Genomic DNA, 288,358 nt, shown 5'->3' with positions numbered 1-288,358 from the left:
AAATGTATTTACATTATCCATTGTGATAATATACTTGAAAGCATTTTTGAATTTTGACTTCGTTTCCATGATTCTATATGATTTTGCGTCAATAGACATACCTACCAAACAGGGATGGCACACACACGTATCTTAATCGTCAAGCAGAAAATATAACCTTTGACTTAAAGTCTAATCAAAGAGACAATTTTCTGTTTACTTTTTTCTCTAGACAAAGGTTACCATGAATAACTATACAGATACGTATTACATAATTTTATCGAACTAGTCCTTACATTTTTGATGTTCACATATCTTCTTTTTTGATAAATGAAAATAAAATAAAATGTTTTCTTTGTGTTGATGTGTCTTTGAATGATACAAGTTAATAATATTTCAAATGGAGACAACGATATAGGATTACTCACGATTACGAAGACTTATATCGTGTAATACCGTAAAAACCTAGGTCATAAAAATTCGCATACCAACAAAGAGCATTACATACGAGTTGAATAAGAATTTTAAAAAACGTACAAATTTGTTAGCACAATAATGTCTATAAAATAAGTTTAAGAAGTATTAAAGTGTGGAATAACTCAATAACAAACATTTTGTCTCCAGTTATAAAAAAAAAAGCATGCATCTCCTAGACCATAAATAGTATTTTCAAAAGACAGGACAACTCGGTTAAATATTCTTTGATGTGCATTCGTCTTTACAATCAATTTCTTCCTCTCCATCTTTCTCCCCGCTGTTCAGTAATTGTTTAATGTCCTAGTTTACCAATTCATTATAGACATGTTTCTTTTCTTGAGCGTCGGATGCCAGTTGTTGATACGGTTTCAGGTATCCGGAATCTCTTTGTTTATCATCTGCAGAGGTTGAATAGCTTCTATCGTTTATTGTGGAGCTATACTGGCGAACATCCACCTTTGAAGATATGATTGGTTGATACGGATTTAGGTAACCAACCATGACATCATCGTTATGTATATGAATGGTATCATTATCTGATTCCTTGTCTTTGATTTTTACTCCTTTTGTCGCAGTTTTGTTATTGGATAAGAATGAATCCTCAATCTCTGCATATTCATTTTCATCTGTGCTCGTATGTTCATTGTGACACTGTACAAGACGATTTTCATTTGATTTATTTTTGTCAAATGATGTCTTCTTTCTATTCTTTTTATAACAAATGTATGCTATCAAGCTACAAATAATGCACGCCATCAGACATACACTTCCGGTATAAATAATTCTTTCCTTGTATAGAAAAACTGGGTACACTGAAAACAAATTTGAACCGACATTATACACAATGAATAAATTCATTTTCCATGCAAGTATAATCACTTTTATAAGTTGTTCTTTTTCAATATGAACAAGATCTTTACTTCAACTATAATTATTTTGGTCCTGAAAACAGCTTTGTAAACAACTCTATACTTACTACACTTCATTCAGACAGAATATAAGTAGTTTAGCGATTTCCAATAAGTTGATTATGAAAAGTAAAAACCCAAACACTAACGACAAAAGTAAACGAAATAAGTCCAAAAGGAGAGAGATCGGGTGCGTTTACTTACATTTGACTTAAACAAAAAGTAAATCAAAGTGCTGAGGTACTGAACATCGGAAGACCGCAAGTTCTTGTGGATAGACACAAGCACTTGTCTCAGAAAAAAAATCACATCTTTATACCTGAAAGTGGGGTAAAAAAGATGTATTTTTTTTTCAAGACAAGTTCTTGTATGAAAGATAAATACATGAAAGGGAATTCAACATCATCGTAATAACTATTATATTTATATATATATATAATTATATTTATTGTAGTTTATATTATATTAATATTCTTATATTACAGTTACATGTATATATGATTTTCATCTATTTGTATATCATTCTATTCTACTAATTATTAATAGTGCAGTGAAGTGCATGGTGGACACTCTTCTATAATAATTCGACTTTTCTTATAGATTGGATTTGAGTAGGCATTCATATTTTCCCGCAAAACGACTCAAGAGAGCAAGGATCAATAACTCTGCATGTATCTGTAAATAATCTTCATCTCCTTTATGGGAGATTGCAATCGTTCTTGAAATATTCTTCCGCATGTGTTAACACAATTTTGCGGTACGTCTGCATAGATATTGATAATTTTTACTTACATACATATAAAACATTTTAATATTATTAAATTATGTTCTAAAAATACATTTGATGAGAATTCATTGAAGAAATGAATATATAACAAGCGATAAGGAATGTTATTTTGCACTCGATGATGTCGGCGTATTTATCATGTTTATAGATCGGTTAAAAATCCAAAATTAATTTACATAATGGAAATTTAGGCGATAGCAATACACCGGAATGACCTCACGGTCATCCGCTGTAAAAAATAACTAGTACTCATTTTAGTTAATAGTTTACCTGAAGTTGATGTAGTGTGTTCTGTTGTATGATGTTGGTCAGTTTCACCTCTTACACATCCAGCAATATGATTACAGCTTGATAAATTATAACAAGAAATTCAACAAGTGATTTGAATTTTTTTCTTTTTGACACGTAATGTAATGCGATATAAAACCTACAACAGTTGCTGTAACATGAATTATATTAATGCACAGGGATGATTCCACTATATAGTTTAGGGCCGCTTAACGGCCCTTAAATCGGCCAGCGGCCCCAAAAAAATGTTTGTAAATTTAAATTTCCAATTCACGAAAATAATACAAAAATCTGTATTTCCGGAAAAGTTTCCGTCACCGATTACGGCAACTATAATTTTTCATAGTTTGTCGTATAAACGTAATAGAATCCGGATAAGAATGCTGACTATGATCGCATTTTATTAACAACGGCAGGGGTTTAGAAATTTTGTTATAGCTCACTAGCCCAGGGCTAATTGGTAGCAGAATTTTACTAGCCCTGTTGGAAGAACTACTAGCCCAACAAAACTGACCTGCTAGCCCTAGTATGCCCTACAAATTCAGAGTTTGCTGCAATGACAATGATTTCTATAAACTTAACAATTTGTATCCATTGTACAGTAGATTTTTGCAAACATGATACTCAAAACTTATGTCAGCAAATAATATTCCTTTAGCATATATATTCAATTAATCGATAATTGAATGTTCACTGAAAATTCTAATCTAATGAGTTGACCAAATCTGGAGATGATACAAGTCTTTGACCACTGCTATATAATACATGGGTATGTTAAAGGATTGGAGTTTTTTTTTATCAGATACAATAACATCATCATGTTTTTGTAAAAGAATTATCAGCTGGTTAATTACGTAATACTCATATTTGTTTTCAGTTTTAAAATTATATATTATTAAAATTAACTAGATATCATTGAGATGGGAGCCATCTCTGTGGGCCCCGCTGTGAATAATGTGCATTAAAAAATTGTATCTTTTCCATAGGACATGGGTTTGTCAACTGAAATCAAAGTTTTTGACCTTGACCTTTGACCTAGGAAGTTGTAAATAAATTATGACACACCCTTTGGTGTTGGTTCATATACATGTCAAGTATAAACTTTGAAATCATAACGGTTCTCAAGATATAGAGAGGACACGATCTTCACCACAGGACACAGGGTTGTCAACTGAAACCAAAGTTTTTTTACCTTGACCTTTGACCTAGGAAGTTGTACATACATCATGACACGCCCTCTGGTGGTGGTTAATAAACATGTGAAGTATAAAGTATGAAATCATAATAGTTCTCTAGATATGGAGCGGACACAAAGTTAAAGTGTTACGGACGGACGGACGGACGGACGGACAGACGGATGGACGGACAGACTGATCACTACCTGTGACCTAGGAAGTTGTACATACATCATGACACGCCCTCTGGTGGTGGTTAATAAACATGTAAAGTATAAAGTATGAAATCATAATGGTTCTCTAGATATGGAGCGGACACAAAGTTAAAGTGTTACGGACGGACGGACGGACGGACAGACTGATCACTATAGAGCGACCCGCCTAAAGGCGGGGCCCTAATTAAATGACCTCACATATTTATGTGAATAAATTCATCATCCATAGTTTGGGTCTTTTATAATTGTTTTATTAACCAAGTACAGTAATGTCCATATTTACATTTATCACAGGTAGGCTATTTATAGGCTATAAATAGATTACAAACTGAGCACAGTCTCTAAACTGAAACTGTATTGTTATAAATTGTATTTCTTCCAATCGAATTCATTTGAATATCAATGAAGATAATCATGAATGATGAAATATTATTGCATCAAGGTTAAGTTTTCTGAAGACTATTAATGTTTAGTTCATGTTTTTGGGAGGCTTCTTCACATTGTGTAAACAAAAGCAAAATGGCATCCATAACATGTGCACATGTTTCAAATTTATTTCTGACAAAAGTCAGGTTTCTGCTGTCAAAAGGAATTCAAATTTATATCGCAATAAGTTAATCAGAAGGAGGTACAATACCACCCACTGTATTGACACATCGATATTGAAAGTACGGGATCCACCCAGAGTTATTTGTTCTATTTTAAAACTTGTACAAAATCAGTTCAAATTCTTGGAATCTGATTGGCTAAAATAGAAAAGAGATGAGGGGATTTTTTTCATTCTATTTTAGAAACGCCAAGAATTTTTTGTTACTTGTCCGTCGGGCATAAGGGGTTACAAGTTTTGGTTGCCTGAGGTCTACATGTTGTAGTCCCGGGCGTCGGGCTAGTGGATTTCTTAACCCCTGCAACGATTTAATAATGTCAACATGAGGTAAACAATTTAAGCGGCCAGATTCAATTGAAGTTAAAATTTTATGGGAGTATTTGGTCTCGTAAAAGTAGATCGCTCATCAGGTTGATCAAAAATATGCTTTTTGTCAAAATGGGTGTCAAAACAGACCTCGGCAAAGAGCAAATTCAAATCTTGATATAACATTGATGAATGAATTTTAATGGTAAAGGCAGATCGCCAAGCAGAGCCGGTTATGTAATATGATTAAAACTTGTTTTGTAAAAGATATTATTTTATATTTTGCTCTTTTTTCCGCAGAAGACAAAAGTTTGAGCGTTTTTGAAAATAATGTTGATGATACACAATTCATGAAATGAGACCCCCCCCCCCTGAAATACGATTTCATCATTATGGAACTGTTTCAAAAGATATGAAAATGATCCAAATAGTCTTAAAGTTCACTGGTTCAATTGCTTTAAATATCTTATCAATTAAGTATATATATATATATATAATTTTGTAATTGCTTTTCTGAATTCGACAAATGGCCAGTTCTATTTAAAATACATTTAAATCAAGGTAAGTTTATAAAGATGATCTGTTGAAAAAATACCCAATGGATGATTTTTTTCACTGGTTAATGTGGCAAGCCGTTTTGCTATTTAATCTATTTTCAAGATATCTCTTAAAACTTTATAAGATATCGTATATAATAATTCATAAGATATTTGATATAGTTTGAAAGATATCTTATTAAGTTTATAAGATATCTTATAAAGTTTATAAGATATCTTATAAAGTTTATAAGATATCTTATATAGTTTACGAGATATCTTGAATAATTTATGAGATATTTTATAGGTCATAAGATATCTGATATAATTTTCTTTATCAGATATCTTATAAATTATATAAGATATCTTATATAAAATATGATATCTTATATAAAGTATATTTGTAAGATGTCTTATATAAAGTATATTTGTAAGATATCTTATATAAAGTATATTTGTACGATATCTTATATAAAGTATATTTGTAAGATATCTTATATAAAATATATTTGTAAAATATCTTATACAAAGTATATTTGTAAGATATCTTATATAAAAGAGGGACGAAAGATACCAAAGGGACAGTCAAACTCATAAATCCAAAACAAACTGACAACGCCATGGCTAAAAATGAAAAAGACAAACAAACAAGAGCACACATGACACAACATAGAAAATTAAAGAATAAACAACACGAACCCCACCAAAAAACTAGGGGTGGTCTCATGTGCTCCGGAAGGGTAAGAAGATCCTGCTCCACATGTGGCACCCATCGTGTTGCTTATGTGATAACAAATTCGGTAAATAGTTCAATTCGGTAGGTCACATTCATGAAAGGGAAGGGAATTGAAGTTATGACGTAGGGAACATATTCGATATCATTTGTGAAACGGTTACTCCATAACGGTCAACCAACTCGTGATGGCGTCCGTAAAATTTACGAAGGGATTATTTCAACTTCACCATTTGGAACTCTTGGTTTAATAGCTTCCTTGTGAGCAGCAACCTCTATCAAGAAAATCATGATAGAAAATGCAAGCACGGGAATATCGCATCAATTGGGAGATATATACCCTGTATGCAGGTGCTGCTGGAATGTTGCTAAGTAGAAATGGAAAGTTTACAATTTGTCGTAAAGTTTTGTTTTCAACCGACCCTCATTGTCAATTTCTAGATGTAAGTCAAGATATGAGGCTGACTTATAAAGTATATGTAAGATTTTAAAATCAATATTAGATATCTTCTATATTATATAAGATATCTATTTTATATAAGATATCTTATAGAAAATATTATTGATGATATCTTATATATTATAAGAAATATTATTAGAGATATCGTATATAAATAATAAGATATTTCATATAATTTTCTTAATATGATATCCAATAAATTATATAAGATATCTTATACAAAACATATTTATAAGATATTTCATATACTTTAATAAGATATCTTAAATAAATCTTATATATTATATGAGATATCTTAAATAAATCTTTTATATTATATGAGTTATCTTAAATAAATCTTATATATTATATGAGATATCTTAAATAAATCTTATATATTATATGAAATATCTTAAATAAATCATACATAGTATATGAGATATCTTAAATGAATCTTATATAATATATGAGATATCTTATATATTACATAAGATATCTTATATATTATGAGATAAATTGAAATTCGGAAAAAAACCTAAACGGCTTGCCATAGGTTTATGTTAGCTGGTACTGAATCCAATCAGTGTACAGGTGAAATTTACTAAATAATTATTTGCCGTTTTAACAGGAAAATGATATTATTTCTTCTTAGATTAGTTTAAGCATATTTATTTATAGTGGATTGGGAAACAAGTTTTGCAACTTATATTAATCCCTTTCCACTTTGCGGGTGTGAGTGCTGCCTTGTAGCGGCATTAGCCTGCTCTTTTTCGAAATCTACAAGGGTGTCTTTAACGTGCAAGAGATATGGCTCTCTCTCTTAACACGGGTCAGCCATTTATCGTCCCCTTCCGACGGACTATCATCGTTTCCTCAAGACTTAGATTGTATGCATAAAAAATTCCCAATTGGGATAACAATTCCCAATTTGATATTCAAATGGACCCATTTGAAAACACCTGGAATCATCCCTGTTTTTTTCGAAATCTACAAGGGTGTCTTTAACGTGCAAGAGATATGGCTCTCTCTCTCTTAACATGGGTCAGCCATTTATCGTCCCCTTCCGACGGACTATCATCGTTTCCTCAAGACTTAGATTGTATGCATAAAAAATTCCCAATTGGGATAACAATTCCCAATTTGATATTCAAATGGACCCATTTGAAAACACCTGGAATCATCCCTGAATGCATAAATATAGATATAAGATACATTTTAATAACAGGGATGTTCATACATTTATCATAAAAAAAAATCCGATATTTTGCATTATCGTTTTCAATCTATGTTTTAACACCTTTATCTTTCAAATGTTCAAAGGGTTAGGGCATTCCTGTTGAAGGGAAATCCAGAAAAGTTATTAAAACGCAAGAAATGTATAAACAGTTCTATCAATAATTATCACTGGGTCAATACAACTGTTGGTGAACTGTTATTCCCTCAGATACCAACAGCTAAATACTCATACATGCATGCTTCGATTCTGACATAATTGATAACATACTCATCAGGCTCATCATTCGTCATTCGTTAAAAAATGAAGAAATTATTAAGAAACTAAGGTTCTTACTAAAACTCTTTTTGAGTCGAGAGTCCTGATGAGTCTTTTATAAAACTAAACGCGCGCCTTGGTGCAAATACAAAGTTTCATTTCTGGTATATATCATGAGTTTGTTTAGATGAGTGTGGCTATTCTTTCGAGATACCCGTTGATCATGTAGCTACACAAGCATTCCGATACTATGTAAATATCCTTGAACATTTGTGTATGAGCGTATCTGACGAATTAAATCCAGGAAAAACGCGTTAATAGTGTGCACAACATTGATAAAGAGATGTGTTAATTTATTGTGACTTGATGATTATATTTCACAGATATTTGTTTAAATGTGTATATTCGTATCAAAAACAACCAGGTCCATCATATGTCACTATATTCCGTTCCCTTTTAACAATATAACTGACAATCTTTTACTAAATACATTTGCAAATATAAATACTAGTATATGATTAACTCATATCCCTTATCCAGCCAGAAGCTAAAATAGTCAAATATGAATGTAGATGGCATACATCAGTTCATTGTGATGCAGATGTTTGCGTTTCTATTATTTATACCTCTCATTTTCACTACAGGAACATTTGTCTATGCATCTGTATCCGTAAAAGTTTGACGGACATGGCTTACATACTATGTCCTCAGGATCAGTGGTAAAACCGACTGGACATTCTAAAACCAAAATGCAAGTTGTCTTTCTAAATCCATATTGCTTTCAATACTGTTTAACAATAAGATTTTACATATTTACGCACAGCAATATTGCTCTTCCGAGAACACGGAGGTAAAATTGTACATTCTCGCCACATGTGCAGCAGGATATGCTTACCCTTCCGGAGCACCTGGGATCGCATCCAGTTTTAGATGGGGTTCGTGTTGCTTAGTCTCTAGTTTTCTATGTTGTGTCTTATGTGCTATTATTTGTCAGTTTGGCTTTTTATTTTTAGCCATGCGTTGTCAGTTTGTTTTCAATCTATGAGTTTGACTATAACTCTGGTTTCTTTCATCCCTCGTCTTTAACCCTGAGTTCATACACATGTATACGACAATAAGCCACAAATCAAGGCCAGTGCTATTTATGAAATATCGGACTAAAAAATCTCACGTTTCTTCAAAAGTCTAAAATAGAATGAGAACTTCGATCTTGATATTAGATAAATGAATAGTTATCAAAGGTACCAGGATTATAATTTAATACGGCAGACGCCAGAAAAACGCTTTGTAGAATAAAATATTGTACTGTTTTGTCGTATTAAAACAACTCACACCACAGTCAATATGAAATATATATATATTGTGTTCTTGTGTCTGCTGATTAAATGTCTGCGATTAAGTAGTATTTGCATTACCGTTATCATCCAAATGCAGACTTTTTTTATTTTGTATTAAACATACCATGTGTTGTGCTTTTTTTTATTTAATTTTTACTGATTTAGTGCAATATGTCGTCTCTCTATTTTTGATATATACCAGCTTTGATAAGTGTTTGGTATGACTATAATTTTCACTTCTGTTCTCGTACTATGAACAACAAAATAATTTATTTATCTATAACTGTATACCTTATAAATAAATTGTTTTCATTTACCTGTTTACTTTATTCTGTTTGGCGGCATTTTTTTTTTATGTCATGCTTGTCTTTTTGAAATTGGTTTACATCCAACCCATTATTTTACTGATTTTGCATTTACATTGTGTCATGGATTCGTTCAGTGAAGGTAAAGGTGAAGGTTGGTACCTATTTTAACGTTTAAACCCGATGCATTCGTTTGCATCTGTCCTTAGTAAGTCCTTAGTGAGTATCCTGATGTTCAGTGGTAGTCGAATATTGATGTTGTTCATAAGTTTTCTTGTTTTGTATAGATGGTTTTACACTTCTAATATTTGCAGTCCTTTATATCTTGCTGTTTGGTTTGAGCCACGGCTCCGTGTCGAAGACCAGTCTTTGACCTATACTAGTTTACTTTTACAAAGTATGGCTTGGACGGAGGATTGTCTCATTGGCACTCATACCACGTCTTCTTCTATCTATTTATCAAACAATAAATATATAGAAAACAAAAGTTATGAAGTTATATATGTTATTGTCGTAAGGTCGTTACAATTTAAAACTCTTTACAATTATTAAACTTAAAAAACCAAGCTACTCCTTGATATAACAGGAATTCGTCAAAACTATAATTCAACATTTTTTTCTAATTGCTGTGTATTGCTAAACTTCTACCAGACTATAGACCAAGACAACTAGATATGGATTCGAAGAAACAGATGTAAATATTTAGACAACATATGCTTTTTACAAAATACATACTTGTCTTTAAACTTCATCAAAAGAAAGATTGTTTGTTAACATCTAACAAAACTAAAACAAAACATCTACAAAGAGGCACATACCTTCGCATGTTTTTTCCTTAAAGACGTAGTTTGCGCAGCAGTAATATTTTATCTCCAAGACGGCACCTTTCCTGCAAATGTAATATCTTATTGTATAGCATATGACAATGTTAATCATGAATGTGATACAATGTGAAAAAATCAGTAGAATGATAATAATATCACGGGTACACAGTAAAAATACCGAACTTCAAGTTAGAATCTAGTACCTTAAAGAACTAATCAACTATTGGAACGAATGGATAGCAAATTTCATTCTCCTGACTAAGTAGATATATTTTACCAAAAAACATTACGGTTTAAACCTGGTTTAGCTAAAACTCAATTATCTTTTGTCAAATCCATTGACTACTATTACAAATAAGATATGTTTGAACTCAACTAAAGGAACAGATGAAAATCTACAATACATTTCTTCCTCAAAATAGAAAATGAATGTTTTGCTATAGTAAATCTTTGGCGGACCTTAAATGTTGACTCTTCAAACTCCGATTGACAGTAGCAAAACCTTATGAGGATTTTTAAAAGAAAATTTAATAATTATTTTAAACATAGATATTCATTAAGTATAATAGTTCATATTTCGTTCTCCATGTATATCTATTCTATAGGAAACACTATATATTCACAAGAAAATAAACCAATTTCAACCATGAAAGTAAAAGTACATAGATCTGCTGGAAAAATTACTGAACTGATCAGTTGATGTGTGTTTTGTAAATGTCCTCCAATTAGTATAATAAAAGGAAGTAATTGATTTCATGGATTGATTCCGGTTATTCATGACCTAAACATGTAAACGTGCATCCGTTGACTCTATTGTATAACTTTTAGTAAATGAACCTTCAATGGAAATAATACAAATATAAAAAAGGACCAAATTGCAAGGATGTTACCAACAATATGTTCCAGGACGACGTCAAACATTGAGATCAAAACCCATTTCGTATCGCAAGCTATATGTGTATGAAAGGTACCTTATCCGATATAGATAAATCTTAAGCAATTGAACAGAAATAACTGATGGTCTGCTTTGTGATAATATTTGCAACTAAAATATTGTTACAAACATCAATGATAAACAACCACTTAAATGCATTCTCCTGGTAAGAAACAGACACAAACAACATTTTGTGAGTTAAACATATTTCTAAGATGTCACCGCACCATTAACTATATACAAAATGATAAATCAGAACAAGCATTGAACAAATTTTGGACCGATTTTGAATAAATATATATACCAGAGTTTACAGAGGAAGCTATTAATTAGTTCTCATCAAACCGATTTTATCGACAATTTGAACTTTTTTCCTTTAATGTTACTGGCTAATGTTTTTACAACATGGACAGGCCTTTATATTTGAAAATATCAGGCAATTTCGGCATGTATTAGTGCAGCAACGTCACGTGCGCAAGTCAATCCGCCTCAATGTAGCAACGAAATGCACGCGACTTCAGTATACAAACGAACAACAGCCCTAGATTTTTGTACGCGTAAAAGTAGATTTACTATTTCATTTTATTTCCTTTTATATTCTCAAACAAGAAACAGAAAGAAAAAACAAACTGTCGATTAACGAATAAGAGCGTTTTTGTTTCATACTGATCTCATCAGCTCGAAAATCAGCTCGCTTGATCCAGCTCGCTTGGTATTCTTGCGAAAACAGTCAGTATCAAAATAAAAAATGTCATAATTCAATATATATCTGATATACATACCACAGCATTTCATTTGAAAACTTATTTTTATTTTTGAATTACTGTTCAAAATACTATCCAACGGTATTGTATCCGAACAACACATTCGAGAAAATAGCACTACTTTCGTATTTTGCATTCTTCAAAGTGGACCTTTACTGTAATAGTACTTGGTCATAAATATGTAAGATATTCGTGTAATATACGTGTTAGACACTAAACAAGTATTTTTAAAAATATATCAAAGCCCTTTTTCATCTAGAAAACGGGTGAATATATTTAACAAAAAGGAATCTTAGATATGCCAACATTACCCATTGTTATTCCCTTATAGACGCAACATAACGAGATGTAATTTAATTTAACTGTTTACCAGATTCCTGACTTGCTGCTTCTTGAGCACATGGGATTTTTAAACTAATTAGAAAAGACCTCTCGACCATTGGAATGACAATAGTGAAATGCATACAATAATCACTATCTGCATGATAAATTGAAATTGTTTTTCAAAGTTATTTCAGAAAAGAAAAATTGTAATACATGATAGTTATGCTAATATTTTTGCGTTATGGATTTACTATAAAAAAATATCATAAGAAGTACCTTATTTGTCTTCTACAAACATCTGCATAATGGACATTAAATAATCCCAAAGACACAAATAAACTCAGGGAAAAACGCCCAGCCTTCATGATTCTAAAAGGAAATAAATGAATCGGAAACATTCAATGACTGAAATGCTAAAACAAACACGTTAAAAACAAATCTATGTGTGTTTCATAACATAATTTGTGTCGATAGAGTAGAAACATAAAAGTGGATCAATGTCAATTCTACCACCTACGTATACGCGTCCTTGTCGTTATAGTTTTTGTTATTTTCAACTCATACCATATCACATCAATAATGAAAATAAAACATTCAATAACTATATTTTTTTCTTAATTATAGTACTTGGGTTTTTTTTTTAATGTTTTGTAGCAGGAACAATTCTGCCTAAGATTAGGGGATGCGGACCACAGCTAATTCTAGTTTATAAACTGATGTGTGCGGAAAACGACTGATGCCAAAAGTGATGCGCTATAATATATATAAGTAAATGAAAACCAAAAACTGAAAACAATATATAATTTATTCAACAAAGTACAACTTTTATTATGTAAAGCCAAAAGTGTAGAAATGGAGCATGGACCATCCGTACTGATCACTGCTTAATTAACACTACTCACTTTTTGGACAAATCATCATGGAAATACCCGATGACTTGAGCGCTTTGTTAGCTGCCATGAAGTTGACTGGAAAAGAACCTGCCTGGAAGTTCTCGGCAAGTTCTGACCAGGTGTCAGTACAACTGACGTGGACCAAGGCTAAGGAACCAGAGGCATCCTCTAATAAATCCAAGCCGGCCCTGAAGAGCAAGCCACCCTCCACCAGGAGAAGAGACGCAAAGCGCTTTGACCAGTGGAAGGCAACAAAAACAGCCGTGATACCTGCTGAGCAAGTCCAACAAACTACCAACACACAAACAGAGGCAAGAGACAGCGTAGTTGGACACGTACTAACACCAACTAAGTACAAAGGGGAACCAGTTGGGGTTGTAGTCAATAGGGATATTGTCACCAGTCCCTACAACCCCAACAAGGCCTGCCACCGCCTTATGTATTACACCTCCACCAATGACAGAGGCAAGCGCAGTAGGGTCGACTATGAAGATGGGTTTGACATCGACCACCCAGACCTACTGCGCACACCACCGCACACATCACCAGTCCTCAACGAACAATCCAAAGAGGCAATACAATCAGCCATACAAGGATCACGTCCTGATACTCCGTACCAGCAAGACCAACGCAGTCGGAGTAAAATGAAGGCAAAAAGACCGACAGACTCCAGTCTATAGAATAGGTAGATACAGTCCGCGATATCCAGACAGGATAGTCGGACTCTAAACAACCACACATCATCATCAATGGAGCATTCAATGACTGTAAATTAACCCGTACTATGGAGGCATGTAGCAAATGCACTAACCTAATGGATCCGGCTTGGTTGGAAAGCCCGGCTTTCCTTGGTTGGACTGAATGTCAGTCCTCAGAGAATTCAAAATAAGAATCTAAAACTAGTTATATAAAATATATAAATTTCTCACAGAAGGTAACCAAAGAATTCGCAACGATGCAAATATTAAACTTTACAATATAAATAAATATCTTTAACCAATGAATTAAAATAGCAAAAGCTATGTAATTTAACAAATATATCCTAATAAGCTTCATGTAAATTAATTAACAATGAAATACATCAAATATGAAATTTTAGAGTTTTACCAAAGGGAGCTAAAAAATTAACTAATAACTCTGTCTGCTACAGTTTGATCATAGTCATATCTTTAGTTTCAATTATGTATTCAGTGATAAGTCAAAAGAAACCATAATTCAACTAGTATGATCTATCTTACTAGCGGCAAACCTAAAAACAATTTTTCCATTGGCTATCAAATATTGAAAGAAGATGTGTGGAAAGTAAAATACGGTTATTCCAAACATGACAAAGACCACAATCTAGTTGGGGATAATGTTAAACAATAGAAAATCAGAAGGATACCTGTCAACAGGAGATTAAGGATTGTCACGTTAACCAATTATTACAAAAAAAGATGTGCTATGATTGGCAATGATACAACGCTCCACAAGATACCAAATGACGTAGACTGTAACACATATAGGTCACCACACAAACTCTAACATAAAGCAAAACCCATACCTCATAGCAAATTGTAAAAGGTCCCAAAAGTGACTAACGTAAAACAATACAATATAACCTAACTTATGAAAAATACGATGAAATTATGTAAAATACGATGAACGAAAAACAAAAATATTCAGAAACATATGACAACCAATGGATTCCCGGTTCCTCGCTTGAGACAGGCTCAAAAGTGATATTGCAGGAATAAACCTTAATGTGAGCGCACAATCCTCCCTCAACCTGGAACAATTGTGTTACAGCACAACAAAAGAAAAATATATAAAAATCAGTTAAAAAGAACTACACTTATCAGATCGATGATAAAGAGAACAAAAGAGGGATGAAAGATACCAAAGGGACAGTCAAACTCATAGATTAAAAATAAACGGACAACGCCATGGCTAAAAATAAAAAGACAAACAGACTAATAATAGTACAGAAGACAAAACATGGAAAACTAAAGACTAAGCAACACGAACCCCGCCAAAAACTGGGGGTGATCTCAGGTGCTTCGGGAGGGTAAGCCGATCCTGCTCCACATGTATAGATTTGATAGTACTTCCAGGTACTGAAATATATGTCGAAGTCCTTAACAACCAAAACCCAATCGTATATCAAAGACTAAAATACCAATCAATCAGAATATATCCAATGTCAATTGAATTTTGTGGTGAAGATGTCATTAAAAGTCAGAGAACTTATGATGGCATGCAATGCCAAAATAAGTTTGTAGGACGGTTGATGATCATGAATGTATAGCAATACTATTTAGCTGGGGTTATAGTTTATTAACAACGAAATCAATATGTATACCGATAAATGGTGGGCTAATTCTGATTTTATATCTAGCGAATCATCCTACTTTTATAATAGTTGTTTATAGCTCTATTTAGCCGCCAAAACTGTGTACACAAAAACTCAGACATACAACACGACTGACTCAAAAGTTAAAGCAAACATACAACTAAATCTAACAAAGACGCCATCAAAAAATATTTATGGTTGATAGTTAATTGAAAATGTGTTTTGTAGATTATAGTTCATAGTTTATAGTATACACTTGCTCGATTCAATACAAATTAGGTAAAATATAAATATATTAAAACACCACTGTAAAAATCAGAGAAAAATTCAAAACGGAAAGTCACTTATCAAATGGCAAAATAAAATCATAAAACACGTCAAACGAATGGACATAAACTGTCATATTCCTGACTGTAAAACCCTCTTAGAGCCAAATCACACTTCAGGGAAAAAACGATAGCGGAATACATTAAAAATAATACTGATTCACGTCAAAAGTCATACGACCAAACGAAATATTTTAGCACGGAGACAAAAGGAGACATGTAAAGAAAATGAAAATTTACACAACTTCAGTAACTGGAATCTATATTTCAAGGCAATCTTTTATCATGTTTGAAGAAGACACAGATAAATTTATCAAGAAGTTTTTTTTGTACTTCCCGATGAATATTTTATGAAAAAGGACGAGACATTTTCTGAATAAGTCAACGTAGCAGCTGCAAGCACTTGAATATTGTATGACTTGGAAATGTATTCGTCATACGCGATAGAAGTTGCTATATTACTGCTGAGGTGAGATATATTCATGGTTTCAAAATTGTTATCGTCTTTTTTGTCATAGATTTTCCTACTGGGATGACATATGTTTTTAAATTCGTTGTAAATGTTTTGAAATGAGACTGAGTATTAATACAATCGAGTGAATGTATTTCAAGATTTAAGAACTTCACCCTTTTTTAATTTACCTTGGAGATCCGTATTTAAAGTAATGATGGTCTCTACTTTTATCCCCTTCTCCAAAAAAAAACACCAGCAAAAAACATATGGTTGAAATATTACGGAAGCCGATAAGGGCCATTCAAAAAAAAAAATTATGTCGTAATTTCGACATAACATGTCGTTATTACGACATCGCTATGTCGTTATTTCGACATAACATGTCGTTATTACGACATCGCTATGTCGTTATTTCGACATAACATGTCGTTATTACGACATCACTATGTCGTTTTAACGACATAGCTATGTCGTAATAACGACATCACTATATATATTAAAGAATATGTATTATCATTGCCAAGAGACTAAATGACACAGAAATTAACAACTATATGTTATCATAATGCCCCCAATAATTAGAAAAGCCCCCGCATAGTCAGCTATAAAAGAGGGACGAAAGATACCAGAGGGAGAGGCCCCGAAATGCTGTGTGGCAGACAGTGTTAACATTAATTAATTATTAGCTCCCTTGGTAAAACTCCAAATTTCATATTTAAAGTATTTCATTGTTGATTAATTTACATGATGCTTAATAAGTATATATTTGTTATTTGCATATCTTTTGCTATTTGAATTCATTGATTAAAGATATTTATTCATATTGTAAAGTTTAATATTTGTATCGTTGCAAAATCTTTGGTCACCTTCTTTGGTTACCTTCTGTGAGAAACTTATATAATTTATATATATAATCTTTATTTGTCATATAAGTAACATTATACTTGTGACATAAACAAAAGTAACAACAACAATAAAATAACTGAGTTGAACACACACATATCTATATATATACAAGTAAAACTAACTAAGAGTCCCCTGTCCTCAGCTCTAAAGACTGTTTTATAAAGGAACCTGTTTTTTTCACTTGGTTTATATTAGAAGGATTTAGTAGAATTACTAGTTTTTGTGTATCAGATAGATTTGGAAACATAGGATTATCTATTGCCATGTCATTAAAAAGTTTTATACGTAAAACGTTATTAATTTGACAGTGGAGGAGAAAGTGATTTTCATCTTCTAAGGTTTTACAAGTTGGACATGTTCTATTGTCTCGAGGTATTTTTAGATATCTGCCCTTTTCAATGAGCAAATTATGGTCACTAATTCTGATTTTTGTAAATAAACGTCTAGTTTCCAAATTTTGATATTTAAGATAAAATTCTTGGTCTTGTTTGACTTTAATATTTTTGTAAAGAAAAAGTTTGTTATTTTCGTTCAAACTATTTATTTTATTTTCCAGTAGTTCTGTATAAAATTTACTTGTAGTATTCTTAATCCAAGTCTTTAATTTGTTAACTTGTTCCATGTTTTGACAGGACATTACTTTTTGTGTATCAATATTCATTTCTTGTGTTGAGTCTTTTATAAAAGTGAACCAAGTATAAACTCCTTGTGAATCAAGGTGTTTACTTAATGTATAACTTTCTTTTAGTAGCGGGTTTATGTTTTCAGTATTTAATCTAGCCCAATAAAGAATTGCTTGTGTTTTTATATATTTTTCTATTGGTTGTCTACCAAGTTCAGCTTTAACGCCTAAATTAGCAGATTTTTTTTAGTACCTAGAATATATTTACAGAAATTAACATGAACCTTTTCAAAGGGAGTCTTATCCAAATATTGGAAATTATCTATATCTTTGTTTTGAGATTTTAATCTGCCTTTTGCTCTATAATAAGATTGATATGTATCCATGTATGATATTTCAGCATTATATGTTAAAATTGGTTTTATAAGAGAATCAAAAAGATTACAGGATACATTAACAGGGAAATTTCCCCAAAAGGCTGCATGTTTTTTTAATGAAAACAGAGCTTTCCTAGCTTTTTTGGCTAAATCTGTTAAACTTGCATTTAAATTTCCGTTATTTTTTATCAGAGTGCCCAGAAATTTATATTCTGTAACGTTATCAATTTTTTCATTATTGAACCTTACAATGTATGGTTCCAGTTTTGTAGTTCTTTGTTCAATGATCATTGTTTTTGTTTTTTTAGTATTTAGACATAATTAAACTAGCGAAGCCGGAACTTTTCGTCAATATAAACTTGTGCATGAAATAGAGGTACTAGTAATTGAAAGACAAATCCCAAACAGCGACGAAAACCGTTTCATCGAATTTTAAAAACCCGGGATTATTTAAGCCGTTTTCGCGGACGATCCAGGAGTAGATTACTATATTTTAAAATGTATATTAGAAATTAAACACTATAGATGACTTGCGGAAATAATTCTCAAGCCAAGGTTCAAGTAATTGAAGGGGTGTATTTCGACAACTTATGTACACGGGAAAATACAATTCTATTCAAATTTAACCAAGGGTAAAAATGTTCGATTTACTTGCAGAGTGTCAGATATATTTGTATTGGGGTTGAGTTAAGATTTAGAAATTTTACAATGACAGATGATATGCACCTTGAAAGTTAAACATCATATGATAAAAGTTTCGTACATCTAAAAAAAATATCTTTTTTACGGAAAACTGTACCACATCTGCTTATATCTACTTCTGTCCCATCTTTCTTTCCCACATTACTTGCGACAGTAATGCATTTTTAGTTGAAATAACTTAAAGGGTAAACATTATTAAATAGATTTCCACAACTTGAGGTAATTTATGATAAAATGACATCACAAAACGAACAGAACCAGAATCAGAAACTTTAAAAATTTTGTAATATAATTAATAAATCAACCAACATATAAAAAAACGAATAAAACTCGCAAAAATTAGTCAAAAACCCTCTTCGACGCCGCTTTTTATGTGTAACGTCGTGTTTTAGGAACATCGTGCCCTTCGTTTGACAGTAAATACACAGCAATCGATACGTTCATTCACCCTCATTACCACAAACCACGGAGTTGTGCGCTTCTTTAAAGAAAGGTGTTAGGCTTTGCTTGCCTTGATAGGACTTTATGTCAGTCGGTTTCTTATTACTTTCGATTAGGATCTATAAAATATATAAGTTTCTCACAGAAGGTAACTAAAGAAGGTGACCAAAGATTTTGCGACGATACAAATATTAAACTTTACAATATAAATAAATATCTTTAATCAATGAATTCAAATAGCAAAAGCTATGCAATTAACAGATATATACTTATTCAGCTTCATGTAAATTATTTAACAATGAAATACATTAAATATGAAATTTGGAGTTTTACCAAGGGAGCTAATAATTAATTAATAACACTGTCTGCCATACTGCATTTCGGGGGCTCTCGCTCTGGTATCTTTCGTCCCTCTTTTATAGCTGATTATGCGGGGGCTTTTCTAGTTATTGGGGGCATTATGATATGACCTATAGTTGTTAATTTCTGTGTCATTTAGTGTCTTGGCAATCATAATACATATTCTTTAATATATATAGTGATGTCGTTATTACGACATAGCTATGTCGTTATTACGACAAGTTATGTCGAAATTACGACAAAGCGATGTCGTTATAACGACATATTATGTCGAAATTACGACATAGCGATGTCGTTATAACGACATGTTATGTCGAAATTACGACATAGCGATGTCGTTATAACGACATATTATGTCGAAATTACGACATAGCGATGTCGTTATAACGACATGTTATGTCGAAATTACGACATGCTATGTCGTAATTACGACATAATTTTTTTTTTTTAATGGCCCTTATCGGCTTCCGTAAAATATCGCTAGACTGGAAACATGTACATGTGGTCAGGGTTAAACGAGTTGTACGGCACACAAGTCACAATAGATCTGTGCCTATCTAGACCACAAATCGACAAAAAAGATTTCCACTTGTTTGAAGGTTTGATATTTTTATTTTTTTCTCTTTTTTTATATAGAATAGATCTCTGGTTTTCTAGTTTAAATTGTTTTACGCTTGTTATTTTCGGGCCCTTTGTAGCTGGTGGTTTGATGTGTTCTAAATTTGAATGCTCCGTGTTGACGGCCGCACTTTGATCTATAACTAGATATAGGAAGATGTGGTGTGAGTGCCAATATAACTGTTTACTTTTTACACATTGTGACTTGGATGGAAAGTTGTCTCATTGGCACTCAGACCAAATCGTCTTATTTCTATATAGCATAAACGCAGACATGTTTTACTTTATTTCATCAAAAGATAATAAAAACAGCATAAAAAAGTACTTCAAATTAGCTTTATATAATAAATGGTATTGAATTTACGTTGTATGGTTTCGTTAAGTTTCATCTTATGACGCCCTTGTCCAAATATAATACCCGAAAAGCAATATTTCTACAATTACTTTAAACATTGAACACTAAATAAATCCTCAAATCTATGAAATTCTCAGTTTGAGCTATTATTACAAATTCATAATCTGTACGTTTATACCCTTGTCAACACGGTAAACAAACCAAACTTTATTGTTTAATGAAGATAGAAAGTCTTTCATAAAATGGCACTGGTACACATGTTATGATAAGATTCATTCTTGTTTCTCTTTACTGTCCTATATGTAACACATTTAGTGAATTAATTTTATCCCGCATGCATTGGATTCATTTGATTTTTTGCAATAATCTATTCCTAGATTTTGAGATATAAGTATCACAGTTCCGAAGTAAAAGCGATTGCGAAGTAATGTGTCTCTTTTTTATTTAAAAAAATCTCTCAATATATGTAAACGTTGTTTCAGATACACTGATTCTGCGAAAATATCTTATTTCTAGTTTAAATTTTTGCTCATAAAACAAGACGGTTTCATTTTCATGTTTGAAGGGAGAGTTATTTTTTGTCTTCTACTTTTTCTGCGTTGAATTCTTTATCTGCATCGTCTTCTTTAGTTTTACTGGCTTGAGCTTCAACACTATGTAAATCGTCACATTCAGTATAGCCGTGTTTAAGACCTTTAATGTCTATTGTGGCTTTAGATTCGACAATATTTAAATCTTTACATTCAGTATAGTCGTGTTTGAGATTTTTCGTGTCAAGTGATAGGGGTTGATATGGATGAAGGTACCCAGAATCCCTGTTATTATTCTCCGAGTTGTCTCCCTTCTCAGTGGATGAGTACTTGTGAACATCTACTGCAGAAGAAACAACTAGTTGGTAAGGATTGATAGAACTGTTGTTTTTTCTTTCTTCAAATGCTTGCTTCCACCTTGTTGAACTTTTTCTTTTTTCTTGATATCTTTTTCTTGATTTACTGCCAATTTAACATCGGACAAGTACCTCTCGTCAATTTCGTCATAATCATTTTCATTTATGATCATCTCACCTTTTGTCCCATGAACAGAACATTTTGACTCCAATGCCAATTCGTTTTGATTTTGTTTAGGCAAATTTGTACCTGCTTTTCTTTTACCCTTTTTATAACAGATATAAGCCATTAAAATACATATAACGAATGCCAGTAATCCGAAACTACCAAAATATACACCACTCTCCTTGTTCAGAAAACCTAAAAATGTTATTTTTTTCTATTAGATTTCCAAAATATTCCAAAATTTTTCCAAAACTATAGTGAAGAAATATTACAATTGAAAATGTTAGGTTTTTTCTGTAATGTAATGCTATGATTATTGACATTTATTAACCAACTAAGTACATTATTGCCAAAAATGACTACTTATTAAAAATTACATATTTTCTGTAATGGCCCTGTTTTTCTGTAATAGCCCTGTTTCTTTCTGTAATGGCCCTGTTTTTCTGTAATGGCCCTTTTTTCTGTAATGGCATTGTTTTTTTCTGTAATGGCCCTGTTTTTCTGTAATGGCCCTGTATTAAGGTAGATCATAAGTAAATTTTTTTTAGATTGTTAATGGAAAAACACAATTGTGTGCATAAAAAATAATCTGTGAGATAGAATTTTGAAATAAATTGTGAAAAGATAGGTTTTGTAATATGTTTTAAGAAAATAAAAAGAAAAAATGGTGTCACCGAACTTGTTTTCTTGCTACAAGTAAAAAGAAAATAATTCCCTATCTGTCCAGTATAAATTTTTTACTAAAAGAGTTATCTTCCCTTATATGGCTCATTTGAAAAAAATGATTCAAAAAGCAAAATAAAATGATATTTGTTTAATTATTTTGAATTATACAATAAATTGCCAAGTTTTCTTTATATTATTAAACAGTCTATCCATCAAATTGCAAATCTGTCTCCAAATTTGCAGATTTAGGCAAATAACTAGACCGATTTTTTACTGTGATTGTTCAATCCAAGATGGCGGTATACCATGAATCTACCTTAATGCCCAGTTTGTCTGTATTAAGCCCAGTTAGGGTTTTTAATAAAGTTAATAAAATTAAGTTGTAAAGAGTATAATACCTTTTTGTATTTTGTTTAATTTAGTAACCAGCAACAAACATTAAATACTTATAAAGAACCATATAAAGGGATCACTGTTCATCCTGTTTTTCAACACATAACTTCTTTCAACTTTATTTGGATATTTGGTATATTAAAAGCTTTACCTTGGTGAAGTACACATTATTTTTTTCAAACTAAACTGTCATTAAAAGAGTAGGAGAGTTGGTAGCAACACATATACTTTTGTTCAGTTGGTTAATAAATGTATTAAGAAATGGGTGTTTTTATAATGGCCCTGTTATATGTCCTCGGTCAGTAATAATGGCCTTGGATGTCTGTAATGGCCCTCGGCGTTGCCTCAGGCCATTACAGACTTCCTCGACCATTATTACAGACCTTGGACATATAACAGGGCCATTATAAAAGCACCCATTCATTAATACTATAATATTAATGCATTAATATCTCTAAGGTCTTCGTATTTGATTTATATTATAGTGTTATTAACTGGCTGTTTCTGTATTGGCACTGTTATAGATACAAGGTTTGCTGTATTGGCCTCGAGACCCGTAGGGTCGAGGGCCAATACAGCTGACCGAGAATCTATACCAGTGCCAATACAGAAACAGCCAGTTCATAACACTTTTAATAAATGGTTATAAGAAAATTAAAAACCGGTAGTGAACGTCCCGTATTAGCCCTAGGGCCAATACGGCTTTTACCCCGGCTTTTTCTGTATTGGCCCTAGCTGCGTTTTTTTTTCGTTTCAAAACTTTAAGACGTTACAAAACATTGCACATCATTTAACCTGTTAATTTTATGTTTTTTTTATTCAAAAAATATTATACAAATGTGTTTATGCATAACGATACTTCCAAAGTTAAGTAATGGCGTAAGAAAATTGAAAACCGGAAGTAAACGTCCTGTATTAGCCCTAGGGCCAGTACGGCTGTTTTTCCGCTTTTTTTTTGTATTGGCCCTGTTCGAAGAGCAATATTAAATCTTGATTTATAGCGACAGTTGTACGTTTTCAGTATTGCACATGCTGATTTATCCCTATTGGGGCTTATTTGCTCATATCATTTAATAATACTAATTATGCTGTATAAGACACAAATAAACCAAAATGATAACACACTACGATGTCAAACTAAGAATTATTTCTCTTAAAAACATTCATATATTATTTTGATTTCAAATATTTTGAAATTGATTAGCCCTGGAGACATATTAACTATCTAAATGGGTTTCTAACGTAGTCTTATATGTACAATTAATGTCATTGCTGTCTTATTAGTACATAAAAGTTTTCTTATTTTATTAAAAATCAAATGTGTGAAGATAAACTATAAATTTTTTTAATTATTATATTATAGTAGTTTACCTCCATTATCATTTCAGTCCTTTGCTGTTTTCTCTATAACAAACAATACAAAATAAACAATAACATGAAATTTAAAAAGAACGGTTTTGTTTTACTTTCATTTGAGTCATTTCATATAAAATATAATTGTGTTTGATAAGTCAAACTAATGAATCACTTACCTTTTTACATTCATAAATATACCTGGGTACAGGAGGAAGAATCTGTCAAGTATTTAAAAAACATACTTTGTACCTACTGATGTTAATCGGTTCTAGTAGAACTTTGTGTTGATGTCAGATCATGGGTTCTTTCTGTTTAATTTGTGTACGCTACTTTTAAAGTTTGAACTGTTGTACCACAGCGTATGCCAACCATTTTTTTATTTATAAAAAAGTGTTGATATTTTGAATTACCATTTTTAATTTATATGATTTTGGAACGGTAGATATATATCTAATTTTAGAGAAATATTCTTTAATAAAAATGTGAAATCATACAGAGTCAAGGAAAAAATACACTGAAGAGGATATCACTGCCATGCTGGACTTTTTAATTGACAACATATTTGTTGAATTTGGAGGTTTGGTCTTCCAGCAGACTTTAGGAATCCCAATGGGTACCAATTGCGCTCCTCTACTTGCAGATTTGTTTTTGTATTCCTATGAAGCAGAATTTAGCCAAGGGCTTGTACAGAAAGAAGAAAAAAAGTAATTAGCCCAGTCTTTTAATTTCACCTTTCGGTATATTGATGATGTACTGTCTCTTAATAATAATAGATTCAGTGATCACTTACATTTAATATATCCAAGTGAACTTGAAATTAAAGATACTACCGACACAGATAAATCTGCTTCATATTTAGACCTTTTTCTCGAAATGACTACTGATGGTAAGTTGAATACCAAAATTTATGACAAACGTGATGATTTAAATTTTCCTATAGTCAACTTTCCATTTCTGTGTAGCAACATCCCAGCGGCACCAGCATATGGAGTATATGTGTCTCAATTGATACGTTACTCTAGAGCTAGATCAAAGTACGTTGATTTTGTTGAACGAGGAATACTGCTTTCTCAAAAGTTGCTAAGACAGGGCTATGAATCAATCAAATTAAGGTCATCACTCAAAAATATTTACGGTCGCCATCATGAGCTGATTGGCCATTATGACAAAAGTGTTTCAGAAATCATATCTGATATTCTTCCTCAGTCATAACAACCTTCCATCATTACCGAACTGAACAAAGAAATAATACGACGGGTGTCGTATACGGTGCAGGAAATGCTTACCCTTCCGGAGCACCTGATTTCACTTCCGGTTTTTAGTGGAGTTCGTGTTGTTTCTTATTTATTATTTATAACTGTTGATGTAAATGTCCTTTAGTTTTGTGAGTCTTTGTTTACTCCTTGGTTTTGATTGTTATTGTCTTATTAAGTTTTTTTTCAAAGGCAATCATTCAAGAAAGCAAGCGTTGGGGAACATCTGTTTACCATCTTCAGTCAATAAATGTTGTTTTGCATCATAAGAAGACATGGAAGTATCCGCATATCTTTAGCTTGCTGGACAATGCATATCACAAAAATAGAAGTTTGAACTCAATGATCATAGAAAATTAAAATTTATAAGTTAAGGGCATACGATACAGTTTTGATCCCGTATTTACAGTTTGATGAAAATTTTCATATATGCTATTTTTTGTCTGATTAAATCAAATATGTAATAAAAATATACCTGCATGTGCTACTTTTTGAGTTAAATGAGGTCGAAATTTTGTATATTCGCTCAAAATTCGGATTTGTGGCCGTATTTTTTCTTTCGAAAGAAAGACATAACTTTTCTGTTTTAAAAGATAAACACAAATTGTTTTTTGTTAAATAATTTGTAATTTCTGTATTTTATAAGTATTCTAAAAATTTATGCTTTTTTTATTCAGAAATAACTCATATTTATCAAATGGACATGAATTGAGAAAAAAACGTCATTTTTTGCTGTATATTTATCAAAATTAAAAAAAATTGCACTATTTACAGTTTTATAAAATTTGGTCCACATTATCTCCCTGCAATATGTAACAAAATGTCGTTTTAAAAAATAGGGGTCCATGCACTCGTTTTAAAATTAAATTAGTTTGAATGATAAAAATCAGTCGAAAAAGGCATCTTTTCCCGATATGTCACACTTTGACGTCGAGAAAATAAAATTTTACGTTAGCAACGTCATTACCTCCCCTGTAACTGTATCGTATGCCCTTAAAATGTGTTCTAATGATTTGAAAGAATAGATTTTTCTTAAAATAGATTGCAAATAGTTGAAAAGGCAACGCCAACATTTCTTCACCCTTAGTATTTACCTGTAATAGGAGTGATATGCTCCCCTGTTATCAGATGATGCGTGGACTGTATACATCCCCGGATATGATCACAACTGAAAATGTAAAAAAATATATCAATTATCTATTAAGTGTTATTCCAATTGTTTCTGTATTTTCCGAAAGTGTTAAGATAACATACAAATGTCTTGAAAATGAAAATCTATAATTTATTGCTTTGCTTCACTGTTTCGTTTACTTATTTATCCCTAAAAGTTATTATAGTTAAGAGTCGACCACAATACAGATTATGATTATTATCACAGCATAATATTAAAAACTGCTATGTCTTTTGTGGTAGCTATATAAATAGATAATCCATAGATGAATGTTTTTCGGTTATTCTACGCTAGTAGTCAAAATTACTTCTATTTCACGGAAGAATAAGAAGTTAGGAAAATGGAGTTATTCCAATTCTTCCAATCAAGTAACTGTGTTTTAAAATGATTGCTCAACGATATAAGTATTCAAACTTTATGCTTGGTCTTTAAAGTTTGATTTTGGTATCAGAAGAAAGCCAAGCTATCACGTCTTATTCTTAAGTAGCGATGATGATCAGTCTGAAGTTATATACTGTCAGAAATTGTATAAATAGATTATCCTTCAAACGTTGGTCGATATTTAAAGTCTATAGTTAAAAAACGAATTTTAAAAAGCATGCCCAGCAAAGCAATGTTTTATTTGCTTTAGCTTGAAGAAATAAAGAATTTATATGTTAATCGCCAATATATATAGGATTTTGGACATTATTGCAAAGCTGAACAGAACAGACATTCGACACCAATGCAAATTCAAGTCTAACCGAAAGTAACAGTATGGACTGTTCGAAAACAAATATATTTTGAATTTTGAATTTGATCGAACGTTTACAACATATTAGCGTAAGAAGAAACAATAAGCTCGGAATAACATGATTATAGTACCAGCATAAAATTTTGTGTATATTAAAAAGAAGATGTGGTATGATTGCCAATGAGACAACTGTCCACAAGAGACCAAAATGACACAGACATTAACAAATATAAGTCATCGTACGGCCTTCAACAATGAGCAAGGCCCATACCGCATAGTCAGCTATAAAAGGCCCCTATATGACAATGTAAAACAATTCAAACTAGAAAACAAACGGCCTCATTTAAATAAAAAAATGAACGACAAACAAATATTTAACACAAAACCAAATGACAACCACTGAATTACAGGTGTAGTTTATTTTACATGTCATTATATACCTTTCGTATGCCTTGCAAGAACATGTGTCTGTACATTTCAAACCATACTGACCACTATTGCAAGGTTCACATCTTGATCCAATAAATTCATATCCTGTGTCGCATTCTAAAATTAAAAGAAGTTTTTTTATTAACATATAATAAGTTATTACAATGCTGTGTAGTATTTACATTTGTATTCAATCGTTTGAAAAAAACAACTTCAAATGTTATTTTTAGGATTACTTTGATGATTGACGGGGAAATATTTAGAGTATACAAAAAAGGGGGAGAAGATACCATTATAACGACAATCGATGAAAAAATTGATAGTATGCCAGAAAGAAAACTGCGATAAGACAAACAACAGTTATCGAAAACTATAATACATTTATTATTACATTGCTTCAATCTCCCAAAGTAGATCATCTAGTGTTATATTAATACGAACTTTAATTCGTTGATTTACCAACAAATGTCTTATTATTATGTTTTTTACCAATAATAGTCTTTATATCAATAGAGGAAGCTTAAGATATGATACATTTCCCATGATATTTGCTCATTTTGATATTCACTATAAAAAAAGAAAAATTCACTATGGTGTATACCTTCGCATTTTCTTGTCAATACATCCAAGGGTCTACAGCAGTAGTAGATTGTACTTGTCTTCCCAAGTATCCTGCAACCAATATCATAACTTTATATCATAACTAATCATTATTATTTTCTAAGAAAAATGAAATGTTGAAATTTTATTCATGCATGTTTATATCAAACCTTAACCACTACCAAAACCATGATACAGATATACTTCATTTTTGCAGAAGATTGTATTCATCAATCCACTCTAGAACTCAACGTTTCTGATTGCCCATCGACTAATCTCTTTTAAAATTGTTAAGAAAAGTTGTTAGAATGGTATATTTTTAAGTAGCATAATTCAAAAGAAATTTTGCACACTTTTAGCTGCCTATTGATTATTGGTAAAATATGTGTTATGTCAATCTTTTCTACGTTCTAGTCTCATTGGTGCGTATATTATATTTTATCTATTCTTTTCCTTAGGTCAAGATTGGAAATTGTAAATTTTATATTATAACAATTCATACTTATGCTTATGGTTTTTTTAATGTTTGCCGACAACAAAATCATACTCATGACTAAAGAATACATTATTGATTTTCACATTCATTCTTTATATATGTGAACTTTAAAAGAGAGGCGAAAGATACCAAAGGTACTTTCAAACTCATAAATCGAAAGCAAACTGACAACGCCATGGCTAAAAAAGAAAAAGACAAACAGACAAACAGTACACAAAACACAACATAGACACCTTAAAACTGAGCAACACGAACCCTACCAAATACGGGAGGGTGATCTCAGGTGCTCCGGAAGTGTGAGTAGATCCTGCTTCACATGTGACACCCGTGGTGTTGTTCATCTTAGTACAAACCCAGTGATAAGTCTAATTCAGTAGATCACATTCGACAAAAAGGGGACTTGTAGTTACCACAATTGGAACATATACGTTAGCATATGTTAAACGGATATACCATAACGATCAACCAACTCATGATGGCGTCCGTACAATTTATGAAGGGATGACTTCAACTTAACCACTTCGAACTCTTGGTTTAATAGCTTCCTTGTGAGCAGCAACCCTCTATCAAATAAATCATGATAGGAAATGCAAGCCCTGGAATATCGTATTAACTTTAAGATATATACTCCATATACATACGCTGCGGGAATGCTGACACATATAAATGGAAAATTTACAATTGGGAAGCTTAAATCATCTCTTTTGTCGTAAAGTTTTGTTTTCAACCGACCCTCATTGTCAATTTCTGTATGTAAGTCAAGATATGAAAAGACTTAAAAGAGGGACGAAAGATACCAAAGGGACAGTCAAACTCATAAATCTAAAACAAACTGACAACGCCATGGCTAAAATGAAAAAGACAAACAGAAAAACAATAGTACACATGACACAACATAGAAAACTAAAGAATAAACAACACGAACCCCACGAAAAACTAGGGGTGATCTCAGGTGCTCCGAAAGGGTAAGCAGATCCTGCTCCACATGTATCTGTTGTATCCTTTATCTCTAGTTCGATGGGATAGATGAGTTCAACATACATGTAGTCACCAAAATTTGAATTATTTAGCGGAAAGTAAAGTTAAAGAATATTGCTTACTTCTTATCGTTCTTCCTAAGAAGTTCCTGTATGGAGTAAGCCTCATAATAATAAAGAAACAAGTCGACAAGAAGCGGGACACAATAAAATGTGAACCCGTTGAGCTTTATGCATTAAACGCGTTTAATGCATAAAGGGACCCTCTTTGTAACGATTGAAAAAATCTCGAAAGTTAATGGTTGAATTTCATGATTTCTGGAAATCTAGCTTATGACTATCTGAAACATTCTGACATGGTGAGTTTTCAGTTTTAGTTTTTAGTTTGTGTGTTCTTCTTTTAATAAATCTAAAATCAAAAGGCCTAAATGTAGATAGAAAATATGCATCACTACTAGTACATTAGTCTACAGTGTACTGCACTCGTGTACACTCTCTTTACAGTTTACTAAAATTTAGTCCTAGATATTCTAAGGACTTTTGGTGACAGAAGTACATGTAGTTCTTTTACATTCGTGTCTGAATTTATCAGTACATAAAATTCAAATGACAAATAAGCTTAGTTTTGAATAAATTATAAGAATTACCTTATATCTTTTCTACAAATCTGTGCAGAATAGTTTTTAAATGATATGATAAGTACACAGAGAGACAACATACATCGCCAATCCATCTCGAATTGACGAGGAAACAAACGAAACGGATAAACCGTGTCATGTATATCCTACAACAAGGGAATAATCATTGAACCAAAAGTCTATAGTTCTATCGAGATCAATAAAATATACCACATCATCGAGGAAATTGCGATTAACAACAAAAAAGGTCAATGTTTACGACGATTACAAAATTACAATCAACTGTAAACTGTCAAACTTTGTAAAAAATACAAGACCAATTTGATCGTTTATTATTTCTCTGTTTTAGAAGAACATGAAAGCACTTTTTGTTGTGAAATTCTGTGAAACTGGACATGCACTTTTTAAAGCATAAGATTTGATAATAAACGAATTTATCGGTTCTGGCTATTTTTAATCTCTAAATGATAAAATAAACGTGTTGTCATTCCTTATTTTTCATTTATAAAAGACCAATGCATACATAATAAAAAGAAATAAACAATACGTGATTCTGGAAAAAAAACATTTTCACTTTTCTTTCGTCATGAACACGTTAAAATTCCGGCTGCTAACTTCACACACATTTAAAACTCAAACATATTAAATTTACTACTTGAGAGCATAACATTGGATCCCGTTTGGTGTTATCATGAAATATAAATAAACTCGTCGTAGATACCAGGATTGAAATTTTATATTTACGCCAGACGCGCGTTTCGTCAACAAAAGACTCATCAGTAACGCTCGAATAAAAACATGTTAAAAAGTTATCACTGAAACAATTATTATTAACGATTATAAAGAAAAATCAAAAGAAAAATGTAGTACAAAAAAGGTACAGATCAATCAAATATCATCAGCCGAATACATACCAAGAACGTCATGGCCAACAGGAAACAAAACACCACATCGGAAACCTAAGATTGGGCAACACAAACGCCCCGTTTTAATATAGTTTTGCTTTATTCATATACACGAAAGAAAATTCTACCAAACGTCGGCAGTAAATACCTTTGAAATGAATACTGATTCTTTATTGGCATGACAATTCAGTCATTTTTAAACGTCTAGCATTTCATCATGTCTTATTCAGTGTTTGAAGCTGCTCTGAACAAAGATATTATCTGTGTCTGATTTAAAGCATACAACGAAAGCAGACCAGACCTCATGTTTATCATGCTACCAAGCAGGCACGTGTATTTGTGTTTTTTTTTTTAAATCTCGTAGTCAACTAAATTACAACTGTCACAAATTCTACATTTTTTTGTCTGTTGCATTATGTGGCTGATATATATCTTCTACCACTACACCAAGTGTGATACAATAGTTATCCACTCAAAAAAAAGTTCGGCGAGCCTCGCATTTTAAATATATAAATTGCAACTGACGAGAGTGGATAAATATCGTATTGCACAAGCTTTGGTGGTGGAATCTGTTTCTTTAAGGATTTTTAAACGTTATGCTGACAAACTAAATCCTTCTTTTCAAATGATCTGCAAAAATATGTGTTCTTTCTATGCGACGTCATCAGACATGGTCGCCTTTTTTCATGACGTCGCAATAGGAAATACAGAGGAAAGCAAAAATATTTGACGTCATAATCGAATTCTGACCAATGAAGAACAAATCAAACGAACCACACGATGAATAAATAAAAATGACCAACAGGTCAGGTAAAGGATAAACAGTGTAAGAATTAGGGAAAAAGGTTTATCAAACTTAAGTCATTAAAATTTGCAGATTACTCCAAATATTTAAACGATATGTAGTACAAAAACATATTTATATATATGTAACAATAAAAAAAAAGTCGGTTTTACAACTATCCAACATAGACAAAAAGACAAATTAGCTTAGGGCATTGCACAATTTAACTGATTTCTATATTATTTAAGGGCAAAACCAAATTACTCTACAGCACTACCAACGACATTACAAAGAACGACGTCATGATTTTCTCTAAGTGCAGGTTAAGTACCATGACCTTGTTTTCAGTAAATATGTGGATTCTTTGGTGATCAGACACGGCATTTTTTAGTTTTATATGTATTTTTGTTGTCTGTTATACTGTTCCATTTAATACTAGTAAGATGCCATTGAAGATTAAATTTTTGTCACTTATTCTTTTATACCATTTTGTTATACTACTAATCCCATTGAAAGTTGAACAGTTGATCGAGCAAAACGCTTATTGCGGCCTGCCAAATTTTTATGTGCCTATCTCACATTATAAACATCAGCGGTGGCTGTCTAAAAACTTTAATATTATTTATCTATCATCTTCTTCACATAACCTTCTTTTTACGAATACTTTAGATTCGCTAAATATTCAAAGTAATAGCAAAGCAAATCGTAAAGGATCCGTGTTTGTCGACAGCGCTTGTCGGTGTCAGTGTTTAAGTATAACTTTGACTTACAAAACTTACGTATATTTGGCTTTTGTATTGGAATTCCATTTCTAGATGAAGCTTTCGTCTAACATTCGATGAAAATTTATCAAAGTAATTGGCCAAACGAAAATGACTGAATGTAAATGATAACCACAAAAAAGTCCGTATATCAGAAAAATGAAAGGGATATACTTTCCAAACTTTGCTTTATATCTTATCTATTAATCCTAAAGATGCATCTGAAAGTGTTTTACATGAATTCTATGTAGGTTTGAGATATACGAAAATAAAAATATTATTGATATTTTGCTTTTGACACTGTCTTTCGATCACCAAGGAGAATCAATCAAGGATTCGTCAAATTTCGTAAAGGTTTGTCAAAGTTACCATGTCTGAAAAGCTTCAACCTTTTTGAAATAACTAATTAAATATTTCAAACCTAGAAAAAATGCAACGAGCGGCTGAAGAACACATGCATTAATCGGTGAATGAATAACTCATCAGTCTAGGTGTTCTTCACATGTGAAAATACTATAAGTTTTCTGACGTGTGTAGTATTTTACAATTTTCTTTTTATTAATTTCCATTGAGTTTTGTTTTTAGTTTATTTATTTATTGTATAACCTGTTTTCGTTCGATTTGGTATTAGAATCTTCACCCCCTTTTTTTATCAAAGTATTGAAGTATCATAAAACAATAACAAGTGCGTTGACAATCAAAAATGTTTTTACATTATCCATTGTTAAAATATTCTTGAAAGACTTTTTCAATTTTGACTTCGTTTCAATGATTCGTTATGGTTTTGCGTCAATAGACATACCTACAAACGGGAATGGCACACACACGTATCTTAATCTTCCAGCAGATATTATAACCTTTGACTTAAGGGTAAACAAAGAGACAATTTTTCTAAACTTTTTCTCTAGACAAAGGTAATCATGAATAACTATACAGATACGTATTGCAGCATTTTATCTAACAAGTCTATACATTTTTGATGTTCACATATCTTCTTTTTGAATAATTGGAAATAAGATTAAACGTTTTCCCATGATTGGTATCATTATCTGCTACCTTGTCTTTGATTTGTATTCCCTTTGTCGCAGTTTTGTTAATGGATTTTCATCTGTGTTCGTATGTTCATTGTGCCAATGTACAAGAGGATTTTCATTTGATTTATTTTTGTCAAATGATTTCTTTTTTTTTCATTTTTTTCATAACAAATGTATGCTATCAAGCTACAAATAATGCATGCCATCAGACCTACACTTACAGTATAAATAATCCTTTCCCTGTTTGGAAAAATTGAGTATACTGATAACAAATTTGAACAGATGTTACACACAATGTTCAAATTCAATTTTCATGCAAATATTATAAATCGTTGTTTCATTTGCACTCATACCACATCTTCTTACAGAAATATTTTATGGTAGTAGTTTATCGATTTTCAAATAGTTGATTATAAAGACAAGTAACAAAATAAAAAAATAAAAAAATAACGTAAAAAAACAAATTAAGTCCAATAGAGGAGAGATCGGGTGCGTTTACTTGCACTTGACTTAAACGAAAAATAACAATTAACAAGGACTCATTTTTGTTGACATTTTACCTGCAGTTGAGGTAGTGAGTTCTGACGTATGATGTTGTTCAGTTTTATCTCTTACACACCCAGCAATGTGATTACAGCTTGATAAATTAATAACAAGAAATTTAACACGTAATGTAATGCGATATAAAACTTACAACTGTGACATTGATTATATTGATGCATAAATATAGATATGCAAATAAATTTTACTACATGTAACTGGGATGTACTGGTTCAATACAATTTCTGGTGAACTGTTATCCCTAGAGGTACTACTAGCTCAATAGTAATGGTTACATGCTTTGGTACTGTCATAATTGATAACATACCCAAAATGGTAAATTCGTTAATAAATAAGGACATTATTAAGAAACAAAGGTTCTTACTATCCAAGGAAAGTTAATCTTAGACGAATTTGGCTATTATGTCGAGAAACCTGTTGATCATGTAGATCAACAAGCATTCAGATAATATGTACATATCCTAGAATGTTTGTGTATGAATGCATCTGACGATAGTTAATCCAGAAAAACGCTTTTGCGTGCATGACATTGATAAAGTGATGTGTTCATTTATTGTTAACCTTAATGTATGATTATATTAACAATACTAGTACATTTGATTAAATGTGGTTATTCACATTAAAAAACAACCAGGTCATTCATACGCTCCTTGGATAAATATACCTGACGATCTTGGACTAAATAAATTTGATTTTTTGTAAATGTATGATTTACTCATCTCTTGTCCAGACAAAAGCTCAAATATTCAAACATAAACGCAGATGGAATATATCAGTCATTATGATGCAAATGTTTGCGCGTCTTTTAGATATACCTCTCATTTTCAGTACAGTAACATTTGTGTATGCATCTGTGTCCGTAAAATTTGACGGACATGGCTCACAAACTGTGTCTTCGGAATCAGTGGTAAAGCCGAATGGACATTCTAGACCCAAACCACAAGTAGTCTTTCTTAAAGCATATTTCCAATAATGTTTAACAATCAGATTTAATATGATTACATATAGCAAGATAGCTCTACTGAGAACACAGAGGTGGAATTGTGATCTGACCCCAAAGCATCCTTGTCATTCTAAACGTGGGTTCATACATATGTTTAGTCAGTGTAACGTATAAAATATCGGACAAAAAGTCAAGCATAACTTTAAAAGTCTAAAAACCAATGAGTTACTTCAATCTTGATATATAAGTATGTAAAACAATTTTTAGAATAAAATAGTGTATTGTTTCGTCGCATTAAAATAACTAACACAGTTAATATGCAATATATATTATTGTGTTCGTGTGTCTGGTGACGACATGTTTGCAGTTAAGTAAATACTTGCATTACTGTTATCATCCAAATGCAGATTTCAAAGATTTCGTATCAAACATACATTTGTCTGTTTTAGAAAATTGATAGATCGAAAACGATATTTGTGCAGTTATATATGTTCTTGTCGTAAGAAGCCGTGGAGCGTCACTGATGAGTCTTTTGTAGACGAAACGCGCGTCTGGTGTAAATACAAAATGTAATCCTGGTATCTATGATGAGTTTATTGATATGACAGGAATTTGTCAAAACCAATGATTCAATAAATTTCTAATTACGGTATACTGCAGAACTTTGATCAGACTATGTGAAAACAACTTGATATGTTTTCGTAGAAAAAGATGTTAATATTTAGACAACATATGCCCTTAAACCTCATCAAAAGAAAACATTTCAGTATATAAAAATAAATTTGAAAAAAAAAGGAGACGGTGAATGTGTCAAAGAACCAAAATCCGACCAAAGAGATAAGACACCAAGCCTAATGCAACCAAATGCTCTTTAACATCGCGAGATAATCCTGCACCCGGAGGCTGGCTTCAGTAAATCCCTAAACAAAAAAGGATGTATTAAGGATGTTCGCTACTCTATTTCAAAATAACAAGGTTTTTTTAAGAATTTTATAAATTGATAGCATACAAATAAAGAAACTAAAAAAGCAGAAAGAACTGAAGGGACAACTTCCTTCTTTTCGAGATATAAGCCATTGAAAATTTGACGGGAAATAATTATATCTTGATTTTTCATAGATTAATCATTGACAAGTTTTAAAGTTCTCACAAACTATTAAACAATAACAAGGATTTTTACAGATGACTTTTAACTATACAAAAAAAAGTCATGTAAAAGATTTATAAAAAGAAAAATGGGGTAAGTGGGCAATTATATTTAAAGCATTCCAATTGATAAAACCAGAGGATTCCGAAAATCTGACAAAAATTCCAAAGCATGTCAAGCAAACATCCTTTAGGAAGTTGGAAGATTTAATGTATGAATGTAAAGATGTACATTGTATATGTATCTATGTATAAATAAACTCATCATAGATACCAGAATTGAAATTTTATATTTACGCCAGACGCGCGTTTCGTTTACAAAAGACAGTGACGCTCGAATAAAAATTTTAAAAAAGCCAAATAAAGTACGAAGTTGAAGAGCGCGCTTCGTCTATAAATGTTTTATTTTAGATATTTACTAATATGTTAAATGTATACTAATATCTAGAGATTTTATGTCTGAACGTATGAATATATTTTTTTGAGATTTTAGATTTGCATGTATATGTTCCGGACCATATGAGTATTTGGACCATACGCGTATGGTCATGACCATATGGGTATATACTCATATGGTCCGACCATATGCGTATGGTCCGACCGTACGCGTATGGTCGGGGTAATTGACACTCTGTAACCGTTTACTTTTAATACTTCTAAACGCTTCATATGGTATGACCGTTCATTAAAAAGACGCTATCATATAGGTAATTTTATTATTATATTATAATGAAAAGATTACCTAAATAAAAATTAGCAGTTTTACATATTTAATTTTACTTACTTGTCAAAACTATAATAAACACATTTTGTACCGATGGTCATTAGCGATTTGTTATTAAGAGTGAATGGCAATATGTCGACTTAAAAAAATAAATTCCAAAAATTTCGTAATGCCTGAACTGTTACACAAGAAGTCACTGGAAAGGAAAAATAATACATTGTCATGTAACCATCATTGTTTTTTTAGATAAAGTTTTTGTATTATTGAAACTTATATAATGTAATTAAAAAAAAAATACCTATATGGTCCAAATACTCATATGGTCCGGCCCGTTAATAACCAAACGAGTATTATACTCATATGGTCCGACCATACGCGTACGGTCGGACCATATGAGTATACGCATATGGTCATGACCATACGCGTATGGTCCAAATACTGATATGGTCAGGAACATATATATAAGCATGACGATTTTATGTAAATGTCACACAGAACCAAAACAAAACATCTATAAATTGGCACATACCTTCGAATGTTCCTTCCTTTAAGACGTAGTCTGCACAGCAGTAATATTGGATCTTCAAGACGGCCCCTTTCCTTAAAATTTAATATCTTAACTAATAGATTATGCAATGTTATTTCGGAATGAGATACAATATGAGAAAATCAGTAGAATGGTCATGAAGGGTACAATAGCCCATGTAAGTTACCTAACAGAACTTACCAATCATTGTAACGAATTAAAAGCAACTTTCATTTTCCTAACTTAGTACATGCATTTTTTTAAAGAAAACAGTGGTTTAACCTTGTTTTACAGCTAGCAAAACCCTAATATCTGTTGTTAAATCCTTTGACTTTGATTGCAAATAAAATATGTTTGATCTTGTCACAAGCGGAACAGTTGAAAATCCATGAAAACATTCCGTCGTCAATATCGGAATTATTTAAACCATTGCTTTGCTAAATACATATCTTTGTCTGACTCCAAATGCTTTGTTTTTCAAACTCCGACTGACAGTATCAACATTTTATAATAATATTTTAAGGATAATGAAAGGTACTTCAGATGATTATTTTTTATTCATCCGTGTTTATCTATTAAAAGTTCTTCCTCAGGAAACACTTTTTACTAAGTATAAGTATATTCATCAGAAAATAAACAAATTTCAATGATGATAGTTAAAGTACAGAGAACTGCTGGATTAGTTACATAATTGATGCGTGTTATGTAAACGTATAATAAAGGGTAATTATTTATACCATCATTCCGGTTATTCATTACATTACATTAATACACATACGTTCATAGTATAGATATTAGTCGACGAACCATTTTTTCAAGAATAACTAATGGTCTGCTTTCTGCCAATATATGAAACGAAAGTATTGTTACAAACAGCAATGAAAGACAACAGTTTGAATGAATGCTCCTGGTAAGAAATAGGCATAGACATAACAATATATATACACAATGATTAATCAGCACAAGCATTGAACAAAGAGGACTAGCAGTTAGAGAAACCTAAATTTATTATTAAATATGTATACCAATGTATACAGAGGAGCAATCAAATAGTACACATCAAACAATTTTTTGTAAAGACGTAATTAGAAGTCCGAAAAGCAGATCTGTCTCCAATTTTAAAATATGCACGAATCATTGAGGGGATGTTGGGCCAGAAATGTTAATAACTAGATAGCAATACATGATGTCTATGATACAGTATTAAATATGATTAAATGAATGAACTCGCGTTTTGTATTTTGACACTATATGCATGCTAAATTAAAATTGTATTTCGAGGTTATTTCAGAAAAGAGACATTCAATACATAGTTATGCCAATAATTTTGTGCTATGGATTAACTATTAATATATCATAAGAAGTACCTTATTATGTTTCTGCTACAAACATTTGCAGATTAACAATTCAGTAATACCAATGACACACAGAAACGCAGAAAACAACACCACTCCATCATTATTTCATGAGGAAATAAATGAAACGGGAACATTTTTTGAATGAAATGCTAAAACAAACAAATTAAAATAAACAATGAATGTTTGTTCAAAAAAAAAGTACAGAATTTGTGTTCGAGTATATATATACATGTAGGGGGATCAATTTCATGTTCTGCCACCTACGCGTCCTTGCCGTTATAGTCATCAAAGGTATCAGTCTTATAATGTTTTGCGACAGACGCTCGTTTTGTCTACATATGACCTGTCAGTGACGCTCTGATCAAAATTGTTAAATTTTTGTTAACTCTCAAATCATACAATACCAATTATGAAAACTTTATTTTTTAATTAGGTCTGTCCACCTTTCCGTGATAGAAACCTGGGGTTTTTGTTTTGAGGACCTTGGTAAAAAAAGATGGAAATTAGGTCAAGGTCATTGGTAAAGGTCATATTCTAAATTCAGATTTTGACTTATTCCCAAAAACCATATAAGATATCGACAACATATTTTTATGAAATTGTCCTTTGTGACATGTCGTTACTCATAAATTTTGGTTGAAAGGATGCATGGACATTAAATTGGAGTTTTCATCCCTCTTATATTTATAGTTATGCTTATAGTGATATAACTCTTTAACCATACATATCAAAGTCCTAGGGTCTTTTGATTGGAGGCCCTTGGTTTATAACCATGAAATTGATGTCTAGTTCATTGATAAATTTGACTTTCCAGATTTTTACCTTTGCTTCAAATTTGTATTTATACATCATAACGTCAAAGGACTTTGTACAATAGGTAACAAGCCCTGTGACCTTGAAAAACCAAACCGGACGTGTCCTTGTTTGTTTTCTTATTGTGTGTATTCATAACAATATATTTTTGAAAGCAGTGGCAAATAAATAATCAAATTATACTATAAGTGACATTTTTCATACCGGAAGTAACATATTACCTCCTTTATTTCAAACAAAATTGTTTAGAAACCATATATTTTTTTAAATCAGCAAACAATGAGCTATCATTGACACTGGAAATGACATTTTCAAATTATTAGTGTATCATAAAAATCGGAAGAAGTGGAAAGACCTTCAATTGTTTTGTGAACAATTGGTTTACAATAATATTTTACGTGTTCTTTTTTTATGTTTGATAATGGTCATATCTTTGATTTTAAATACAGTCCGTCATGATTATGGTCATCGATTTTTCCAAATGAACTATAATCCAACTAGTATACTTGACCTTACTAGCGGCAAACGTAACTAAATTTAATACATTGGATATCATATACTCAACGAAGATGTGTGGAAAGTAAAACTATTATTATTCCAAACATGACAATGACCAAAATCTAATTGGGGATTATATAAAACAATAGAAAATCAGTAGGATGTCCGTCAACACGAGAATAAAGGTTGTCACGCTACCAATTATTTTAAAAAATAATATGTATTATAGTTGGCAATGAAACAACGCTTCGCACGAGACCAAACGACGTAGAATTTCACAAATATAGGTCACCACACGGCTTTTAACTTAAAGAAAAAACCATACCACATAGCATACTATAAAAGGTCCAAAAAAAAATCAATCGAGACAACTAACGGCTTAATTTGTGTACAAGACGATGAACGAAAACCAAAAAAAAGACAGAAACATATGATAACCACTGGAGTACAGGTTCCCCGCTTGAGATATGCTCATACAGAATGTTGCCGAAACAAACTTGTTTACGTGTGCCAAATCTCCGGGGACATTGGTGTAACAGCACAAAAAGAAAACAATGTATAAGATTCAGCTTTATTAGATTAATGATACAGAGAACAAAAGTAGAGATGTGATAGTACTCCCAGCTAATGAAATATTGTTCGAAGTCCTTTGCAACCGAAAAACAATCATATATCAAAGACTAAAATACCAATCAGAAAATCTCAAACTTCAAATGAATTTATGGTAAAGATGTCATCAAAAGTCAGATAAAGTCATGATGTCGTGCGATTCCAAAATAGGTTAGTAGAACGGTGGATGATCATGGTTGTATAGCAATACTTTTAGCTTCGTTTAGTTTAATAACATCGAAATCAATATTTATACCGATAAATGGTGGGCTAAACCTGAGTTTATAGCTAGCTTATTATCCTGCCTGTCACTGATGAGTCTTATGTAGACTAAACGCACGTTTGGCGTATTAAATTAAATCAGCCAAGTACATTTGATAACAGTTGTTTTTAGCTCTGTTACATTAATAAAATTGGACGTGCAACCCTAACGGACATACCAAGTTAATATGACAATACTTTGAATCTAGCAGGTAAAACTATGTAGACAAACATACAGACATACAACACATCCGACTCAAACAAACTTTTAAGTAAATATAACAAAGACGCCAACAAATCAGTGTTTATGATTGATAGTAAATTCAGAAAGAAGACTTCGAAAATTGTTTTGTAGGTGATAGAACATACTGTATATAGTATACTCTTTCTCAATAAAATACAAATTAGGTAAAATATAAATACAGGGAACATTGGATCAACACATTAAAACCCATTTGCGTCCATATTGCACCCCAGGATCTGCATTAAGACGTCCAAAATTGCAAAAAATAAACCAATTGCGGAATGCAGAGATATTGAGTTACTTCAGAAGTCATACGACCAAAGGGAAAGTATTAATTTGAAGACAAGACAAAGGCGGACCTGTAAAGAAATAAAAATATAAACAAAAGCCATTTGTGAAGGAGACAGTGAATATTTATCTGTACTTCCCAATGGACTTTTTTAGACAATGGACGCGACGTTTTTTTGACAAAGCATACGTAGCATATGTAAGCACATAAATATCGTATGACTTGGAAATGTATACTTCATGCGCGGGGAAAGTTGTTATACTCCTGTTTGAATGAGGAAAATTGAAATCGTCTCTCGTTTGTCAAAGATTTTGCTACTGCAAAGACCTATGTTGTAAAATTCGATATAAATGATTCGAAATGACACAGAGGAAGCCATATCTAGGAGCATGTTTTTTCAAGTTTAAGAACTTCACCCTTTTGAATTTACCTTGAAGATCAGTATTTAAAGTAATCATCGTATCTTCTTTTATTCACTTCTTCTCATAAAAAAGAGATACAAAGATAACACAACAACGAACAACATATGGTTGAGATAGCCCCAGACTGGATACAGGTACATACAGTAAGGATAAAATTTATTATTTGTGTACACAAGTCTCCACAAGTCTCCATAGATCTGTGCTGATCTAGACCACATATTGATAAAAACATCGATAGTTAAAGATCTGCACATTGCATATATACCAATAAAAATGCTCTTCGGACTGTTATTTGATTCTGATAATGGGGGTAGTTACAATGTAGACCGATTTAAAAGGAGGCCAGATCAATTCCGCTGTATTTGTTTCATTAAATCTAGAATGGTCGAAATAAGAAGGTTGTAAACTTCAAACGAACTTTAATACAAACAGGACTGCTTTTGAATTGTAAAACAAAAAAGTCCAGCAAATGTCCAAAGTCAGGAACCTGCAGTTCAGTGGTTGTCGTTTGTTTGTATGGTTGATAAGTGTTTCACGTTTTTGTTTTTGTTATATATAGGTTAGACCGTTGATTTTCCTGTTTTAATTGTGTTACACTATTTATTTTGGGGTTCTTTGTAGATGTTGGTTCGATGTTTGACAAGGCTCCGTCTTGAAGGTCGTACTTTGATCTATAATTGTTTACTTTTTACATATTGTGACTTAGATGGAGAGTTGTCTTATTGGCACTCAGATTTTCAAAAGTTTTAATATTTCCATAAAAGAAAATAAAAACCACATAAAAAGTACTTCAAGTTTGTTTTATATAATGTATGGTATTAAATTTATGTTGCGTGTTTTCAAAAAAAAATCGACATTAACCGAAGTATTTCAATTTATATCCGAAAAGCAATATTTCTAAAATTACTTTAAACCGATTTTAGATTTTTGGTAAAGCGTATCATTTCGATTTAGTTTTGGTTTTAAACTAAAATAAAAGTCCTCAAATCTATGAAATTTTCAGTTTGAGAGCTAATTTTACGAATTCATAATGTGTATGTTTATACCATTGTGAACACGGTAAACAACCGAAATTTAAATGTTTTATAAAGATAGAAAATCTTTGATTCCATTGCATGGCACTGGTGCAATTTTAAAAGAAAATTTCTCTGTGTTCTCTATTTTTTCCTATAAGTAACACATTTAGTGAATTAATTGATTTATCCCGTAAGCGTTGAATTGATTTAAATTTTAGCAATAATCATTCTGGATTTTGATATATAAGTATCACAGTTCCGCAGTAGAAGCGATTGCGATGTAATGTATTCAAAACAATATTTCAATATATGTACAGGTTGTTTCAGATACATTGATTCTGCTAAAATATCGTATTTCTAGTTTGAAGTTTTGCTCATAAAAAAGTCGGTTTCATTTTCATATTTAAACCGAAAGAGATGTGTCTTCTTCTTTCACTGCTTCGAATTCTTTATCTGCATCGTCTTCTTTAGTGTTTCTGGTAAGGGCTTCAACACTCTGTAAATCTTCACATTCAGTATAGTCATGTTTAAGATCTGTATTGTCTATTGTGGCTTTAGATTCGACAATATCTAAATCTTTACATTCAGTATAGTCGTGTTTAAGAATTTTGGCATCCAGTGACAGTGGTTGATATGGATGAAGGTACCCCGAATCCCGGTAATTATCCTCCGAGTTGTCTCCCTTCTCAGGGGATGAGTACTCGTGAACATCTACTGCAGAAGAAACAACTAGTTGATAAGGATTGCTAGAACTGTTGTTTTTTTCTTTCTTCGAATGTTTGCTTCCACCTGGCTGAACTTTTTCCTTTTTCTTGAAATCTTTTTCTTGATTTACTGCCAATTTAACATCGGACAAGTACCTCTCGTCAATTTCGTCATAATCATTTTCATTTGTGATCATCTCACCTTTGGTCCCATGAACAAGACATTTTATATCCATTGCCAATTCGTTTGTATTTTGTTTAGGCACATTTGCACCTGCTTTTCTTTTACCCTTTTTATAACAGATATAAGCCATTAAAATACATATAACAAATGCGAGTAATCCGAAACTACCAAAATATACACCACTCTCCTTGTTTAGAAAACCTAAAAATAATAATTTTTTATATTAGATTTTCCAAAACTATACAGTGAAGAAATATTACAATTGAAAATTTTTAGGTTTTCTCTGTAATGTATAATATCCCCAAGGTCTCCTTATTTGAGTGATATTACTAATTATGCTGTATAAGACTGAAATAAACCGAAAATTATAACACACTACGATGTCAAACTAAGAATTATATCTCTTAAAAACGTTCTAATATTATTTTGATTTCAAATATATATTTTGAAATCGATTAGCCCTGGAGACACATTAACTATTGAAATGGGTTTCTACCGTAGTATAATATGTACCATTAATGTCATCGCTGTCTTATTATAATAGTACATATTAGTTTTGTTACTTTATTCAAAATCAAATGTGTGAAGATAAACAACAACGTTTTCTAATTATCATGTTTCAATATTTTACCTTCATTTTCAGAGTCCTTTGCTGTCTTCTCTATAACAAACAAAAATCATGAAATTTTAAAGAATGGTTTTGTTTTACTTTCATTTGAGGCATTTCATAAAAAATATAATGGTTTTGATGAGACAAATTAATGTTTGGCTTTTCCTTTTACATTCATAAATATATCTAGGTATAGGAGGAGGTACCGATTAAGTATTTACAAAACAACCTTTGCACCTACAAAATGAGTGTTGATGTCAGACCATGGGTAGTTTTTGTCAAATGTGTATACTCTACTTTGAAAGCTTGACATGTTGCACCATTAATGTATAAAAAATATCTATTATTTTTAAAGAAGTGTTGATACATGTATTTGTAATTACCATTTTTAATTTATATAATTTAGGAACGGTAGATATCTAATATTATAGAAATATTTTTAATGAAAATGTGGAATAGTCATCTTATTAAGTTGGGTTATTTTTTTCAAAAGCAATCATTCAAGAAAGCAAGCAAGCGTTTGGGAACATCTGTTTGCAATCTTCAGTCAATGACGGTTGTTTTGTATCATTAGGAGACAGGGACGTATACGCATATCTTCAGCTTGCTGGACAATGCACGTCACAAAATAGAAATTTAAACTCAATGATCATAGAAAAATTACAAGTAGTAAATCGGTAAAAATGATAGGACAAAATACATTTCTCTTAAAATAGTTGAAAAGGAAATGCCTAAATTGTTTCACCCTAATTATTTACCTGTGATAGGAGTTATATGTTCCCCTGTTATAAGCTGATTTGTGGACTGTATGCATCCCCGAATATGATCACAGCTGAATAAATGAAGAAAAATATAACAATTATTGATAAATGGTAAAATAACAAAAATACTCCGAGGAATATTCTAAACCGAAAGTCCATAATCAGATGTAAAAATCAAAAGTTTAAACACATCAAACGAATGGATAACATCGGTCATATTCCTAACTTGTTGCGGGCATCTTCTTATGTAGACAATGATAGTTTGAATTTATCTGGTTATATAGATAGCCAAACCTCTCACTTATATAACAGTCGCATAACATCAATTATATTGACAACAATACAGTGTTATTTCGTTTCTGTGTTTTCAGACAGTGTGTCGATAACATAATATATCTTGAAAACTATAATTCACTGTTTTGGTTCACTGTTTCGTTTACCTGCATAAAAAAGTAAATGGCTTAATCCCTTCATTTTATTATAGTAAAGACTTGGTTACAATACAGATTATGATTAATATCATCACAGCACAATTAAAAAATTCTTAGTATTTTTGTGGTAGATAATATATCCATGATTTTCGAATAGCAAATCATTTAAACAGCTTTTAATCTGAAACAAAAACAAAAGAATGCGTTCACATGCCTTCTAAACTGAAAGAGGATTGTGTCTGCCATTTTGTAATTTTAATGAACGTCATTAACATATTACATTGAAAAGAAATAATCCTCTCGAATTAACATTATATTATCATGTAAAGTTTGGTGTAGTACAAAATATAAGGCCATACCTTTCGTGTGTTTTGCAATGACATGTGTCTGCACATTTTATACCAAACTGACCCGTCTTGCAAGGTTCGCATCTTGTTCCATTAGATTCATATCCTGTATCGCATTCTAAAATTTAAAAAAAAAAAACATATTTTATCAATTTACTTTATGCTATTGTAATGCGTCCTTGTATTAACATATGCATTATGTCATTGGAATAAGTATTAATTTCATGATAGTCGAGGAAATATTGAGAGTATACAAAAAGAGGGATACATGTAATATGTCAAGAATAGATTATAACCAAAAAAATACAGTCCAAGAAAACTGGACAGTTTACCAGATAGAAAACTGCTAAAAGGCAAAACAATAGTAAACCAAAAAAACTATAATACTACCCTGTAATTACGTACTATGCAAAAAAAACCGAAAGGGAGTCACATAGCAGTCGTGGAATTGTAACCGATTCCTGCTTCACTTTTGATCGTCGAATTACTCATTTAAAATTTGGTGCCAAGTCACGTGCGATGAACGTTTTTGGTTGGCATATTTGAAATGAATATTCCATAACGTTCTACCAAATTGAACCTTTACTTCCTTACAAGATGTTCAAGAGCAACTTAGGAATTATCGGTTAAGGCTTTTTATTAACTCCTTTCAACTCTACTTTGATTATTTTAGAAATTCAAATACCAATGTCCTTTAAAATTGAACTAATTCCTATATCATTTCATTATTCCGAGACAAAGCAATTGGATTTTTTTCTAGAGACGCTTAAAAAAACCTTGGCACTAAATTTGCCATATTGCCACTGTTTAATATATCTTCAAAAACCTATTAAAACTTTTATGAGTTTGTATCTCTCATACGCCCTAGAACTAAAGCATTTTAAAAAAAAACTAGTAATTAAGGTAACCTCTGCAAAGGAAATAGATAAAGACCACGAGAGCACTTTCGGGCCATGCACAGACACCTCTTAGAGCTATTTGAAGGGTTCTTAAACGTGCAGGGAGTACTATTGAGCTTTTCAATTACGAAAAAGGTACTTTAACCCATCACTCAAGTATAAATGTTAGTTTGACGTCTTCCAACATGACACAAAATTTGTATATAATATTTGATAAACAAAAGTTCCAAATTGTGCTCACTGCTCTCAATCTCTATAATATAGTTCGTCTGGTAGTTTATTCCAGTCTCTTATGGTCTGCGGAAAAAAGCTGCACTTTAAATATCTTTGTTTGGCCTGATCTGTACGTATCTTTTAATATTCGGTTGTTGGAGTCTCAAATTTCTTCTTGGTTTTAGAATATGCAATGGAATAGGCCGTATAGCAACCTTTTCATGGATGGCTTTATGAAAGAGCGATATACTTGCTATTTTTCTTCTGGTTTCTAGTGGTATCAGGTTAAATTCTTCTAAAAGTCGTGTAACTGTTCCAGACTCTCTTGGGTAGTTGCTTTTAATAAAGCGTATTCAAGGTGAGGTCGGACAAGGGCAAGATAGGCTTGTTTCTTGACTTCCTCAGGACAGAATCCAACATTTCTTCGAATGAAGCCTAGTGCTCTTTTTATTTTAGTGACAACTTCGTTAACATGTTTGTCCCATGCCATTGTGTTGGTAAATTCAGCTCCTAGGTATGGGTTTGATGCAACTGATTCACAGATATGTCCATTGATGTTGCAGTTGAAGTTGATGGTTTGTCTATTTTTGGTTATTGTATCCTTTGTTGATATCGTTAGCTAGGTAAAGTAAGCTATCATCAGCGAACAGGCGAATCATTGATGTTATGTCGTACCCTATGTCGTTTATGTATAGGAGAAACAGCAATGGTCCTCAAATTGTTCAGTGGGGTACGCCGGATGTTACTTTAGCAGTACTTGAACTGTCCCTTGCAGTGTGACTTGTTGCTCTCTTTGTGTCAAACACGCTTCTAAGCAGGCAAGTGTGTTTCCGTTTTACCATTTTGATAACGTCGACATTCTTACTAGAAGTGACTGCGTATTCCTACATCCCACTAGTCAATGGGGTTTATTGCTAAATAAACGTCCTGGGAAATAAATATATCAACATTCGATATTGGTTTGGGTTAAATATGCTGGTCTTTGTCGTTCCTTCTATAATACTGTAGAAGCAAAACTCGAAAACAGTAAATGTTATTGGTATTCATTTCGTGCAGTGAATTATATAAAATTCGAGATTAATAACATATTTTCTAATAATTAATTCGTATAGTAACGTCTCATTTATCTATGCAGTCTATCCCGGCTCCAATTATTAGACATTTCACTAACATTAAACTTACATTTAACAAGTAGATATACATATATTACCTTCGCATATTCCACTGCTTTCTTCATAGTGACGACAACAAAAGTATAATGTTCTTATAACGGTTTGTCCACTGACCATAACACTGCAAATATATATACTCATATCTTTTAATTTTGAACAAAACGTATGTATCTATTCTAAGTTAATAGCTTGTAGTACAAATTGTCGTTGGCTCGTGTCTTTGATATATGTTTTTTTTGTAAATTGTTGTATTTGAATAGGCCATTAGTTTTCTCTTTTGAGTTGTTTCTAATTTTTCATGGCGGGGCCTTTTCTTGTTGAAAGCCATAATGTGGCCTGCTTGCTTACTACCACTACATTTTGACTCCGGCTGATAGTTGTCTCATTGAATAACAATTCTCTAAGTGATTCTCTAAAGTTAAGAAATATTGCATCCAACTGCATTGTAAAATGTAAAAATAATTTATATAAGCGTTGTGTTCCTTTTGAAATTATGTTAAATAGATTTAATAACTGTTTGAGCTGACTATGCGATTAAGGTTGAGCTCATTGTTGAAAGCCATACAGTGACATATAGTTGTTAAATTCTTAGTCATTTGATCTTTTGTGGAAGGCTGTCTAATTGACAATCATTCCGCATCTTCTTATTTTTATATATGGACGTTTTTAGGTTTGGGAGAAAATAGAGGTTAAAGGGTGATATCATTATTTAGAAATAACAAAACTTTTATGATTTAAATGAAACTTTAGTCTGTGGTAAACGAGTAAAGGTACCCAAGTTTCTAGAAGGAGAAACAAACTGAAATTTGATATAACTATGTACATGCCAAAGAGTAATGTGGAGATTAACGAAAATACATTTAAACGCTTTGGTATGAATATAGGATTTTGAGACCACAAACAGAAAACAAAATTGACAATTAAAAACACAGATACGGCCATACAAAAGTTCAAAGGTTTAATAAGCTTGATATATTGCTAGACTTCTATATAGTAAACCATCTTTTTTTCGAGAAATGAATGCTAATCCTATATCATTTCGATCCCTTATTATATTTTATAAGGAATAATACACATTCACTGCACCAATAGGGGAAGGTGAACTTTGGAATTCAAATCAATGTATATGTTACCTTTTTTCTTTGCTGCAAACTCCCAATTTAACACATTGTATACTGGGCAGATAGAACAAAACAACATAAAACATTATTTGGCCAGCATCCATATTGGAACATCACTTTCATCTAAATCGAATATAAGGAAATAATTTTTTTATCATTTCAAAAACAATAAGTTATTTCCTGCTTGATATACTATAGTTTAATTGTAATTCCAAATACATACATCCAATAAAACATGAATTTTATACTTGAACGGAAACAATAGAAAAGTATTCTGATATTCAACTACATTTGAATAAAATGGAAAACAAGTTTCCGTGTTTCATGTTTTATTAATCATGAATATTTTATTGGTTTTTATAGATTAAGCTTCTTTTCACTGTTCTAAACAGGGGCTACACAGTTTTTGGAAGAGGGGAAGAGCAATTTGCGCAAAAAGAATATGGTGACCCAATAAAGAGTTACAATACCCTCAAAGTTTTACGTTTTCATAAACTATCTTTGGTATGGTCATAATTTTAAAATAAATTTTCAATTCAAACTTCGAAGTTTTCAACATACTAAGGATTTCCAACCCAGGAAAATAGATAACTTAGGCTTTTTTTAAACAATGGGGAGGGGACATGAATGCTCCTCAATTCCGTGCTTTACTTCGATATATTTCAGGACCTCAGGCTCGAAATAATTACTAATTTAGTAAAAATATCTCCTCTAGATTTATTTAGATGAGACTTTATTGAACATTTTATGAGAGTTATTTTTTAGATTTGTTTTTCTTCTGTGGCAGTCTTCAGTATATGGTCACTTTAGGATGATTTATGAAAACTATTCTGTTTTGTTTTTAATTTCTGTTATTCGAGCGTCGTCTTTTATAGACGATCGCGTGTCTGACATACGAACTTTATCAAGTATCTATGACGAGTTCACTCATAAATTGCATTTTATTTACATAGAATTCGTTTGCGTCAATTAGGAATTGCAATTTCTACTACATTAAACTAAACGACTTAAAGCTAGCAGTTCCACAAGCTTCTATCATCTTTCTTTAGTTTCTGTTGATCATTTAAAAGATGTGGTGTTGCTGTGGTTCAAAGGACACATCAAACAGAAAAAGGTATTTCAACAATTATATCATCATCTATAATAACCACCATAGATTATGATATAAAGAGCAGAACGAGTTCTTAAAATTTAACACTTTTCATTACAAATCAGATGTTGTCGACAGTCGTCCTCCTTTACGTAAAAACAATTCTCTATTGAATCATCGATGTAAGAATGGGCACAAACTTGCCTAAAAGAATATTTTCCAGTCGTTTTCCATGTTTTATATATTATTTTAGTATATATACTGTTAAAATAAAAAAGATGTGGTATTTTTTTTTTTTTTTTTTTTTTTTTTTTACTTTAACAATTTCAAACGTTATGGTATTGTTCTGATAGGTACACCCACCCCTTTAGTGTGACCTATATACTTGTCTTTGTTACAAAAATAAATAGAATATCACGTGACAAAACTACAGGTAAGTCTTTATAATGTTTATTATAATTCCTTCTACGAAGCTTTAAATATACTTGCTTTCTTTAATTTATAGTACACACTTTCGGAAAAGATAGATAAAACCACTTTTTTGAAAAAAAGTCTGTTCGGTCTTTAATGAATCTATTTTATCATTTCCTTTCAAAGCCATAAACATACTTCTCATTATAATTCAGAATAAATTATGTATGGGTTAAACATGTTAAACTGATGCAAAGTAAAAATAAATATCAAAACCTTTATAAGCCTCACTTAATTTTCAACTATTTTATGCAGAATTTGGATTTTATGCTTTTTTTTATATATATATATTTTTTATATATATCAGCATTTTACAAGATCAATGACCCAATTTCGAAGCAAATGATTTTCCGGAAACCATTTAACATTTCTCCTACTGTTTACAATTGAAAAATCGGTCAAACATTTTTAGATCACGTTTAAAAAAAAATATGCACAAAAAGCAAAATACAAGAATATAAATATTATGAAGAAAACATCGGAAATACTTCTTTTCCCTTCTTAATAAAAAAAAAACTTGTCGATACTTGTGTATAAAACTCGCGGTCTCATTTAAATATTTAAATATATTTTTATCAACATGTCGTCAAAAGAAATTGGATACCACGCATTTATCATGCTTTTAAGGTACATATGATAAAACTGATGAAAGACCCCTAGTAAATTAATGAATAATATCATTCTGCATAGAACAATAATATATTGATGTAAATAAGTTACACCAATTCGGTCTGACATATTCAAACAAGAAAACTATTAACGGCATAGTTTATCATGATGAGTATGTTTTACGAAAAAAAAAATATGACGCTTATGGGGTTCTTTCTTGTGCATTTTGTTACTTTATGTTTTACAGATGCATTTATTATTGCTTATGTACCTTGGACTTGCCTCTTTTCCACTTACTTACTGCCTCGAATTCTTCTGTCCAAGTACATCGCAATGGTTTTATAGAGCTAAGACCGCTTGTAATTTTGCAGACCAATATTACTGTTTACATGATGACAACAATAGAAATTATACAGAAATATGCCAGGAAACCCCTACATTTGATTCTCCAGGTATGACCATTTATAAGATGATTGTATAAAAATAATGAATTCTAGAAAAAAAAACCTTTAACTGGTTTTGTCTACAAAATTGTTTAAACTAATGCCGTATTACTATATATTCTTGTTTTACATATTCGAAACGGACATTAATTGAATTTTTACCATGGCATTATATATATCTCTATATTTTTTATTCTTATCAAAGGTGCATTCAAATTCGTTATTTCAATTTTGATTTTTTTTTTTCTGGTTTGAATTTGATACATGGGACGTCAACTAAACGTATAGCAAACTAAACTCCACCTTATGTCCCAGTTGGTGTATTATGATATGGATAAGATCTTATGAAGAACACAAATTTTGTATTTCCGTTTACCTATATCTGACTATTTACATCAAATAACAGAAAAGAATTATTAAGTCATGACAAGAGTGAAATCTAGAGGACAATACACACAGAAGGCAAAACAAAAGTGACATTTTTTTTGGACAAAATAGTTAATGAAATTTTTTCAAATAATTTTAGGTCATAAAGTAGTAATTGTTGGTGGTATTCAAGGCGTCGACTGTGAACATGATGTATACCAACCCTTCAAATACTGGACGAATGGTAGTTCTACCTGCGCATTTAAAAAGACCCCCTGCAATGCAGAAGGACAAATTATTTACGACAACGGTACTACCAAGACCGATAGACAATGTCGCTGTGATTACCGAAGGGGCTACAAGTTTATCAAAAGGCCAGCGTATGCTTGCTACTGTGAACCATCAAAGGAAGATTGTTCATGTTACAAAAAAGAGTGTCCATCTGATTTTGTACTGACTCCAGGTAAATAAACACAATTTGCATTAAAAACAATTGATCTTTTTGTATTGGTATATGCGTTTGTCATAAAGTTTTCTGTTTGTTTATAAATCATTGTGTGGAACACTAGAGGCTAGTTTATAAAATAGAAGTAGACGATTTGTTTTAAGACTTTAATTTTTTTATTTTCAAATTGAAAAACAATTTACAATAATTCATTTTAAGATATAATAAAAAAATTAAGATTTTTTTGTATGTTTATTTCAATCTTCTAAGAAAATCTTTCAGACTATAACTGTGTAAAGCTGTCAAATTGGAGTATGACATCAACTTGCAGTATGATACCGGATAATGTAAGGTAGGTTCAGTATTTTCAATAATTGTAAATAACTCCATATAAAGGATATGAATATATAGTAAACAATGCATCGCACTCGCTGTCATATTTTCATGCTCAGTGCTTGAATTACGAAATAATGAGTCAATACTAATTTGGCATATATATAGTTAAGTCCATGTGATAATGCACATGTGTACCATGTGTTAAATCGAGATGACTTATATTTTGTGGTAAAATAACATAACAAAAGGTTAATCTTCTACGGTATATCATATTTCAATGTTCATTGAGCTGCGAAAACGTATACTTACACGTTGAAATTGAAATGAAAAATTCACAAAATTTAAAAGATAACGTTGACAGCAACTGCATGGTTAACTACTTCAACCGGAAACTTTAATTTGATACTAACAACCATATCTCATTGTTCAATGGCATGGACTGATGAATGAACAGACTCGCCTACCCTTAAACAGAACGCTCTCTTTCATCGACTTCAAACACTCAAAGAACATGCATTTAGTATGAGACCCTCCTTTTCCCTTTTCCATTCTAGCAACAAAAACAAAAAATAAGTTGCGTTCGGTATTATTATATTACATAAATTTTGAAACATAAACAATCCATCAATATTTGAGTGTGATATTTCTTGTTTATGCATATCAATATTAGCCTCAATGTAACGAAGCATCTATAATATCATTTAACTTAAAATCTTCTATTTGGTAGAGATAAAGAAAGACCATTAGCGCAAATCTCACAAATGGATGAGGAAGGTAAAGTAATGCCATGTATCGCCTATATATGTTTCGTTCTGTTAATTAGTACTACGTTAACTATAGCAATTCCTTTACAATCATACCAAGAATGTTCCAAATAAAAAAAATCATGCATCATTAGAGCACACAAAAATGACAATATACCATATTTATATTTAGTGGTTGGAATGTTAGAAAAAAATTTCGGTCACAGAATATGAATGAGCAATGTTTACGTATTCACAAAGTTTATCTGCGTTTGCGATTTAACTTTTTTCGATGTAACTATCTAGGACTGAAATTAAAACATAAAAAACAGAGACCATGTGGAGAAACAGAAAATAATAATATCATACCGGAAATTATAATCTAAGGAAACCAACTATCAAAAAAGTAAACAATAAATTACGTAAATTTTCTCACTTTAATATAGTTATGCCAATTCTGATTTCACTTCACAGATAACGAAAATGATAAACTGTATGGATCGGAAGCACTTTTCATGGTTCTCTTCCATCTGGAACTCTCCAAGCCAAAATATTGAAACCCAAAGATGTATAAGTACCGAAACATATAATAAATTATATATAATAAATTATATATAACAGTTACCAAAAATGATAGGTAAATCCATCTAAACGATGGTGATCTGTAACAGGCAATAACATCATGGATATGTCAATATCTTATCATACTTATTGAATTTCTTTTGAATTGTTGTCTTCACAACATCTCCTAGAGTTAACACTATGGAGTCATATAAATATATAGGTCTTTGAAAATGCACATCTAAAATGTGACGAAAAATTAGTAAAGAAATGGAAATCATCTTTACTCTAAAACTATTGTTAAGCGATATTGTGAAATATATATATATTTATTGTTTTTGCAGGTACTAAGAAGTCAAGTTCCATGCCAAGCATTATACTCAGCATACTCATTGGACTTGCCAATATAACGATTTTTATCACTGTCTTGTTGATCATTCTGATAGGTAACTTGTTTAATTCCATGGCTATGATTTCTGATTCCTCCCTACTGACGATGGTAGAAGGTACACTCTGTACATGCCTGTCACATGTCATGAACCTAAAATTCAGTGGTTGACGTTTGTTGGTGTGTTAAATTGTTGTTTTTGTTCATTATTTTTACATGAAGTAGGCCATTAGTTTCCTCGTTTGAATACGTGGTTGCTGACTTAATGCCCTAATTGCATTGCTAACCATACTGATGTTTGATTTTATTTACAATTTGTTTTAGCATTATAACATCCTATTCAAGTATGCATCTTCTTTAGAAAAGAAAAACTGAATTCAGTTTAGAGTTTTGTCACGGCATTATTCATGCCATGTAATATTCAAATGAAACTGAATGCATGCTGTGAAACTAAATGTGAAATGTTGCAACAGTCCTGATCATGAAGTTTTTAATTCAATTTATGAGTTTGACTGTCCATCTGGTATCTTTCGTCCCTCTTGTATAAAACAGCTGTACTAGTATTCAAATTATATGCGCAAACCATTTTTTTCTTTTTACAGGTATGGGAGTCATATGTCAGTCTTCAGGTGCGGAAGTTATTTTTCAGTCACATAACCATGTTCCACAGGATAAAAAAGGTACTTTTATAAAGTTTCAAATACTTTGAACGACAACATTATTTTACTCGCTACTGGTATTAACAATATGTGGATTCTTATAACTACTAAAGAACTTCTGGAAATTTTCAAATCACGGTCTGTTTCTGAAATAAGTTCTAACACCACCATTCCCCATGTGAACTAATATTTTTTTTCTAAAAACATTGAACGGCCAAATTATTTTATATTTCTTTTATGTGACGTTTTTATTTTATGACGTCAAACACGCAAACCAATGCATGTGGTTTTTTAAATTTGATAGATGTTTTCTGTGCGTTTTTGTTAAATATGTTTTTGTTTGGAGATTGTGACACAGACGTGATGACTGCTGTAACCATATTTTGACTATTGTCTGTTTTGTTCACTTATTGTTGTAAAAATAATGGAATGTGATGCGACTGTCATACTAGTAAGAGCTTTAGCGCTATAAAATCAGGTTCAAGTCGCCATTTTCTGCTTTTGAAAATGCCTGTACCAAGTAAGGAATATGACAGTTCTTGTCCATTCGTTTGATATGTTTTATCATTTCATTATCAATTCATGACCATGTGTCAAAATGGTGAAAAGATTGATTGTAAAACAAACTAATAAGTGTTTTGTGACAATGGTCAATGGTCAGTGTTCTGTTATTTAATCATGACAAGGTATTCATTGATATTTTGACAACAATAAATTACTTTACAGTAATGCTTTTCAAATAAAAAAAATAATATTAAAATGATTATGTTCTAACTCAATCCAGAAATCTTAGATTCTGCTTTAGCTAATTCTCAAACAATCTGTTTAATATATATAGTATGTAAAAAAAAGTAATGCCATGTAATGCATGAAATTACACAACATTTTTATAAAGTAATGCATTAAGACAATAACAATCAAAACCAAGGAGTAAACAAAGACTCACAAAACCAAAAGACATTTACATCAACAGTTACAAATAATAAATAAGAAACAACACTAAAAACCGGGAGTGAAATCAGGTGCTCCGGAAGGGTAAGCATTTCCTGTACCGTATACAGCACCCGTTGTGTTATTTCCTTGTTCAGTTCGGTAATGACTGGGGAAGAATATCAGATATGATTTCTGACACACTTTTGACATAATGGCATATCGTTCAATTTCTTGAGTGATGACCTTAATTTGATTGATTCATAGCCCTGTCTTAGCAACTTATTAAATTAAATTCAATTACAATTACATCTATTGATTAAAGATTCCAATGACCATGGTATATAACAAACCATCAGATTATATGTTTTATTTCATTTTAAGTGTCTTCTTTTATAGCAATCAATTTCTGCGATTATAAATATATATGTTTATTTTGAAGGTCAATGTCGATGTCTTTCAAACATGTTCTTACATTTTGAAAAAAAAAACAATAATAGTAGCAGAAACACAACTCATTTGCCAAATTAACCGTTTAATGGTGAATGACTAATTTATCGTTTCAATACCATCAATGCAATGTGAAACGGAGTATTTTATTTTATTATAATTGAAGTAATCGGGTTTTTTTTTATAATTAATGGCAATTAAACCATTCTTTTGATACCGATTGGTCAAATACAAATCCAACAGCCGTAACATCTTGTAGTAATTCATTAAGTAATAAAATGTATACATGTTTCTTTTTTACTGGAAACATCTTATAATTATTGAGGATTACGTCATCGATTTAAATACTAACATCAATCAGTATTATTTAGTTGAATTTACTAAGTGACATAATACTTAAAACATACACTATTCTACTCTACTTCATAAAGATATAATGTGTTTTAGATTTGAATACCAAAGTCAAAGAAGAGTGGAAAACAAAGTTTAATGCCATTATTAAAACAAATGCATTTACGGCAATATTAAAAAGTATTAAGCAAAGCCAGATTGTAATTGTTACTGGACCCGATGGCTGTGGAAAATCTTCTTCAACATTCCATGCAGCTCTAAACCTTGAGAAAAACGACGGTTTCAAAATTTGGATAATTTTTGATACAGATGACATTTTGAAATATTCGTCAGCAGAATCCAAGATGATATTTTTATTTGATGATGCATTTGGAAGGTATTCTGTTGATAGGTCAAGTACAAAGTCGTTGTATCAAAAGGATTCCTCTTTGATAAATATCCTAAAAGGGAACACAAATCTCAAATTAGTTATGACCTGTAGATCTTACATATACCGGTCAGCAAATAAAATTGAGACATTAAAACTATTTTGCCACGTCGATTTTTTGTCTGCAAGCTTGAGCCTAACAATTCAAGAGAGACGAGAAATAGGAGAATGTTATATTAACACAGAAAATATGAAATGTCTAAATGATGACGTTATCATGTTATACAATTTTTTTCCGTCCCTTTGTGCCAGATTTTCTGAGATCAACAATGAAGACATGATTGAATATTTTACATTCCCTATCAGTTATATTGCAGAAGAAGTAGAGTGGTTTCGGTCATTAGGTGATACTGTTTTCCTAGCGTTTGCTGTTCTTATTATTTGTGGAAATAAAGTTAATAAAAACCTATTCCACTCAAACAGCGACATATATAAAAGAATGCTGCCTGAGTTATTGGAGGAATTAGGTTTTAACGGAAATTCTTCAAACGCATTATTGTTATCAACTTTCATTGCAATACAAGATTTGTACGTCTTAGAGAAAACAACTTGGTTTGAATCTCTTCATAAAAACATTTTTTTAATGATTTCACATTGTATAAGTCAACATATGATACGTAGTATTATTCTATATGGCGAAAGTTCGTTTATACAAGAGAGGCTTCGACGTTCATCGTCTGGTGAGAATGGTTCTAAGTTTGATATTTTGGTCCCCGAAGAATATAAAGATATGCTCTCCAACAGATTGCGGAATGGTCTACGGGAGTGAAAACTAAAAAAAATTATTTCAGGGGCCAAACTTTCAGAGATAAATGTGTGTCAGTTTTGAAAACTAATCTAAAGTTATCTCTATCGATATGTGGCAATCACGAGACTATTCTTTATAGTGTACAGGAGCGGGTTACATAGAGTTTGCGTCTTTTCTATGGAATTTATTGTACAGGAGCGGGATACATAGAATATGCGTCTTTTCTATGTAATTTATTTACTAAAAATGTGTGTCCAAGAATTGGTTAATAACAAGACCTCAACATATTCTCAGGTTGCTTTTAGACAACTGTGCAACAATTAACGTATCTGATACGAATGGACGAAAATCGTTGGAGTTTCTATATCTATTGATACATATCTCTTGTCAAAGGTCCAAACTTTTGATGATTTAATAAACTATTTGAAAAGCTTAGGTTCTATAAATTCACATATGGATTATTGATTTATAAATAAATGGATATATGTAGATACTGCTCCTGTGAACATAATTGTTGTTAAAATAGTTAAATATGCATTTGAAAACATGAAAGTTTATTTGTCATTCGGTAGCAAGGAGCTTAATAAAGAAATAAATATAGCTTTTACTATTTTCATTATGGTTTTTTTTAATATAAAATACCCAAAATCTGGAGAATTCCATAGTTGGAATAAAAGAGAAAACATTTTTAAAAACAAGCAGAAAATATAAAAACAAGTCTAAATAACTTGTAATGTGTTGTACTACAATGTACAATTTTATGCTGTTTAGCACTTTTTTACATCGGCAAACTGATATAGATGCTAGGTGAGAGAAAAAAAACTCACAACATTTAGCAAGAGTTTAAAATCTTTAAAAGGGAGATGAAAGATATACAAAAGGGATATTCAAACTCATGAGTCGAAAACAAACTCACAAGTCTATGGCCACAAAAAAGATACACAACAGCACACCTGAATCAACATAACAACACGATACCCTCCAAAACCCGGAAATAATCTATTGTAATTAAAACCCGAAAAAGTTTTATTCGGTATGTAACATTCATGGAAAAGAGGACTGGATTGCCGTTATAATTCTAACATTATCGTCGTCATATGTGAACCAAATATTTAGTATGGACACCAGTCAACCAGTGAATAATTCCAATCTCACCACCTTGAACTCGAGTTATAATTGTTACTAGATTCACATACAAGATTTTGGTTGACGTCTACAAGTTGTATGCATTATACAATATACAACTATGACCTTAATGAAAAATGAATGTCCAAAATCATTAAATCCGCAATATTTTCCGTGAGTAAACAAGCGATATGGCGTATAATAATACAGATTGTGGTTTTTTGTTTTGTTTATTGCACATTGATATTAAAGAAGCATAGAACATCATTAGAAATAAAAACTTAAGTGGTTGACGTAACACAATTTAATTAGAATCAAAACAGGGAATTTAATCCAGGTCTACAAGATTGTTGTTGACATCGATCCATCTAATGTTAATAGGTCTACTTTTTTGTATCTAGAACAAGTTGCATGCTTTCTACAGCAAATTTTGATATTAACTTATTTTGGATTCATGTAGAGTTTAGTGAGGAGTTCACTCAATTATATACTCGTATGCATATTGATAATATATTGAAAGTGTGTCTGGAAATGGTCAAGACAAGATTAAAAAAAGATTTAAAACAAGAATGTGTCCCCAGTACACGAATGCCCCACTCGCACTATCATTTTCTATGTTCAGTGGACCGTGCAATTGGGGTAAACCCTCTAATTTGGCATTAAAATTAAAAAGATCATATCATAGGGAACATGTATACTAAGTTTGAAGTCGATTGGACTTCAACTTCATCAAAAACTACCTTGACCAAAAACTTTAACCTGAAGCGGGACAGACGGACGAACGAACGAACGGACGAACGAACGAACGAACAGACGGACGGACGAACGGACGCACAGACCAGAAAACATAATGCCCCTCTACTATCGTAGGTGGGGCATAAAAATGAAACAGTACCTAATTGTTTAGTACTAACAAATATGTGTGTAGTTTAAACATGTCAATACACAAAATTTATTATTATGTCCAGATTTTTTAGAGGATAGTTAATTCTTAGAGACCGGAAATGTTTTCTCTGAGCAAGAATTCGGTATAGATTTTTCTTTGCATATAACTTTTTCTCTTATTTCTCTTACAGATGTTTAAGAAACTACTCATATGTTAACAAAAAGGTAAAATCACAAAAAATACTAAACTCCAAGGAAAGTTCAAAACGAAAGAAAGTCCATAATTAAATGGCAAAATCAAAAGCTCTTAAACTAAAGGACAACAACTGTCATATTTCTGACTTTGTAAAGACATTTTTGTATATACAGAAATGGTGGATTTAACCTGGCTTTATAGCTAGCTGAACCTCTCCATTGTATGACAATTCCATAAGATTACATTATATTGACAACGATGTGTGAACAATACAAACAGAAACAACTGGTAAAAATGGCAACAATAGTGGAACAGCAGTCAACATTGTGTTATTATCTTCTAAAATCACTCTCAAAACAAACAAATATGTAAACGAACATTGGCACCATAACACAATGGCGGGATGTATAAGTACAGATCCATATGTATCAAAGAAACACAAAACGGAATATAGACGTATGAGCAAAAATGAAAATAACAATGCAAAAATTATCATAGAATAGAAAAATAACACAATATAGATATGTATTAGTACAGAGCCACGTCTTATGTAAAAAAAAATGAACACAAAAGAAATATAGACAAAGCATATAAGCACAGATGAAAGACAAGAAACACCAACAGGCATAAAGACTAATTATAAAAAAGAAGATGTGGTATGATTGCCAATGAGACATCTCCAACCAAGACCAAAATGACTTAGAAATTAACAATTAAGGGTAACTGTACGGCCTTCAATAATGAGCAGAGCCCATATCGCATAGTCAGCTATAAAAGGCCCCGAAATGGCATATTTATAAGCATATTAGCAAATATGAAAGACAAGAATACAAAAATTCTCAAAGATCAATGGCACAATGACGGGATGTATAATTACAGAGCCCCGTCAAAAGACACAGTGAGGCTAGAATGCAGTTCTAAAACCTGTTGATAACTTGTGCCAAGTCATATCATATTATAATTTTTTTTTTATTATCAAGATCAGTTTATTACTGACAAGAGAACATTATTTTTTTCATAAAATATTTCTATGACCAATTTGTTGTTTATCTGCATTATTGGAGAAAAAAATATTTTTACTTTTAAGTAAATATTAGTTTGTCTCTTGGGTAGAGAAGAGTTTAGGGGATGCTATTATGGTGCATTTCACAAAGACTCTATTCACGTAGCGGCTTTGAATTTTGAGTACATAAATCAGAGACATTGTACATATTGCCAATGAATATGACATATGATATGTACTGACGCTATTTTGAGTTAAGTACACTAAACGGTGTTAACATAAGTCTACTTTACCCTCGCTGATATGAGAATCAATAACAATAAAATTAACGGTATCAATTTTCTTGCACCAGATGCGCATTTCGACAATACATGTCTCTTCAGTGATGCTATGTACATTCCAATTCTGAAAGGAAGAGATTTTTGGAAGTTGTTAAAAAGATAGTAAAATAGGCTTGGCGTCTTTCTAAAAGCAATGACAACATGTTGTGCAAAATTAGCTAATGAAAAAGTGAATGAAAACGGTGAATGTGTCAAGAAGACAATAACCCGACCAAAGAGTAAAAACCAGAAGAAGCCTGTCTGCTTTAAAGAGAAAAAATAAATTGAGGGAATAGTAGGAACTCCAATAAGAGCGATATCTGTTTCATCGGTAGATTAAACGATTCCTGCTATGGGTGCATAACTTCATTTGAATTCAGCAAAGACCCAGCGAAACAGCATCTTATACACAAATTTAATAATACTTTTAGATGTTTGGATGATATTTTGGCTCTCAATAATGACGACTTCAGTATGAACACTGAAGAAATTTATCATGTAGAACTTACTTTAAATAAAGGTAATACTAACAATGACCACTGCCCTTTCCTCGATCTTGATATCTATATCATTAACGGAAAGCTTAATACTAAAATTTATAATAAAAGAGATGATTTTTCATTTCCTATCGTTAATTATCCATTTTTGAGAATTCGAAGGTGACGTTCCCTTGTCGCCATCTTACGGTGTTTATATATCTCAACGTGTACGATTCGCTCGTGTATGTAACAATGTTTTAGATTTTAACGAGACAAATTTATGTATTACTGAAAAATTATTGCACCAGGGTTTTCGATATCACAAACTAGTCAAAACATTTACTAAATGTTATCATCGGTATAAGGACATCATTCGTAAATATAGCTTAACATGCAGACTTCTTATACGTTCAGGATTTCACATCCAATTTTTTATTGAAATATTCTTTATAAAGCACAAAAATGTCAGTATTCACCTCAGAAGCTAACAAACCCTTTAAATAGACTTATTGAGAAGGGATATGGTTACGATACTGTTGTCAGGTCATTAACGATTGCATATTTTGGCTTAAATATTGATTCACTTATAGTGTCTTTGCATCGGAACTAAACAAATTTTTTTTGAAACAGCTGTTGGCATGACACGGGTTATGTTCTTCTCATATATGATATGATGGTATGATACTAAACCCCTAACTGGAAGGATTGTGCCTGATATCCATATGATGAAGACATAATCTTTCAATCAGATTAACTGAAGTCTGGAGCTGGCATGTCAGTTGACTGCTAGTAGTCTGTTGTTATTTATGTCTTATTGTAATTTTGTTTATTTCCTTTGGTTACATCTTCTGACATCAGACTAGGACTTCTCTTGAACTGAATTTTAATGTGGGTATTGTTATGCGTTTATTTTTCTACATTGCCTAGGGATCAACATGTTTAACCCCGCCGCATTTTTTCCCAAGTCAGGAGCCTCTGGCCTTTGTTAGTCTTGTATTATTTTTAATTTTAGTTTCTTATGTACAATTTGGAGTTTAGTATGGCGTTGATTATCACTGAACTAGTATATATATTTGTTTAGGGGCCAGCTGAAGGACGCCTCCGGGTGTGGGAATTTCTCGCTGCATTGAAAACCTGTTGGTGACCTTCTAATGTTGTTTGTTCTATGGTCGGGTTGTTGTCTCTTTGACACATTCCCCATTTCCATTCTCAATTTAATCATACTCAGTCAAAATGTCACGATCGTAAATAGGACACACTCGGTAAAATCAGACATGTCGCATAATATATATTACATTACTTATGCTGTTTTAAAATCTAGGCAATATTTTAAACTGGTTACATAAATCAGAAAAAAGTATGTCAACAATGAAAACTTTTTTTCATACGAGCCAGGTCAAACCACCACCTAGTGTCAAAAGTTAATATTCATAGATAACTGATACATTTGTTATTCAAAGAATAAATACATGGTTGTCTTTCTATAAATTAATCATGAATGATAAGATAAGTGAACCTATCAACCATAGCAACAACACATAGTCATAAACCGGTCATCTTAAGGCATTCAACCCTTTTTTTCAAAATTTAATTCTTCGGTTATAAGATTACTTTCTGTAATTATTTTTACATGAAATCGTTTGCAAGGTGAATTTTTATTCTGCTATTGTAAAATAAATTACCTGTTTGTGTTTGTAAACATTGAATTGACCTAAACATGAACCTGTTGTGGTAGTTTTGCTTGAATCAATATTCACATGGACAGTTGCTTTTGCTCAAATGATTCACATCTTTGTTCTTTTCTATACATGCATCATCTACCAGAGGTCATACGAATGAAGTAAAATCACAAATATAATGAATTCCGAGGAAAATGCAAAACGGAAAGTTTATAATCAAATGGCAAAATCAAATGATAAAACACACCAAACGAATGGAAAACAACTGTCATATTCCTGACTTGGTACTGGCATTTTTAAATGTAGAAAATGGTGGATTGAACCTGGTTTTATAGCACTAAACCTCTCACTTGTACGACAGTCGCATTTATTTTAATAATATTGATAATGATGCGTGAACAAAACAAACAGATACAATAGGTAAAAATGTCACAAATAAAGGTAAAAAGACTAATTTGGTAGGTCACATTCGTAAAAAGGGAACGAGATTGTATTTAAAACATAAGGAACATATCCGATATAATCTATATAACAGATTTTCCATAACTGTCAACCAACCGTCGTGATGGCGTCCGTAAAATTTACGAAGTGACGATTTCAGCCTCCCAATGCTTAACTTTGGTATCTATTTTCTATTGTAATTCAGTATAATAATGACGTACAGGTTGATGATTTAGTGGTTGATAAAGGTTGAGATAGATAGGATCAAAGGGTTCATCTCTAAAAACTGTTTGTTGTTCATACTCATTACGAAAACAGATAAATTCATCACCATATGTTTCTGTCGTTTCATGAGGGGTAAGGTAACTATCACTACCACCCTCCTCATTGTCCTTGTTCCAATATTCATTTCTTTCGTTTTCATTATCTTCTATCATCAATGCAGGTTCCTCTGTATAGAAAGTTATCTCCTTGATTTCATCATGGGTTTTTCTATTTTCCTCTGCGTCATGAGAAGAGTGGTGTAAAGGTAGTTGTATTCTGCCAACGTTGTTATCAGCCAAAGTAAATACACATACATTGGCAGCATGTTGATTACCTTTGATATAACTCACATATCCTACCAAAACACAGAAAATAACCAACACAAGTCCGGAACATCCTTCGTTGACGGCGATTCGGAAGTCTTTCCTTGAAAATCCTAACAATATTCTGTGATCTGAAAAATGAACAAGCTTATATTTTATAATTCTATTGCGAATTCTCCGATTAGCATGTGAAACTTTATATAAAATCAGCGACTATTCGCCTCGAAATGTTAGTCATGTTAAAATTAAATAGGGTATAAATTATCATTAGAAAAATTCGTTCCTGTCCTGTAAATGTGTTATAAACATCTAATATTAATAAAACCATTGTTTTTTCCTGTTCAAAGTTGCGATAGGGGGCAATATTGAGGAAATGTCTCGTTTCCACAATTAAATCTAATATAAATATAAATAAAGTTTCTTGTTTTATTGTTGTTTAAATGGCCTACTACTCGGAAAGTTCGATATTCATCTTCAATAAGTTGCTTTATATGAGAATAAAGTTTGTAAAATCATTGCTTTGATATATTTTTCTAAGAAAAGCAATAAACATCTCAAAACACAAAATATGTTAAATATCGAGAAATACATTACCTGTCAGATTAACCGTCATATTGTTTGTGTCCTCTGATACACACCCATAAATCTTATTACATCTGAATGATCAATAAAACATATGAATTATAAAGCTTCTTAAATTGAATGACTCCAGTGCTTTAATAAGAGTTTCAATTATGTTTACAACGGACCTTTACAACCTTGCAATAGCATTGTCCACAGAACTTGTCTTTTTTAGTTTGAAATGAAAGTTAAAAGGAAATCACTCTTTTTGGCTATTCACGATTGGCCAATGAAGAATATAAAAATCTTATTTCATATAAAGTATGTACTACTTGTATCTATCCAATTACAGCAGACTAACATAATGAGGTTTTACTTGATTAGTTATAGTACACGAATATAGTCATATTATCATCATCATCATCATGTACCAGATTTGATGTAGTACGATATATACAATATAGTTTATTAATAAGTAATTGTTTGTGCAAATGTTGTCTTTCGTTTTTTTCTCTCTATATATATATTTTTCTATTTGCCATTGTGTTGTCTTTCCTTCGCTAACTCATACTCTGTTTGTACTTCTAGTTTAAATTTTGGAGAAAAAAATCTATTCTGACGATTCGATACTTTTTTTTATTTTCTATTTCAAGCCGTAAAATGGGCATTCATAATTACCGTTCATCTTGTTTACAGAAACATTCATACGCACATCTCGAACCGTAATGGCCATCTGGACATGGGTCACAATCTGTTCCTTCTTGGTTTGTAGTATAACCAACTGGACATACTTAAAATATGTTGAAAAGATTGTGTATATGTAACTGTTGATTTAATATTTTACCAATAATATCATTTTTTCGTCTAATAAAACTGTTTTAACGAATTTTGACATGTTTGGTACAATCAACTTTTAACAATTAACAAAAACACACAAAATTAAAAATTAAAGACTGAGCTACACAAACCACACACAAAAATGAGGGATGATATCAAGTGGTACGAAAGAGTAAGCGGGTCCTACCTACTCCACATGTGGTAGCCGTCGTGGTGTTGCTCATGGCAGTACAGAACCCGATGAAAACCTTATTAGGTATGTCACGTTCAGGGGAAAGGGGGCGGGATTGAAGCTACGACAATTGGAACATCGTCATGTGTGAGAATTTAGAATTTAATTAAATTGATTATATATGCATGTCCGAACTTCAAAGATACATTTTGAACATGGATTCACAAACTATAATAAACCTCAGTCTTATACATGTTTACCACAGTTTTCAAATGTTTGACAATTATATCTTTTTATATACATAATTTCACATGCTCCATTCTTGGAATAGGAATTTGCGCAACAATAATATTCCACTCTATAAATGGTTGCTCCTCCTGACACAAAACTAATTGATATAAAATAAAATATGACGTGAATAAATATATTTAAAACAAGTATTAGGAATTTAATGATTTATTTATTGATTAGTGTGTAACGTCGTTTTTAGTCTTACTGGGCTATTTGGTGGCTGACATTAATTGTTGTTGTGGCAGACGGAAAACCCAGAAATAACCACCGACCTTCCACCAGAAAACTGATAATGCTAGTCAATCATAATTTGAGTAAATTAATATTGCCAAGTGCCGAATGAAAACTCACAAAATCAGTGTTGACTGGTTAGTGCTACACTACTTCAATCACTCGGCCACCGATGCCATAGAAAAGAAAACTGTATAGCAAAATATAATTTAAAAATCTACTAAGTATACTTTACAATCAAAACGTAATTTGGTGTAGTCAACTGGAAATGCACCATATTTAAACAAAATTCTATTGACGGTTTTCGAGAAATCACAGTTTAACACGAAAAATTCTTACTTTTCCAGACTTTTATATACTTTCCATATATTTATAGACACACTTTCACAAATAATAATTAATTGTATCTCTGAAAGTATAAAAAAGAGGGACGAAAGATACCAAAGGGACAGTCAAACTCATAAATCTAAAACAAACTGACAACGCCATGGCTAAAAATGAAAAAGACAAACAGAAAAACAATAGTACACATGACACAACATAGAAAACTAAAGAATAAACAACACGAACCCCACCAAAAACTAGGGGTGATATCAGGTGCTCCGGAAGGGTAAGCAGATCCTGCTCCACATGTGGCACCCGTCGTGTTGCTTATGTGATTACAAATCCAGTAACTAGTCTAATTCGGTAGGTCACATTCATGAAAGGGAAGGGGATTGTAGTTACGACGTAAGGAACATATCCGATATCATTTGTGAAACGGTTATTCCATAACGGTCAACCAACTCGTGATGGCGTCCGTAAAATTTACGAAGGGATGATTTCAACTTCACCATTTGGAACTCTTGGTTTAATAGCTTCCTTGTGAGCAGTAACCCTCTATCAAGAAAATCATGATAGGAAATGCAAGCACGGGAATATCGTATCAATTGGGAGATATATACCCCGCATACAGGTGCTGCTGGAATGTTGCTACTTAGAAATGGAAAGTTCATAATTGGAAAGCTGAAATCATCTCTTTTGTCGTAAAGTTTTGTTTCCAACCGACCCTCATTGTCAATTTCTAGATGTAAGTCAAGATATGAAGCCGACTTAACTGTATCTGTAGTATCCTTTATCTCCAATTCGATGGGATAGATGCGTTCCACATAGTCACCAAATTTTGAATTGTTTAGTGAAAGAACGTCATCTATATAGCGGAAAGTAGAGTTAAAGGATATTGCTAACTTCTTATCTTTCTTCCTAAGAAGTTCCTGCATGAAGTCAGCCTCATAATAATAAAGAAACAAGTCGGCAAGTAGAGGGGCACAGTTTGTTCCCATTGGGATGCCGACAGTCTGTTGAAAAACACGTCCTCCGAACGTTACAAATATGTTGTCAATCAAGAAATCAAGCATCTTGATAATATCGGTTTCAGAGAATTTTTTGTTTGAATCAGAGTGATTCTTTACAAAGTATGATTTATCCCTGCCTAAGACAAGATACTTGTATCTACGTTGGCCATTCTTTTTTATGAAGCAAAGTAATACCAACTCTTTCAATTTGTCTTTTAGTTTGGAATGTGGAATACTTGTGTAAAGAGTAGAAAAGTCAAATGTTTTAATACTGTTACAAGATGAAAGAGAGTTAGATTGTATGTACTCTAAAAGATCTTTGGAATTTTTAAGTATCCACATCTGATTCACGCCACCTCTAGAATAGGCAGCTTCACAATAACTTTGAAGCCCGTCTTTGATTGCTGATAAAATAGATGTTAATAATTTAGAAAGAGGTTTCGTGGAGCACTTGGAAGACCCAGCAATATACCGTTGTTTGTAAGGACACTTATGTAGTTTAGGTATCCAATACAGTGATGGAAGATCCAGTTCTTCATCTTTGGTTGAAATACCAAAGAAACAAAGAACAGACCTATGATTATCCAGGATTTCCTCTTTGGTAAGTGTCGTGAGGGTATATGTTGAGTTTCCAAGTGAATTGTTTATACCTAATTCGTTTATCAAGCAATTAATGTAGTGACTTTTACAGACAACAACGATGTTATTTGGGGCTTTGTCTGCGGGGACAACAACATATGTATCATGGAGGTCGGATAAGTGTTTAGCAACATTTGGGTCTTTAAAGATTGACGTAGCATGGGCATTGATGGACCCATTCAGTTTCTTGATTCTGATTTGTATTAACGACCTCACTGCCTTAATCCATTCGAGTCTTCCTTTTCACGTTTAGCCCATTGCCTGGCATAATCCTCGACTGAGTCCATCAAAATTTTAAAGTTGTATTTCCAATTGATGGATTTAGGCTCACGATATTTCGGACCTTTCGATAACACATTTCGTAGAGAAGTGTTATTAACAATGTTAAGGTCACCGGTAATAACGTGGCCAGCAGGATTATATATGAATTGAGAACTAGCACAAGTGCAATCAGGAGGTTTAGACTTGAAGTCGTCAATATCGAGATTCTGCAAAACGCGTTTGTAATTGAAAATTTTAGTTGCAATAGGTTTGGCATAGGTATAAGAAATTATTGGTACAGACTGGTCTTTGAAATAAGGAGGTATTTTCGATTGAACTAATTTATGATGAAGGATATTGCCTAGGTTGACGCCATCGAGACCTTTGTTGGCAAAGGAAAGATTTAGAAAAGATCTTTTCTCTTTTTCATCTTTTCCAATGCGAACTGGCTTGAAAAGTCTGTGACTTGCAATATCCGAAATTATAGCTTGAAGTTTGTATTGGTTTGAATGAGGGTTTGTAACAGTGGATTCCAAACATAAATTGAACAGAGAATGAAGTTTTGTAAGGGGTAATGAATAAAGTTTCGTGCGAATGTGATGAATACCTAACGGCTTTTGTATGAATGACAGCAAGTCATTAATAGAGACATCATGCAGAGAAGGTGATGTATAATGACGATGACCATGACTGCGTGTACGTAGAGGAGTCGAGTTGAAAATATTCATCACATTCACCGAGTTACAAGAAGGACTAGATAGAATACCTATACCATCAATTTTGTCATTGCAGCCATACGGTGTTGCAGTTCCCAATTGTCTAATCCAGTAGTCTTCTTTTTGTCTACGGAGAGTCGTTGAAAGATTAGGATTGTTAGAGCTATGGTATATCTTTTCGATAATGCGAACTGTCATAGAAACGATGGAATGATCGGGCTGATTGAATTGCTGGTATAGATTGTCGTTAGCATTGAGGTTAATGTCTGATCTATGACCGCACATACGTTTGTTTAGCCTTCCTTTCGTTTCACCGACGTATACCAATCCGCAAAGACGACATTTATCGATTTACAATTCAGATCATCGTAACTTCTGGTAAAATATGACTTCTTGGTCAAATTGCTAGTGAATTCAGCATCTGTAATTAAAATAGTACATGTTTTGCAGCCTTTGGTCTCACATTTTGAAATGCGACGGTGTTGTACTGTGTCATCAAAAACCAAAATGTCTTTAAGGAGAACTGAACATGGCTGTATATGTGTAATATTGCTATTGTCACTAGGACGATGATCTGAATGAGTCGTGTTTGAGATATTTGTCATGTCTGGTGATGAGGGGACACCTGCCATATCAGACGACACCGTGTCCATGGTGACGTCTGTATCGGACCTTTTTCCACTGGGCGACGTCCGAGCAAGTTTCCTGTTTGATCTTCGTAAGTTCATGCAATTGTAGTTTTGCTACTGGGCGGATGATGTCCTCGGGGACAAAATGTCCACCAGCAGAGACATCAACCCAGTGGTAATAAAAGAGGGACGAAAGATACCAAAGGGACAGTCAAACTCATAAATCTAACACAAACTGACAACGCCATGGCTAAAATGAAAAAGACAAACAGAAAAACAATAGTACACATGACACAACATAGAAAACTAAAGAATAAACAACACGAACCCCACCAAAAACTAGGGGTGATCTCATGTGCTCCGGAAGGGTAAGCAGATCCTGCTCCACATGTGGCACCCGTCGTGTTGCTTATGTGATTACAAATCCGGTAAATAGTCTAATTCGGTAGGTCACATTCATGAAAGGGAAGGGGATTGTAGTTACGACGTAAGGAACATATCCGATATCATTTGTGAAACGGTTATTCCATAACGGTCAACCAACTCGTGATGGCGTCCGTAAAATTTACGAAGGGATGATTTCAACTTCACCATTTGGAACTCTTGGTTTAATAGCTTCCTTGTGAGCAGTAACCCTCTATCAAGAAAATCATGATAGGAAATGCAAGCACGGGAATATCGTATCAATTGGGAGATATATACCCCGCATACAGGTGCTGCTGGAATGTTGCTACTTAGAAATGGAAAGTTCATAATTGGAAAGCTGAAATCATCTCTTTTGTCGTAAAGTTTTGTTTCCAACCGACCCTCATTGTCAATTTCTAGATGTAAGTCAAGATATGAAGCCGACTTAACTGTATCTGTAGTATCCTTTATCTCCAATTCGATGGGATAGATGCGTTCCACATAGTCACCAAATTTTGAATTGTTTAGTGAAAGAACGTCATCTATATAGCGGAAAGTAGAGTTAAAGGATATTGCTAACTTCTTATCTTTCTTCCTAAGAAGTTCCTGCATGAAGTCAGCCTCATAATAATAAAGAAACAAGTCGGCAAGTAGAGGGGCACAGTTTGTTCCCATTGGGATGCCGACAGTCTGTTGAAAAACACGTCCTCCGAACGTTACAAATATGTTGTCAATCAAGAAATCAAGCATCTTGATAATATCGGTTTCAGAGAATTTTTTGTTTGAATCAGAGTGATTCTTTACAAAGTATCATGATTTATCCCTGCCTAAGACAAGATACTTGTATCTACGTTGGCCATTCTTTTTTATAAAGCAAAGTAATACCAACTCTTTCAATAAATGCTAGTTGTTAATGCGTACACTTTTCAAAATTTGAGGATTTTCAAATTTGATATATCTGCCAATTGCATATGTCTTGCCTTAAATAGACTTAACTGTGCTTACAAATTTGTAGATAGTGTTGAGAAAGTTATTATACACTACTAATTACAACAATTACCTTCTTTTTCTGCTACAAGTTCTGGAGTCAATTGCATTGATTAAAAAAAGTATAACATAAGTTAAAATCAACCCATTTAGAGCCATGATATATATTAATGACAAGGAAACAAAGTATGTACTAATCAAAGGAAGTTCTTGGTGCATTGTGAACATCATGACACATATATAGTAAAATAACATTGTTTATCATATAAACTCAGTCAACAATGCACTAGGGTTAAGCAAATTTCCATATTGGAGACCCCTCCTTAAATGAATTAATCTTTATGTCTCATTCTCAAGTATCTATTGTAATGGATGGATATAGATAGCACTAAGTGTAGGATTTAATAATGTCCTCCATGAAAAAATGTCCACCAGACACATTTTGACAATATTTACTTATTTAAATGTGTCCTGGACACAATTTCCTATGAAAACATGTCCTCGGGTATGAAAAAAGTGTCCATGACCATGGAAATTATTTACTACCATAATATTGTCCAGGTGGACAGTTTTTTCACAGAACATTGTGTGAATGTGTGTCCGCCAGGGCATTTTTTGATATGATTAAAGTATTAAATGATATCCATTGCCTTGTTATTACTAGACGCATTTTAACCTTAATTACAAACTTAATTAATTGTTACTTTGACATAAAAATTGTCTCATTGGCACTCATACCATTCTTATCTTCATATCTATATCTACTAATATAATTACATACATGTATAATTCAAACTCAAATAAGTAACAGATGCTGTTCAGTTTTATTTTCCTTGGAGGACACAATTTAATAACATTGTGTACGAAAATTTGTTCAGCAGATGGACCATATTTCACAACTGTTGCTGTAAAATGCTGTCCACTTAGGAGACAATATTTCATGGCAATGGACATTGTGTATTTTCTATTGCCTTCTTCTCTGACATAATAAATATATTTCTTAGAACTTAAATTTCTCTATATTCACTTCCATCCTTTATTTATTTGTTCACATTTGTATATTGATTAATTTCTCATCAATCCTTCATATTTTAATTAAAATTCAAGTATAATAAAACTTTGTAATGACCTTTGTATTACTTCCCTTGGAGGACACAATTTAATAGCAACAACTATGAAAATTTGTCCTGTGAGTAGACCCTATTTCATATTGTTGGCAGTAAAATCTGTCCCTTTGAGGGACACCATTCCATGGCAATGGACATTATTAAATACCAAATTTCAATGAAAAACTGTCCACATGGACACTTTTTCACAGGACACTATGATGTCTGACATAAGCACTTATTTGAATTCCGTTATTACATAAAGCAGTTCTCTAGCTCACAATCTTAATTTGGGTTATCGTGAGAACTGTAATTCTCAGCTTTCCTCCAAAGATTACTTGTAGAGCACGATATAACGAATATTTTGGTCAGGAGAGAATTAACATGGCCAGATAATACAATATACTACAAACAGTATCATTATCTTGACATTATAAGCATATCAACAACACATCTTGCAAATACTATATTCTTAAATCTCCCAGATACATTGTATATATGAAATATGTTTTAAATTGTGAACTCCTGCAAGTGAAAGTCGATTCTATAATATATATAAAAGTGAAAAAAGAAGTGCTATGACTGCCAATGAGACAAATCTCCACAAAAGACCAAGTGACACAGAAATTAACAACTTTAGGTCACCGGATATTTCGTAAGCTTTGTTATAAAAGTTTTCAGTCAGTCACGGTATTTTGAAAACGTAATATTAGGGTTCTTTGCTTTAACGGGATTTCGTATATCTAGGTGAAATATGTTGCAGATGATATTAGACATTTTCGGAAACTAGGTATATACCTAGGATTACACTTTAGACTTACGATTACAGGTCACAAAAACAAGGGGTCATCTCAAAATAAAAACTGAAACAGATATTAGATAGCAAAAAAATTTTTTTTTTTTTGTTTATGTTAGGAAGCTTTTCTGAAAATATACTCATTCAGCGCAAATGTATGGTGACAACATATTTGCATCGCTGTCTTAAATGAAGCAACAAAGTCCCTAGAACTTTGTTTTTTTTTTTAATTCTCCTAGGGTGTGTTCAACTTCTATGCTACATCTATATTGTGTAATAAATCTATTTAATCTTCTACACTGTAAATATTATTATGTTTTCAAATAATCTGGTGTCTTCTATAATGAAAATACCACATTATAAATTCCATGCGTCCGAGGCGCTTTTCTCGATTTACCTTCATCAGGAATGCTCAAAGCCGAATATTTGATAGAGCGAAAGGACTAAAAACGTTGAAGGTATTCAATCTATACTAGCAGTAGCAATACACTTTCCCAAGAAACAGACTACTTTTATGTTATTGTAAGTATACGAAAAACAGCAATGATATTGTTCAGAGGATACCCTACAAACTGTGCCTTTGAAAATCTTAGGTAAAAACGAGAGGCAACTTCAAGTGACATACCATGACGATAACACTCTTTGCAGAGCAGTACATGTACATTTGAAATAGTAATGTTGATGGGTTTTTTTCTTTTACACGATTACAATTTTGTATCCTCAACTGTTCCTAGTTCCCTTGCCGACTTAAATAGATTTTGATTTTTTTTTATAATTTCTTCTCGCTAGCTTACTTTTGCATTTTAATTCCTATCAATCAATTGAAAATATTTGCGTATGGATTTTGTGTTGAAATAAAAACCGTCGCAATGGAACATTCTTTTGTATGGGGACTTATATTGAACTCACTTTTTTTATCCTGGGTTGGAACCCCCTTTTAAAAATGGCTGGATCCACCCTTGTCTCGGAGGCTCGTCAATGCACTTTTTACTACAATTTCATGAAATGGTACTAGTCTCGATACAGGGGTTAAAGCTTGTATTTCGAGCATACCAGTCCAACTCATGTTTATGGGGGATAATTATTGACACCGCGGATGTAAAACGTCCATACTTAGATAAAAGTTAGCAAATTTTAACTATTTTTTACACCTATTCTTATATTTCAACCGAGTACATATATGACGAATTGTCTAAATTTAATTACCGACATAAAGAAGTTCTTTGATAACTGTTTTTTCCCCCCGAATAGTTGTGATTTTTTTCCCTTCTTTTGAAACAAAAAACGCAGGCCAAAGTGTTTGACCTAATCAGGAATAAATAAAAGATATAAAAAATATACCGAACAGCAAGTGAAATTCTATTGAGAATAAATAGCTAAAAAAAACACCCGTCCGCTGTATCCCATCATTCTCTTTACAGCCGATGAGTATCATTAGCTAAAGGTAATATCTTTGGTTAGCTTGCCTGCTAGCTGATCCATGAAGTCATTGTTAGGTTAGGTAAACTACCATTCTTTAAGAGTCGACTAGTCCGACGGATAACCAATATATCTGTCTGTAGGACTAGGCTACTTCGAGAGGAGAGGAGAATACCTTACCTTACAATGACTTCACGGTTTAGCTAACCGGCAAGATAACCAAGATATAACCTTTAGCTACATACTCATTGAAGTCGGCTGTAAACAAAATAAAAGGGATATTGTATGTCTTAGCATAAATATGCCAAAATACTCCATGGTTGATAACAACTTTCCTATTAAACACAAAGTCTTGCTGATTTTTTTTTTTCAGCAATAGTTGTTCCTATCTAGTGTAAACAATATTTATTCAGAAACAGATAAATAAATGCGAACATAAATACAATACAATGGATTGGAAAACAAGTGACAAGTCACTTCCTTTTAAGGAAATTAACATATAATGCAGATAGTATTTTTTAATATTGGGTGGCATGTTGTTGGGCCAACAAGAATAATTATGTGAATCTCTTAGTTTTCAATATATAGTCTAGGACAATAAGAAAGTTGTTTTTATTGTCTATATCGGTAATGTTTGGATCACCATAAAGTAACATATCTATGTTAAGTGTACCAACTAGGTTAACAAAAAGGGCTTCACGAATTCAATGATAATTGAGACAGTTTAGAGGGAAGTGTTCTGAGGTTTCTATCTGTTTACATTTACAAAATGGGTCCGATTCAAATTTTTCTGACACAAGTGATCTCTAAAACCACTGCTCTCGGTACGGATTCGGGCATGATATATCTGGCCTAGTCTACTGCCTGCATAATAATAATTCTACTCCGTTTATGACAACCCTTTGTTTTCTGTTCGACAAGTAATATTTAAGCCACAGGAGAAGGTCACCAACAATCCCCATCATTTGCAACTTATAGAGCAATCCCTTATGCCACACACGGCCGAAGGCTTTACTTATATCGAAAAATATGAACCTGATATCTTTGCCTTCGTCTAAGGCTTTGTTAAGAACGTTACAAATGTATAAAAGCTGAATTCTGGTCGAATCGTTAGGCATGAAACCAGACTGGTGCTCGGTAATCAAAACTCGTATGAAGTTAAATACGTGCTTATATACACAACGCTCGAAAACTTTACTTATCACCGATAGAAGAGATATTGGACGATAATTACTAAGTATGCTTTTATCGTCATTCTTGAAACAAGGAATTAAATTAGCTAGCTTCCATGCGGACGGGAACAATTTTGTTCTAAGACTTAAGTTGAAAATAGTGCGTAGTGGTTTTGCTATAATATCGACAACCGGCTTGAGAATACGACCGCTTATAGCATCAGGCCCCAAAGCCTTGTTGTCATTTAAAATTTGAAGAATGTCTTTAACTTCGTACGTTTCGAAAACGATACTACTTAATCGTCTATCTGGAGGGATGTTGTCCATAGGCAGTAGTTTGTTGCTATCGTCGATATTAGACTGCGACGCAAAATAGTCATTGAATGCCTCGGTCTTTTGTGTATCGTCATCAATAATAGTTCCTATCTAGCTACTGAAATAGCAATTGCATTATTTTTCTTATGTCTCGTGTAATCATAACTTCAACATGTTTAACATGGAAAACACCATATACAATAATTAATGGTTACACTTTACTGCAAATATATATTTAAAAAAATCATTGTTCAACTGTAAAAAAAAAAAAAAAAAAAAAAACATCATAAGAGTTACATTGTTTTGGATCGACGGTTTATATTTACACTTTGAGACAGCCCAACATTTAAATGTCACCTGTAAGTGTAATCGCAATCCTAATCATAGGTGTATGACAGTTTCCGCAAATGTCTATTAACTTGTGCAACTCATTGTACAGTTTGACCGATGATATTTTATTGCGTTTATTATCTGCGACATAATATATCACGGTCAAGTTAAAGTAGATGGGCTATGTCACAGATTTTCAAAAACAACTCTTTTTGGGAAATATAATTGATTAAGTTATTGAATCGATTGAAAAAAAGGTGTTCATGTGTGTAGAAAGCACATAAAATTGGCGAAATCGTTCTTAAATTGTCTTTAAATCATCAAATTTACATTTTTCTACAAATTTTTCGTTAAAAAAATATATGTTGTTGGGTCAAAAGTTCCGTTTTGTAGAAATAAATAATTCAACTGACTGAGTAAATCTCTCAAGCTTTGGTATCAAAGTTCTTTTCTGGATCTTCTATAAGAGCAATAACTTCTGCCAAAACAATTGAGATCACCTTCAGTCATTGATTGGGTTCATGTTGCTCATAACTGAATTTCAGAAATGTTTTGAAGTCGTTTCACTACACGAATTCTGTGACTGGTTTTCAATATGGTACTAGTAATTCCTTTGGTATTTTACATTCCATGGTGAGCGTAACAAAGATTTGTGTTTGCCATCACCAGTTAAACTTTTAAATTGTTTACAAATGATTATGGCGATAAAGTATATAGTTTACAATGTATTTAGCGTTCTAAAAAAACGTGTGCCTATACAATGTCTAGACGGGGCAATCCAATACAATGTCTAGACGGGGCAATCCTATACAATGTCTAGACGGGGCAATCCTATACAATGTCTAGACGAGGCAATCCTATACCATGTCTAGACGGGCCTATACAATGTCTAGACGGGGCAACGCGAATAATGCTCTAGTTTATTCACTATTCTAGTTTATAATAACTCATAGACAACGCCATGGCCAAAAAATAAAAAGACAATTAATAGTACACAAGACACAACATAGAAAACTAAAGACTAAGCAACACGAACCCCATCAAAAACTGGGAGTGATCTCATGTGCTCCGGCAGGGTAAGCAGATAATGTTGTATGTTGTTGCTAGCAATCTGATGTTAGCTTAAACTGGTACCGTTATTTTAACCAGATAAATTTCTCGTATTTTGACGAAACAAATTAGAAAATGTATCTTTCATCTTGTTAGCATGGTAAGTATGCGTGTCCTGTACAAAAACTAAAATAAAAAACACTAACCGCTTTATTAAATTATTTAGTTTTTATTTTTTATTTTTTTTTACAAGTTTGACTTAACAAACAAATAAATCAACATACAAGCGAAAACGAACTACCAAATGTCCAGTCTATAATCAAACCACGTTATACTTGTTATGCGTGTAACGATCATCTATCAATTATAGTATACAAATAATGTATACAATAAATCTTTTTATTCATTCATTTATTTCATTGCCAGTCACATGTAAACATTTTTATTTCACCATATTCGTTTCCTATCCAGATCTGGTTATTTTCATCGGTAGCTATACTAAGTGGACAGAAAAAGTCACTTTCATTAGTTAAAAAATGTCCAATTAAACTTCCAGTCTTATTCAATAGGTGCACTTTATGATTATCAGATTCAACAATAAAAATTCGGCCGTTCTTGTCACATGCAATGTCAGAGGGAGCAAATCTGGATACAATTTTATTAATATGTCCGTTGTTTGTTTGATGTCTATCTGCACTATATATCGTTTTGACAAGTCCTGTTCTGTCTAAAATTATTACTTGACCACTGCCCATGGCAGTTTTATCAATTACACATATATCTCTATTTATATTCTCTGTTACTCTGAATGGTCGTGTAAACAGCTTTTCTTCTCCGTTATATTCATAAACACATTCCTCGTCGCCTTCGGACGTGTATTTAACAACAAGACGGCGACTGTCTTCACAAACAGACGTAGAATAGCTTTCACACATACACACGAGATAACCGCCATCTTTAGTTGTAGTAATACCTTTTGGATGGTAAGGTACATTGAATAGATCGCTTGTAACTCCGGTATTAGAAACTTGTCTTATCACTTTGTCTCGAAATGAAGAGATGATTAGTTCCCCGTTTTTAGAACACGTTATGTCTTCTATTTTGAACCTTAAAGGCAGTGACTTAATTGTTTTTCCATTTTCATTAACCAATGATATACTTTTTGAATTGAGACCAGAGTTTACCCAAAGACTACTCCCGTGTTTGACAATTGAGTTGATGGACCCTCCTTGTTCGTCATCATCAGTTTCAACCTTCTTCCTTTCACATCTAAAGGATGTTTTAGTTCTACATGAAAGTCGTCCATTCTGTCGTTTGCTTTCATAAGTAAAAGCTCCACCATCAGTCGCCACTACAAACCTAACCGAGCCAAATTTGTCGCTTAACTCTTCGACTGAAAGACGCCCATGATCAAACTTGACGTATTCCTTCCATATGTTATGAACTTTTCTAACAACACTTGGCTTTTCTTTAAGGTCTTTGAAATCTTTTAAAAACTGTTGATCGTTAGGTGATTCAGATAGATGAAGCATGCGTTTTAGATCACAATCACCTTCTTTTATTTCACTCTCAATTTCTTTCTGAATATTTGTGTACTGCTGTAAACAGTCTTTCTTTTTGTAATATACTTCTTTAACAAAATTATTTGCAATTGTATCCAGGACACTTTTCATATAAGCACACCTTTGGCGAATCCTTGCCACAACCTCGTCGCAAGACGCTCTGACATTGGATTTTTCGTTTTCAACAAACACCCGATTTCTACGAAGTGCTTTAATCTTATCTTGTTCCATTTTTATATACTTGTCATTGAGCTCTCGTTTCCTTTCTTCTACTGCCACTCCTATACGTTTTGTTCTGTGACCTTTATGTTTCAGTGATGATCTACATAATTGACAAACAGGCACTTCACACTTCCTGCAAAAATGTGTTAGTTCACAATGTCCATGTAATTCGCACATTATGTTTTCCTGTGTAATTCTAGGTGCTTCTGTGTTTTGTAGACGTCGATTAAACGTATACTCATTCGGCATTCCACTATCAGTAAAGTTCAAACTAGATTCAGTAATCTCTCTGATTTGATTGGGTGTTAAATCTGATAAGTCTTCATCGTGTACCTTGTCCATAGTTAGTTCCCTGTAAGTGTTGATGACACTGTTTAACAAATCTTCACTACTTGCATATGACAATTGTATTTCTCCGTTTTGAGACATATTGGCAATTCAGCCGATAGACACCCTGTCCTTGGAAATCCTTCAGCGCTGTTATCTTTTACTCCCTTAAATCGTGATGTGCTCAGAAGTTGTACCTAGTGGCAAAAGTTTAATTTAAAAGAAATCAAACGTATTGATTGTTAGTATTGCTACTTGATTTATTATAAAGTAGACGGAAATTATATGTCATACATATTCTTATGTACTTGTAATCCTAGGTGATGTGTTACATAACATGAACCTTCTCTTTAGGTTAAAGCGTGTCTTGTTTCAATTAATTACCTTTCTTACTTAATTGCTTTTAATAGCAATAGCTAACTGTTCTTTACTTAAAAAAAAAGAAAAAATCCAAGCAACAGAAAACGAAAATCCTTTAAGATTTTAAAGCAATCTTAATAAATGTAATCCATCAAAGATCGAAACAAATATATCGTAAATGTCCGTTTTCATTCAATTAAGATACATTTTTCCATGCACGAGGGGAAAAAACATTACCCGGTGATCAATGTCTTTCTAAATCCAAATGTCCGAGTAATACTAGAGTGTTAAAATGTTGTCCATTCATAAGTTTGAAACCCAACTGCCACAGAATATATATTTCAATAGAGATCGATAGCCATCCATGATGTTGTTTTTATTTCTGTATAAATGTGTAAACAAATATGTATCTATTATTCAGGCAATAAAATATAATTACTTTGTCCATTACTGCATTGTAAAATATATGTCTCCAGGTGGTTTATAACTTGTATCATCTTATTTGATCTTAAGACAGTAATCAACAGGTACAAATGATGTACATATCAAAGGTGCGTACTCTGTGGTTTCAATTTAACAATTTTTGTTTTCTGTGACCGATGCAGTCATTAAAAAATGTATCCTTTAGTTATATAACCTCAATAAACACCATTAGATTGCTAATCTATCATAGGAACAGCAACAAAGTGCTAGTGTCTAGGCAAGTCAACAAGTTTGATATATGTCCCACTGACAGGGTTTGTTCCGGATATTGTTGTGTGTGTCCCCACCTATTTAAGAACATATTTTGACCAAAACATTAATATAGCTTAGACTATTATATATAGTGTATTACTTTCCATGACTTTTCTCTTACGGGTCATGCCCCTCTCAGATAATAAATATCTGAAAATGGCTCGGGTGCATATCCTAAGATTTCTGAAGCGACTTCAATTGATTAAGGGCACGTATTAGCTTTGATAAATAAAACAGTTCTACCTTTTTTTCATATCATTGTTTTTTTTCTTTTTGTCATATCTGGCCATTGCTTAATAGCTTTGATTGTCGTTGTGTTTATAAAACAATCCCATAGGATTATGATAGAAGTTTTTAACGTCCTTGACTGGCTATACAGCCCTTGCACGGTCGGAAGAATAGAATGATGTGGGAGCCTTCTTTTTATATCGTGTCACGTTTCCCTCGGTGTTTCGGGATTCACTCAGCCTTAATATCTCTCCAATATTTCTAATGTTAATAATAGACGTGTTTACATACACATTAGTACGAAAGCCTATTAGGGTCACAAAAAAACATTGATCTCGTAATTACGAAAAAACTATCGCGTAATTGAAAGATAATATTTTTTATCTCGTAAATACGAAATAATTATCGCGTAATTTCGAAATAATTATCGCGAAGTTATGAAAAACTATCGCGTAACTACGAGATTAAATTACATATATATAGATATAGATATACAAATCATGATTACCTTTCCGGGGCACCTGATGTTTTTATTAGCTCAATTGACCCAAGGGTCAAATGATTTTCCCCATCACTTGGCGTCCGTTGTCCGTCGTCGCCCGTTAACTTTTACAAAAATCTTCTCTGAAACCACTTGGCCAAATTGAGCCAAACTTGGCCTCAATCGTCCTTAGGGTTTCTAGTTAAAAAAATGTATCAAAAGACCCCGCCCACCAACCAAGATAGCCCCCATGGCTTAAAATAGAACATGGGAGTGTAAAATGTAGTTTATGGTTTATATCTCGGAAACTAAAGCATTTAGAGCAAATATGACAGGGTAAAAATTTTCAGACGAATCATATTTCCAGTTGTTGGGTTACTACCCCTGAATTGGAAATTTTAATGATTATTTTTCAGTTTTTGGTTATTATCTTGAACATTTGAATAGATAGATATAAACTGTAGCATCAAAAATGTGGAAGATAATTTTCCAAAACCAAGTTTTGTTTTAATTCAATTTTTTTCGTCGATAAAGGTTTTAATGCCATCAAATTAAACAAAATCCTTCATCTAAATTCAAGCAGATCGGCGTTTTACGTTTCCGCAAATGGGAAGTACTTTTCCGGGAAAAAAAAGATGACGGTTCCGGAAAAAAGTTTACGTTCCCGCAAATAAATATCTTACTTTTCCGGAAAAAAAGTAACTATTCCGGAAAAAATAAATTATTACTTTTCCGCAAAGAATTAAGGAATACCTGTTGATCGAAAGCAAAGCCACAATAAAAATTAAATATTCATAAAGTTAAAGGTCATCATAACATGCAAGTAAAGTTCATCATTAAAATGTATGAACAAGCATGTTCAAAAGTTAGCGCTAATCAGATATATCTTGATATGAGTTATGAGTTCATACTTGTAAGTCAGTTCTGGCAGAATATTTGTAGCCAACACGTCGTACAAAGTCCACAGTAGTACATTCACCGTTTACAAGTTTTGTATTTTGTTCAAGAAGGAAGTCCATCTTCTCCTTTTCATATTTCCGAACGGGTGATTTTACAGTTCTCATCTTTATGTAAGATGTTGTTTGCAGTTTCAATATCACACATCGACAAAGACAAAAATGTTAGGATGGCTAGCGTAAAAATGCTCGTTCAGGTGGGCATGAAAGGACTCGGCACCATTCGTTGTTCTCTTTTCCTAGGGGTCAGGAGGAGATGTCCAAATGATTGGTTGAAATCTCGAATTGCCATCTATATAAAATATATATATATATATGTAGGACTCGGAGGTGCGATGGGGACGCTGAAGTGCGATGGTCACGCTGAAGTGCGATGGTCTACGCCGAAGTGCGATGGTCCTTTCGCTGAAGTGCGATGGTTTAGCAGGACTTTCAGTTGTTTTGACGTTTTCTAAACAACACGGATTCGCAGGCAGGTGGATAAGATTATTTAGATTAAGATTTATTGCGAACAAAGGAATTAAAAAAAAACGAAAAAAAAAAACAAAGTAACGAACAATTCAAGTCCAGAACAGTTTTGAGCATTAGAGGTTGAGGTTACAAAATAATTTATAACTAAGTCATGCTACAAATCATAAGGAACAAATCGGCTAAAAGATGATCTTGGTCTGCAAATTGGTTATCTAGCGTTCGATGTTATGCCGCACACATTTTGTACGACCAATAAAATGTCTGGGTCTTTGGTTCAAGTATGTTTCACTAAATTATATGTGATTTTTTTTTAAATAGAATAAAATTTATTAAAAGCAATCATATTTATCGAGTCGATATAATTTTGCTTTATTATTGAGATGAATTCTGCTTTGTAAGAAAATTCGCACTACTTATAAGTCTAATTGTATTGTTCTTACAGTATAAGTCTTCTGCAACAGGTTAGTCTGCGGAATAGCGGAAAATCAGCTTATTCTAAAGTTTTCACAGAACTCGCGTCACGTTTCGCTATAAGTCAAGCATATATACATGTACTTGATGGCTTTTATTTGTTAAAAACTGTTACGATATTATATAAATGGATGAATGAGTGTCTTATGAGCAATTTCTCGGCTATGATATGACGAGAACAAGTTATATTTGATAAAATGAGATGGACCCTGCGTAGCACTATATAGACCGACACGCTGAACCTTTTTTTTGGCGCACTTGACATTTCCTCCAACTCGAATCGCGTATACTAAATTACATCGCACTTCAGCGTAACCATCATCGCACTTCAGCGTAGATATCAACAAGTTAACGTCACAATGTTACCATCGCACTTCAGCGTGTTAACCAACGCACTTCAGCGTACACCATCGCACTTCAGCGTGACCATCGCGGTTCGGAGTACCATCGGGGTTCCGAGTCCTACATATGTATATATATATATATATATATATATATATATATATATATATATATATATATATATATATATATATATATATATATATATATATATATAATCGGAAAACCTCATGCATTTATTGTCAGATGGAGCTTCGGCTATTAATTCAACAAAGCATATGTTGGCAAGTAAGCCAAACCAGAGTAATGTGTTAGCCAGTTACCAAAATCCGAATCTTTGTCTTTGTAATCCTTGCCAGAGTCAACTGGTTATAGACTAGTATGTTGTAGATATAAGATCAGAATCTTTTCTTTATTAAAAAAAAAATAAAACAAATAATTTATCTAATATATATTCAAATATTTATAATTTACCAGGTAAATTTCCGGAAAAGTAATATATATATGCAAATTGCGGAAACGTATACTTTAAATTTTCGAAAACGTAGTATTGTGACTTTGAAAAAAATAGCGGAAATGCAATACGCCCAAGCATATCGATAGGCCTGGCTTCTGTAATACCTATCACACACCTATTTCAAGTAAGACACGTGCTGCGGGGTCTTTACACTGACGAATTTTAATTTAATCTTCAGTTTGTATCTTTGTTCATTTCTTTTCTTATAAAATCTATTTGTTCACCTTTATTTGCTGGCATTAGCACTGAAAGCAGCATTTCTAAACAAATCAGATTGCGTGAATCTAAAGGCATGCATTGATTTGTAATTGTACCCCCTGTGAGCTTCGGTCTGAATTTAAAAAAAAAACAAGAACGTGTCTATAATACACGGATGCCTCATCCGCACTATCATTTTCTGTGTTTAGTGGACCGTGAAAATGGGGTAAAACCATAATTTAGCATTAAAATACGAAGATCATATTAGAGGGAACATGTGTACTAAGTTTCAAGTTGATTGGACTTCAACTTCATCAAAATCTACCTTGACCAAAAACTTTAACCTGAAACGGGACAGAAGGACGAACGGATGGACGAACAGACGGACGAAAGGACGCACAAACCAGAAAACATAATACCCATAAATAGGGCATACAAATGTGCTGTAGAATTATACAGGAATATGTCGAGAATTATGTTAGACAAAACGCAAAATTTGAAAAGATACATTAATACTCTTTAAGAATTGGTTAATGCGACGTTAGCTGATAAAATTTGAATTGTACCCACATTACATTGTACCCACAGACAATGTACCCACAGACATTGTACCCACAGTTGTACCCACAGACATTGTACCCACAGACATTGTACCCACAGACATTGTACCCACAGACAATGTACCCCAATGTACCCACAGACATTGTACCCACAGACATTGTACCCACAGACATTGTACCCACAGACAATATACCCACAGACATTGTACCCACAGACAATGTACCCACAGATAATGTACCCACAGATATTGTACCCACAGACATATCACCCATCATCAATCCCTTTGCTTCACAAAACAATAAGGATTTGACAAATTAAATTCCACCTTAATATATTTGACCCATATATATTAGTTTAAACATATTCTATTGTCCAAAAACATTGACAATAGGATTAGACACAAGTTTTGCAGTTCTAAGAACGTCTTCTCCATTACATACAAATAATAAATAATCGAACAAATATGAAATACATAGTAATAACATCATAAACAATATTAATATGAAGACATGAAATTAACAAGAATTTAAACGACATGGCTCATCGATTCCTAAAAGTCGAGTTGACCGTAAATTTTTATGATAAACCTACCTAATAGGTTTTTTTATAATCTTGGAATAAATATTCACTCAAAAGGTTAGTTTTTATTGTATTTTAAACAATTAAATCAAATTGTTGTTGTCAACTGATAGGATTTTATAATCAAAATCAAATTGATGATCCATGTCTTAGGAAAAAATGAACAATTCCATTCGAAGTCAATAAAAAGTAATTACATTATTATTGGTATATATTTAACCATAATGTCTATGAAGCGATTGGTCTCTTTAATATAATTCTGCACTTTTATAAAGATTAGCGTGTTTATGTTCATATTAAACAAAGCATTGCCGTACATTAAATTTTCAAAGTCGGTAGGTATATTTTCTTTCCTAAGTTCAAAAAATAATTTATTCCTGTGCACTGTATAATTTTTATACGAGAGGAAATAATGTTGAGCATTTTCGTATAAATAACCACATTGACACATTGCGTTAGGTTTAATATTTGCGTGATACAGATCCATGTTAAGGGCACTGCATTTGTTTCTTAATCTTGCGTGTAAAACATTTAAATATCTATCGCCAATATTGAAATATGTAGGGGGTGATTTGTTTTTATAATATTTCTGTTTAATTTTTAATTTAAACATATTTAAAGAAAGTTCATTTCTAATACTTAAATCGAGCGAATTCCACAGTTTGATACTAGATGGAATGAATGATTCCTGATAAAGAGACAGTCTGCTAGAGGTTTGGTATATATTTTGACTGCTTCGTAGATTGTAATTGTTGGTTTCTGCAACTGTAGGGGGTATTAAATCTAATAAGTATTCTGGGGCGTCCTCTTTCATGATTTTGTAAAATAAAGTTAATTTCTTAACTTCCCGTCTAATCTTTAATTTTTCCCATCCCGTCTCTAAATAAAGTGATTGAGTGCTAGCATAGCTTGTTAGACCAGTGACAATACGTGCTGCTTCCAGCTGTAATTTTTCTAATCTTTCAGAATTCAACTGTCCACAACTATCCCAAACTTCAGAAGAATATTCAAGAACAGGCCTTATAAAAGTTGAATATATTCTTTCAAAATATTCCCTTTTTAGTCGGAATTTCAAACGTCTAAGAACATGTAATTGTTTTTGCTTTTCTATTAAAGAATCAACATGCTTGGTCCACTTACAGTCACTGCTAAAAATATGCCTAAATGTTTATGACTAGTAACTGTATCTACCTGAACTCCGCCAAAATCAAAAATCAAGTTATTTTTTGAATTTTTGTTACTAAATAACATGCTATTAGTTTTATTTGGATTGAATTTAACTAGCCAATCATTTGCCCAGGAATTAATATTTTGTAGATCGATATTTATCATAGATTGGAGAGTATTTTCATCTGGAGCAGTATGTCCAATAGATGTATCGTCTGCAAACATTCTACTTAATCCAATCATATCATCTGCAATGTCATTATATTGAAAAGACAATCATTGAAAAACATAGGTATATTTTTATATTCCTTTGGATATTTGATATCGAACTTACATGCTCCACGAAATCACTTTTTAACCACTATGTAGAGTTTATTCAATCAGCAGCCGAAACTGGGCTTAGAGTTATGAAAAGAGTATACCTATTATCCAGAGACTCTTTTCACATAATATCTTACGCTTAAAGTTGATCGTAAGTGATAGGGAAATGTTCATGATTATACAAGTATATTTGTAGTAAGTTTATTTTGTCAAAAGGACAGCAGATATGTTATTATAAGCCACAATTCAAAAAAAATCTTGGGATTACATACATTATAAATCCCTCTTCGTTAGAGTTGTATTAGCGAGAATTAACACTGTATATCCCCCTCCCCCTTTGAAAATTGAAAACTATTCATTGCATATTTTACATATATATATAAAAAAAAAATCTACTTGAAAAGCTGTTGGTCGGAAATATGTCGATCCAGGGGAAAATTAAATAAGAAAAAAATCTCCTAAAAATTTACATTGAAATCTGGTACGGAATTTTAGTGCTATGGCAGGCACAATTCCAAATTTACGAGAGAACAAAACAGGCAACACCAACTAAATATGTAATATAGACACAATAAGATGTGGTATGATTGCCATTGAGACAGCTATCCAACAATTCAAAGGAAATTCCAAGAGAACTGATATGTACACAGCTATCGATTAACAAAGTTTGAGTAACATTTTGTTTTTATTCTTTTTATTCATAAGCCATCTTTGATAGTTTATCTTCTAAGTCATTCATAGATAAATTATCCAAACGACAACTGGCTAATTCCAGTGTTGATAATACGTTACGTGGTTTGTTGCGAAATATAAGTCTGATATCATGTGTATTGTCTAAGCATATAAGATTAGCTTCTAAATTCTTATTCAGTTCTGTATCCTCTAAAACGTTTACAACACAACGTTCTCCGCCTACAAAGTCATTGTACGCATGCAGTACCAGTTTGACATTTCCATACTGTTCCATGCCCATACTGATCGAAGAAACATATGTCTGCGAGGCTTTGCTGTTTATCGATAAATTATCAGTTTCTGCAGGCATATGTTTACACATGTTTCCATTGTTTATAGAAAAAATGTTAGCATCCGCATGTGTATGTTTACACATGCTTCGATCATCATTGTTTATCGATACATTGTAAGTATCTGCATGTGTATTTTTACACATATTTCCATTGTCTATTGAATTATTTGATAAATTATGATGTAAAGTTTCTTTATCTGTATTTTTGTCATCATTGCATGTGTTTTTAACTTGTTGGTTTCTAGTTACCGAGAAATTTCGATTAAGTAGCTCCCAAAATCCTTTGGTTGCCTCTGACATCGGTCGTGACGCAGGCGGGCAGTTTTCAGACATTTTGATAGCTTGTAAAAGAATCTGTTCATCTTTTGTCCAAATTTTACCGTTTGCATTATTTGTGCTTTCGTTATTTTTAAAGGCACTATTGTTAAAGTCTTTGGTACTGTATAGTTGTGCAAATCCTGGAGGAGGTGGTCTTTGCTTCAATCGTTTCAAGTACACGTCAGCAGCCGAGAACATCTGTAGAAAGACAAAATATAATTGTAACTATATATACATCTCTGCGTCTTGTTTTTAGTTTTCTTTATGTTAAGAGATTCGGTTTTCATGACAAATCTCTTAACTGAAGTCTGATTTATAAAGAATAAGATTAGAAAAAAAAACCAAATGCATGATTAAGAATATATAAGGACAAAAAAAAACTTATGTGAAAAGAATCACTTTACGTTAATGTCGATAGAATTTATATCAGATTGTTAGGGTTTGAATCACAGACAGGTGATATTATGAGTAAAATAACATCGAATATTACTTTACAAAACAAATATAATATGAAAGTACTTCAACTACTTCTTACGAAATTGTGCTCTCTGTTTAGTTTTAGATCGGTGACTAAGCAAGTAAATTCCAAGTAGATTCCCCACGTTTATGTAATGAACAATGCAAACGTTTTTGGAAAGAAGTTTGAATAAAAACAGCAGCAGTGGATGCTATGGCTTTTACAGAATCCTTATGTAAAAACTTATTCCTATTTCATTAGCAGATAAGCTTTTTCCTTGATCGAGATATAAATAGACATTAGTAGCAAATATATATGAATGAGTTGACGCAGGGGCGGATCTAGCCATTTATAAAAAAAAAGGTCCTTACCAAGGATAAAGGTGGTTATAACTATATGTCCCCATTCAAATGCTTTATGCGTAAAAAAAAAGGGGGACCGCCACTGTGAGGATCACTCGTTTTCTGGACAATATCTTCATATAATTCTACTATACCGGTACGTTACATTATCTTACCTTCATAGTTGATGAAACAATATTATAACTCCGAAAAAGGAAACAAAAATATAAGAGAAATACACATATAAAGAAATAGAGCGTCTTATTAAAGTGTTCTCCGTGTCACTAGTTATTAAGTACAAACGAATACTTTCAAGCTAAACTGAGCATTTTGAATAGATAACAAGCATTCCATGGTCTATGTATTTAATACAATGAATACATTAACCGACTATTTTATATAAACTGAATTATGTACGCTAAATCATTAATCCGGTTGTTTCTACATGTGTATCAACATTGCGGGTTGTTTTTGTATTCTAAAGTTGGATTTACCTGAATTGATAAACTAACAAAATTGCATAAGATTAGCTAAAATGGTTTTTTTTTAATCATTCATAGGCAAATTTGAATAGAACATCTCCCAAATTTATGGCACTATATCCATAGACAGTTAAATATATACCTCAATATTTCTATAGATTTCATATATGTGTGTCGTTTCTGTATTTCCACACAATTTTTATAGCAGTTAGTTTGTAATGTATTTATAATGCCCTAATTAACAGGGCGTTGTGATGAAAGATGAAAGATGGCATTTATTTAGATATAGGAAGATGTGGTGTGAGTGCCAATGAGACAACTCTTCATCCAAATAATAATTTAAAAAAGTAAACCATTATAGGTCAATTTACGGCCTTCAACACGGAGCCTTGGCTCACACCGAACAACAAGCTATAAAGGGCCCCAAAATGACTAGTGTAAAACCATTCAAACGGGAAAACCAACGGTCTAATTTATATAAAATTAAAAAAACGAGAAACGACAACTATACGGAACAAATAGTTCCGTATACTCCAGTTGATCCCAAAATAGATAGCATTGCAAAATTATCACAAGCGTCAAATTAATAAAGGAACTCAAATGTCAGTATTTTTGAATATATAAATACTAAATAGAATAAGCAATTATAGATAAAATGTTATCAAGCAAAAAAATAGATTAGACCGTTGGTTTTCCCGTTTGAATGGTTTTACATTAGTAATTTTTGGAGCCCTTACGTTTATAGCTTGCTGTTCGTTGTAAGCCAAGGCAACGTGTTGAAGACCGTACTTTGACCTATAATGGTTTACTCAGTTTATAAAGTGTGACTTGGCACTCATCATAGCACATCTTCTTATATTACAATACTAAACTCACCGTATTGTATGTCTGTCAGTTTATACCCTCAGGATCCGAATACTCAGTAAATGTCAATCTTGTATTTTTCCCGAAATGCATTATGCATTCTGACGTGCGACGTTATTGTAGCCGAGAGACTTACACTGCTGAGTTCTATGGTAGCTGCGGAACCGTATCTCTTATGTCCTTTAATTTAAGGGCTTTTGTCACATATTTATTACAATAGTGGCATATCTATTTTGTCCGCAGTCCGCAAAAAGTCATAAAATAACATAAGAACCTAAGAGCTACGGTTCTGCAGCTACCATAGAGCCCAGTGTAAGTACATGCATGTATAACAAAAAAAAAAATGTTCCGACGTGACATTTGTTCCGTCGGAACAAATATCATAGGAAATATGTTCCATCGGAACTTATATCACAGAAAATTTGTTCCAGCACTATAAAATTTGTTCCGGAACTAATTTTTTAACCAAATATGAAATAAGTTCCGGAACAAAAATCACAGCTCCATGAGTTTGGGGGGAAAAAACATTTGGGGAAAAAAAAGTGAAATAAGTTCCTGTGATATTAGTTTTGAACGAAAGTATTTTACAGGAATCAATGAAAATGTTCTGCTTGAATTTATTTCACAGAAAATAAGTACCATAACATATATTGCGCAGCAAAACATTTTCTTGTTACACTTAATAGTTGAACTATGCTTGCATGGGTTACATTTGCAATTGAAGGCATGACTGTAGGATGAAGATAAGAAATAAAAGCGATGATAATGTATCATAATTTGTATCTACAATGTATGTTTTATCATTTATGTGGTATTCAACCTCCTTATTTTCTGTTGATCTGCAGTCATGGGTGTTCATACATGTACTTAGCTATGGTCATTGCACAGTTTTAAAAGAGTGTGTCTTTTGTTTCTTTATGTCTTTTAATATAATTGATCAGTTACATTGTCCTTTTCAAATTACTTAATTAGTACAAATGTTCATCTTTAACTATAATACTTTTTTTGAAATGACTTTTATTATTATTTCCTATTCTACTCTTTCCTGGTTCATAAGTGTCATTTTTAGTATTATTAATTGAGAATGTTATTAAACTTTTGATTTACTCCACAGGATCCAAATTGAATGTTTACACTTATTATTTATTACATTATCAATATAATACATGTTTTTTTTATAATGACTTTAAACTCACTGATGACAAGTGCTTGAAGTATATAAGATAACTCGTTTAAAACCAGTGGAACATATTTCATAGAAAAGGAACTTATTTCACCAGGTGAGGAACAAATGTCACAAATCCAGAACTTATTTCACCAGGTAAAGTGTGGAACTTATTTCATAGAGATGGAACAAATTATATAGAAATTGTTTGTGAAAAAAGTTCTCCCAGAACATATTTCCTGTGATATTAGTTCCACTGGAACTTTTTTCACAGGAACAGTTTTGGCTCACATAAGTTCATATTGTGTGGCGGGGTTGAACATTTTTGATTGCGCCAAACCCACCTTAGGCTTTACCTAGGACAGCGGTGTAACAGTACGCCAAGAACAAACTATGACATTAAGTTGAAATGGGCTGAATTCATCAGATTGATAATAGGCACCTAAGTTTAAACATAAAAAAATTAAGTATAGATCTGAGAGATGTCGCATTTGTCTGAAAGCTTAAGTTGTTCAAAGCCAATAACAACTAAAAAAACATCATCTGTAATTTCCTCTCAAGTTAGATACAGTTGACACTAAAGTAGCGATGCAAGTTGCATGCAAGATGCATATACTTGGCTTCTGTAGTAGACCTAGAAAAAATGTCCTCTTAAATCACTCAATAACTAGGGTCGGATTTCATCTGAAGCATTCTTCGATATAATTTCTTTGTGTTGTACTTCGAACTTCGGAAGCCGCTAGTTGCAAATTTGCGGAAGCAAATTTTTGCTCTTCCTTCGCCGGGATTGGCACTCATGCTATCAAGATATCGAGACAACCACGTCTGCACTTTGTCCAGCAAACTAGATCACTCGGTCACCTAGACTGAACTTAAAATACGGCTTTCGCTGGCATAGTGTATCTGTATCTATAGGCTAGGGTATATGTAACTACAACTGTTAACCGGTTTTCCTCGTCAGTAGAATCTAGGGTTTTAACACAGTAAATGATATAGGCATGAAGATGGAATTGATTGGAGATAAGGTAATTTATCTATATTTATATAACAGTATTGCGGAATTTGAGTTCAAGACAGTGGCAAAGTATCATTAAGCATTGTCGCCGGACGCTCAAGGATTTCATACAACTTTTCTGTGTAAATACTGTTTCAAAATAAAATCAGTTTTTATATGCTGATAAGATTCTATATGGATTCAAATATCAATTTTGGTAGACTCAGTCGTTGAAAGGAAATGACTGTAAATATGTCAATTTTACACTTTGGCAACTTCCATGTTTTAGACTATCGCAAATATGTTCGGGATCAGTGATACTTAATTTTATGTATTTATTTTACTGAGTTACATCCCTTTGAAAAACAGAAGAACTTATTTGATAGTTGTTTACTTTTAAAATTAATCTGATGTAAAGCTGATGATGAACAGGTATTTTTCTTCACTAGAAAGAATTTTGTTTTTCTTTTTCAGTTTACTTTTGAAGAAGACACTCAATGCGTAATATCTAATAGTTTAAAAATAAATTCATCAGTTCCTCAAATTATACCTGAACTACAAAAAAATGTATAACTATAAGTAAAGTAAGACTAAAAATGGCTGTGTTTACACCACAAAATTCAATCTGAAACTAGTGCACCAGCATACCTGCCAACTGTCACTATTTGTGGGGGATTTCCCCCATGCACGCTTCTCATGCAACCGCTTCCATAACACCAGCTCAGTTACTGAAATGATGACAGACCTAAATTGGTACCCACTCGAAATTAGGCGTTTACGATACAGACTTGTTTTCTTTTACAAAATTATTCATGAAATTGTTGCAGTTCCTACACATAATCTTTTGATCCCACTTGACAATAGAACCAGACATAGCAATCCACACTCATTTAGGCAAATACAAACATCTAAAGACAGTTATAAATATTCATTTTATCCACGAACAGTTATAAATTGGAATCATCTGCCACAACAAATAGTATCATGCAGTACAGTAGAGGGATTCAAGAGTATGATCTCAGAATCTGCTCTCATCCCCATATTCTATCCCTAACTATTCTGTTATCAAATGTATATAGTTTTATCACAATTTATTTTTTTTCAAATGTACATACGTTATGTTGATTTTTTGATTTTGTTATTTTTGATTTTTTGTTGCTAAATTAGTGTAAATTATAAATTTTATAGTCGACGCCCGGCGAATAATCTTCAATAATTGAAGGATCGCTAGAAACCTAAAGAAGAAGAAGAAGGAGGCTCCTAAATGGCTAAATTGAAATTTTAAAAGAGCAATTTTGTCCACAATTTTAATCAAAACAATGATTTTTATGCCCCACCTATGATAGTAGAGGGCATTATGTTTTCTGGTCTGTGCCTCTGTTCGTTCGTCCGTCTGTGCGTCTGTTCGCTTCAGGTTAAAGTTTTTGGTCAAGGTAGTTTTTGAAGAAGTTGAAGTCCAATCAACTTGAAACTTAGTACACATGTTCCCCATGATATGATCTTTCTAATTTTAATGCCAAATTATAGTTTTTACCCCAATTTCGTGGTCCACTGAACATAGAAAATGATAGTGCGAAGTTCAGGTTAAAGTTTTTGATGAAGTTAAAGTTACATCAACTTGAAACTTAGTACACATGTTCCCTATGATATGATTTTTCTAATTTTAATTCCAAATTAAAGGTTTAACCCCAATTTTCACGGTCCACTGAACATAGAAAATGATAGTGCGAGTGGGGCATCCGTGTACTATGGACACATTCTTGTTACAAAGGCAATAGGCTTGTGCTTCTGCTTCTGCCTGATAATGGCCACAATCAACAAGCTGATTATTATGCCATGACTTTGGTGCGCATACAGACCCCCTCCCCCACCCCCCAATTTGATAATTTAGTTCAGCTTTGTCAGCGAGGCTTTAAAGGCCTCGACTGAAGGTGCTGATGCTACCCCAGGAGGGAGAGCATTTCAATCCCTGATCGTTCTCCGGAAAAATGAGTATTTCCTGAAATCACTTCTGGATGCTGGAATTTGGAAACTTTTATCGTGCATGTTCCTTGACAGTCTTGTTGGTTGCATAAGACGTCACGACCTTCCTTATAGTCGCCGTCACTTAAAATTGGTACTATGTTTTTCGTCAAAATTTTCATAAATATCGACTGCCTTTTCTAAAGATCATGTTTTTCAATTAGCAGAATCAAATATCATTCCAAAAATCAACTACTGTCCTACCTTTTATTGTGTTTGCACTGTATAATCCTGACCTTCACATGATCCAAGATTATTTTGTATGGTCAGTCAGGGGACTTACTTAAACAAGTGATTTTCTAAATCACTGATTCAAGTAACATTATTTCCATAACGGTTGGAAGTTAGAGTTGTCTTTCTTTAATAATCACCTATTTAAGTAGTACAAATTAATCACTAGAAGAAGTGATTTAATATTAGTGTAGCTTTAAATATAGAATACTGATGATCCAGGGACTAATAATGTTTCTAAACTTATCAGAACCAACATCTGTGTTGTCTAGGATGACCAGGTCATTTCAGGTGATGACCTTGTACTGAATCTAGGATAATGACATAAAAATCACTTGTTTAAGTATCAGACCTCAATTTCCTTCCCAAAAATCACTTCTTTAAGTATCATTCTTTTAATAACCCCCACTAATTTCAACACCCCCGAACAGTGAATTTTTTATCACGAACAGTAGAATTTTATTACATAATCTGAAAGATGAAACCTTGAACTTCACAGGAAAAATACTCCCACTGCTGTGAAAAATCTTTGAAGAAAGTATCAGTTCATTATGTAAAGCCATTATTATAGCATTTTTTCAACTAAAATAAAATTTTCAGGTAAATGAAAGCATCAAAGGCATAAAACTTGCTACTTAAAAGAAGCAAAAAGTTCATATTTTTTAATCTTACTAATTAAAAGATGTTATTTAAACCTATGTGTTTAAAATTTTGAAAAAACTACAAAATCCCAATTTGTGACAAAACCTCGAATTTGCTACTCAAATAAGTGATTTAAAAATCACTTATTTCAGTAAATCCCCTGACTGATGGTGGAATCCGACATTGTTATTACCGGAAGTGTTGCCGTGGAGTTCCACGTGCTCTCCATTTTCTTGTGTCTCTCGGAGCTTTTCGTCATCTTTACGTAAAAAGCGCGGGAAATTGAATCATCAATGACAATGATATTACCGAAGAATAAGGCCAGGGTTTTTTAATTTGCTGGTTTACGGATTTTCCCCATGAAAAAGTCGGGTCGGTCGGTCGGGAATAAAAAGAAAAAAAATATCTTTCAAGACAGAAAAAAAGCAAACTAAATATATATTTCACCTTTCTGACAATATGTTTGTTATGCTATTTTGTCATCATTTCTTAGATTTTAGTTCGATGAAATTTTATTGCTCAGCTGTCATATAAAACATCGCATGACATTCTAATAATTTCCCGTACAAAAAGGGGGGTGCACGGACAAAGACGAAATTACAAATGAATTAAGGGCATATCCAACAGTTTATTTTTGACGGTGAGAATTTTTTCCCTTTAAGATATTTCATTCTTCAATTAACAAAGAATCAAATTTTGCCAAAAAAAAATTTTAGTCGTCTATTTCGTTTTTTCAAAAAATACTGCTGAAAATTGAACATTTTTGCAATTTTGGAGTAAAAAACGTTTTTTATTTAAAAAAATTAAATATGATTTTTAATCAACATATACTTATATAATGGGCTCAACTAAAAGAAAAAAATAATTCAAGATGGTTAGAAAAATATAACTTTACCATTTAAAGCATTTAACTCTTACTCAAATAAAGCCAAAAACGTTATGATGGACCCATACAACGGCAAAAAATGAACATTTGAAATGCACATTTTTAATTTATTAAAATATTTCTAACGGTGTACATGTCGATTTGGCCAAAGTAAGATATGTTATTCTTTGAAAAAAATGGGACGTCATAACATTTTGAAAAATATTTGTCACCGTACTTGTTTTTGAGAAAAATCGAGCAATATGATATTGTTTACTAAATCCCTTCCGTAAGCCTCACAAATTGCGCTAAAAATTAAGACGTTTCGGGATATAACGTTATATTTCCTTGCTAATTTTTCAAAGGCAGTGCGACGGCAGACAAAAATGTATTTATACACTGTGACTTTGTTGCCTGGATAGTTGTCTCGGTAGCACTCATATCTCATATCGCATCTTCTTATTTATAATGAACTAGTATATGGACGAGATGAAAATTCAGTTAGTTTTACAATGAAGTGTTTTTCTTACACTGATTTATATTAAACTGTCTATAATTTCACATATCGAAATTAATAAAGAGCTAGTGAAATTTTGCAACCAACCACTTGTCTCAAAACTCACTGACTGTATTATTTATTCTTGTTGCAGTTTTGGGCTTTTTATTCTTTATAGGCTTCTAGCTTTAACAAAAATATGTATGTTGACTCTTAGTGTTTTGAATTATATGTGTCTTTCGGTTCCTGTTGTATTAATGTATACATTTAAAATCTTTTTTCAAAAACAAAAGGATTGATTGGACAGGATATAGAAATACTCACATGTCTGGACTTCTCACGTCTGACAGCATATCTTTGCTATAATTGGGTGCGGCCGTTTAGCTGCTCGGATGTATAAATTTACAGCCTCGTTTAGTCGAAATAAAAAATATATATATCCTATGCATAGTGTATATAGTGAGAGTTTCGCGCATCTATACGTTTAAAAACCATCTAAATAAATGGTTCAAGGGATATCCGAACCTTGAATAAGATCTCTTAACAACAACAAATGTTACATGAATCTTCAAATAAGTCACATCATGCACATGGCTGATTTTAACACATCTGTTGTGCCATTTGCAGTTGTAGATGTCATTAAAAAACTTGACCTTTAATTTACAAAACAGATCAGAAAGACAATAACTTGAGAATCAACTCCACCTAGTTTGGCTGCATTCAATGTAACCACTGATGTAGACTACTATATAACTATATTATTATTGATCATTCAAACAAAAAGAATTCAAAGAGAAAAATGCGGAAAGAAATTCTAAAATTTTCGTTTAAAAATATTAAAATATAGATAATTTTTTTTTACCAAAACTGGAAAACTGTTTAAGACAATTATCAGTTGAGAACTAATGATTATGCATCACTTTATGCAACTAATAAATTGATTGCTCCCGTGTTCCAGTGGCAAATATATCACGCATATTTACGACGAGTCGAAAGTGGATCTGAATAAATGATTGATACATTATTAAGATAAAGGTTTTGCAAGCGGTAAAACGTATGCCGTACTAGAATAAATTCGAATAATGATCAAAATCTTGAGTTAAGCTATTCAGGGCCGTAACTACCTATGAGGCAGGGGAGGCAACTGCCCTGAATTTTCTACACAAAATTTTTTTTGAAGTAAAAAAATAAAATATTGACAATATGTACACGAAGAACTTGAATTTATATTATAAACAACACAAGTTAACAGTTTTAACAGTGTTATCATGATATGTGATATGTCTGTCATTTTTCGGATTTTTGATCGAAAGTAAACCTTTTCAGTATTTGTTTTATTTTTGTTTCGTCACGTTGACCTCCGTCTGTTTTTCAGTATTGAGGGGGTCAGATTCGTATGAGAACACATATGAAACTTTGCTTTCGATAATTTTGAATAAAAACTTAACTTTTCACATTTATTTAGGGCTCAATTATTTAAGCAGAGGAAGTTCCTTTTGTGTTGTGAATCTTATAAGATATCGGAAATTCGTTACCGGCTGTTGGATCGTTTTTTTTAAGTTTCCCGATCGTACTAGAACATTACGGTCAATGCCTTAGTAGGTAAACACTCCCATTCGTTGTAGCAGGGACTTTCTATACTAAGTATATACATTGTACTAGACTAGCATAGAAAGTCCCTGGTTGTAGTTATATACATGTCTGTTCAGCTTTCAACAATATTGAAATTCAAGATCCTTGTTAAAAAAAAATATCTTGCATTTTATAATCTTGCTTTATATGTTTTTTGAACTTGCCAGTTTCTAAAAAAAAATATTTTTAAATACAGAAAATACAGATAATATTTGTATGAATGAAAGTTGCTCCAAGGATCCAGCAAGCCAAAACTGATCTTTCTTAAAGTAAGGAAATCGAAGGAAAACGGGTAATTTTAGCCATATCATTTGAGAAAAAAATCCACGATCACAATGTATTTAATGTTAACAATTATAGGTCAAAGTACAGCCTTCAAGACGGAGCTAGCTTTGGCTCACCCCGAACAGCAATCTCAGCTTGTTTTTGCATAAAAGTTGCTTCCAGGTTCAAGCAATACTGGTGTTTCTTAAAGTAAGGAAATCGAAGGGAAACGGGTAATGTTGAGCCAATGACTGAGAGAAAAAAAATCAAAGGGAGCTCAATTGGCGGCCCTCAAACCCCTGCCTCCCCTGAATTCGAACCCTAGTTACGGCCCTGCTATTAGCCCCGCTAAAAATGTAAAAACGTCGTACGAAAATAAGTTTCAACACACGTGTCAAAAACGTAATAGACTTGTCCACTGGAATATCGGGTTAATCTGTTGTCATGCATTCCTGTTTATTTATACAAATGGACTATATTTTTTATTATCTATGAAACAAAAAAATTCAAAATGATTATTTAATTATCGACTCCTAGTTATCGACTCCTAGGAGTCGATATTAAGAATTGAACGATGGACAGTTAGTGCGTGAATTTTTCTTGCTACCTGATTGGAAGATATTACGAGACGTGAATAATCAAAGTTTATTGATTGGTTAGGACAATCCAAACCTAGTAAATGTCCTTCAATCCTGTAGAGTATCGGATTTGTCCTCTCTATTTTAGCAATTAGATTTTGCCTGGTCATTAATCATACATATTCATGATATTGGTACACAGGTAACTTTTATCTATAAATAGTCGAATCTTCCGGAGTTTCGTAAACAACAACGTTAAACGATATATACTACTTCATAACGTGTGACCTCACGTGTGTGGTAAAATTTGTTGATTGATGCACGTGGCTATTCTAGTAAATGAATAAATCTACAAAGCGAGAGCACTTTCCATTTTCATCAGCTAAGAGTCGACTAGCCTTTTTTGAAAGGCTAATGCTTGCACATTTGGACAAGTCTATTTCTATCAGATGATGCATCTAACGGATGACAAATAAGGGAAACGAACTTATTGTGTAGTTGGTTTTAAACACAGGTTTTGTTTCGCAAAATTATTTGCACAAACAACATTTCAAGGTCATTTATAATTGATTTGTCTATTTTTAGAAATGTAAACTGGAAGTTTTATTTTTTCACTACAGAAAGTGTTATCATTTTTGTTAGTGATTAAAGCATTTCATTTCATAAAAAAAGATTATTTTAATTATTTTTCAAGGATAATGCATTTGTTAAGGTCGGCCGGAATAAAAAAGCATGAAAAGTCAATTTTATTTTTATTCTGGAAATCGGCAAAATCGGGTCCGCGGATCCGTAAACCAACAAATTAAAAAATCTTGGCCTTTCTTCCAACTGATAAATTAAAACAATCTTTACCATTCAGTGATAACAAACACTTTTTTTACATTTCAATATTTTATGATGTATTTGAATGAGTAGTTATTGTTGCAAACTCCATTAGAAATTTGAATTGAGATCAGTTTTGGAAAAAGGGAAAGGGGGATGTGAAAAAAAGGGGGGGCAAATTTTTCTCATTTCAGATTTCATAAATAAAAAGAAAATTTCTTCAAATATTTTTTTGAGAGGATTAATGTTCAACAGCAAAGTGAATTGCTCAAAGGCAAAAAAAATATTTTACATTATGACCACATTCATTCTGTGTCAGAAACCTATGCTGTGTCAACTATTTAATCACAATCCAAATTTAGAGCTGAATCCAGCTTGAATGTTGTGTCCATACTTTCCCCAACCTCAGGGTTCAACCTCTGCGGTCGTATAAAGCTGCGCCCTGCAGAGCATCTGGTTAAACTAGAAATATTATTTTTCATTCAATTTAGTAGTCCAAATAATATTATGACATCTTGAAAGGCTATTTTATTTTTAGCTTTAGTTTGACGTCACAACTCTCAAGCCATTTTTTATTCAGCTGGATTTTGAGAGGGAATTTTGTTCTCAACTTTGAGACCCAATTTAGCAAAAAATTTTAATTGATGGCCAGAAAATTTTGAATACATATGCATATATACATGTGCATATACAAATGTTTATATAATTACCTTTTACATTGTTTTATGCATATGTTAGTGCAAAATATTTCAATGTTAGATTTATCTCCCTTTACTATTATTGTAATGTAAGAAGGTTGCATGAATATCAAACTCTTTCAATACATATAAAAATAGAACTTTTACAGGGTTCTTACTAAGGATTTTTTAAGGCAAGTCCAGGGACTCTGTTATTTTTTGTCATGGCTAGTTCATGATCAACATCTAGACAAAATGTTAGAAGATACATTTTTATTGCTATGTAATACATTACTTTTGAACTTTTGTGATACAATCTTGATGCATCTTTGGACCCGGACTTGTGGTCTCGCTTTAGTGAAAACCCTGTTTCAGCAACTGCTTTGAGCCAAAAAAATCTTTTCAACTAAAATGATGATTCAAAGGAAATGTAATTAAATCATTTCTTTTTATTGTTAAAAAAATTTTTTTTTTGCAGTTTGTGATCAGATTAAGCATTGTTTAGTTCACTGGTACAAGAATAAAAAAATCTACAACAATCAATTGTCAATATATAATTATATTTAATTTACAGTGAAACAACTGGAGAAAATAAAGTGACTGTAAACATAGATGAAGCAGATTATAAAAATGAAAAAGAGGCCAATGGTTATGGAAATGATAGTCCGAATGAGTCTACAGAAGAAGATGGAGACATATTTATAGTGATGGGTAAAGAAGTAGAGCAAGATTTAGAAGGACAAGTCCCTACAGACAAGTTTATACACCATGATGAAGATGATCCAGCCTATTTTGACTTTCCTCAGACAAAAATTGGGTTTGTTATATAATTAATTTATATGATGATCTCAGTGCAAACATGTACATTTTTGTTTAAGACTGCAGTATACTGTTAGATTTATAAACATTTTTTCTTTTTTCATTATCATCATGCAATCTAAAGTATTGTTTATGAGCATGAAATTGATTATAATTGTTAACCAAATTTTTTAGCCAGTTATATACATGATAAACAAGAAAAACTTTTCTTGGACAAGTAATTTATTCATGTTATTTTAACATTATCATGATTATTGTAAATATTTTTATTACTTTTTTGAAAGATTGAAAATTGTTGCTTTGTCACACCAATCTTAAACCAGATGTTGCCATTTTCCATTTCCCTGTACATGTATATATAAAAAAGAAGATGTGGTATGATTGCCAATGAGACAACTATCCACAAAAGACCAAAATGACACAGACATTAACAACTATATGTCACAGTACAGCCTTCAACAATGAGCAAAGCCCATACCGCATAGTCAGCTATAAAAGGCCCCGATAAGACACTGTAAAACAATTCAAACGAGAAAACTAATGGCCTTATTTATGTAAAAAAAATGAACGAAAAAAAATATGTAACAAATAAACAAACGACAACCACTGAATTACAGGTTCCTGACTTGGGACAGGCACATACATATGTAGTTTTTTTCAATATGTACATGTATAGGTAGTTTTCTTCAATATAAATATCAAACACTTTCCATTCTGATGAAAGATTGTGTTTTGGGGTTTCTAATTACTTAAGAATTAAGTATTTATACATCCATTAAAATCAGAGAAATGTGTCAAACACAAATTAAAAAGAAATATCAATGGTATCAGAGCAAACTGTTACATGTACAGATGTACATGTTTTTGGTTGCAAGGGAATTCTCCATATGTTGAGCCCCTTTGATTTTGATTATGCTGTTGTTCAACACTATAAAGCTAATCTTTGTACATATACCAATCTTATTGATTTATCTTTCTTTATATTTAAATGGTTCTTTGTTGATCTTTTTCAGGAGAATGAGATTTAGGATTGGTTCTGTGATGGAGAACGTCTGGTTTCGTTTGTTTACTATTATGTTGATTTTAGCAGACTTTACCATTGTTATCGTGGATATGGCATCAGGTCCCGAGACACATTTCCATGACGAATTAGAAATTACATCTAGATGTATTATAACTTATTTTGTGATAGAAATTTTTCTGAGAATATTTTATAAAGGGTAAGATAGTAACTAAGATACCTGTATTTGTGTATTGTAGATCTATACATGAGCATGCATGGTTGGTAATTACACAACTATCCAGCAGAGTTCAAATGATGTGGACATAAGCAATTGTTGGTCCTCTACCATGAACAAAATTCATTCTGAATAGGCTAGCTAGCTACAAAACAGATAAAATGTTAAACAATGTTAAAAAAATTTGAATGGCCTGATTTCCGACCTAAACAGCAAATAAAAAACAGAAAGAACAGACAGCAACCATCAACAACCATTGAAACACCACAGTCTTTGGACATGCACATACAGAATATGGCATGGTTATAAAATATGTTTGTGAGTGCTCAAGCCTTCTCCTAATATCATGAATATAGGACAATGGTGTAAGAGCTATAGCACAACATTAGAAGGAACAGTAAAAATCAATTGGAAATGGCTTAGGTCAATAGATTGGTACCTAGCACCAAAAACATGTTACTTAAAGACAAAATATACAAAGTATCATTCCAAGAATAATCATAGTTACTGATGAAAGCTAGTTTTAAAAAGTGTTAGAACAAAATATGAAGTCTACAAAGTACATATTCAAATTAATGATGCATAAGTATAGATTATCAGGTTTTCTACACATTGATATCGTAAAATATCAGCCGCGAGCCACAATGTGAACCTTTTTGGCGAGTAAGCGCAGGGAACGAGCTAAACAGTTTCATATTGTGTCGAACAACTGATATTTTATGATATTAATTATATATACAAAGAAACCCAGATTATCTGTTTATCTTTCTATTATTGGTCTTTTCCCTCTCCCTTAGACAGTTTTACGCTTGAGAAAAGCAAGTTTGATAACGTCTCCTCTCACATTGTGTCATTGCTGATAACTTCTCCTCTCACATTGTGACGTTGCTGATAATGCCTGGTCTCGTTTTGAAGCCTTGATACGAGAATTACGGAGCGACAGAGCATGGTGATATAGGCTTAGGGAAGGAATATAAATCTCATTTGCAATCATTGTAAAATAATGCATAAGTTCAAACCTTTAAACATGAACAAAAATGAAATTAGATTTTTGTGTTTGTAGAGAGAGATTTTTCCACCACTGGGCAGATGTACTTGATATGATTATCGTGTTTGTTACCTTTATTATTGATTGGGCTCTCAGTGACTATGGCAGGTAAGATTATCGTGTTTGTTACCTTTATTATTGATTGGGCTCTCAGTGACTATGGCAGGTAAGATTATCGTGTTTGTTACCTTTATTATTGATTGGGCTCTCAGTGACTATGGCAGGTAAGATTATCGTGTTTGTTACCTTTATTATTGATTGGGCTCTCAGTGACTATGGCAGGTAAGATTATCGTGTTTGTTACCTTTATTATTGATTGGGCTCTCAGTGACTATGGCAGGTAAGATTATCATGTTTGTTACCTTTATTATTGATTGGGCTCTCAGTGATTATGGCAGGTAAGATTATCGTGTTTGTTACCTTTATTATTGATTGGGCTCTCAGTGACTATGGCAGGTAAGATTATCGTGTTTGTTACCTTTATTATTGATTGGGCTCTCAGTGACTATGGCAGGTAAGATTATCATGTTTGTTACCTTTATTATTGATTGGGCACTCAGTGACTATGGCAGGTAAGATTATCGTGTTTGTTACCTTTATTATTGATTGGGCTCTCAGTGACTATGGCAGGTAAGATTATCGTGTTTGTTACCTTTATTATTGATTGGGCTCTCAGTGACTATGGCAGGTAAGATTATCGTGTTTGTTACCTTTATTATTGATTGGGCTCTCAGTGACTATGGCAGGTAAGATTATCATGTTTGTTACCTTTATTATTGATTGGGCTCTCGGTGACTATGGCAGGTAAGATTATCGTGTTTGTAACCTTTATTATTGATTGGGCTCTCAGTGACTATGGCAGGTAAGATTATCGTGTTTGTAACCTTTATTATTGATTGGGCTCTCAGTGACTATGGCAGGTAAGATTATCGTGTTTGTAACCTTTATTATTGATTGGGCTCTCAGTGACTATGGCAGGTAAGATTATCGTGTTTGTAACCTTTATTATTGATTGGGCTCTCAGGTAAGATTATCGTGTTTGTTACCTTTATTATTGATTGGGCTCTCAGTGACTGTGGCAGGTAAGATTATCGTGTTTGTTACCTTTATTATTGATTGGGCTCTCAGTGACTGTGGCAGGTAAGATTATCGTGTTTGTAACCTTTATTATTGATTGGGCTCTCAGTGACTATGGCAGGTAAGATTATCGTGTTAGTTACCTTTATTATTGATTGGGCTCTCAGTGACTATGGCAGGTAAGATTATTGTGTTTGTTACCTTTATTATTGATTGGGCACTCAGTGACTACGGCAGGTAAGATTATCGTGTTTGTTACCTTTATTATTGATTGGGCTCTCAGTGACTACGGCAGGTAAGATTATCGTGTTTGTTACCTTTATTATTGATTGGGCTCTCAGTGACTACGGCAGGTAAGATTATCGTGTTTGTTACCTTTATTATTGATTGGGCTCTCAGTGACTATGGCAGGTAAGATTATCGTGTTTGTTACCTTTATTATTGATTGGGCTCTCAGTGACTATGGCAGGTAAGATTATCGTGTTTGTTACCTTTATTATTGATTGGGCTCTCAGTGACTATGGCAGGTAAGATTATCATGTTTGTTACCTTTATTATTGATTGGGCTCTCAGTGACTACGGCAGGTAAGATTATCGTGTTTGTTACCTTTATTATTGATTGGGCTCTCAGTGACTATGGCAGGTAAGATTATCGTGTTTGTAACCTTTATTATTGATTGGGCTCTCAGTGACTATGGCAGGTAAGATTATCGTGTTTGTAACCTTTATTATTGATTGGGCTCTCAGGTAAGATTATCGTGTTTGTTACCTTTATTATTGATTGGGCTCTCAGTGACTGTGGCAGGTAAGATTATCGTGTTTGTTACCTTTATTATTGATTGGGCTCTCAGTGACTGTGGCAGGTAAGATTATCGTGTTTGTAACCTTTATTATTGATTGGGCTCTCAGTGACTATGGCAGGTAAGATTATCGTGTTTGTTACCTTTATTATTGATTGGGCTCTCAGTGACTATGGCAGGTAAGATTATCGTGTTTGTTACCTTTATTATTGATTGGGCACTCAGTGACTACGGCAGGTAAGATTATCGTGTTTGTTACCTTTATTATTGATTGGGCTCTCAGTGACTACGGCAGGTAAGATTATCGTGTTTGTTACCTTTATTATTGATTGGGCTCTCAGTGACCATGGCAGGTAAGATTATCGTGTTTGTTACCTTTATTATTGATTGGGCTCTCAGTGACTATGGCAGGTAAGATTATCGTGTTTGTTACCTTTATTATTGATTGGGCTCTCAGTGACTATGGCAGGTAAGATTATCATGTTTGTTACCTTTATTATTGATTGGGCTCTCAGTGACTATGGCAGGTAAGATTATCATGTTTGTTACCTTTATTATTGATTGGGCTCTCAGTGACTACGGCAGGTAAGATTATCGTGTTTGTTACCTTTATTATTGATTGGGCTCTCAGTGACTACGGCAGGTAAGATTATCGTGTTTGTTACCTTTATTATTGATTGGGCTCTCAGTGACTACGGCAGGTAAGATTATCGTGTTTGTTACCTTTATTATTGATTGGGCTCTCAGTGACTACGGCAGGTAAGATTATCGTGTTTGTTACCTTTATTATTGATTGGGCACTCAGTGACTATGGCAGGTAAGATTATCGTGTTTGTTACCTTTATTATTGATTGGGCTCTCAGTGACTGTGGCAGGTAAGATTATCGTGTTTGTAACCTTTATTATTGATTGGGCTCTCAGTGACTGTGGCAGGTAAGATTATCGTGTTTGTAACCTTTATTATTGATTGGGCTCTCAGTGACTATGGCAGGTAAGATTATCGTGTTTGTTACCTTTATTATTGATTGGGCTCTTAGTGACTATGGCAGGTAAGATTATCGTGTTTGTTACCTTTATTATTGATTGGGCTCTCAGTGACTGTGGCAGGTAAGATTATCGTGTTTGTTACCTTTATTATTGATTGGGCTCTCAGTGACTGTGGCAGGTAAGATTATCGTGTTTGTAACCTTTATTATTGATTGGGCTCTCAGTGACTGTGGCAGGTAAGATTATCATGTTTGTTACCTTTATTATTGATTGGGCTCTCAGTGACTGTGGCAGGTAAGATTATCGTGTTTGTAACCTTTATTATTGATTGGGCTCTCAGTGACTATGGCAGGTAAGATTATCGTGTTTGTTACCTTTATTATTGATTGGGCTCTCAGTGACTATGGCAGGTAAGATTATCGTGTTTGTTACCTTTATTATTGATTGGGCTCTCAGTGACTGTGGCAGGTAAGATTATCGTGTTTGTAACCTTTATTATTGATTGGGCTCTCAGTGACTATGACAGGTAAGATTATCGTGTTTGTTACCTTTATTATTGATTGGGCTCTCAGTGACTGTGGCAGGTAAGATTATCGTGTTTGTAACCTTTATTATTGATTGGGCTCTCAGTGACTATGGCAGGTAAGATTATCGTGTTTGTTACCTTTATTATTGATTGGGCTCTCAGTGACTATGGCAGGTAAGATTATCATGTTTGTTACCTTTATTATTGATTGGGCACTCAGTGACTATGGCAGGTAAGATTATCGTGTTTGTTACCTTTATTATTGATTGGGCTCTCAGTGACTATGGCAGGTAAGATTATCGTGTTTGTTACCTTTATTATTGATTGGGCTCTCAGTGACTATGGCAGGTAAGATTATCATGTTTGTTACCTTTATTATTGATTGGGCTCTCAGTGACTATGGCAGGTAAGATTATCATGTTTGTTACCTTTATTATTGATTGGGCTCTCAGTGACTACGGCAGGTAAGATTATCGTGTTTGTTACCTTTATTATTGATTGGGCTCTCAGTGACTACGGCAGGTAAGATTATCGTGTTTGTTACCTTTATTATTGATTGGGCTCTCAGTGACTACGGCAGGTAAGATTATCGTGTTTGTTACCTTTATTATTGATTGGGCTCTCAGTGACTACGGCAGGTAAGATTATCGTGTTTGTTACCTTTATTATTGATTGGGCACTCAGTGACTATGGCAGGTAAGATTATCGTGTTTGTTACCTTTATTATTGATTGGGCTCTCAGTGACTGTGGCAGGTAAGATTATCGTGTTTGTAACCTTTATTATTGATTGGGCTCTCAGTGACTGTGGCAGGTAAGATTATCGTGTTTGTAACCTTTATTATTGATTGGGCTCTCAGTGACTATGGCAGGTAAGATTATCGTGTTTGTTACCTTTATTATTGATTGGGCTCTTAGTGACTATGGCAGGTAAGATTATCGTGTTTGTTACCTTTATTATTGATTGGGCACTCAGTGACTACGGCAGGTAAGATTATCGTGTTTGTTACCTTTATTATTGATTGGGCTCTCAGTGACTGTGGCAGGTAAGATTATCGTGTTTGTTACCTTTATTATTGATTGGGCTCTCAGTGACTGTGGCAGGTAAGATTATCGTGTTTGTAACCTTTATTATTGATTGGGCTCTCAGTGACTGTGGCAGGTAAGATTATCATGTTTGTTACCTTTATTATTGATTGGGCTCTCAGTGACTGTGGCAGGTAAGATTATCGTGTTTGTAACCTTTATTATTGATTGGGCTCTCAGTGACTATGGCAGGTAAGATTATCGTGTTTGTTACCTTTATTATTGATTGGGCTCTCAGTGACTATGGCAGGTAAGATTATCGTGTTTGTTACCTTTATTATTGATTGGGCTCTCAGTGACTGTGGCAGGTAAGATTATCGTGTTTGTAACCTTTATTATTGATTGGGCTCTCAGTGACTATGACAGGTAAGATTATCGTGTTTGTTACCTTTATTATTGATTGGGCTCTCAGTGACTGTGGCAGGTAAGATTATCGTGTTTGTAACCTTTATTATTGATTGGGCTCTCAGTGACTATGGCAGGTAAGATTATCGTGTTTGTTACCTTTATTATTGATTGGGCTCTCAGTGACTATGGCAGGTAAGATTATCATGTTTGTTACCTTTATTATTGATTGGGCACTCAGTGACTATGGCAGGTAAGATTATCGTGTTTGTTACCTTTATTATTGATTGGGCTCTCAGTGACTATGGCAGGTAAGATTATCGTGTTTGTTACCTTTATTATTGATTGGGTTCTCAGTGACTACGGCAGGTAAGATTATCTTGTTTGTTACCTTTATTATTGATTGGGTTCTCAGTGACTACGGCAGGTAAGATTATCTTGTTTGTTACCTTTATTATTGATTGGGCACTCAGTCACTATGGCAGGTAAGATTATCGTGTTTGTTACCTTTATTATTGATTGGGCTCTCAGTCACTGTGGCAGGTAAGATTATCGTGTTTGTTACCTTTATTATTGATTGGGCTCTCAGTGACTATGGCAGGTAAGATTATCGTGTTTGTTACCTTTATTGATTGGGCTCTTAGTGACTATGGCAGGTAAGATTATCGTGTTTGTTACCTTTATTATTGATTGGGCTCTTAGTGACTATGGCAGGTAAGATTATCGTGTTTGTTACCTTTATTATTGATTGGGCTCTCAGTGACTATGGCAGGTAAGATTATCGTGTTTGTTACCTTTATTATTGATTGGGCACTCAGTGACTATGGCAGGTAAGATTATCGTGTTTCTTACCTTTATTATTGATTGGGCTCTCAGTGACTATGGCAGGTAAGATTATCGTGTTTGTTACCTTTATTATTGATTGGGCTCTCAGTGACTATGGCAGGTAAGATTATCGTGTTTGTTACCTTTATTATTGATTGGGCACTCAGTGACTATGGCAGGTAAGATTATCGTGTTTGTTACCTTTATTATTGATTGGGCTCTCAGTGACTATGGCAGGTAAGATTATCGTGTTTGTTACCTTTATTATTGATTGGACACTCAGTGACTATGGCAGGTAAGATTATCGTGTTTGTTACCTTTATTATTGATTGGGCTCTCAGTGACTATGGCAGGTAAGATTATCGTGTTTGTTACCTTTATTATTGATTGGGCTCTCAGTGACTACGGCAGGTAAGATTATCGTGTTTGTTACCTTTATTATTGATTGGGCTCTCAGTGACTACGGCAGGTAAGATTATCGTGTTTGTTACCTTTATTATTGATTGGGCTCTCAGTGACTACGGCAGGTAAGAATATCGTGTTTGTTACCTTTATTATTGATTGGGCTCTCAGTGACTACGGCAGGTAAGATTATCGTGTTTGTTACCTTTATTATTGATTGGGCTCTCAGTGACTATGGCAGGTAAGATTATCGTGTTTGTTACCTTTATTATTGATTGGGCTCTCAGTGACTATGGCAGGTAAGATTATCGTGTTTGTTACCTTTATTATTGATTGGGCTCTCAGTGACTATGGCAGGTAAGATTATCGTGTTTGTTACCTTTATTATTGATTGGGCTCTCAGTGACTATGGCAGGTAAGATTATCGTGTTTGTTACCTTTATTATTGATTGGGCTCTCAGTGACTATGGCAGGTAAGATTATCGTGTTTGTTACCTTTATTATTGATTGGGCTCTCAGTGACTACGGCAGGTAAGATTATCGTGTTTGTTACCTTTATTATTGATTGGGCTCTCAGTGACTATGGCAGGTAAGATATGTTGATGGATGCACGGTGAAATACATATTGTTATGGCATCACAGACTAAGTCATCCACAATATAGAAACACCACACTATGTGACTACACTGAATGATTACAACTTGTAAAAAACTCATCATGAAATGCAAGCAAACCCCTATGGTACTGAGTTGATATCTAAATCTTACAAAGTTTATCACTACTTTTGAGATACACAATTATAGTGCATTGATCATAACATTCTAAACATCCTATCTATGAATATTTCCAGAAATTTATCAATGAAATATTTGCTCAGATATTCAAGTTACAATTTGCTGTTATAATTGTCAAGAAAAGTACATAACTTGTGCAAGGTGCAGGAATCTAATATCTGTTCTAAAAATATCAATGATGTCATTGTTTAAGTAATCTTTAAAATTGGAGTTATCTTCCTTTGTCCATAATTGTAGTTGAATCAACTTAATCCATGCAATCTTAATTTTTAACTTCCCACTGATAAATTAAAGCAATCTTTACCTTTCAGTGCTTACAAGCAATTTGATTTATTTGTATTCTGATTTCTGTGCTTTCGATTGCAGTGAGTCTTTAATCCTCAGCAATTTGTTTGTGTTGAATTTTAATGAAGTTATCAGATAAATCTTGTATTTGCTGTTTAACATGTTTCAAGAATATATTACTATAGAGGTAATGTAGCATCCAATATCTTGCCAAGTTTACAAGGGGATAATATGTTCTTAATAGTAGTTATTGAGTTTTGAAATTTCTCATACAATTTTGTCAATTTTAAAAAGTTGTAAATTTGTCATTATTGAAATTTGGCTTGAAAATCTATATAAAAAAAATACACACAATGATACTGTATAAATAAATAAAAGAAATTAAAACCAATGAGAAAACAATCCAACTACCCAAAAAAATCAACCAATTAAAAGAACAACTCTCGTTTTTCAACATTAAAACAATAATTCTTGAGTAATACATACATAAATAAATTCAAATGTTGAAATTTTTTTGTAGACTTGGTGTTGCAGGAAGATCTGTCAGAATTATACGAATTGTTCGGAGTATATACATCATGTATTCAGATTTTAGACGATTTAAGAAAGTAACAAGAAGAATTATATCACAAAACAAACGTAGATATGTTAAGGAAGGATTTGATCTTGATCTTTGTTATATAACAGGTAAATAATAGCTTCTTTTTTTTTAAATAAAAGGATATATATTATATTATGTATCAATTCATGACTCTACATCACTACCTTCACATTATTATACAGAAGTAAAAGAACAGCTCTTTTTATACTGCTGTTCTTCATCTCAGTGTCAAAAAAAGGCTTTCAACATAGAGAAAAATTCTCTCCTAACTTTACTTTCAAGATGGTGTGGCCCCTCGATGTTGATAAGAATAAATATGCTTAACTGTAATATGTACGTTCTGACTATCTTTACCACCTTCAGATAAGTGTATATGTCTTTTTATGTACCCCCCTCCCAGTTATTTTCTAGATTAGTTCTAATTATTAACTGGTAGATTTAAAATTTTGTTTTGTTGTATAAAAAAACTATTGCATAAAGAAATATTGCGTAAAATACTTTACTTTACAGAGAGAGTTATAGCAATGTCATTTCCATCTTCTGGTGTTAGAGCTCTGTACAGAAATCCCATTGGGGTAAGGTACTAGTTTAAATTAATGTTAAAAATTAGAAATGACCAGAAATTATTTTATGAATGTACAAACAGCTTGATTTGCTTTTTATTTGAATCTTAAACTATTGTTTGTGTGGATATCATCATGGTTTTAATTTTCAGGATTTAGATGCATGAAACATTTGTCCAGATTAATATCTTAAACAATATAAGCCAGTAAGATCAAAGGGAAAACATACAAATTGCCCATCAAAGAAGTTCTGAAGATTCCAGTGACCTTTATACATAAAGAGTCAGAGAAATTAAAGAAAAGAACATTTATTATGCTAGAAATATTTGTCTATATCTTAAAATAATATTGAAATATACCCAAAAAAATTTATGAAGCTGATTTATTTTTTATTAAAGATGAAGAAGTATTTTTGAAATATGAAAGTAAGATTGTCAATGTAGGATGTTAAAATTGATAAGGAAATCTGAATAACATTCTATCATCAAGTATGGTCCACATGTCTTCCTTTGAACTCAGAGCTACCAATTTACATGTTTTTGTAGTGTAAGACAGCTGGTTTGTTTAAAAGTTTTTACCTAAAAATTATCTTTGATGATGTTTGGGTAGCCTGTCTCCCTCAAGTAAAGTACACTTGATATTCCATCCACTACAGGGTCAGTCAAAGACTTGGTATTAACTACTTCTTACAAAGTACGCAGCTTTTAGTATTACAAGGATAGACTGATGAGCTTTTTATGTCAATATTATGGTCACATATGTTCCTGCTGACTGTAATTTTGTGAGCTAGCATGACAAAAAAATTTGACAGCACATATAAAATGAAGTTAGATTTATTTTACGTGAACATACAACATTATTATCCTCAAATATGCATGTTATATTTGTTGCTTGATATTAAACATCCATCATCATCATAATCTTTAAGACATTGAAATAATAAATGATTGACATCCACCATCCATTTGCCAGTTTCAAAAAAGTTGTTATATACATTTGTGCATGATAATTGATTAACAGCATAAATGATAACAGTAATCCTTTGGTTATTTCAGTGGTATTTGTACCAGAAAGAACACATTGTTAGTGGTATTATATACTGTGGATTTGTTATTTCTCGTGAGATACCAATTTTCATGGATTTCTTAGGTACAACTTTAGTCAAAATTTAAATGTTCAACGATGAACAAATTTTTTAAAGGGTTGTGCCCAGACTTTTGCAAAACCATGAAATTAAATATCTACGAATTCAAAAAAGTTTTACTTCAATCTAAGAATATTGGTATCAATGAAAATTAAAGGAATCCACAGTATTTTATTTGGGATGACTGAATGGGTCTTTTCGATTTCAGTCCGTAAACTATTATACTTAACATAGTACTTTTGTCTTACTCTAAAATATGATTGTACAGACCTGTAAATGTGTAAAATGGACCATTCCAAACAAACTTCCTTCACTATATAAAGGGACTGGGACATCTTAAAAGCATGAATACCTATTGTGACTATTTCTAGTTTTAGATATGTTTGTCTTTTAATATAGATGTTATTCGTTTAAAAAGCATGAAAAGATTTGTAATACGTATTTATTGACATTTGCATGTAGAAACATATTTATAGAAAGTATAATGTTCTCCTTCCTTAGTGGACAAACATGGTTGTTTATGAATATTTTTATACCAAGTTTTGAGAACATTAGATGATATGGGCCAACTTGAAATATGTTCTTCTATTATGTATTATTCTTGTTTTATTACAATTGCATGAAAACTTGCATAGAAATACCGTCATGACCTCTAATTGTTGGGTTGCTGTTTCATTGGTTTTGTTCTACTTCTCCTTAAGGAAGTTCGCTGCTCAGTTTCAAAATAAATAGCTTTCCATAACACTAGTATATATTGATGGGTTATTAATTGAGGAATAAAAAAAGCAAAAAAAATATAGGGGTCAATGTGCTTGTTTTCGAGATTAGCCATTGGAATTTTGGCAGGAAAATGTTCTCTCTTGACTTTTCATAGCTTTATCATTGACCAGTTAAAGTTCTCAAAAACTATTAAAAAATAAATAAAATTTTATAAGACTTACAAACATTTTGACAAATGACTTATAATTATACATGTAAAAGATTTATAAAAAGAAAAATGGGGGTCCATGGGAATTTTTTTTTAAGGCATTTAAATGGATAAAACCAGAGGATTTCGAAATGTGACAAAAATTCCAAAACATGACAAGCAAACATCCTTAAATTTATTTACAGCATTTTTTTTAGAAACTCATGTTTGAAGTACTACCTCATTGGAGAACAGATTATTTCTCATACTTTTCTAAATGTAAAACAGCATATTATGATCATTAAAATGGTCTTTCATAAACTAAAAAAAAAAATAACTTTAAGATGCAAAATAATTAACTATCAACAGTTCAAACATTTTTGAATCAGGCTTGTTCCTAGTTATGAAGCACAGAGTAATAATATGTAAAACCATTCAAACAGTAAGACATATTATTGGACTTGTTTGTATACATGTACTATTGTAAAATGTGTATAATGATTATTGAGGTCTGTTTAAAGTTATTTAAAATAAAAGAAATGTTATATTTTCCTACCATAGAATTAATGATTAGACCAGATTTCATAAATAAGTAAGTATATTGAGAATGTTGAACTTGTATCTATATTGAAATGACTAATACAGAAAAGACTGTTTTTATTTTGTAGAAAGTTGGGAAGTTTTTAGACACAAAACACAAGGACCACTACAGAGTTTATGATCTTTGCAGTAAGTTTAATGTTAATCAGTAATCATGCTTATCACATTATGATCAAGAAAATGATTACAGTGCTACTTTTGAATAGGTACTATTTCTGTACTAAAAATATTTAGTAATGGAAATTTACTTTTAATATTTAGTACTATTTCTTTACTTTAAAAGTATTGTAATATTTAGGTACCTGTATTTTACAGTACTTGATTAGTGCTACAAATATTTGGTACAGAAATAATACCAACAATGATCACAATATTCCATGTGTAAAATCATAACTGTAAGAGATTTGAAATAGACAAATTTTCAAAATGCTGAAAATGTAACTGTGTAACCAAAAATTTGTGGTACTTAAATTTCAATTACAAATCAATAACTGTAAAATAAGGTACCTAAATATTACAATAATTTTAAAGTAACAAAAAAGTACTGAATATTAAAAGTAGATTTCCAGTACTACAGAGTTTTAGTACAGAAATAGTATGTTAATGTATGCAAAAGTAGCTTTGTACCTGTATACTGGTATAAAGCATAATTTTGATATTTGATTAAGCTTATATCCTTGTCCCTATACACATTGAATTGAATATTTAAATATAAGCCAGGTTGTTTTCCTTTAAATTTGTAAAAGGAGTAAACATGGCAGGTGTTACTAGTTGAGTCTGTCTGTCTGTATGTTTGTAACAAGTTTGATTTCCTTATGATAACTAATGTTCCGTTGACCAGATCTTTTGAAATTTTAATATAATGTCAGGGACAATCTCATACAGGTTTTTCATGGTTTTGACATTTACAGGTCAAGATGTTTGCCCTAAATTTATTGAAAAATTGGTATTTCTATGGTTTCTAGAAAGTAATTAGAGTACCACACGACCAATTCTTTTTAAACCTGAAAGCTTTATCCTGGATCATACAATGCCGGTCTATCATGGATCATACAATGCTGGTCAAGTTCAAATTAGAGGTTTTTAATATTTTATTTCAATTTGAGTATTGGTATATCATGTATATGCATTTACTGTTAAAGAGTTTTTCTACCAGCATGGGTATCTGTAATCACTAGATTGGCTAGATTTTAGTTTCTATTTGTCAAATGATTCTAAAAACACAACATTTGATTTTTGTTTAAATATTTTATAATAGTAATACAATAAATCACTAAGTTTTCCATATATGAACCAAAAAACTAACCATTGAATTGCAAATCTGTCTCGAGATTTGCAGATTTCAGCAAATAACTTGACTGATTTTGTACTGCCATTGTACAATCCAAGATGGCGGTATACCATCAATTAACCTCAAATTATGTCAGTTATTTCTTTATGTTTATTGTATCAAACCATTTCAAATGATTTATTTACAGGTGAATTAAACTACAGTGAGAATATATTCCATAAGAGAGTAAGAAGAGTATATATACATGACCACAATGTTCCTTTATTAAGGTTGGTTATTTTTTCACTTGAAATTTGTTTTAGATATAAAATAAAATCTCAATTTTTAGTTTTTTACATTCTCTACTTTTCTAACATGTTTGATATCTGAATTAACTGCAATATAAATTCCTTATTGTGCAAGGAAAACATTTTTAAAAATACAATATTTTGTCTTGACTTTATAACACGCAGTATAAACCATGATACTTTAATAGTAGAATGATGTGACTGATGCATAGGGGTCACCATGTGTCATTACAAACAGATGGATTCCATATGTGATCACTTTCATCACGTACCCACACTAACCAAAGACTTAATTTATTTTATAAATTTGCTGCATCTCTGCTAAGCACCTAGCATTAACAGGATTAAGGAGTAAGAGTTAAGACTAAAAGATGTCTAAATGCTAAATTGTCCTTTGAAGAACTGCACAATCAAATTTCTTCCTGGAAAGGAAGTCTGAAATTTGCTCTCTGTTGAATGATCTACAGCTGTCAAAACATAATTTGACACTCTTTTGATTAAAAGGTAATATGAATTTTTAGTGTGTTGTTTGGGGTGTGTTTTTTTTTTTTGGGTGGGGGGGATTGGGGGAGGGAGGTCACTGTTCTATAAATTTATACTCAACATTCCCTTTTCTTTGGTGACATCCCATTAGTCCGACAACCATTATTCCGACAGCCCATTACTCCGACAGCCCATTACTCTGACAGCCCACTATACCGACAGCCCATTACTCCGACAGCCCATTTTTCCGACAACCCATTACTCTGACAGCCCATTATTCCAACAATGCGTTTTTCTTATGTGTATGGGTAAATTTTCTCTAAAAAGACCAACTCCATTCTCTATGATATTTGTGGTTGTTCGTTTTGATTCCAATTATTCTTTCCATTTAGGATATTTGTCTCAGTACATTGGAGTTGATAAACATGAGTATAGAACCTACTCAGTCCTTACCCTCTTCCCTCATTCGTTTTACGTATCTAGGTATTTTATTTATCTTTATATTTCGTTGTTTGTGAGTCCTCTATCAGCCTGTCCTTTTCTAGTTCGCTATTTTTAGCATGTGTGTCTTGATCTACCTTCTTTCACTAGATCTTCCGTTCCCCCTTTTTGCGTATCATGGGAGTGAGGTTTCCCCACTAATAACTACATAAATATATAGGAGTTGGTTAATACTACCCACCCTCTTTGGTCGCAACACTTTCTCTCCTTGTATCACTCATCTGAGTTTTATTTAAATTAATTTTGTTGCATAAATAATGGACTAATGTAGCGTCAGTCAAAATAAGAAAAAACAAAGAGACAAATACGTACCCAGATCCTTAAAAATAAGAAGACAAATAGGACGAAATATGTGCTCAGAAAAGATGAGCAATTCCAATTATAATGAATACGGTATTTCGGGAAATACATAGACAGTACACAGCACTTCCAATACCGATCGATCAGACATAGTCTGAGAGATGACACTCAATATATTTGTAGGGAAACGGAGTTTACATCCTGAGCTTATTTTGAAATCTAGAAAATATAATTGTTGGTGGAGATGCAGGACTGATGATTTACAACAAAACTTATTACGAAAAACAAATATGACGGACATGAATATTTTTGGGCAACTTCTATCTAAATATTCATAAGGAAAAGTGAAATCGGGTCAGTGACTGTATATGTCATAGAAATATACAGTCAGCCCATTTTGACTGCTCAAATAGAACGAGTGCAGTATAAAAGCCAATAACAAACTAGTAAAAAATCTTTAAAAAGAATGTGTGACATTCTTGTTTGCTTGTGTCTTTGTCAAATTGTCTAATTGTAAAATTAAACTTAGTACATTATGTGTTTTGTGGGAAACTTGACACTCATTTTTCATTTAAAGATTTTTTCAAGAAGAAAAATATTTAGATATCATTGATTTTAAGAAAGGTTAATACAGAATCCGTGCTCTTCAATTACATTAAGAATTGAAAATGCTAGATACTCAAAAAATCGTATTGTACAGCTGATAAAGTTGAGGATGAGCGTCATTTTTCAATTGAATGCTCACTTCATAACAATTTGAGGGAGGAACTCTTTCACCATATTTCTAGCACATGTCAGAACTCAAAGAAGTTAGATAAATATGATAAATGTTTGATGTTAACACGAGAAAACTTTACTATTATGGAGAAAAAATGATGAATATATTGTTATTTCTTTTGAATTATGTAGTACATGTCTTGATACTGACTGTCATTTGATATTAGTGAGTTCGTTGTTTTTTTTTCTATTTTGTCTTGGCTCCGATTGTGACTGGGGCTTGTAGTGCTCTAAAGATAATTATATCATATAGTATTGTAATGTCTTAATGTTGACCTAATCATGAGACCGCAGCTTGGAAAAAGTAGGGTATACTGTTTTACCTCTGTCTGTCCGTCCGTCGTACAGTCCATCCGTCAGTTCGTCTGTCCAGGCGTCCCATAAATATTTTTGTAATATTTTTTTCATGTACTACATAACAAGGATTTCTGAAAGGTTTATATAAGTCAGTTATATACTGTGTGATGCTTTTTCAGATTCACAACTCAAAAACTACAGAAATATTTGGGCCGGGGTATAATAAGTAGCTCGCACCATCAATGGTTGTTCTAGATTTATATGCTCTTTAAAGATCCTTTAATTTGAAAAATGAAATATTCTTTTCTGTTATATTCTATATACAGATTTCGAATTGAAAAAGTATTCGAACTACCTTAGCCTTATGTTATATATACGAAGTTATTACTTAAAATATGTTATTAGTTTAAACATATTTATTTATAGGGGATTTGGAAACAAGTTTTACAACTTATATTAATCCCTTTCCACTTTGCGGGTGCGAGTGCTGCCTTGTAGCGGCATTAGCCTACTCTTTTTCGAAATCTACAAGTGTGTCTTTAACGTGCAAGAGGTATGGCTCTCTCTTAACACGGGTCAGAAATTTATCGTCCCCTTCCGACGGACTATCATCGTTTCCTCAAGACCATACTCTCAAATGGTGTCAAGGGAGAGCCTGAAATTTTCATCCCAAACGGGAATCGAACCAGGAACCTTTGTGTTAGTAGTCTGATGCACTAACCACTACACTACAGCTCTCTATATATGTTATTACATATCTAAACGTATTATTTCAGGCAGACAAATTTTATTTTACCCTGATACCCTGATACTTGACTTGATAAGTGTCGGACTTATGGGTTGTCGGAGTATTGGACTGTCGGTACAATGGGTTGTCGGACTATTGGGTTGTCGGACTAATGGGCTGTCGGAATAATGGTGTGTAACCTTTTATTCATAATCCCGAATTAACTATTTAAAACTTCTTACAGTGACATGACAGAGTTTTGTAAAGATGTTAGAATGTGGTTAGCTGAAGATGAACAAAATGTGATTGCTGTCCATTGTAAAGGGGGCAAAGGTCGCACTGGAACAATGATCTGTACATACCTTATACATACTGAACTATTCCAAGCAGCTGAGGTGAGAGGTCACATGACATAGGTGCACACACAAACCCTTGATTTCTACATAAACATTTTAGTTGTGCCTGGTATATTGTTTCAATTTAGATTGCAGTTGTCACAAAACTTAATCCCAAATAAATAACATTATCTGTACAAGTTACTACTATCTATTCCAACCAGGGGAGATAATTTGTAACAAGGCTCACATAATAACCATGATGTGTACATATACATCCTAAACATTCACAAAACCAAAAAATGAACATACAGATTGTTCAAAGCAGGGAAGTGTAGATATATTTAAAACATAGGCACACAAAAACACTGATCTATACATGTTCATACTAAACTGGATTAGGGGAGGCCTGTTGTCACAAGAATTTAGTGTGATGCCAACATTATCATCTACACATCAGTCCTGTCAATCAGGGGATTTATATACCCTACACACTGTTTTCTTGTTCTAAAGATACATGACTTTATGTTGTGTTTGTTTTATAGGATAGCCTGAATTATTTTGGTGAGAGAAGAACAGACAGAAAAGTTGGGAAGACATTCCAAGGTGTTGAAACTCCTAGTCAGGTAAATAGAATTTATGAATAGAACATTTCAAAAGAGAAAACTAATTGCCTAATTTCAGTACATAAAAGTACGAAAAACAAATATTTAACACATCAACAAAAGACATCCACTGAATTACAGGCGCCTGGCTTGGGACAGGCATGTCAATTCAGAATGTGGCGGGGAGAATATTAGGGGGAACATAACCCTCCTCTCACCTGGGACAGTTGTGTAACAGTACAACATAAATCAGTTGAAAAAGGCTTAACTCATCAGATAAATACAAATAGAAATACATTCAACAAAAACACATATTGGACATGGCCAGTGTAGTTTTATATCCCAACAACAAAAAGACACTAAATACAAATCTGAGAGTACTCACATTTACTGACAGCTAGTTCAAAGTCACTAAAAACTAATAAAAATATCATGCATCTAAGACTAAATTATCAATCAGTACACATCCAACATCTAATGGATTTAGTGTAAAGACGTCATTTGTTTAATTCTCCAAACCATACTGTTGTTAATATTTCTGAAGAATGGAACTTTTTAAAATCCATACAGCTATTAACCATTCAGTTCTAGGAACTTGTTAACTTTTTAAAACATTTCACTTATAAACCTTTAAAATCCCTAGAAGCAGACTTTAAAATTTCAAACAATGCATTGAGCAGTTTAAGTCATACCATACAGTAGCAAGTCATCAAATTGATTATGTTAATTTAAAAGTATTTATAAACATTTTTAGATAGTTATCTACTGCTGGGGCTTTAAATTGTAGGCAGATGAAGATTAATAACATTTTATCATTAATAAATTTGTATATGACAGTAATTTGTTATGTGTTTTTGGTAAATAGCTGCACAGGGATGTTTTGTTAAGAATACACAGCGATATAATTAATCTACAAAAATGGGAAATTGGATACCCAGCATATGTTTTCTATCTAAAAATTATAAATGAAAAATCCACAATAGATATTTTCTGTATTGTTTGCCCTTAAATGTAATTCATTTGCATCAAAGGTATAAGGCTTATAATTTGATACACCAGATGCACGTCTCATCTCCATAAGTCTCATCAGTGACGCTCAGATAAAAATATTCAGAAAGCCAAGCAAGTACAAAGTTGAAGAGCATTAATAACCCAAAATTCCAAAAAGTTGTGCTAAAAACAGCTAAGGTTATCCATGCCTGGGATAAGAATATCCTTAGTATTTTGAATAATTCATACTTTTGCATATAACCATGATAACTGATGTTCTGTATTTTCCATCATTTCAGAGTAGATATGTTGGATACTATGAGAAAGTGAAGTATGATCTGAATGAAGAGATGCCTCCTCCTAAATATCTTAAAATAGAATCAGTTAAAATTACATCTATAAAAGGTTTGTGTCATAGACAGTAAAAATTGCACCAAGTAAGAAAGCTTCTTGCAAGCATTATCAGTGAAGCTTCTTTTACAAGATGTCATTGTGCTGAAGCAAACTCCGAAAAAGTGGTGTCATCAGGCTATGCTTCTTTGTAGAGAAAGGGAAGTACGACCTGAACGATAACGCTGTATGGAGTTTGGTGCTGAAGAAGTAAAAATAGTTATCAAAGTCCAATAACTCTTGTCTGAATCTTTAAATTTAAATGAAGGTACCATAGTATCCTACTTATATGACCAAGTATGAAAGCTTTTGCAAAAAAGGTCTAAAAATTTTAGGATATTGAAAACAGACATAGACTGTTAAAATGAACCTCACAGCATGAGCAGACATTAAAACAGATTCACAAAAAAAATCAAAATTTAAAGCTTAAATTATCAAATTAAATTTGTGTGTTGAAAAAGTATGATATGCTATAACCCTTCTCTATCATATCAGGGCCGTAACTACATTGCGGCAAATGAGGCAAATGCCTCATGTTAGAAATTTCAAAAAAAAAAAAAAAAAAAAAAAAAAAAAAATTGTCTTAATATCAATTTTGTTCACGAGAGTGTCTAACAAGAAGCAAATTATCTTCACTCTCTGGTGTCGCCCCTGTATGTTTTTCGTGATCCATGTTTCTTTTTTACTTTTAGTTTTCAGAGTTGATTGTCTATTGTTTGAACTTCTGTGTCCTGGGTTTGTTTTTTGCTAATTTATTGTCCTACTTTATGACAATAGTCTTAGTTGATTTTCATTTGTAAACGTGTGGTTTTGCAATGTTGCATGCCCACCAATGTCCAGATATTGTGCGAGAAAATATTTTAAGAATATACAAGACACAGAACAAAATGGTCGTTTCTGCATGGAGAATTGAATTTGATATCAAAGAATTTACAACTGGCTTCTTTTGGTTGATAAAACTAGATAGCTGACATGGTTTAAATAAAAGTAAGGTCACCAAGTTTTCCGGTATCAAATAATTTGAAAAAACCCAATAATATATTGCCATATGACCATTTCCATTGATGGGTTAGACTTGCATTAAGTCATGTTCAGACCCTTTTACAGAAAATAAAGGAATATGGAGTAAATGTGCACGAAACCTAATCGCACACAAAGTCAATGCATACAAATTACTAATGATCAATCATTTGGTCAAAGTTGCTGGAGGGTCTTCAACAATAAAAGAATCATTAATACCGTAAAACAGGGTCAAGATGGTCCCTAGTGTCAACTTAAGCAGTACTAGTATTTAAAGCATAATACTGCACTGTCACTATATTTCAATCTAGTCATAAAATATCACCAAAGTTTAAGCACAATACAAGACTAAAACAGACAGACAGATCCGGCATTAATGATTATGAGAATTACTAATTTTGCTTTGTCCTACATATCGGTCTTTTAATGTTGTCCATAAAACCTTAAAGTCTTAAATTATAATGAATCTATGTTTTTGATTTCAGACCAGAATATTGTCGAAAACCTCGCCAAAATTTTTTTGCCTCACTATTTGAAGAGGCTAGTTACGTCCCTGCATATAACTATGTTTCTGTAATTGACATAATATCTGATACCATGGTAACGTTGTAATTACCAAATATAGGGGACTGACCATCTCATCATAACAATCAAATTAATAAACACGAAAGAGCATGATCTATATAGCCTTATATGGCACAACCATAAGATGTGATTGGTTTAATATTGGTCGTCAGAATTGACAAGAGCAAACATTTTTGAAAAGTTTAAAGTAAAAATCTTTTAACATAAAACAGCACACAGAACATACATATATTAATCACATTGGTTTCTGAAGGAGAGAACCATTTACTTTAGTCATGTATAAAATTGACAATTCCAGGTGTAGGGAATGGTGATGGTTCAGATTTAGCTATGCAGATATTGTTAGGTTACTCTCCTGAGTATACGCAAGTGGACTTCAAACAGCAGACAGATTGCAAGGTAAAATCTTTTACCTTATATAAGTTATTGATTATAAATATATAGATATTCCCTATTTGTAATACTTTCATGTTTGAATCTTTGCCAAAATATATCATGAATGATATTTAATTGAAACGAGCACAATTTAAATTTAGTAGTACCTGACTCCTCAATTTTTTCCTTAGCAATAAATATAAGTTTTTTTAGTGGCTACCGGTAGATTATACATGGCACAACAACTATACAGTGTTTTAGCAGCCTATCCATTTTACACAATAATAAATTCAAAATGAAACATTTAATCTTTTAAAAAACAAACTTCTTGTTAGGATGGAATATGAATCTACTTTATATTGTAAGATGTTATTTTTTTATGTTTAACATTAGTGTAAACTTTTATGCAACCAGATTACTCAGATTTTTTCAAGTCATTATTGTAATTTATTTATTTTAGGTTGAACACAATAAAGAAGAAGATTATATATTGGTGACATTTAATGACAAACCAGTTGTCACAAATGACGTTAAGATCAGATTTGTATCGAAAGCTGTGAGTAAAAATAATTGTACTTGATATATGATAACAGTTACAGTTAATTAGTGGTCACAAAATTGTCAACACAAGATTTGTATCAAAGATATTAAGAAAAGTTTATTTTCCATTGGACACAATTGCTTGAATTGCATTACACTGTATACATGTACTACTTCCTTGTTTAATGAAACAGGTAATCTAGAACAAAAACATGAATCCAAGGTAAAGACAGTAAACATCTGCTATATTAAGAATTCTATATCGTTTTCATTGTTCTTATGGTTGATATGTGTGAATTTACTTTACAGAGAAATATACCCAAGGTTTATGACAACTGTGCATTCTATTTCTGGTTCTATGCTGCTTTCATTGAAGACAACAGGTATTACTTTGTATATGTTAAATAGTAAAGTACAATTTAGAAAAAATGTTTGACACCCTTATGTTAGACAAACCACATGTTGTTATCGAGTTACTTACTAGACATTGAGCATGTTGAGTGACCAACAGCTAATTCATAGTAACATTTTATTGGAATACTGTAATTCAGAAATTATTGCAAAAATGTGACAGGGTTATAATCGCAATAATTTAAACTTGCATTTTGAATTTTTTTATATGAATTAAACAGGTTTTTTCTCAATATCGCAAAAATTAAAATCCCATTGTAGTCTAAAATGACAAAATTCCAATAATAAATGCTAGCAATATTTCATTTCTGAATTTACAGTATGCTGTTTCTGTACACAGCATAATTTAGGATCTTTTTTCCTTCATGGTAAATCACATTTCCTTTTAAAAAAAAAGAGGTCTTAACTGGGACATATTTTGGAGGAAAATTTTACATTTAAAATTACATGAGAAATGACTGATCTCCACTTAGATGTAACAATATGTGAATGATCATTAGTGAGTCAGAAACATCAGAAAAATAAGTACCCTGGTAGTCCATTTCATTCTGATCCCTTAAAACACTAACAATTTTCAATAGTAGATTGCAATTCAATCACATGTCTCAGAAATTTGTTTTATAATTTGACATTTATTTTAAATTTTATATGTTGTAATGTAACTCCACTGTCCCAGGCTAAGGGGAGTGTTGAGTGTTTACAAATTTATTTTTAATCTGCCACATTCTTTACGTGCCTATTCAAAGTCAGGAGCTTGTAATTCATTGGTTGATATTGGTTCTAACAAAACAATTTACAAAAAACAAATACTGTGTATTCAATTATTTTTATGGGTATCAATTTTCCTGGATTTTTGAAAACATGCAATTTCCTTGTAATTTGAATTCGTGATTTTGCCAATCCACAGTATGACAGGCGTGAACCAACAACCTCCACTGAACTCCAGACTTGGGACAGACCCATAAAGAATGTGGCATATTAAACCTGTTTGAGTGCTCAACAAAATGCAACACTTCCCTAACCTGCGTCAGTGGTGTAACAGCACATTATAAGAACAGTTTATAAAAAAAGCATTGGAAAAAGCATTTAAAATGGTGTTTGAAGACCCAATGGTGGCCTTCAGCTGTTTTCTGCTCTTTGGTCAGGTTGTCGTCTCTTTGCCACATTCTACTTTGCCATTCTTAAGTTGAACTCATCAGATCTATACAAAGATAAACTTTAAAACAAAAACACTCAGGACATTGCAGGGAATATACCCATCCTTTGTCCCTAATAACAAAAATTTCACTAAGTACAGATATAAGAGTACTCACAGTAACTGACAGTGAGGTTGAAACCAATAACAACAGCAAAAAAGAATTAAAAACCAATTGTTCAGAGAACAATTGAAGGTCTTTCCACCAGTAAATATCTATTTTGATATTAAAATATTAAAAATCAGTCTAAAATGTCAGTTCCTATGGCTTTATGATGTATAGATATGAATTTTAAGCAAAGGTCATAATCTAGAACGTCAAATTTACCTCTGACCTTGACCTCAATTTCAAGGTCACAAACTGAGGATCTCAAATCAAAAGACCCTAGGTCTCTAATATGTATGGTAAATAAGTTATATCACCTTACGCATAATTTTAGATATGATAGGGGCTAAAACTCCTGTTTATTGACTACCTACCCTTTCAACCAAAATTATTAAGTAACGACATGTCGCAACTAACAATTTAGTAAAAATAATTTGTTGATATCTTATAAGGTTAATGATCATGAAAATTAGTGAAAATAAGCCAAAATCAAAAATTTAGAATATGACCTTGACCTTTGACCTTGACCTAATTTTCATTTTTTTGGACCAAGGATCTCAAATCAAAAGACCCTAGGTCTCTAATATGTATGGTTAATAAGTTATATCACTTTACGCATAATTTTAGATGTGATAGGGGCTAAAACTCCCATTTATTGTCTACGCACCCTTTCAACCAAAATTATTATGTTACGACATGTCGCAACTAACAATTTAGTAAAAATAATTTGTCGATATCTTATAAGGTTAATGAAAATGAGTGAAAATAAGCCAAAATCAAAATTTAGAATATGACCTTGACCTTTGACCTTGACCTAATTTTCATTTTTTTGGACCAAGGATCTTAAATCAAAAGACCCTAGGTCTCTATCACTTATGGTTTTCCAGTTTAAAATACTTTTCAAAATTTCAAATACAAAAGGGGAACTAACTCTCATATGGAATCTCTATACGGCTTCGGTCAAAATGAAACAGAACATCCTGAGGATATAACGAGCAATTTGGTAAAATAAATTTGTCGTAATCTTTTACGGTTGCGAAGGAGAAGTGGCCACAAGAAAAACAGTGTTCGGGGAGATAACTCTTATATGGGAAAGTATTCAGTTAAGCAGAGTTGGTTTCAAAAGCGTATTACCTGTTCGATATCATATTCCAAATATCAAAGCGACATCTTGCGAAACAAAAAAACAGCGAAGGAAAAAAATTAGGCGGAAGAAAAAAAAAAAAAATAATAATAATCAGAAGAAATCCAATAGGTCTTTCCACGGAAAAGTGGAAAGACCTAATTATGTATTTAAGACTAAAATATCAAACAGTGCACATCCAACATCCATGAATAGTGGAAATGTAAGTGAAATTTTAATTTGCCTTTATAGGTGGTTTCTCCATTTTTAAAGTGCCTTACCTTGGTACCATGAATTATTTTCTTAATAACTCTGGCTCATGTAGGCAAATGTTTGGTTTTTTTGCAGATTATTCCTATCCAGGGATGAGATAGATAACCCTCATAAGAAGAAAGCACAGAAAGTGTTCCGAGAGACATTTAGTATTGAGATGTTGTTTAGCGATACTGATGGTTCATAGCCTAGTGATACTGATGGTTCATAGCCTACCTGATTAAAGTGATGATAGTGTTAGGGGGAAAGACAATGTAATGGTGCTTACAGATCAAGTTTTTAACATTTTTATATAATACATTTATGTAATAAAAACATATTAATAGTGTAATATATATCATATCAGTTGAATTTGATTTTTAAATGGTTGCTTTATGTTCAATTGCATTTTCACAAGAGTATTCCTCCAAGATAAGTTTATTGAAATTTCATGCTTATTAGTCCTTCATTTACACAATTTTACAACATTTTAAATTAACTTTAAATACTGACTGAAATTTTTTTTTATTTGTTATTGAAGTTAAACTTTGAGTTGGTGTTAAAGACAAGGTAGAGTAAACATTGAAAAGTATGAAAATTGTACTGGTAATCAGTTTTTGCTGAAGATTATATTACCTTTCCTTGTATTGACATATCACAGGTATAAGATTGGCTGTGAAATAAGCCAATGTGAAACAAATAAATATGTCAAAAATTAGATAAAATCTAAGCTTTTCTTGAAATTTTGAGAATTTTACCTTTGGAATTATGTTTGTATCATACTTATATTCAAAATATTACCAACTTTGTTTTAAAAACAATTGGTTCCAAACAAACTGTTTATTAACTTGCAGGCATAATTGAGTTGTAAACTACTAATAAAGCAGAAAAATTAATTTAATAAAATAAGGACCTGATTAGGATTAAGTTGTTTGGAGGTTGATGATAACTGCATCTTACAAATCTAAGGGAAAGAGAGATTCCATATTCAGACCTTCTTCAGACATATCCCAGCTATGCAATAATTAAAGGGCATTTTTATAAATTTTATATTTGTATATATTTTGTATGAACTATATCTTAGACCGTTATATAAAATCATGTATGTTTTAATATTATTAGTTGCTCAATAGTTAGAAATTGTATAGTCCTATTTATTTGGTGTTTTCTCTCTGTCTGCAGGTTGTCTTTTAAAATTGAAAAATAAAATAGCTAATTGGCCTCTTTGTAAGAGTTTTGAAGATTTGCTTTGTTCTTAGACGTTGTTTATTTTTGTCCAAATGCTAAAGTCTTCATGTATGTCAAATCTGCAAAATCATAAATCTGAAATAAGGGACATTTTTTTAGCAGGGGATTTATGACCTAGACTGAATATTCAAATCTCATTCAAAGATTGTATTACCAACTTGGATATGGGTATGTAAAAATAAAATTGGTTGCATATCCTGGTTTATTGTTTGGATTTTTATGTTCAATCTACAGTTTTCTTTATTGTGTTTAGTTGGATGTTGTTTGATCATCTATTTTTGCCATGATATTGTCTGTCTTCCTTTCATGTAATGTTAAAAGCAGGATAAAATGGTGATCTATGTTAAAAATATGATAAAACTAACTTACCTTGTCCTTTTATCCCCTCTATTCCCTTAACAAAAAAACACGTATAAACAACTTTTATTTCCTGAAACATACATAATTAAACCATTTTCGTAGTTATATCCTTATATACTTTACAGTGGCAGATCCAGAACTTTTTATAGGCTCCAGTGATGCTTCAGTGATTCCCTATATAATCAACCATATTTTTTTTCCAAAAAAGGGTTGGGGGTCTAGATCCACCTTTGTTCCACATATAAAATAAAGAATGGAACAAGATTATAAAATATGTTGTATTTATATTTAACTTTGATAACTTTTCTAGTCAGAAATAGTGCCTTTTTTGTTTGTTTACATTTTACTAGTTTTATCTATAGTATCTCTTTTAAATTATAACCAGTATTACAATCTTATTATTTTAGTAATCTTTCCTTATATTTATAATTTCCCTCCACTATATATACATATGTTAAAATCGATATATTGTTGGACCTGCCAGTTTTGGTGTATATTATGTATAACCAAATGAATGACAGATTACATTCCTGCCTTTATACATTCTTAAGCAGATTCAAAATGATTTTGAATGTTATAAGAAGGAAGAGAAAATTTGCACATTTTGACACTGATCGGAAGAACAATTGAGCATGTCAAACCTTTATTCTTTATTTATTTGATGGTGTTTTTTTTTATTTTGACCTAATTTTTAATTGTCATTCAATGTCCATAAACAATGCTCAATAAGTTTTTAAATATGAAAAATGAAATAGGAGGGTAAATATTATTTTTTCTTAAATGTACATTTTGTAATTGTAAAAAGGTCTGAAAATGAATAAAAGAGATTATTTTCCAGAATATATGTGTGTATGATGTAAACACTAAACAATTTATATCTTTCTTATAAATTTTGTATTATGCTCAGTCACATGCGGTATATTTAAAGAATTTTTATGAATCCTTACCTACATATAAGATTACTCATCTAATTTATGGTTTGGCATATCAGAAAATTAAATTTAACATATTTGTTATTTTATAAATGATTATACCATTTTTTTTAGTGCTGGCTTTCGAAAACTATTTCTACAGGCATTATCAATGTGTTTTTGTTTTTTATAGCAAACATTTTTGGTCATATATTGGTATCACGTTTTCGTCGTCAGCGTCGTCCAAAGACAGATGGTTTTCGGATAACAACTTAAGTATAAGTAAATAGAAGTCAATAAAATTTAACACAATGTTGATAACCACAAAAGGAAGGTTGGGATTGATTTTGGGGGTTATGGTCCCAAAGGTTTAGGAATTAGGGGTCTAAAGGGGCCAAAAACAAGCATTTATCTAGTTACAGGACAATAAGTTGTGTATAAGTATTTCAATTGCTCTGAAATTGTACCACAATGTTTAATACCATAATTAAAAGTTTGGGATTTATTTTAAGGGTTATGGGGCAAACAGTCTAGGAATTAAGGGCAAAAGAGGGGACAAAAACAAGAATTTTTCTAGTTTCAGGACAATAACTTGTGTGTAACTGTATGGATTTCTCTGACAATGTACCACAAGGTTCCATATAACAAAGGGAAAGCAGTGTAAGGGAGGTAATCCAATTCCATTTTAAGAATACTGTTATTTATTATATATATGTTTGATTACATCCCTTACACTGCTTGAAATTTATGCATACAGAAATGAAAAAAGAAGTTACTATTAGTTAATACTAATTTTAACCATGACTGTATGACATTTTATATTTTAATATTTTATGATGTATTTAAATGAGTAGTTATTGTTACAAAATCCATTTGAAATTTGAATTGAGATTTTGAAATATGGGAAAGGGGAGGTGAACAAAAATTGTGTGTGGGGGGGGGGGGAGGGGGGGTACAATTATTCTCATTTCAGATTTCAGAAATTGAAAAGAAAACTTCTTCAAATATTTTATTTTTGAGGGGATTTATATTCAACAGCATAGTGAATTGCAAATTTTAAGTGCATAGACCACAACCTTGTTGTGTCAGAAACCTATGCTGTGTCAACTATTTATCACAATCCAAATTCAGAGCTGTATCCAGCTTGAATGTTGTGTCCATATATGCCATAGCTGTTTAGGGTTTGACCTCTGCGGTCGTATAAAGCTGCACCCTGTGGAGCATCTGGTTGTTTCTTAAAAATAAAATACAATATATATTCCAAGCAGTCAAATTTAATGTTTTTATATTTAATAAATTAATTCTATTGGTTTTTGAATGTGGTTTTGCAATTTCGTGTAATGACTTAATATCAATTGAAAACATGTGTTTATGATATAGCCTGTTTTAAACATTATATATACTCATGTTGTGTAATTATCTATTGTATAAAGTGCCAGTGTGAGGTATTGCATCAAACATAACTTCTTCATCTTTTGATACTACCAGGCTGATTTGAACCATTCTAGGCAGAAATAAGGTACTTTGGTTGGTCCTTTGTAAAAGTTCTTTTTGTGTTCAAGTCAAACTTTTTATCTTTAAGAAATGGTAAGCCTGAGATAATTTTAAATTCTGATTATGAATATTTTGGTAAATTTTCAGAAGAAACTACAAAATAGATTTGTTTTAATAATTAAAAGAAGTTTGAACCTGAAAACAATCTAATTAGGTTTTGATCAGTTCTTAGACATGATGGAAAAAAGTCTTTAAGACTCCTAATGAATTATAACGAACATAACTTTTCATATCTGATTTCCCTAAACTTCTGGAGTAGTCTGACCAAACAAGGCAGAAATAGTGTAAGAGCCAACTGACTATGCTCTATTTTTGGGTTAATCAAGTTTGAGTTACACAGAGTTGAATTTTGTTTTGATAAGGGCCAACAACTATTGATTAAAACTGGAGAGGATTTTAAGGCATTGAGACTAAACACTGGTCATTTATATCAGTGTTTTTGAATCTTTTAAAGTTCTCATTTATAATCAAAGTCTACCTCAAAAATGGAATGATTTTTTGAATGGTTGTGATATTTTGTTTACTTAAGTGAAGGTTTGTTATGTGTACAAATTTTATGTTATTATTACCATTTTTACTTTTTATTATTATATTTCTAAATATATATCTGACTATTAGTATGTAATAAATAACAAATCCTGCTTTATTTATTTTTGTCTTTTTGGGTCCAACAGATGATCAGTTTTTAGGATTCTATCAGTAGCGTTGGAGACATGTTTTGTGTGGATTAGCAATAAACAATAAATAAACAATACAATTATGTATCATTAACATGTTCTTGTATAGCTTGATATTAGTTGTGAATTTGACTCATTGTTGAAGGCCATACCTTGACTTAGCTAAATTTATAGAAAATTGGTCTATGGTGGATAGTTGTCTCATTGGCAGTCATACTACATATAAGATAAGATAAATTTTATTTTCTAAATTAGGTCCCCAGGGGGGCAAATACACATAACATAATTATTATATAACTGATACAACATACAGTATTTTACATAACATTGTAAAATAAACTGTTGAAATAGTCATACAGGTATTATTTGTTAAATAAAAAAGAATTTTAGAGTTGCTACTCCAGAGATGTGGCAAACCCCATTTATTTATTTACTTCTTTTTTTTCTTTTATTGATTTTATAATATTTTGCTGAAAATGTATAAAATATAAAATATACTACATATTCTTAAAAATTAAAAAGAATTGTTGTTTTATAACGTAAGTTCTGTGTAGAAAAGTGGATCACGTTGTTATATTAATGAATAACTAAAGGATTTAACATTTTGTTGAAGACTATAATTTTAATGTGATCAGTTAATCACTTCAATTGAATTCCTTTCACAAGACCAGTTAACAAGTACATCATATTAAGGATCCTTTCATTTGTCTTCTCTTTGGAGTCCAACACACCTTTGAAGTTTGTGTACTCATAACACTAGTTTGCTTTAGAAAAAGTTAATACATTTGGTTTGTACACAAGAGAAAACAATGCACTTTCAAAGGAGAACAAGAATCAAACAATATAACAAGACAACACTCATGGTCACCTAAATCTAAAATTAAAAACAGCCTTACAAAGACTTGGTCAAGATAGCAGGTCTGATGTAGTACTGGTGCAAAATGTGGGGAAGTTCATCCATTCAAACAGGTAGGGTCAATTTATTTCTGAGCAAAGCCTCCAAGAAAAGTCTTCCAAAAATTCTACAATAGCAGCTTCCAAAAGTTCATACTACAGCTTTGTTGAAGGTAAGGCATGTCTGCTGATTATGTGGTGTGTACCGTTTTTCTCAGTTGGGTATGTGTATTGATATTAAAAAAATAAATATTGAATCATGGATGGAACTATTATTTTTTCAAAAATAAGTCAAAGTGTGAAACTTTTAAATACATTATATCACATATGTTTTACAGATCAACATTCTACAGGGAAAAATGTTATGACTTATTTTATGATCCACAATAAATATTGTTTATATTCATGAAAACTATGAACATGCCAAAAATTTATACTATTAAATGTTTGGGCACACCGATTAACCATGCTATAAAATTTGAATAACAACTATAGAATTTTTTAACACAGCTGGAACTTTAGAGGATATTGTGATCACCCAAACTCTGTAGAAGGTTGCATACTTTGTAGTAGTGGGCTTCTGCAGTTGTATATATGTGTAATGTTGAGGCTCTACCAATATTTCTGGTTATTAATGAACATGGTATGAAGTTTGAAAGACATATGAGATTATTTAAAATTGCAATTTTTGTAGATTTTGTCAAATTCTTTGCAAATATCACTAGAAAGAGTACTTACATAGGACATGTTTAAACCTAACAATTTTAATGCTTTATAAATAACTACGCATTTTTAAAAATTTACCTAAAACTAGGATATTTTTAATGCGGTGACCCTGCAAATAGGGTGGACTTCCGAAGAAGAAGAAGAAGAAGAAGAAGAAGAAGAAGAAGAAGAAGAAGTTTAATAAAAAAAATCAAACTAGCCATGGTGGCCATCTTGTTTGATGGGCGGGGTTCCAAATTTGGTCCAATTTGACAGTAATTTCAAAGGAGAAGATTTTTACGAAAAATTGTGAAAAGTTTATTTTAAAGGGCAATAACTCTTAATTGGGTTAATTGACCATTTGATTATGTTGACTTATTTGTAGATCTAACTTTGCTGAACATTTTTGCTGTTTAGAATTTATTTATTATGATATATAAGATAATAACCAAAAACTCTCAGTGCAAGATTTTTCTTAAAATTACCAATTAAAGAATTACCAATTTAAGGGCAGCAAGCCAACAACTGCTGAAATTTTCAGGGATGATAGTTCTTGGCCTGATAATCTTAATAACCCTTTTTAACCGGATTTTTGTGACAAAAATGTCGGTTTTATTGATTTGGGGATGTACGGCGGGCGGCCGGCAATCAAATGTTGTCCATGCATTAACTCATAATCACAGTCTCATGAACCGTTCAACCAAAGCTTTTAAAATTTTTATATGTTGTTACCGACAACTAAATGAAGGTCAAGTTCAATAATGACGATTTTGACTTTTACCGTTCAGGAGTTATGGTTCTTGAAAGATTGAAAAATGGAGTTTCCAGTCGTGTCCGTGCATTTACGCAAGAACTGTTCTACCAAAGCTTCCCAAATTTTAATATGTTGTTACCGATGACAAAATGGAGGTCAAGTTCAATAATGACGATTTTGACTTTTACGGTTCAGGAGTTATGGTTCTTGAAAGATTGAAAAATGGAGTTTCCAGTCGTGTCCGTGCATTTACGCATGAACTGTTCTACCAAAGCTTCCCAAATTTTAATATATTGTTACTGATGACAAAATGGAGGTCAAGTTCAATAATGACGATTTTGACTTTTACCGTTCAGGAGTTATGGTTCTTGAAAGATTGAAAAATGGTGTTTCCAGTCGTGTCCGTGCATTTACGCATGAACTGTTCTACCAAAGCTTCCCAAATTTTAATATATTGTTACTGATGACAAAATGGAGGTCAAGTTCAATAATGACGATTTTGACTTTTACCGTTCAGGAGTTATGGTTCTTGAAAGATCGTAAAACGGTGTTTCCATTCACGTTGTTGCATTTACTAATGAACCATTCAATCTAAGCTTTTCAAATTTTAATATGTTGATACTGACTACAAAATGGAGGTCAAATTTGATATTGACGATTTTCACTTTCAGCACTCATCAGTTATGGTTCTTGTGATATTTCCAGGACACAAATAAATGTTAATAAATCCGGTTTGCTGTCGTTGTGACAGCCTCTTGTTTCAGATTTCCTCAAAATGCTTTAGTTTCTGAGCTATAAGCCAAAATCTTTATTTTACCCCCATGTTCTATTATTAGCCATGGCGGCCATCTTGGTTGATTTTTAGGGGATCGGATACAATTTTAAAACCAGATACCCTAAGGATGGTTTAGGCCAAGTTTAGTTTCATTTGGCCCAGTAGTTTCAGAGGGGATTTATTCAATTCAGTGAGAAAGATATCTTTTTAATTTTCTGGGATGGAATATTCTTGATCTGATGTGTTGCTTTCATTTAAAATATCATATCCAAGCCCTTCTGATAATTATGTGGTTTGTTATACAACTTAAAATGTTCTGACTCAGTTAAAGTCACTGATTTAAAACAAAACTAAAACAATAAATAGTAATGTTATCTTGTATGCCTGATTAATCCCATACCATATCAAATATCAATTGTGAATAACGGACTTAACAAACACTCAGGTAATGTTTATATCATAGTTTACTTAACATGCTTAATACCTACTATTCAATTTGTATGCACTACTATCAAGCCATTCAAGTTAAACGAAACATCATATGTGTGCGTCTCTGTTGAACTTGCTAAAATCACTGTAACTAAAACTGGTGTTCTTTTATTCTGCAAACGCCATCACCTCCCCTTTTCCAATACAAGGTTTGCTATTTTTACATAAAGTCAATGTATATTTACAGAAAGAGCAATGTTTGTGAATCGTAGTATTTCTCACTAATTTGTTCGATAATATGCAGAATTGGACGGTGTAGTAGATATATTTATAAGACCTCACGTTAAACAAACTTATCGACGAATGCTGAAAAAAAGAATGCATATTCACTTCGTGACTTTATGTTATAAACAAAATGTTTGATACGGTAATATTGGTAAAGCCAATAAATTGTAATAAACGGTTATGACTGATATCATACCCAAGTTGAATTCATTAATTAAAAGATGGTCATGCATGGTGATATTATAATTTTTATAAATTTTTAAAAGTCATAATATTATATCTGGACGGGCGAACGATGAATCAAGAATTTTGTTTGAAGTGAATTAAAAGCTGCTATACAAATTATTGATTTCTGCTAACTTAAGATTTGTTTCTGAAGCGCAGAATAAATATAACGGAAATTCCCAGTGTCAAGTGAATGCATTATATAATCCTAAAGCTTTTAATCAAAGACGAATTATGATAAAATATTGAATTTCAATCCTTTTTCCAAAGACGAATAAGTCAATACACAATAATCAATAAAAATAAATTGCTTGAACTTTTTTACCGAAATCATTTTATTACCTTTTTTCTCCGCATCATCTTTTATTTCAGTGATTGGACTCATGCAGTTTATAATGGCACAGCCAAAGGTTAATAAAAAAACGTTCAAATAGTAGAACTTGAAGCACATTATAAAAATAAGATGATGTGGTATGATTGCCAATACAGTTTTGATTAGGTTCAGAGGCGGATTAAACGAGGACAGGGGTCCAGACACCCCCTTTTTTTTGGGGGGGGCATTATTTAGGGAATCACTGCATGAAGCATGACAAGAGTGGCCCTTTCTTTGATAGTCAGTGGTCCTATCCCCTTATGAAAATTTCTGGATCCGCCCCTGAAGGCATTTAACTTTTCGTTATTAGGTCAGTTTATAAGAGGAACCATCAATTTGTTCAATGATATTTATCTATACTATACCATGTATACCGTACTGGTGGTTTGGCACGCAACTGATGTTTCTTTACTTGTACGATTTAAAGGATACATTACTGTCACTGTGCGGAAACTCAACATTGTTTTGTGGGAACTGTGGATACACGCGGCTAAAGTGCATTGAAATCTGCATTACACATTAAATCAATAGCAATGCACAATGTTATTTAAGTTGCACCAATATTGAACCGACTCGTCCATTTGTCTTGCTAATTATAAGTTTAACTATTATGTAATGTTTTCTTTATCCCGTAAATGGGAAATTCCAACTTCAATTATACCAGGCATTATAATGAGACAACACAGGAACTGTTCATCATCTTTCTGGAAACATATATTTGGTAAGGACAGTTGACTGCTTTTTGATTGTTTTAACACCTAAAGATGTCATGTATTACTATTATTACTGCTGAATCATTGATATAACATGTATAACTTGTGATGCTATCATTAACCAAGTTAAACAATGTAAGCTTTTAACATCCTCCATAACCATCTCGTGTGAATGTTTTCTCAATCACCCAGTTAAATCTCATTTGTAGAATTTGTTCTTTATTTTACTACAGCATAAATCAGACAGTTGGTTTTCTCTTTGTGGATTGGTTTTACGTTTTGTCATGGCGAGGTTTCACAGTATAGCTTACGGAGCATGCAGTATGGTCTATCGAGGTTTCACAGTATAGCTTACGGAGCATGCAGTATGGTCTATCGAGGTTTCACCGTATAGCTTACAGACTTGGGGTAATTGTAATTGTAATCGTTAATCAGCTGTAATTGATTACTATTTTTCAAGTAATCAGTGTAATCATTAATCAGCCAAAAATCTGATTACATGTAATTTAATTTAATCAATTACTTTTCAAAATACCCTGTAATCATGATTACTTTTTGATTACATTCTGATTACAATGAAACAAATCTAAAATTGTGTGTTTGGTCATTAAATGAACCTCTTTGTTATTCATATATGATAAATTTTAAACATACTAAAATGGTTTGGTTACTTCAGTAAAACATAGTTACAGTATTGAAAAGTCATCATTAGCCTAAGCAGAGACATATAATACAATTATAAACCTTTTATCTTGGTAAAAGATGTTGTACATACATGTATATTTATCGTTTTATAATGATCTTCATATTAATATTTGATAATAACTGTTATATATTCAAGTAATACTTTTCTTTAACCCTGAATTATAATCTTTTGTTAATTTTTGTGATTTTTGTCAACTTTGAATTGACAAGTAGGAGACTAATTAAGGTTTGTTTTTATTGCAATTACCAATTGAGTATAGCTGTAGGGAAATATATATGATAAAAGATAAATCAGACATGAAAATTAATCTTATTAGCACAAACTAAATTAAAAGTTGGACAAATATGTTGTTTAATTTTTTTGTGTATTTGGAATGGACATGTAAAATGCAATGATTTTTAGTACTTACATATTGTTTACAATTTGATTAAACATTTCTATTAAAATTTAACATAGTTTTAACTGGTTACTTTATTTCGTCCACATTTAAACTTCCATAAACTGCAACTTGGAATACATATAAATTATGAAAGAGGTCAGAAGACAAACAAAAAAACTCTTATGATTTATCTTTATTAAATTTAATTCAAAATAATTCAGAGATCATTGGTGATAAAGTGTAATGTATATATATGTAGTGAAATTTGGTGTTTATTTAAATAAATGAAGTTTAATTTGAAGTTATCATTTTATAATTGAACCAAATAAAATACTTTCTCAAAAATGCTATAGTAATATTGAAGGCTTATTCATTCACATCATTCAAAATGTTTTGTTTTAAATTCATTGTAATCAGATGTAATCATGATTACTTTGCCAATGTAATCATTATTTTAATCAGATACTTTCAGAAATGATGTAATCATTAATTTAATTTAATCGTACAAATGACAAAGTAATTGTAATTTAATCAATTACATTGAAAGTAATTGGACCCATCTCTGATAGCTTACGGAGCATGCAGTATGGTCTATCGAGGTTTCACCGTATAGCTTACGGAGCATGCAGTATGGTCTATCGAGGTTTCACAGTATAGCTTACGGAGCATGCAGTATGGTCTATCGAGGTCTCTGTATTGTGGCAAAGCTATAGTTGTTTCCATCTTTGTCCTTATGACTGCCTGTGCAACGTTTGACCATTCCGTTTCATCAAGTGGTGTACGCATTCTATGAGATAAAATTAAGCCACGCTTATTTTATACGACAAGTCATTGGTTTTAGAAATTGATAAATTCTGTGTGGTGACCATTATAATACATACAAGCTGCAATATAAAATTGAGTAATATACATGTTCCATAAAGATTTGGTAATAGTACCTTGTCATCAGCTGGTTTCGTTACATGAAAAGAACGTACAAACAAACGAAGGAATAACACCATTTTAATTTCTTTATTTCTAATTACATAATTAACATTTTGTATAGCAATCCTGTCTAGAAATAATAAGAGCTTAATGTTAATAATTTCCATGTTAAGGTAATATAGTGGAGCGGCGAATGTTAAAAAAGTCGCTTAGTTAACGAGTTTAAATTACCTAAATACCTCATGGGATTTTAATGGCTTAAAATGTCTATCGATTATTCAACTTCTGAAAAATGTTTGTCGTCAAAATGAAATGTGGTACAAATGACGTTAAAAATAGCCTTAACTGACGTTACCCAACTTGCATCGTATACCCCATTGCTGATTCGGTACTCATATTTCATATCAAACACGTTCTAAAAAATTATTTGTGAACGAAATTGGTAAATATAGTTATCCTTGAACTTCATACAATTTAAGAGCATTTTTAAATAGTCCTATATGGAGAGCACAATGCATCTGAAAATGGTTGAAAATAACAGTGAAAAATCATCGTTTTTCACCTAGCATTATTTGCACGTGCAGTATATGTGTATTTTAAAGGCACAACAATAAAGCCGTCGTATAATACTACAATCGACTCGATTTACTTTTTGCAGTAAATTTCTTATAAGATAAATATTTGGCTAAATATCGGCTTTTTATCGAGATTTGAAGTCCGAATATTTGTCACAAATTTACCGACATTGTTGTGGTTTCTATTTATAGTCCAACATTCAGCAATTTTTCGAAGGTTGATTGTAGTCGTTTTCAAGCATATTTCTTGTTCATTTTGTAATTTCCGAAGCTTTGTTGTTAATTTATATTGTTTGGTATTGTTGTGTATTAGATTTTGTTGAATTAAACGGGAAAAGTGAATATCATTGTAGGGTTTGTTTGGTTTTCATGTGTGTTTGATTTGTTTCTTATTTCATCAAATGGACAATTTATCAGTCTCATTAAAACTAGTCCCTCCGAATGCCAAAAAAAAAGGAGAGTGGAAGTTGGTGTTGACAATTGCATTATCTGCAATTCTGTTGATGATGAAAATTTGATAACACCAATGGAATCTGGAAGAAAAGCCTGATAAATGCTGCAGCAAAGAGACGTGATGATTTGTTCAGTTTTTTTAATGAGTTCTGCAATGAAATATCTAGTGAATTACCCGTATTTAGGTACCATAGGTCATGTTTTAAAAGCTACACAAGTAAACATAATTTAAAAGCAGTAGCATGTTCTTCAGCTGAAAAGGAAACACCAGATATAAATTACGATTTATCTAATTCTTTGGTGCCTGGAAATAATGATCACCCTCTCAATACATCAAAGTGTATTATTTGCAGCAAAATGTCACATGAAAGGGTGAAAACATTACATACCATTTCATCCGCTGAACGGTTAGCCAATCTTAAAGATGCTGCTATTAGAGCATGCGACGCTGAAATGATTAATCGAATAGAGAAAGAGAATTTGCTCAATAAAGCAGTGTATCATGCAGCATGTCTGACTACATACTTGGCATATAGACCAAAATCAAATGATAAATCAGCGTATGATTTGGCATTTGAAAGAGTGGTTGAAATTATAGACAGAGACCTCATTTGTGACAAAAAGTCTCTTCTATTGTCATCACTCTTGACAATGTACCAGTCTTTTTTACCTGATAATATAAGTAAGACCTACTGTAATTCCTCCAAGCTTAAGGCTAAACTTGAGAAGCACTACAAGGATGCAATTGTATTATTTTATTTGCTCAACAAGGACAAGGTAAATCTAGTATTGTATTTGCCAGCGACATTTCCATTGGCGACGCTGTTAAGGCAGCTAATAGCATCAAAGCAGAATTAGAATTGCTTGAGATAAAAGCCGACTTGAGTACATGTAGCTCCACCAAAACCAATGAACAAACCGATATGCATGTACTCTATGCAGCCGCCTCAATATTAAGACAAAAAATGGAAAATGTATACATTTCTGGAGATTATTATCCTGCAAATGACGAAGCATCATTGGAAATGTCAGAAGCAATGTTGCCAACTAGTTTATTAAATAAGTTTTATCACTTGGCTTCTTGACAAAAAGTCTTTTGAAACATTTTCTTCAGTATCAATGGATATTTCGCATGATATTCGAAGAAAATGTGCTGCTCTCGCAGAGTGCCTGGTGTCAAATTGTAGTAACATAATTACTCCGTTTAGTCTTGGTCTTGCAGTACAGTTATATCATGAGTTTGGATCAAAGTCTTTGATTGAAAATTTAAATGAACATGGTTTCTGTGTCAAGTATGACGAGGTTCGGAGGTTTTTGACTAGTGTTGCGAATGCTGAAATAACAAAAATACAAGGTGGTTGTTATGTCCCGTCCGGTATAGCTAACTGTGGTTCCTTAATCCAAGAAGGTGTGGACAATATTGACATTAATACCGAAACGATTGACGGAAAAAACACATATTACTCGATGGCGCGTGCTATACATTAAAAAAAACAGTTGTTGGCATGACACGGGTTATGTTCTTCTCATATATTTTATGATAGTATGATACTAAACCCCTAACGGGAGGGATTGTACCTGATATTCATATGATGAAGACATAATCTTTCAATCAGTTTAATTGAGGTCTGGAGCTGGCATGTCAGTTAACTGCTAGTAGTCTGTTGTTATTTATGTATTATTGTCATTTTATTTATTTTCTTTTGTTACATCTTTTGATATCAGACTCGGACTTCTCTTGAACTGAATTTTAATGTGCGTATTGTTATTCTTTTACTTTTCTACATTGGCTAGAGGTATAGGGGGAGGGTTGAGATCTCATAAACATGTTTAACCCCGCCGCAATTTTGCGCCTGTCCCAAGTCAGGAGCCTCTGGCCTTTGTTAGTCTTGTATGATTTTAAATTTTAGTTTCTTGTGTATAATTCGGAGTTTAGTATGACGTCCATTATCACTGTACTATTATGCATATTTTAGGGGCCAGCTGAAGGACACCTACGGGTGCGGGAATTCTCGCTACATTGAAGACCCATTGGTTGCCTTCGGCTGTTGTTTGCTCTATGGTCGGGTGGTTGTCGCTTTGACATATTCACCATTTCCTTTCTCAATTTTATATTTCAAAATTCAGTTCTACATGGAACATTCGGATTTAATAACCGGCAACGGTTTGAACGGAAACAGGACAAAGCATTAGTCTATGACGAAAAAGTATCCTCGCTGATGCAGTGCTTACCCTTTACGAAACCAAAAATGAGGGGCGAACCGTTGCGACGTCAAAATGCACTGGAATTATTAAACAGTTGCACAAATCCAATCGGTCAGACTCCAGATTTGTTATGGGTTATTCGTAGAATGACATGCAGAGATGGATCTGTTTTGCCACATGAATTGTCTAGTAATTGTACCGAACAACTTGTTCCATTTTGGTCTGGTTTCTTCAGCACACTTGCTGACTTTAAACCAGATAGAACAATTGTTGCCTATGGTCCTATAATTGACAATAAACCAAGCGACATGGCCACTGTATTTACTGCAATGCACAATTGTCAGAATTTGGCGACTACGTTGGGTCAAAAACATGCAATTCAGACAATGGATCAGCAGCTATATGCAGTTGCTCAACAAGTCAAATGGTCCCTAAAAGACAAATTTGCTGATCATATAATTAGACTCGGTGGTTGCCATGCCCTATTGTTTTATTGCGGCAGTGGGAAAATTATGGTCGGAGCCCGGTCTGAAAGACTTGCTTGTTGACTCTGGTGTCTATGCAGGAACAACTGCAGAGCAAATGCTTAGCGGCAAACAGTTCAACAGGGCAGTTCGTGGGTTAACCCTTGTCTATGAAGCATTGTTGCATGTTTTGTTGTCTCAGTTTTTCCAATGTTGTGATTTAGAGGATCGATTGGCTCATGTACCAAAACATTTGTGGAGCAGGATGAAAGAGGCCAATTGACAGTTTGAATCTTCTGCATGTTCTGGTAACAGTCAGCCTGTTGATAATCTTACTGAAAAATTTACGCAGTATATGACTCCTGTTTTAACACAATATATTGGTTCTGCCAGTGAAAAATCACCAACTTTTAAATATTGGTTAATGCTGTTGCATGCCATCCAACTAATATTACACAATATTAAAGCAGAACGTGAAGGACATTGGCAACTGCATTTTATACCATTTCTAAAATGCTACCATACTTTTTTTGTCACCAATCAGGCGCGTAGCTGCCTTTACGCAAAAAATCATTTGCTTGCACATGTTTTTCACAAAAAAAAAAAAAAAAAAAAAAATCCTGAAATTGAATTTCGGATAGTCTTTAGTCTTTCCGGATTATCGTGTCTGGCGGTGTCTGTACTTGCAACTACAATCACGACACAAAGTTTAACCCCGGTAGAAATAAAAATAAAAATGAAGAAGCTAGATTTCGTATTCCCATTGTCATTTCGTCCAAAAGACTATTGATTCACCTAGGGTATCTGTGTTACAAATGACCTTCTACCGTTGTCGTAGAAACCTCTCATTTGATTTTAAAATGACCCTCGTGAGAAACACCACGGGTGTCTTGCAAGAAGCAGGACCTGCTTACCTTCGGAGCACCGGAGGTCGCCACATTTTTTCGGGGTCCGTGTTTTTCATTTGTAGTTAGTTTTCAATGTTGAAAGTTTTTGCTTGTCATTTTGTGTCTTATCTGTTCCCGGGTTTCCAAATTACGAAACCCATTAGGATGTTACTATCGTTTCTTGAAATATGGTATAGTAAGAAACAGATAGGGTATTTATCATTTTCATCATAAAATGGTCCAAAAAAATTTTCGCCTCGCTTCGCTCGGCTCAAAAAATTTTCACCTCGCTCCGCAAGGCGATATATGCTTGCACTTTATTTCAACTCAGCTACGCCCCTGCCAATCGTACAAACTATTCACGATGGCCACCTGTTTACCTTCTAGATATGTTAGAGTTACCACCAGAGGTTCAGCAACATTTTGACAATGGTGAATTCACCATTCGGCAGGTGTCTGGGAGATACAACGGGATTTGGAGCGATATGGCCGTGGAAAAAACTGTGATCAAGGATTCAAAAGGTAGTGGGGGTATATCAAACATTGCTGGACAGAAGTCTGCGTTAATCAGATGGTCATTATCTCGTCATGTCGTTGCTGATTTTGCCAGTACAATGCGCGTTCGATCAGGTATCAAGTCCGTGGCGGATCACATGCATGGGCAAACTCAAAAAGCGGCCATGAAACGCGACGAGGAGCATGTAAGGACGTTAATAAATCATCTAACCGAACGCATGACTAACCCATTGGATATCAGTTTACACCCTGAATGCTTGATAAACATTTCCATGGGCATGCATGTGTCACCAGAAATTCAGAAATCCCTTCTCACTGCGATCGAAACAGGTGATAAAAATCTTCGATCCTTTGTAAACAACGCATTGTCAACCGATGGAAAGTCTAGTTTCTATAGTCCCTTGTCGCGGTCTAATCTAAAAACATTTGCCGACATGTCCAAGAAAACCCCGTTTCGTTCTCGTACAGGAGACACTCTGCACATTCATGTTGACCCAGAGCTTGTGTTTCGAAGAGCCTTGACATTAAGTAGCTCACGTGATGACGTCTCTCTTCAAAAGATCGTGGAGCATCCCATTGGCCCAGTCCCAACTTCAATTTTTCATGATGACGGATCAATGAGAAAATCGGTTAAAGCTGAGTTGCTCCACAAGCTCGAGGAAACTGCTTCGTCTGTTCCAGTGCTTCCTGATTTTGAAGTCAAAAACAGTGTTTATCAGAGATGGAATGGCAATTGTTCAAACATTTCATGTGAAAAAAAGTTCAACTTTCGGTGACCTGGCTAATGACTATGTTGCCAGGGCTCTATCCAATTACCATCAAAGTGAAACTGTGATTGATGTTTTTGACAGGTACGACGTATTACTATCAGTCAAATCTAGTGAAAGAGAACGAAGGTCGTCAAAAACAGGATATTCAGGACTTTACCAGGTCATTGAAAGTCGACTTGTGCCAGACTGGAAACGATTTTTGTCTGTCTCTCAAAACAAAAAATCCTTTTTACATTTCCTTGGTGAATATGTTACATCAAGTGTAAATACTAAATTTGACTTGCCGTTTCCAAACGCTTTGTACATGGCTGGTTGTTTTACTGATCCGGAAATTGCAAAAAAACTGACATACAGTAGTGTTATAAGTTGTCCGACATTGCGGTGTAACCATGAAGAAGCAGATACCAAAATGATTTTTCATGCTTTTCACGCGGATGGAATGTTTGTTGGGAAAGACGTCAAGGGTAGAATTGTTATAGAATCAGATGATACTGATGTTCTTGTTCTGGCTGTACATTTCTACCCAATGCTTAAAAATACAAAAAAAATAGGTAGCTTGAAGGATAATAGACGTTTTATACCAGTTTACGACATTGTTTCGTCTATTGACCCAGTTGTCACCGGTATTCTGCCGGTCGTTCATGCTCTGAGTGGGTGTGATTCCACTTCAAGTTTTTTTGGAATCGGTAAAAAGTCAGTATTCAACCTCCTGAGATTAAAACCAAGCCGTTTCAGTAATCTTGTAGCCTTAACACACGATGATGTTGATAGTGCGGTGGTTGCTGCTAGGGAGTTTGTTGCTGCTTTATACGACTCAAAGTACAAATTTAAGAAATGTCACAACGATTTAAATTTGCTGAGACATCAGTTGGCTATCAATAAAGATAAAAGTCTTATAAAGCTTCCGCCATGTGAATCCGTATTTAAGCAACACGTACTGCGTGCAATCTGGCAAAGCAAAGTTTGGGTGTCGGCAAATTTGGCCAACCCAAATAATGGCTCCCCATGTGCTTTTGGTTGGAAAACTGCACAAAATGACAAGTTAGAGCCAATTTTCTTTGAAGGACAAATGGCATCAGACTTTCTACAAGATCTTATTTGTTCGTGTAAGGGGAAAAAAGCATGCCAGGAAGCATGTGTTTGCAAAGAGCAGGGTCCTCCCTGCACTGATTTATGTTTTTGCCAAAATGTAGGAAGTTGTAATAATGTCCAGTCAGTATCCGCTGACATAGCTGATGACACAGATGAAATATCATGAAAATAGTTCTTGTTACAATATTTCATAGTTTTATTTTGGTTTGTTATGGTGTTTTTTCCACGTTTCATTTTTTATGAAATTAAACTCATCATAGATACTAGTACCAAAACGTTCATGTCTTAATGTTTGAATAATTTCTAAAAAATTCTTGCTCTCATTGTGTAGATTACCACTCCAATATCTATATTATATCAAAAGGTATCTTGTATTGAGAAAGTTCATTTAAGGAAAACTCAGTGACATGTCTAATCCTTCAAAACTGAAAGGAAATTTAGCACGGCTGCACATTTTTATTGTTTTATTTATAAACTATGCATTTCGGATACTCTTTAAAACACTTTTTTCCTAAAGTATTTAAGAAATGCTATTTGTCGAGGTGAAATATCAAGGTTATTTTGCTACTGGTTTTTATTAGGCTTTAAAATTTGTATACCACGGACTACCTTCAAAAAAGTTAAATATAACGTTGTTTTGACGTCAAGTCTAAATAAAAAAAACAAAGTTGTATGAACTAACACATTGATACATATTTTAAATACTCATTTAATTTATTGAATAGATTATTAATTTTGAAAAATATTAATGGTATTGTTTCTCGAGATGAAAATAGGATTTTTTTAAGTGATGACCTTTGACCTTGATTTTCGGCATAATGGTACCAGCTTTCATATTGACGACACATATTTTCAAAAAGAACACGATTTCAGCTTTCCAACGAGCTATTAAAAATCCATGAGGTATTTAGGTAATTTAAATTTCTGAAATTGTCCGCTCCGCCGCTCCACTAATAAGTTTACCTGATAAAAGTCATGTAAAACATACAGGGATACAAGGAATAAGAAAATGATCAAAAACGACGATAAACAATTCATTTAGATGTCAATCTGTATTAAACTGCTATAAGTAAAAGTTGCACGACATTTACACATCTACCGTACTTTAGACATACTATCGGCAGTTTTACAAGGCATGCATAGCTTCTAAAGGTAATCCATAGTATCTGCAGGCGTATTAATTGGTTTAGAAGTAATATTCAATATTGAATGCATGATTTGACCATCGATTCAGTACCCATCATCTGAAAGAGCTAACAATATAACATGTAATGATTTATGTATTATAAGCAAACATTAAAATATGCCAGTAATGGAGAATAAGTTAGTGGTGAAGAATAGTTCTGATGATGTATTGTCTACTGAAGTTGTTGGAGAGTGACGTTTATAGTTTACATTGTTTAGTTACAGGAACTACAGGAATTGTTTAATGGCAGGTAGCGTCTCGCATCACTGAGCAGGATAGAATCAACTATCAGTAGGATGCTTTTACACCTCCAATAGCCAGGTAAAGTAGTTTGCTTTGATAATTATTTAGCAAAAACACTATGTTTAAAATTTACTTTATGTTTAAAACTACAGTAAAACGGTACCTTTGTATATATAATGGTTTCTTGGTAGACAATAATTAAACATAAAAGTGATCACTTATCTTAAGTTATGTAGAAAAAGATGTGGTATTAGTGTCAATGAGACAACTCTCCATCTAAGTCACAACACAATGAGTAAAAAGTAAACAATTACAGGCACAAATACGGCCATTAACAGAAAGCCTTAGCTCACACCGAACAACAAGCTATAAAGGGTCCCAAAAAAGGACTATATTATAAATCAATTCAGGCAGGAAAACCATATACATGTGCATGCTTTGTTTATAAATAACGATTTTTGTCTTCCAAATAAAAACTCGAGAGTCGAGACAGATCGTTTTTATGTATAATATTAACATTTTTATTGTGTTTTTGGGTTGGTTTTTTTTATTTTGTTATTATTACATTGATCATTTGTTTATATTCAAATGTGCATTTCCAAAGTTTAAATTTTTAGATAGAAAAACTGATCTTCTCTCATTTCGCACAAATCGTTTTATTCATTGTCAGTGGATATAGCGTAATTTAATAAGTAAATCGTGCCACAGCTAACTGAAATATTGGCTGCTGGTATACTTTACTAGCAGAGGATTGAAATCCCTAGTATTAAATCACATGCACTTGTCTCACAAAAAAAAAGAAATATTGCTGAATTATTATATGACCGATTTTTATGAAATAAATACCATAAATTTGTATGATCAATTTTTCAAAAAAATGTTCAGGCTAAATTTATCTTCTCATGTGTCCCTCCGGAAGCAAGATTTTTTTAAAAGGTTGCTATGTATTCTATCCAAAATAAAATTGGAAACATTTGCATTTGTTTTCATCTAATCACAGATCAGAAAATAATAACTATCCTAATACGTAATTAATTGCTTTAAACAAGATAAATTTTGAAACATTTCTTCAGCTTATGGTATTTATTTGATAAAAGTCGATCGAGTAGGTACTCCGCTCTTGATAACAAAATGTCAAAGTTAGTATATGGCGTCAAATTTGTCAATTATACATGTTACGTCTTGCGACGCAATACCGTGCGTAACGTCACTGCGTTCGGATATCGGTATAACGACAATAACATTAAGTGTAGAGGCAACACAGTATGCATTGCAGCCACACAGATAAACGTGGTTCGCGAATACTTATAAATGCTGTAGTTCGTACAATTCATCATACAATTTAGAATCTTTTTCGTTATTTTTTATATTACATTGTACAATTTGCTATTGGAATTATTTTATTTTTTTACAAACAATATAATTTCTTTCCCTGAATTTCTCATTCAGTTATACAAATTATGCAAAAATATCAACAATTCTCTAATTATAAAATACTGTCAAAGTCTTAAATTGTAATGGAGTATGAAATATTTGTCGAACATTTCAGCCTTTTAAAATGTTTATACTTTATCTTTTCAGAGGGAATTTTTGGGGAGTATACATGCCATTGGGTGGACATGAACAAATGGCTGTCTCGGTATTATTTATTAAGCTTTAATGTATACTGTGGATTCATTTATTTTCGTGGATATCAATTTTCGTGGATTGCTGAAAACTTGCATATTCGTAAATTTTCGATTTCATGGTTTTGCCAATCTGTATACAAAGTCTATTGTAAATATGTTATTCGTTGAACATTTTAATTCGTGGTTCACCTGTATCCACGAAACCCACGAAAATTTGTATCCAACGAAAAATAATGAATCCACAGTATTTCGGTAGGCTCCAATCACAGATAAAAAAAACCTCTCTTTTATCTTGCTTGACTCGATTTTCATTGTGACATTATAATATATAAACAAGGAGATGTGATATGATTGCCAATAAGACAACTATCCAGCAAAACTTAAATAAAATGGATGTGAGCAATTACAGGCAACCGTACGGTGGTCTTCAACCATGGGAAAAACCCATACCGTATAGTCGGATGGAAAAGGCACCGAGACATGAAAAATATGAAACAATTCAATTGAGAAAACTGTCATTTTGGTCTCTTGTGGACAGTTGTCTCATTGGCAATCTACCACATCTTCTTTTTTATATACCAACGGCCTAAGTTATAACAAAGCAATCAAGAAGTCAGAGACATATTGAATTACTTCTTACTTGTATTTTAATCTCATACACGTAATAACGTCCTGAATATGCCAGACTTATTTGCTGCTGCTGCTAAATTTTTCAATTTCAATAAAATGTTTTTAAGTTAAACATACAGTTTTGACGTTCTCTTTATTGTTCATCTTTATTTGTTTTTAACTGATTCACGGAATATCAATTTCATAACGCGAGAATTAACCCAATATTTTACGGTATATACATATCACTTACTTTCACAAAATATTAATTTTATATTCATATTTTAATTTACAAAAATAAATTGTATTGGTTTTAGTGTTAGTGCTCATGTCATTCAGTGTTATCTGAAACTTTTCAAAACGATTCTACATAAATTTCGGCCAAAAAAAAGTACATGTATTCCGCCTTTGGAGCTTCCCCACGGACACCTTTCAACAATATTTATATTTGAATCACAACTGACTTTTTTCGTTCTTCTTTTCACATTGATAGAATTACCTGAAATTCAGTGTATTAAAGAACATTTCAATGCATTCATACTTTTGTATACTTGTGGATTACTTTTTTTCGTGCTATGAGTCTCTTTTGTATGTTGTCTGTCATTTGTGTTCACTGTTACTTGAATTTCAATCTGACTAACATCGAAATGTATACACATTATAACTCGCGTGCTCTCATATCCGAGATTTGTTTTCTAATCAGATTGCATTTATCATATTTCAGTTGGATACTGTTCCTGGTTGTAGTAACGATTGTGACAGTTTTGTCAATAAAACAAATGATAATCAAATTAGACCCAGAAACAATTACCTACATCAGCAACAACAGAAATTTGACGCCAGAGGACATCATACATGTGAAACCATTGACTAATCGAGGAAATACTATACAACATTCAGTCGCTGGTTTTAAACTCTCAACGGCAGAAATAAACCTTTCCCAATCATTAGAGAACGCTAAGTGCAAACCTAACATATACATAGCGTTTCTGAAGGTCCATAAAACCGGGAGTTCTACAATAATGAATATGCTATATAGATTTGCAGAAAGATTAAATCTGAATCTGGTTCTTCCTAACTCCACTGGTGGAAACTTTAACTATCTAGGATACGGTACAACATTAAATTCATTGCAACTGGTGCCAATACCTGTCGGAGAAAAATACAATATTTTATGCAACCACGTGGTATATGACAAATTGGCGCTTCGAGCTGTCATGCCTACGGAGACTCTGTATATTGGGATATTACGAGACCCCGTAGCAAACTTTATGTCTGCTTTCTCATATTATGGGGGCGGGAGATTTATGCAGTCAAAAGTACCTGGAAAGAGTCTTTCAGAATTTGATTTAATGAGAATTTTCCTTGAAAATCCACGAAAATATAATTCATCAGGAATAACATATTACGTCCACAACAAAATGTCGTTTGATTTTGGATTAAATAGAGGTGATTTTGACAAAGACATTGCCATTACACAATTCATCTCAGACCTTGATAAAGATTTTACTCTGATAATCATACTAGAATATCTGGATGAATCATTGATTTTATTGAAAAGATTGTTATGTTGGGAGATGCATGACATTTTATATCTTCCAACGAATGTTAGATTTTCACCGATATCACAACAATTCAACACTGAAGAATTAACTAAATCCAGCATTGAAAATTTAGAAAAGTATAACAAAGCTGATTTCATGCTTTACGCGTTTTTCAAACAGCGACTTTTGTCTCAATTAAACGATTTGAATTATGATTTTAAATCAGAAGTCAGGCAATTTCAGATAATACAAACTAAACTTGCCGATTTCTGCCGAGGGATTCCGAGAATGGGAAAGATTTTGACAGTTGCTGCTAGTAAGTGGCATGGCTCGTTTAATGTGACAAGAGAAACGTGTATTACCATGATGCGTGACGAACTAGATCTTGTAAGGGAAAAGATACTTCTTGCCATGGATAAATATATGAATTGGCTAAGAACTAAAAATAAATCATGATGCTTTCTGTTTTCCGATTTCTTAACTGTTAATTCTAACCTCAATAAGGTAACTTGCACATCTTAACCTGATTTTAGAATTATGTATAATAGTTTAGTTTTAATGCATTGTTCAAGTTTTTATTGGACACCCTTCTGGTAGAAGCGCTATCATCTATGATGTACATACAATGTACTTTAAAGCTCACCTGGCCCAAACGAGCGTTTTAATCACTAAAGCGTCCGTCGTTGTTGTTTGTCTTATAAAAAAGAAAATGTGGTATGATTCCGAATTAGGCAACTCTCCCCCAGAGACCAAAATGTCAAAGAAATTAACAACTGTATTTCCCCGTACGGCATTCAACAATGAGCAAAGCCCATACCGCATATTAGCTATAAAAGGCCCCGAAATGACAATAATTGTAAAGCAATTCAAACGAGGAAAGCAACTGCCTAATTTAAGTACAAAATGATAAACGAAAAGAAAATATGTAGCACAACAACAAACGACAACCACCACGGAATAACGGGCTCCTGACTTTGGACAGACACATACATAATATGGCGGGGTTAACAAGTTAGTGTTAGGTGCACGTGGCGCCCAACCCTCCATCTGTTCTGGGACAGTGGTGTATACGCAACAGTACAACATAAGAACAAACTATAAAACTCAGTTGAAAAGGCTTAACTCATCATTCAGATGTATACAAATAGAAATACATCTTACAACCAGATGCTCCGCAGGGCGCAGCTTTATACGACCGCAGAGTTCGAACCCTGAACATTGGGACAGGATACAGAAATCAATTATAACACGAGTAATACCAATCAAGTTGAAAACAAAATTCAAAGGTTTTAACTTGTTTGTTTGTCTGTTTTTCGGAGGAGTCGGGTGTTCACGTTGTATTTTTGATATTGTTTGGCATTACTGATATGTACAGTAGAGCCCGTTTTATGTATTATCACATTAAAGATGTGTGGTATACATCGTTTTATATCAGGCCTCAAACAATAAAAACGGCGATAAAGTTTTGCTATTTTTTCATACGGTTACATTTACGGCAAAATTATGTCGATAAAAAAAACTCCTAATCTGATTCCTGTATCCTCCTTCAGGACCAAAATTTATCAATCTCCTAATCTTTGTTTCACTTTTATGCACGATGAGCTGGGTCGAAGATAAAAAAAAAAAAAGTCATAGTATTACTACACTGTCGTAAAGTAAAATATTAAAAGAATACTTCAAGTGTCATATGGGTCATTTTCAAAAAAATGTCGAATTTTGAATCAAACAACCCTCGTCACAACTTGAGCAAACCAAAACTAACATTACTTATAGAACAGCGTAATTATAAAAGATAAAAAGATGCAATCGTGATTGTGTCATACAGGATTATTGAAACTTGATAACTTTAAACCTAGGTAGAATTATAAATGAAGTAAATAGCAATTAATTTTAAATACTTGTTTTTTTTTAAATTCAAAAGTTTTACCTGTATATAATTTTTTTTTTAAATTAAGCACCCCACCACACTGCAAGCATTTGATTAACTTGCGGCATTAAACCCATATATTATCATATATCCGAAGTGGGAGTGCTCCGACATATAAGGGCGTTTTTCAATAAAAACATACTTTGTTGTCCCAGCCACTTTAAAAATAAATGTGTTTGATCTTTGCAAGTAATTTTTTGTGCAGTCAGTACATTGAATTAGATATAAAATTGAGAATGGAAATGGGGAATATGCCAAAGAGACAACAACCCGACCATAGAAAAAAACAACAGCAGAAGGTCACCAACAGGTCTTCAATGTAGCGAGAAATTCCCGCACCCGGAGGCGTCCTTCAGCTGGCCCCTAAACAAATATATGCTAGTTAAGTGATAATGAACGCCATACTAATTTCCAAATTGTACACAAGAAACTAAAATTAAAAATAATACAAGACTAACAAAGGCCAGAGACTCCTGACTTGGGACAGGCGCAAAAATGCGGCGGGGTTAAACATGTTTGTGAGATCTCAACACTCCCCCTATACCTCTAGCCAATGTAGAAAAGTAAACGCATAACAATACGCACATTAAAATTCAGTTCAAGAGAAGTCCGAGTCTGATGTCAGAAGATGTAACCAAAGAAAATAAACAAAATGACAATAATACATAAATAACAACAGACTACTAGCAGTTAACTGACATGCCAGCTCCAGACTTCAATTAAACTGACTGAAAGATTATGATTTCATCATATGAACATCAGGCACAATCCTTCCCGTTAGGGGTTTAGTATCATACCATCATTATATATGAGAAGATCATAACCCGTGTCATGCCAACAACTGGTTTTTGAATAAATGTGTTTAGTTCCGATGCAAAGACCCTATAAGTGAATCAATATTAACGCCAAAATATGCAATCTTTAATGACCTGACTGCAACAGTATCGTAACTATATCCCTTCTTAATAAGTCTATTCAAAGGTTTTGTTAGTTTTTGAGGTGAATACTGACATTTTTAAGCAAAGAAACAGTTTATTTTTTAGAGGGATCTTTGATAAGATATTGATTCCTGATTGGTCCAAAACAACCAAAATGGCATGTCCGTAGACCGCCTGTTCAACATTCATTCTTTAAAATATCGTAAAAAAATGTAGAAATAAATATTAATTTTACTTAATATAAGTTCTTTAATAATTCAAAAGTATGTTTAGAGCTAACATATTTTAATAAACAGCTTTTAACATAGTGTCGTAGTGGACACTACCACTACAATTCAGTCTTTTTTTAACTCTTTTTTCAATTATATTCGTGCAAAGCAAATAACAAAGCCTTAAGGTTAGTTTCATGTAATTTTTATTGTGTTTTTATTAACATAGAATAGGGTTGATGTCAACTACGAAACTTTTTGTCCACTACGAAACGGTTTTGTCAACTACGAAACGCATCAAAATGTCCACTACGCTAACATTAGTTGTACCTTCATATGTGAAGTACTGTCTAATCTTTATCGATAAAAAATGGTTCTCCAATTCAGAAAAAATGAGATTTTTCTAGTATACAAAGTAAACAAACTGGAATGTCTATAGGAAACATTTAAAATTGCAAAAATATGTATGTTTAGAAGCAGTTTCGTAGGGGACGTCCCCTACGAAACAGCCTACACAAATTATGAAATTATGAAAATAATATCATTTTAAAGAGTATTTAAGACTGCACTTTTGTTTACAAACAGGTCTATAATAGAGGTATTCAAATAACTCTTGAAAATAAATTTTAGACCAGTTGATTTTCCATTTTTTTTTTAGCCTCTGAAAGGAACGCTTTTATTGAAAAACGCCCAGTAAATTGAACGGAGGAAAATACATGTACAAAACAGAACACGGGCTTACAACTGCATTTTCCATTAAAAATATAAAAAATAGCATGGATGTTGAAAATATAAGATTCCAATATATATATATGTATATATATGATAAAATGACGTAAAAGAATGCACAAAGCCGCATATTTCGGAATTAAGGATTCCGTCTTGGACTCTTTCATTAGACACTCATATTGTGTTTCCGGTTTATTTTCAGCACGTTTTCTGAATTTTATCTCTACCTGAAAAATGTTGAGAAGGACATCTAAAGTTCCTTCCAACCGAGTTGAAGATGAAAGAGATAATTTCCCTACTGGAAAATTTAACAAGGAAGCAATAAAACCGCTAGGTAGTAGTAAAAAGTATGAAGATCAAGAGGACAAACTCATCGAGAATGCTGTATTTGGTGGTGAAGAAAACCTGCTTCAAAACTTGGAAGAATTACAGTCTAGGGACAAAGTAATAGAGAGATGATGATAAATATTATGGATTTATCAGTCCTTGTGTCCTATTGACATAGAAAAAAACATAATTCCCTTTAGCAGGTCAGGAATAACCACCAATTGGTGGATTATACCTCAATTGACATATAATCCACCAATTGACATATATGGGTATAGACCAATTGACATATAATGCAGGTTTTTTGTAATCAAATGCTAGTGTGAGATAGGAGCATGATTTTGCAACTTGCAATCTTTTTTATTACCCTTATTGAGTCCTCCGAAAGTGTCAGTTTTGTCAAAGCCTGCTGCATCTCTCGAGAATGCATGTGTACAACAATTCTTTTGTTGAAACATTTGTACTCTAGACCATGATTGACTTTTGATAATGAAAGGCAGGTATTAACAAAGAGCTCCAGTCACCTGTGGAGTTGTACTCATGATCACTTGACTGCACACAGTATTTATGTCCATTGACAGGCGATTAGTGATTAATTTACCAATCAAGAATTGACAAGATAACAATAGAAGAAACTGCAAATACAATTATGGTTTTTTTTGGAAAAAAAAGTTTGTTTCCAGTTTTTGGATAAAAAAATAATTTATTTTTGATTCTGAGAAAAAAAAATTGTTTGTTTCACCCTCAGCTGCCACTATATGTAATGCTAAAATTAAAAGAAAAAAATTGTTTTCGACTTGTCGCGAAAAAATAGATTGTTTTTCGCCATAGGCGGAAAAAAAAATTTGTCCAGAAAAAAAACCATAGCCCCCCCCAGAAAATCAAATGGTTGCTGCCTAAACTAGGAATGTTTGACAAGTTTTCATTCCATAATATGGTTTAAGAAAACAATGCTCCGTTTTGGTAGAATAATTTGCTTTGAAAAACAAAGAATTATACACCAATTGGTCTTTATCATTATATGTCAATTGGTGGATTATACGTCAATTGAGGTATAATCCACCAATTGGTGGTTACATGTATTCCTGACCTGTTTAAGTTACATGTAAATGGTTGCTTCCTAAAGGTTGATATATATTCCAGACTTTTGTCTGGTCCCTATGTTATAAAAAAGGCAGTGGCTATTTGACCGGCACCGGCTAAATAATAGCAAATTTGCTATTTGACCGGCACCAGCAAAATAGCAAATATGATATTTAGCTGGCACTGAATGAAACTGTTCATTGATGTGATTCATAGAGAATAAAAAAGCTTAATAATTTAAAATCATTTTATCACAATATCAAGCATTAGAAATTCAGTACAATCAAAAATAAAATATTGAAGATGTTCATAAATAAATAATTTATAACTTTAATATTAATTTAAAAAAAGCATGAAAACACATTTGCATATATACATTACTAAATATATTTCTTTTGGCCTTCCACGTTTCTTCATATTTAGTGGATGTAATATATATGCGAAACACACAATCCACAACAACTGGAATCCAGTAGGTGTTCTTCTTGTTGAGTGGTACATGTATCTCGTTCTTCTTCTTGCGAAACTAGTTTTTGTGAATTTTCCAATATTTGAACATTATCAGTATCATTTTCTTTATTGTCTGTTACATTTATATCATCATTGATGTCTTCAACATGTTCAATATCCTCATTAACATGCATGTCTGTTTGTTCATGTTCATTGTCACTTGAACTTGTACTTTCCACAGAATCAGATGCAAGAACTTCAAGAACTATATACTTCTTCCCATGACTCCAAAAATTTGTAATGCTCTGAAAAACATCTAATCTCTGTTGATATTCGCCACCAGTAGCTTCGAATGCAAGACTAGCCATTTGCTGTAACATAATTTGCGTCTTCCTGCATTTTGTGCTTTGAGAAATTTTCCTCACTCTTTTTGGTGTAGGCATATGATACAACACACTAATGACTGGGTTTCTGATATACCAGTATCACCAAATAATCTATGCAATGTCCTGACTGTGTTAATCTTCAAACGATCTGACACTGCTTCAGCAACAAACAAATTTTCTTGATTAACTTCTCTTAGTTTGAGTATATGCCGTAACACCATGAACACGGTAGAAGCATACTTTGATGAAACATACAAGAGCAACTTTTTGGAGCGACTCTCACTTGGCCTTGGCTTGTTGTAGCTGTCCATATAATTTTTCTATCATCACTCTCTTTCTGCTCCAGTTTTACCTTGGACCTGAGTGAAAACTGTTTCAGGATATATGCCCAAGTATATGGTGTCACCAACTCTTGATATTTATATTCACGTGAATCATTTGAGAATGCTGAAACAGTCCTCTTTTGAAATATACCACTTGTCTTGAGGTCTTGTTCTGTTTGCAAAGAATTTAAGGCAATCAGAAAGTGTTCAACAAAATCTGGTAATGTGAAGTAGTGATGAAGCACAGATTTTATTTTGTCATTTATGCTTTCAATCCTCTTGTTTGTGCGATTCCCAAGTACCATCAAAAAGATTGATATTCATCCTCTGATTTTGAGTAGCCTATCTACTGCATGATTTCTAATGCTTTAATTTTCTCACCAACTGTTATCCCCAATTTTTTGATTGAAACTTCTCACCTAAAATTCCGTAAAACATGAAACAAACACAACTGCAGCTTATCCTGAGGTATAGCTTTCCCCAATACATTTCTTTCGGTCATGTCTTAGTCAGTTAATATAACTCATATATTTTCCCAGTTTTTGTTCTTTAATTTGAATTTTTCAATAACTAGTGAAAGTATAACGAGTTATACGAGTGACAGTAACAAAAGTTTTTAAATGTAAAATTAGATATTTAATTATTATTCTTACATTTTAATTCCAGTGAGATATAATTTAATCAGAGCCGGCTAAATAGCAAATTTGCTATTTTGCCGGTGCCGGTCAAATAGCCACTGCCTATAAAAAATGTTCCCAGGAATGGCAAGACAATTTTCATTATGAGAGAATTTAAACCATTTTGCTGAATTAATCTTCTTGTCGCTATGAAGCTTTTTATTGTGACATGATCAAAGATTATTAATGTAGATCAGCTTCAATTACATAAATGGATTTTATATTCTTTGTATTGACCACTTTATTAAATGAACATTTTTGTCAAGCCTGTAACATTTTTGCATGAAATTCATGAAAATTTAATGCGAGACACAGACTGTTCAGAAGACTTACAAAGTTACAAAATTCAATGTATCATCATCTTTTTCTTTAGACATTGATAACCATTATAACTTTGGCAAACCTTTTTTTAGTCTTATGAAAATTAGACAAAGCAAAATTTGAAAATATTATTTTTCATTTTTATATATTTTCTGATAGCTGAACTTAATTTTTTTTGCAGTTTACATTTAAAGTCAGGTTGGGGTTTAAGTTTGACAGCACTAATATTAGCAAACCAGGTCAAATTCTGAAATCAAATTAAAAAAAAAAAACAGTATACATTTTGTACTTCTGCATGTTCTGATGAATTTGGGATTATTATTTTTTTAACATCAATAAATTTGTCAAAACGTGCGTGGAATGTTATAAAACAGAACCTGCTTCATTGCCATGATTTAAAAAAAATAGCATTTGAAGATAAAATATGATTACAAAATTGATACATATTTTTTTCTTAAATCTGTATGAACAAACTTTGTTTTAGGCAGAAAACATTACACTTTTGACAGCAGCAATCACTCACTAGGGTTCAATAGACTGTTCGTTAATGTTTACACATTTTTGGCATATGTAATGTTTTTTTCTTTCTTGTCATTGCTGACAAAAGGAAAACACTAAAAAGTTAAAGGAAGACTATGATTATCTAAAGAGAAAACTAAAATTGAGTAATAGAAATCCCACAAATAGCATTGGGTACTCAGGTCATGCTCCACTAAGCTTGCTTATGCTCTACAGTCATTTAGTACCTGTGTGTTTGAACCAATTATGTTATGTACTTTAGGAAACAAAGAGGAAGAAAGCTCCGTCAGATAACAGAAAACCAGTATGGGAAGATGACGATGATAAGAATGGGAGGTATTTACTACATGTATTTGAATTATTTATAATTTACATGATTTTATATAAAAAGTTATTAAGGGGTGATATATTTGTCATTCTTGTATGTTTAAATTTGAAAGATTCAAGTATGAAGTTTTTGCAAAGATTTTCTAGACCAAAGACCATTGTTTATGATCAGTACAAAATGTTAAGATTCCCTATATATTTTTAAGAACATAGGTTTATTTATAATGAGACATGAAAAGTTCGGATATTTTTACATTTAATTTTAAATACAATGTACCTAAGATCTGGGTTAGAAAAATCTGGATTTTGTCTGTCTGGAAGTTTAATGGATAAATTTTACATGTGTTTTAAGAGTAAATGGCTCTGAAGTATAATCCTGAACAGACTTTTTGTTTTGTCATTTCTTTTTCATCATGTTCATATATATCATTAGCATCAGTAAGTGAGATAATCATGTAAATGTTTGATAATATGTTCTGTTATTACTATAATTTAGCATCAGTGTGAAAAGAATGAAAAATTCAAGAAATAAAGAACCAGAAAAAGAAGGAGACGTACCTACAGAGCAGTATTCCAAACATTTACAAACTCAGTATGTATTTATTATACCCCACACAAGGAAGTTTTTGACCCGTCCTTCAGTCCGTCTGTCGTTTTATCCATCTGTCAGTCCTGTTCTTGTCATCACAACTCCTCTGAAACCACACAACAGAATTTCATGAAACTTTGTAGATAATAAGGACATACTATGTAGATGAGCAATTCGCAAAATTATGATTCAATATTCCTTAGAGCTATTTTGTTTGTCAAGTGACAATGTGGGGGTGTGAGGTATGTGAGCATGCACACTAAGGTTCTTCGATTATACATTGTAACCTTTATGTGCAACAGTTGACTTATCTTTAACTGAGAGCAGAATAAAAAAGGAAAAAAACCAATTTTCCTCTTTTTTCACTCTTAATTCTGACAAGTGCAATTAGAGGCCAAATTCGGACCAGAACGTAATAAATTTATTCTATAACCCATGTATTTGAGAAAAAATCATGAAAAACAAAGACAATTCTGTTATATTAGTATTTATTTGTTACATTTCAAAATAAATTTATACTGAATTCTACACTTAGCTGTCCATTTTTAGTCAACTCTCTGTAAAGGATACAACATAGAATAAATTTATTCTAAATGCATGGTGCTTACTGTATATGATCATGTATAAAATAAATTTATTATATAGAGCCATAATATCTATTATTAGTTCGAGAAAATAATAGAATAAATTTATTCTTCATTCAATGTCATTTATGATTATGATAATATTGATCTCTATGGTGAGGCTGAGACACAGAATAAATTTATCCTACATTCAATGCGATTTTGGATTATAATAATATATAAAATAAATTTATTTTGAAGTAAAGTTATCTGTATGGTGAGGCTGTGACACAGAATAAATTTATTCTTGTTTCAATGCGATTTCGGATTATAATAAAATATAAAATAAATTTATTTTGAAGTAAAGTTATCTGTATGGTGAAGCTGTGACACAGAATAAATTTATTCTAGTTTCAATGCGATTTCGTATTATGATAAAATATAAAATAAATTTTTTTTGAAGTAAAGTTATCTGTATGGCTGAGACACAGAATTAATTTATTCTACATTCAATATGAATTTTGTTCTATATAAAAATAATCTTAAAAATATCTCATGATAAAAAATTAAAATAATTTAAAAGAAAATTCCATCGGTCTTATTTATTACAGACAAACTTATACAATAAATTGCTTCGCCAAGCGCAGCTGGATACGACCGCAGAGGTCAAATCCTAAACATTTGGGACAAAAATGGACACAATGTTCGTGCATGATACAGGTCTGAATTTGGATTGTAATTAAATACTTGATGCAATATAGGTTTCTGACACAGAATAACGGTAGCCAAAAAACTTAGAATTGGTTATATCATTTGAATTTATATTTAATTTTTGGCTTTTGTGCAATACACTATGCTGTTGCGAATTGCCCCCCCCCCAAAAAAAAATAATAAATAAATAAATTTACCTCTTTTTTATGCTTTTGTGCAATACACTATGTTGTTGCTATTTGAACCCTCACCCCCAAAAAATATACCCTTGCCCCTCTTTTTTTTGGCAACATGATATTTGAAATTTTCTTTTTCAATTTCTGAAATCTGTAATGAATGAAAATTATCCCCCCCTCCCAAATTTCTGTCCAGTTTATCTTATCACAAATATTTTAGCGGAACAGTTCAGAATGCATGTAAAACAATAGAATTGCTATATGGCCAAAAATCAATTTCCTTATCGTTTCGATTTGTCATGTGATGGCATACAAACAGTTCAAAAATACATATAAGTCTTTTTTGTTTGCTTATATAATCCTGAAGATTTTGTTCAATGTTTTGTCACTGGTCATCTGTTAGAATAATTTTGGGTTTTTTTTCACACAAGAGACAAGCTTCGTTATAATGCAAATGGTACTAATCGTTAAGTAATCTGATCTTTTATTGACATACAGATCTGTAGTTGGAATTATTCATCTTCAAACTCTTCTTAACTTTTCGAACAATCATCTTTGTAAATGTCAAAATGTTATCTTCTAATATTCCCAAATACATGTTTCCATTATTCCGTTCAACCACAGCTATCTGAAAGATCAAATGAAAAAGTGCATATAAAAAAAAATTGGAAAATGTGTCTATGGGCTACAAATGCCCCCGTTCGTAAATATACACGTGTCAACTTCCACATTCAGATACATGTACACGATTAAAGTAGTTAAGACTGATTTGTGATTTTAACATTCGGTTGAGGCAAACTAAAGTAAGTGAACGGAAACGAAAAATTCAGCATTTTTTATGTTTATAAATGGCCTTAACTCAAGAACGGTAGAATTGATGCCACTCAATTTAAACCTTGATCTGTGTTTTATGGTAATATGCATTGTGTATACGATTTATTACATTTGCTTGAGGCAAACTAAAGTTAGAGAACAGAAGCAAAAAATCCAGTAATTTTTATGTTTATAAATGGGCATAACTCAAGATGGTAAAAGCTATGCCACCCATGCAACATCTTACACTAACCTTGTCAAAAACGAACTGTAACTTGTAAAGTAAGTTTCAGAGAGATGTACAAGGACTAAAGGAGCAGCCGGATCTGATCGCCGTACAAATAAGATATGCAAATGATTGTACAACTGCACATCACATATCAGGCCCTCGCTCTAAAATTCATAATATATTCCTTTACATAGAGTAACCGATACATTGCACGCATTCTTAAAATAATGACTTTTAATTCACTAATAACAATTCCGGCCGAAATACAATTGTCAAAATATGAATTATATTAGCACTTTCAAAACCTTTTGCGATGAGATAAGAAAGAACACTTTTTATAAAACAACAATTATGTTTCTTAATTTCAGAATTCTAAGATATTTCTTGCAAGCCAGTTAAAAGTTTAATCTTTTAAATTACCTCTGTAGACATTTCTCAAAATGTATCCTTCACTAATGTTCTCTGTGGTTGTAGTAACTTCTGTCATTTTGTCTGCCTTCTAAACTTTTGTGTTTCTTTATAAATTCCTTTTGATAGAAGTGTCTGGTGACCTATAAAGAACAGCGTATTATATTTTGACTGAAATCGTCATATTATCCATGAAGATGGAGACTTTTTGTCAATTGTTCTGTGTGCCAAACAGATTGCATGAGAGTGTGAGTACAGTTCTTTAGGTACTTATGAAAATGTTCAAAACAAGTTTTTTACATAAAATAGTCTATTGGTCGTTTATTTGTTTTTCGCAATGGTGTTTTATTGTTTCATAGACTTATGAGTATAAATATCCTTTGGATTCAGTGGCGGAGCCAGTTAGGGTTTCTTGCTTTGAACGCCCCCTTTTTTGACGATCAATGGTTTTAAATTGGAACAAATGTTTAGAACCCTCTTTTAAAAATGGCTGGTCCCGCCCCTGGGTATCTTTCACTTTTTGCTCAAATAATAGGTACATGTTCCATCTTTCTATGCAACAATTTCATAGCTAGTGTGTCCTAACAGCTGTTATAAGACTAAGGGTGAAGAAAGTGAACATTTAATTTTTTAAATGTTTGAAGATTACTTCAACTTTCACCCGTAGTAAATAATAATGAGATTACCAATTAGAAACATTATTACTATCATAATAATTAAAAGATATTTATCTAATAAATTTACGTTCAAACTTATGAAATAAAAAGAGAAAACATGTACCCAATCTTTTATATATATTCTTCACTTTAAGCATGGAATCATTATATTTAAATATACAATTCCTTGCTTTAAGGCATAGTCTTCAGAGTCGGATCCAGGGATGTTTAAAAGGGGGGGGGGGGGGGGGGGTAATTAACAATAAAACTGAATCTCATCTAGCCCCAAGCATCATGTCAGGCATTGTCATTACTAATGTCTTCTAATCTGAGTAAATTAATTACTAAAATCTAATAAATGTCTTCTTATCTGAGAAACAATTTCGACTTTTGAACGAAATCTTTTATTTCTGATAATGTTGATTCTCCACAAAGTAATAGAAATAGAACCATACAAATAGTAAGCAAGTACATGTTTTCAGATACCATCTTCAATATCTTCAATATAAAAAAAAATCACACCATGAAAAAATTAACTTGTTATGTGTTCCTCTTCTTCTAGCTTCAAAATATATCCAAAATCAAGAATGTGGAACATACTCTATCTGACATAATCATTTGGTAATTGATGCAATTAGTGTCTCTTGTATGCCTGTCTTGAACATAAAAAACTAAATATAAAATAAACAACTCTCCCAATGCTCAGGTTGGTTGTCATATTATGCAACATAGTTAATAATATAGAAACCAATGGGAAAAACATAGAACTTCTTTTGTCATACAAAACACTGTCAAACATCCAAACATACTATCCACACTGATCTGTGTCCACACTTGTAGTATATTAATTTATCTTAGTGATATAACAAATTGTCAGAGTAGTATAGTCAAATTTAGTTATAGAATGAACATTTAATTTAATTTGCTTCATGATATACCTCTTTCCTTAATGATATGATTATAGTTATCATAGGCAGTTGTGGCGTTCCATAAATGTTTTATTCCAAATTGTTCTTGTTTATTATGGAATGATCGATATTCTGATGCATGTTTACCAACGTTTTTTTCAACTGATCGGGTGGAGCTTATGGTAGGACTTGTTTCTAGCAAACGGCTTACGCCGTTAGCCGTCGGCAAACCGGCATGACACTTGTTTGTAAAAATATTCAGCACTGCGCATGCCCGGCTTACGCCGCTCGAGCCGGTTTGACCGGCTAAGCGGCGAAAAACATGGCTGACTGTTGTAAGAACCGAATTTGTTCATTTAAAACTGTATTGTTAATCATCGCGAAATAGCCAAAACGCGCTAAAAACGGCATAAAACCTAATTAAACAAACTAACATTTGTATTTATATACTGTACTAGAATTGTCGAGGTCTCAAGGAAGATAAGTATTTGTAACTAATTGTAGTCACCCTTTATAAATAAATTATTTATTGTTATTATTATTATCATATTTATCCTGTTGTTAATTGTTAATTGTAAATAATTGAGCAACGTATAAATGCTTTGTCGCTCTTGAGAACGTTTTTGTTACAGTTGTGAACGTTTAATAAATATCACAATTCAGTCTGTAAAAGATATAGTTGCAATTTTCCTTCTTCATCTATCTCAAACAGCTGGAATAGGCCATAACCTATTATAGCTGGTAGTAATGGTCCTTGGGCAGCCATGTTAGATTTGCCGGTATATAAGCCGTTCCACTTGTTTCTCGCATGAATAGGCGTACGCCGGGCACATGACCGGCGCATGACCGGCTTACTAGAAACAAGTGCGCCCTATGTTTTAATTCGCATAAGGACAGTCTATTTGAAGATGTGTGTGATAAGGATGATTGTCGTTATAATTATTATTGAATTCTAATCACTAATCAGTGTCACCAAACGCATATACAAAAGAACTGAGGAACTGAGTGTATGATATTTAATAGTTATCCCATAAGGACGCGGTGTGTCAGTGTAAGATCATCCCGATGGCCGGAGGCCAGAGGGTGATCTTACACTGACACACCAAGTCCGAATGGGATAACTATTTTACATCCCAGCTGATTAAGAATAGACGAAAAACCATTTACAATTCATAAAATCTAGTGTAGAACGCCACACAACCATTATAATATACTTTATATATTACTATATGATGTATACCCTTTATGACCCCCAAACACGATGAGTAGATATCAAATAATGTCAACTCGCCCCACTGGCCAATCGGCCCATACTATATCGCCACTTTATGAAAAAATCGCCCCACTCTTGTAACCGACTCGCCCAACTTTGAAAAAGTGTAAAATTAAATTGAACAATCAGTCTGACAACTCATTTATTTAACGAAAAGGGTTTAAACCCCACTGAGTTAAGGTCTGCCAACTCGCCCCAGTTATAAAAATATCTTGCTTCCTTTAAGTATGTTAAATTTCTGATAGTTTGTATCCAGTCGTCCTGGTGTAGTGGTATGTGTCGTGGCTTGATATGCTAAAGGTCTTGAGTTCGAGTTTTTCTACGTGAATTTTGATAGATAGTCTTCTCCGTATAATTAATTATAAGTTTTATACTGGATTTGTCATTCCCGCCAAAATGTTACAGAACAAAGGAAAGCATGCACAACAAAGAAACTTAAACTGGGGTGATCTGGTAGGGTGATCCGGCTCAGATCACCCCAGTTAGAACAAAGGAGCTGGGATGTAAGAGACGAATAACTGGACACTTCATTGATAATCTTATCCCAAAACTCCTGTCTATAGATGGACTGGTCTTAAATAAGCGAACTTCTTAAACTCCGCCCAGTCAAGTGAAATAAATCTAGTAATAGTAATATCGTAGAAAAATATGCAAATTGATGATTGATCGAGAATTTGAAAAGGGGCATACGCAGAGACTTGTAAAACGTCTAGTATGCATTGAGCATATATGTCGGGGATCTATGAGGGGATCCCAGTATCCTTGACCCCACCCCTAATCCCACCTCTAGTATACTGAGCAAAACTAACCTCCAATTTTTTTAACTGTAATGAATGTTTCATAAACGAAACTGGAAAACTATCCCGTCTATGTTCAACTTGTCTTCCCTCCTTTTAATTTCCACTTGTCTGTCATCTTCATTGCACGTACATAGAGAGAAATACCAAGTGATCATATCATACAAAATTACAGATCAGTGTCCTACGTCCTGTCATTAATTATCTTGTGTTTCCATTTGAAGTCTTCTCGGCATGTGGTAACACTAGGGGCCTACAATCAACGTACACGTACATTACATAAAATGATAAGGCTGTTAAGACGCGTTTGTTATAATTAGCAATAATTATTTTAACACCTTCAGATAGATATGCGGCACTTGTTTGCTAACATGAATTAAACAAATCGAAGATTGTAAATTATTTGAATCTGTGTCATTTCATAGAGGTTATTAATGTGTGGTCATTTTATATCATTCTAATAAAAAAATATGTTAATCAAAAATGGACAACTACAAAAGTATAATAGTCTGGATGGATGGTCCATCGATTTTGTATTCTTTTAATTTTTAAAACATTATTTCTATTCTTTATACATTTTTTGTAATTTTCTCATTATTTTCTATTTGATCATCCTTTTATTTTCTATTCTTTATAATTTTTTTGTATATGCTATATGTTTTGTCCTTTATTTTGCGTTTCCCAGTCCCGTGATTCGATATTCTATCAACTCCAACAAGACCCTCAAGTATTATTGCCGATAAATAGGCGTTTGAGAATGTGTTCCATTTTGTCTTATCCTTTCTTTATTTGTTTTTAAAGATTTATAAAAAGCTTACCGCACTTCATCCCGGTCTACCCTTCCAGATATTCCTCATGGTATATATTGTTTTAAAATAGCTTCTCGTTCCGTGCATGCATGCATGCACTATTTGACACTGCACGTTAAGCAACCAACAATCTGTCAATCAATCGATTTTATAGAAAAGATGTATCATATCTTACATCAAAACAATGTATAAACACCACCCGTTCATCTTTTTCTACAAAATGATAAATGTGCAGATCACACTGCTGACATTACTAGACCACATATATGACACTTCGTCTATACCTGAGGCTGTGGATGGGGGTTTACAGAATAGAGAATAATGAACAAAAAAATAGAAAGAATAGTAAGAGAAAAATGGTTGAAATTTGACCCCATCCTAACCCTCGTACTTGTGAGAACGTATATATAGGTTAAGGCCTTGCCCTCCATGTATTCAAAGTAAAGCATTATTTTGATTATGAAACATTGTGATTAGAAACGGTTGCTTTTTTCCAATCGATCTTCAAACCCTATGCCTTGAGTCTGGGTGCTAAAACCGAAATACCGATTTATTAGTGTTCAACGTAACTTTCAGCACAATATTGTTCATTTTGTGGTTATCAAACTGTAATGGTGGAGAAAGCCGGAATGCCAAGAGAGAATCTAAGATTTTTGTCGTGAAAACTGATAATTATATTCAATCAATATACTAAACCCCTATAGGGAAGAATTTCACGTGAGGCACCCGTCGTATTGGTCATGTTATTTCAAACTCGGTAATAATTCGGTGGGTCACATTCCTGAAAAGGGAACGGAATATACGACATAAAGAATCATTACTAAATAAATGATACTAAACCACTAACGGGAAGGATTGTGCCTGATATTCATATGATGAAGAAATAATCTTTCAATCAGTTTAATTGAAGTCTGGAGCAGGCATGTCAGTTAACTGCTAGTAGTCTGTTGTTATTTATATATTATTGTCATTTTGTTTATTTTCTTTGTTTACATCTTCTGACATCAGACTCGGACTTCTGTTGAACTGAATTTTAATGTGCCTGTTGTTATGCGTTTACTTTTAATAGAATAATTATACAACGAAACCCTCGACTAAATGAGCTTTCATCGTTTTCAGATAAAAAAAATTAAGGAGACGATTTTTAAGTTTGCTGAACGTGTTGTGGCTAAAATTACTTGCATATTCAGGACTTGAACAAAATAACAATAAATCCAGAAGATAGGTTCGTAATGAAATCTCTTCATTGACTTTGTCTTGTGTAAAAAGTTTTCTTGAAATCCCCGCGGGTTTAATCAGCTTTGAAGTAAGTGCTTCGTTCTTTCATAGTTTATATATTTTTTTAGTTAATTCGCCATTTATTATTTTAAAATTTACATATGAAACAATAGCCCGGATAAATCATTCCAGAACCATGATAGTGCTTGTATTTTATAAGAGGATAACGAAATTAGAGAATTATATATATTTAGATTGATAACCATGATGGAGCAAAGTTTTAACCACTTTTTTATGTCCCTTTTTACCATAAGATACTCCGGTCATTATTTATATATATATATATAAAGAATGATGAGGATGACGATAATAACGATGTCTGATGTCCAGTGGTAGCTTTAACATACATACACCCAGAATGACAACATGCTTTATGTTATTTACACGTTTTGTACTAGACAAACTGCGTCAGATTTTTTGACGCGTTTTTTCAGAAGATACAAATAACTTTGTAAGAAGACATGCCACTCTGCCAAGACACATTATTCTAACTTAAATCGTACATAAGTCTTCAAATGCTTTCATTACATATAAACGAATGTTTTCTTAACCTTCATTATTTGTTTGGTAGGAGCAATGTAACATATAATATCATGGAAAAGCCATTCTTTTTTTACGGAAAGCAGGAACAATAAGCTAATATAAAAAAGAAGATGTGGTATGATTGCCAATGAGACAACTATCCACAAAAGACCAAAATGACACAGACATCAACAACTATAGGTCACCGTACGGCCTTCAACAATGAACAAAGCCCACACCGCACAGTCAGCTATAATAGGCCCCGATAAGACAATGTAAAACAATTCAAACGAGAAAACTAACGGCTTTATTTATGTAAAAAAATGAACGAAAAACAAATATGTAACACATAAACAAACGACAACCACTGAATTACAGGCTCCTGACTTGGGACAGGCACATACATAAATAATGTGGCGGGGTTAAACATGTTTCTCTCACAAGCAAAAAAAACCCTAACTGTAAGTCTACAGTGCAGTATTTCGGACGTCAACACAAAAAAAAACAGCATGCAAATATATATATGGGGGATAAGTATACCATTATTTACACATCAGACTGTACTCATTATATTATAACTTTGGATTCACCAAACTAGGTACTACATACATGTATCTGAGTAACAGGCAATATACGCCCTCAATTTTATAGAATTAATTCATAACTATTTGTATCATTTGTATTCATCTGTCAAATGTGTGTGTTCTACAAGGATCAGCAATCCTTACCCTTTCATTTGATATCTATATAACTTACAAAAAATTATTCTGCATATAATAAAGTTTGATTTAAATACGTAAGAACTACTTAATTTGTTTTAAATACGTACTTCTTTCCTTTTTGAACGTGCCCAAAATGGTGGTGTAACATCTTACGAAGTCTATTCAAATTGTTTTTGCAAACTATTTCGCTCTGGCTGTTGCTAGTGGTCGTCTTACATTTGCAGTGTGGTGAGATCCTTTTTGTTGCATGTTGAAGGTTTAATGTGACTTTGAGCAATTAAAGCGCTTTCCTTTGCTTATTTTGTGTATGTGTTTTATAATGTGCTTATATTCATTTTGTGTCACGGATCGATACCCAATATTCTTTTGTTTTTCTATGGAATAAATGTTCCTATACAAAAAAAAAATATTGGTATATTCAAAACTTTGATTTTTTTTAATAACGTAAATGATTTTTAATTTTAAGAACTAAACGAGAAAGATAATTGTAATATAAAATCTTCTGATTCTTTCTTCGAACACGATTTGTTATCATATGCTAATTACCCATATCATATTTTAATGAACACATACTGTGGCCATCGTGATCAATAAACCTAATAAATTATAAACATCCGAATGTAAAATTTCCCACGATAGATAATGACAAACAAACGACGGAAATTACATAATAAATTCACAGCGTGTGCATTTGACTCTATCTTAATATATTTGTCAGTACATAGATAACCCGAATAATCCAGTATTTTAATATATTACGATCATTTCGATCACTCCATGAACCATTTCCTCGAGAAAAGTAGTGGATAGGGGGCGCTGAATTATTCGAGTTAATACATGGAGGAAAGGCCGTCTGTTTCAAATGTTATTCAAAGATTAGGAGCGACGATTCAATGTCCGTTTGTGTATTGTATTTGTCGTGGTTGAAACGGCACCAGGAACATATCAGGATAGACAACAGAAGTCTGTAAGTATCTATTTTATGTATTTATATATTAACATAGATATTATAAGCCTTTCATGCCTTCTGTTGACAAATTTTCATAACTATATGCACTGTTTTAGTAGACCACAGATGTCCTTTTCGAACTAAAAGAACCTAGCTCCCTGAAAAAAAAAACACTTCAGTCGAATCTTTCTTCTCAAATGAATGCCCGAATGGTCATCAAATTAATACTTGTTATGGGCAGGCATTTTCGAATAATTTAAAAAAAAATGTATTAATTCTGACTGCAAGGAATTTTAAATGGTAAATAATATACATTGTATCTCGAGGGAAATGTACACACTTTAACAACAGTAAATTTTTCATAAATATTATATAAAATAGTAAAAGTGTAGCATATATATCATGTGTATTAACGATTAAACTCTGGAAGAAATAAAGTCCAGCATGAATACAAATTAAAGGGTCCTTCCAGGAAAAAAAATTTCTCAGAAAGGTATCTCTTTCTTCAGAGGTTTATATGAAACGTTAATGTCTGTTGTGCAGTGATTTGGTTTTTTTTTCCGCCTGTATGCGAGACATGGCATGGTAGGTATTGCAACCAAGCAACGGCGGCGACGATGGTGTACACTATTTGTTTGAAGCATTATATTTTATAAGTTAGACAATCTAAATGCTTCATACCTTATGTTACGAAATTTCCGTCTGTCATATGTCATTGTCCCGGCAACCTCATTTTTTATGGTTCAGTAACTGCTTGATACATTTTGTTTTGTTAAATGAAAAACTCACTTATTATGAGTAATATGATAACTTTGTTTGGTATATGGGTTCCTAGCAACATTTACATGTTCGTCAGCTAGGTACATGTAGGGTTAACCTGACCTCGACCTTATTCCATGGATCAGTTATCAAAAATAAAGTAACTTAAGCAAGACCGTATCTAGATACTATAACTAGTAAGTCATCTATATTTGGTGTATGAATTGTTGAAATGAATGTAAAGGTGTACATATCCACCCGACAAGTTCCGTCTGACCTTGGCCTCAATGTCATGGTTCATTGGCCAATGTATAGTGTTTGTGGTTTGGTCAATTTCTCAGATACTTTAAGCAGTAGGACCACTATATAGGGTGTATCATGTATGGAATCATTGTCAGCTGGAAATGTCCGTCTGACAGGTCTCAATTGACTTCGACTTCATTTTTATGGTTCATTGGACAATTTTTAGTTGTGTCATACATTGTAGTAAGTTGTGCATTGATAAAGTTAAGTATACCTGATAATTGTACTAAAGACTTTCAATATGATTTCAATGATAAGTAAGACAAAGGCGAGACATTTGCACTCATATTTTGGTAATAAAATGTGTAAAGTGTTGACTAAAGTACATGTACCTAAATTTCAATATATTTTTGTATCAGAGTGCTGAACGCGCATCTTTAACGTTTTGAGAGGAAAATGGTAATTTTTGAAATCTCAAGAAGAGATTTTATATGAATTTATAGGGTTAAATATACTTACCATGAAATTACATTTATATTATATAGAATATGTTTGCTTTCACAACATGTTCTCATCGCAATTAACTAGGTGATTAAAAATTACATCCATGAGATGTACTCACCTACGTCATAGTTCACCTGTGTAACATACACTAGCTTTAGTTTTAATTTGTCGTTTAATTGAATAATTTCAATTAATTGAACAAAAAACTGAATTTATTCCAGGGGTGGTGGTGGATTGTGGTAAGTATATTTAACCCTATAAATTCATATAAAATCTCTTCTTGAGATTTCAAAAATTACCATTTTACATGAATTTGGTTAAATATACTTACCATGAAATTACATTTATATTATATAGAATATTTACTGATTAACAAGCAGTATTTCATTTGGTGGAGGATAAATTCTCTCACACACATACAATTTCAACATATAAAAAATTATGTGAAATTTTTTAAAAAGTAACTCCATTAAATTTTGTAAATACGGATAGTAGTAAAAACCGAAATTACTGAATTTATTATACAATGAAGCGATGCTGCATAACTATATGTATCAATGGCAAACTTTGCAGATTGTATAAATACAAGTATGCAAAATTAATAGACTTGATGTAGAGTTGTCTCAATGGCACTCACATGTATATATACCCCATCTTTCTATATCTGATGAATAAATAATCTGCAGGTCAGTATAGAAATAATTATATTAAAGCTCCTTCATTATGAGCTAAATGTGTTGTAATATTTATGCAACAGTAAATAAGCATTTATTTCTGAATAGGTTGTTCTTGTTGCTTGTACAAATCGACAAGAACTAATCCAACCTTAATTTCATTACTTTCCACTTTGAAACTTAAGTTTATTTGGAAACATTATTACCTTTCTTTAACTTTCCATTGTTTTCTCTATATTAATATAATAACAGATAATATATGATTGCTGTCGTCTTTTGATAACCTGATCAATATCACATCTTTCGAAATAAATTCTTTTCTACTTAATTATAGAATTATAATCAATTAAAATATACTTTGTAAATAGGTGTCCTTAATACAATCAAAGTTTACTCAAACCAAAGTTGTTTCATGATTATGCTAAATCTGGATTAATCTTTAAACTTTTTTAAAGTTATAGTCCCTGAGAATTTGCTTCTCTGCTAGATATACTACTTTTAATATTTTATAGATTTAGAATAAAATATTTTCATCAAGAGAAGTCTTGTACTATTGTATAATGACAATTCTCTAAACTGACTAAATTTAAAAAATCTGATAAAATTTCTATGAGTGGTAGAACCTTTGAATACAATGTCTACCATTTCAACCATGAACAATATTTTTGTTTTGTATTGGACTACTCAAGTGTAAAAATACAGAAATGGACAAATCAGTGGAAAAGTTTCAGTATACATGTTTCCATTGATATACTGCTTCCACAGAACATTTGGATGTTGAGCTGAATTAAAGCCATGATTGTTGTCCTTATAAGTCCAAAAAGAATGCTAACAGATGATTTTCTCCAGCTATGAAAAATCTGTCTAAAATAAAATGTTTTGATATTTCTAATTAACATTCACAACGGTTAACTTTCTAGAATATCTTACCATGTACAGTTCCAAATTTAAAGAAACAAAAATTTGACATAATGAACAACTCTTGTATGTTGCTCTTGACAATTGTTTATATTAATTTCAGAAATTATTTCGCTATCAGAAATACTAAAATGCAACTTGTCAAATATAGTTCTATAGTTGTATTTAAAGAAAAACACTTGTTTGGCAATATGGAAAACACTTGTACCAACTTGCAGTATCCTTAAGTGTTCTTAGTTATTTCAGAAATGGTTTCACTATCAAAAATGCTCATTTTATTTCTGTCTTGGTTCACCTCATCTGAATCCTATACATTCTGATATGATTCAATATATATCAACCAAACAGCTTTTGGTAGTATTTTGTGACTTCAACCCATTCATTTGGTTAACTTGGTCACTCAGTAGAATTTTGCATTTGTCCCCAGATTTTGCAAAAACAAAATTAATGTGATTTAAATAATCACATCTTTCAAAACAATATTGAATCAAAATTCAAAGTAATTGTTTAAAATAAACACATTTCAATTTTGTGTAGCATATTCTTGCATAAGATACTAACTGTATGCTATATATTTATATTATTCTGGCTGGTAATATGGAAATTGAAAAGTGAATAATTACCATCAATTCCGAGGTTAAAATCACATGCATTCGGAAAACCTTCCTGCATATAGATAATATACAACTTGACTTTGACCAGACTAGATTTTTGTAACTTTATGCTTATAATGAGCAAAAATAAAAATAAACAGTGACATTTTAATATTTAGGTATAATATTAAGAAAATGTCTCGCATTTGATTTGATATAATCATGGAATTATCATACTATATTTTACTTCCATGTACTATTCTTAGACTATTGAAAGCTATTTGCTAACTATTAATCAGTCTTTTAAATAAATTGCTTTTCCTACATTTTGCTGTAAGATTAACTGCTTCTACACTGGTGCTAAAATTTGAGAACCAATTGAAATGTATATATATTATATGTTTATATTGGTACATCATGTGTTACTCCAAAAAAAAAACTCTTCTTTTTTTCTGCATCTCGTAAAGACTGACTAAATAAAAGGTTTATATAAAGAGCTGTATAATAGATAGTTTCAAATCTTGAGAACTACTTCAATTTCCTAGACCATGTCTAGCATTTTAAATAAATCCTGCATCCACAATGCTTTAAATCTTATTTATTTATTTACCAATATTTTACTAATTTTTTTACAAGATCTAAATTAATGATAATCTTGTTTCTATAAATCAGCATATTTGAGTCCTCTATACTTCAGAATTTTGAATCAATATTTAACTCTAGGAAAAACAATGTGTAGCCATTGCATAAACTGTTTGGTTCTACCAATCTCACATTAAGAATAAAACGGACCCAATGAATGAATCCTTATAGCAGAAACTTGCCCATCTGTTGGCATTGCTTAGAAAACTTAAGATGTAAATTAAGGCATAATTTTCTATCTTTAAAAGAGCATCCAAACTCCTTTTGCTTTCATGATTGGAAGATATATGTATAATTTGACAGTGATTCCCATACAGTGAGGGTAAGATAGTCTCTTAAGTCTTACGTCATCACCTCTTTTTTTTTTTTTTTTTTTTTTTTTTTGTACTCAAAACAAAACAGAATTAGTACATATTATATTTAATAAATGCATTGGCAATGTACACTCTGAATTATGTAATCAATATATAAGCCATTACCTTGAATGAGTCTTTGTGAAATGCATCATGGCATCCCCTAAATTCTTTATTCAATAGACAATCTAATGTTTACATAAAAACATATAAAAGCCTTTGTTTCCTTACTGCCGACAAAAACAAACAATTGGTTATAGCAGTTCATACTTATAATATTCATGTTCTTCTTGTCATAAGTAAACTGACCATGAAATTTAATATAAGTAAAAAGAGTTGTCACAAGCTATCAACTGTATTTAGAACAGTGCTCCATTCTTACTGTCTCCATGTCTGTTAGAGCATTGGAGAATTATTTATCAGTAAAAAAAAAAATAATTAAATATTTACAGCAATTTGCTGTTCTGGAAAAATATTTCAGGCTTCTAAGAATTACTGTCCTGATTTAAACTGGACATATTTAAAATAAGTATGTATTGGTATGCTTAAACTACAATCACATTTGTATTGTACTAGATAACAATGTATCATTTTCAGTGTCTTTAATATCTGTCTTGACTATTTCCAGACACTTGTTCAATATATTATCAATATGAGCAAATATGTTAATTGACTAAACTGTTGGTTCATCACAAAAAACAATGTGCAACCAAATATTAGCTATGCTTGTGTTGTTTTAAAATATAATAAAAGTAGACATAATGTTCCTTGGGTGGAAGGATGTCTAGAAAAGTCAGATAGACCTGGACTTAAATTCACTAGCTATATAGTCTGATTCTAATTTATTTTATTTGCAACAATCATCCACGTGCAATTCTATGCTCCATAAATATCAATGTGCAATAAATAAATAGTTATGATTTAATTTTATGTAAGATATCAAATCTGTATTTTATTAGAATGAATGCAACTTACAGATTCTAAATCATGCATGTTGTTCTAGTTCCTATGTTTCCTGTATGAAACATGTCAACATTAATCAAATAGACTTGGGCAAAATCCCTATTCTATTTTAAGTGATCCATTGAGCACGTTTTATTTTCAATAAATATGGTTTATGTTCCCTGAATGGAAGGTTAACCAAATAAACATCATCAGTTGTGGGCAAAATCCCTATTCTGATTGTGATGTATTTATCAACTGTTATAACAGTATCACTGTTGGTCTACGCTCCCTGTATGGAACGTTTTCCAAATAAAACAATCAGAAATGGGCATATTCCCTTTTCTGATTGAAATTTATTGAACCAATTGAGGTTCTAGTCACAATATCCCCGAGGAACCAGTAATGACGCACCTAACGTTGTGTTTGTCTCTGCATTTAATCTACCATTTAAAAGAAAAAGAAACACGGAATAGAATGAAAGATTGATCACTTGTTAATGTATTTCAATCATTAAACAGTTGATTTTTGAAACAGTAAAAGCAATAAAAATCATGTTTGCTAACATTACAAACGGACTGTCAACTTATGATGGGTACCAGTAATGACGCACTATAAACAAACCAGTAAAAACCACTTGCAGTGTACCTGATGTTCGAAAAATTGCTTCAATCCGGATAATTTAAAGTTAACACTATTCAACAAATTTAATTTTAATAACAAATTTTGACATTTACAGTCACTTTTATGATCATGTTGATAGCAACACAATTTTTTCATTAATTTAATTGTAACCTATATTTTATTTCAAATTTTATATAAAATTGTTCAAAATTTATCAAAGTGACATATATATTCCATATACTTGAAAATAAGAAGTAATTGCATTCATAAAACAACATTGACATTAAAACATTTATCAATGTATACTTCGTACAATGAATGAAAAAAATCGATAAACAATAGAAAATTATATAAGCGACGATCATTTGTTCTACAGTGATTCCCGCTTAAATGTAAAACCATGTCACATGACAGTCATATGATTTGAAAAACACAAACTGGGGCAGCATGTGCATACATACTTTTGCTGGCCAAAGTGGATTTAGGACTGATAATCATTCTGGGAAGGGTAGACTGTTTTTGACCTTAATAAAATGGCAGAAATTGCATTATCTTTACTAATTCAAGCAATAATAACATTTCTGGACAGAGTTTGAGGCATCTATGTTGTAGTCATATGACCTTCACCATCATGTTATGAATAGTAATTATCGATGACGTCACATCTTTTGTTTAGAAATATAAAACCCAAAACTAAATTGGTGCGTCATTTCTGGTCCGCGTCAAAACAGGTACCAAGACGATAGTGGTATACGCTCCCATACGGACGTTATCCACATTAAAATAATTCTGATTTTAATATAGTGATGTGTTTACACAGTCTCGTGTACAGACTGCAAATTGTAAACAATCGACTTTATCCAAACTTTACACTCGACCCGTTTCGTAGCATTGCTCTAATGCAGTGAAAAATCCGGTCAGCTGAGCGTGAAAAAAAAAATAAACATCCGTTAAAATATATATCTTTTTAAAAACGTAGCACTCACGTAACATGTCCGATTTTGACAGCTAAATTCTGCCTTTCCTCGGACTCGATTTAATGTTTGAAAATGGCGGCTAAACAAAGGTCATTTTCTATGTCGTCGTATAATTTCCAGACTCGTAAGCTGTAAAAATGACGAAAACGTGCATATCAGAAACTTGGCAGAAGCGCTGTATTCTGATTCACATTAAATTAATCGTATATCGATATTCCGAAAACAAATAATGTCTTTTATAAAACATAAGGATTTTCAACAGTAAACTGTTAAAAATCCTTGCCGACGAGAAACATGCGTTCTCTTGAACGCAAAAATTAAAACTAAAGCTAGTGTATGTTACACAGGTGAACTATGACGTAGGTGAGTACATCTCATGGATGTAATTTTTAATCACCTAGTTAATTGCGATGAGAACATGTTGTGAAAGCAAACATATTCTATATAATATAAATGTAATTTCATGGTAAGTATATTTAACCAAATTCATATAAAATGAATATTTTGTTGAAAGGAGAATGTGTTGGGTACATTACTCACATTTTTACCTGAGGAAGCTGCTGTTCCTTTTGGGACATGTCTTACTTGTTTTCTGGTATGTTAATTGGGATAGGTAAAAGTATTGTTAACACCAGTCCTGTGTTTTGTTTAAGACTTAATGAAACCTGATTTTAATTGTTATTTGTGTATTCAGTTCGCTGTCTCCTAGGCATGAACCACTCATCTGTTTAAAGACTCTATGATTGATTGATTGATTGATCATGACTGGCTGAATGTCCAATGGCAAATATTACATACATATTCAGGAAGTTGGGAATGATACATGCCAATCCTGATAAAAATAAAGAAATATGCCTGAAGAAAAACAATAACAGAGTAAGTGTTCCTGCATTTTAAACTTCAAATATTTCTTGTAGAGTGAGAAAACTGTTATGAAACACCAGCAAAAAAGACTAGATTGTTATTCAGTCCTGACTTATTCGGTGTCTCTGAAGATGAAGATTAGGTATGTAATAATGAGGTTTTAATTTGATAGATTGTTGACTTTTAAATTGTAAAAGTTTAATTAGTTACTGTAAATTATTCCATTTATTGTATAAATTAAAATTCAATAATTACTGTTCAAGTTCATAGCATAGCCATCTTTATCTTGCTGTATCCAGAGGCAATAGATATAAGATGTGGTATAGGTGCCAGAGAGACAACTCTCCATCCAAATCACAATTTAAAAAAGTAAATCATTATAGGTCAAAGTGCGGACTTCAACACAGAGGAAGACTAAAAATTATTATTAATTACAATAAAGAGAGTGAATAATATTATATAAGCAAAATGGACATCATAAGTAAGATTAAAAGAAAGACAGACAATTTCTTTATTAAAGATTATAAATTTTGGTATGGTTACTAAAAATATTTGAAACTGTTTTGAATTTGTCGTTATTTCTTTCAGACCAGGCCTATCCAGAAGCAAGAAAAAAGACAATTTTTAGCAAGTGCATCTACAGAGAGAGACATGTTTTAAAAAACAGATATATTTTCAATTTAAGAAAAACCTGTTGAACTTTTACTATTTCTTATCTGTTTATTTTACATTTATATATTGATATTTGTTTTTTTAATTGCTGCACAGTATTTCTACTCAGTCCCACATAACAAAATCAGCTGAAGAAATTGATGTTTTCATATTTCAAGGGGAGTGTCCTTTTGCATTGTTGATAGCAGATATATGCATTGTCTTAAGTTGGGTTTATAAACAGTCACATCGCAACTTCTAATAAAATACATGTTTATGAATCTTACATGTAAATAGACATGAAAGATAGAAAATTATATAGGAACACATTTTTTTCTGACCTAAATGTATTTTCAAGGTAAAATTATGTGAACATATCAAATATTATCAAAAACACCGCTGGTTTAAAATAAAATTATTCTATGTAGCCTAAACAAATCATACAGATCAGTGTATTTTTTCCTAAACAAATTTTATATATTTTTATATCCAGAATAAATTTATTCTGTGTCTCAACCTTAACATAATTACTGTACTATCAAAATAAATTTATTTTATATATCATAATACTTTTAATCCACATTGAATGTAGAATAAGTTTATTCTGTGTCTCCACCTTAATATATTAACTTTACTTTCAGAATAAATTTAATTTATATATTATTATACAAGACAAAAATCACATTGAACATAGAATAATTTTATTCTGTGTCTCAACCTCACCATACAGATTACTTTACTTTCAAAATAAATTTATTTTATATATTATTATAATTATAAATCACATTAAATGTAGAATAAATTTATTCTATGATTTTCTCGAACTAATAACAGATATTAAGGCTCTTTATAATAAATTTATTTTATAAATGATCATATACATAAAGCACCATGCATTTAGAATATATTTATTCTATGTTGCATCCTTTACAGAGAGTTGACTAAAAATGGACAGCTAAGTGCAGAATTCAGTATAAATTTATTTTGAAATGTAACAAATAAATACTAATATAACAGAATTGTCTTTGTTTTTCATGATTTTTTCTCAAATACATGGGTTATAGAATAAATTTATTACGTTCTGGTCCAAATTTAGCCTCTAATTGCACTTGTCAGAAATTAGAGTGAAAAAAGAGGAAAATTGGTTTTTTCCTTTTTTATTCTGCTCTCAGTTCTTTACTTGTTATGAAATATCTTATAGTATTAAATGTTTCACATTTTTTCGTGTCGAGGGCTTTTACATTGTTTAAGTCCACACAACATGCACAATGACTTTCAATTCTTACTACCCCTTCATTTTAACTCTGTTGGATAGTTTTCTTAGGTTCATTCTGGCTATTCCTACATTATGAATTTTATAGGTAAAATAGTAAAATTTTATGTAGGAATAGCCAGAATTTTTATGTAAACAATGGGATTATGTAGGAAAATGTTGTAACAACACTAGACTAATGAATCAAGGTAAATCTTGTGAAAAATAAAGAAAAAGAATAGTTTATATTACAATATTTTATTTAATAATTTCATAGCACATATTGTGTAAATAATATTAACAAAACAAAATGAATTCATTGGCATAATGTTATTCGCAAGAAATTACAATTATTTAGGTGCAAACATTAATTTATGCAAGTAAATAATATCAATTGAAACATAAATTAAATTTTAATGATTATTCTTTGAATCACAGCACTAAATTTGATTTATACCTAACAAAGCACCAAACATACACAAAATTGACATTAATCATACACTCACACAGTAATGCATTGCACTTATAAATTGAATATACAGGAGACTATAAAGTCTTAATTGATGTACAGGACATGAAAAGCAACATCTCCATACTCGACTGGAGTAAGCTCACAATTTAGTAACCTTGTTTCAGTGTTTACAGTCTGTAATCTGTGCTTCTTCTTGTCTCAACAACATGGTCATGGATGCTGAAGATAATTTTGTGAGGTGCCTCTACTAACTTCTTCAGTTTACTATGTCAGCCTTCTAGATGGTTTGTTGTTCTATGACCTACTGTTGTGTAGTTGGTTGTTTTCTACCCAGGAGTAGGTTTCAAAGTCTGTAAAAATAAGGGTTAGGGTTGGTGTGCTAATATCTGCATCATCACATCTTCAACTGTATTGGGTGGTAAAAATGGTAGAACTGCAGCTCTTCGAACAAGTTGGTGAATGTCGCCCTTTTCACTGTATTCAGTCTTTAAACCATGCTTCTGTGCAATTCGCCGGATACACTGAGTGTAGTGGAAAAAGGACCTTTTAATATTGATTCTTTGAAAGATTGAGGCGGCTGTGAAAAAGCTATTTTGTAGTCGAGGAACATCGCGGCTATTTGTAGTAGAATGTTGAAGGAAATTTTAAACCAGTTCAAAGTTAATAGCTTGGCTTAATCTATTAGGCCAATTTGTATTAATAATAATTATGTACTGTTAGCGTTACTTTTGATAATATATTCATTTTAAAAATCGTATTTTATTAAAAAAAAAAAATTTAATAAATTCTATAGGCTGGAATTCAAGGTGTGGGTTACTTTTAAGTTTTCTTTTAAATACGTTTTTCCAGACTTAAAATGCTTTTACTAATTTTTTATTTCTAGAAATTCCACAGTAATTGCAGAAAAAAAAACTTAACTTTAATATTTGATGCATGTTTGCAAATAAACAAATTCCAGTTTTTACATATAAAAATACTTTTTATTTAATTTTCACATTTAAATTTACCTTTGACCCAATTAGACACTAATGAATAAAACAACAAAGCTTGCAATAACAACATGTATTGTTCTTCCACTAATCCCCCATGTAGGAATAGCCAGAATAGTAAAATACAAAATGTAGGAATAGCCAGAAGACACCTTTTCTTAGTGGCATAAAATCACCACATCTCTTCATTTTATACTTATATACTACATGTACTAATTACCATTCAAGAATAAAAGTGTACATGGTGTAGGTTGGTTTCATCTAAAATATTCAGTGTGCTATAGAAATGTACAAGTTTGACAAAAAAACAGATGGGCATGAGCTGACTAGAAAGGTGCTACAAATGTGAAATAATAAACAACTGGTGCATATTTTGAGGTAGTTATCTCTGTGAATAATAGATTGAAAAATTTGAAAAGGAAATTTTAAAAATGTCAAGATACTTGAAACATGTGGAAGTAAACTATTAAACTTCATTAATGATTTGATCTTCCAACAGTTATGTATTTTAGCAACAAATTTTAGTTCTTATTTAGAAATATTATCTTTTCAACTTTTACTGGGACAAGTCTATATCTTAACTTTGTTAGGTCAATAACAGTCCTGCTGATAAAAATATGTCACATTTATAAACAAATTTGATTTTCTTAAAAAACAAACTTATAACCATAGAACACTATTTTGTAGACACCACAAAGTACATTCTATACCAAACTGGGCGAGGTTACCAACAGAACATACAGATCAATCAGATGGTAAGTATGGAACATTTATGATGTTTAATACTGTGGATTAATTTATTTTCGTGTGTATCAATTTTCTTTGATCGAAGAAAACTTGCATATTCGTTGATATTTAATTTCATGGTTTTGGCAAAGTTTGCATACATTTCTTAGGGAAATTTTTAATTCATTAATCATATAAATTCATGGTTCCCCTGTACCCACGAAGTACACGAAAATCTGTATCCAACCAATATTAATGAATCCACAGTGACGGCATCATAAGTGGGTATGAAAAATGTCAAATAATGAGAAAATATTTTAAATTTTTCACAGTCAGGAAGAATCAAATTCTTCAGCAATTTTTTTATAATTAAAGTGTATTGAAAGTGAAAAAGGATAGATAATTATACTGGAACTTTAGCCAAACTAATACCTTGATGGATAGAGAATTTTGTGTCATTTCAGTTCTTATACCCCCAACTTGGGGCATTATGTTTTTCAGTCTGTGCATCCGTTCATTCTTCTGCTCATCTGTCCATGCCGCTTCAGGTTAAAGTTTTTGGGCAAGGTAGATTTTGATAAAGTTGTAGTCCAATCAACTAGAAACTTAGTACACATGTTCCCTATGATATGATCGTTCTAACTTAAATGCCAAATTAAAGTTTTGACACTAATTTCATGGTCCATTGATCATTAAAAAAAAATGATAGTGCGAGTGGGGCATCTGTGTACTATGAACACATTCTTGTTTCACACTTCTGTAATGTTTGATTTGTTGAAGTTCACATTACTTTGTTTGATATTTACAGAGGATCCTGACGTTCAAGATTTGTTACAGTCCACTGGAGATTATATAACGTCCTCGAAGTCATTATCTAAAGGTATCATACATATTAAACAGTGTACTGATGGAAACAGGGATAATCCTGTACAGGTAAAGTCTGTTCTAAGGTCTGAAGGTAAGGTATCAATTAAAGGAAGGACAAGTAAAGGGCCTTACTACATATCACTTTGATAATATGTTTTGTTAATCAGTTATGCTTCAGTTTGCATGGTACCTCAATCAGTTGCACGCAGCTAAGCTTCGTCATTGTTTGTATACATTTTACTATATTATATGAGAGAAAAGTATATTTCCTGTACTGGTTTTTATTATAAGATCACCAGAATTTGCTGCCTTAATGGTATGTGATGTCATTGTAGTCCTGAGACTACTAAATTACAGGCTCCTTGAATTGGAACAGACACAAACATACATCATGTACATAATGATAATGATAATAGTGTCCATTGATAAATACAAAAAATAAAAAAATTATCTGTGTATTTAGGTTTTGCATACTGTAAAATCCAGAAATTATTGTGAGGTTTTTATTATTGCAATAAATGCGACAGAGTTGTAAACGCAATAATTTAAACTAGCATTTTGAAATATTTTATATGATTTAAACAAGGTTTTCTCTCAAAATCGTAAAAATTAAAATCGCATTTAAGTCTAAAATGACAAAATCGCAATAATAAATGCATGCAATAATTTCTGAATTTACAGTATTCGGCAAAGATAGGTAGAAGTGCACTTTCAAATTTTTCTGTGCTTTGACCACATGCATTTTGTGTCAGAAACCTATGCTGTGACAATCAGTTAATCCCTATTCAAATTCAGGGCTGTAACAAGGTTGAATGAAGTAACCATACCTGGCCCAACTATTCAGGGATCAACTTCTGCAGTTGTACCAAGGTCTACATGGGTTTTTTTCTTCATTTTATTGCGAACCCTATCATAGTTTTCCACAGATTCACCTGCAAGTTACCTGTCGATTTAAACTTTTGTAAGTTCTATTGTCCCATCAAACACTCACGGATTAATTTAACTGAACAAAAAATTGAACTGTCAATGATGGAAATACATGTACAAATAAGTAATTAGGCTTATATTAAAATATTGTTTGTTTGCCCTTTCCCGACCGACCCTGTCAATTCGTTCCGCCTGAAAATCTTTTATTTGTATTTACCAGCAAGATTTTATTTTATTTTATCTTTTCGTTCCTACCAAAAATCTTATATTTGTATTTCCCGCTCAAAACTTTTTTTACCGGAATCCTCGGGTTTTATCTTTACCGTATAAGTTCTAGTCCGTTTGGTATCTCGTGAGCGTTTGACATGAACACATGCATATAGAGTTTCAAAGCATTTATTTGAAATCGATGTTGAACGCTTTGAGAAAACATGATGATATGACGTTAGCTGCAAAAACGTAGCTCTTAAGGTCCTTTTGATGATTTTTGATATTTGCGGACCATAGATCTATGGCCAAAAAAAAATCAAAGGACAGTAGAGTTACTCTGTATCTTTATACTTGGAGAGCAGGGTTCACTTACAAAAAAGTTTGTTTAATACAAAATTATCAACGTGTGTACAAACTTTTTTGTAAACGGACGTTGTATTCTATGTACAGTAGGGATGGCCTTTTGTGATCCGTAGATCAGGATGATTATGTTAAAGATGCCTTCGACCAGCATTGCTGTATTATTTATATCTGACATGAACCAAAGGTGGCAAAAGCCTGTAAAGTGGAGAACATTTGGCAGTAAAAGCTCCCAAGTTTTCCAAACAGATCATTAATAAATTGCGATGTAGAATACGTACCCGAATGGAATAGACTACCAGACAATCTCGTGTGTGCTAAGACAATTGAGAGCTTTAAACTTCGGTTGCTCTCACAACGTTAGATTAATTTTCCAGCGCCTCTATCCCGTTGCCACTGATGCCATATATACTGGCCCTGCAACGTACTTATTCAGATTCAGAATTGAGTTCAAGTCTTGTAGCATTTTTATTGGAAACCCAGACACACACGAAAATTTAAACACTCTAGGGACTTTTTCTACTAGTAATGTATCTCTGCCCGGACATATTTTACCAGGACAAAGTAATCGCTTATAATATACAGAAAACCTTTAGGTAGAGGTCAGCGTACAAGGTACGTAGTACAGAATATTAGTGCAAGTTAAAACTCTTCAAAGTTCCAGGCATATACACGTTGAAAATATGCGGCACAGCTCTATATTTTGATATTTGAAAACAAAGTAGTCTTGCATATGAATTAACTTCACATTCTACATGATATTTTTTTTTTCAAAACTTCCTGGGACTATTATACTACTAGTCCCATCAACTTATTAGCAAAAAGCAAAACAGACAAAAATGACATTATGCAGATTTTGTATATTATGTTTCTTGTCACTTGTGTATACAATGTACTATGTTTGCATTTTAACCCGTCAGGGTTTCATGTTTTTTTTGCAATATAAAATAAAATATTATACCTACCTGCCTACCCATGACAAAAAATATACTGAGCCAAATTATTTTTTTTGGGAAAAAAATAAAATATTTTACCTACCTACCTACCCTGTTTCAAAACATAGGGTCGGAAAAGGGCAAACAAACAATATTTTAATTTAGGCCTTATAAAACTGCATGTTATGTTGTATTTATTCAATCAATAACACATTTTCAATTTGTTTGATGTAAACACTTATTTAGAAATTGAAAGTTGATTTCTGATCAAATTTCAACATTTTACCTATTAAAATTTGTTTTTTTAAGGGTGTTCATAAATAAAAACTTGAAATGATAATGTTTAAATAAAGGTCTTCATAAAATGTATTCTTTATAACTGAACAATCACAAAAAACATGCAAATTTTGTGAAACATAAATGCATGCAGTAGTTAAAAAAAATCAGAAATAAACTTTTTATAATTAAATCCAGTGATCAGGAAGGACTTGAGCCCTGCGTCTATAGCGCATATCAACCAGAAATGGTGCATAGATTGACTTGTGTAAGCGCCCACGTGGCGCACGATATTTTCACTTCGTTTCGATACATTTAGATAATATCAAATGGATTTCCGATCGTGTTCCGTGCTGCCATGTGTGTGTACACAATTGTGTAATGTTCCTCCAAATAATAGGAGCACCTTTATATTTTTGGGGCGCGTCTCGGGTGTTTTCCTATGGAAATAATAGAACCATTGGGTGTAACTGATTACCCAAAAAACGTAATTTACCATCATTCATGATATGATTTTTTACAACTTTAAATTTGTTAAATTTGGCTAGAACAGACGAGATTTCTCTAATTATTATCTTTCAAGTAGTTCAGCTTGCTATTATTTTGATTGAAAAACCCCAAAGCCTTTTTATGAATATAGTTTTTGTCTCCATAAACGGCGACTAACTGTCCTTGTCACTTTTTGATCTTTGGCTTGTTCTGACATTTTGTAAACACAGTGAAACATGCCTTCAGCGAATTGTTGTTTTGTTTTATCAATTAATGATACTCTCTACTGTTATTAATGTCATCGTGATGAAGTAATAATAATACAAGAACTGCAGAGGAAATACCAGAAACATCCTGTAATAGTTCCACGGTTTTACTTCAACAATTTATTTACTTGGATGTCTTCTCCTGCAAACGGAACTCGTCAGAAACATATATAGCAGAATCTTCAGTTTGTTGAAGGAGGCTATTACCCGACAGAAACGTCGGTAATAAGTATGGTATCGACGAAGACCCAAATTTAATGTAAAAAAAACATAATGAACATGAACAAGAACAGTACCTGGGTAGAAACATTGTAAATAAAGGTTATCTTAAATATTGTCTGATTTGGAAGAATTTATTTTACATTCTTTGAAATTGAAATAACAAAATCACAGGCACAATATCCATGATATTATTTAGAATCATAAAGGTAAGTAGGACCACCATTTCTTTGCCGAGATATAAATTTTTTATTTTTTCCACTGTAATCAATTCAAATAGCCCATTATTTTTTAATTTGGCCCCTTGAATTTAATTTTGAGGGGCCCTGGGCCCATAGAGAAAAAATCCTTCCAGATCACTGTAAATCAGTGCTTATATTGAACAGATTGAAAATATATTATTGATATTGAATAAATACTGTATCACATGCAGTTTATGTGAGTTTATACATGTATTTCAATCAACAAAGAAGATATTTTTTTGGTCAGGCAAATTAATCAATGAGTGATAGATTTCTCCTACAAGAAATCTAAATGTCCAAGTGAATAAACTACACAGAAAACAATATCTATTGTATTTATTCAAGGGGACAGGTAAACTTGCAAAAGTTAATAAATACCTTGGTCAAGAGCAGACAACTCTGCGGTAAACTTTCATTTGGTTCGCAATAAGAATCTTGTGTTGATGACAGATGATTACCTGGTTAATATCTTCTGTCCCAACACAGTTCTCTCAGGAACGACAATTAGGGCTTCCTGATATTTCGTATCAACCTTAAATTTCTTAATCACAGATAAACATGTTTTCTTTGGGTTGATTTTTATCTCAACCTGCTTTTTTGTCGAGCCTGCAACTTTTGTTGCAGAAAGCTCGACATAGGGATAGTGATCCGGCGGCAGGGGCGGCGTTAGCTCACTTCTTAAAAGCTTTATATTTTAGAAGGTGGAAGACCTGGATGCTTCATAATTTGTATATAGATGCCTCATGTTACAAAGTTTCCGTCAGTCACATGTTCAATGTCCTTGACCTCATTTTCATGGTTCAGTGACCACTTGAAAAAAAAGTTCAGATTTTTTGTAATGTTGAATTCTCTCTTATTATAAGTAATAGGATAACTATATTTGATATGTGCGTACCTTGCAAGATCCTCATGTCTGTCAGACAGTTTTACTTGACCTCGACCTCATTTCAAGGATCAGTGATCAAGGTTAAGTTTTGGTGGTCAAGTCCATATCTCAGATGCTATAAGCAATAGGGCTAGTATATTTGGTGTATGGAAGGACTGTAAGGTGTACATGTCCAACTGGCAGGTGTCATCTGACCTTGACCTCATTTTCATGGTTCAGTGGTTATAGTTAAATTTTTGTGTTTTGGTCTGTTTTTCTCATACTTTATGCAATAGGTCTACTATATTTGTTGTATGGAATGATTGTAAGGTGTACATGTCTAGCGGCAGATGTCATGTGACCTTGACCTCATTTTCATGGTTCATTGGTCAAAGTTAAGTTTTTGAGTTTTTGTCTTTTTATCTAATACTATATGCCATAGGTCAACTATATTTGGTGTATGGGAATATTTTATGATCTTTGTCAGTCACGCAGCTTTTATTTGACCGTGACCTCATTTTCACGGTTCATTGTACAGTGTTAAGTTTTTGTGTTTTGGTCTATTTTTCTTAAACTATAAGTAATAGGTCAACTATATATGTTGTATAGAAGCATTGTTAGCTGTACATGTCTGCCTGGCATGGTTCATCTGACCTTGACATCATTTTCAAGGTTCATTGGTCTTTGTTTAGTTATCTTGGTTAATGTTAAGTTTATGTGACAGTTGTAATAAAGCTTAGCTTTATACTTACGACTATCAACATAATATAAATGATTAGTATAGAAGGCGAGACATTTCAGCGTGTGCACTCTTGTTTATGATACAGTCTGGGTTTGAAGTTTTTTAGACATCAATAACCTTGTCAAATTTTCATTGAATTTTATGAAGTGGACTCTTTTTTTCTGAAAATGACAGTAGAAGTTGTTAGATTTTGAATGATGTCTAATTGCACCTAATGTATAAGTTTGAATCCTGGATTATGATTCTTTTCGGTTATATCAGTTTAATATAAGTTTATTACTTCCATGTAGTTTTAAGAAGGCAAATAAACAAAACTAAAGAAGGCCAATAACGGTTTATTACTACAATAATACATTTATGAAAATAATCTAATAAAAGATATCATTTGAAGGACATTTGAAAGTAGTCAATTTCAATACTCAAATACCGTAATACTTGTCCCCTTTTGAATTTTATTGAAATGGATCATTGGAGATCATGATAAAATTGAGAATGGAAATGGGGAATGTGCCAAAGAGACAACAACCCGACCATAGAGCAGACAACAGCAGAAGGTCACCAACAGGTCTTCAATGCAACGAGAAATTCCCGCACCCGGAGGCGTCCTTCAGCTGGCCCCTTAACAAATATATACTAGTTCAGTGATAATGAACGCCATACTAAACTCCAAATTGTACACAAGAAACTAAAAGTTAAATTAATACAAGACTAACAAAGGCCAGAGGCTCCTGACTTGGGACAGGCACAAAAATGCGGCGGGGTTAAACATGTTTGTGAGATCTCAACCCTCCCCCTATACCTCTAGCCAATGCAGAAAAGTAAACGCATAACAATACGCACATTAAAATTCAGTTCAAGAGAAGTCCGAGTCTGATGTCAGAAGATGCAACCAAAGAAAATAAACAAAATGACAATAATACATAAATAACATCAGACTACTAGCAGTTAACTGACATGCCAGCTCCAGACTTCAATTAAACTTCAATTAAGTCTGGAGCTGGTAATTACACCCTTATATTACTAAGAAGGTCGGAAAAAATCAAGCTTTGGAAATTATTTTAAATTAACTTTATTTTTCAGTGTAAACTAAATTCTGTCGAGTTTCATCCAAACTCACAAGTGATGCTGGTAGCTGGTATGAATCAGACTCTAAATCTGTTTCAGGTAGGTGTATCAACATGATCAAGAATATAATTATGTAACAAGTAAGAGTTGTTGAAGGCCATATAGTTATCTTACGGTGCTTACAGTCATATCATAATAATAAATGACAACTATCTACCAAATGGATCATAGATAGTTGTCTCATTTGGAAATTAACCAACATTTTCTTACAGTACCCTTCAAGAGTACCAACTCTCCCACACCCTACACCGAGGAAAATGTCGGAGCCACTCCGAAAAACTCCGATATTCCTCCCAAAATGTTGGGAGGAATTTGGGAGTAATCTCTCCCAAAATCAGGTAAATGTTTATTGTGATAACGAGCTCACTCTCTACACCGAGGAATTAATTGCCCTTATCCTACTTTGATCTATACCGGCACAAGACTGAATGGGTAATTGGATTACCTGACAGGTAAAGGTTGAAGTAATAAAGAATTATATTTCCGGTCTACTGTACCAGTTTAAGTGTCAAACAGGTGTATAATTTTAAATGTCTTTAATACTAATTAAATTTCATTTGTGGTAATAAAAACTAAAGTCAAAATATTTTCGTATTTTTTGTTAGCCCATCTAAAAATATCTTAACCTTTATGTACTTGCTTTAAAAAAAAAAAAAAGATTATAAAATATAGCGGAATATGTGAAAAACAAAATATTCTACTTCAAAGTTAAAGTCTTTATTTAAAAATTATAAGTCTAAAAGTTTTATATATGCAAGTAAAAAGGAAAATTTATTCACCATTCATTAGACAAAATAATTGCCCCGTAATAATTGTGTAAATCTACGGCATTTTCTTTTTACGATTATCTAATTGCTGGAATGAATAAAAGATTTAAAAGCAAAATGTTGTTGTTAATTCTTTCAATTGTATTCAAGTTTTATAAAAAATGAAAACTACTTAATTTTGACCTCGATGTCTTCACCAGTAAATTAATATTTTATTGACGAAATGAGCATACTTGTGTAAAAATAACCGGAAACTTTCGCTAAAATAATTTGAGCAGTTAAATAAAATTACGTGTTTGAAAGTTTTGTATATTCAAGTAAAAAGGAAAATATTATTCACCATTCGTTATGCTTAACAATTACGGCATTTTCGTTTTACGATTTGTTGGCAGTACAGCAGAATAATAATACATTTCCGTTACAACAGGAATACTTCCAGCTGCATTAATTCAACTTTGTTTAATATTAACTTTCGCACAATGAATGTAAAATTGTGTATTTTCAACAAAAGATTTTAAAAACAATTATTTGCCGTGCGAAGACAATTCCACGATACACATCTCAGTTATCAACAGTTTGGGTTGAACTTGAACTTGACTTAACAATGTTAAATGCTAAAAATAGTTAACATCAATGTTATTCACAGCACGAGTTTTTTAAAGGGCGGGAAAAAATATCGCGTACTAGTAAACTCAGGTGACCTTTCTGGCCGACCGTGGGAAAGTCCAAAGTTGCAGAACGACATTTTTGTGCAATCGTATTGAGGCTCCAGAAGGTCCTTTTACAATTGATTTATCGGGAAAATATAATTCTTATCCGAATAAACGTGAACACATTTTTAACTTTTTGAATTTTAATGTTTTATCTTTCAAAAAAGAAAGTACATTTATAGTTATATGTCCATGGTCAATAATATAGATTTACAGTTGGTGATGTATTAATTGAAATTATGATGGAAATTGTCCGGGGTGATTGATTGTATTCAAATGACAATAATCATGATAATACGATAAAGAAATGCCAATTGTAGGCGGTTGGGAAATTTTGAAAATAAAATGATGACTGATTTAACTAAAATAGAATATTATGATGGGCAATTATGAGGTTTGATAAATTTTATTAATAATTAAAGGATTAGTGACCTATCGGATAGCGACAAGCGGATTACTTATCATCACAACTTTTAACATCTTTTGTAAACGTAAAATGATTGAGCGTCATAAACTTGTCAAACACCGGTAGAATTATAGTACATTTATTATATAATTAATGTGAAAATATTTTTCACTTTCCAAATTCAAATGACGAAATTGATATAAATACTTTCGTCAATTTGAAAACCGTTCCGTAAAATGTGAAAATGACGAGCACTATCAATATCACTTGAAATTATTTCCTTTGTCAACAGAGTTGTCATTTAACAGTTTCTGTTCGTAATTTGAATTATTCAAGTCTGTATAAATGTACCGAGGTGGTGAAACATCATATTTTACATTGCTCAATAAATTAAGTTTACTTGATGATCCGATGAATCGGGTTACCGAAAAAACGACATGATTTTATTAGCCAGTTGATTTTTTAATAATGAACAATTAATGCGCTGATATTGCTTATTGAATAAGTTATAAAAGAAACTAATTGTGGCAAAATCGTCCTTGCTGAAAGAACACAGTTACACAATGTATGACCTGACCGGACTGTAATAGAAACACAAAATAAAAATTTTCTTCATACTTTTTCGTATGTACGTTCTATTTTAAAGATAACGGCATAAGACACAAATATAAAGGATAATAATTATCTTATTCTAAATGATATTGTCACATCTTTATCTGTCAAAGAAAGGAAAACATTTGTTCAATTTATAATACCGTCTGTGCAACCAAGATCGATTAAATGTTCAAAGGTAAATTATCTGGGTAATCCAATTATGTTGTCACGCGTCGTTAATTTGAAGTACATCCGATGGGCAATAAACCAATTAACAGCCACGCGGTGTTGGGAGAGAATCTTTGGAGGATTTTAGGAGTGAAATCCGCGGTACTCGGTGTGATTCCGAGAAACACGGAAATCGGAGAAAAAAGTTATCGAATCGATATTTTTGAAGAGTACTGTATGTAATACAGCCATCTTAGACAAGACATTATACTGTAGTCTGTCCATTCATTTGCATGTCCTTCAATACTTTGTTAGACAACTCAAATATGCTTTGACCAATTACCATGAAATTTCAAGACAACATAAGCATGTTTTAATTTTTGAAAGACAGTTTCCTTTTGATTTAAAAAAAAAATGATTTTTTCGTTCAGAGTTATGGAAATTTAACTGTTAGGGTGAAGGATTCTGTTACAAAATGGAAAAAAATGACTGTTTCCAGTTCATGTTTATCAAGGTCATATGTCTCCAAAATTAACAGCTTTATCCTGAGGGTTGTTGCAGAAAATACTATGCCCCTGGCCCCTTGGGAAAGCATTTATTTAGTATTAAGTGTGTGGTTGTATTTGAAATACCAACATGCAAATTAAAGGGAGTGTTGTTCTGATGTATTTTAATTTCTGTGGGTGGTGGGGGTTAAAATAAAGTGCCATCACTGGGAAAGACATAGAACTGCTTCAATTCAAGTTTTTTTTAAACATTCTTAGGATTTATAAATTATTTTGGTTTTTTTTTTTAATACAGCTCCAGAGAAAAAGCAACATAAAACAAATCTGCTATAAAGGGGAAATAATCCCCATAGGGATAAATATTCTGTTTCGTTTGGTCATAGGTTAAAAGTTATCACTGTAGATTGTCATGTGCCAAAAGTCTTTTCCATATGTTGTGAGAAAAAAAACCCATCTCAGGCAGGAAGAAAAACAAATGATCAGAACAAAGTCCAAAAGACTTTTGCCAGGTCCTGGAAATATCTTAATATAAGCCATGTAAGCATTTGATAGCATAGTTTGTTTAGCTGTGACTAAAGATAAGAAATTGTCACATCTTAAACAATAGATTCTACTTTTTACAGTTATATTTAAAGCAGCTCGAACATCATGTATATAGTAGTAATTATGATCTTTAATGCTACTATAAATATTTAATAAAACTAACTACATTCTGTATGTGTGTGCCCGTCCTAAGTCAGGAGCCTGCAATTTAGTGGTTGTCACTTGCTGCTGTGTTACATATTTGATCTTTCATTTTCATGTCCCACCTAGGGTCATTATGTATTTAAGTCTGTGCATCTATGTGTTGGTCTGTACATCTGTTTGTTCGTCTGTCTGTCCCACTTCAGATTAAAGTGTTTGGTCAAGGTAGCTGTTAATGAATTATCTCATTGGCAATCATACCACAGCTTGGATTAGATATGCCCTTTAAACTGAACTTATTTCAAGAAAACTTTATTATGTTAATCATGTATAATAAAAATTGATTTTGGTTCATTTAAAATTGCAAACCATGACAATAAAATAATACAGAAATTAGAAATTGATTAAAAGAATCTCAAGTTGACAACAGTGAATTAAATGTTATAACCGAATACTTAATGCATTTAATGAATTGATCAAATGTAAATATTCTGTTTTTTCTGAAGTATCATATTACCGGTATAAACATATACATATGCATATATATAAAGAAGATTATGTCACAGTTTTATTATTTCCTGGAAGACTTTGATTATTCTCTCTTCATGCTCTTGGTCACCTAGTGTGGCAAGTTTTCTTTGGTTTGAATTATATGACATCAAACAACACTTCTGTTCTTTCAATCCATTTGTCTTCACAGTAGTATAATGTTTACCATCAGATGACACATGTTGAACTAATCTATCCACACACACCACACACAGACTGTCATCTTGTAGTGTAGTCATACTCCAGGGATGTGATGGTAATGTTAGGGTGTGATGTCTGTTATCAGTATAACTGTACCAGCACAGCTTGTTGCGGAGAGAGCCACTGTAGAATATTCTGTCACCAGAACCATGTAACCTGCTAGGTTGACAGTCAGTCTGTATTGTCTGCACCACCTCTCCTGTCTTGTAATCTATGATCAGTAGTCTCTTGTCATCACATACAACTAACTTGTTGTTTATAGTTGTAATGTCACTCCAACACCACATTCCAGGTGGTGATATTGATTTAAGTTTGAGTTTATTGTGTATGTCATACATCTCTATACACATACTCCCCAACAGTGTAACAGCTACTGTAGAGTTGTTGACTGCTGTAACACTGTATGGTCCATCCTGTACATCTATACTGTCTACCTGTGATACATCTGTGTTACAGATCAGTAGTCTGTTCTGTTTAGGTACACATATCACCAGTCTACCATCATCCATCATCACCATATCTGTTACTTTTACATATCCCAAGTCACCACTAGCTACTGATGTCAGGTTTATCTCATGATTTAATGTGAAGATAGAATGTCCTAGTTTGTACGGGTGTAAAGCTCTTCCCTTTTTGTCTGAAAAATGAATTGACAATTCAATACAAATCACTGTATACATTACCGGTACATTGAATTTATTTGTATGCTATGACTTCCTCATTTATTCTATTACAGCATTGTACAGTGGCAGTGAATACAAAAATAAGTACTGAATATAGATATTTTAATGAATGTATATATGAAAATAAGATTGGGAATCTCAAAATGATAAATGGCAGGATATTGAAAGTTGAAACTACAAATTAAGTTCAGGATGTTCGATGTCATGTTTTGGAATTTGTCAGATTTTCGAAATCCTGTGGTTTTATCCATTGGAATGCCTAAAAAAATTGCCTATTGGCCCCTTTTTCTTTTTATAAATTTTTTAATAAGAAAAAGACATATGTAAAAGTCTGATAAGATTTTAATTTTAATCATTAATAGTTTTTGAGAATTTAAATTTGTCAACGATAAAGCTATGAAAAGTCAAGAGAGAACATTTTACCGCCAACATTATATCTTCAAAACAAGCACATTAAATTATGTATTTTTTCAGCTCTTTTGATTTCTTTATTAATCTCCTATCAATATAAACATTTTTTTTTTTAAAAGTTCATTATTTTGCAACTGAGAAGCGAACTCCCTAAAATGGTTGTTTAATATAGGATAGAATTATTTAAAAAAGGGGTAGGGCAATGAAAGCCTAAACTTAACAATCAATTTGAACCGTGTAATATTCTATACTTGTACGACTTTGCCCCCGCAGAGCTTTAGAAAAACAGTACATTAACGGGTGTTACACGGACTCTTTTTAGACGATACACGGACTCTTTTTAGTTACACAGACACTTTTTATGAATAGAATCACTCGTGCATGATCAGTGAGTTCATGGGCACTTTAACTTTCAATTAGATTTGAATTTTTTGGTTCACTGACTTATTTCCTGTCTTTTTATTGAACAAAATATAACGTTGGCATCAATATCTATTTTCAATCATTTCCATTAAAATACTATTCATATCAGTACACTAAGGGATTAGACATTTAACTTCAAAAGGGGGGAGGGGGTATGGTTTTTTCCTAAAAAAAGGTATTTTGATCACAAATTTTATAAGAAAAAAATTATTATGGTCAAGCAGATGACAAATTAATGTTTTGCATGATTCCCTGATTTCCGAATACCGTAAATAGTGCTAATTTAAACAAAAACATTTGGGTGATGGCGTTGAAAGTAAACAGTTAATTAATGTACTAAAAAAAAAAAAAAAGAACATACCGCCCCCTTTATGAAGCAAAATATTCGTTCAATAAACGTTTTCTTCAATATATGGATATGAATAGTATTTTAGACAATGCTGAAAGTAAAGAAATGATGATACTGACGTGTATATTTCAATAAAATTAAGACTCGAAATAAATAAATAAAAATCAAATCTTATCAAAAGATAAAATCCCTATCAACTCACCAATGCACGATTGATCCTATAAATAAAAAGTGTTCATGTAATACACGTACAAATAAGCAGCAAATCTAGAAGAAAATCATTCAACTTATGTCATCAATTTTGGGCGGTAAGCTGCGATTGGATCATATAGTAACACGTGTTTATTCCCGATCAACACTTGCAGATCTAGAGACGAGCATGCATTTAAAAAAAAAAAGTATATGCCTGAATATATTTAATATTAAGACGAAATTCATTTTTTCATCAACATTTCATTTACTAATGAAGTAGGAAATTCATTCTTTTGATACATTTATATTGTTATCGAATTTATATCAGTGGCGGATCCAGGTCCAAATCCAGGACAAAATGGGGGGGAGGGGGTGGGGGGTGTCCAACTTTATGTCCATTTAAATGCATTGATCATCCAAAACAAGGTTGTTCCAACCCCCGGGACCCCCCCCACTGAATATTAAATTCATGAATTTGGCAACAAACGTATTTTTTCAAGGGGGGATGGGGGATGGAATGGCATGTCCTGCATTTTTCATCAGAAATAAAGATTACAGCCTGTTTATCTTAAAATAAATTAGCCCCCCCCCTTTCTTCCCCGCTTTCCGTTTCGTCCATAAAAATCAAACGTAATCCTACTTACCACTAAAATATTTCTTTTATGTATTACTTTTTTTACGAAGTTGCCTTTAAAATGTCTTAAATGTGTACAACATTCATCTTTTCCTTTAAATGACTCTTTTTTTATCAAATAATTAGATTCCTGATTTTTTTTCTTTAAAAAAAAATCTCGGTTGAAGGGAAATGAAAAATGTTTATACTATAACTTACATTTACTGCTTTATGGCTATCTAAGTATCTAAAATGTTTAGTCTTGCAAAATATATTATAACTTTCTTGAAACGTCGTACAAGTCAGATAAAAAACAAAAGTAACAAAGGAAACAGGCCGGTAACAACCAGCCGAATAGTTTTTCTGCACTTGTAGTCAGGTCAAGGTCCTCGGTTATCGCCTCGGACCTTGACCTGACTACTCGTGCAGAAAAACTATCCGGCAACAGTTGTTACCGGCCTGTTTCTTTGTTACCTTTGTATTTTATCTAATACAAACGCCAAATATTGAAATTTGAAATAAAACATATTTTCTGTTCACTATTTGCTTTAAGCCTTTATTTAACACGATTGAGTATACAGGTACATTTGAAATTGTAAAGAGAATGCATACGCTGCATGAGTTTGAATGATTTGAAATCACTGACATATTCTCATAAAAATTTGTTTGATGGAAATAAGAGAACAATTTCCTAACAAGAAATTAATAAGTTGAGCATTGTATTAATATATAAAGATACTCAATTCTAGACAGGTAAGGTTACATTTGACTAATTTTTTAATTCATTTTCAGGATTTATGACCTTTGACCTTTTATAATGTTAAAAATATCTAAATAACCCTTTGTAAGGTGAAAAAAAAATCTACCTTTAAGAGAATAGAGCCTTTATAACTTATTTGCTGCATTAATTGCTCAAAACTTAGATATCACAAGACTGAGGTAGTTGTCATTACTTAAAAGATACCTGTACTTGTATTTACAATATAAATATGGGTTAATCTGTATTCAAGGGGACACATTAGGTTTTATTTATTTTACCTTTGTTTGTGGTTTGTTCATTTTGACTTTGATATATCAACTGACTGAAACTCTAAATTTCAATGGCCAGTGGACATTAAGGACATCCAATACAGTTTTGATCCCATAATGAAATTTTGATGTAAATTTGCATATAAGCTATTTTTTACATGAATTAATCAAATATGTTATAAAAAATATACCTTCATGTGTGAGTAAAATGAGGTGGAAATTTTAGATATTTACTTAAAATACAGATTTGTGGACGTATTTTTCCTTTCAACAAAAGTACATAACTTTTGGTTTTCAAAGATAAACACAAGCTGTTTTTTGTTTAATGAGTTCTGTTTTATATAAATATCCTATAGATATATGCTTTTTTTTTGTTAGAATTAATGCATTTATCAAATGTTCATGATTTAAGAACCCTTCAATGTTTTGCTGTATATTTATCATTATTTTAAAAATTGCATTATAGATATTTTTCGCGGATGTTGGTACAAATAACCTTCATACTTAGTCAAACCAAATGCTATTTTGAAAAAAGAGGGGTCCATGAACTTGTTTTCCAGTTAAATCAGTTTGATTTAAAAAAAAGATATGTCACAGTTTGACGTCACGAAAATATCATTTTAAATTACCAACATCATTATCTCCCCTGTATTGTATGCTCTTAAGCAAGCAATAATCAATCTTTCAAAGAAACTATAGTACCATCTTAAAACTGTACATATTTTTGTTCTCTTCAGTGTTCAACGTTAAGGTCTAACTACATGTAGCGTGGAAAGCAGATAACTTGTAATTATTGTCTCCCTTACCTTGTTTTTTAATGTTTCTTTTACATCTCTGACAGATCTTATTCTGTAATACCTCCTGAAAACAGAAAAGAAGTTTAGTTTATTTATAATGCTCCTATCTCTTTGATTCAATATTGAATTCAAGGACTTGTCCAACAGTTTGTCTGTGACGGTAGACTCTGACTGTCTGTTGATTAATTTATCCAACAAAAACATATGTCGCACACCTCTCAGGTGACACTGAACGTAATGTTGAGCACATATTTTATTTAAAAAGACTTAACATAAATAATCTTGTCAGTACTTAGATATATTTGAATTTGGTCTAGACTTTACTAAATAAGACTGATTGAGTACTTGATAATCTTAGTCTGAATATGGTATTGACCAATGCTTGACCATTTCGACCAGTATTTTCAAGTAAAATAGACTTGAATTTTCAGTTTTGACTTAATTTAGATTGTCAACTTAAAAGATTTCTATAATTCCAAGCTATCTTGGGTTTTGATAAAACTCTACAGCTATCTCAAATAAATATAGGTCTTACAAAATGCCAGGTTATATGGTAGTTTAGTTTATTGCCGTCAAATTTAAGGATTTAATTATTATGTAAATTAATCTTTTATTTTCAGTTCAGACTCCAATCAGATAGTCACTTTAAGAAATTTCTTCCGAATCAACTTAAATTTTGATAAAGCTCTAGCAACAGCTATTTTGATTCTTTATTGACCATTGAAATGCTAGGTATTTAGTTTTTGATTTACTGCAGTCAAATTTAAAGTCATAAGAAACGAGAGACTGGTGAAAAATAATGTTATTCCAATTCTTGAACCAATGCATACAAACATCATAAACTTGGTCTTCTTTGCACGATTTTATCATTTTTTTCGCATAAATTTTGTATAATCGTCAATTTTTTTTTCAATCGGTCAGTGTTGTTGTGAAAATATGGCAGGTAATTAAAGTTTGTGTTTTGAAGCCGAAGTTTAATGATTGTCACCTGTTTGTCAACAATCAACAAAAAGCATGGATATTGAGCACGTGTTTAACATGTACAATCAGATAATTATAGTTTATTTTAAGGACATCCATGCGTATTGCAATCACTGGATTTTGATGGAAGGGTCACACTGAGGTCACTTTGCATACAGACAATATGTCAGGGTCTTCTTGGAAGGAAGAAATTAAAATAAAGAATATGAACAAATTAAAGAATTTTCTTCAGAAAAAAGTATATGTACCTAAGTTTTATAATTGAAACTATCCATTGAGTTATAAAAAACATATGCATTATTTATTGTAACTTGAGGTTTCTTTAATATGACCATGATGACTTTAAGGATTTCATTAATATATAGGGAAAAAGAGCATGAAGAGTTCAAATTGCTAGTTTAAACAAAATTCAGTTAGTTATCTTTAGAAATTTCTATAACTTATTCAAATCAACTTGGAATTTGATATCAAAGAAATAATCCCACAAACATGACAAAGAACCAAAACATTAGGCAAGAAAAATTATCTATCTGAACAATTGAATGTGGAGTATAATACACATTGCCACTGAGATTTGATCTAGTGATCTCTGTAGATGCACTTCTTGCTCCACTTAGCCACTAATCCAGGAGCCTTAACAAAACAGAATCCTACCTCTATTTTAGCCATCAACACATCATTGTTGATACCCATTGTAGCCAGTAGTTCAGCAGTTTTTGTGCCAATAGTTTCCATTACTTCAGTATTACCATTGCCAATAGTTGTCTGTATTTCTGCAGATGTTGCATCTATTTTTGTATCAATCTTAAATAAGAAAACATTGTAGCTTTTAATCGTCATTTTACACATAGCATCCTCTTTCTTCAATTGCATTTATTTTTGGTGCCAAATCACAAAGTTATCTTGTGTCAATACTTATAACTTTTGTCATCCAACCACAGAGTTTGTTGTCTCTGTGTTGAAGGCCTCCCTATGACCTCTTGATGAAGAATAGCAATAGATTAGCTGTTTCTTTTCTTTATGTGATTTGTTGCTGTGCATGCACATACTGATTTTATGTCATGAATTGATACCCAATATCCTTTCTTTTCTATCATATGTTAACTTTTCATATTTTTCTTTACTCCTTGTGAACCACACAATCAGTTCAACAAAACATGTGACAGAAACGTTCTTAGTGTGGTAATTATTGAGAGTTGAAAATTTCCATTCTGTAACTAGTTTTACAATTACAAAAGTTGATTTTAAATTTCTAACAAATCCATATTTTTCAAATTTACATGATGCATCCGTGCATTTATTTGAATTAATTACAAATTTATTTGCTTTTAATCTTGAAATTTACTACTTAATCCAATGCATTGTGAATTTATGTACTGTAAACCAAATTATTTTCGCTGATACATGTACTTTATTACGTGTTTTGACATTTCTAACAAACTATGAAGGGATTTCATTTCTGTCAAGAAATCAATTGCTTTTGAAAATTGAATGGTTTAAGGTACTAGCAACTATACTGACTTGAGGTACATACCTTTTCAAGTATGACATGAACATCTAGAAGACAGGTTACATAATATTGACAAAGGGACTCATCCAAGGGTCTGTTTTGTATAATAACAAGGTTATTTTGTTTACTTGGGTCCAGTTGTAGAACATGTTTTGTCAAGTCTGTCCAGAGTGTGTTATATTCTGTCTCAGTTATGGCACCATCTGTGTTGTGGCTGAGATAGTTGTTCTTGAATTCTCGGAGGTCAGAAATCAACGTTTCTTCATTTAGTGACAGGCTGCAGCAGTTCAGTAAAATCAAACTTAACAAAGTGAGGTCAAGATCATTCAAGGGAATAGGCTTGGATGTATATTTGCAATGACAGTTATGTTTCTTTGACCCTGCAGTGTACATACGATTCCACTGGCTATAGTTAAGAGGAAGGGATTGCTTGTTTACACAATTAGCAGTGTCCACACAACATTTGCTATTTTTGTGACGCAAATGAAATAGGATGTGCTTGACAGGAAGACTATTGATAAAATCTTGCAAACAGCCAAATCCTTTACTTGTGTAGCAGTCTTCTAGCTTCTTTCTCAGTAGTGGAGAAACAATTTCTAGTATCACAGAACCAACAACAAGGTACCTTCTCTTGTCTTCTCTATCCATTCTGTGAACAGCATTAAAGAAATTGAATAATAAATTGTTTAAGCTATTCAGGTACTAAATATTACCACATTAACTTTATATTTAACTTGTTTGACTCAGAAATATATGTCCCAAAATTGTTCCTTATCTCTAATTGTCTCCTGCCCAATACTTTGCATAGGACATACATATACCAGGTGGTTGCCTGTCAACCCGTCCAGTCATATCAGGGCTCTCAAGTGAACATTCTTGCCAGATTTTTATAAAACTTGTATCTAAGGTTTATATATATATACTGAGCCAAAAAAGTTTAGCAACACTTTTTTTTTTTAATTTTTTTTGTTGTTTCTGGAATTTTTTTTATTTAAACATCATTGATATAATCCTTAGTTTTACCTGTAATTTAAAACAGCTGTTCTTTTTTGATTGATTTGGCGCCATTTCGGCTTTGCACCTGTAATTGATGTTTTACCTTCTGTACCTGTACTTTTAAAACAATATTAGTGCATGACTAAGGGCAGCTGCTGGTGTGCCTGCAAATCCTTCATTGGTGCACTTAAACAGGCAAATTTCACTCACATCAATTTCACGTGAATATAAATTCATGTAAATTTCACCTCAAACGAGCTTATACGTGAAATGAAAATCACATAAAAAAATTTCATGTGAAATTCATGTTAATTTTTAAAATAGAGTATTTCAGATAACATCTAAATTTTCAAATTTAATTAAAATCATGAAAAATATCAATTTTTGTTGTTGTAAATTTCGCGTAAAATTCATGTGAAAAATTTCACATCAGATTCACGTGATACTCAATTCACGTGAAATTCACATGAAAATTTTCATGTGAGTTTCATGTATAAGCTTGATTGAGGTGAATCTCGCGTGAAATTTTTCATGTAAATTTCATGTGAGATTCATGTGAAATTCATCTGAGCAAATTTCACCTGTGTAAGTAGAGGGGCATTATGTCTTCTGGTCTGTGTGTCTGTTTGTCCGTTCCTTCTTTGGTCCGGTTGTCCGTCCATCGGTCTGTCTCGATTTAGGTTAAAGTTTTTGGTCAAGGTAGTTTTTGATGAAGTTGAAGTTTATTCAACTTGAAACTTAGTACACTTGTTCCCTATAGTTTGATCTTGTAATGCCAAATTAGAGTTTTTACCCCATTTTCAAGGTCCACTGAACATAGAAAATGATAGTGTTAGTGGGGCATCTCTGTACTGTGGAAACATTCTTGTTTCTAAATACATGGGTTCATTTTCAAAAGCAGGAACAGATGATGTTTTTGTATAGACTGATTGATTTTGTTAGGTAATGTCGTTGTACATTTTGTACTTCTATTTTAAATAAGATTTGATAATTTCTACTTTCAATTTAAATAAGATGCAATCATTTAACATTTTAAAAAACTTTCATTTGGGAAAAACTAAGAAAAGTGGTAATGCTACAAACCTTTATCCTATTTCATTTTCTATTTCTAAATATTTTGTAGACATAAGAAACAAAACCAATTGTGCTTTCATAGGAAAACCATTCATTTATGGAAATACCCTTTGCTATTTTTAAACATCGATCACATTGTGGAAATACCCTTTGCTATTTTTAAACATAAATCACATATCCTGGTTATTGATTTACTTACAAAAGATTATACACAAGTTTTGTCAGATGGGGTCCTCTAAGGGTTACATTTGTTTTATGATTATATTGAGGAAATAAAATAAACAGTAAAATTTAAAACATACAAAGGGCATATAACATGTATAAAACACACATGTATTTACACATGTAACAAAACTAAATTTGATTTATTTTTCAACTAGAGAAGATAATTTATTATTAGATATATACTTTAACATGTTTAAATGACCTTGTCACATTATAAATTAAATGATATACTGCATATACATATAGATTCTACCACTGCATTGAGTGTATTACGATATTTATCCACCCGAGACAGTTAAATTTTCAAATTTAAAACGTGAGGCTTGCCCGAGCATATTAAATAATTAAAATTTAACTGTCGAGAGTGGATAAATTTTGTTATAATAAAACACCCATGCAACCACGCATCCCATATTGCTCACAGCATGTATTCAGAGGATTTATTAAAGGTGAAGCAATACGGCAAATTAGAAATACAAGTGACCATAACAAATTAATAAACAATCTAACTAATTTCAAAGTGAAATTATTAGATAGGGGTTATGATAACGCTGAAATAGATGATGAAATGCGCATCTGGTGCAAGAAAATTAGTACCGTTAATTTTATTTACTACCACTGGGTCGATGCCTCTGCTGGTGGACTATTAGTCCCCGAGGGTATCACCAGCCCAGTAGCCAGTACTTCGGTACTGGCATGAAAATACGGATTTTTTGTTATTAAAATTTGCTGTTACAAAATGATAGAAATTATTATAAATTAAGGAATGTATCTCCCTCGTGCAAAGCTCTGATTTCTTTCACGGATTTGGCTATACTTTTTGGACCTTTTGGATTATAGCTCTTCATCTTTTATATAAGCTTTGGATTTCAAATATTTTGGCCACGAGCATCACTGAAGAGACATATATTGTCGAAATGCGCATCTGGTGCAAGAAAATTAGTACCGTTAATTTTATTTACTACCACTGGGTCGATGCCTCTGCTGGTGGACTATTAGTCCCCGAGGGTATCACCAGCCCAGTAGCCAGTACTTCGGTACTGGCATGAAAATACGGATTTTTTGTTATTAAAATTTGCTGTTACAAAATGATAGAAATTATTATAAATTAAGGAATGTATCTCCCTCGTGCAAAGCTCTGATTTCTTTCACGGATTTGGCTATACTTTTTGGACCTTTTGGATTATAGCTCTTCATCTTTTATATAAGCTTTGGATTTCAAATATTTTGGCCACGAGCATCACTGAAGAGACATATATTGTCGAAATGCGCATCTGGTGCAAGAAAATTAGTACCGTTAATTTTATTTACTACCACTGGGTCGATGCCTCTGCTGGTGGACTATTAGTCCCCGAGGGTATCACCAGCCCAGTAGCCAGTACTTCGGTACTGGCATGAAAATACGGATTTTTTGTTATTAAAATTTGCTGTTACAAAATGATAGAAATTATTATAAATTAAGGAATGTATCTCCCTCGTGCAAAGCTCTGATTTCTTTCACGGATTTGGCTATACTTTTTGGACCTTTTGGATTATAGCTCTTCATCTTTTATATAAGCTTTGGATTTCAAATATTTTGGCCACGAGCATCACTGAAGAGACATATATTGTCGAAATGCGCATCTGGTGCAAGAAAATTAGTACCGTTAATTTTATTTACTACCACTGGGTCGATGCCTCTGCTGGTGGACTATTAGTCCCCGAGGGTATCACCAGCCCAGTAGCCAGTACTTCGGTACTGGCATGAAAATACGGATTTTTTGTTATTAAAATTTGCTGTTACAAAATGATAGAAATTATTATAAATTAAGGAATGTATCTCCCTCGTGCAAAGCTCTGATTTCTTTCACGGATTTGGCTATACTTTTTGGACCTTTTGGATTATAGCTCTTCATCTTTTATATAAGCTTTGGATTTAAAATATTTTGGCCACGAGCATCACTGAAGAGACATATATTGTCGAAATGCGCATCTGGTGCAAGAAAATTAGTACCGTTAATTTTATTTACTACCACTGGGTCGATGCCTCTGCTGGTGGACTATTAGTCCCCGAGGGTATCACCAGCCCAGTAGCCAGTACTTCGGTACTGGCATGAAAATATGGATTTTTTGTTATTAAAATTTGCTGTTACAAAATGATAGAAATTATTATAAATTAAGGAATGTATCTCCCTCGTGCAAAGCTCTGATTTCTTTCACGGATTTGGCTATACTTTTTGGACCTTTTGGATTATAGCTCTTCATCTTTTATATAAGCTTTGGATTTCAAATATTTTGGCCACGAGCATCACTGAAGAGACATATATTGTCGAAATGCGCATCTGGTGCAAGAAAATTAGTACCGTTAATTTTATTTACTACCACTGGGTCGATGCCTCTGCTGGTGGACTATTAGTCCCCGAGGGTATCACCAGCCCAGTAGCCAGTACTTCGGTACTGGCATGAAAATACGGATTTTTTGTTATTAAAATTTGCTGTTACAAAATGATAGAAATTATTATAAATTAAGGAATGTATCTCCCTCGTGCAAAGCTCTGATTTCTTTCACGGATTTGGCTATACTTTTTGGACCTTTTGGATTATAGCTCTTCATCTTTTATATAAGCTTTGGATTTCAAATATTTTGGCCACGAGCATCACTGAAGAGACATATATTGTCGAAATGCGCATCTGGTGCAAGAAAATTAGTACCGTTAATTTTATTTACTACCACTGGGTCGATGCCTCTGCTGGTGGACTATTAGTCCCCGAGGGTATCACCAGCCCAGTAGCCAGTACTTCGGTACTGGCATGAAAATACGGATTTTTTGTTATTAAAATTTGCTGTTACAAAATGATAGAAATTATTATAAATTAAGGAATGTATCTCCCTCGTGCAAAGCTCTGATTTCTTTCACGGATTTGGCTATACTTTTTGGACCTTTTGGATTATAGCTCTTCATCTTTTATATAAGCTTTGGATTTCAAATATTTTGGCCACGAGCATCACTGAAGAGACATATATTGTCGAAATGCGCATCTGGTGCAAGAAAATTAGTACCGTTAATTTTATGATAGTATTACTGATGCTTTATCAATTGACCGTACTGATTTATTACAACAAAACAAATCTAAAGAGAAGCAAAGTATTCCGTTAGTTTTAATAACTAAATATAATCCATATATACGTAAAATAAAGAAACGTATAATGAAACACTGGCATTTATTACAGTTCGACGAAGACTGTGTACAAATATTCAATACAGCACCAATAGTTGCGTATAGCAAACATAAAAGTATTGGAGATATGCTTAGTAGATCAAAGTTAAAGAATGTAACATAAAATTGACAGTTGGACCCCTGATGATGGTAGATCTGTCATAACAACTAGATATATTGAAGAAGAATTAAAATATAAATATAAACATGAATAATTTTCATATTTGATTATATTCAAATAATGCATCTTAAAATGACCATCCCAAGCTTAACTACCGAAACACGAAATTGATATTTGTGTCGGGTCCTATCAGCAATATGGGATGCGTGGTTGCATGGGTGTTTTATTATAACAAAATGTATTCATGGACGGCTGTCCTACTGCACCTTACCGAGAATCGTTTTCTGCATTGAGAATGATCCGCATTTCCTGTTTGATGGGATACGTATATGGTGTTAATTTATTGTTCCGGTGGACAAATCTTTTAGCCTTGAGTTGAAAATACTTCATGACATGATTTACTTTGAAAAGTTCCACAAAACAATGTGACTCATTTATACATCATCAACACGGACAATTTCTCACTGCTATCTTATTCCCGCCTATCAACCCACGTGAATGTGGGCGGATCTTCTTTCAAGGTTTATAACATGTGTAAACCTAAAAATTCTTCAGCCACCCAATGTGAGCTCAACAAAGGCACGTAGCTAAGAGAATCACCCAATGTGAACTCAAAAATGGCACGTCGTTTTAATAGAAATGCTAAAAAGCAAAAATTCCGATTCTACAATAAAAAAGAACGGAATAAATACAATATGCAGCAAAGAACTGCACATGCAAAAAAGCATGTTATTAATCTATCAAAACGCAGATTATCAAATCAGGAATATATTCTGTTGGCGAAAGGCTTGAAATTTATACCAACGCCATCAAGCAAAAATGCAAAAATGTATATGTATACTAAAAGACTACAATGAATTTGCTAGAAAATTACGATGTCGGTATATGTTCAGTCAAGAAAAAACTGACCTTCATCCATTTCGTAGCAATACAGGATATAAACCTGCCTCTACGTGCCATACGTTGGAAAATTATATAGATTTAACCAAGCTTGAATTGTCTTTTCTACCAATAGAAAGAAATGTAAAAAACAATCTTACTAAGGGCGAAAGAATAGCGCTACGCAATTTGAAAAATGATGAAACAATAGTAATAAAAAAGGCAGATAAAAATTCAAATTGTGTTATTTTAGACAGGCTAGACTACATAACAGAAGTCACAAGACAACTAAATACTCAACATTACTGCCAATTAGATTCATTTAACATGGCAGAACTGAAAATCCAGGTCATTGAGTATATTAAATCATTATACGACCAAGGCATAATCGACAAAATATCATTTAAATTTTTAACAAATGGTCAAAAATTAAGAGATGCACGATTAGGGAGAATTTATATTCTCCCAAAAATTCACCGTCTTGAAACAGAGACGTTTAAACAAATACAACATGATGGATTAAATGAATTAAATATAATTCCACCTGGCAGACCAATTATATCACAGTGTGGTTCTGTAACTGAACTTATAGGTCATTACGTTGACTATTTTCTTATACCAATAGTTCAAAATCAGTCTACATATATAAAAGATACTACATCGTTCATTAATATCATTGAGAAATTAAAACATATGGCAAACAGCCTTTTGGTTTCATATGATATAACACAGATGTTTACTAATCTACCTCAAGAAGCGTTATTGGGTGCGGTTGAACGAGCATATGACAGTTTTGACAAATCAAACTTCAAAGTCAATGCTCCGCCAGTCAATGTATTGATACATTTGTTGAGAATTATTTTAGAAAACAATGTATTTGAATTCGATGGTTAAATTTACAAACAAGTAATAGGTACGGCAATTGGTGCAGTTCCTTCACCGGAAATCTGTGACATACTTATGTTTGAAATAATGAATCAAATTATTTCTGCATTTCAATATAAAGACAAAATATTCTATCATGGAAGATATAGAGACGATGGATTCATAATATATGATGGAACATCAGATGAAATTATAGATTTTTTTCGTCTAGCAAATGATTATAACCCCTTATTAAAGTTCACCTATGAAATCAAAAACGATAAAATGTCATTCTTGGATGTTGATGTAATTAAAGGTCAAAGATTTACAACATATGGCATCCTTGACCTTGAAATACATTTTAAAGAAACAAATTCTTATCTGTTTCTGCACAGAAATAGCTGTCACTCACAGCATGTATTCAGAGGATTTATTAAAGGTGAAGCAATACGGCAAATTAGAAATACAAGTGACCATAACAAATTAATAAACAATCTAACTAATTTCAAAGTGAAATTATTAGATAGGGGTTATGATAACGCTGAAATAGATGATAGTATTACTGATGCTTTATCAATTGACCGTACTGATTTATTACAACAAAACAAATCTAAAGAGAAGCAAAGTATTCCGTTAGTTTTAATAACTAAATATAATCCATATATACGTAAAATAAAGAAACGTATAATGAAACACTGGCATTTATTACAGTTCGACGAAGACTGTGTACAAATATTCAATACAGCACCAATAGTTGCGTATAGCAAACATAAAAGTATTGGAGATATGCTTAGTAGATCAAAGTTAAAGAATGTAACATAAAATTGACAGTTGGACCCCTGATGATGGTAGATCTGTCATAACAACTAGATATATTGAAGAAGAATTAAAATATAAATATATCAATATAAACATGAATAATTTTCATATTTGATTATATTCAAATAATGCATCTTAAAATGACCATCCCAAGCTTAACTACCGAAACACGAAATTGATATTTGTGTCGGGTCCTATCAGCAATATGGGATGCGTGGTTGCATGGGTGTTTTATTATAACAAAACAGCTGTTCTTTTTTGATTGATTTGGCGCCATTTCGGCTTTGCACCTGTAATTGATGTTTTACCTTCTGTACCTGTACTTTTAAAACAATATTAGTGCATGACTAAGGGCAGCTGCTGGTGTGCCTGCAAATCCTTCATTGGTGCACTTAAACAGGCAAATTTCACTCACATCAATTTCACGTGAATATAAATTCATGTAAATTTCACCTCAAACGAGCTTATACGTGAAATGAAAATCACATAAAAAAATTTCATGTGAAATTCATGTTAATTTTTAAAATAGAGTATTTCAAATAACATCTAAATTTTCAAATTTAATTAAAATCATGAAAAATATCAATTTTTGTTGTTGTAAATTTCGCGTAAAATTCATGTGAAAAATTTCACATCAGATTCACGTGATACTCAATTCACGTGAAATTCACATGAAAATTTTCATGTAGTTTCATGTATAAGCTTGATTGAGGTGAATCTCGCGTGAAATTTTTCATGTAAATTTCATGTGAGATTCATGTGAAATTCATCTGAGCAAATTTCACCTGTGTAAGTAGAGGGGCATTATGTCTTCTGGTCTGTGTGTCTGTTTGTCCGTTCCTTCTTTGGTCCGGTTGTCCGTCCATCGGTCTGTCTCGATTTAGGTTAAAGTTTTTGGTCAAGGTAGTTTTTGATGAAGTTGAAGTTTATTCAACTTGAAACTTAGTACACTTGTTCCCTATAGTTTGATCTTGTAATGCCAAATTAGAGTTTTTACCCCATTTTCAAGGTCCACTGAACATAGAAAATGATAGTGTTAGTGGGGCATCTCTGTACTGTGGAAACATTCTTGTTTCTAAATACATGGGTTCATTTTCAAAAGCAGGAACAGATGATGTTTTTGTATAGACTGATTGATTTTGTTAGGTAATGTCGTTGTACATTTTGTACTTCTATTTTAAATAAGATTTGATAATTTCTACTTTCAATTTAAATAAGATGCAATCATTTAACATTTTAAAAAACTTTCATTTGGGAAAAACTAAGAAAAGTGGTAATGCTACAAACCTTTATCCTATTTCATTTTCTATTTCTAAATATTTTGTAGACATAAGAAACAAAACCAATTGTGCTTTCATAGGAAAACCATTCATTTATGGAAATACCCTTTGCTATTTTTAAACATCGATCACATTGTGGAAATACCCTTTGCTATTTTTAAACATAAATCACATATCCTGGTTATTGATTTACTTACAAAAGATTATACACAAGTTTTGTCAGATGGGGTCCTCTAAGGGTTACATTTGTTTTATGATTATATTGAGGAAATAAAATAAACAGTAAAATTTAAAACATACAAAGGGCATATAACATGTATAAAACACACATGTATTTACACATGTAACAAAACTAAATTTGATTTATTTTTCAACTAGAGAAGATAATTTATTATTAGATATATACTTTAACATGTTTAAATGACCTTGTCACATTATAAATTAAATGATATACTGCATATACATATAGATTCTACCACTGCATTGAGTGTATTACGATATTTATCCACCCGAGACAGTTAAATTTTCAAATTTAAAACGTGAGGCTTGCCCGAGCATATTAAATAATTAAAATTTAACTGTCGAGAGTGGATAAATATGGTATTACACGAGATCTGGTGGTGGAATCTGTTTCTCTATTTATTTTCTAACAATATGCAAGCAAACTTATTCCTTCTTTTCGAATGATCTGCAAAAAGATGTGTTCTTTTTATGAGACGACATCAGGCATGTTCACCTTTTTTCATGCCGACCCAATAGGAAAGTCACAGGAAAGCAAGAAAATTCGACGTCATAATCGGATTTTAAACAATGAAGTACTGAGATCAAACGAACCACACGTTGATTAATTTTTGTCGAGCCTGCAACTTTTGTTGCAGAAAGCTCGACATAGGGATAGTGATCCGGCTGCGGCGGCAGCTACGGCGGCGGCGTTAGCTCACTTCTCAAAAGCTTTATATTTTAGAAGGTGGAAGACCTGGATGCTTCATACTTTGTATATAGATGCTTCATGTTACGAAGTTTCCGTCAGTCACATGTCAAATGTCCTTGACCTCATTTTCATGGTTCAGTGACTACTTGAAAAAAAAGTTCAAATTTTTTTGTAATGTTGAATTCTCTCTTATTATAAGTAATAGGATAACTATATTTGATATGTGCATACCTTGCAAGGTCCTCATGTTTGTCAGACAGTTTTCACTTGACCACGACCTCATTTCATGGATCAGTGAACAAGGTTAAGTTTTGGTGGTCAAGTTCATATCTCAGATACTATAAGCAATAGGGCTAGTATATTCGGTGTATGGAAGGACTGTAAGGTGTACATGTCCAACTGGCAGGTGTCATCTGACCTTGACCTCATTTTCATGGTTCAGTGGTTATAGTTAAATTTTTGTGTTTTGGTCTGTTTTTCTCATACTATATGCAATAGGTCTACTATATTTGTTGTATGGAATGATTGTAAGGTGTACATGTCTAGCGGGCAGATGTCAAGTGACCCTGACCTCATTTTCATGGTTCAGTGGTCAAAAGTTAAGTTTTTGAGTTTTGGTCTTTTTATCTAATACTATATGCCATAGGTCAACTATATTTGGTGTATGGAAATATTTTATGATCTTTATGTCAGTCATGCAGGTTTTATTTGACCGTGACCTCATTTTCACGGTTCATTGCACAGTGTTAAGTTTTTGTGTTTTGGTCTATTTTTCTTAAACTATAAGTAATAGGTCAACTATATTTGTTGTATGGAAGCTTTGTTAGCTGTACATGTCTGCCTGGCATGGTTCATCTGACCTTGACCTCATTTTCATGGTTCGTTGGTCTTTGTTTAGTTATCTTGGTTAATGTTAAGTTTATGTGACAGTTGTAATAAAGCTTTATTCTTAGGACTATCAACATAATTTCAATGATTAGTAAAGAAAGCGAGACATTTCAGTGTGTGCACTCTTGTTTTTTATACAATGGGTGCAGAAAGGGATAAATTGACGAAATTAAAAAAAATTAGAGAAATTGTTATATCAAACATAGGGTTGATTTATTAAATTGTTATACCAATGTTTGGTTACAGCAGTATATATAAATGTCTTTGTCAAAGAAAATATATTGTTGGTAAACAATGTATATATAACATTTGACATGAATTCCTTATTTGATTGGGAATTAAAAGTGTGAGTTGTTATAATTACAAAAATGTTAAACCTTTTCAATATGGTACTTTATAAGAGAACTCATTAGTCATGTGATAGAAGTACAATATAATACACTCATGGTAAGGTGGTCTGAATTATATGGGTTAACTAGGAGTAAGAATTTTTGCAAGGGTGAACAATTGCCATGCAAAATTAGATGGCAGTGATATTTGGTAAAAATGTTTGTAAAGAATGAAAATCTCAATGAATTAAGATTTGAAGGGCATTACTGTGACAGACTGTAAGTGCTGCTCTCCAACTATTGTACTTTATTCAAAATTCTGACCAAATCTAATTTGTTTTATCAAACCAAGCTGCTCAACTGGTCAGACATTTTAGCAAGCTACTTAAGAAAAACATTCAAGTGGTGAAAGCAATAATATTATGAAAAATCAATTTATCCATTGCTATATACCAATTCTATTGAATTAAAATGTCACGCGTAAGGTTTTACTATTGTTGTAATGTTGAATTACATAATAAATGTCCAAACTAAGCACTCATGCCTTTAGGGTACATGGAAAAATAGTTCAAACATGAGTATCACTGTAATGTTTATATGAATTAACTCTTTATGATTTTACAGGTTGATGGTAAAAATAATCCAAAGATACAGAGTATATTCTTAGAGAATTATCCAATATACTCAGCTCATTTTAGTGCCAATGGAGAGGAGGTCATCATGGGGTCAAAACATAAAGGTTTTCATTATTATGACATGATGGTTGGGAAGATGATAAGTGTACCTCCTGTTAAAGGTAAGTTATTAATCAGTAGAAATTAATCAGAAGTTTTCAATTCGTCAGAATCTATTTTTTTTTAAATGTTGTTACAGTAATTGCTCAACTTGAAACTGTTTTAAGAAAGAAATGTATCAAATTGTTTTTGGTTTGAACATTCCTGATGAAGATAAATCCAGAAAATTACTTGGAACAAACAAAAATTATAGAGTAATACTTTATTATTTTGTATCTGTAAAATATTTATTACATCTGATAGGTATTTCCTATGTGACATTATATTAACAGATTATACATAATGGTTAACATCTGTACAATTTGTTTTTCATTTAGGTTTAGGAGAAGTAAATATGAAAAGATTTGTTGTGTCACCTGATGGAAGATTTATAGCTTTCCTAGGATCATATGGAAATATCCACTTATTGTCAGCCAAGGTATACTCTTTATAAAACTTTTTAATTGATATAAACCTAGATATTAAATTTCTGTGTACCTGTACTTGTAATGAGTATCATCCTATACATAAAGAAAACGTTTTATAGACCAAATAGATATAGGAAGATGTAGTATGAGTGCCAATAAGACAACTCTCTATTCAAGTCACAATTTATAAAAGTAAACCATTATAGGTCAAGGTACATTCTGCAACACAGAGCCTTGGCTGACACCAAACAGCAAGCTATAAAGGGCCCAAAAAAATAAAAATAAATTAGTGAAAAACCATTCAAAAGGGAAAACCAACGGTCTAATCTATATAAAAAACTATAAACGAAAAACACTTATTTACCACACCAACAAAAGACAACTACTGAAACTTTTTAATGGTACAAAACCTTGAAGTTATCTGAAACAATAGTGTACCATCACAGTATAGACAAAGACAAGTTTTGCATATCATAACAAACAAGTCAGAACATGCAGAATGGATACCAGTAAAACTGAAAAGTTTAAATTCAAAATACTATTTTTGATAACTTTTTTATATGGAATAAGAAAATGTAGTTAGTTGTCAACTATCAATCAAAGACCAGAGGATTAAAGAGAAAATAAATATCTGCACATTTATAGATAATTATTTTAAAATAGTCAAATTTTAAGCTAAACCATAAAAGAAACTTGATAAACGTTCTGTTTTCATATTTTCAGTCAAAAGAATGGATCTTTACACAGAAGATGAATGGTAGTGTAGGTGGTGTATGTTTTTCACAAGATGGAAGTACAATGTATTCATATGGAGGTAATGTTTTGTCACATCCTCTTTTCACAAACTTTATGTTTCAAGTTTATGCACAGGCAGTCATACACACCAGACTTTACAATAAGAATATGAATAAAACTTGTATCCGCTCATAAACATGTCTTTTCTTTTCCTCATCATATCTCACTCTTAATTATAAGTGGGGGTATACTATTTTACCTCTGTCTGTCAGTCTGTAACTACATTGCAACGATTTCTGAAATATGGTATCAGGGTTTATATATGTCAGCTATGCCGTGTGATGTGTTTTTAGATTCATCACTCCATGGCTTCCTGTTTACCGGACACTTACATCATTTTACACATGACATCCAAGTTGAAAATTTTTGTCACATTTTTCTCAAGAAATGCATTACAAGGAATTCTGAAATTTGTTTCATGGTTATAATAAGTCAGCTATACCCTGTGATGCATTTTCATATTCATCACTTGACAACTTCCTGTTTACCGGCAAGTATTTGGGAGGGAGTATCATCAGTGAGCATTAGATCACAGTTTCAGTTGTTATAAATGTTTCTTGTCCATGAATTACTAAGTTCTCTGTTTTAACATATTTTATATTAAATTTGCTGAGAAAGAAGAACCATTTACTCACATGTATATATCCTTTTCTGCTCTTGAACTTTGTATTTTATTTGGACTTTTAAATGTTTTGACTACAGTGCCACTGATAAGTCTTAAGTAGATGATAGGCATATCTGACATACCAAACTATAAGCTTGGAGGCTTTATTTTTTTCCTCCTAATGTTGACTATCAGTTTGAAAGTTTGAAAATAAAAACTATGACATGTATGATAACAGGATTATGCAAATTTAAGAATGGAGAATTTAAGTGATTTCAAATCAGTAACTAAATAGTCTTAGTGTGAAATATTAATGAAATAAATAAAATTTCGAATAAAGAATAACATATGAATTGATAACAACTGCACATGGGAAAAGATGATAAATGATATGTATCTATATATATTTAATGGTTCTATTTCAGATGATGGTGATGTATATATATGGGACATGAAGACACGTGATTGTATTCACAGATTTATAGATGATGGATGTACAAAAGGCATGTCTATTGCCGTTTCTCATGATCATAACTTTTTAGCTTGTGGATCATATAGTGGTGTGGTGAACATTTACGAACCTTCAGTGTGTCTTAAATCTAGGTCACCGAAACCTTTGAAAGCATTATTGAATTTAACAACACCTTGTACGAACTTAGTATTTAATTCAACATCAGAAATATTAGCTATGTGTTCAGATTCTGCAGAAAGAGCAGTAAAATTAGTAAGTATAATGAGTGCAGTGTAGATAATATATAACAGATTCCTTTTTTTTTTTTTTTATCTAAACAGAATAAACAGAAATAATATAAATCAAAGCAAGGTACAGTACATATATTGACATTGATTTAAAACATATTTTTATTTTATCTTTCCAAAATTTCCTTGATCTAATATATATGCCTTATTTTAGTGCTTTAAAGTTGGATAAAAATGTGTTTTGTGAATAAAATATTTTCATAAATTGTCAAGTTTTAAATTTGATAAAGCTCAAGAGTAGTTGAAATCCATCCAAAAGCCAGCAGTCAATATGAAACCTGGCTTTTCAATTATAGTACGGAAATTTGTCAACTTGATATACATTTAACGACAAATTTATGTGACGTATAAAATTTTCTTACGTCCGACATGCGAATCAATTAATGTGTTTGTAGATAGATGCTTTTTGTGATCTGTTAAATTGTTCCTTTTAAAATTGTTACATGATGATGACTGCTGTACCCATATTTTGACTATTTTATTTATTATGTCTGTTTAGTTCACAAATCATTATAAATATAATGGAATTTGATGAAACTGTCATCAAAGTGAGAGGTTTATCGCTTTAAAACCGGGTTTAATCCACCCTTTTCTACATTTGAAAATGCCTGTACCAAGTCAGGAATATGACAGTTCTTGTCCATTTGTTTTTGATGTGTTTTGTGATTGGATTTTGCCATGTGATTATGGACTTTCCGATTGGATTTTCCTCTGAGTTTAGTATTTTTGTGATTTTACTTTTTTTGATATTCTTTTCAGAATATGATAGAATGTCATATTAACGTCCCTTATTTGGCCCAAAAATTACTGCAAATTAAAAAGTTATCATACATATTCTTAAATAACTGAAAACTTGACTAAGGTATAAGGTACTAAGAAAAACAAAACAAATTTGACATCGAACAAGTTACCATGGCAACAAATCATGACTTAATTTGCATATTATGTTAAATTTCGTGATTTTCCTTGTTTTTTTCATCAAATCTTAAGTATATTTTAGATTGAAAAAGTATGTGCGCACCCAAGAAACAACTTTATATTTTGTGAGATTATGCCAATAGTTATAATATAGCTTCTGTTAAATTATTTTGTTGTTTCTTGGCTGCGCAGGATGTTTCCACAACGGAAATAAAGATAGAAAACTGCATAAATTCTGTATTTTTTCATCGTTTTTGTGAAAACAGTACATATAATGACGTAATTGTGACGTCATCAGATAAAAATCTTTGTTTTTCATTTATCTTTCTTGACCCAATGCATTTCTAAACATTATGTGCCAATTTGAAATGGTTATCAAACATTTTATTTTCTTGGGCCAAAAATAGGCCTTAATGCCCCTACTCCTTTATATCATTGGAATTCATTTGATGGTGCCGTTCAAAATAAGATGTCCACAATGAGGCTATATGTTTATTTTACCATTGATTTTATGATACCAATAGGATCATTATGAGTTAAATTAACCCTATAAGGCTTTATGTTTTGTTAAGGTACTTTTGGACATTAGTTTTATTATACAAAATCAATACAACAATAAGAAGGTGTGGTTTGATTGAAATTGAAACAACACTATACAAGTGACCAAATGACATATACATAAGTAAGGTAAGGTCACCCAACAGCCTTTAACAATAAGCAAAACCAATGATAATACTGCATATCTTCTGTACAAGGCTTTGAAATGACGAATAATTGTAAGTCATATGAAATTGCAGTGCTCCCTTTTTCTGAAATATATTGACACAAACACAAATAAGTGCCTATACCATGTATACACATAATATGTGTATACATGGTTTAAAATTATAAATTACAGTTGTATTAAACTGCCGTGCTCTTTTTTTCAGGAAATATCTTGTTTACATCAACACAAATAAATGGTTGTACACATAGATTATAAATTGTATTGCAGGTGCATGTGCCTTCACAGACAGTGTTCTCCAACTTTCCTGATAGACTGGATGCTAAATTACGCATCCCTTTGTGTGTGGACTTCTCCAGAAATAGTGGCTATTTTACAGTGGGCACAAACAAGGGTTTAGCTCTACTTTACAGGTACAGTTTTTATAGTTCAAAGATCAGTTTATATCTTACTGTAAAAATGTAGTGATTTCATAGATTCAACATTTATGGGTATTAATTCAGGGAAATATTTCTGTCAGTTTGGTATTTATGTTAGATTATCTTTTATTTCATTGGATACTCAAATTACATCTTTATCCTGGTATCTATCATTAGTTTACTACTATATATAAGCCTATAATTATGATATTTATGCAGTTTAAAATTGTAAGGAGAATTTTTATAAGAAAATTGAGAGCAGTGTATTTATATTTGAGCTTTAACGAATTTCAAATTTTGAAAGATTTTTTTTTTTAAAACAAGCCTGAAAATAGCTGAGTAGAGAAAAGATCCACCTTTAATTTATTTCATACCATGTTTTGCTAGGTAAAATCAACTTGCAACAGTAAAACCCAAATTTTACGTAGGCCAAGACTCGAATACAATACAGTTATCTATTAATTGGAAAAAGATTGTAACCAATCAAATACTTACTAAGGAGCTACACTTGTTCAAGAGTAATCTGAATCAAAATCAATTTATTTCATGAAAATTTTGTTCAAATACATATATGCACCTATAAATGAGTATACAATCTGTATAAATGGTCTCCTTTGTTGGAGTTATTAGAACCCCAAAAGAAAGTTTTTGGAGGTATATATTAATTCCTCTACCTGCCCGTGTTTACAAGAATTTTCTGGTTCAAAGGTTATGTATATTGCTTTAGTATTGATGTCAGGTTGGATATTAAGAAACATTTGGAGCAGGATCTGATTTTGATGGGGTTCGTGTTGCTTAGTCTTTAGTTTTCTATGTTGTGTCTTCTTTACTATTATTGGTCTGTTTGACTGTTTTATTTTTAGCCATGAGTTTGACTGTCACCTCTGGTGTCTTTCGCCCCTCCTTTAATTGATTACTTGATAGTGACTTTCGAGTTATTCGTATACTGTGTATGTTTCTTTGCTACAGGAAATTATACCTGATTCTGAAGAAGTTAAAGTTTTGATTTTAATCCCATTGCCATCATTTTGTTGAAGCTGCATCTCTTATACAGAATCTATCTTTTATTGTAGAGTGAAGCACTACAGCAATTACTAGTAATATCTATATAGCAAACAATTGACATGCAGGTCATCTAAAAGAAGATAAAGATGGTGAACAATCAAATAAAACCAGATTCAACATATACTATACTGTGTAAACCTGATTAAAGTTTCCAATGTTATTTGATACTATAGAGAACAGACATCCAGCTTTATCATCATAAAGAAGTGGAGTTTAGAAATGTTATATTTATAGACATTCATGAACTTTTTAGCAATTTACTTGAAACTATTACATGTATTAGTAATGTTTAATTTATGGTACATGTATTATCAGTGACTTTTATAATATAACTTATCATTGATGTAGTACTAGTGTTAAAAAGAGTATGACTATTTATTTGTTAGTGATGCAAATTATAGTTGTTCGATACTCGATCACTTGAACACTAAAAAGTATAAGTTTTAAACAGTTTATATTGTATAATTATACTTTTATTGACATTTAAAGTTTTAACATCAATTGAAGTCATAAAAAGTACTGTACAAGTTGTCTGTTTATCTGTCACAAATATTTTACAAATCTAAATGAAATGATGTAAAAATACTGTGATGTGGTATTTTAACAATTTTACGAATAACTTGTATCAAAATAAATAATTCTAACACATTGTATCTTTTGAATACTAATAGGCCTAGTATGAAAGGATTACAATAAAATGTCCACTTTGAAGTTCCAGGTTTCACTGATGTTTTACACTGACGACTTGTTATTTTCATGGTTCAGTGACTTCTTGAAAAAAGTTGATATTTTTGTAATGTTAAATTCTCTCTTATTATAAGAAATAGGATAACTGTATTTGATATGTGATACCTTGCAAGGTCCTCATACCCATCAAACAGTCTTCACTTGACCTCGACCTCATTTCATGGATCAGTGAACAGGGTTAAGTTTTGGTGGTCAAGTCCATATCTCGGATACTATAAGCAATATGTCTAGTATATTCGGTGTATGGAAGGACTGTTAGGTGTACATGCATACATGTCAAACTCAGGCAGGTGTCATCTGACCTTTACCTCAATTACATGGTTCAGTGGTCAAAGTTAAGTTTGTCAGTTTTGGTTATTTTTTTCTTGTTCTATATGCAATAGGTGAACTATATTTGGTGTATGGAAATATTTAATGATCTAAATGTCAGTCGTGCAGGTTTTATTTGACCTTGACCTCTTTTTCATGGTTCGTTGATCAATGTTAAGTTTTGGTGTTATTGTCTGTTTTTCTTATGCTGTATGCAATAGGTCTACTATATTTGGTATATGGAATGATTGTAAGGTGTTCATGTCTATCTGGCAGGTGTCATCTGACCTTCACCTCATTTACATGGTTCAGTGGTCAAAGTTAAGTTTGTCAGTTTTGGTTATTTTTTTCTAATACTATATGCAATATGTGAAATACATTTGGTGTATGGAAATATTTTATGATCTATATGTCAGTGGTGTATGTTTTATTTGACCTTGACCTGTTTCTCACGGTTCATTGCTCAGTGTTAACTTTTTGTGTTTTTGTCTTTAACCAATAGGTCAACTTTATTTGTTGTATGGAAGAATTGTTAGCTGTACATGTCTGTCTGGCATGGTTCATCTCCCCTTACCTCATTTTCATTGTTCTTTGGTAAGTGTTTAGTTTTCCAGGTTAATGTTAAGTTTATAAGACAGTGTAATAAAGCTTTATATTTAGAACTATCAACATAATATCAATGATAAGTGAAGAAAGCGAGTCATTTCAGCATGTGCACTCTTGTTTTTATATTTAGTTTATTTCTGTACATTTTTCTATAATAGTTTGAATGTCCCTCTGGTGTCTTTTGACCCTCTTTTGTTAATGGCTTTGAAATATATGTCAGTAACTGTGAATACTCTCAGATCTGTACTAAGTTTCTTTTTATTTCTGGGATGTAAAAGTACCCGTCGATGTACACTGTGTTTTTGTTTGATGTATTTCTATTTGTATCCATCTGATGTAGTTGTGTGGCTGTGGTTGGTTCATACTTGTTTTTATACCCCATGCAACGAAGTTGCGGAGGGTATAATGTTTTTGACCCGTCCGTCCGTCAGTCCGTCTGTCCGTCCGTCCGTCCGTCAGTCCTGTTTCTTGTCATCGCAACTCCTCTCAAACCACACAACAGAATTTCACGAAACCTTTTCAGATAATAAGGACATACTATGTAGTTGTGCATATCGACGGGAAATTGCGATTCAATTTTTTTCTAGGAGTTACGCCCCTTTGAACTTATTTACTTTAATGTACTACTGCAACAGTTTGTCATCGCAACTCCTCTCAAACCACACAACAGAATTTCACGAAACCTTTTCAGATAATAAGGACGTACTATGTAGTTGTGCATATCGACTGGAAATTGCGATTCAATTTTTTTTCTAGGAGTTACGCCCCTTTGAACTTATTTACTTTAATGTACTACTGCAACAGTTTGTCATCGCAACTCCTCTCAAACCACACAACAGAATTTCACGAAACCTTTTCAGATAATAAGGGCATACTATGTAGTTGTGCATATCGACGGGAAATTGCGATTCAATTTTTTTTCTAGGAGTTACGCCCCTTTGAACTTATTTACTTTAATGTACTACTGCAACAGTTTGTCATTGCAACTCCTCTCAAACCACACAACAGAATTTCACGAAACCTTTTCAGATAATAAGGACATACTATGTAGTTGTGCATATCGACGGAAAATTGTGATTCAATTTTTTTTCTAGGAGTTACGCCCCTTTGAACTTTTTTACTTTAATGTACTACTGCAACAGTTTGTCATCGCAACTCCTCTCAAACCACACAACAGAATTTCACGAAACCTTTTCAGATAATAAGGACATACTATGTAGATGTGCATATCGACAGGAAATTACGGTTCAATTTTTTTTCTAGGAGTTATGCCCCTTTGAACTTATTTGCTTCAATGTACTTCTGCAACAGTTTGTCATGATCTCAACTCCTCTGAAAACACACAACAGAATTTCATGAAATTTTGTAGATAATAAGGACATACTATGTATATTGACAGGAAATTATTATTCAATATTTTTTCTTATACAATTTTTTTTCTTATACTTATTTAATTTCTCCAATGACAATGTGGGGACATGGGGTATGTGAGCGTGCTCACTAAGGTTCTTTAATTGTAAATGGTTTTGTTATAAATTAGGCAATTAGTTTTCTCAATGGGATTGTTCTATATTTCCATTTAAGGGCCTTTCATTGCCGACCATACTGTATGGATTTTTTTCATACAGTCTATACAGTTGCCTATAATTGCTTACATCTACCTCATATGAGCTTTTGTACAATAGAGCTTACTTAATAAAAATTAACCTTGATGACACCAAATATCACATACACATATACTAAGCAGATCAATTTGATTAAGTACAACAAATAAGTTTTATTATGAAGACATATTTGTAAATCATCTTATACAGAACAGCTACATTTTTTTTTAAAACAGTTTGTGGAATATATAGCAGCTGAAACCAGTATTAAAAAATTCTACATTTTCTAATGTACAAAATGCCTAACTCATAGTACACCATGACATTACTAGGAAAGCTTTTTAATTTCATCATATTATTAACAACAGCCCAAATGTATCCTCTCTTAAATTTGGTATAGTAAGATAAAATATTTCTCCTGAAGGCAAAAACAGCTTTCTTGGTGTAAATAGTTATCAAAGGTACCAGGATTATAATTTAGTACGCCAGACGCGCGTTTCGTCTACATAAGACTCGTCAGTGACGCTCATATCAAAATATTTATAAAGCCAAACAAGTACAAAGTTAAAAGAGCATTGAGGATCCAAAATTCCGAAAAGTTGTGCCAAATACGGCTACGGGTATCTGCCTGGGATAAGAAAATCCTAAGTTTTTCGAAAAATTCAAAGTTTTGTAAACAGGAAATTTATGAAAATGACCACATTATTGATATTCATGTCAACACCGGAGTGTTGACTACTGGGCTTGTGATACCCTGGGGGACGAAACGTCCACCAACAGCGGCATCGACCCAATGGTGTAAATAGTTATCAAAGGTACCAGGATTATAATTTAGTACGCCAGACGCGCGTTTCGTCTACATAAGACTCGTCAGTGACAAAACAAGTACAAAGTTGAAGATCATTGAGTATCAAAAATTCCGAAAAGTTGTGCCAAATAATTTGTGCATTTGGATTAAAATCATATAAAGTAAGTTTATAAACCAGATACATTTTCCGAAAAAATATAACCATATCCTCAGCATTCATTTTAAAAATAAATTTAGCTCCTTTTACTTCATAAGATATAGAGTCACTATGTATAAAAGCCATTTCATTGCCAAAAAAATAGGTGATAATACTTCACCTTGAATTAAGCCTACTTCATCAGTAAGATAATTAGAATTAAACACACCAACACTTATATACAATGTAAGTACTGCCATTAGATTACATTGCTTTAATTTGTTTGTAAAATAACATGTACATGTATCTTTGAACAGTGTCAAATGCTTTCATGTAGTTGACAAAATACAATAAAACCGATTTTGGGCTGATAAAGTTTTCATAACTAATGCTGTTAGAGTAAAAATAGTAGCTTCTGTTTCCAAACCGGAACGAAGGCCGATCTTGCATAGGTCACAATTTAAAACGTTTCCGACCAGTTTATTAAACGGTTATTTAGAACAGACGAAAATAAATTACCGAAATCAATGACAGACATAATCCCCCTGTAGTACAAGGTCTGTTTTAGTCCAATCAGTAGGAGAAAAACCGGACTATGATTCTATTAAAGATGAACAAAAATACCGGCATATAAACTTTAGTCTAGGATTCCATCAGCTTAGGGTAACCATGCATTATATCAATTTAAGTTTTAAGTCATGAGAAGCTTTTAAAATGTTCTTTAAGTGTTTTCATAAACTCATTGATCACTAGTGCTATTCAATAAGCTGTCGTCACATAGAGCGTCTGAGGAGCACAATGACTATAAATGATACAGAATATTGAGAAGACGCTTTCCTTTTAAATTTCTTATAAAGTAATTTTGGGTTTATAAGTTTCATCATGTCTATCTTTATTTTATTTTATTGCGATTTTGATCTATCAAAAAGGTTCAAATAGTCTAAATAGCAGAGATAAAGGTCTATACACTGGGCGTTAAACAAAGGTTTGCAAGATTTATAATGATGTGTCCCCTTTAAGAAATGGTGAACTTCTTGATGAATTCGGTCAACGTATTGTCGAATATTTGCTGTCCTTTAAAGTCAATCCGTTCACGAAACAAATTTGTCCTGTCCATATCAATACCTAATCGATATCTCCATTGTTCGTTTAATTCATCATTCCATTTAAATTCATCATTCCATTTAAATTCATTTTTCCATTTTTACCAACCGGAAACTTTTTTGAATTTTGTCCGTTACACAGCAATGAAAATTGTATATGAGGAAATGCCTGGTCGGAGAAAGTTGTAAAATTAGACACAATAAATTTACGCACTATTTGGAAAATGACACTGGAACTAACATGTAGTTTATAGTGCTAATTCCATTCATGTCACAAAATAAAATCATTCGCATGACCTTTTTATATCGGCCATTTCATATTCTCAAACAAAGGCTTTATATTGTTTTGATAACAATATTCATCAGCATCTTACGTAATTAGTATACCCCTCTCAATTCAATTTAACTTAATCCTGGCATCACCTTGGTAGTTACAAAAGGTAGTTGTTGGATTATAGCAAAATCATATTGTTTTGCTTTTAAAAACGAAATTGTATTTTCATTTTTTTTAAACCACATTTGGCCAATTCTAAACACTGAACTTACTGAACCTTTAAATCTATTATAAGAACACATTCTAAAATTTGCTCTGAACTACATGTACATGTATGAAAACTGAGTTATTATATACACAGCATTTAGTAACTAGGCCTTTTATCAGATTATGATAACGGTAAACTGTCATTTTGCACAGAAGACATTGGCATTTCCAATCATATCACTTACTGTGGCTAGTTTTCGTTGCTTTGAATTATACGATATCCCGGGAGTAGTAAGTTTTACTAAAGTATTTGCCCACAAATCATGATATGTGCCTGCTAATTCGAAAACTGATATTGAAACTTTAACTAGCACAAACTATAAGCAGACAAATAATACTTGTAGAATCTTCATTCAATTGGGTTTTTGTCCTTAGTCAATATTTGAGGGGTTTTTTTGCCTACCAGTTTGAAAACTATAATAGTTAAATTACATAGAAACCTGAAAAAAACCATTATCAACAGGTTTTTTACATTTCTAAATATGTCAACATGTCTAAAATTGTCAGTTTCCTCTCAATAGAGTTGTTCCCCTTTATCTGCCGGATGATTTGCCACTGTTGCAGATGCAAAAGATCGTCGCGTGCTCTTTGGAGCTTTAAGTTTTTCATCCAAATTCAAAATCTATACGTCAGTATTCTCACACAAATTATAAACATTTTGAAATAGTTCAAAAAGGTAGAAATTTTATTCAGTGCAACAGATTGTAGTTGATGACATATGATAAGATAAATTGCTTTTTTTTTTAGTCAGATGTGTACAAACATAGAAAAACAAGCTCTCAAGGGTAGTCTAACAGTTATAACAGTTAACTACTATAGATGTAGAAGGTCGAATAGGGGGCAAATAGGTTGAACACTCAGTGAACACTGACAGGTGACTTCATGTAGGAGTAATAAATAAATCGGAAGAAGTAGTATGAGTGCAAATGAGACAACTCTCCATCCAAGTCATAATGAATAACAAGTTGACAATTATTGTACAACCTTCAACTTGGAGCATTGGCTCACAGCTAGGCCCACAAATGACAAGAATAAAACAATTCAAACAGGAAAACCAACGGTAGCATCTATACAAATTTGAGAAACGAATGAACCACATCTCTGAACCACACTAACAAACGACAATCGCTGAACAACAGGTTCCTAACTAAGTACAAGTGCGTAAAAATGCAGCGGGTATAAACGTTTTATCAGGCGCCAATTAACCTTCACCCTAACCTGAGACAGTTGTCTAAAATTTCAACATAAAAAGACACACTATGAAATATCAATTGAAATAACTTAACTCGATCAAAAAGACATTTAAACAAAAACAAGTAAACATACACAAAACGAATAAGTTAGATCTATGACACAATTTGAATACAAATAGACGTTACAGGTAGTAATATAAAAGATGTAAGAAAAGTGTCAACAAGACAACTTTTACCTGGAACTTAATGTTATTAAATAAAAAAAAACCAGGTTAATTTAAATATATCAATTTGTTGTTAGGAGAAAAGAAGTTTTTTTTTACTTAATTAAATTATTTGTTGTTCAAAGTGCAAGTACGGATGTGATAAGTATCGTCATTCTAGATATCAAGGTAGTACATATCTAAAATATTTCCCTTTAATGACACTGTTTATCATGTTTTCCCACGAAGGGCGACACTCGTGAATCATGGTCTGCTTACCCTTCTGAAACACCTGAGATCGCTCCCTGTTTTTGGTGGGGTTCGTGTTGCTCAGTCTTTTAATTAGTTTACTATGTTGTGTTTTGTGTACCATTGTTTGTCTTTTAATCTTTTTTTTAACCATGGCGCTGTCATTTTATTTTCAACTTATGAGTTTGAATGACCCTCTCGTATCTTTCGCCTCTCTTTTTGAAATGGAATGTTGAAATTGAAAGCTGAAACTTGAATGTTGAATGTAATCATTCGTATGCTGAAATTGGAACGATAGAATTGAATGTTGAAAAAAATTAATTAAAAACAATTTTGAAAAATTTAATGTTAAAATCGAATGTTGAAGGATGAAAAACAAACATAATTGAATATTAAAGAAATTTAAAGAAAAACATATGTTAAAAACAAAACAGACAATGTTTCAAAAATCAAAATTGAAATGTTGAACAAACTTGACATTAGTCGTAAACGTACGACTTCAACTGTGTTATATTTACAAAATTCACTGCTTCCTGACAAACATTGTATATTTCTTTTAAATTAACATGAACACGCATCATATTTTATACATCAACATTCCACAAACAAGACACCTATGTTGTATTTAATAGCCTTATCATGCAAGGCTATCTGTGTTTTACAGTCTTTAATATATGGTGGCGTTTGCTTTTGTTGCGGCGCTTCAGTGTTCTTGATGTTTCTTTTATTTTCCTCTTATAGTAAATGTGTGTCCCTCAGTTTTAGTTTGTAACCCGGATTAACCGATTTTGTTTTCTCTCAATCGATTTATGACTTTTGAATACCGGTATACTAGTGAGTCCGGTTGTCTTCATTTAACTGTTTTTCGGAGTGTACAAGTAGTTTATACACAAGTATAATATTTGAATTCTTTGATTTTTTTTTTTAAAATATTTATAGACCTATTTCTAAATATTTTCGTCTTTTTGGTATTTTTGTTTGAATATTATCAGAAACATATATGTGAATATATGTCTCTGATATTATAAAGCTTTCCAGGGAAATTTCTGAAACTTTTCAACAAAAAATATGCCACAAAAGTACATTGTGTGCGTTGTATTTATGGATTTTCTACTCGTGTCTCTTTAGAATCCAAAAAAATAACACTAGCCTTTCTCTAGTATCCCTCAGCTTGAAATGATTAAGTTGATTCATTTTTGTTTCCCTAAGGTCTATGTTGCAAATATGTCATGCATGTTCAGAACGTGGTATGGGGTATATACTAGAGGGTATATATATTTTGTAATACATAATGAAAGCTGTATGATATATATCTTTCTCATGTGCAAGTATTTCTTGTTGTCCTGCTTTTTCTCTTCTACTCGGACAAACTCATGACATTCAAAACTTTTGGCCGGCATCGATCATTTAGTTTATTTGACATTTGGAATTAATGTATAAAGAAACATAACAAAAATCCCGTACTCCAAGTACACTTCAAAACAGAAAGCCTCTTAACAAATGGAAAAACAAAAGCTGTTGTCTGACCCACTCTGTCAGCACTGAAGCACATTTCTCATAATGTTAGCTTTAGTAAGCTTACAAAAACCTATAATCTTATCTTTTTACAGATTTGACTCTGCAAGTATTGTGTTTATTATGTAAAGATTTTGCCATTTTTTTAGTACCATATACAAAGGAGTAGGTCCGGTAAGGACTCATTTTGGCCTCAAATTTCAGTTTCATCTGACGAAAGATTTTTACCACTTTTTAGACACTTAAGTGTCTATTTCACTTGATTCAATTAGTTAATGTGAAAAATTTTAACTGATTTAGTCATTAAAAACGATCCGATTCAAGCTCAAATATGAAAAATCTACCAAATATGTTGAAAAATGTCACTTTACAGATGGTTTTTGTCAAAAATGAAAGTGGCCGCATCCGTGTTCATCCACAACCTTTATATATGTTATGCATTATCATAAAATACAACTTACGTTTCAATATTAAGGATGAACACGAATGCGACCACTTTCGTTTTACACGGAAACCGTCTAAAATTTACCTAAAATGCTAGAATTTTGAAGATTTCAGTAATTTTGCATGACTTAAGGTGGTACCCAACACTTTCACTAAAATTAATTTGGCTCGTTTAATTTTCATAAAATTTTGATAAAGTATTAACTTTGACCCTTTAACAAAAATATAAAAAATTCAAAAAATTTGAACCAAGCGTTTTATCAGAAAAATTACACTGGTTATATAGCAGTTTGACAAACACTAATTTTGATCATTGAGAAGCTTTATATTGCCTTTACAAGGCAACGTAATAAAAACGTTTAGCTGATATTACAGAGTTATCTCCCTGTAGTGCTAGGTACCACCTTAATGGTGCTACAACCCGATATATGTGCATTGTATTGTCAAAAACAGCCCATATTTATGTAGCAGAAGCATTCAACTGTCCAATAAATAACTAAAAGTTTACATTTTGACAATTTTGTAAAACTGTTATATTTTGGGGACAAAAAGGGGTCTTACCGGACCTTCTCTTTTTTTAACATTTTTGGTCTCAACTGGCAGTTTTCTATGGTTCACGTGTTGCATTACTTTTGTGACTGGAAATTCAGGGGCAATAACCCATTCTTATTTTGGATTTGTAGACGAAAAGATGAGAATGAAAATAGTAATCAAAGGTTAGGTAGAAAATGGGTTAAAAGTACAACATTAACATCAAAGTCTATTTCAATTTTTGTTGAAATTCAAAACTGTGGATAAGCATATTATAGCTCAATTTGAGAAGTATCTATAATTTATTATATATATATATGTTATTAAGAAAAAGGGGGATCAATGCTAAAGGCCTTCTTTCTCTCTTGAAAGAAAGAGGAATGGTCCCGTCAGGGGTCTTTACCATCACATGGAACGAAGATACAAATGGCAACCATAGTCGAAGTGAAACATACGTGCAACAGCCACAAAATATATATATATATAATATGCTCATGATGCTCCGTAGTCCAAATGATTTTTAAAATGTCTATTCAAGGATTTGTATAGTAGTATCTAGTCCAAATAATTAAGACGTCTTGAATGACTATTACACATTATGCTTTGATGCCATACAGATGATGTAAGGCATCAGAGCAAAAAAGTATAATAACCTTTAGGACGACATAATTATTTGGACTATAAGCATTGCTAAGTAAGATTTTACTTAAACCCTGTTCTCAAGCATACTTTAACTTATGCCCCTTTGTGTTTTTATAGTTTCATATGTGCATAAAGGTGGATCCAGGGAGGCCCCCCCCCTTTCCTTATAAAGCTGATGTCATGTGGTTTTGGTTCCTTTTACCATTTAGTGGCCAAGTATATTTTAAAAGTATAACACATTTCTATATAAAGAATCAACAAAATTATTCCATAAGGTCATTTGTTTTTTTATCAAAGTAAAGTACAAAAATGTAATATAAGAAAGAGTGCCTTTTCCTTGTGATTGAGAAGCTATATTTTAGAATCTTTTCTAAACATCATATCCAGCATGTCCAGTCTTAACCATGTTAATAGCAGGCCTAGGAAAACCCATGAGATGAGGACAAGCATATGATAGAGGAATTGATACTATATACATGTATATAGCTATATGACAAATTAAGCATATATGTGGCAATAAGAATATTACATAGATAACAATACAAGTTTAGTTTAATTTTATGAATATTAAATAAGTTTAGCATTTTAGGTATATATCAGACAGGTTTTATTTTCAATAACTGGCAAAATTTGTATAATGTTAAATATAAGATACAAACAAACATCCTACAAAGAATTAGACTCAGCAGCATGCATACATTTTTGTCGAGCCTTCGACTTTAGTCGAAAAAGCGAGACTAAGCGATCCTACATTCCGTAGTCGGCGGCGTCCACAAATATTCACTCTGTGGTTAAAGTTTTTGAAATTTTAATAACTTTCTTAAACTATACTGAATTTCTACCAAACTTTGACAGAAGCTTGTTTATGATCATAAAAAAGTATCCAGAAGTAAATTTTGTAAAAATAAAATTCCATTTTTTCCGTATTTTACTTATAATGGACTTAGTTTTTCTGCGTGGAAACATTACATTCACTCTGTGGTTAAAGTTTTTAAAATTTTAATAACTTTCATAAACTATCCTTGATTTGTACCAAACTTGGACAGAAGCTTGTTTATGATCATAAGATAGTATCAAGAAGAAAATTTTGTAAAAATAAATTTCCACTTTTCCGTATTTTACTTATAAATGGACTTAGTTTTTTTGCCAGAAACAAAACAATCACTCTGTGGTTTAAGTTTTTAAAATTTTTATAATGTTCTTAAACTATCCTGGATTTCTACCAAACTTAGACAAAAGTTTGTTTCTGATCATAAGATATTATTCAGAAGTAAATTTTGTAAAAAAAAATTAACTTTTTCCGTATTTTACTTATAAATTAACATTACATACAGTCTGCAGTTAAAGTTTATAAAACATTTATCATTGTTTATTAGATTCATAAACTATCCTGGATTTTTTACCAAACTTGGAAGCTTCTTTCAATCAAAAGACAGTACATGCAGTATCGAGAGGGAAATTTTTATTGATGTTTTTCCTCATTTTTTTGAGTCTGCGATTAACAGCAAACGTAGGCGAGACTCTGGGTTCTGTGGAACCCTTACGAATTTTATGTTATATATATAATTAAGTGTAAATTGAAAAAAAACAACGTTTGGGAGTGATTGACCAATCAAAATATTAGTTTAAATCAAGGATTTATAATTTTTATGCCCCATTTATGGGCATTATGTTTTCTGGTCTGTGCGTCCATTCGTCCATCAGTTCGTCCGTCCATTAGTTCCTCCCACTTAAGGTTAAAGTTTTTGGTCGAGGTAGTTTTGATGACACAGATAGTCCATAACCATGATAACCATCATCACATGATTATAAGAGGTATAAAACATGATAAAAAAAAGAATAATATGGATTTCAAAACTTTAAGTGCATCAGGATTTGAAAAAAAAAGATATTTTTGTGGTTTATAGAAAACTTGCATATTTGTGGATATTTAATTTCATGGTTTTGGAAACGTCTGTATTAAAATCAATGAAAATTGGTATCCAACGAATATTTAAATGAATCCACAGTACATGCAGTAAGATGTACATGATGTATGTATGGAATTATTATGGAATGTTTGTATGTATGGTAATACATGTACATGATGTATGTATGGATAAGAATATATTTTATTTTCTATTTGGCCTTGGTTGAATAAATTTCCATTATTATCATGAAATTATGTTAACCATTTCAGTAATATATGAATAGACCTAGATACTTGTACTGTTACACTGCATGGTTTGTACAATTAATTATGTTAAAATATTATGAAGTTTATAAGTATGTTAAGTATGGACGTTGGACTTCATTGTTCAATTAGGAAGTAAAACATTAATAATGTGATGATTTCATGTTTTTATGATCAATGATTTTATATCACATGGTAAATAGGATATTTTTTCAACGTATATAATAGTAGGTTAATTTTCAGTATTTTCACATCATTTATGACTTTTATTTATAGTTTTGTTGCTATATATACTGTTTCCTATTAAAAGTGAATCTTTTCATGAGAATGCATGTATTTGAACAACCTTTCAGAACTGATTAAAGAATAAAGCAGACAGATACAATGTGTTTATAGGTTTATATAAATTCTCCATGATAAAGTCAAGTGTTTACTGAAATTATTGCAATGACAGCATTAAGCATGTGTTACCAGTTGAAGGTTGGATATTTTCATTAACTTTATAGCCCAGATTAATGAACCTAAGTTCAGTAATATCCTAAATTTATATACTCTATTGAATTTTATTTATTTCCTCCTGTCACTGATTATAAGTGGAAAATATATTCTATCAAATTATTTCTAATGGAACAAAAATTACAGAATTTGTTCCTAATACAGACTAATTATATTATGGCATTGTTTATAAAAAAAGAATCCAGGGTAACTTCTGTTAGGCAGAACATTGACAAATCTATGTAATTCCTTATTATTATTTGGGATTTTTTCCCTCATTAAATGCTCCTTGTTTTGCTTTGTATGCAATTCAATTCAATTCAATGTTTTATTTAAGTCTCATCATCTCTCAATAATATATAATACAACATTACATTAAATGTAAAAATATATAAATATAAAAAGAGAGCCATTATGTACAGAATTACAAGAGACTATATATAACATTAAAAATTATATAAAGAATGCATCTATTATAAAACATATTGACATTAACATTATTTACAGTATAAAACATTTCTACGTCTATTTAAAATAAGATTACAGGCTTTGGCACAGCTATGAATCATATTATTATCTGCAAACATGGTAAATAAAAACACTAATTTCTGTTTATCATCAAAAGACATAAAATCACTATTAAAATGTGTTGCTTCATCAAATATTTTTTTTCTAAAATCATCATACAAAGGACACAATAAAATAACATGGGCTTCATCTTCTAAAATATTCATACAATTATCACAGACTCGATCTTTTAAAACTAATTTTTCAAATCTCCCCTTTTCTATTCTTAGTGGTGTTACACCATATCAAAATTTGGCAAAAGAACTCCTTTGCGAAAATGGCATTGGAATTTTACAATAAGTTTCCGTTTCAAAACTGTTCTTAAATAGATTATATGTACGAAGTTTGTTACCACCTTTACCAGATAAAGCTTTCTCTGATTGTAAATTGCCTTGCCACTGTTCAACATATTTACTAAACATTTTAGACATAACAGTATTGACAACTGAGGTACTATCAACATAATCTGTAATGATACACAAATGTTCTGCATTATACTCAGAAAACGTTTTCCTTACATAAAAATTCCAATTTTTTATACACTTATGTTTTTTATATGACCGCAAAATTTGAAAAATTTTTCGTCGTATATTGCTATCACGTTGGCGTCGTCTGCGTCGTCGTCGTCGTCGTCCGAATACTTTTAGTTTTCGCACTCTAACTTTAGTAAAAGTGAATGGAAATCTATGAAATTTTAACACAAGGTTTATGACCACAAAAGGAAGGTTGGTATTGATTTTGGGAGTTTTGGTCCCAACATTTAAGGAATTAGGGGCCAAAAAGGTCCCAAATAAGCATTTTCTTGGTTTTCGCACTATAACTTTAGTTTAAGTTAATAGAAATCTATGAAATTTTGACACAAGGTTTATGACCACAAAAGAACGGTTGGGATTGATTTTGGGAGTTTTGGTTTCAACAGTTTAGGAATTAGGGGCCAAAAAAGGGCCCAAATAAGCATTATTCTTGGTTCTTGCACATTAACTTTAGTTTAAGTAAATAGAAATCAATGAAATTTAAACACAATGTTAATGACTACAAAAGGAAGGTTGGTATTGATTTTGGGAGTTTAGGTCCCAACAGTTTAGGAATTAGGGGCCAAAAAGGGACCCTAATAAGCATTTTTCTTGGTTTTCGCACCATAACGTTAGTATAAGTAAATAAAAATCTATGAAATTTAAACACAAGGTTTATGACCATAAAAGGAAGGTTGGTATTGATTTTGGGAGTTTTGGTCCCAACATAATAAGGGGCCCAAAGGGTCCAAAATTAAACTTTGTTTGATTTCATCAAAATTGAATAATTGGGGTTCTTTGATATGCCGAATCTAACTGTCATGACTGTGTATGTAGATTCTTAACTTTTGGTCCCGTTTTCAAATTGGTCTACATTAAGGTCCAAAGGGTCCAAAATTAAACTTAGTTTGATTTTGACAAAAAATGAATCAGTTAGGTTCTTTGATATGCTGAATCTAAAAATGTACTTAGATTCTTGATTATTGGCCCAGTTTTCAAGTTGGTCCAAATCGGGGTCCAAAATTAAACTTTGTTTGATTTCATCAAAAATTGAATAAATGGGGTTCTTTGATATACCAAATTTAACTGTGTATGTAGATTCTTCATTTTTGTCCTGTTTTCAAATTGGTCTACACTAAAGTCCAAAGGGTCCAAAATTAAACTTAGTCTGATTTTAACAAAAATTGAAATCTTGGGGTTCTTTGATATGCTGAATCCAAAAATGTACTTAGATTTTTTATTATGGGCCCAGTTTTCAAGTTGGTCCAAATCAGGATCTAAAATTATTATATTAAGTATTGTGCAATAGCAAGTCTTTTCAATTGCACAGTATTGCGCAATGGCAAGAAATATCTAATTGCACAATATTGTGAAATAGCAATTTTTTTTTTAATTAGAGTTATCTTTCTTCGTCCAGAATAGTAAGCAAGAAATATCTAATTGCAAAATATTGTGCAATAGCAAGATTTTTTTTTAATTGGAGTTATCTTTCTTTGTCCAGAATCAACTTAAATCTTTGTTATATACAATATACAATGTATATTCACTTTTTACTACCAACTGATAAATTAAGATAATCTTTACCATTCAGTGATAACAAGCAGTTTTTTTACATCTTAATATTTTATGATGTATTTAAATGAGTAGTTATTGTTGCAAACTCCATTAGAAATTTTAATTGAGATTAGTTTTGGAATAAGGGAAAGGGGGATGTGATTAAAAAAATTGGGTTCAATTTTTCTCATTTGAAATTTCATAAATAAAAAAGAAAATTTCTTCAAACATTTTTTTGAGAGGATTAATATTCAACAGCATAGTGAATTGCTCTAAGAGAAAACAAAAATTTTAAGTTCATTAGAACACATTCATTCTGTGTCAGAAACCTATGCTGTGTCAACTATTTAATCACAATCCAAATTTAGAGCTGAATCCAGCTTGAATGTTGTGTCCATACTTGCCCCAACCGTTCAGGGTTCAACCTCTGCGGTCGTATAAAGCTACGCCCTGCGGAGCATCTGGTTACTCATAATGTCTGCCCATATGAAATTTTTTCTGTTTAAACGATCAGAACTCATATTGTTCAAACAGCACCATAGTCGAATTAAGCATTGCCATTGTTTTTGAAAGATAGGTATCCACCCCATATCCCCTGCAACTGCAGCATTTGGAGTATATTTACCTACTCCAAGAAAAAATCTGCAAGCTCTATTATGGATGGCATTTATAAAAGAAATTTTTTTGCAACCCCAAATACCAGCACCATATTCAACAATTGGAAGCACCAAACTCTCATATAATTTTGAAAAGACATTATGAGTAACACCACCTAAGATTTTGCACTTGGCTATAACAAGGCCAAGTGCTCTATTTGCAGAAGCTGCAACAGCTTTAGCAGTTACATCATGTACATTATAATCTAAAAATTCACTCAAAACTTAACCTAAGTATGTATATTTTTAAAGTAGTAGAATATTCAATGATATCATTCCCACATTTAAATTCAACATGTGACTTATTAACAGAAGGTGTTCTAAAATGCACAATATTACACCTTTTGGAATTAATGGTCATACAATTATCTCCACACCATATATCTAAATGCATTTAACAGAATTTGTAATTCTTTTTCATCGTTTGCAAGTAAAACCACATCATCAGCATAAAGCAAAATACAAACTTTTTCATCATCAATATCACACTCATATGATTTCAAGAATGAAACTAGGTCATTAATATATAAATTAAATAACAAGGGAGATAATGGACATCCTTGTTTAAGACCACTGTTAACATTAAACCATTCTGATAAATGTCCGTTTAATCGTACTGAACATAATATATTTGAATAAATAGACTGTATAGCAGCACAAAAATTTTCAGCCACCCCAATTACATTTAACTTGGACCATAGTATATTTCTTTTGATGGTATCATATGCCTTTTTAAAATCAATAAACGCACCAAAAGTAGATTTACGAAGCTTCTTTCTGACTTCAATTATGTTTGTAAGAGAAGACAATTGGTCTATAGTGCTTCTATTTTGACGGAAACCATTTTGTTCGTCGACTAATATGTTATTGTCATCTATCCATTGCACAAGCCTTTCGTTTAAAATATTACAATAAAGCTTATAGGAAACACAAGCTAATGCAATTCCTCTGTAAGACAATGGGTCGCGTGGATCTGTCATGTTTGCTTTAGGTATAGGATTGATAATAATTTTGTTCCATAATTCTGGCGTTTTTTGGAACCTAAAGCAAAAATCAAATAAATGGTACAAAAACAAAGTTGAGCAATTATTTCGCAAAAATTCAACTGGTAAATTATCAAATCCAGCAGATTTGCCTTTCTTTGCTTTGTCAATGACACTAGCTGTTTCAACAAACGAAATGGGTTCCGTCAATAAAAATTCATTAAAAGTATTTTTCTTATATGCATGATTTTGCGTTTCAGAAACCTTGGTTGAAATCTTTTGATTTAACAAATTACTATATTCCACCATCACAGCATGGTTGATAGAGACAACAGTCAGGAGTTTGGGACTAACCAGCTTATCATTCACTCAATTTCACTGCTCCTTGGTTTGTTTTGTATGCACCATCACAGCATGGTTGATAGAGACAACAGTCAGGAGTTTGGGACTAACCATCTTATCATTCACCATTTGGTGTGTATCGGTACTATACATTTGTATAGATAGAATTGTTTTTCACTGTAGATAAATACTTGGTAATAACTGTTTCACCCTATACCTTTGATGTACCACTAATCTTTAATTATTTGAGTATAGGTATGTAACATGTGACTGAGACATTGACATGCAAGAAGTATGTTTAATAACTATTCAATATCACCAATTCATGATAATGATGAATTTCATTGTATATGTTGTAGGTACAATGTATGTAACTGGAGACAGACAAAATAATTTTGTGGTGAATTCTTTAGTTACCATTCCTTATTTTACATTGTAGTTATGTCACAGCCTGGCTGAGAAACTGGATAGGCAAATGCTCACATTAAATCTGTACTGATACAGTTTGTTAAATGTCTTCCTTTTTACACAATAACCCATGGTTGTGCTCCTACTAAAGGAGAACGATACAGAACATACATACATACTAGAGACAGACAAAATGGTGTTGAGTTTGGTGATATCTGTGTTATCCTTTGATTTTGTGGTGTATCCTTCTGTAACCGTTCCTTATTTTACATTGTAGGTATGTAACAGGAGACAAACAGAATGGCCTGGAGTTTGGTGATATCTGTGTTATCCTTTACTTTTGTGGTGAATCCTTCAGTAACCATTCCTTTTTTTTACATTGTAGGTATGTAACTGGAGACCAACAGAATGGCTTGGAGTTTGGTGATATCTGTGTTATCCTTTACTTTTGTGGTGAATCCTTCAGTAAGCATTCCTTTTTTTTACATTGTAGGTATGTAACTGGAGACCAACAGAATGGCTTGGAGTTTGCTGATATCTTTGTTATCCTTTACTTTTGTGGTGAATCCTCCAGTAACCATTCCTTTTTTTTACATTGTAGGTATGTAACTGGAGACCAACAGAATGGCTTGGAGTTTGGTGATATCTGTGTTATCCTTTACTTTTGTGGTGTATCTCCTTCACTATTCTCACTACCTACTAACCGTCCGTAATGGCCTAGATGGACTTCTAGAACATTTATGGTCATGTAAGCTAGATAGCACTTTTTTTAAAGAAGAAGGAATAATGTTAATGTGTATTTTTTGTGATTTTAATTGTTATTTTTGCAATCCTTAGATAAAAAGAGGGAGGGTAAGAGAAGTGCTGTGGCCATGCCCGTCATCTGTATCTCTGATTGTCTTCTTTTTTTTTGATAAAAAATTATTGTAGTTTAAATTGATTTCAAAGACTCCTAGCTGGTATGAGTCTATTTCCTTAGTTTTAAACGAATGAATTTGACCATTTTATCTTATACTCATGATATTGAAGTTATTAAATGCTAAAACTTTTATTCCTGCTTCATACAGTTTTGTAAAGTTTAACTTCAAATATTATGTGAGTTATAAAAGATGAATTTTACATGTCGTTTTTTAACAATTAATATTTAGGAGATTTGGGAGTGTGCTAATGTTTTTTTTTGTGACAACACAACTGCATTTTATTGTGAATTCATGGATTGAAAACTACCTTTTTAAATTTGCATCATCTCAACTATAAAACTCAACCAAACATGCCAAATGGAAATTTGAAATTTAAAATTTGAAATTAATAAAATATAAGCCAAATAACCACACTTTGTCCTTCCATAATCACATGATTTCTGCAGCACACACTTAGTCACATGAAAACATAATCTCATTTATACACGTATGCACTGTAAAAATAAGATACCACTTTTGTATCAATTTAACTTATTGCACAACTAATTTTTCAAATGCATTCATCATGTTCATTATCTTAACATTTAAATATTTACTTGTCTCTGAAGGGAAGATTTCTTTGCTGAATTTGGAAGTTTCAAAATCTCTTATAATGTACATTCAAGATGAATAAAAGAACATCTATAAACATTTAATTCTGACGCGCATTTTCTAAAACAAACACTGAATTATTTTGAAGTCATTGATTTTAATTTACTTGCTAGATTTTCAATTGCACAATATTTTGGTGAAGGATTGCTAGAAATTGTATTGTATAACTCATTGTGTATTCTGGTGTCGGATTGCAAGAATTGTAGTTTGAAAATGTATTTAGTTTGCATTAAGTGTCTTCTCTTAAAAATTGATTAGTCGGTTGTATTAACAGTATTAACATGATTGTTTAGGTCTGTTTTAACTGTGATTAGTATCAAAATACTTTTTTGCTTAAAAACAGAGCTGGTTATTTTATGTATTTTAGTATTATAGTATAAATTCCATATTTTGTTTGCATGATAGCAGATCATATATATATATACTTTCTTTCTTTTTGCTTTATATCAGAATTATTGAAAACCAGTACATATAATACATATCTTTGCTTCTCTCTTTTTTTTAAATGCTATCCTTTTACTTGAAAAATGGTATTCCTATTTCTAAAAATAGCTTTTAACCATGCGTCCGTTATCTATATTGGTTTTTTTTAAAGAAAATCTGTCTAATTTTATCTATTTTTTACAGGGATATTAATACCAGTGTTTAGTGCCACCAGTTATGTCTGTTATGATTTCTACAGAAGGAACGTCACACCAAATCATACAATTAGAACTTCAATAGATCATTATATCGCTATCTCATCCTTGTCATGGGTCGGATGGTACATGAGACGGAAATTAGAAAAAGCAACAAAAAATGTAAAGCAGGCACAGGATGAACTGTTATTACAGAGACTGAAAGATAACGCTGAGACTTTGTATGGGAAGGAATATCAATTTGGAGAAATCAAAGATAGGGAGGAATATGTTAGAAGACATCCATTGACAAGAATTTCTCATTATGAGCCATATATACAAAAAATGTTGGAAACAAAAGAATGTGAAAATATTCTGACACATAAAAAGCCGATTCAGTTTGCTGTGACGTCAGGTACCTCAGGTAAGAGTAGTGTATTACCTATGACAGGTGAACAAAGATTGGCATTCTTTACACATGGAATCGCTGTGGTGTACAATAGTTTACTCCAATCATTACCAGAGAACAAATGTATTCAGAAAAGTCTGAAATTATTTTATACTCCACGATGGAGGGAATCAGCTGGAGGTCTTCCTATTGGACCAAACTCTTCCTCTCCAACAAATTCCAAGGCCTTACTTAGTATATACTCAACACCAAAACCTGGGTTTGAAGTCCTTACAGAGCCTGAAGCATTGTACATTCATTTATTGTTTGGTCTGAAGGACAAATATCTTGGGATGGTAGAAGCCAATTTTGCCTCAATTGTACTCATAGCTTTCCAAGCACTAGAAATGCAATATAAAAGTCTTATAGAGGACATTGAACTAGGAAGAATTAATCCAGATCTAAAAATCACTGATGAGACTAGAAATGAATTAAACAAACTTTTATCTCCGGATAAAAATCGTGCCAATGAACTACGAGATGCTTTCAAAGGAGGTGCTGCCGGACTAGTTAAACGTGTCTGGCCTACATGCCATTTAATTCTTGCTGCTGACACAGGCGTCTTTACTTTGCCTGCCAGTATTTTAATGGAGACGTATTGTAAAGGTATACCTATGTATTCTCCATTATATGCAGCATCAGAAGGATTACTTGGAGTCAATATCTGGCCAGAGGATAAACCAAGTAGATACATGCTGGTTCCTGGTTATATGTTCTTTGAGTTTATACCAGTACAGCATTGTGATGAAGATCAACCACAAACACTGTTCTTAGATCAGGTATATTTTAAATTAAGTATTTCTGCTCCATACATGCCATATGCACCATACTGGAAAGAAAAAGTTTTTCTCACCTTTTTTCATTATTTTGCCACAATATAACATATCAAATTTCAGAAGGTTTGTTAAAATTTAGGTTAAACAGGTTTGATATAATCCTATTTCCTATTTCATATAATACAGACCTTTGTGAAAATTCTTCTAGTAATAAATGCTCTTAGACTTAGGACAATATAAATAAGAAGATGCAGTATGATTGCCAATGAGACAACTCTTCACAAGGGACCAAATTAAATAGCACAGAAATTAATAACTATAGGTCACCTTCAACAATGAGTAATAAATAATATTTGAGACCTTTTAATGTATCACAATAAGGATGCTTTGATGAATCACAGTTAAATTATAACCAATTTGATGCTAACAGTAGCTAAAAATGACGCTTTTATTGATGTTAAATTATTATCCACTAGAGGCAAAAATGTATTAATTTACAAATTTAAATAAAATTGAGAATAGAAATGGGGAATGTGCCAAAGAGACAAAACCCGACCATAGAAAAAAAACAAAACAACAGCAGAAGGTCACCAACAGGAGTACTCGACAAGAAAATGCTTCACGATTAAGTCTTGGTTTATGAAAGAAGATTGACATAAATTTGTGGTCACATTCATAACTTGAAGCTAAGGACACATATAAATTATGAATCATGAAGGCTTTAGAATTACTTCAAAGGAACATCCCTCTTGCATGTATTTGGCAGACACAGGAGATGTCCGTTTTGATTGTTGTTTTATTGTTCCTAATATACGCATTACTCAGTACTATAATGCTATATGGCCTAGCCACAATCAGATGTGCATTTTGTGTTTCACATGAAGTCAAAAATGAGTATCACCTCAGGAAAAAACTCTTTTGATATTTTGGTTCAAAAATGGTTTAAATGTATGTACAATATACAAGATATATAATATTTAGTAAATTGTATGGAAGCCAATAATGTCAACAAGAAAGTTTATTGAGGTTCTGTATCGTTTTGATATGCATGCATTTACATAAATTTGCAACCATAATAAATATTATTTTTTTCACACTGCATTTTCAGAAATTATTATGAAATTTGCTACAGGACATGTTTCACTAAAATAAGAACTCTTATTTTGAATTTCGATATAATTCCTGGAAAAGCAATAACAAATCTTGTATTTGGGCCCATTTTTCAATAAATGCTTTAAAAATGCAGGCAACAATTTCTGAATTTACAGTACTCAATCCAATTATGAGTGAATTGAAAACACAATAAGTACTTTACCATAACACATATGACCAAAAAAATGACAAGTAGCTATTCTAAAGAATGTAAATGGTCAAAAGTTGATTTAAAAAAAGACCATAATAGTCACAGTGATAAAGGTATTTCAAAACTAACATGACTAAGGAAATGTAACCATATTATATTTTCATTATAATTGATAACTATATATAGCTACAATTGACTATTCTGTTTAATGACTAATGGATTCAAACATTTAAATAAACCTTTATGATATATATTATATATTTTAGGTTGAGCTTGGTAAAGAGTATGAATTAGTAATAACTAATGCTGGTGGTCTGTACAGATATAGATTTGGGGATGTTGTTAAGATAGCAGGATTTCATCACCAATGTCCAATTATAGAATTTATGTATAGGTACAGTACTTTAATAACAATATAGAGTTATTTTATCTTATCAATCATATATGATATTGACTTTGCATGACTTTGATCTCTTACTCTAGTAATATATCACTGTCGATAAGACAGACATTATACATTTGGTCTGAACAAAAGTGATAAGAAGGAATTTCATAAAAACTTTACTAGAATAGACATCCATCTCACTGGCCATAAAGATGGACAAACAAAACGTCTTGTGAATAAATTGAACAGAAACTACACCAAAGTATGTATAAAAACAAGCATCTTCTAAATAGACAAAACATGGAAATACAATTTTAAAATTTCATATTTGATATATAGAACATGTAGAATATTAGTAACATAGTTTGCTAGTGACCTAATACGGTATATATGGGGTCAATAAATTCCATATGGGGTGAGAGCGAAGCTGGAATCCCCATATGGAATTTACTGACCCAATATATACTGTATTACGTCACTAGCACACTATGTAATGAATTTATCTTACCGACTATCTTAACGTATAAAATTTAGACTAGTGACCTATCAAAATGAGCAAGTCTTTCAATACAGTAAGCATTAACATGATTAAGAAACTACTTCCTTTGATCCTACAAAAACAGATGCCAACAATGACAACTTGTTAGATTTAAATGTGAATTATAAATTTATTTCACTTTATCATCACTTTCTTCGGCTGTTGAAACCTTTAAGATTTCTTCTCAGTACTGTTTTGTTTTTCTAAAGGGACGTAACACCACTACTAACCTTGTATGAAATAAGGCCCGCCTCCTTATTACCTTATATGGAATATAAAGTGACGTAACTCCACTACTAACCGTGTATGAAATAAGCCCTGCCTCCCAACTAACCTAATATTTAATATACACGGTTTCCACGAGGACGCTTTTAACCAATCATATTCCTAGAAATGTATAGGAGGTAAGATAGATTGACATCCATCACTCTATTTTGACAATATTGATGACTATACAATATTACTGTTATCTTTTCAGACAAGGACAGTTTCTGAATTTGAGAGGAGAGAAGACATCAGAGAAGACATTTTATAATGCATTGATGAAGGCAGTCTCTAACTGGGAAGGATTGAAGTTAACAGATTATTGTTGTTCTGAGAGTTTATTGATAAGTGAAGAAGGCAAGGGCATTCTATCTTATAAAGACCTTAAGTCAATCAATCAACCTTAAAGAATTTTCAAATTTAAACAACCCTGAATTTGATCATTTGCTCACAGTAAAAGTTAACATATTAACAAATCTTGGTGACTACATACATGATTCAATGATAACTGCTCCTTGTTTCTTGGCCTGCTCATGATTATTTCTGAAAAAATGCAAAACTTTTATTAATATTTTGTCACTCTAAGCAATTGATAGAGCACTCTGGTATAATGTAAAAATGTAATAATAGATTTATATTATATTTACAGGAGAGAAGAAGGAATATGCCCCATTTTACCATGTATTTTTGGAATTTGATTCAACTGATGGAGATGCCATGCTGACTAAGGAACAGAAAAATCAGGTAAAAGTGACAATAGTCCAGAAACAGACATACTTATCTTTTCTGATGGATTTAAATACTTATGACTAACTCAATTTCAAAATGTTATTAATTTGAATTTATCTAGATCAAACAAGTATAAGAAAACCTGTATTCATATCTGACTTAATTAGTAATTTATTATCCAGTTGCAATTTTGGTAAGCACATACTGTTATTTCAGAAATTTTGTAAGGTTTTATTAATGCGACTTGATGAGTAGCAGGTGCTATATTTTGAGGTGTGTTAGTCTGTTTGTTTTCTGTACATCCAAATTTGTCAAATCCTCCATTAATTTCCTTCCTGCATCAGGTTCCAGGTATTCATTCATAAAGTTGTGATCACATCATCTTGAAAATAAGCTCAAATGTTCATTATGATATAGACTTCAATAAACCTATGCCAAATTATAGTTTTTACCCAGATTTTAGGGTTGAATAGAAGTACTCAACTAGGAAATGTATCAGGATTAAGTCTTCGTTTATGAAGGTAGATTAACATGAAGTAGTGGTCACATGTAAAACTTGAAACTAAGGACACATATTTATTATGAACAATTTAGGTTTAAGAATTACTTAAAAGAATTTCCCCCTCCCATGTATTTGGCAGACACAGGAGATGTCCATTTTGATTGTTGTTTTATTGTTCCTAATATACTCATTCCTCAGTACAATGGCGTATAAATGGTTTTTGCTATGAAGTATTCATTCAATGTACTTTTTATTTCAGATTGACGAGACTTTATGTGACCTATCCTATGTGTATGGATCATTTAGGAAGAAGGGGAGTATACAGAAAATGAAGGTGTACATGGTAAAACCAGGAACATTTCAGGGACTTAGAAAGTTTGCCATTGAGACTACACAAGCCTCAGCTAATCAGTATAAAATACCAAGGGTTGTCAAAACTAAAGAAGCTGCAGCATTTATGATGAAAAATGTGATATGATAGAAGTTGTAAATAACTTATTGGAGATTGTGATACAGTTCATATATTTAATCCTATTTATGATTTACAAAAGCATTGTGATCAACAATCTAAAGATGTTGTTTATTTAATATTTTTATACATTTCAATTTTTAATGTTTTGTTTTTCTGTCTCAACAAGACTTCCACAAAAATGAACTTTCATTTGTTAGACTTGCTGCCTCATGGACATTCATTTGAAATCTTTTTTTCTTTTGAATACTTTAAAAACATTAGTTATTTTAAACAGTTTTCTTGTTTGACACTTTTGAATAAATTTTAGTAGGAAAACAAAGAGATGCTGCACTATAAAGTTGATATAATGGGGTCAGCTTCATGTCTGCAACTAAACTCATAAAACTGCTGACTGGATTAAAAAAATTTGAACAAAATCTTATGTATCTTATACTAAAGTATATTTACAATCCTTTTTCCGGGGTAGGGAGAGGGTGCTTAAATATTGCATGAAATGCAATCAAAACCATATTGTCTCTGGCTTCTAATAGCTGTACATTTTAGGCCTAATTTCTACTTTTGGTGCATTTGCAGTCAAGTAAAAATTCTATAGACCCTTTCCAGATATGTCCATGTAAAACAATTATTGTTATTAAAGACATATACTCAGATATTTAAGTTATGAAATGATGTGTGTAACAGTACTTGTTCAAAAAACATTTTATTAGAAATCTCATAAGTCTTCTATGGTTATTTACAATTATTGACAGACTCCAATTCGATATAAAATATTTCTAATTGCTTGTTACAATGTAAATTTTAATTCAGTCTTCACCAAAATCAGACTACTGCAATTACTTACAAGTTGAATATAATTTTACTAGTCTGGGGCATTGGGGTAATGGCTAATGACCATCTAATGGTGCAGACTAAGTTTAAAGTTCACATTACCAAATGAAAGTTATTATCCTTACCCTTCACTGCCAACAAGTACTTTTATATATCCGGACTAGAAAAAACAGATCAGACATATCTAAACAAATTAGAGCTATGCTCATAGTTTAAGTTTGAGAATTGTATTTCAAATTCCACTTTCAATAATGCATACTTGCCCAATGTGTTCTTTTGTGCTTGCTGTGCTTTGGACTTGCAGGGATGGCCAGGAATTTGGGATGTGCAAACAAAAAATGTACTCCAGAAAATAATATTGTATTTGTGTTGATATTGTATGCAAAAGACTTCAACATCCTGATATTTTACTTCTAATGAGCGTTAGGAAAGAACTAGGTCCAGTAAGACCCCTTTTTGGCCCCCAAATATAGTGTTACAAAATTGTTAAAATGTAAACTTTTAGTTATTTATTGGAAAGTAGAATGCTTTAGCTACATAAATATGGGCTGTTTTTGACAATACAATGCACATATATCAGGTACTAGCATCATTAAGTCATACTAAATTACTGAAATCTTCACTATTTTAGTATTTAAGTTCAATTTTAGACGGTTTCCGTCTTAAATGAAAGTGGCCTCATTTGTGTTAATATTGAAATGTACAAGTTGCATTTGATGATAATGCATAAAATATATAAAGGTTGAGGATGAACACGGATGCGGCTACTTTCATTTTTGACAAAAAACATCTGAAAAGTGACATTTTTTGGCATATTTGATAGATTTTTCATATTTAAGCTTGAACTGGGACGTTTTTAATGACCAAATCAGTTAAAATCTTTCACATAAACTAATTGGAATCAAATGAAATAGACAATTAAGTGTTTAAAAAAGTGTCCAAATTCTTTTGTCAAATGAACCAGAAATGTGAGGCCAAAATCGTCCCTTACCGGACCTACTCCTTTATTATTTATTTTTCACTGCCATATGTTATTTATGTTGAATAAAACATAAGGAAGCACCCTCTTAGAATTATGGATCCAAGTTTAATGATTATAGATAAATCGTTAGATCTCCGCTTTTGATTAGAAGTAGTATTAGTTTATTTTAAATTATAGTTTTGTCCATTTTTTGTGATTTTTGCGACCATTATATATACAATGTATTTCAAAATATGATATTCCAACATACATGTACTGTAAATTCAGAAATTATTACTGATATCAATCTGGTAAAGGAAAAATTTTTACTGAAATTATCAATGGGACTTTTTATAGAATAGTGAATCTGATAATGTCACGTTTTTTTTAATAATAAAAATATTGCAATGATTTCTGAATTTCCAGTACTTGCATTCAAACTATACTTTAAAAGTTTTCATTCTATATAGGGATAACAGATTTTCTGTTTTATTTCTCACCTATGCTCTGCAGTGCCAAAAACTAGTTCTTCTTCACATCAAGGGAAAATAAATGTAATACAATGTATTTGCCAAAATGTTGATGTCTTGTTATTTGTACTGTGTCACTGTTTGTAATAATTTATCAAAATAAAACATGATCAAATGTGTTTTAACTGGTATATATATATATTTATCATATACTTAGACTAAATAACATATGATTTTTACCATATGATAATAGCATTAAATTAAAGTATTTTTTCATATTTTCCGAATTGGTGCTTAGCGGGCTGATATGAAAAGTTTATCACATGCTTCGATTGTTATCACATGCCTTTCCGTAACGTTATCACATGGCATTCCGGTGATACTTGGCAAATTCCGGAAAATACACCTCAATGCTACGTTTTCAGTGAAAAACATTACAAAGTAGTGTACAAAACAATTATTTGAATAGTGGAAAATATATTGTGTAAAATGATTAAATTAAATTAAAAAAAAATAAAAAATATTAAATAAATGCAGTTTTTAAGTTTTTCTGAAACATAATTTAGAAAGTTACTTTAAAAAAGTTGACTTCTCCAAACAATGTTCATTATGTATGTTGTTGAATTATTTTTTGTCGATTCGTCAATATTTAAATGATTTTTTTCCCCCAGTTGAGGCATATGATAGAAAGATTTCATATTGAATGTATCAAATTTTGGGTCCAACGTCCGTGGACTTTTTACTCTTTCAACTTCTTTTTGGGAACCACGTAGAAGGATCAATATATGAATCTGTTATTTTTCTCTACTGTTGAAGCATATGATAAAAAGATCATAACATGTCATTTTTCATATCGCATGTATTATCAGCCCTTGGTCAATATCAGCCCTTGAGCCATGCAGCTCTTGGGCTGATATTGAACCTAGGGCTGATAATACATGCGATATGAAAAATGCCATGTAATAATCTGATAATATATGTAGTTGTCTGACTTATATCATTCAGTTTCTGTGTAGCAATTATAAACATAGCCTGAATAGAGATAGAACTAATTTGTTATTGCAGAATTTTTAAATGATGTAGAAGTTTATTTACTTCTAAGCGAAAATACAATTCCGTACTAAAAACATACAAGTAATGAATCATATTCAGTAAAAAGGATCATGTAGTCCATTCTCTGATTATATGTCCAAAACCCATTAACCCATGATTCTTTTATGATATGTAGCACACTCACATGTTAAACCTACTGAGGCATTGAATTATTGACCATATCAAACAGATTGATAAGAGGAAAATTGGAACATATATATTGTTAGAGATGGCAGTGTTAACCAAACAAAAAAAACAAAATGAAATTCTAAGCTCCACATATTGTCTTCATCAATGTGTATAAATTTCTTATAGAATGGAGTGACCCTCAGGTCATGTCAGTGTTATAAATTATATACATAATTATATATGTATTAAAGACACCAGAGGAAACGTCAAATTCATATATCAAAATAAACAATGCCATGGCTAAAAATTAAAGAGACTAAGCAATACGAATCCCACCCACAACTGGGGGGAGATCTCAGGTGCTCCGAAGGGTAAGCAGATCTGGCTTCATATGTGGCACCTGTCGTGTTGCTCATGTTATTTATTATTATAACAAACCAGGAAAATACTCTAATCAGTAGGTTACATTCGTTATGAAATAGGAAGTGAATTGTAGTTATGACATGAGAAACATCCTATATCATCTGTGAAACGGTTATTCAATAATTTTCAACCCGCTTGTTGGCAACAATGGAACAAAGATTCAAATTCCCAGGTTGTGCAGAATATTTCTTAAGCAATGGAAAATGGTCTACTAAACAGCAGGCCAAGGTGGTGAGTGGTGTAAGTAGTTGAACTACTGTATCAGCAGGCTTTCAACACTGATCATGAGGTGAGTTCGTACCCAGCACATGGCACCTGTGCTCACTCTAATCTTGAAATTACTAGGATTGCTGTTTTCCTACCTAAGATCAATGATTCTTCCCAGGTGTTATCTCAATATTGCTGAAAGTGGCGTTAAACACCAATCAATCAATCAATCAATACAGAACAAGTTTGTTACTGTAACATTCTGTCCAAGGTTAGGGGGAGGATTCGGTACCAACAAACTAGCTTATTGCCACAAGATTCTGTTGTTGTCATTTGTTGATGTTGATCATATTTGTGTCATTCATTGTTTCATAAATAAACCAGGCCGTTAGTTTTCTAGTTTGAATTGTTTTACATTTGTCATTTCTGAATTTTTGTAGCAGACTGAAGTATGGGTTTAGCTCATTGTTGAAAGCTGTACAATGACCTATAGTTGTTAACTATAAGGATATAAGAGGACGCAGTATGAAATCCAATGAGACAACTCTCCAACCAAGTCCCTATTTGGAAAAGTAAACCATTAAAATTCAACACAGAGCTTTTACTTGCAATGAACAGCAAGCTATGTCACTTAGTCTCTGATGGAGATTTGTCAATCATACCACATCTAATTTTTACATCTACAAATTATGTCTTAATTATCATCAAAGTTTCATAGAATTCTTTTGTGTAGCATCAGAAGGGTTGCAATGATAAGAGGGACTAAAAGAATGACCATTTACATATTTGATGAATTAAAAACATTATACCCTACAGAACTTTGTTACATTGGGTATAATTATGTATATATCCTTTCTTTGAAATAGAAACTGTAAACACTCTGGCATGCTTCTCAGACTTTGACCAGAAAATTCTACAATTGATTCTAGATTATTCATCTTTGGCTGAGAAGGAACAAATACCAACTTTAAAGACTTTGGTTTGACCTCATCAGAATCAAATTAAATCCAAGACATACATGAAGCCATAACAATGACTATCACTTCAATGAGGGATTACAATTTCATAGTGGCATATATAAAATAAAAACTGACAAATCTATCAAACATTTTGTTTTTATTTCACAACAAAACTAGGTGTATTTTTCACCTCATGAGCACTACGTACAAATACAGAATTTTTAACAAAAACTATCTAACATATTCTGTATGTTTGGCGGTCATTGTTATACGACTAATTTGTGAATCACTTCAAAACAAAGATAATAACAGCCTTACAAGGGACTATTTAAGATATAAAAATAAATCCTAAAAATATCAATGCAGTAAAGCAGTTAATTTTTGTCACAAGATATTTCGTAATGTCCTGCTAAAAAATTTGCTTCGTCGGTTTCTACCTTGCCTTTTACATATTTGTTTTGCTAAATGTCATGTTTTTTTCACATTTGTAACTTTTTCACACAACTGTTTTCAGCAATAAATAAAATTTACTGATTGACAGTACTGGAAGAAACATACTTCACATGTACAGTTTCAAGGATTCATTGATTTATTATTGCAGCATAAACATCCAGTGGCAAATATTTCATGGATATTTAGTGTCTGAACAAATTAATGAATACAAGATATATTTTGAAAATAAGTTTGAAAGGAAAGAAGGTTGGTAATGATACCTGTTTTGTCACTTTATTCTTAAAATGGAACCTTTATTGTGGTTTGGTTCATAGATTTAACCATTAAAAACAAATTATATTGTAAGTCGAAAAATTAATCCCTAGAAACATCATCCCATAAAACTATCACACCTGAAACTGTAATATATACTTTATACAACTATAAATGTACAATGAAATGTGATATGCAATACATTACTTTTAGCTCCAAATGAAACATTGGAGCTGGATTTATCATAGTTTAGATTTTCAGGTTAACAAAAATTATAAAGAAATACATTTATATGATATAGTGTCAAGTAAATTTTATAATAGATAGCAAGAAATAAAAGGAAAAATGTTAATCATTTTATAAGGTAACAGAACAATCACTAACAAATAGAAACTGGATATATAGTCTGTTTTCTATATTTTTATCATCAATATTGTTCACAAAAGTGAAAACCAAACAAATATAGAATTTTTTAAATATTTTTCCATAGCATCCAAGATTCTTATTGCATGTACTTTTCACAATAAAATAATCAGGATATCTAAAATAATCAATACTTTATTCGTGAAAAACTATTGTTTTCCTGTCAGAATCAGTGCGAAAAATCTATAAAAAGACTTGTCTAGTATGTGTAAGTGTTTCTACAATTAATTCAAAAATAAATAGTGAGTTTAAACACAGAGCCATTTCATGGATATATGATAAGTAAAAATAAAACAATGAAATAATTTACACACAATGATAGGACATAAATGTGTCCCTATAAAGTATATTAAGCACTTTTTTTTAAAAATACATCTGTCACTAAACTAACTATAATTGTTGTTAATTTACCAAAGGTTGAAATAAAGTTCAGAACCACTTTTTTCCCTCTTGAAAGCCTAGAATTTGTGTTGTGAATCAATCTACATTTATGGCGTAAAGAAAATACTATGTAACAGAAGTACACATGTTAATCTATCGGAGTTACAAGCATGATAATAAGTGGATATTTTGCATACATCATAAAGTTGTTTTTTAGATTACAAGAGTTATGGTTCATAGTTGATATTTACAATGTGTACTATGTGTTACAGAGATCATGGCTTGAAAGACAAATCATAAGTTCTGAGGTACTGCTCAAAAGCGTTTGTGAAAATGCAAGAAAATAAAAACAAATAATTTAGTATACTATATCCATGCCATAACAGGTTTAATAAATAAATATATATATCATAAAATTCTTATTTACATTATCTTAGAAATGGGACAGTTCTTTGGTGCCGTGAGATGATACATTATATATATATATACAACTCATAGTAATATTACATTTTATTGGGACCACTTCAAATGAACATATCGGAAATGTTATTAAAAATTTCCACAATGACAAAAAAAAAAGTCACATGATATACATAAAGAAGTTGAGAAGTGCAGTTTCTCTTACATAGATTTGGAACATTTGCTTCCTTCTGATATTCAAAAAAATATTTAAACACGTCTAACTTTATTGCAAAACCAATATTTCAGACATTTGACTTATGTATTCTCTTCTGAATATTTGTGTACACAAAACACACAAATTGTATGTTTGATTTCACTTTAATTTTAGATAATCATTATCATTACCATGTGCTATGTGCTATGCCAGTTTAAAATAGCCAGTTTTGGACAGCAACGCTTGAACCTCCCAATCATGAATAGGAGTATTTTTTGTAATAGGAAATGCTCATCTCATTGCGCACAAAATTAGTAACTGGATATTTAGTACTGGCATTTTTTCTCAAGGATTTAACCTCTCATTTGAAATAAACATAAATTTAAATGTGAAATATATGGTGTTTTTTTCAAACTGGAAACAACATGAGATCTGAGCAAAATGAAGAAATAGAAGCATTGTAATGTCAATCTACATAAAAAAAAAAAATGTAAAAAGCATGAATGGATTATGAAGTTTGTCATCAATTAGTGATGTCTTTTGGTGTGTTTTTAATTTTTAGCAATTGTAATCAAAATGAAAAAAGATATTATCTAGTGTTAAAGAAAAGGATTTCAATCTAAAAAAAATGTATATATCAGCATTGTAATATCTTAATGTAATTGTCTGTTATATAAGGCTCTGTAGAATAATTTGTTCTTTGGACTTGACTTAACAACAAAACCCCTGCAATAAAATAAAATAACCAAATTAAACATGTTTAAAGTAAGAATTATTATTTTATAACAGAATTGATTACCTTAATGATTTGAAAATCATATCTCATTGATCATATATAAAATATACTTGATAACTATAAAATTATTCCTTAAATTGATCAGTAATATGATTTTGCATAAATTGAACAACTACATACAGTAATCATAAAGAAAGCATTGAAATTGAAGAAGAACTAATTTTATATGATCATATACAAAAACTAAAATATGTCTTATTTCTTCAGAATATGTTTAATAAAAATTGAATCAAAACCTTAAACAAGGTGTAAAACAAAAAGTTGTTACACTGTCTATCAAGAAATTTATAGAGACATCTGTTAAGGTGTAAAACATATAGATATAGAATACAATTATGATGGCAATGTGCTTTTCCCATACTCATACATTAGTATATAATTACTCTGATGTTAATGTTCCAATATTCTGTATGAACACAACAGGTGCACAATATTCCTACTTGAAGAAATATGTTCTATGATCACTTAAATGCATCATTTTAGGTATTGTGCCATTTAAAAATAAGTTCAGCATCAAATGTTTGGAAAAGATTGGGTATCTTCATTTAAAAAAACTAAAATGAAATATTAGAAATGGACCAATATAGCACAGAATTGGCAAATAAATTGTTGATTTTCGTCTTTTCAGTTTCTCGAGTTCTTGCAAAGAACTTATTAGTTTAATTCCCTAAAGATCAATGCAGCCCCAACCAATATTGAATCAGGGTTTTTTATATTTAGATGACTAGCACATAGAAAACGTATTAAATTTTTTCATGATCTTTTAATAAAATGTTGCTGTCCAGAATGGGGAAAAGATCTGATCCAACATGAACATGCTCTGATATGATGAACCTATCTAAAATTAAAATGGAATAGCCGTCATTATCATATTGACAAGTAACTTTTACCTCTATTTTATAAAATCAAATGAGGTGTTCAAATTGCTGTGCATTAAACAAACAAATTAAAGAAAGTGTATCTCAAATTTTAAGCTATTTAGTAAAAAAAAGTATGCTTTCATTTTACAGGCTGCATTATTGCCCATCAGATATTTGCACAAATACTTAATTGTATTACAATAAATGTATAACAATATTTCACAGTGATATTTTCATGTATTTTCTTACAAAATAATGTATATATAAGATCACATGTCATTAACATATAAAAGAGAATAATTGTTTGGCCTTTCTAAGATCCACAAATCTATACTATTAAACGAGAAGACCTCATTTTGGGTGTCGCTTCTCCTCCTTCCACAATAAATTAATCATCATGCCTCTGTGTCCTATAGGTAACATGTATAGTCGCATTTGTCATCCATTCTTATGATCATTCAGTTTGGGTTACTTTGGGATAAAAACGAAAAAGAATGCGTCCGGATATTTTCCCGTCATTGGACAAAACTTTAAGTCAGATTAGTCTTCCGGTTTGTGTTTTTCTGTACTTTGAACATACAAAGACTATTAATAAAGTATATAAATTTGCTTTGTGCTATCATTTTGAGTTCTAGCATGTATCATCCTTGCTTAACGTGTTTCAGTTTGGGTTATTTAGGGAGGAAAACGAAAATGAATAATATTTGCTATTTACTATCAATTAGTTTACAGTGGCGGATCCAGAACCTTTCATGAGGGAGGGGGCGCTGACTGACCTAAACGGGGGGGGGGGGGGGGGGGGTGTCCGTTCCTCTCATGCTTCAGTGATTCCCTATATAATCAACAATTTTTTTTCAACGAAATGGGGGGCAGGGTCCCAGCCACCCCCCCCCCCCCCCCCCCCCCCCCCCCCGTTTAGGTCAGTCAGCGCCCCCTCCCTCATGGAAAATAGGGGGAGGGCAAAAAAATGTGCCCAGTCCCTAAGTACCTTTGACTTTTGATACCTCTCCTGAAATTCTTCAGTCAGTATATTTTTTTTTTACAGTTTACATACGCTCTATTTCCCCGCGATTTCGCGGGTGTGTTCTAGTAAAAGTTAAAAATTAAAGACAAGGTACATGATATGATATCATACTAAAGTGTCGTACTAAAGTAATAAAGAGGAGAATAACATCAAGTGCACACAGCAAAAATAGATATACAAGTGAACATTGTACCCACTTTTTATTAAAGTGATAATCTAACATACACACTTATCATAGTTGGTCTCTACCACGACGTACACTGAAACAAAAGAAAACATGTCACATGACATCAATCATCCAATCAATGTCAGTTAAAAGTTTACTCCATCTTTCTTATGTCAGCTTTAAACAGCCACAATTAGACCATAATTAATATTGATGCAAAAAGACACCAATATTAATAACAGATTAATATTTATTGTAAGAGTCTAATCTAAATTAAATTTTGGGCTTTTATTTTAAGATAGTGCCTGCTCTTTTGTATTTTACTGAATTAGGGGACGAAATAATACTAAAATATGGGTCATGATTTTGATAGAAAAGTGGTGATTTTGTCTAGTTAAAAGAGGTACAAAATAAATATGTCTGAGCCTGTCAAACTGAATTCAAGACCCCCATGAGATAGAGTTTTCAATATTTTGAGTTAGAGCTGATCTAGTTTTTTTCATCGTTTTGATATTAATTGTCCCAAAATTATTACACCACAACTTATATTAAAATTGAGAAAGCACAGGTGTGATTTTTTTAGTTTGCATTTATTGTCTAAAAGAGATGCACTACAAAATAAATGTGTTCTTCACCCAAGTGGCTTTTCACTCTACTAATGATTCAAAATACGTAAGAAATTATTAACCTATTAATGAGTGTAAAAGGTGTGTCTAAATGGAATAATCTTATTAATACTAGAAAATACATTTCAACACTTGCCCATCAAAGTTTTTGAGTAACCTTATTTATTTCACTTAATTTAAACTTAAAATTATAAAATCAACTGTAAAATTTGAAAACTTTTCTTATATAAAATCATTTCAACTAGTTTTATGAAAATGTGACAAACTTGACTTTAAAACCAAGCAACAGAATATTTATGTGAACATTATTTAACATTTCTAGCCTTGAACATACTAAATACTCAAGTAGCAATTGTGTAACAGAAAACAGTGTATTACTAGAAGTCAATATTATGTTGCACATTAAATTAATTAGAAAGAAGAACATGGAGGGATGCTAATGTGTCTCTGTTTAGTTTATTCTAGCCTTGTATCACTACCACAGGTGACCTATGGTCTTGCATAACAAATGTAAATAAATAAATAACTGTTTAACAAACAAAGACTTGAAAACAAACAACTGACCAGTGGAACAAAACATTCACCTGGTAATATGATACTTCCATTCTCCGACTACTAAATCAGGGCTTGTTAAGCTGCCATCAACCATATCCTGGCTATAAAATCTACCCTCCAAACAATACCCTTTTCAGAAATAATACAAAAATTTCAAGTCGAGAAATTCATTGCCATGTGACAAACAAGCCCTGATACAGTCAGGTTTTTGGAAATAAATAACATTTCATTCTTTTACGTATCTCCAACTGACTTTTGGAAAAATCAACAGTGAATATAAATAATAAATAAAATAAAATTCTCTACATAACAATTTTTTTAGTACTTTGTCATATTTGTTACAGGACCAGCAGGACTGGGTCGTTGACAACGTTTAACGAGGTCATCATATGTTCCTCCACTAAGAAAACACACGATAATGACAGTCATATTATCACAGCCTAAACCTCCCATCTCACAATCTGGAGCTAAACATCGAGTCATTAATTCTTCACAAATCTGAAAATATAAAATAACTCCCATTACAATTTTCACATACTTTAGTTTGTCCCTTAAAAATGAAGGACACAGAATTTGTTTAACTGTCATACAAGAGGGAGATTTAGCTAGCTATAAAACCTTTTTTAACCCATCACCTCCTTTGGAAAATGCATGTTCCAATTTTAGAATGTCAGTTTTTAATTTGTTCTATCGTTTGATAGCACTTGATTTTGTCAGTTTTTATGGAAGACTCTTTTTGTCTAGGGGTACAGTATTTTTGTTATAACATTTGGTTGTATGTGAAGTTTCTATACCAAATGCACTGTAAAAGGCAAAATCAGGGTAGATAACTCATCTTGCACAACTATCAGTTTCATTTCTAGGATTTAGAACTGTCACAGTAAAACAAAGCAGAATTATAACCCGAACTTTTTGTAATGATTCATTTTTGTGACATTGCCATATTCTGAGATTTAATTTTTGATTTTTGGTGTTCTAAAGACACTTTTAAGCACTGCTTTTAGGCTATTAAGTGGCAGTCAGTTGGTGAATGAAGCCATAGTGCCTGGAGAAAACCATGACATTTGATAGGAAAACAGACAATCCTAGTCAATTAAGATTGGAGTCAAGTACACCTGCACGAGCGGGGTTTCGAAGTCAAACCCTCAGTGTTGACTGGCTAGTGATTACAGTAGTAACTACTTAGCTATAGACCACTCGTCCACCGAGGCCTCCATATTCTAAGATATATTTATACTTTATACTTATGTTTTTTCTTCTGATCAGTACAGATATAATATATAGTACTTACCATATCTGGTTGCATTCCCTGAGCTATCCTGCTCCTGACAAATGTGACAACTTCCTGGTTAGTTAAAACATCCCAGATACCGTCACAGGCAAGAACAATAAACTCATGGTCAGATGTTATACGTTTCTGGACAACGTCAGGATAAGCTATAAGTATACAAATATAAGCATGATAATTTACCACCAAATCCTTTCTTTTCAATCATACAAAACTAGATACAAATAGTTTTATTATAGTTTTCTTTTGCATCATTATAAATAGCTTTGTATGTTCTTTCGTCCAGAGTTATAACTATTTCTCTTTACTTGATGTCTACATTATATATATAATTACAGAATGATAAGTGCAAGATCAGATATGTGTTCTGTTCCTGTTTACTTCCTTTTTAAGAGATTTACTGTGACAGATATTGCGTAAATGAGCAAACAACAGGTTTGTTCTAATACTTGTCATGGGAGATAATCAACCCAATTTGTATACATGATTTTATTACTTCCGAAGGCGGTTACCTCTGCATGTTGATTGTTAGTCCTGAGTGTACCATCAACCCAGTAGCTTCTACTTATGTACTAGGATTAAAATATGGATATAGATTGTGTTCTTAAGACTTAAAATTTGCTGTCACAAAATTTTGGAAAAAATCTATAACTAAAATATATCTCCCTCATGAATGCAAATCTGATTCCTTGCCCAGCTTTGGCTACACCTTTGATCCTCTTTCATGATATGACTCTGTATTTTTAATAAGGTTTATTAAGTATTTTGGTCTCACTCTCAACCATCACTAAAGAGGCATTCACTGGCAAATGCTCATCTGGTCCCGAAAAAAATAATCAAAATAATGTAATCCTATATATCAAGACATCATGAATTGGCACCTCATTCTCACTTTTTAGTGCTTGCATTCTACTTTTTCAATTTTTTTTTATCAAATCTGAACATTAATTGGACTAAAACAGAGATCAGCAACTTATAATAATGGATATATTAAACTGAAATATATCAAATAAGTTTTGTTTAATTACACTACTAGTTCATGGTACCACAATTGTTTTGACAAGTATCTGTATACATACCAGTTACTATTTGTTCCTCTGGTCTTTTGGTTTCATTTTTCTTGAATACAAAATCTCCTAATGCTCTTGATAAAGCTAAATTACCTTTAAATATAGGATATTGTAAATGAGTATTTTTTTTTTACACAAATGAGAATATTAGATTAAACCCCATTACTATTCCTTTCCTCATACGAGAACCAATTCTATATACTGAGTTTTCAATAAACACTTATCATGCTTATGGAGAACCATTATAGAATTGTTGTTCGTCTTATAATTCAGTAAGAGCAATGTATTTGTTTTTAATTTACTTACATTTAAAAACAATAAAAAACATTATCTTAGGAATGCAAAGCTAAAACTTTTTCTTTACTCTTTTACATTTAAAACATAAAATACAATTAGTAATTGTTTTGGCAGGGAGATAACTTTTGCTCAAATGTGTACACGGGGAGATTGAAAATGACTGCAATAAATAAAATCCTACTCAATTTTGTAAAATAAAAAGACACTTTAAAAAGGAAACCAATAATTCTTCAATTCTTGTTCAAACTAAAACCTCATATTCTCAAACACAATCATTGTTTTTTACATTTCTTAAACTAAACTTTTCAATGTAAACATGATAAATATGTTTGATCTTTTAAAAAAAAATTAAGGTCAGACAAAATATATGTGCATATCAATATATATCATATCTCTAACTCTAACATTTCAGAGTTAATCACATATAAAATAAAATTCTTTAAAAAAAAATATTTGATGTTTCTACTACCATTGACTCTGTTGAATTCCACAAAGCCCCCAGCTGCTGTTATACGTCGAGCCTCTAACTCATTACTTGGTTTATGATCATATGATAATTGTTCAACAACACCTCGTACACTGGCTACAGCACGAGAATCACCAACGTTTCCCTGAAATAACAATTTTTTTTTATGCAATCACAAAATGACAATTCACAATCTGCATTATTCTAAGAGAGTTAATAAGGTGTTCATTTTGATATCAAAACTAAATGTATCACATTTTTGTTAAACTTTTGCATTTGCCATATTCATAATAAGATGTCAAAGCTAGACTAATTTTGAAAAAATAAGTAATCAAACACCTAAATATAATCAAAGAGCTGAAAGCTCTGAAGAAAAATGACGCCACTGTCTCTAATATTGGGATAGTTTTTATGCAAGTCTTGATTTTCACATACCTTAATTAGTTTAACAATGCAACATGTCTCGTAAGCATATAATTGATACTTGTATATGTGTGTGTGTGAAGTGAAGGTGACAACTGGCTGTTTTTTTAAGATAAATGAATAGGTCAAGACTACCTGAATTTGTACAAATAAATACCGTAGAAAGGCTTGTATATTTCTCACTGGTACATAGTCTGAATCCGGGTCCGTTCGCGCCCCATTCACGTTTGCGCCAACTCATGTTCGCCCCCTTTCACTTTCACACCCTACATGTTCGCACCCAATCTTAATTGGTTTTGTGTTTAATAACTCTGTAAGCAAGTGTTTTCTTATAAGTATAATTGTTGTCATTGTCTCAAAATAAAGTGTTGAATAAATCTTAATCATGTTTTGGATAGGGTATTGTTAAAAATAATAATAATCCTTTCTAAATAAAGTGGTATTTTGTCAACGTTTTATTTTGTGTTGAATAACTCTTAATCATGTTTTGGTTAATGTATTGCTATAACTTTGTTTCATTGACTTGTTTCAAAATGAAGTAAGATTCTGACTATGTTTTTTTCTGTGTGTTGAATAAATTTTATCATGTTTTGGTTATAATAGTAGATTGCTATATTTTAGTTCCTATATTTTATTGCTTCGTTTTTTCAGATCAAAGGGACCAAGCTGTTAAAAACAATTATCTTTTGTGTTTTTCCTTTAAAATCTTCAATGTTTTACTCATACCAAGCTATAAATACATTCAGTATTTACACCAAAGCAATTTAAAACAACAATCATGATTTTCTAATTATTCAACTTGAATTTGAATTAAAATTGGGCGCGAATGAGTAGAGTGCGAACGGACCTTGGGTGCGAACGTGTAGGGTGCGAAAGTGTATTGGGCGCGAACAGACCTGATACCACAGTTTGAAACCCCTTCTCCCACAAAATATTAAGTAAATAATCTTTTTGTTACTGTTATCAAAGGTCTAATGAAACTCAGGTAATTTCAAACATTTGTCAAAGAATTCTAGTCAAACCAGCACCTGGTTAAATTGGCACCTGGACAAATCAGCACCTGGTTAAATCGACACCTGATATAGTCAATTCATCACCCATGTTAAATATATATTTTTAACAGTATTTTAAGCAAAAAGAGTAAAAATAAGAAAGGGGTTGCCAGAATTTTTTCAGTATTTAAGCAAAAAGAGTTAAATACTAACTTTCACATTTTTGGGTGTTCATGTACATTTTGTATGTATAGATTATAACATGGCCTTTTCCATATTGGCCCTGGTATCATCCCGAGACTCCCATATCGGCCTCGAGGCTTTAGCCGAGGGCCGATATGGGTCGAGGGATGATAACAGGGCCAATATGGAAAAGACATGTTATAATCTATTTATCACATATCTAAGTTCTGCAGAATATAGACACAAAGTTCAATTATACCAATTTAATGAAACATAACAGGTAAAATTTTAAATTTTGTATCACAAGAGTGTCGTCAAGGACGCAATGACGTGACGTCATTTGGAATCAGGGCACAATATCAATATCGTTTTTTTTGCCCTGGGCAATTTTGAGGTTATTGCATATGCAAAACCCAACGTATTCGTAACAAATATGTGATAAATATATTTATTTTTCTCAACTATATGACTTTTTTGGTGTATTTTTAATGTAATATATATGAGTAGTCCAAATAATTATTACGTCTGGCAAGGCTTTTTTAATTTTATTTTGGGACACCTTCCTATGACCGCAAGGCTATGTTAATTATTTTCTGGGACGCCTTACTACGAACGTCGCAGAAAAAAAATAAAATATCCTTGCCAGACATCATAATTATTTGGACTAATACATGAGATATTGGATATTTTTATGCATTATTTTAACCAGTTGAGCATTTTACGGGATTTTTGGTTTAATGCTGTTTAAACTTTACTGAAAAAAAACACCTTAAATTTGCTAATTATTTGGCATGAAAGTTTGATTTATTGAAAGAGACTCATAGTTTTCCATTTTATTTTAATAATTGTCTAATTGTTAGAACAACAGTTGGGTAAGGGCTTCGTTGTTTACCTTTATACACAACAACATAATCACTTTGGTTTCCTTGTTTACCTAAATACACAACAACATATTCACTATGTACTTGGTAACAGTTATTAATTAATTGAATAGAAAATATTATAACAAATATTATTGGATGCCGAATTGACGTCAAATAGGTGCCGATTTGACTAGATGCCAATTTAACCAGGTGCCGACTTGACTTGTACGTTTCAATTCCTCTGCGATCGTTTGCGGTATTTTCTTGAGAAAACCTATTTTCCATCATCAAAGAGAAGAAGAAACTGCTTGAAAATGATTCTGGAACGCTTCATGATTGTAAAAATAAGTTTAATTCACTCAAATAACAATTTTGAAACTTGCGATGTTTAAACAGGAAGTTTCAAAAGCACGTGTAAAAGAAGAAATTAACCGGTGAGAGTGGAAATCCGTACATGACAGATATCACTATAGTACGACTTTGAAAGTAAAACAGTTCCATCCTTTTGTAAAACAGTCTTTAATATACCTATCACATTAATGTTTGAAGGGTCTTAAGCTTATTCAAACCATATAAGTTGGTATGAAACACCAAAATGGAATGAACAATAACCGATTACGTTTTGTAGTTTACAAATTCTAAACTGGTTCCCGTCAAACTACAACACTTTGTTCGAGTGTAGTGGAATACAAGCAGAAACCAGTTAGTTTGTATAGTAAATATGAAACCGAGTGTAAACTGGTTCCTGGCTGATAACTACACAATGATCATGCATAATGATAACACAAGCAGATTCCAGTTTGTATGGAAAATAGTAAATACGAAACCAAGCGCGGTAGGCAGAGAAATGTAATGAAGTTCAGGTCGGCAGTAATGGAACAATGACTGCGTCATTTTCCAAAAAATTAGGATTTTATTTGTGTATTAAACATCCTGCCAAAGTGAAGCCGATCTAATTGTCCAAATTTCTTGAATTTGATGGTAATACATTAATCTTTATCAGTTACACAAAATTGATATCAGGGAATGACATCAATGGATATAACAGAAATGAAATCTTACAAAGGAGTAGGTCCAGTAAGCATGGTAAGATCCCTTATTGGCCCCAAAATATAGCAGTTTTACAACATTGTTAAAATGTAAACTTTTAGCTTTTTATTGGAAAGTAGTATGCTTCTGATACATAAATATGGGCTGTTTTTTTTACAATAAAATGCACATATATCGGGTATAAGCATCATTAAGTCATGCTCTTCACAATTTTAGCATTTTAGTTAAATTTTAGACGGTGTCCGTCTTAAATGAAAGTTGCCTGCATTAGTGTTTTCATTCTTAATATTGAAATGTAAGTTGTATTTCATGATAATACATATATGACATAACATATACAAAGGTTGAGAATGAACACTGATGCGGCCACTTTCATTTTTGACAAAAACAATCTAAAAAGTGACATTTTTTGGCATATATTTGATAGATTTTTTCCATTTAACAATGTTTAAGCTTCAATCGGAGCCATAGGCGGATCCAGGGGGGGCCCTGGCCCCCCCTTTCGTGGGAAAAATTTGGTTGATTATATAGGGAATCATTGAAGCATGACTGGAGCGGGCCCCCCCTTAGGTCAGTCAGCGGGACCCCCTTAGGAAAAGTTCTGGATCCGCCACTGGGAGCGTTGTTAATGACTAAATCAGTTAAAATCTTTCTAATTGAATCTTGAAATAGACAAAAGTGTTTATAAAGTGTCCAAAATCTTTTGTTAGAAATATGGTTAGATGAACCTGAAATTTGAGGCCAAAATTTGCCCTTACCAGACCTACTCCTTTTCTGTGTTGAAATCACCTAAAAGCAGAAGGATTTCAATTTTTAAAGGAAACTGGTGGAAGAGAGTTTGAAAATTAGGGCATTTTTTCTCATGCTGGAAGAATCAATTGTATGGGACCAAATCTGCAAAGTATCTAGATCTGTTACCTATCAAATCATAATAGACCGTTGTATATAAGGCATCTGGACATATCTTGTTTGAAACACACGCTCAAATGTCTTGCCTGTTTTACTCTTGTTTAAAATCTTTATTAAGAAGGTTTTACTACAAGTATCATAAACATAGCATCATCGATGATTCATGTTAATGAGGTCTAAAACTTAACCTTGACCACTGACCTATAAAATGGGGTCGAGTAAAGATGAACCTTACATGGATCTCACATACTAAATGTACAGTTAACCTATTACTCATAAGTGAGAAATTCAAAGGACCAAAAGGTTTCTGAACAGACACTTTTCATGAATATAAGGTCATGGACAAATGATATATTACAGACAGAGGGTTTGTAACATTTTTAAGGCATCTATATAAAAGTTAACAAGAATGTGTCCCAAGTACATGGATGCCCCATCCGCACTATCATTTTCTATGTTCAGTGGACTGTGAAAATGGGGTAAAATTTCTAATTTGGCATTAAAATCAGAAAGATCATATCATAGGGAACATGTGTACTAAGTTTGGACTTCCAACTTTATCAAAAACTTCTTCAACCAAAAACTTTAACCTGAAGCAGGACAGACGGACAAACAGACGGACGTACTAACAAACGGACCCACAGACCAGAAAACAAAATGCCCATAAATTGGGCATAAAAAGCATCTAGGTCTTCTACCTTCTGAAAGCTTTATACAAGTAGGATATAGAGTTGCAGCTGTTTTAGCATCCCTAATAAGTTATGTCTTGTATTTATTGACTGTCTTTTAAGACTTGTTAACTTACACAGTAAATATCACTGCCTTTAAGGATAGCTATCACAGCTGTTGTTCCTGCCAACTCATCTTTCATTAACTCATCTTTCATCATTTCTTCATCCAGAGCTAAAAAGCCCCTTCGTATTGAGTCACTTATGTTTCCCTGAGCTGAAAAGAGAACAGACAGTTTGAACTAACATTAGCTCAGTATACACTCATCAGGCTAAACTTCTATCTAATGATCATGACCACATAGCAAATGTTTCATTTCTGCAGAACTAACCATTTATTAGGTATATAAAACTTAATATGACTAAATAAATAATAATGTCAAATAATAGCTACTGTAGTCCTTATCTTTTGTCTTGCAATTTTTTCGCATTTTTTCACGTTTAGTTACACTGTACAATGATTCTTTAGTCAGAATATATACAAGAACACTGGTGTGTCAAAACTAAACTCATTAATTCTTGAAGGCTAATATCTTAATGATTATATGAAAATATTAATAATTTATACAATAACTCCTAATTGGTCTGTAAAAAAATAAGAAAAGGTTCTTAAAATATGTTTTTCCTTTCTGTGTACTTACAATAATAAGGTTGTGCTAATATTTTCTTATGTAAGTGTAGGCTTGCGTACTGAGCAACTCTGGCACCTGTAAAAAAATATAACAAAACTTTAAAGACTTTATGCATCCCTTTTAACATGTTTACTCATGACTGTAGATTAAGAAATAATGTTGCAAATTTATTGTTGTGAATTTTGAAGAATGGACTAAAATGCAAGATTAATTAAATTAGGATTTCAGGAAAATCCTCAGACAGTTGTATGTACTAGATATCAGAATGCATATTTTTTTATTATTGCGATAATCTTTCAGTCCCATTAATAGCATTAATCAAAGTGCTTGTAAGCACTGAAGGGTAAATATTGCTTAAATTTATCAGAGGGAAGTAAAATTAAATATAGCATTGGTTGCAGGTGATTCAACTACAATTCTGGACAATGGGAGATAACTCCAATGACACAATGACATCATTTTTATTTTTAGAACAGATATTATATAATTATATTCTTGCAACTTGCAAAAGTTATGTAATTTTTTTTGACAGGTGTATTATCATTTTGTGACTTGAATATCTGATAAAATTGAGAAAGGAAATGGGGAATGTGCCAAAGAGACAACAACTCGACCATAGAGAAGACAACAGCAAAAGGTCACCAACAGGTCTTCAATGTAACAAGATTTCAGCTGGCCCCTAAACCATTGTAAACAAATATATACTAGTTCAGTGATAATGAATGCCATACTAAACTCCAAATTGTACACAAGAAACTAAAAGTTAAAATAATACAAGACAAAAAAAGGCCAGAGGCTCCTGACTTGGGACAGGCGCAAAAATGCGGCGGGGTTAAACATGCATACATTACATTGAAAATATTTATTTCTGGAAATATTTCTGGATAGGATTTATAGAATGTTTTAATCAATGCGCATATTTTGTGTATATCTAAAAGGTAGTGATAAGCCTTGAAAGATTTAGAGATCAAGTCAGTAACAGGGTTTTAAATTTTGCAATGCAATCTTTATCCAATAAAAAATATCAATAATTTCTAAATTTTTAGTAATTAAAAAGATCTGGCCACCGTTTCACAAAGCCTTCTCAACTTACGATGATCGTATCAGTTTACGATCGGTTTACGTGTGGTTCTACGTTCCCGTTACGTGTGTTTCACAAAGGCATCGTAAAGAACTACTAAGTTGATCGCAAGTTACGTCGTGTGTATCATCGTAAGTGTATCGTAAACCGAGAAGAGTGCTTTCTTTCACGTCCGCACTTTTATCGAGTATGGCATGCCAAATAAACATTTTTAAAAATAATTATTATGGATGGCGAATTATGGCGATATTTTTATATCCACATTAATACAACTAAAGAATTTTAGTCCGTTTTCAATATTAATTCAAGATAAATGACGCTTACAGTCATAGGACAAAAGTGAGTTCCCACTCAAAAAATGTCCGATCATTTCAACTAAAATCGGTATTTTTCAAAAAAATATTACCAAGTAAGTCTATGAGTGATTTTTATAAAATAGATACCATAAGATGCAGAAATGTCTGAAGTTTAATCGTTTATTTGGCCATATTTTTAGTGAGGTTCTTTTTCATTATTGAATGGGTTAAACACAAATGATTTTTTTTACGATTTTAATTTGTTTAGAATACATAGCAGACTTTGCCGTGAGTCAAGCAATATTTTTCTTTGTGTTCACCTTGTCAGTAATTTAAAATACATATATTAACAACACTTTGTACCAATGTTCTTTTTGGAGACAAAAACAGCAAATATATTCAACGAAACTATCCGACACAGTGAGGGTTTAGATTAGGGCAACGAAAAAGGGGGGGGGGATTTCTTTGTTCTGTAATTCTTTTAGCCATTCTTATCTTTTCAGCATTAAAAATATGCTTATACTTTAAATTATGTGTCCCTTTAGAATTTGCACTACACAAATGAAACCATTTATCAATTTTGTTAAATGTTTGATTGAAACGAAACACAGAAAAATATAAATATTTCAACTTAGCTTATTTGTAACAATTTAAGCAGTAGATTAGATGAAATTAGTTATATCTGATCTTATCTAGTTTGTAATATATGAGGAAAAAGTAATGAGAAGCTACCGCCGAGCATAAAGTTTTATAACATATACAGCATTATTAGTTATTCGACATTAAGAGTTATCTGGAATCTGACAAAGTAAAAATTTTATCATCAGAACAGATTAGATTTATTATTGATAGCCCAATATAGAAAAAAAAATGCTTATCAATAAAATCGTTTTGGAGGATTTTTTTTTTTTAACTTTTATTTGTAGTGAGAGAAAAATAGGTTTTCCCCAACCCCCAAAAAAGCAAAAACAATGTCATCCGTCTTCCAGCATTCGTCTTCCAGATCTATATATAAAATATATATATTTTTTTTTTTTTTTTTTTAAATTGGAATGAATAATGGATCTCTCAAATATGAAACTTAGGACGTAGGAATCATTCTGGCGAAAGAGACGTTTGCATTCTGCAACTCCCTTAAAATAATCCATATAAATTTTCAAATTATAAAAAATCTAAGTACTCTCAGATCTGTTCATTGTGTCTTTTTATGTCGGGATGTATAAGTACCCGGCCTTGTCCACATGTATTTTTGTCTATCTGATGAGTTCAGCCTTTTTCAACTGATTTTTATAGTTCGTTCTTATGTTGTACTGTTATACCACTGTCCGGGCCAGGTTAGGGGGAGAGATGGGATCCCGCTAACATGTTTAACCCCGCCACATTATTTATGTATGTGCATGTCCCTAGTCAGGAGCCTGTAATTCAGCGGTTGTCGTTTGTTTATGTGTTACATATTTGTTTTTCGTTCATTTTTTTTTTTACATAAATAAGGCCGTTAGTTTTCTCGTTTGAATAGTTTTACAGTCTTATCGGGGCCTTTTATAGCTGACTATGCGGTATGGGCTTTGCTCATTGTTGAAAGCCGTACGGTGACCTACGGTTGTTAATGTTCGAGTCATTTTGGTCTTTTGTGGGTAGTTGTCTCATTGGCAATCATACCAAACATTATTTTTTATAAGGTTTCAACTCCATTAGACAAAGTTGATCTTCGTCTGCATGATTTGGCTATTTATTAGGTTCTATTTGGTCTGATAGCTCTTCAACTGTTTCTATTTTTTGTGCATGCTCCGTTCCAAAAATCGAGAATTATAGCTCTTTGATTGTATGACTAGTTGTATGTTTTTTTCCAGCTGTACAGAGCTTTTTGTTGTCAATGGTTATTTTTGTCGGAAATCTTTCACGAAATTTCATTGTTGTAATTATTATTGACACAATGTAGGAGAAGGATGTAAGGTTAACTAAGTCTGCAATAGTGGACGAAAATACCGATGTTTATTAATGAACATAATTTTCATTGCTAAAATCATTTAACCAGTCCTGATAAGGACCAATTCAACATTTCATTCCAAATGATATACGTATATCAATATTTAATTTGGTATGCAGAAAACGCAGAGTTTAGTTATTTTGTCAACTTTACTTTATATTCTCTCTCTTTTTTTCTCCTTTTTTTTTGGGGGGGGGGGAGGAGGGGCATTATTCTCTATTCTGTAAACCTCATTCACAACCTCATATATCTTGGGTTATTTCAAATAAATATCTGGGGTGGTGTTCTCGAAGCTATCTTAGGATTAGGACGTGTCCAAAGACCATCTTATGACAAATATTTGTCCTAAGTCGTGTTCTCGAAGCTCTCTTAACTTAGGATATATCACATATTTAGTCCTAACTTTAGGACACCTAATTAGGTGGCTTAAGATCATCATATCTTCATCTTAATTTTGTGCATGTTTTTTTCTCATTTTTTTACGTGAAGATGAACGTGAAAAGAAACGCACCATCGGATATTAACTCGTATAAAGAAATTGTGCATGATTTTAAACTTTGAACTTCATGTTTTCACGATACGATGACACTACGAATTCAATATTCTCATTTCAAAACAAATTGTATTACAGTTTATATCAAAATCCTATTTGATATTATTTTATAATTACATTTGAAATCATGCATTTAATCAAATACATGTTATTACAAAATTTTGTAAACAATTTTATTAATTGGTTTCGTCTCTAATAAATGTTTTATCAAACAATTACTTTAACTGTTTAAAATTTCGCACATATGATATGTTTAGGGCGTCCTAACATAAGATGCGTCTGAGATAGCTTCGAGACGCAACTTAAGAGTGTCCTAAGTCCATCCTAAGTCCATCCTAAAATCGGTCTTATCTGTGACTTACGACGAATCTTGGGATACTTTCGAGAACACCACCCCTGGTATTCAAGCGCCTATTAATGGGATAGGATGCTTAATACTATAAGAGTATCCACAAGTAGAGTTTTGGTGGTCTCTTTTAATAGTCGGTGCATGAGAATATTATGCTACAACCAACCAACAAAAAGGGTTGCCTACTAAGTATATAAAAGCTAACGAATATGCAAAGCATATAATTTTTACGACGCATGAGTTGGTGTTAAAGGGGTTCCCAACCGTGAATATTAAATAATATATACCAATTTGATTGGCCAATAAATGTTTTAACACACGACGCCATCAATTTACGTAAATATTTTGGAAATATACAGACGATATTTCGCAATCCACGGCTCCTAGGAAATTTTCTTGTAGTGTAACGTAAAGCGGGAAATACGCGTTTATGTAGTTAAAAATTGGTAATTTTAAATTATTAACCATTTTTTTACATTTAGGCTTTTTCCTTTTTTTCCTAAATTGTTACATTATTTGGAGAATTGCGATTTAATGTTATTTTTTTGTATCGTTTGTATCAAATTTTATTTTTATATTAAACTGTTGTCTCACAAGGAAACAGCTGTTTTGACGTTTTTTTATGGAAACAATCCTAAATATTCTAAAAACTTTTCACCCACATTTTGTCGGCTTCAATTTAGTGAGCAATATTGAATTTCATGCTAAATACAGGAGCTTACCAGATTAAATTAACGCGACCTATTTAAATAGTCAAAACAATAAGTTTTTATTCCAATTACAATTGAACTTTTTATATCAATTCGAGATTTATGTCATGTTGATCTGTAATATATTTATTTGTTTTAAAACTTGACCAACTTCTTAAAATCAGACAGACCGTACGCGAACAGTCCGACGTATGCCGCGTATTTTGAAAAAGTACTTGTACCGTAAAAATACTCATATGGTCTGGAACATAGACATCTATCTATATTGTTGAAAACTATACTATACTATGTTGCCTTCTGGATGTCCTTAGTTTGTCTTTGTCATTTGATTGCTGTTTTATTAACGTATAACCTACATTTCCAACAGTTTTGTATAGCTAAAACGACTATTGTGTATAGAATAATTGTCTTCCTTTCCCTAAATAATATGTTAAAAAGAAGGACCGAGGAGAGATGTGCACAGGCACTTGTTTCGATCTATCAATGGGAAGGTCGACTATCCATATATATTACATATTGATAGTCGACCTTCACATTGATAGAAACAGGTGCATGTGGCGATGTCCCTAAAAAAAAAAAAAAAAAAGTAAACAGAAAAAAATGCTCCACGTTTCAATCTTTAACTTTCCCTCCCCCTTCCAAGTTTTTTTCTACTGTATTTTTTTTTTAAAGACATGTCGCATCTACAAAAAGTCTTATTGATCTGCAGCTTACCCCCTTTTAATTTGGTATACATGATCTACATTAAATTCGATCCAAAAATAGTCACTCGAAAGGCATACATATCTTAAAAGTTGCAATAAGTTCCATTAACCACGAAACTAATTACAGTCAGATATTTATTTCGATATTCTTATTAAAATACATTTCTTTTTTGGCCGAAATTACAAAAAAAAAATGATTATTATCTGGTTTGACACTGATTTCAGATTTATATTGTACATATATATAACTTTGAAAATGGGAATAAAACATCCTTCTTTAAACGTTTTATCGATTACCACTGTGCCTGTAGTGATATAATTATAAATAGATTTCAGAACGCGGCCGTGATAGAAAGCCTATTTATTAAATTGTTAAGACGAACGCCAGTAGGAAATAAGATGAGTAAACAATGATTAATACCTTAGATTTGCATTAAGTTAGTTGCTTGAATATACAAATAATCCAACGAAGTAAGACTTCAAGTGTAGCGGTTCTATGATATTGAAGATTCTTCTTCGTCTTCTAACATTTGAGGCATCTTGACCAAGAATAAAGATCGCTGCAGCCATGTTAGATGGATTAATTCATTTTCGTAGAAAAACTACGATGGAGTTACGACTGGGTATAGCTGTAGTAAGTTACGCTAGGATTTACGCTTTTTTTACGATCATCTTAACTTACGACGGCTTTGTGAAACGGCTGTAAATCCTACGATTTATTTACGATGGACTTACGATGACACGTAGACCTACGAAGGCTTTGTGAAACGGTGGCCTGTCCTTGAACTATCACATTTATTTTCCTTTCATGCTTTTAAGGATCATTCAATTCTTATATTTCATGATATTTTAATTTCAGATTGAGAAACAAACTAAAGGATCATAATGGAGAAAAAAAATCCACCCCCCACCTCTTTAAAAGAATCACTTCATCTTTTGTCCTCATTAAGCTTTAGATATTACATCATTACATGATGAGGCATGTAAGTTATACTACAGGTGTTTTAACTAAGATGATAGGAATATCAGTGTCAGGTTATCCATTATAGAGAAAGTACATCCTACTTTGTAATTTAATTAGCTTTACAAAATGTCTACACCTGCAAATACATCAACACTTCCATCTTTACTGAAATCTGGTTTACATGATGTATGATGTATGATGGATATGATCCTACCTGTGTTTAATTCTTATATAAGAATGTTAAAGTTTTTAAATCTATACTCTAGTTATCGGCAGTCGATTGGGAACCTTTACTTTCTAATTACAATTAAAGACCTTTTACTATAAAATGTGTTAACAATAATGAGGACAGCATGGTAAAGAAATGGCCACAGTATTAATTAGATATTGATTTATCTTTTCAGTGTGATATAAACTCATTAAAGCTCTGGTTTCTCTACAACAAATTACTACCTAAGCATGAAATATACTTCATTTGTACTTATTCATAAGCATGATAAGTATCATTTTGCTAAGAAGTTTTAAAAAAAATAAATTTATACAAAAATAATATGAACAGCTTTCACACTTTTGCAGAGAAGTTTAACTTTTCATGATCACTACCGTACATTTTAGGAAAAAATATATATTTAAAGACATTATGAAGCTTCAAAATTAAAAAAAACCTTGATTATGTTTCATGTGTTAATTATCAAATCACATGAATGTATTGCTATAAATAGAATTATTATGTTGTCATACACTCATTCACAGATATTTTCACATATGCAGTTACCTTAATTACAAGACCTCTCATTAAAGAATGAAAACAAACTTATACTGGAAAGTAAATAGTAACAATTGTTTAGTAAAGTCACTTTCGAGAAAACTTCAGCAACAAACTTGAAAGTTTTAAAATCAGCTTGCCATCAACAACCACTGAATGAAATATTATTTGTCGATAACACTTTGTAAATTGGTAATAATATTAGAAAAATGTGTTAACAGGACTTAGTTTAGTATATACATGCATTCATTGACTAAATAATTTTGATAATATTCAAATTAAGAGAAACTTGTTTCATATGAATTTAAATATCATATGGTCGCGATCAGTTTCAAAACATTGTGAAATGTCATGAACATGATGAATGAACCTTTCTTTGTGATTAGATCTAATGCCGGTAATAGTAAATTTGTATACATCCCAAGGATAATTGTGTCCACTTATTTCATAGGACCAGCCTTTTAAAAGCACTAACACTGGATTCCAGTTGAGGAGAAAATTGTATCAGATGTTTTTTTTCAGCCAGATGAGTTAGAATAAAGTAACTATTTCCATAACATGCCTGTGAAAACCTATGGCTATGCTACTAGAATATCCTATGGCTTAACTTTAAATTCTACAGTTTTTACAATTAACTGAAAGTCCTACCACATTACTGATTTGTAAAATTGCTTTCAGGCTTGTTAATTTTTTTTCTACAAGCCCACAGAATCCAACTTAAATTTTCCATAAATTGAGCTTTTTGCTTGTGGACTCAAAAGTTAAGCGTGAAGGCTGATTCTATTTTCTTTATATGCTTTTGTATGTTTAAGTTGTTTCACAATTTTTTGGTCAATACCCATGTTTGCATGCTTAAAAGTCTTACTACAAATATCTGTTTCTGTTTTTGGTTTAACATGTACAATTGAACTGTGTTGTATGGTAACAAATGTTGACATTTGTAGGAAGGTCTCACAAGTTATTTTTAAATATTTTCTTTAACATGTTTAAAAATACCTGTTAACCTATTAACCTTCTAAATACATATGTTCTAGAAAAGTTGTGCAGAGGAGACTACAAATGTCAAGTTATTATCTCGTATGAACAGGAACTTATGATACTTTTTATAGTGTTCAGGATAAGGCTCATCACTGAACACTTCATATTGACCATCAAAACGAAGGGTTTTATTTTTATCTCATGTCAACCCACTATAATTGATATATAAAAAAGACGATGAGGTATGATTGCAAATGAGACAACCGTCCACAAGAGACTAAAATGACCAATAAATTAACAACTATAGGTCACTGTACGGCCTTCAACATGAGCAAAGCCCACAAACCGCATAGTCAGTTATAAAAGGCCCAGAAATAACAATGTAAAACAATTCAAACGAAAAACTAACGGCCTTATTTATATAAAAAATGGAACGAAAAACCAATATGCCCTTTCCCAATCATCAATTTACTGTCTTCTATTTATCATGGTCATAATACTCCCTATGCCATGGAAACTCTCAGGTATTAACTTTAACTGTATATTTGAATTTCATCTTTTTTTTTAGAAGAAAACACTTACAAAGATTTGCTATAATGATTTACCTGTTTAAGTTTATATATATCTTAACATATTGATTTTTCAATAGTCCTTTTCTAACAGTTTGTCATTATTAAAAAAGTTTCATTACGAATATTGAAAAGCCTAATATGTACTTGGTATTCTAGATGAATTAACATTAGTAACAATGATGCAAACTAAATCAATATTTCAATTATAGGATAAATAAAAATGTAAGCGGATACCAAACTCTTACAACTTATCAAATACAGCATCGCTCATTAAGCAACAAAAAATAATATTGTAAAACTAATCATAGTAATATCAGTACATTCTATACACTAGTAACTGTTGTCAGATTACTTCTTTTATCATGTTTATAAGAAACTCAAATAAACAACAAAATGGTAGACAATTATTAGTCTTTTAACATGTTAGTTTAAGTATATAAGTGTTTAAATCAAATTTTAAATAATTTTTCTAATAAAAGAACAGAGTTTCAATAGCAATGTCTTGTGCTTTGCACATATTTTATCTGAAAGAGCACTATAACTACATGAACTTAAAAACTTTTTTTTTCCTCTTAATTTTTAACATTTATATTTTTTGTGCTTTAAGCACTGCTATTGGGCTATTTCGTGGCGGCCAGTTTTTATTGATGAATGAAGCCGGAGTGCCGGAAGAAAACCACCGACCTAAGTCCTTCAATTGGAAAACTGACAATCCTAGTCAATTAAGAATGGAGTTGAGTGCACCTGCGGTGTTCGACCTCACAACCTCAGTGTTGACTGGCTAGTGATTACATTAGTTACTACTTAGACCACTTGGCAACCTAGGCCCCTCAATATCTTTGAGAAAGAAGGACTTGACAGCAAATGTAATGGTATTTCTGATATATTTAATTTTAAATATTTCCAAGAGCCATTTATGTATAATTCTTTGAAATTTTTTTGATTGGAACAGATTTTCCAAATCATCCAAAACATTGCTTATATAAACTCTTGTTAAAATTTGATAAAAATCAGGCAAAATTTGTACACATGAAAGCGCTTTCAATGCAATTTTCCATAGAATTAATATTTCCAAGGGGAACTTGAAAAAAAATAATTGATAGGTACTGATTTTTGAACTTGTCCAATATTACACATGTTACATTGCTGATATAAACTTATGATATAAGTTTCATAAAATCTTACAAGAAATGTACACATGAGGGCACCAACAATGCAATTTTTAATGTAATTAAAATATTTCAAAGGGACATAACTCTATTAAAAATTGATGATAGACACTGATTTTTTAAAATGTTCAAGTCATTGCTCATACTCAATTTTTTTTCCAAGTCTCCTGCAATCGGTCTTGCAGGGGACAAACATTTGTATATATACATGTATATACGAACAAGATCAAATATACACCAAAAATTTGAATATGATAAATACTCAATATAAAAGAGGAACAGAGTTCCAATGTCCCCTGGTTGCACATATGCTATCTATCAAAGGTGCAAGGGTAATAACTAGAAAAACATTTTTTTTTGTTCTTTAAAACAAATATCATGGTATGGCCTTCAACAATGAACAAAGCCCATACTGCTGAGTCAGTCATAGAAGGCCCCAAAATGACAAATGTCAAATAATTTAAGCAAGAAAACTTAGGGTCAAATATTTTAAATCAATGTACAAAATAATGAACAAAAAGAAATATGAGAAACAGCAAAAAATGACAACCACCTAATTCATGAAATTACAGGCTCCTGACTTGGGACAGGAATGTGACAGGGTCATCCAATGTATACGTTGTGCATGTAGGTGAAAACACTTCATATCTTGACCTGTATTCTGTCAACTCATGTCAAAAGAGCTTATATTTGGAATTTCTATGGATAATATATATGCTAATTATATTCCCTGGCAGTGTCCCCTTACAATGCATGCAATGTTAGGCTTATTTATATTTAATTAGGACACAGACAAAGAATGTTTGAGTCCATAATCTTCTTGAAGTTCAAACTATAAATTATACTTCAGGACTTCTCTGATTTCAACATCAATTACCATTCTAATCTCACTTTTTGTTAACAAGGTCAATTATATGTGCTCATATAATAATCCCCCATGCAAATCTCCAACCAGATTCGAGAAAATGCAAATAACAAATGAACATACATGACACTAGGAACATCTGAGGCTTAAATTAAAATATTGTTTGTTTGCAGTTTACAGACCGACCCTTGAAAATCCTTCCGACTGTGAAAATTTTATTGCTTTAAATTTGAAGATTTTTTTTTTAATGCTTCTATTGACGTGATCCGGAACTTTGGGTCCTTTCCGGAAATGATTTAAAGTCTGGGTCAATTAGGCATTTCAAGTTCGGTTTTTCTTAGCTTCCCGTCAAGCGTTCATGTGACCATTTAATGATAAAGCACATGGAAATTGTTTTCAGGTATCCATGAAGTCACGGAGGAGTACTTTACGCTGTCGTCTCGTGTCAATTTTAAGACAAATAACAAACAAAAAAGTTTATTAGTAAACTGTTTATACAGATTCAGGCACATGTAATGATGTGTGATGATATCATTGACGATGATGTAGCGGATATTCATAACTGACACGATAACCATTCTGTCTCAAACAAATCGGGTACAGAATCTGTGGAGCCTGACTTTATGGAACCAATTTCAGTGGTTAAATAATTCGACAGCAGCTTGAAGTATGGCATATTTTCTACAAATCGTTGTGAAGACGACAAAGATGAAACCACTCCTCCGTGACTTAAATCTTCATGGATATCTGTAAACACGCCCGTAGGGAGGAAGGGCTCATTTGAAATGTTAATGGATATAGATCATGCCAAATCAATAAGAAGCAACCCTAACTACACAAAGATGTAGAGACAAGAGGCTGTCACAACGACAGCAAACCGGATTTATTAACATTTATTTGTGTCCTGGCAATATCACAAGAACCATAACTGATGAATGCTGAAAGTGAAAATCGTCAATATCAAATTTGACCTCCATTTTGTAGTCAGTATCAACATATTAAAATTTGAAAAGCTTAGATTGAATGGTTCATTAGTAAATGCAACAACGTGAATGGAAACGCCATTTTACGATCTTTCAAGAACCATAACACCTGAACGGTAAAAGTCAAAATCGTCATTATTGAACTTGACCTCTATTTTGTCATCAGTAACAACATATAAATATTTCAAAAGCTTTGGTTGTATGGTTTATGAGAAAATGCACGGACACGACTGGAAACACCATTTTTCAATCTTTCAAGAACCATAACTCCTGAACGGTAAAAGTCAAAATCGTCATTATTGAACTTGACCTCCATTTTGTCATCAGTAACAATATATTAAAATTTGGGAAGCTTTGGTAGAACAGTTCATGCGTAAATGCACGGACACGACTGAAAACTCCATTTTTCAATCTTTCAAGAACCATAACTCCTGAACCGTAAAAGTCAAAATCGTCATTATTGAACTTGACATCCATTTTGTCATCGGTAACAACATATTAAAATTTGGGAAGCTTTGGTAGAACTGTTCATGCGTAAATGCACGGACACGACTGGAAACTCCATTTTTCAATCTTTCAAGAACCATAACTCCTGAACGGTAAAAGTCAAAATCGCCATTATTGAACTTGACCTTCATTTAGTTGTCAGTAACAACATATTAAAATTTTAAAAGCTTTGGTTGAACGGTTCATGAGTTAATGCACGGACAACATTTGATTGCCGCCCGCCTGACAGCCTGGCCGCCCGCCCGCAGTACATCTCCAAATCAATAACCGACATTTTTGTCACAAAAATCCGGTTAAAAATGAATGGTTAGCTTGAAAAATAAATATACTCTCTCTATATTAAATCTATCTTCGATTGCAATGAATATGCTTCTTTAGGATAAGGGGGGCTGCCCCACTCATTGCAATTATTCTCTTTCTTACAATATTAAAAGAGGGACGAAAGATACCAAAGGGACAGTCAAACTCATAAATCTAAAACAAACTGACAACGCCATGGCTAAAAATAAAAAAGACAAACAGAAAAACAATAGTACACACGACACAACATAGAAAACTAAAGAATAAACAACACGAACCCCACCAAAAACTAGGGGTGATCTCAGGTGCTCCGGAAGGGTAAGCAGATCCTGCTCCACATGTGGCACCCGTCGTGTTGCTTAAGTGATTACAAATCCGGTAAATAGTCTAATTCGGTAGGTCATATTCATGAAAGGGAAGGGGATTGTAGTTACGACGTAAGGAACATATCCGATATCATTTGTGAAACGGTTATTCCATAACGGTCAACCAACTCATGATGGCGTCCGTAAAATTTACGAAGGGATGATTTCAACTTCACCATTTGGAACTCTTGGTTTAATAGCTTCCTTGTGAGCAGCAAACCTCTATCAAGAAAATCATGATAGGAAATGCAAGCACGGGAATATCGTATCAATTGGGAGATATATACCCCGTATGCAGGTGCTGCTGGAATGTTGCTACTTAGAAATGGAAAGTTCACAATTGGAAAGCTGAAATCATCTCTTTTGTCGTAAAGTTTTGTTTTCAACCGACCCTCATTGTCAATTTCTAGATGTAAGTCAAGATATGAAGCCGACTTAACTGTATCTGTAGTATCCTTTATCTCTAGTTCGATTGGATAGATGCGTTCCACATAGTCACCAAATTTTGAATTTTTTAGTGAAAGAACATCATCTATATAGCGGAAAGTAGAGTTAAAGGATATTGCTAACTTCTTATCTTTCTTCCTAAGAAGTTCCTGCATGAAGTCAGCCTCATAATAATAAAGAAACAAGTCGGCGAGTAGAGGGGCACAGTTTGTTCCCATTGGAATGACGACAGTCTGTTGAAAAACACGTCCTCCGAACGTAACAAATATGTTGTCAATCAAGAAATCAAGCATCTTGATAATATCAGTTTCAGAGAATTTTTTGTTTGAATCAGAGTGATTCTTTACAAAGTAGGATTTATCCCTCCCTAAATATACCCAAACTGTGTGGCCTGTGTGAATTCAATTAAAACATGTCCTTAGGAGCTATGCTGCCAATTTTTTTTATGCATTAAAAACATTTCAGTACAGACCATTTACTTTTAATGGGGTGCTATGGATTTCACCCCAAACTTTAGATTTCTTTGGTTTTCATTAAAGCCTGGCAAAAATATAACCTTATCACATACATTTAATATTGTATAATTAAATATTGTTAGAAATATGAAAACAGTCGAATGTCTTATACTTTTTTTTCAAGTTACCTTTTTTTCAATTGAGGAAGATTCAATGGTTATTTTTTTTTTATTAAAAATACACACTTTAATACATTGTCTTATAAATCTTTAATATCTACATTTTTCTGATGAAAATACTCTACTCATGAAAACATTTTAGTCAAGAAGCATGATGTCTGAATATATTTCTTTAAACCAGTTCTAGTCATAATGACATTCCTTGTTTATAAGTGTTCCAGTATTTAATAATTATACCATATTTTATGTCATAAATTGGATAATGACACTATGTTAAAGTTTCAGTTTTGGTTAAAAAGTTTTTTATCTGAAAATGCCTGTTCATTTGATGTTGGTTTTCAGCATGTCCAGTGTTTGTTGTTTTAAAATGTTTTTTTTCTTCACAAGAAACTTGGTTTAGTGTAACTGCTTGTTTAAACTGTATTTTGGCTGATAAAATAAAATATTTTTCCTACCTACCGACCCTTCAGTCTGAAGGTACAGTCGGAAAACTGCAAACAAACATATTTTTAAGGTTGGCCTGGTAAGCTATGGCTATGGGACTCCCAAAGCAGTCAATGCAATACAAGATTAAAACCAAACAGAATGGGTAAAAAAATTGTACCGGTAAGTCACTTTCCAGTAATCATCATGACTAGCATGATTAGTAAAAGTTAGCAATAAGTGAATAGTTACATACCTCCATGTCCATCATAGACACCAAAGAAGTGTGTATCTTTATCTCCTGGCATTGACAGTAATTCTGTGTGGGCATCTTCCATATCTGATTATCTTAAGGAAACAAATAGCACTTCTTCTATAAACATAGACATAAGTAACTCAACATAAAAGGTTCACCTCCAAAATTGACTTGCTAAACCCTAAACAATCTTACGGGTTTAGGTCTGCCTACTCTAGATCTTTACTTCACCAGTAGGAATTGACAGTGAGGGATACAGTCTATAATTGTACATGCCATACATTGTATGAACCAATGAAATACAAAATTAAACTCATTCTGATTGAATATATATACATTACAACAATTACAATTTCAAGTTCACAAGAACTATCAAAAGTCAAGAGTGTGGACAGCCATATAATGAAATTATATTCATATATGGTGAAGTAAAATACTACACAATGCTAAAAGATATTTTTAGTTACATGGTGTGTTAGTGATCTAATAAGATATATATGGGGTCAGTAAATTCCATGTACAGGCCCCATAAATATCGTATCAGCTCACTAGCACACTGTGTAACACATTTATCTTATTAGTGAGGTAGGATCAATGCATTTGAATTGGGACATATGGTTGGAGCCCCCTTTTCATCTTGGGTTGGGAACACTCTCTTTTAAAAATAGCTGGATCCTCCCCTGCAGGAGTTCAATAGATTTACTAACATTGCAACAAAATTCTGCCAATTAAACATACCTGTGTATCTGCAATACAAGAATGTATTATATATATAATAAATACATGTCCATGTAGTCATAAAGGATACTTATTCTCCATCCCTGCATACATGAAGAGCCAACTTTAGCAAATGAATTCTGACATGTTGCTGTTAACTTTGTCGTTACAGGTTCAGACAAAGTCTGACCCATTGTTTATCTGAAAAATTAAAACAATGTTATTTCATAAGTATAACCACAGTGAAATGTGTGCAGTTAAAAATGAGGAACAAATATAAAGCAAGAAAGTATGTACAAATGCACATTGACATCATGGACATGCAAAAATTCAAAGAATCCTTTGATCTTTCAGAGTCATAATAGATTTCACACATTTTCATAAATTTGTAGTCAATAAATACACAAAAGTAAAAATCATGACAACTATGTAATATAATCAAGTGATCTTATATATATATATATATATAGGGTATTTAAAAAAAAATGATGACTTTCCTTTAAACTTCTGGTCAGTGTCTTGTATGATACTACATATATATATATATATATAAATATATTTGTGATGTTTTTATGTTTGATAATATATTATGATCAGTTGGTTCTTACTACAAAAGATGGTAGCAGTATATATGTGCTCTATACAAAAAATAATGTCCCAAAAAGTGCATCAAAATGTCAGGAGTGTAACGCTTTCAGTGAGACATTCACAAGAAGGCATGTGCATTCATTGACAATCTAAAATAAATAAGGGCAGATACAATACCAAACAAATTCCATCATCAAACTATTTTATATTGACTATGATTTCTTGTTCAATTCTTCCTTCTATTTACATTCTTATAAACAATATAAGGCAAGTAAAATAAGTTTGTGTAAAAAATAAAATGTAAGTAAAAGTCAATATGTTGCCAGAAAATGTCTTTGTAAGCAAAATAACATGTTTATACGCATCTTGCATGTTTTATATTTTTTGTTTAGTGTCATACATGTAGCTTGGCAAAGGTGCATCCAGATGACCCAGCAGTTTTACTACTGGAATACTATATGGTGACCTATAGTCAGGGGTACTACTCGTACAAGTTATTTTTATTAACTTGAAGAGGTAAAAAAAAAAAACTTATATAGGTAATTTATAATGTTTGGATAATCTCCCCATAATTTTCTCAAAAATTTACTTGTATATATAAGTAATTTATTTTTTACAACCCCACAAAAGTTCTCAAGTTTTGAAATGTAAAAACATGCCTTTAATGATTGGTTCAAATTTGACTCATAATTTTTTATTAGAGTTCAATGTTTCATCTCATTAATTCAACAAGGAAACTGATATGGCGCAGAGATCTTAAGGAGGCTCACAGGTACAAAAATTTCAGCAAAAAATCACAAATTTTATTTATTACACAATTAGTTATTACTTTATGATATGGTACAAGAATCACCAAAAAGAATCGGTGACCTATATTTTTATTATTGTTTTCAAATAAGCTGTACATGCTGTACATAAACTACATAATTGTAAAATCTAAGCGAATTCTGTAATTTAGTTCTTTTTTAATTTCGATATTATCTCTATTTCTCCTATTAGTTCAACAGAAAAAAAGGACATTAACAAAAATGTATGCTTCTTTCGGAGGCAGATTGTGAGCTTAAATGAACGGTGACCCCATTTATTTATTTAATTTTTCTATCAAGTATATGATAAAGTTCATTTATAAAAAAAAACAAGAATGTTTCCACAGTTCACGGATGCCCCACTCGCACTATCATTTTCTATGTTTAGTGGACCGTGAAATTGGAATAAATTCTCTAATTTGGCATTAAAATTAGAATGATCTTATCAAAGGGAACATGTATACTAAGTTTCAAGTTGATTGGACTTCAACTTCATCAAAAACCACCTTGACCAAAAACTTTAACCTGAAGCGGGACAGACGGACGAACGAACGTACAGACGGACGAACGGACACACAGACCAGAAAACATAATGCCCCTCTACTATCGTAGGTGGGGCATAAAAATGATTTATACCCGCGAGCCCCCTTAAGTATTTGCGCAAGGCCTTCAAAAATTGCTCTTTGAGGGCTTGTAAATGACCAGTGTTCTAAAGATAACAGACAAATGGGATTTTCATTGTCCATTAAATTACACTTAAATGAATAGTAAAGACATCTGCAAAGGGCAGACAATTAAAAATTCTATTTAATCAAAGAAATCCTAAGAATTTAAGAAAAGAAGATAGGATGACTTTTTCACTTACAAAATGTATATACAATGTAAGTAAAAAAATCTGAATGTCTAAGGGACATAACTTAGCCATTTTTTTTTACCTATACAAGTAAATAAAATTCACTTACACAAGTATTAAAATTTACTTCTTCAAGGAAATAAAAATTACTAGTACAAGTAGAACCCCTGACTGACCTATTAATGTTAATTTATGTGTCATTTGGTCTCTTGTGGAGAGTTGTCTCATCAGTCAGGGGACTTATTTAAATGAGTCATTTTCTAAATCACTGATTCAAGTAATATTATGTCCAGAAAGGTTGGAAGTAAGAGTTGTCTTTCTTTAATAATTACCTACATTGTATTTTTAAAAGTAGTACAAATTAATCACTAGAATAAGTGATTTAATCTTATTGTAGCTTTAAATATAGAATTCTAATGTTCCAGGGACTAATTATGTTGCTAAAATTATCAGAACCAACATCTGTGCTGATAGGATGACCGGGTCATGTGAGATGTCAAGATGCTTCATTTAAGGAGTATAAAATATTTTTTTTAACCAAACTCGGTAAAATTTTAACGGACTGCAGGAAGGTGTCAAAGCAAAAATTTAAAATAGCCTTCCAAGTGGTAATGCCCTATACCGTCACACGATCATTTTCAGTTACCGTTAGCGTCAAATTAGTTTTACTGTGAATCGTCTAATGTCTCAAATATTTATTGTTACCGTTATTTTTGGGAGAAAAAAAAAGAGTGATTCATCAAATTCAGCGGATTTTTTTATCTGCTAAAAGAAGGTGTACATTTTAACGTCATGCACTAAAAATTACCGTTTACGTCATTTGGCAAGAATTTTTACCGTTATACATCATGAATGTACCTCCATTACTACCCTCTTCCAAGACCTCATAATTAATTGGACTAGGTCCTGAATAACTCATTGACCTTCACTTACCAATGGCAATATCTTAAAGACAGTTACAATCATTAAGGTAAAGACAGCTTAAGCAGTCTCGTGGACAACATTTGTATTCACCCAATCGAGTAAGTCATTGAACATAAAAATATGCCTTGGCCGCAGCAACTCGTACACACGACAAGCTCGAGCGAGCCAGTACTGGCAGTAGAGCATATTACACTACTCAAAGAAGTTAAATGTGTTTATTTATGTTTTTATGTTGCACAGAAGACGATACAAAACTTACTTTGTATACTTAATTAGTGATTACATTAATATGATGTGAATTAAAGGAATTTTCCACTAAAACAATGTTGGCATTACTGTTGTGCTGTTTCTATTTTCATTTAATTTCCCCTTTGGCGATTTACCGTTCTAAACGTAAACATTCCGCCAACGGCTATTTCAAGCATGACCCGTTTAGGAATATCAAGACATTTTTTTGTACTTAATTTGGACAGCTAAGAGAATATTTATAAAAAAAAAGTTTTATTTGTTAATTAAAGTCTTCGTGTAAAATTTGACAGTTTATTCCATTTGCGCACGAATATTATAATTATAATTCAGTAAACTGAATGACGGAGTAGCCCAGTATTTATTCTGGCATGTAACTGAAGTACTAATTTTGCGTTCCCTATTGTTAATTTTCCCTTTATGGATCGTGATGTTCCTTTGGCACCATATTACGGTGTTTATATTTCTTTGAACGACAAACAACAAAATCATTTTACTCGCGTAGTGGTATTAACCATATACAGAGACATATATACACATGTCTCTGCCATATATATGGATTCATAAAAATTCTAAAGAAATTCTGAATAATTTTAAATCTCGGTCTATTTTTGAAATTAATTCTGAAATAACTTTAGATTTTTAAACTCTGCATACAACCATTCCCCATGTGAAATTATAATTGTTTTAAATACAAATACAAATATTTTATTGGCACAAACAAAATTACAATAATACACCTTATCGCTATATGCCTGCCATTACTGGTGTAACGGCGACCCTATGTTTTAGAACAGTATTATGTCCCTTTAAAATGGACTATTGTAAAATTAACATTTAATTACTATTGGTAATATGAATTATTGGTAAAAATTGTTGTTTAACATGTTTAATATTTAGTTACATTATGGTGCTATATAATTCATTGAATTTATTCTCATATTTTGTTGAATTTGCAACTTATAATTTAGTTATAGAGTGTTTATATTTGAATAGTATTTGTTAAATAACTGATGATTTAAATAATTGTACTGGGCTTGTTTTCATAAGCCATTTGGTTGATAAAACGACCGCTTATTTTAGCTTTTTAGTAAGAGCTTACTGGTGTTGCACACCTCACTGTCTAGCTGGTCTTGCACAGACCTCAATCACTTTCCACATGAAAGGTCTGGCACAAACTTCACTGTCTAGCTGGTCTTGCACAGACCTCAATCACTGTCCACACGAAAGGTCTAGCACAGACTTCACTGACTCACTGGTCTTGCACAGACCTAACTCAGTCTACACGAA

At 32.2% G+C, this 288,358-nt stretch overlaps 8 protein-coding genes and 3 long non-coding RNA genes across 16 annotated transcripts; 6 read left to right on the top strand and 5 right to left on the bottom strand.

Annotated features, from left to right (window-relative positions):
- Nucleotides 1-43,758: 43,758 nt before the first annotated feature.
- On the bottom strand, nt 43,759-50,043 carry LOC143043123 (uncharacterized). Its single transcript, XM_076215577.1, has 6 exons — nt 49,929-50,043; nt 48,834-48,916; nt 46,524-46,629; nt 45,731-45,804; nt 44,994-45,023; nt 43,759-44,563 (listed from the first exon to the last, which is right to left on the bottom strand). Exons 1-6 carry the CDS (start codon nt 50,018-50,020, stop codon nt 43,878-43,880), a joined length of 1,071 nt encoding a protein of 356 aa, XP_076071692.1. The 5' UTR covers nt 50,021-50,043; the 3' UTR covers nt 43,759-43,877.
- Nucleotides 50,044-52,307: 2,264 nt separating this feature from the next.
- On the top strand, nt 52,308-59,534 carry LOC143085113 (uncharacterized). The gene is made up of 7 exons (XR_012981245.1): nt 52,308-52,538; nt 53,056-53,358; nt 53,623-53,692; nt 54,404-54,450; nt 55,325-55,426; nt 55,971-56,048; nt 57,855-59,534. It is a non-coding gene; the product is annotated as an uncharacterized LOC143085113 (long non-coding RNA).
- A 19,750-nt stretch (nt 59,535-79,284) lies between these two features.
- On the bottom strand, nt 79,285-81,776 carry LOC143043122 (uncharacterized). Its single transcript, XM_076215576.1, has one exon. It carries the CDS (start codon nt 81,110-81,112, stop codon nt 79,316-79,318), a length of 1,797 nt encoding a protein of 598 aa, XP_076071691.1. The 5' UTR covers nt 81,113-81,776; the 3' UTR covers nt 79,285-79,315.
- A 7,298-nt stretch (nt 81,777-89,074) lies between these two features.
- On the bottom strand, nt 89,075-92,059 carry LOC143085112 (uncharacterized). Of its 2 annotated transcripts, none has more exons than XR_012981243.1 (2): nt 91,896-92,059; nt 89,075-89,937 (listed from the first exon to the last, which is right to left on the bottom strand). It is a non-coding gene; the product is annotated as an uncharacterized LOC143085112 (long non-coding RNA). The 2 variants fall into 2 exon arrangements; XR_012981244.1 differs by lacking the exon at nt 91,896-92,059 and adding an exon at nt 90,714-90,742.
- Nucleotides 92,060-94,394: 2,335 nt separating this feature from the next.
- LOC143085106 (phosphatidylinositol 3,4,5-trisphosphate 3-phosphatase TPTE2-like) lies at nt 94,395-130,474 on the top strand. 2 transcript variants are annotated; one of them, XM_076261295.1, is made up of 16 exons: nt 94,395-94,474; nt 102,846-103,088; nt 104,104-104,310; nt 105,392-105,484; nt 113,022-113,188; nt 113,613-113,677; nt 114,721-114,747; nt 116,385-116,445; nt 117,795-117,876; nt 121,224-121,374; nt 121,860-121,940; nt 123,209-123,314; nt 125,203-125,303; nt 125,740-125,835; nt 126,129-126,202; nt 129,003-130,474. In XM_076261295.1, exons 1-16 carry the CDS (start codon nt 94,464-94,466, stop codon nt 129,112-129,114), a joined length of 1,677 nt encoding a protein of 558 aa, XP_076117410.1. In that variant the 5' UTR covers nt 94,395-94,463; the 3' UTR covers nt 129,115-130,474. The 2 variants fall into 2 exon arrangements, with proteins under 2 accessions (XP_076117410.1, XP_076117411.1); XM_076261296.1 differs by lacking the exon at nt 114,721-114,747.
- An 18,411-nt stretch (nt 130,475-148,885) lies between these two features.
- On the top strand, nt 148,886-153,456 carry LOC143085105 (galactose-3-O-sulfotransferase 2-like). The gene is made up of 3 exons (XM_076261294.1): nt 148,886-149,287; nt 150,791-150,848; nt 152,171-153,456. Exons 2-3 carry the CDS (start codon nt 150,829-150,831, stop codon nt 153,444-153,446), a joined length of 1,296 nt encoding a protein of 431 aa, XP_076117409.1. The 5' UTR covers nt 148,886-149,287; nt 150,791-150,828; the 3' UTR covers nt 153,447-153,456.
- Nucleotides 153,457-156,953: 3,497 nt separating this feature from the next.
- LOC143085110 (U3 small nucleolar RNA-associated protein 18 homolog) lies at nt 156,954-222,358 on the top strand. The gene is made up of 12 exons (XM_076261299.1): nt 156,954-157,237; nt 161,142-161,215; nt 161,703-161,798; nt 184,754-184,821; nt 185,601-185,725; nt 192,271-192,354; nt 216,117-216,288; nt 216,604-216,704; nt 217,417-217,507; nt 218,518-218,816; nt 220,764-220,906; nt 221,986-222,358. Exons 1-12 carry the CDS (start codon nt 157,028-157,030, stop codon nt 222,008-222,010), a joined length of 1,488 nt encoding a protein of 495 aa, XP_076117414.1. The 5' UTR covers nt 156,954-157,027; the 3' UTR covers nt 222,011-222,358.
- On the top strand, nt 172,387-181,798 carry LOC143085111 (uncharacterized). Its single transcript, XR_012981242.1, has 3 exons — nt 172,387-172,627; nt 180,756-180,844; nt 181,291-181,798. It is a non-coding gene; the product is annotated as an uncharacterized LOC143085111 (long non-coding RNA).
- Nucleotides 196,561-206,071, bottom strand: LOC143085109 (uncharacterized). Its single transcript, XM_076261298.1, has 5 exons — nt 205,968-206,071; nt 203,913-204,537; nt 203,033-203,182; nt 201,407-201,461; nt 196,561-197,537 (listed from the first exon to the last, which is right to left on the bottom strand). Exons 2-5 carry the CDS (start codon nt 204,534-204,536, stop codon nt 196,711-196,713), a joined length of 1,656 nt encoding a protein of 551 aa, XP_076117413.1. The 5' UTR covers nt 204,537; nt 205,968-206,071; the 3' UTR covers nt 196,561-196,710.
- Nucleotides 222,359-240,880: 18,522 nt separating the features above from the next.
- On the top strand, nt 240,881-248,645 carry LOC143085108 (GH3 domain-containing protein-like). Its single transcript, XM_076261297.1, has 6 exons — nt 240,881-241,046; nt 242,497-243,713; nt 245,280-245,407; nt 246,415-246,557; nt 246,850-246,944; nt 247,691-248,645. Exons 1-6 carry the CDS (start codon nt 240,923-240,925, stop codon nt 247,907-247,909), a joined length of 1,926 nt encoding a protein of 641 aa, XP_076117412.1. The 5' UTR covers nt 240,881-240,922; the 3' UTR covers nt 247,910-248,645.
- Nucleotides 248,646-253,110: 4,465 nt separating this feature from the next.
- LOC143085104 (putative protein phosphatase 2C T23F11.1) lies at nt 253,111-287,206 on the bottom strand. 4 transcript variants are annotated; one of them, XM_076261292.1, is made up of 11 exons: nt 287,082-287,206; nt 283,743-283,852; nt 282,935-283,018; nt 268,035-268,100; nt 267,471-267,610; nt 262,249-262,390; nt 261,492-261,575; nt 260,416-260,561; nt 259,450-259,622; nt 257,975-258,037; nt 253,111-255,823 (listed from the first exon to the last, which is right to left on the bottom strand). In XM_076261292.1, the coding sequence occupies exons 2-10, from the start codon at nt 283,843-283,845 to the stop codon at nt 258,010-258,012; spliced, it is 966 nt and encodes a 321-aa protein (XP_076117407.1). In that variant the 5' UTR covers nt 283,846-283,852; nt 287,082-287,206; the 3' UTR covers nt 253,111-255,823; nt 257,975-258,009. The 4 variants fall into 4 exon arrangements, with proteins under 4 accessions (XP_076117407.1, XP_076117408.1, XP_076117405.1 ...); XM_076261293.1 differs by having other exon boundaries at nt 258,003-258,037; XM_076261290.1 differs by lacking the exon at nt 257,975-258,037.
- Between the last annotated feature and the right edge of the window lie 1,152 nt (nt 287,207-288,358).

This window comes from Mytilus galloprovincialis, chromosome 8, assembly GCF_965363235.1.
Source record: "Mytilus galloprovincialis chromosome 8, xbMytGall1.hap1.1, whole genome shotgun sequence".
Classification (NCBI taxonomy): domain Eukaryota; kingdom Metazoa; phylum Mollusca; class Bivalvia; order Mytilida; family Mytilidae; genus Mytilus; species Mytilus galloprovincialis.
This window is presented reverse-complemented; position numbering and strand designations above follow the sequence as displayed.

What these genes read in the sequence shown, in the direction of transcription:
- LOC143085108 (XM_076261297.1), top strand. Translation starts at nt 240,923, where the DNA reads ATGGCTTGGAGTTTGGTGATATCTGTGTTATCCTTTACTTTTGTGGTG. An exon ending in TCTAGAACATTTATGGTCAT is followed by an intron (nt 241,047 to 242,496) that starts GTAAGCTAGATA and finishes TATTTTTTACAG; the next exon opens with GGATATTAATACCAGTGTTT. An exon ending in TTTATTGATAAGTGAAGAAG is followed by an intron (nt 246,558 to 246,849) that starts GCAAGGGCATTC and finishes TTATATTTACAG; the next exon opens with GAGAGAAGAAGGAATATGCC.
- LOC143085109 (XM_076261298.1), bottom strand. Translation starts at nt 204,536, where the DNA reads ATGGATAGAGAAGACAAGAGAAGGTACCTTGTTGTTGGTTCTGTGATA. An exon ending in TTCATGTCATACTTGAAAAG is followed by an intron (nt 203,183 to 203,912) that starts GTATGTACCTCA and finishes TTCTTATTTAAG; the next exon opens with ATTGATACAAAAATAGATGC. An exon ending in TGTTGATGGCTAAAATAGAG is followed by an intron (nt 201,462 to 203,032) that starts GTAGGATTCTGT and finishes TTCTGTTTTCAG; the next exon opens with GAGGTATTACAGAATAAGAT.
- LOC143085106 (XM_076261295.1), top strand. An exon ending in TGTACAGAAATCCCATTGGG is followed by an intron (nt 113,678 to 114,720) that starts GTAAGGTACTAG and finishes TGGTTATTTCAG; the next exon opens with TGGTATTTGTACCAGAAAGA. An exon ending in GTGTTGAAACTCCTAGTCAG is followed by an intron (nt 121,941 to 123,208) that starts GTAAATAGAATT and finishes CCATCATTTCAG; the next exon opens with AGTAGATATGTTGGATACTA.
- LOC143085104 (XM_076261290.1), bottom strand. Translation starts at nt 283,845, where the DNA reads ATGGGTCAGACTTTGTCTGAACCTGTAACGACAAAGTTAACAGCAACA. An exon ending in ATTAGCACAACCTTATTATT is followed by an intron (nt 267,611 to 268,034) that starts GTAAGTACACAG and finishes TTCTCTTTTCAG; the next exon opens with CTCAGGGAAACATAAGTGAC. An exon ending in CCTGTAACAAATATGACAAA is followed by an intron (nt 255,824 to 259,449) that starts GTACTAAAAAAA and finishes ATTTTATTGCAG; the next exon opens with GGGTTTTGTTGTTAAGTCAA.
- LOC143085105 (XM_076261294.1), top strand. Translation starts at nt 150,829, where the DNA reads ATGAACAAATGGCTGTCTCG. An exon ending in ATGAACAAATGGCTGTCTCG is followed by an intron (nt 150,849 to 152,170) that starts GTATTATTTATT and finishes ATCATATTTCAG; the next exon opens with TTGGATACTGTTCCTGGTTG.
- LOC143043123 (XM_076215577.1), bottom strand. Translation starts at nt 50,020, where the DNA reads ATGGATGCTGGCCAAATAATGTTTTATGTTGTTTTGTTCTATCTGCCC. An exon ending in GTTTGCAGCAAAGAAAAAAG is followed by an intron (nt 48,917 to 49,928) that starts GTAACATATACA and finishes ATATATTTGCAG; the next exon opens with TGTTATGGTCAGTGGACAAA. An exon ending in AAAGGACTCTGAAAATGAAG is followed by an intron (nt 44,564 to 44,993) that starts GTAAAATATTGA and finishes TATTATTTTTAG; the next exon opens with GTTTTCTAAACAAGGAGAGT.
- LOC143085110 (XM_076261299.1), top strand. Translation starts at nt 157,028, where the DNA reads ATGTTGAGAAGGACATCTAAAGTTCCTTCCAACCGAGTTGAAGATGAA. An exon ending in TCCAAACATTTACAAACTCA is followed by an intron (nt 161,799 to 184,753) that starts GTATGTATTTAT and finishes ACTATTTTGTAG; the next exon opens with ACACCACAAAGTACATTCTA. An exon ending in TACAATGTATTCATATGGAG is followed by an intron (nt 217,508 to 218,517) that starts GTAATGTTTTGT and finishes GTTCTATTTCAG; the next exon opens with ATGATGGTGATGTATATATA.
- LOC143043122 (XM_076215576.1), bottom strand. Translation starts at nt 81,112, where the DNA reads ATGTCTCAAAACGGAGAAATACAATTGTCATATGCAAGTAGTGAAGAT.